Genomic DNA, 235,732 nt, shown 5'->3' with positions numbered 1-235,732 from the left:
GGATCCGATCACGTAGAATTTACAATGTAATCTTCCTTGAAAATGGTTTACAAAATAAACCCCAAAATACATGAATAAATAAATTTTAAAAACCAAAGCCATACACATAGAAGACATTATTGCCTATAAAATGTCACCTCCCTTCTTACTATAATTCTTCTGGAGGGGTTTGGGAATGAGGGCAACAGCCACTAATATAGTATTTGCATTTTATGAAAGGCTATTTAGCCCTGGGTGGTGTGGCTCAGTAGATTGAGTGCCAACCTGTGAACCAAAAGGTTGCTGGTTTGATTCCCAGTCAGGGCACATGCCTGGGTTGTGGGCCAGATCCCCAGTGCAGGGTGTGTGAGAGGCAACCACACATTGATGTTTTTCTCCCTCTCTTTCTCCCTCTCTTTCTCCCTCCTTTCCCCTCTCTTGAGGAATGAATAAAAAAAAAAATCTTTAAAAAAAGTAAAAAGAAAAAGACTTACCTTATAAAGGGCTATTTATTAGTTTAGAGGAAAAAGAATTGAAGGAAAAGACTAATTTGGGTTTGATCCCAGACCCATTACCAATAGTTGTGTGACTTTTGGTAGATTAAGAAGTGATAGTACCTATTTATAAATTGTTGAGAGGATTAAAGGAGATAATTCATAGATAACCCATTTACATTTGGTGCCTGACAGGAGTAAGTATTTACAATAAGTTCCTAATTTATTATTATCAAAAAATTAATTTTATTAATTTTTAATCTAATTAATCTACAGGGCCAGATCTGAGAAAACCCAGGTACACATAGTAAAAACTCTTCAATTCAACAAGAATTTACTGACTGTCAATTTAGCATTGTGTCAAGCATTATATAGAAATGAGATTATTCAACCCAGCCTACTGCCTTAACAAGTCTAGAATCCCAGTGGGGCAATAAGCACGTCCTGAAGACAGTACCCCTGAGTATTTGGTCATGTATTTTACTTCCTACTTCCTCATGCAGTGTAAGTTGCTTTTGACTAAGCATAAATGCATCAGGAGCTAGAAATAAATGACAAAGATTTATTTGAGGATCTCAGGATCTACAAATCAAAAATACATCCAGAGTGTTTCAAAAGAGAAAGAAAAGTTTGAGAGGTTTTATAGTAAAAAGCACACATTTGAGAAAAGTCAGTCCTGAATTCTTAGTGCACGGATGGGCTCAGGATTGTAATCTTCCAGATGTCCTGTGGTCTGGATAATAAAACATTCTTTCCTAAGCGTGACAAGTGGTTATCTATAACAGGTATATATATCTCCAGCATATGAAAATTTTTCTTAAGTCATTCGGGGGGTTATCTCTGGAATTTAGGTATATCTAGGAAATAATGCACAACTGAAAAGTTCAAAAGTTTAAGTTTTCCAGCCAGTTAAAGCAAGAATAGAATCATGTCTTTGTGCCTGAGCGTACCTGATTTTAACAATTTTAATAGCTTGACCACAGTGACTCCATTTTACTTCTTCTATCTTTTTCTCATTACTCATTTGGACCTTAGAAGAGACCTGAGACTAACACTACCAGCTATGCCAGAGGAGCCCCAACAATGTAATCTCACTGGTGCCCCTAGTGGAGAAAGCAGGCACAGCTCTCTGCTACTGGGGACCAGGTGTATATGAAGTCGGGAGATAGCACATGGTCCAAATGAGGGAAGACTAAGGGACAGGAGGCTGGTGTATTTCTCCAAGCAGAGCTGGTTGGTCCTGAAATTTCGTTTGGAGTCTCCTTTGGACATCTTTAAAAGTAGCAACTGGCAGTGGACCAAGCCAAGTAGGATGAAAGGGTTTGATGCTTTAGAGGACTCTATTTCCAAACACAAGATGCTTAAAGGCCCAGAAGATCCCCACATAGGAACAGTACCATACTACTACTGTCGTTGGCCCTTTGCAGTTTCAACACATGTTTGAAACTTTATACACACGTTTCCTAATGTAATTCTTCCCAAACTGATGTGCAGTGTTCTCTCTCATTGACAGAGGAAGGTTAGGTGGTTTGTCAAGGTCATCTGCACAGTGTGGCAGTCTGCCTTTCTGGTTCAGAGGGCAGCACCTTTTCCTAGGCAGGCTGTCTTGGGAAGAGCCCCTTTCTCCAGGTCCTGCCGGTGTAAGAAGCATAAGGGAGGCTGGTTAGAAATGCAGTCCCACCCCCAGAGTTTCCAGCTCTGGAAGTACACAGGGCCCAGGAATCAGGGTTTTTTTCTTTACCTGTTCAGGCATGTCTGATGTAAAATATAGACCATATGTAAGAAGAAAATATGACTGTTGTTAAAAAGGAGGCAACCAGCCCAAAATGGAGTTACTTGTACCCAGCCCTGCATCAGCAAACTAAGACTTAATACATAACCTAATCACAGTTCCAACCTTTCCCAGGAATGTGACCTTTAATGTGGAATTTTCTGTTCAGCACTCGTCAGGTAATCTACTGATAGACCCCTCCCATCCCATTATGAGGGCAACCTTACAGGAAGGAAGGAATTCTTGGCTAATAATTTCCTTTTTCCATCTCCTTTTCAGTTATAAACCTTTCTTTTTCTACAGCTCAAAGGACTTCTTTCTACGTGCTAGATAGGTCTTTAAATTCTCCTTGGTTCAAGTTTTGTTATTCAACACTGCCTGGGATCCCCAGGAAAAGCCACTGAGTCTCTTGCTCTCACTCTTCCCTCCTGTCTCTCTGTCTCTCTCCCCTAATCCCTTCCTCTTCTTCTTCTCCTCCTCCTCCTCCTTCTTTCTTCCTTTCCCTCTCCCTCTCTCATCTCTAAGGAAAAAGAACAAAGAAACTTATGTAAAAGAAACAGGAGCTAGAAAAGCAACCTAAATGATGAGTGTGTTTTCTCTAGCAGGAAGCAGAGGTGTTCCCTAAAGGCAAAGATAGAGAACAGAGGAAGAGAAGATTACAAACTAAAAGCAGCCTACCCTCCTTTGCAGCTGGCAGAATGCAGAGATGCTCAGAGCACCTTCAAACATTTAAAAGCGGGAGGAAAACAGCCTTGAGAGTAGGGCCTGAGCCTGCTGAGCTGGGACAGACCCAAGCCCAGTGCATGCTGCTGCCCTTCAAAAACAGACTCAAGCAGGTGGAATTCCAGTTCTCCAGCCCCCTGCTGGGCTGTGGCACTGTCTCGCATATGAATCTAAGAATATTGCCCACTGAGCAGCTAGCCCAAACACCAGCTTTGTCCAAAGCCCTCTTGCTGAGGGGCTTCATCCTGTGACATGTGGGTTTAAGATGGAAAGCTGGGGTCCTCCACCACTTCACTAGCCACAAAGAGCTCCATGGAAGACTGAGTCCACTCCTACCACACCTCAGCACAGCCGACCATGCTCTGGGTGTCTACCCTCACTCTAGGCTAAATCATACCCCAAACTCTTCTCAGTGTGCCAGAGAGAATATCAGCCAATTGGATGATGGTGACCCTCACCTTGGAATTTGCGATGCGTTTCTCCAGTTAGGGGCTCTAAGTATAAATACAAATTAAAAATGAGCCATGATCACCGTGGTTCAGTTGGTTGGGCATTGTTCTGCAAAGCGAAAGGTCACTGTTTTGGTTTCTGGTCAGGGCACATGCCTGGGTTGCGGGTTCGGTCCCAGTCAGAGTGCATAGAGAGGGCAACCAATCAATGTTTCTTGCACACATTGATATTTCTTTCCCTCTCTTTCTCCCTCCCTTTCCTTCTTTCTAAAAGTGAATAAAATCTTTTTTAAAAATGAGAGGCTGAATTCTCCTTATTAAAAATAACGTAAGAGACTCCCTTATCCCTTTTCTAAAAGCATTTCCTTAGTAAATATCTAAGTTATTTCTCTGTCTCTTTGAAGTGTATGTAAATGTTTTTTAGAATCTAAATAAGCCTCCTGCCAGCTTTATAACCCAGGCATGTCTTTCTGAATGAACTGGGAGCCATTTCTTTGAGACAGAAGTATCCAGGGAGATAGTCTTTCTCCCAATTTCCATGAGGGAACAGGAGCCAGGATCCAAGTTGCAAAACTACTTCCTGTCATAAAGATAAGAGAAGTTCACCTTTTTATGTATATAAAATCAATGAACTAATTCAAATGGTGACCCCAATTATGCGGAAAATTTACAATGAACTCTCTGGGACAGGTGGTGCTGTCAAGTCCTCTTACCTGAGGAGTTAATTTTGCCTTGAGAACATGTAAGTAATGGGTTGTATCTGCTTGGCTAGAAGAACAGTAAGATTTCCTTCTGCTTTTGCAAGCTCTTAGAGGATTGTCTGGAATGAGTATCACACTCTGGTTTTATGCTTATTTAATAATAAAATCATTTTTTTTCTCTTCTGCTTTATTGAGAGATTTTTCTGGGTAGGAAGATTTTGTTTTTAATTCCATTTTCCCAGTAGGGCAAAAAAGCTTCACCTCTACCCTCCCCAAATGGAGTGGAAAACCCCCAAACCTTGGACCCCCAATAGTAGTCCAGCTATGGCACTCTCCCAGCTTCTCTCTGATAAGTTCTGGAAGTGGATAAATGCAGGCTGGAGAGCTGCTGCATGTCTTCCACCTTGCTGAGCACAGAGGACAAGGCCTTGATGCATGCTTGTCAGTGTGACCCGGCGCAGGGTATGGTGGCTGCTCAGGGGAACCAGAAGCCGGGTGTCGGGACTGTGGCTGTGGTGCTGCTGAGCTGGGCAGCTGCATCAGGAGAACTCCTGGATTGGGGTGGGGGGGATGGAGGACACATAAAGCCACAAAGCAAGCATTGTTTATGTTCCCTGAGTGCCAAATGTACCCAACTTTGGTAATTAAAAATATTTTAAGTAATAAATCACGTAATTTGAAATATTATTGTAATGAAAACAAATATGAGTTGGATTCAAATTTTCACACTAATTTCTAAGCTAACATTGGAGAAGATAAATACATTTCATGCTTCATCTTTAGGGCTACCTCTGCCCTCTGCCTCATGACCCCACTCCTGGCAGAGGTGCCTTGGTTGGCAAGTTTGCTGACAGAACCAGCCTGCGAGATAGTCAGGACAGGGATTGTCTTTCCATTTGTATAGCTGAGACTCAGAGAGGGTCAGGGATGAGACCAGTATTTTCCAACATGTGCACCCACATGTGCATGCACACATACCTTCCTCACACATGGCCCTGCTCTGGGTTGCAGGTTGAGCCCTGCCACGCTACCAGGCAGTCTTTCTCTTCAGCCCACAGGAAGCCCTGAAAGGAGACCACAAGGTGAGAGAAGACAAGAAGGGCATCCCCATTCCTCACTCAGGAAACTCCCCTTTTTTGCATTGCCCTCTAAGGGTGGGTCAGCTCTCACCGTGGCCGCTCTCTGCTGTCTCAATGTCCCTGCAGTTCCCCCAACCCTGCCCACACCTTGAAAGACAGAGAAACTCAGGGGGGTGAGTCTGCTTCCTGACACTAGGCATCTGCCACACACAACTAGAAGTAACCCTCTCTCTGCCTTCCAGACCCAGCCCTTGGCATTTCACTGCAAGTCCCTTAAGTGCCCAGGTGAAAGCCTTCATTCCAGAATTGTTCACTGCTAGCAGGCGGGGGGAAGCCACCCTGTGAACCATTTACCTCTTCTTCCTGTGGACAAAAAAGGGCCAACATACTAAACCTGAGAAGCTCAGGGGAGGCTGGCATGGTGGCCATACACTCAGAGGCTGAAAGTAACCACATAGGATGATCTGAAATTAAAATTTTCTAACTAAAAGCAAATCATGACAGGTAGTCATGTCCTAGGCCAGTATCTTCGCTGACAAAGGTCAATATTTACCTTAACTGACCTTGTCTGTTGTCTTTTGGCATCTAACATACCCTCCCTTTGGAATGTCGAAGCAACCCCTCAGGGCACAATCTCCCACCAGACCAGGAGACCACATAATCCAGCCTGGTTATCTTGTTCCCGATTACCATTTCTTTCTTTCTTTCTTTTTTTTTTTTTTTGCAATTAAAAAAAAAATTTTATTGTTATTCAATTACAGTTGTATGCCTTTTCTCTGTGTGGTAAATGTTGATGGTTAAGTCTCATGTACCCACTAATGTGAAAAAATTATGTGTCTTTTTGTTTGACTCTTTTTTTTTTTTAATTGAGGTTTTTTAATTTATTGATTGATGAGAGAGAGGGAGGAAGAGACACACACACACACAGAGAAACATCAATCTGTTGTTCCACTTCATTCATTTACTGGTTGATTCTTATATGTGCCCTGACCAGGGATGGAACCTGCAACCCTGGTGTATGGGGAGAACGCTCCAACCGTCTGAGCTACTTGGCCGGGGCCTGTTTGACTCTTTATCCAATCTCAGAGATTTCCCTGTTTTGCTTCCTCCCACCTCCTTAATCTACCATCAATGGATTTTATGTAACCCCCTTACGTCTCCTTCTTTGATTCTAATGTATAAAATAAACTGCAAAATTGCCATTTCCTGGAGCATTTTCTCAATCTGCTGAGATTTTATTCCCAGCAATTGTTGTCAGTTTGGCTCAAATAAACTCATAAAAATTCTCTACAGGTCTGTATGTTTCTTATGTCAACATTCCTGTGGATTATTCTTTGCTGTTTTATAGTGACTTTAGTTTGTGTGGTAAAGTTGGCCATTCCCACCCCACCCTAGCTGCAGATACCTTGGCTAATTCTGCTTTGCTTTGAGTCTTCCCTGGAGCTGGGAACAAATTAGAACCCCCCAGGCATCCTGTGGGGCAGGGACCTAGAAATTCACATGGTTGGGGTGGGGAAGTTGAAAAGGGAGCAGTTAGGAGCTTCCAAGATATTATCTCAACTCATTTTCTAACATTGGACACCTGTGTGCTTTGATCCCCATTTTTAAAAATGTGAAAACTGAGACTCAGAGGGTGTGAGGTGATTTGACAAAAGCCCCCCAACCTATAAGTGGCATGGCCTGTTTTCTCTACACTGACATCTCTTCTGTTTACCGACCACATGTGAAGGGATGAGTCTTCAGGAAATAAAGGCAGAACTCCCAGTTTTGTTTTAGAAGCTGCACTGTGTTTCAACACAGGGGTTGCCTAACAGTATTTTGCTTGCAAAGAAGAAATGCCAGAACTTCTCTGTGTGATTGAGAAAGAGCATGTGGTTTACTCTATGCAAAACAAAAGCACATTATGAAATGCTGCTAGTCAGAGCTCAGGTGGCCACAATTTGTTCCCAGCTCCAGGGAAGAGGCTGGGGGGGGGGGGGGGGGCAGAGGGATCCTGGGAAATGTTGCTTTAGGCCAAGCCATTGCATGATCTTTGGCCAGAGGCCCCTAAATTCCTGAGTTGGCTCACAGACTCCCCCAAACACTGAGATGAAGGCTCCTGGCCCAGAGTTTCCAAAGAAAATAACTGACTATCTTTTGGGAAGCTTTGAGCTCCCAGGATAAGTGAGAAGGCACATGTCTAGGGAGAGGAGGTGGGAGCTCAGACCACACTGTCTGGTCCTGATTTCACTATATGTCCTTGGGCGAGTCACGTAGCCTCCCTGGGTTCTCACTTCCTCACAAAAGGCACAGCTAGCCACTCCTGCCTCTCAAGATATCGAGATGCCAGGATCCTCAGAAGTGTCTGGGTAGATTTGTATGTTACCTTAAGACTTGCAAAGACCAAGATCACAACATCTGCTTTTACAAATTGGCTTTAAAAATAAAAGCCATCTCCCTTACAAGTTCATCAGTGAAAAGCAGGATGCTTTTATCCTTACACTGGGGAGGAAGTATGAAGAATTAGAGCCTAGCTCTGTAGAACTCAGTAAATTACTTTGGACATAAGTCATAGCCTCTCTGTACCTCAGTTTCTCCCTCTGTCAAATGAGGTGCATAGGTGAAGTCACCTTTGAGATGACCTTGGAGATGGCTCTCCATTTCTCAAAGGCCCTGAGAGGCCTCTGTCACCCTGCTGGCTTGCATGCTTGAGTGGAAGCCAGTCTTACAGCAACTTCTGGCCAGGGCTAGACTGATGGCAGAGGCATCAGCCAGAAAACTCTGGTGATCCCTCTCCTCTCCTTTCCCTAGTGGTTTAGCCCACTGGAGACCCTCTCAGAAAGAACATCCACTCCTTGGGAACCCACCATTGCCTCTGATAATATCCATCTCCAGCTCTTCCAGGGGGGCAAACAATGAAAATACCACCATGTAGAAAGGGGTCCCTGGACCAAACAAACCTGTATTCCTGTTTGGTTCACCAAGACTTGCTTCCCAATGGGGTACTTGGCCTTTCCAGGGAAATTGAGCTTTAAAGAGTGAGAAGCTATGTACAAAAAGGAGGGAGCTGCTGTTCTAGGCAGAAGGAATATGTGGCATATTGGAGGAACCTCTGACATGACAATGGTTGGTTCATTGTCCTGAACAAATGCCCCCCAAAGCTGTATCTTGAGTACATTAACAATATGTCCTCCCTCCCAGTACACAGGCACCATCTCCCTGTTCCAGACTAAAACTTTTATGCAGGATTTTTATCCTTGTGAACAACAAAAAAAGTCTGTTGTTTAAGACTCCTGCAATACTTGAGGTCTGATGGAGGGCTTTGGCCTTCTGCTTGGAGATCAGTCCAGAGAAACATCCATCACCATCTAGGTTACCATTATAAATATGCTTTATAAGCTGAAGTGCATATTGCAAGATATATTCTTAATGGGATCTCAGAGGCCCAGGACCAATCACACATGTAGAAGAATTTTTCTGCATACTTAAAAGCCCTTGCTGCTAGAGTTCTAGAGGCAAAATAAGTGCCAAACATTAGATGCATTTCCTCTTGGTTCCAGAGGCCAAAGGGCAGCATGGCCATTGTCCAGTAGCTTCTGCTATTGCCACTGGTAAGCATGACCATAAAGACATTGGGTTTTTCAGAAGAGCATTACAGGGGCCACTCACAAGCTTTGTGGGTATGTAGAGCTAGTTGTAGTAGAGACAGAGGCCACTTTCCAATCCCCAAGTTAAGCTATGTTACAAGCCATTAACTCAGTGGTTCCAGGAGTGGCCTCCTGATTTTCCACCTGTCTGACTATGGCAGAGGCAGCAGCTCCCCTGATGGACCAGTTCTGCCAAGTTATGGTTTCAGTCTTAGAGGCCTCTCCTAGACCAGGCCCACACAATCCTTATAATGTAAGCACACAGAATGTGCCAAGGACCAATTTTCACACCATGGCAACAAAAAATGAATCTGATGATCCAGGAAGAGAAACATGTGAGAAAAGACTGGTAGGCCCCCTTCTCCCTCCACTCCTCACTCCCTGCCCTATGCCCATCTCTGCCTATTGAAATCCAACTAACCCTTTGAAACTCAGCCAGATCTTACTTCCTCCAGGTAACCTTCCCTGAGGGCATGCTAGAAGCCTTCTTTCCTCTCTGTGATTCCTACAGATTCATATTTATTCCTCTCCCAAAGTAAATAGTACATGTACCTGATGTTGTGGCTATTTGCATTCAATTACTCTTTCTCTTAAGATGCTAACTTCCTTGAAAGGAGGGACTTTTTTCTGTTTGGTCTCTCCCAATGTTTGATACCTGGAGTAATCACAGTAAATGCCATGACTGAATGATACTTATTGAGGAGACAAAGCACAGGCAAAAGCCTTCTGAGAACAGCCCATGGCAGTCATATGTGAGAGCTGAACTGAGTGCTACTGACCAAGAATGGCAGACCGCTCTTCCATTGCAAGCAGCAAGCTGGATATCCTTCCTCCATAATCTTGTCCCTATCTCCAACCCAACCCACAACAGAAAGAGGTATATTTTCAAGCAGACTTCAGGATACTAAAAGAAGTAAAAATTTAGGGCAAAGACAGAAAAAAATGAATTTTAATCTGATCCAGACAAAGTTCTATTTCCAGAATTCCCGTAAGCAGGTCTATTTCACCTCCACGACAAGAAATCAGAGGATTTGTGAGAAATTCAACACATCTTAAATCCCCAGAGAAAACATCTCTAGATTTGGGGATTGTCCCATGGAAATGCCAACCAACCACCTGATCACTCTAATGAACCTCCAGTCCACAAGGCCTTCACAGGACATGAGGCTTCTAATTGTCATGTCATGCCTCATTCTTAACCAAGAATGGTTAATGATGAATAAGTAGAAATTTCAGGAAGGTGCCCAACATGAAAGAGAGGAACCAAATAGGACAAATTCACAGAAAACTGAAGGGAGAAGAAATAGCTAACAGGAAATAAAAACCTTAGAATGTCCTTGAGAAATAAGAGAAGATATTGCACCCACCCTATTGAACATATTAGAAGAATAAAATGTTAAGACAAAAGAATAATCAGAGGATGAGAAAGATTTATTGAAAAACAGGAAGAATTTATTCAACTTCCAAATTAGTGGACACAGACCACAGAAGACCTTCCTCACCTCTAACACCAATTACAAATTTGAGGGATTCTCAAAAATATTCCCAGGTTCTGTAATTTACTAGGAGGACTCAGAACTCACTGAAACCTCTTATACTCACAGTTAGTTTATTACAAGGAAAGGCTACAAATTAACATCGTCCACGGAAAGAAGTGCATCACGTACTGTCTAGGAAAAGTACAAAATACAAAGTTTCCTTTGTTCTCTCCCTGTGGAGTCAAGGTGCACTGTTTCCCCAGTGATTGTATGTAATGACAGGCATCAAGTATTACTAACCAGGGCGGGTCACCTGAGCCTCTCTGTCCAGAGTTTTCTGGGGCTCTGTTATGTCAGCAAATCAGCTTATATGGCTGATCTCGGGCTTAGTCTCCAGTCACTTCAGGAATGACACAAAGCCTAGGCCCAGAAGCACACTGTTGGTCTTTCTGGTGTGACTAATCCCCACACTAAATCACTTATAGTATAAAGGACTCAAAATATTTTTTTCCCATGCACCTTTCTGAAGAAACTATTGGAATTTGTGCTCTTTTAGAACTACGGAATATACCAAAAAGAAATAGGATATGTTATGATAGATTTCAAAATTTTTTTTAAAATACCACAAAGGAGTGCAGCTCCTTCTGTCTTTTTACCTACTCTTGAAACCAGGTTGGCCCTGTGTCTTGTTTTGACCAATAGAATGTAACAGAAGTTACTCCCCAACACCATGTAAACAAGCCTGGCTGGTCTGCTGGAGGATGAGGGGCATGGGGAGAAGCTACCACAGCCACCCCAGTAGAGGTTCCAAGCACAGGAGTCTCGGCTGAGCCAACCCACACCAGAAGAACCATACAGCTAACCCACAGAATCATAATAAATAATTGAAATCTTTGTTGTTTGAATCACTTAGTTTTGAAATGTTTTTTACCCAGTGAAAACTAATGCATCAACACGTGATCTAGCAAAGAGAGAGCTTATCTCAAGAAAGCTGCGAAGAATTCCCTTTGTGATACTTTGGCTTACCCTAAACATTGCAGGGCCTAGGGCAAGATTACAAATGGAGGCCTACATACTTTAAACCTAGGCGTTTAAGATATGACTCAAGAGACAAACAGTATGTCTGTATTCAATAAAATATGTGTACAACTACCTTAGTAAATTCACCAGTGTACCAACCTGGAAGGAGGGAGATCTCAGACTCCCACATTTGCAGTTCTAGGCAGGAAAGTGAAGACTTGAGGAGAGCTAGCCCCTAGCCCATCTCTTCCTTCTCTCACCCTAGACTCTGCCCAGCATCACAAGGAAATCCAAATGCAAGGATGTACCCACTAGCCCACCAGTCAAAAAGCTCTATTCACTCTGTAGCCCAGCAGCAACCCCCAAAACCCCCAACCCCATAGATGCCCTGGCCATCTCTCAGGCCAAGAAGTACACACACGTGAACACACACACAGAGCAAGGTCCACACTCAGGGTAACAGACTCAGGAAAATATGATCAGGGGATTCCAGGACCCAAGGTACCCAGGGTATGGTCTGGAAGGAGGGACACAGGCTCTGGCTGGCCTGATGCCTTTATGTCATAGACTCCTCATTCTGTGGGTACAGAAATGCCTGGAAGAGGACTTTCAGAAGCACAGGACTTGGGATGGGTCCCTTTTATCTTGGTCTGAGGATAGTACTGATGATGGTGCAGTCAGTAGTACTATAAAGCAAGCCCCCCATACTGCAGCAGGAGGTTGGAGAATCCCAAGAGGAAGGTCTCAGAAAAAAAAGTAAATTTGGGAAGTTATTTGTTTTACCATCTGGAATACAAACTGATAGACCTAAAGTTAATCTTATAACAAAAAAAAGAAAAAAAAAGGAATATTAGTGATAAGTCTATATAAATGTAAGCAAATGAAAACATAAGACAATTATTTACTTCAGGAAAATCAAATATCTTATGTGAATAAACAACCATTATATATTATTGGCTCAGCTATTGTTTCAGTTACATATTGCTGTGTGCTCAGAGGAGACCAAACCAGGTTAACAGCCCCTTTACAGACAGGACAACCACATTGAAGAAAACAGAAAATAGGTTTGGGAGAGGAGTCCTTGAAGAACAGAAAAATGCATTGTAAGACATTCTGGCTACAGTAATAAAATGGAGAAGACCAGACTTTACAATGGAGTAGATTTTTGGAAGTTGCATTTATTGATAATGGTCTTGGAAAAGAAAAAGGGAGTGAAGAACAATCATAACTGGAGACAGTGGGAGGAAAGACAGTAAAGGAAGAAAGGAAGAAAGAAAGAAAGAAAGAAAGAAAATAAAGAAGGTAGATGCATCGGTCAGACACAGTCCGCCTGGCTTACACAACAGAAATTTATTCTCCCACAATTCCTGAGGCTGCAAAGTCTAAGATCAAGCTTCCATCAGGGTTAGTTGCTGGTGGGAACTCTCTTCCTGGCTTGCAGAAAAATACATTCTTGCTGTATGTTAGACTGCTTTCTTGAAAGGCAACACAATTCATTTTTCCACTAATAATATGAGATCTTTCTCCTAATTATTGTCAATAATGGGTATTACTCTTAATTTATGATAATTACATTGTTCTAAGTTAAAGAAGTTCTACATCTTGTTCTATATTTATCAGCCTTTAATTTGCTTTCCTATGGATTGCTTCTTCACCTTTCACCCATTTTCTAATTGTTTCCTAATTTTTCTTAAGTGTAAAAGCTTTTCTTAAGTCTTTCAGTGTGCATTGAAAATACACCTCTCCCCTTCAATTTTATCATTACTCTGCTTACTTCACTTATAGTGTACCTTGTAATACAGAAAATTTTATATAATCAAGTACATCTGTCTTTTCTAATGTACCTCTCAGATTTATTGTCTTGGCTTGAAAATTCTCTCTCATCCTAAGGGTAAAACATAGTTACTTAAGTGCTCTTTCATGATTCTTGATTGAATTATTTTTATGCTTAGCCTTTAGTGTATCTGGAATTTCTTTTTGAATATGGAATAAGAAAGGAATTTAACTTTACCTTTGATAAGTGGCTAGTGGTTCCAGCAGCATGTGACAAGTAAATCACAAATGAACCCAAAAGGAAAACATGGGATGGTGGTTAAAAGCCAAACTGCTTGATTTGGAATCCCTGGTCTGCCTGCGACTTTGGGCAAATTACTGAATTTTTTTTTTCCTTCACTTCCCTCTTCTAAAAAATGAAATCATAAAGAAACCTGCTTTATAGGGTGACTGTGACAATTAACTGAAGTAATACAAATGCTTAGCACAGTTTCTATACTATGGTTAGGTGAGATTCAGTGTTGGTATTTTTCAGCTACAAAGCCTTTTACTCTGCAAGTCTTGGGAACTGAAAGATCTCAAATGCCTGGTCCAATCCAGGGTGGGATTGGGAGCTAAGAAGCCTAGCAGGTCCTCCCCAGAGACTTCATTTATCCATCACTGTTTCTCTGGGAGATCTAGAATCTCCACCCACAAACTGTATCTTTATCCCAGGGCCATTAGCTCTAGTGCCTACTCTTATGCTGCCCAATGGGGCAAAATCCTACAGAAACAAGGCCTGGACCACTTTCCCAACTCTACCCACCACTGGCCAGCCCCAGTGCTGCTGGACTTAGGAGAGAAAGTGGGTGACTGGTGGAGTTTGTGGGAAGGAGATTGGGGTCATCTTCTAATTCCTCCTTCTTTTCAAACCTGTTCAGCTCTTACCCAACTAGCCAGGAAATGGACAAAGTGGGAATGTCATCTGAGGCCTTAAAACTCAGCACCTGTCTTCTTTGTGTTTGTTTATAAGTCCATTTGAGTGTGTACGAGCTGAGTGTACACCTATATACACCTATATATTCCCTTGTGTACAATTAACCTTTGAACAATTCTTGGAGATGGTCATACCTTATGAAGAGATTAGTTTATGGGATTAAGGCTAGAAATGAAACAAATATGGCCCTTACAAATATTCAGATATCTACTAAAGCCAAATGGTAATGCTGGGGGTGGAGGACCTTATGTTTCCAGGTAAAGAACTTCTATTGTAGAAATAGGTTTGTCACCCACCTTCCACCTCCACAGAGAAGGAGATAAGGGATAAGGAGGGATGTACCCACTGGTACACAGTCTTTACTGGGGAGACAGAATCTGAGAAATGGCTTCCAGAACTGGAAACTTGTCTGCCTTTTCACCCTAGATTGGTTCCAGAAGGTTATCCTGTATGATTGTGGCTGCTCTTCAGATCCAAACTTCTTCTCAGGTATGTGAGGGGCAAATTATCCCCACTGGTGGCAACAGACAAAAAGGGAGAGGGCTCCACCCATTACACAACCCAGCCATTGTTCACCAAACCTGCTTCTCCTTGCACTCTGTTGCTTTGAACTAGAAGCTTTTGCTCATTCAGAACCAGCCCCAAGGTCAGCTCACAGTGCCCAAAGAGTAAGTCTCAGACTCCTTGGGAGTACCCCTGAAACCCGCTTTTCATAAGTCCCTGAAATGTCTTGCCTGAGGTGGTCCAGCTGCTGCCTCCTCCTGAAACACCACTTCCAGGACACCGAAGGCTGTTGATCCATAAGGAATTCCCTCCAACTGGGAGCAGCCTGCTGTGGGAGGAATTCTAGGAAGCTGCACAAAGTCAAAAATACCATTGTAAAAATGCATTTGTCAATGAGCGTGACCTCATAGTTCTGAGAAGTCTAGGTATTTCAAGACTTGACTTTCCTTTCCAGGAGAGACAGTGGGATAAATATTTTAACACAAACTTTATTTTCCTGGATTCACAGAACAGATTCCACTCACAGGAGTGTTGTGTAGAGTAGACATAATTTAATTAAAATTCCTAGTCTTTCTTTCTGGTAGGACTGGGTACCCTACCACTTGATAATTTTGCTCCCCACACAGGTCCCTTAAAACATTTCCCTGAAAATGGTATAAATACAACCAGAGACTGACACTCTGGTTCATCACCACATGCTTCTGGAAGCCTAGGGCAGGGGCACCAGGAGGGGTTCAGGCAGGAATGAGGTCCAGCACAGAAATTTTCAAAACAGTTTTCTTTTTAAAAATTTTTCAATTACCATTGACATTCGATATTATTTTTTATTAGTTTCAGGTGTATATCATAGTGGCTAAATAATCAAATGCTTTACAAAGTGTTCCCCCAATATTTCAAGTACCCACCTGGCACTGTACATAATCATTACAATATTCACTATATTCCCTTTGTTGTATTTTACATCTCCAGACTATTTTGTGACTACCAATTTGTAGTTCTCAATCTCTTCATCTTTTCACCCCCTCATGACTCTCCCCTCTGGCAACCATCAGTCTGTTCTCTGTATCTATCAGTTTGTTTCTATTTTGTTTGTTCATTTATTTTACTTTTCAAATTCCACATATAAGTGGAATCTTATAGTATTTGTCTTTCTCTGACTTATTTCAATTAGCATAACACCCTCTAGGTCAGCGGTATCAAACTCATTTTCACTGGGGGCCACATCAGCCTCGAGGTTGCCTTCAAAGGGCCAAATGTAATTTCAACTCCTTAGCAGTTAAGGAGTAGTTACACTTACAGTCCTAAAATTATTTCAGCCCTTTGAAGGTAACCTCAATGCTCATGTGGCCCCCAGTGAAAATGAGTTTGACACCCGTGCTCTAGATCCATCCGTGTTGTTCCAAGTGGCAAGATTTCACTCTCTTTATGACTGAGCAGTAGTATTCTACTGTGTAAATAAATGTACTATAGGTTTTTTATCCACTCGTCTATTGATGGGCACTTGGGCCATTTCCATGTATCTTGAATGTTGTAAATAATGCTGCAATTAACTTAGGGGTGCATATATTCTTTTGAATCAGTGTTTTGGGTTTCTTTGAATGTATACCAAGAATTGGAATCAATGGGTTGTAAGGCACCTCCATTTTTAATATTTTGAGGAATTCTATGCTGTTTTTCATAGTGGCTACTTTTTTCTCTACACCCTCCTCAGCACTTGTTGCAAAAAGTTTTTTCTTACTTGAATTATATAATTAAGCATGTAGATGGGTTAAGCACTCTGCTAATCTTAGGCCCTTTCAGGATTTGGTGGCAAAATCTAAGTGCATAAGATGCTTGAAGAGCTCCAAAATTGAACTTGACTACAAATCACATTACTTAATTCATCAGCTTCCACTGCAGTGGAAGCAACCTGCTAGGGATGATTATAGCAGAAGTGAGGGCTGTAGAGAATAAGAAAAATGTAGTACAAGTGAATGCCAGGCACAGCAAAGGTCCATGGAGGTCTGTGGATACAATCTAGAGGGACACCACCCAGCTTGAATGCGTCTTTTTCTGTGTTCATGGTCAAATTCAAATGTACCGGTGCAAGGGAGGAGAGTTTCATTTAACAAGAGTTGTGATTGTGTAAAGCAAGTTAAAAGTGAGAGAGAGCAGGGGAAGAAAAGTGTATATAGGGAGGGGGCATAATTCCCTACAGAGTCCTGAAGCTTATAGGAGCTTCAGAAGCAGCAGTGAAGACATGTGAGGCCAAAGGATAGTCAGGGTTGTGAGAACAGAGGAAGTTAGCTAGAAAGATGGAACCAGTAGTCAGAGAGTAAGATGTACAAAATTGAGATTATGAAGAATTTATAGTTTTTGACACAACTGTATTATTCTTATACTGATTTTATAGATAGGGAAATGAAGGCACAGAGAGGCTAAGTAACTTGCCAAAGTTTATGTAGCTGGTAAGAGGATGAACTAGGATTTGAACCCAGGAAGTTTGGCTTGAGAATGAGTACTTGAAGATTCTCAAGAAAAAAAGATACATTTCTTTAAAAAAAAAATCAAGCCAAAAATCCAATAGACAATTTGAGAGTCATTGTTGTAGACACTGCGGAGACTTAAGAGTAGGCAAGCTGGCTAAGAATGGTGCTGTGGAAAATCCAGTGAAAGAAGCAGGTCAACCTAAGAAACCCAAATGCAGAGGAAAGGACATCTTAAAGGAAAACAAAGGAAACCTGGAGGACACATAGAATAGGAGTTTCTGGAGGAGGAAAAGGAGCAGGTGGGAGAGAGACAGTGAATAGACAGTGGAGAGTCACTTCCCTGAGCTGAAAAAAAGATTTGAGTATGTGGGATGAGAAGATTCAGTGAATCATAGGGAAAACTGCTCTGGAAAGACATGCCCAAGCATATCCTCAGACTAAGGAAAACTAAGAGAATTTGCTGCTAGCAGAATGAATTACCCTCAAGGAATGGCTAAAGGAAAGTATCACATTGTAATTTTTATGGCATTTCCCTAATGACTAATGATGTTGAGCATGTTTTCACAAGATTTTTGGATATTTATATATCTTCTCTGGAGAAATGTATATTCAAGACATTGGCCTATTTTTGCCCTGGCTGGTGTGGCTCAATGGATTGTGAACTGGCCTGGGAACCAAAGGGTCACCCATTCAATTCCCAGTCTAGGGTACATGCCTGCGTACCAGGCCAGGCCCCCAGTAGGGGGCACACAAGAGGCAACCACATATTGATGTTTCTCTCCCTCTCTCTCCCTCCCATCCCCTCTGTCTATAAATAAATAAAATCTTTTTTAAAGAAAAGACATTGGCCTATTTTTTTAATTGTTTATTTTTGTTGTTGAATTTTAGGAGTTTTTTCCCATGTATTCTGAATATGTACATTCTTTATAATATCTGGATAATATATCTGGAAAATATTTTTCAGTTATACAATTTGAAAATTATTTCTCTTTTTCTGCAGGTTGTCTTTTCTTGATGCACATAAGTTTTTCCTTTTCTTTCTGTTGCTGCTTTTGGTGTCATATCTGAATCTGCTGCCAAATTCAATGATTTGAAGATTTACCTTTATATTTATTTCTAAGAGTATTATAGTTTTAGCTCTTAAATTGAGGTCTTTGATTTATTTTGAGCTTTTTGTATATGGGATGAGGTAGGGTCCCCACTTCATTCTTTTATAAGTGCAAATCCACTTCAACAGATGGGTCAGCACCATCTGTTGTAGAGACTTTTCCCATTGAACGGCCTGACACCCTAATAAAAAAAATCAGTTGCCAAAATCTATAAATTTATTTCTGGATTTTCAACTCTATAGCATTGGCCTATATGTCTATCTTTATGTCATTACCATACTGATTTGATTATGCTTTAAAATCAAGAACTGTGAGTCCTCCAACTTTGTTCATCTTTTCAAGATTGTTTTGGTGATTGTTGCTTCCCTTAGAATTTTAGGATTAGCTTTGCCATTTCTGAAGGGAAAAAAAGCCACTGGCTTTTGGTAGGGATTGAATTAATTAATTTTGTATTATTGCCATCTTAATATTAAGTCATAAATACATGAATACTTTCATTTATTAAGTGTTCATTAACTTATTTCAGCAATGTTTTGTCATTTCCAATTTACTAAGTCTTACATCTTCGTGGTTAAATTTATTTCTAAGTATTTTTTTTTATGCTATTGTAAGTGGAATTGTTTTCTAAGGTCATATTTGTATCATTTATTCTAATGTATATAAAGACAATAGATTTTTGCATGTTAATCTTATATTGTGCTACTTTGCTGTGTTTGCTTATTAGCTGTAATACCTCTTTTGTGGATTCTTTAGGATTTGCTACATATAAGATTATATAATCTACAAGCTGAGATAACTTTGTCTTTTTTTTCAACTTTGCTATTTTATTCCTTTTTTCTGGCCTGATTGCTTTGGCTAGAACTTCCAGTACAATGTTGAACAAACCAATAATACAGTTACACTTCTAATGAAACTAATAAAGGCAAAAAAAAAAAAACATAGCAAAAGTATGCATGAATAGAATGAGAAAGTCAGATAATCACAGACACAGGGACAGGTGAGACTGGTATAAAAGAATATACTTACAACTCCATGGCAACATATTGGAAACAGATGGGTGCCTTGCAAAAGATAAAACTGTCAGAATTAAACCAAGTGGAAATCTTGAATAAATCAATGACCATAGGTGTTCCTGAACAGGCAATTAAAAATATATCATTGAAAGGGTGCCTGGCACCAAATGGCTTTATAACTGAATCCCAGTTCTCAGGTAATTCTAACATCATTTAATCTATTTCAAACTATAGAAATGTGGCAGTATTCTCAATTTATTTTACGAAGCTAGCATCCCTTTGATATAAAATTTAATAATAACAATAATGATGATGATAAAAAGGAAAGAATCAACAAATGAATGGAAATATTTTTGATTAATATTTAAAATATTACCCAAAGTATTGGTAAAGGAAGGTCCTAGAACAACTGCCTATCACCTGGGGAAGAAGAAAGCTGACTCCCTATCTCATGTTATATACAAATATAAACTCCTAATGAATTAAAATTTAAATATAAAAAAGCAACAATACAAATGCAAAAGATTATCATGAAAATTTTATTTACATCCCAGAGGTTTAGAAGACCTTGCTAAGCAAGAACACCTTCAATCTAAGTTGGCAACTGGAGTCCGTCCCATGGAGTATGACACAGACTAAGTACTTGCAATCAGGCTGGGGGCCCCCACTGACCTCCTTACTTTGTGACTGAAGTCCAGGATTAGCCGAGTGTTCTGGCCATGTGATATTGGATTGTCCTTTATTTCCTTCTTCTGGACAAGTTGGAGAGATGTGACCCTGCTGACAGGCCCCTCAGCTGGATTTTTATCACCTGAACAGTGAGGAAGGGGCTTTTGTGGGCATATCACAGAATTCTACCCTTGACCCTTTCCTAAGCAAGCTTGTTTTGGGTTCTATCCCCAAACAAAAAAAATTTTTATTTCTCAAACATGAGATGACACAAGTCAATAGTTAATTTAGTGAATGACAGGTTCAGAAGCAGGAAAAATTCTCATAAATTAGGAATATGGGCATAAACTAACAAGGTGGAATTTACCAAATTCTTCATTTAAGATTAAATAAGCAAACCAAAAAAAAACCCCCCCCAAAACCCCAAAACCCAACAACAAAAACCCCTCAGTCTTGTAGAGTTATAAAATGTGAATATTATTAACCCAAGAATCTCTTGGACAAATTCAAAACAAGAAGTATAGTAAATGCATATAAACAATTTATCATTTGTATAATCCCAAAATGTCTTTACGATGACGTAGGTCCATGCTGCCAGACATGAGAAAGATAAATTTTTGTTTTCTTCATTTGTTTAGGTGAGGGCAGCTTGAAGGTAGCTGAAGGGAAAAGCCTTGGGGATTTGGGCTGATCCAACTCCAGAGACAGCCCACCATGCAAGCACAGGCTGCACTATTCCCAACAAAGGCAAGCACAGTTGCATTATTAACAACACATTGTTCGGATCAAAGGAATGGAGACTCACTAGGCCCTTCACTGGCTGGAACGTATCTTGGGTGCAGTATCTGAATATCAGCAGGCCCCAGGTAGCCCAGGATGGCCAGCCAGGCACCAGCTTGCATGGGCTGCCCTCAGGAAAAGTAGTGCTTTAGTCCCTCCTAGGGTGCCATGGTCCCCAGCACATCCACACCAGCTCCTTCTTGCCACCATGCTCCACTGACAGCTTCTGGGAACACGTGAATGTGCGCTGGTCCACAGCACCCAGGCTGACACTCAGAGCCCTATGAATTTTGTTTGGCACTCACAACAGATGAGACTGTAACCAGACAAATTGATTTTAGTGTAAAGACGAAAGCTGAGAGAGTAAAGTTTCACTTGAAGAAAGTGATTCTGGGTCTTCTTACTCTTCCCCGGAGTGCATTAAAAATAAATACCTTTTTTATAAAAGAAAACATATGAAAAACCTTAAGCCCCAGGCTGTAAATCTATTTTCCAGGGAGCTGCCATCTTCTTACTGGCCTCATATCCAGTGAGCACGGCTGGCTGCTGGCACTGGCTGGTTGGGCTGAAGAAGAACTTCGTGTGATGGACAACAACAGATTTTAGAAGGGGCCTTTATTTGTAGGGATGCTTTGGGATGAAAGAAACAGAAATCCCATTTCACATTGGCTTTAACGTGACAGGTGTTGGGTGTCCTGCCCAGGAAACCAGCAGTCAGATGGCCCACACTGGCAGAGCCCCTGACACCTTCCCACTGCTTCCCTGTGAGCTGGTTTCATGACATGACTGCCGCAGGTCCGGTCCTCTCAAGCTGCTGTCAAGACTTCAGAGGAACAGAAAGCAGTTGTCTCTTCCTGCAGCTCTTGCTCAAAAGTGAAGACACTTTTCTAAGAAATCTCCAGCAAACCTGCCCACAAGTCTTATTGTCAGAGTCAGCTACATACCCTTCCTGCTCACCCACCTGCAAGTGAATGGGCACCCTCACCCCACCAAGCCCTGGTCAGAGGTGGTAGGCAGCATGGGGCACAGACTTGAACCAAGTTGGTTCAGTTTGGTAGGACAAAGGGCAGATAAACAGGAGTGTCTCCTCAGACCCATCGTACCATGGACATTTTAAATGTTTTTCCTTTCCATATTAAAAATTCTATGTATGTTGATTGTAGAAAATGTGGAAAACCCAGAAAAGCACAGAAGGAGAAAAAATCCCACAAAAGAGAAAACTGCTTTTAAATATGCATAGTTATAATTCTCTAGACTTTTTTCTATAACATATAGACATATAGGTTATACTTTACAAAATTTGAAATACGCTGGATACACTGTTGGTGGCCCAGACTCTTCAATAAATACAGGGTGTCTCAAAAGTCTTAGTGTTGTTTTACGCTTTAATAAAGATAGAAATATAAATCTACAAATTTACAAGATAGCAAAGTGTATTTAAATTTCTTTTGGACTTATTTAGTTCTTTGTAATTCAGAGTAATAAATTTTAACTTTTTTTCAGTATCTCTGACCAAAGGTGGCAAATTTTGCCTAAAATAAAAACATTAAATATTTATTATTCCAAATTCACAAGTGCTTAAAATGGCAGTAAAACTGTTGTTAAATATTTTTGTACAATTCAGTTTTACTGGTTTTGTACTATTCCACCATAATTTATTTGACTAGTATTATAGTGCCAGATGTTGAGGTCCCCCCAAAACCATATTTCCTCTGGTGTAGTATCTTGAGAGAAGTGGTTTAATTATACCTCAACACAGATTGATTTTAAGGAAAAAGACTGCTGATGTTTGCTACTAAAGACCTCAGCTCTGAATCCTCCTCCTCACTCCTGGCTTTCAGACCCGATAGTAAGAAGCTAGGAAAATCCTGGGCAAGTGGAATGGGGAAACTGAGACAAGAAAATTAAACAAGGCCAAACAGTTTGAGCAATTTACAGCCAGCTAGTAAATCACAAGAACTTATCTCTCCTAACCAAGGACACACGAGGACAAATGGTTTATACCTTTCATCCCTAACCAGAGAACACATAGCCTCCCTGGCCATAAACCACAGGTGTCCAGGGAAGAGTGGAATGCTAATGCAGACAGAGAGAGAACACTGGCACAAAGGGCGTGAGCTAGGGAGGAAGCTGTGCCATTCCTCTTTAAGCTTCCCCTCCCCTTACTACCAAGAGAAAGGGCATGTCTGCATTCCCCCTAGAAATTTCCCTCTCTCAAATCCCTGCGTTTCCCTTATATAAACTTGCTTCTGAAAGTTCAAGAGGAAGGTGGATGTTTGGACTTTTACCCTCCACTTTCTCAGATCGCTAGCCTCTGATACTAACAAAAGCGCAATTATAAATCCAATCCCTGTCTCTGCTCTTTGGCTGAGTGGTGACAGGCAGCACAAGCCTGGGACTCGGTTTCCCTCTGGTTTCAGCTTCCCTTCATTTCCTCTTGAGCCAGGATTGTGCACTGTGACTTTAAAATGGCCAACTGGGAGTATTTCCTAAGAACAGTATGGTACGTGCTAGATGTGGTAACACATTCAAGGGGAGTCTAGGGAAACAGCCAACCACCTCTGATGATGAATTTGCATCTTGCAATAAAACATGTCTAAACTATTCATTCTCTTAGTTAACTGTAGTCCACATCCCCCCAAGAAACAGAAACGTAAAACTATAGTTTCCCTGAGGTTTTTCCATCAAATAGGTCACCAATGCACATTGTAGTGATTTTTAAAGTCAAATAGTATCTTACAATGGAAACCCCTTAACATTGTTTGATGTCTGGGAACTTGTATTGTGGAATATACATGATCATAGACATTATATTATCATCTGTCAACACCAAATGTCATATTGGTCAGGTTTTCTTAGTCATGCTTTCCCTTTGAAACACATTTTGGCCTTGACTGTTCCTGAAACATTTTTGAGAGGGTTTACCAAAAGATGTAGTAAATAAAAGCAAACAGTAAGAATATGAAAAGAGGAAGGAAATATTTTAATCATAGAGACTGATATCTTTTCAAAAACTAAATATCAAGTTTGACTCAGAGTTTCCTTCAGCAAAAAGGGGAACAAGTTATGTGGCTCTGCTTGCTCATCAGAAAGGGACAAACACCCCAGTTCCCACTCACTCCTCTGCACCAATTTGGAAAGACACTTGTTTTGTGGAGCATTTTGGACCATGAGCAGCACAAGAGGTGACTTTTTTTCTAACAGCACTGGGTGACAAGCGGAGAAGTGGATTTCCTGTGTGTGCTTCTGGTAAAAACTTGTCAGTAAAGCTTTCAGCATCAAAGACCGCAGGCCAAGGCTAGTTTAAACCAAGTTGAACATAGACTGGTTCCTATGAGGCTCTCCCTTTCAGGCCCTTTGCTGTGCACTTGCGCATTTGGTTAATCATGGAATTCCTTTTGCTGGTGAAGACCTGTTACCATCTAGCAAAGCCAGTGTTCCACAGAGCAGTGCTTGGGAAATGCTGCTTTAGGTAATCTTCCTTAAAGACCACATGAACTAACAATGGCAGATCATCTCAGCCTGGGTTTGGATCAGAGCAGCATATCTAACAGACACGTTAGTGTCACACTCTCTGAGAAAGTCCCAGATGTCTGCTTTTCTATGGGGCTGGCTGCAGGCTAGGACAAACAGAAAGAAGTGGCAAGTGAAGGGCTGAGCTGGTGATTTTCTGTGTAAATCCTGAAGCCTAACTAGTCCTCTTGCCCTCAAGAGTACAGAGTACCCAATGTAGGGGGAGGAATAAGAAAAATGAGGACTAAATTTGGCAAAGCCTTGTCTTTCTTAACAAGGAGTTGATAAATAGTTAAAGTTGATAAATCAAGAAAAAAATAATTTAACAAATTATACAGTCTCCATCATTCAACAGCGAGGTTTGTACATAAGACGACAAACTAATGGAAAACAGAAAAATTGAGAAATAGTCCCAATGTTCATGGACAAATTTAGTATAGGATGAAGATGTCAACTCGAACTGTACACCAGGTATGGAATGAGGTTCAGGACAGGGTGTAGGCTGAGAAGCCCCAAAACGTGAAAGTCCCCCCACTAACATCCCTGGGGGAAGGAGAAGCAAAGCCTGAGTTACTTTGCATATCTAAAGAATTTGGCCAATGTTTTACCAATGCTAATAGTTGTGCCTGCAGGGTGCCAGGGAGATGGGCCTGACTCTAACATCATGCATATAGCCCTGTGCCTGGAGGGGCTTGCTGGACCTGGCCTGCCTGCCTGCCCAGACTAACAATGGCGGCTGAGAAAGGCAGGAGATAGGGGGGAAGGGCAGATTTAACGTAGGGTGGGAGGAGTCAGAAATGGGGTTATGAAGGAAGATCTGGGCCAGGATTTAAACCCAAGTGTGGGGCAGCCATGCTCTCTTAACCATAGGCTTGGGAGTGAAGAAGGCTGTCTCAGCCATGTGGTTTGAAAGGATACAGAAGGACCCCCACTGGCCCACCATGAGGAAGTACCATGCAGTTTTGGATTAAGAGCAGGAGCATAGCCAAGCATGGATGACTGGGAGAAGCCAGAATACAGATGGGAATCTGCCCAGCTCAGCTACATGCTTGTATTTCTTTTCCTGAGACATGGTACCTCTGACAGGCCTGGTTTGGCAAAGAGAGGCAGGACAGTGTGATTATGGCAGTTTTATTTTTTGTTGTTTCTAAAAGGCAGTGGGATTTAATGGCAGAATTTTGCCATTATTCTAAACCTGTCTAACTTTTGAATAAATAATTCCTTTACTTTTTTATAAGACTCTGGCATTGGGAGTCACAGTTCTTATCAGTGGCAGGCAATAGAACCCAGAGCAATAGAACTAAGTGGTTCTGTTACAAAACCTATGATGATAAGCTGGGTTTTTAAATATGTTTTTTGGGGTATCAAGACAACCATACATAAAAAAGATTAAAAGCAGACTTGTTCCTCACACTGCACAGCAGAATAAATCCAGACAAGTGAGAAAATAAAATGTTCAAAATAAAAAAAGAAAGAAAAAACATACCACTACTAGCAGCAAATATGAGCAAATTAATCTACAAAAAGAATTGGAAAGCTTTTGCAGGCATCCAAAATTGAGTCGAAACGAGGGAAAGACTGATTGTTGGCTACATAAAAATGTTTTATCCAGTGTAAAAATTCAATTTTAGAAATTAAAAAAAATAAATGAGAAAAATATTTGTGACTTATAACACAAAACAACTATCCCTGATTTATGAAGAGACTCTAAAAATAGTAAAGAATAGAGAAATGGGCAAGAGATAGACACAGACATCCCATAGAAAAAGAAATGCAAGTGGATCTTAAACTCTTGAAAAAAATGTTCAACATTCTTTATAGTAAGAGGAATGTAAAGTAAAACTATATTGAGATACCATTTCTAAGTTTAACAATCTACTCTGCTGGTAAGGCCATGGGGCAACAGATACACTCACACATTACTGGTGAAAGTGCAAAATGGTACATGCCCTTCAGATGGGGGCCTGGGCATTACTTAAGAGAAATTACATATTCACTGACCATTTTGATGGGGGATCCAAGAGTTGGAAAATTTTAGTTTAGGTAATAGCTAATAAGCCTAGTAATCAATGAACGTAAAAGCTATTGTTTCAGGAACTGAAGGCACGACCCACCTGGACTCTAGGAGACCATAAGCAGTTCCACCTTTGTGCCTCAGGAGGATTACAAGTAACCAAGATGGTATCTGAGCCACTGTGTTCCAGGGTGAGATGTCCATCCTAGACGCAGATAAAGACCTCTGCCCAGGACATAGATGAAAGAATGCTGCAGCTTTTTATCTGATGGACTTTTCCCCTGAATTCCAAACCTGTTACCTATACTTTTCTTCTCCTTATAAAAAGGGTCTTCTCCAAACTGACCTCCAAACAAACTTTAAGTTGTTTTCAGTGATCATATTGTTGGTGACAGTGTTACCATTATTATTCTGAGTCTGTGGTGTGTATGTCGTAGCCAATGAATGGCTATGTTGTTGCTGGCACTATCTGGAACAAGGACTTTCAGAATGGGAGAGAGGAAAAAGTGATGAGACCAAAGAGATTAAAGGAAAATCCTATTGTCCTGAATTTCAGTATAAATTCATGATGTATTTTCTCTCATTGAAAAGATCTAGACAAATGCCTGACTTTGTAGCAATGAGCAACACTAGCACCACAGTTACACAATACCATTTCCCACTAAAAGAACTCAGAGCTTCTGGAGAAATGACTGATTCCAGAATTAGGGTAGAAAAATGAACAAAATGAGCCTAGAACTTGTACCACCACAAAGAAAAACCATCAAAGCCATGACAGTCATGTCTGAAACAGCCAGGAGCCCACTAAAGAGGCTCCCAATAGACAAAGCCTGGAACTGTTGCAACATCAGCAATGCTGACTTTAAGGAAAGAAAATGTATGAGCCAATTATGTTGTGTTAAACTTACATAGATCCAGATTCAAACATACTGCTACAAGTTGCTTACAACACCATCAGGGAAATTTGAACACTTTAAGATATTTGAAGAAATTAAGACATTTTTGTCCACTTTTTAGTTGTAATGATGGTTTAGTGGATTTAGAAATGGATACTGAAGTGTTTATGAATAAATGATAGGATGTCTGGGGAATCCTTCACAATCATCCATGAGGTCCTTGCTGGGGGCTCAGTTGGTTGGAGTGTCATCCCATACACCAAAAGGTTGCAGGCTCGAACGTGGTCAGGGCATATTTGGGAGGCAGCTGATCGATGTTTCTCTCTCACATTGATGTTTCTCCCTCTCTCCCCCTCCCCCTTTCCTCTATCTCTAAAATCAATAAAAAAAGCAAATGCTTCGGTAAGAATTAAATTTAAAAAGTAATCCATGAGGAAAGTGGGGTGGGAGACTAAAGAGATGGCCATAAATAGGTAAGTTGAACCAATATGATGAATATATAGGTGTCCATTCTTTCTATTATTTTCACATATATTAAAATTTTCCATAAAAGTTTTTTCATTGTTAAAGCTCAGATTATTAATATAAACACTGCATAACAGACTGAATTTATTATACAACATTCAGGGCAAGAAACGGCCCATTTTTTTTTTTAACATCAGATCCAATTCTCTCCAACCCTCCTCTAGTTAAAATTTTGAAAAATTCAAGCTCCTGTGAGTTTGTACCAGAATCATTGGAACTAAATGTCAACTGAAAACAGTACATAGATCTCAAGTCTTCAGCCTTTGAGACGGACATTCCATTCACTGGTCAACTTATGGACTCTGTCACCTGGGGACCTCTGGCTCAGCCTCTTACAACCTCAGCTTTTCATGCTTTCCATGACACTTCAGCTCTTCAGAGGTTGTGTCACCCGGTGGGACCTAATTAAGTCTCCACTTGCAGAACCCCCTTCTAAATCTTTCTCCTTCCCCAGCTTCAGGACTCTCAGCTTCTCACCTTGGCTGCATCCTGTATTAGTTTACTTGGGCTGCTGTAACAAAAAGCCACAGACTGAGTGACTTAAACGTCAGAAATTTTATCACAGGTCAGGGCACATTCTGGAGGCTGGAAGTCTATGATCAAGGTATCAGCACATTTGGTTTCTCCTGAGGCCTCTCCCCTTGGCCTACAAACAGCCATTTTCTCATCTTGTCTTCCCTCACATAGCCTTTTTTCCACGTGTGGGCACTCCTAGTATCTCTTCGTAAAACACCAGTCCTATTGGATCAGGGCCTCTCTCTTATGATCTCATTTAACTTAGTTACCTCCATCTCCAAATACAGCCAGAGAAAGACAAATACTATATGATTTCATGCATATGTGGAATCTAGTGAACAAACTGAACAAGCAAAGTTAGAGAGAGACCCATAGAGAATAGGATGACGGCTACGGTGGGGGAGGGTAGGGGGTGGAGAGATTGAACAGAAAGGAAAAAAGACTCATGAATATGGGTAACAGTGTGGGGGAAAGGGGGTGTGTAAGGGGACTAAATGGTAATGGAAAAAATTACAATACAAAAAGTAAGAAACAATCTTTATAGAACAGTGGGCTCTCAAAGTATGGTCCCAGACTAGCAGCACCAGAACCACCTGGACATTTGTGAGAAATGCAAATTCTCTGGCCCTACCTCAGACTTGAGTCAGAAATTCAGGGGATAAGGCCCAGCAATCTGTTGCAACAATACTTCTTGATAATCTGATGCTTGCTCAAGGTGTGGAACCACTACTCTAGATAACTTAAGTGTCCACAGCTGGAGGGGGTCCTCTCTCTCTCCCCTGAGCCCATGCTGCACTGTCCTCTGTGCCTCAGGGTTCTCCACACTCTGTGGGGAGGCTGCCATGGCCTTTCAATCCCTTACAATAAACTTCCTTTTGGAATCTGAACTACAATTATATCTTCTTCCTTTACTCTTTACAATAATCTCAGCATGTAACACAGTGGCTCATGCAAAGTATAATACTTTACAAATATTTATTGAATGAATGAACTATTTAGTGTGTAAACCTATAACACACGTACTTTGATGCAGATGTTTCATGTTCCCTTTTATGTAGGTGAAAAAAAAAATCTGCTCTCGGATAGCTTGAGTATCCTGATGTTGGGGGAATATTTTCTAAGAGTTTGGTCCAATGTGATAAGCCCAGGACGATCACTCTGTGTTACACCCAATTCACAAAAACGATGGCTTCAACATAAACAATGTGGTAGAAACACCTGTGTCCAGTTCTCTAGAAGGATCTCAGAGCATTACGTGGATAAATTAAAACAAGGGACCTGTAGCTCTACACAAGGGAGATTATGAGCTGGACTCTGAGGAGACATCTAGTTATCCTCAATTTCTGTGACAGTACAGAGGAATTCAAGAATATAAACTCAAAGTCCATGATGAGGTTACCGTGTTTTGCCATGTATAATATTCACCCACATTTTTGTGTGCATCATACATGAGTTACTATACCCATGGTATGTAATCTTTATACCCATGTATAATGCACATCCTTATTTTTCCCTCAAAAATTGGGGCAAAAAAAGTGTGCACTGTACATGGCAAAATACGGTATATATGAATACGACACGAGTGCAGAGAATTAGAGCTACCATTACATTTCTGTTTCTACCTCATGGGCCCCTCTTTCATTGATCACACAATGGCATGACCCATGACAGGACATAAAGGTAGATTGGGTTTTCTCCACAACTATGAGAAGTCTCTGACAACTTCCATTTCTCAGCAGAATGAAGTCCTTGTTGCTCCTGTCACGTGACTCAGGTTCCTGGCTGAACATTACTCCTTGGAAGTGGACAGGCATTTGTCTAAAACACTGACCTTCCTCAGGAAAAGCAACCATCTCGCTGCACAGATTTTACCTACAGCTTATTACTTCTTGTGCAGTGTGTGAAAAACGCTCTTCCCTGTGCTCTTGAGGAAATGAAGGGAACACCAAGGCAGGGAGACTTGCAATGCTTAAGCATGCCATGTCATTCTCCCAGGGCGGAACAAGGTCTTACTATGCATCAGGTACTGCCAAACTGGCCCCTCGATATTTGCAAATTACGTGGTATGCTTATCTTTGACTCCTCCACAATTGTTTTAATAAAACCAGGAAATAAAAGCTTTGTAAATGAAAAAATTAATTTTCTAAAATCCAAATTTCATGATGAAAATATGACTGAATGGAATGGATCAGGTCTCCGCCTTTGTCCCTGTAGCTCCCCTCATCTCAGGTAACATTCCAGTGGAAATCTGTCTTTAAAAAATTAAAGTGTTTTTCACTCATTTGAAAGGATATATGCAGCTGTGTCCACAGCAGCATTATTTATAATCGCCAAGATATTGAAGCAGCCCAAGTGTCCATCAGTAGATGAGTGGATAAAAAAGTGGTGGTACATGAAGGGGTGGGAAAAAGTAGGTTTACAGTTCTTCATATGGAAAATAATACAATAAATAAATAACAATACAAGAATAAAACTCTGTGTTTTGCGTATTCACAACTGTAAACCTGTTGCCGACCCCGCATATACACTGGTCATAAAAAGGACTCAACTCTTAGCATTTTCAACAGCATGGATGGACCTAGAGGATATTATGCTAAGTGAAAAAGACAGAGAAAGACAAACACATTTCACTTATATGTGGGATTTAAAAAGCAAGATAAATGAATAAGCAAAACGGAAACAGACTCATAGATACAGAGAACAGACTGATGGTTGCCAGAGTGCAGGGGTAAGGGACGTGGGGTGAAAATGAACTACAAATTTGCAGTCACAAAATAGTCCTGGGGTGTAAAGTACAACAAAGGGAATATAGTCAACAGTGTAATAATTACATATGGTGCCAGGTAGGTACTTGAAATATTGGGGGAACCATGCTGTAAAATATGACTGTCTGACCACTATGCTGCACACCTAAAACTAGTACAAATCATTTTGGAAAAATTAAAGTGCCTTGATTGCATGTTGAAATTATATTTTATAATATATTGAGGTAAGTAAAATATATTTAAAAGAAAAGAAAATTATGTTTAGAGAAAGGAGAAGGAAAAAGGGAAATACTGACGTGAGAGAGGAACATCACTCAGCTGCCTCTTGCCCCAACCAGGGACCAGGCCCGCAACCCAGGCATGTGCCCTGACGGAATTGAACTGGCAACCTCTCAATTTGGGGGAGAATGCCCAACCAAGTGAGCCACACCAGACAAGGCTGTTTAAAAATTTTAAATGTGCACAATTAAGTGAATTATATTTTATACTAGAGACCAAGAAAACAGGTGAACAGGTTAATTTATTTTTCTGCACATCTTAAAAGTTTTTGCAGCTATCTCTGAATCACACACAGAAAAATCCCCAAAATGATGACTTTATACACATTTTAGGTTTTTTTCTTGCAAGGCTAACAGTTTAAAAATTGCAACCATACACCCATCAGCATCAAAATTATCTCCACATTAGAGAACTAAAAAGAACAATAAATTTGATACAGACATTGACTGCTGTTATCCATTAACCCCAACAGTAAAGCAGTATCAGTATTGTTTCATCTTTAAAGAATGTTATAAATTTGGACTTAAAATCCACACACCTTTTTTCTCTGCTTTATATATTGACATTCCACTTCTTAAACAGGGCTGAAAACCTGGGACAGACTTGGGCCTCGGAACATGCAATCATTTCTCTTTTGCTGTCTAGAGGACTAAATGTGGAAAGCCCTCCAGGACCAAATGGAACCACTTGGCCTGCTCTCAGATCCAGCAGGACCTGCCCATTTCCTGTGGGGGGAGAGTCTGCAGGGTTCTGAACTTGGTGGCTGTGGAGTTCACTGGGGAGCCAGACACATTACTGGGAAAGAGGAATCAAATGTGTCCTGGACAAAGTTCCCATCTCTGCCATTGCCTAACCCATTTCTGCTGCAGCTAGAGGAACTCTTAAGATCGTTACCTAAATACCTGTTTATTCAAAAATTAATTCATGTGTTCAAGAAATTCCAAAGCCATTTGTATGTGGGTTAAAAAGTGTTCTAATGGCTCCTGAGCTGTTTACCAGCCTTGTATATATCTAGTCCCAACACACCTCAAGGGACCTCCTCCGCATCTTAGCAAAGACAACCTCAAGGGCATAGATGTGGCCAGCCGCGTTGCCCATTTCAACCTCTTGCACAACTATGACTGTGCCTTTCATAATGGAGACAGATTCTGTCTCCCTGTGGATTCCATCCACTGCTCCTGGCTCTCCCACTTGGCATCGCAACCCCTCCTTCATTTGTTCTCTCTCCAAATACATTCAAGTGAACAAGTGAGTACTCTGAATCTTCTCTCCTGTAGACTGAGAGGACATGTGTAAAAGCCCTTACTATGTGCCTTGTGCACAGCAAACATGCACAAAGTATTTGTCATCTTCATTGTGAACAACCCCAAACTAGAATGAATGATCCTTAATTTACATAATCCTAGATAATTTTGTTACCTTTTTTTAAAACCAGTCTTTATGGGAACTAGTTTGGAGCCCTTCCCTGGAGGGTCTCGATACTGTGCCAAAATTGCAGTTGCTCTAGATCCCACGAGTGAATCTAGCTAAGTGCAACCTAACAAAGCAGGGGCATCATCTCTCTCACTTCAGTTTTATCCATATAGTCCAAACTCACCTGAGCTTTTTTGGCTACCACCATTGCTCTTTTAGCTAGAGTATCAATCTTTTCGATATGCACTATAAATGAAGTCTCTGTTTTAACATAATACACTAAAGCACTGTTGTCAATATAAATCAGGTTCTTCCAGGGGACTGCGAGGAAAGCATTCCAAGGACCCACACATGGGAGACTGTGCTGTGGCAAGATTTATTCAGGTGGAAACTAGCTGCCCCCCTGGGTTTCCAATGTCCCATCTCCCTCTATCGCACCATGGAAAAAGTCCAGCCATGTCCTCGGCAAGATCAAAACAAAAGCCAGCATGCAGTGTTTCTGCTTCATATTAAACTTAATCCTTTGTGCCCATGCAGTCTTCTGCAGGCCCCAGTAGCTGCTAGACCCACATGGTTTCATGCTCTGAGGTGGAAGAGCATGCAAATGCAGGAGGTGAGTGCATTACCAGCTGCACGAGGGAGGAAGGACGGGGTGGGGGCCGAGAAGAGAAGGGGTGGGGGGCGGGAAGAGAGAGAGAGATCACAAGCATGCTTCTTTGTTCTCCTGAGGTTATTATTTTGGGTTTGGAACAAACCAGGTGCTTTTCAAAAGAACCAATCAACTTCCCAAGCATTTGCGGCTTTTTGATGGGTCCATCTCCCAACCAAGCTACACTGATGGGCCTCTTTGGTCAAGCACCTCCCCCTGCACCATTTTGACTTCTACTGTGCGTGTGCCTGCCTTCCCCCACCTTCACAATCTGGTACCTGACAGGGGAAGGAAAGAGTGTTAATCTCCTTGGTGGAGCAATGCCATGATCCCCTGGGGTGTGAAGCTGTAGCTTCCCCAGTGAAGCAAACAGGCTTATGTTCCCCAGTTTATCAAGTTCAATGTTTAATTCCCTTTACTCACCTTTCTCGTTAAGAATTAGCTAACTACCTACGGTAAAGGCACCATTTTCAAAGCTGCTCCTTTAGATGACTCCCCTGCATTTCCTCTCAGGAGCACCATACCTCAAGACTGTTGAGTACCCAGTGGTTGCTCAACTTGTTAGAGTGACCAAAATGAAACCAGGTTCCCAGAAGTTTACTAGCGCCCTCACTTACTCAATGTGCCCTACAAAAGGTGGCCTTACAGAAGGCAGCACAAAGAAATGTCCTTGATGCCCGTACAACACAGAGGTGCGGATATGACCCTTTGGAAACATCACAGCTGTAATTATTTACTCGCCCAGGATAAAAGATGAGATCTGGCTCAGCAGGACCAGATTGCATGACGACGAGCACACTTAAGTCAGAGGGACAGCCTGAGTACCATGACCCAGGCCCTGAACACCAGGCGGAACGCCCACCATTCCCCAGCTTACCCAGGGGTTGGAGGCATGTTCTCTGTGGGCAGCAGGACCAGTGTCTTACAAACAAAAGCAGGTAAACTTCCAGAACAGTCACCATTTCAGAAACTGACCATCCTATACCTGACCTGTGATAAGGATTGTGTTTAGCACCCAGATCTCTTGGGAGCAGGGGAATCATTGAATCTCTTAGAGCTCAAACTGAAAACACATCTCAGCAGGAATCCATGTCTGGGGTTGCTTGTTTCAGTGAAAGGTTAACTCCACAGCTTTCACCTGAGACTGGAACCCAGCTGTTAGTGAGGTGGTTAGTCCTAAAGCTGAAGGAAGGCCTCCATTACTAAGGGTAAGAACCAAGAGTGCCAATAGAAAGAAATGGAAGTATGAATTCATGCTATAGCATGGATGAACCTCGAAAACACTAAGTGAAAGCAACACAGCTAGTCAAAAAGGATATACATCGTAGGACTCCATTTATATGAAACTTCCAAAGGGGCAAATCTGTATTGAGAGAAAGCACATTAGTGGTTGCTTAAATTTCAATAGGTTAGGGAATTGGAGGGGGATGAGAGGGTAACGGCAAAGGGGTGTGGGGTGTCTTCTTGGGGTAATAAAAAATGTTTACAAATAGATTGTGGTGGCATCATATGCACAAGCCTGAAGGCCACTAAAGGCCACTAGACTCTAAATAGATGAATTTTATAGTATGTGAACTGTATCTCAATAAAGCTGATAAAAGAAATAAAGTTAGTGTTTAGTATCATTTATTGTAAAAAAAAAAAAAAGTTGTCTAATACTGGTCTCTAAGGTTTGCAGTTATGTCCGGCTTCCAAACTACTTTAAGGAAGGAGCAGGACTGCCCTCCACACTCCTCCACAGGACTTCTGGTGGGCACGCTGCCAGAGTTTTATGACTTAGACCCAAAGAGAAGAATTCTGTATCATTTTGAGCTGGACCATCAAACTCAAATTTCCTACAACTAAGCAGAGGAGGAGACAGGACTTGAGGATCAAGTGGCTTCACAGTTAATGATAGCAAGTCAAGCTGCAGCAGTGGCAGGGACCTGTGAGGACTAAGGCCTGTATGGGAGACGGTGGCTTCATACCCAACGGAGAAAACAATTTCACTGCCTCTGAGAATGTGCCACCAAAACACAGAGCTGGTGTCAGTTATAACGGCTAACTCTGTCCTGGTTCCTTCCTTTAAGTGACCTCTCAGCCAATGCAGGCAGAAAGTTGGAACAGTAGGAATGAACGGTGGTCCCATAACAAGCACTCCACCAGGTTTTTATCCCTAATTATCCACTAGCTATGACAAACATCTAGTAGCAAAGCAAAAACCTCACTCAGGCGATGGCCTAGATATTTACAATTTTATGTCCACCTTGGAGAAGCAACATGTTTCTAGAGTGAAGCATGAAGGAGCTAGTTTATAAACGTATTTTAGTAGATGATAATGTACCACAGCCACCTGTCGGTAACCATGGAGGCTTGGGCAAAGTGCTGGTCCCAAGAACGTGGCCCCAGATCTGCCCATGGGGATCACTCCTCCCAGACCAACGGGGGAATCAATGGGGCACAACCGGAGAGCTCGGCCAGTAACCTTGCACAGGAAGGAGCTCTGATTATGAGACCTAAGTTACTGTGTATGTACCATTTTGAGAAAGGACTACTTTGATTGTCCTATTAGGTACAGACAAAATGCTAGTTTACTTTTCAATCCAATTCAGACTTGGAAAAATAAAACCATCTTTCTTCCTTAAGCACCAGCTTTACTCCCTTTTGGCTTTAAAAACATGGAGATTGAGAGCTCACTATCAATTTCATTCTAAGATCTTTGAACAAATGTTTGCTACGTTCATTGCCCATGTCTGGTATTCCCATGGGCAATTCCTGCTATGGGAGATGGCAGAACATGGGAGTCGCCCACTGGAGCTGGGGTGGCACTGGGTCAGGAGATATGCATAAAATATGGATCCTTAGAGGAAGGAAACATTCTGAAGGGTCAGAATATATTTGAAACTCATGCCACAGATAATAGATGTCATTTTTACTTTATTTAAGGAGAAGAAGGGGGAGGAACAACAGTAATTTTCATAATACACAGAAGACAAGTTAGCAGTGAAAATAAAAAGAAGGCTGTGTACTTGCCACCAGTCTGCTTTGCAGTTCTGGGATTAGTAAATTTAATGCAGTCTGTCATTTGGATTACTGTTTAACAAATTTATAATTGGCAAAATTAGGGATATGAGTCACTGTAAGTGAACTACAACTAAGAGGAAAACCTAAATAACCCTTGAAAAAGTCAATTAAAAATAAACCATAAATATGTAATGCACATTAGTGTAACAAAACCATTTTTGTAAACATTTTCTCCACCATAACATGGGCATGAGGAAAAAGTAAAAACACTGCACTGAATACAGAGTTACTCTGATTTAAATACAGAAGGACATTAGTTATTAAAGCTTTGACTAAACCTAGAGACATGTTTGTGTTTTGTTTTGAAGAGCACTGCTATAATGGTTTTCAATGTTCCGTGTTTAATGCCATCACCATAATACTGTTTCCTTTTGTAATTTTGCCATCCTGGCACTTGTGTGAAGTCATTACCTTTTTAAAGGAATAAAGTCTTCCCTTCTCCAGAAGAACTAAATTTTAATAACTCAGTCTTTTATGGAGAAACCTAATTGGGCACTTGTTTCAAGCTGTAGCGATGCAGTCTGGCTGAAAAGGGGGTGAGGCTAAGAAGGTGACACCACAGCCAAGGAGGGCACACACCAGGAACCCACCCCACAAGGATAAAGAGCCGGGCCAGCTGAGGAAATGAGGCCTACCAGTGAGGTCAATTCTCTTCCACTCAAACACCAAGAGAGTGACAGGTGGGTCACTGGGGCAAGTAGGATAGGCACTATTCTGCCTTGAGCTCAGACCCCATCACATCTCATGGGGAACCTCGTTTTTGACAAGTTCTAAACACTTGGTAATTCCAATGAAACACCATCTGCAATACCTGCATGACACCCCTTGTGTTACCGATACTGAGGTTCAAGTCTGTGGAAAATTAAGACTGTGATGCCTCTCCCTTTTTTATCACCTCCATTTTGACATCAGCAGTTTAGTTACTTTTTCAGATACCTGCCCAACTTTCACCTCTCTCTAAAGCCATGGAAGGGGCCACAATGGACCCAGCCATCCAGTTCTTCCTCCTTTTGGTGCACACCTGCGTTCATGGTGGCACACTGTATCTTACTTGAAAAGCCAAAGCGGGTAGAAAATTGCCAGCAATGACTTGATTTTGAGTAAAGTCCTGTGACGATAGAATCTGGTCTATCTCAAAAGTCCCCTTCCAAAGGTGAGATTAACTCTTCAATCTTCTTCGTTATGTTAACAACAAATTAGTTGAAAAGAACTAGTTTTTTCTACTTTGGGTATTAGCATTACTCCAAAGTCATACAAATGGACAAACCATTTCTATCACCTTGTTCTTCCAAAAGAAAGAAAAGCTTTCTCAGGGTACCTTGCCTTTGTAGATATGTACAACCAGCTGTTGTTACTACATTTGTGAGTGCATTTATCTTCTTCACTAGATTTTTTTAATTCAAAGAATAGCCTTTGGCAAGAATGCTGAGCAAGGAGAGAGAGAGTAATAGTAGTCAAAATGGGTGCCAAATAAGATGAGAATGTTGGGCACAGCCTTGGCAAACAGGTGCAAGTGACTTATATTTTGGGGAGACAAGTTCCCCATCTTCATGTTATCAAAGAAAATTAACCATAAAGAAAGATTATGCCTATGAAACACTAACCTTCTGTTTGGTGCACAGAGTTCAAAGCTGCCCTCATAAAGTCTTCCCACTCAGAACCCAGTAAGAAAAAGGAAGATGGCAGAATCGTGATGCTGAGCCTCGTTCCTTTCCCAAGAGACTGCTACCCTCAGAGGAATCGAGTGACCATGGAGCCAAGAAACAAATTATCACCCAAGACATTTATTACAATGGCAGGAACATATTCATGAAGTAAAGTTGGTTTAAAAAACAGAGAGAGAACAAGAGAATAAGTCAAAGAACAAGAAAACCCAGGGGTTTGATATTACACCTAAAACAAGGGAAGATGATGCCTTACAAATAAGCAGTATTAACTACATTCTTAAAATAGTTTTAGTGCATTGCATTTTTAGAAAAGGGAAATAACCCTCGCCCTCCTGGAAAGGTTCCTGCAAAATGAACAGTTTGTGTGACTATTCTGATATGACCACCTGTCTGCTACCAAACCCTGAACTGAGAACAATGTGGCCTCTTATATTGTAGGCTCCCGTGGTCTATTAACCACTAAGATGAGTATGTGAAAATGAAGCTTTCTGCCCTCTACACTTAGAAAGAAGACTGCACCAGTCAGCATGATGAAGCCCTATGGCCATTTCCCATCTTCAGAGACAATTTCTGGTGTGCCTACTGAGACCTGTGACAAATAACAGTCAAACTTCAACCTGATAGTTTTGGTATTAAGATTAAATTAAACATTAATGTTTTCCTCCAAAACAAATATAAACTAAACCACCTCTTAATGCATTAAAAACAATGAGGTAGGCAAAAAAATTAAACACGTGATTGGAAAAAAATATTTTTCCTCTGCAAGTGCAGACTGTGGTAAAACAACTGTTGTTGCACTTCTAGGTTTAAACAAAAATTAAACCTTAACTGAGGCAGTGCTAATACTGTCACACAACAAAGTTCTAGCCATTAGACAAATGCACACATTTTCTTTTTCCTTTTTTTTTTGAAGAACCATCCGCACATGATTTAGGCAAAACCTGGTATACAGAAAAATGACTGAGTTCTTGGTGAAGGCAAAAAAAAAATCCAAATGAAATGGGACACCCTTAACCCACCCCACCCTACCTCCCAAGCCTCATCCACAAAAAAGTTATCCTAGTAACTGTGTCTTTCACATTTTATAAATATTAGCTTCTTAAACCTGCCCCTTCTTCTTTGTCCACATATTGTCACATTACAAAAAAGAAATGTCAGTTAAATACATTGTTAATGTTACTATATTAAATCTGCTCTTGCTTCAGCAAACTGCTCATCAAGACCACCACTCTACACCTCCTTGTGCCCACTTTCAACAAACCAATGGCATTTTCACGGTCTCCACCTTCAGACACCCAAACAACAGAGTCACTCAGAGACAAGGAATTCTGGAGCTGAAGGAAAGGCGTTTGCTTTCTGGCCTGATGCTCGATCCAAAACACTGATAGCACCTGATGGTAGAATCTGAACAGCACCAGCTGCATTGCAGCCTTGATTTATTTTTGAGTAAAAAAAAAAAAATATGGGGGATAAACTGGTAGGAAGAATGGGAAGGAAAGGAGAAAACCCCACGTGCGGTGTCTGCGCACACGGCTGTCCTGGACTGCCCCGGTGCAGCTCTGAGCTCCAGTTGCAGGAATTCCAAGTTCTCAGGATCTGGAAGACTGTGGGGCCAGCGATCCTCACTGCCATGCTTCTACCAGCTCAGAAGAGAAGTCCTGCCCAATGTCATAAAATAAACCTGACTGCTGCCACCAGACCGAACAGAGGCAAAGAACACCTGCAAGAGCAAGAGAAAAGGTGGGGTTTACCGTGAAAACACAACACTGCCTGAAGAAGAAATGCTTCCTGTGGTTCCCAGGCAGGTAACCCCAAGCCACCAACAACATCTACATCTCCATAAGCAGAAGCTGAAATCAAAATGTTCTTCTCAAAAGAAAATCGGGGATGATGTCAATTTTTCATTCATAAGGAGTGATCATCTGTAGCCAATTTTTATTACAACTAGGAAGGCTAACTGGTCAAATAACTCTTTATACATTGTCAGAGTGAGAACTTCAAAATAAAAAAAAAGTTTCTGTAATTGGGTCATTTCTTTTACCTCCACTGCAAATGCCTTCTAAAAGATAAATGTGTTTAGAAAACTCAGTGAGCAATGGGGAGGTAATTAGGTTACCTCCTTAGCAACCTAACTTTTCTTTTAAAAAATTAAGCTAAAATTTATTAGTTATTTTATTATTCCATACAGTAATTTTGTATCTTTTATTAGCATACTTTGAGGAATATACCACTTCTTGGCCTTTTGGCTAAGATCAAGTGTAATATACTTTGAGGAATATGACATCATGAGTGATGAAATTATTTAAATAACAGAAGTTCAAAAAATATACTTATGGCCACATTAAATCCACTTGGAAAATATAAGCCAAAAAGCTGGTAAAATCCTGGGTAAGGTCTAAAGTTGTATGGATTTTCAAAGAAAAAGGTCTGGGAGTTATTATGTAGGGAAAAGAAATGTTACTCCATTAGTAAATGGCCTTCTGAATTGCAGGAGAAAGTGGGTTAGTTGTCACATAGCTTTAGTGTGGGTTATGCAATTGGGTGAACAGAAGGAACAGCTGCAAAGCAGAGATCTACTGCTCTCCTCTGTCATGTCAAAATTTTACATTTAATATGAGAAGTCAACCTACAGGCTGGTTGCTAAGACTTTCACTGTATTTTCACATGAAGCAAGAGGTGGAAATGCTCTTAAGAGGTAAGTTTCTAAGGCTGCAATTGGCTGCCTCAGGGAGTAAGGCATGCTTTTATCCAAAGGAACAGGAGAGAACATGGGGCTTGGCAAAGACCAGCTCCCCCTCTGATGTCCTTCCCAAAGCAGACAGGGATGAGTCAACACCCTTAGCCATCTATCTGCTCTACTCCAAAGCTGGTTTTGGGAGGGAATCCCTGCAGAGTGAGTAGAACAAGGATTAAACAAGGATGTGGTCAGTTTTGAAGAAGAAAGGTTTTTACACTGGGGCCTGGATGCCCTGGGGTCTCAGCTACAAGAGGTACTTGTGTTTCTGCATAAAATGATTTATACTCTTGGGCATTTCTGACATTTAAACTGTGAAATTATTGTACTACTTAAAGGGTAGACTAACAAGTGGTATCTTTATGATACATATCAGGGGAGGGGGACCTTCTACCCAACCCAAATTTGCATGGGTGGTTTCTTCTAATCACAAAAGAACCCCATTCACCTAAACCTGGCAGCTTTAACCTTCCCTATACCTAAGCCAAACACCGTCTACACAGGTCACCTAATGGGGTTTTTTAAAGACTCTGTATGATAATTTCTACAGAGAGAATGTCTTTATTTCCTCATAGCTATATATATATATAGAGAGAGAGAGAGAGCTATATATAGAGCTATATATATATATAAAATATATACATATTCATATATATATTATATATATAATATATACATATTCATATATATATTATATATATATTCCCAAACCCCATAAATAGGTCTAAATATCCACTATTAAAAATTTCCTTGATGAAATTATTTCACAATCTATCAAAACCCTAAGGAGAAGCTTCACCCAACTCCATGAAAAATAAACCACTGCTAAAAGACAGTAGCAATTAAAAAAGAATCTGAGGACACCATTACCTTGTCATTGCGTTCACATAAGAATTTCAGTCTTTGAGCCCTTTTGTGCATAAACACACCATCCAGGTGACCAGTTTCCACCGACCGGATCTCTATGGCCTTTTCTCCCCAGCCCATTGTTTGATTGGATCGAATATATGCTTTTTGAGAGGCAAAAACACATATTGTCAAAGATAAGGAAACAGCCATGAAAAGATGCTGATAATATAATACACCCCCCTCCCCAAATGTCTAGCATTTAAGAATATTTGTTTTAAGGAACTCTAACTTAGTAAACTTTTGGTCTATCCTGGGAAATTATAATTTGAATCAATGCTTGAATCTATTAATTTCCCTGAGGCATTTCTCACTTGCCTTCAGCAATGACCCAATAACTTTACAGTTTACCGCTCATATTTTCATCAAAGCAGTAATGAGGGAAGGCAGGAAGAAGAAATGACAACTAGAAAGAGAGAGTGACTTAACTGCAACAAAACCAAAACAGTTTGAGGACATAAACTTAAGGCCATGAAAATGTCAGCTACCCACTACCATCCCTGCACCCTTCTTCATGAATGCACCTCAGGACACAAGAGGTTGTGCTTCTGGTTGTGGCTCTGCCACTTGCAAGATGCCGATCACATACCTTTCTCTGTCTTCCTTTACTTGCCACAATCAGGCAACAACAACATCTGTCCTACTTTCCCTGAATGCCGTAAGGATTAAATAAAGGATTATGAATGACAAGAGTTTTTAAAAGTGTTAAATAATTACTTGGATTTTGTTCTAAGATAGTCCCATGGTCTACAATCTAACTTTCCACCACCTATTACCAACTACTCTGTTGATAAATACATGCAGTTTTAGAGAAAGCTCTACTTTTACAAATGCTGCCTTCTCCTCTGACAGATACATACCTACAGATGTTGGCATCTCTCCCCACTGCAGAACCACATCCTTGGTGATTCTTCCATAGGTATTCACATAAACCCCTTCATCTTCATAGCATACCAAAAGCTCCATCCCATCTGTGTTGGGGAGGATGATGATTGCATGGGGTTTGATGCTACACTGGATCTATAGAACAGGAACAAAGTACAGAGAAGCAGGTTTGTGGCTATTTCTATCCTGTAAAAGTGCTCAGTAAGACTGTCTCGGAGAATGTACTAGTTCATATTCCTAGTGATAAACACAGCAGTTGGGTAAGATTTTGGAAAATCCATGCAATCTATAGCCCAAAGTCTACCTTTTACAGGTCATACACTCTGAATACACATTTTCTGAGGTCCTTGGAACATATTAAGATTGTGGGTTCCATTTAAGGAATTATGTTCCTCAAATCACTCCCAACTCAGGGGTTTTCTGACCTACCAGCAACTGCCCCAATCTATCCCATGTTAGTCCAAGCCAGGGCTGGGAGGTTTTCACGAGGGTTTCACAGAGCCAGAAGGGATGATTTCCACTTGTCTGAGAGCATGGAGCCATGACAATGGCACGACACTTAAATACTCACCCCTACACCAGGGGAAGTAAGGAATCCCTGCTTGTGTTAGTTCACTAAGCAGAGTATAGAAAAAGTCAAAACAAAATGAAGCCAGTCAACCAACCATAGAGTGTGGGTTCTTTCTTACGTGTGTTGGTAGATAAATGTCATAGACTGATCCTGAATCCACATCAACAGCATGGAACCCAGCACAGGATCCATAGATCACTTTCAACCGCTGGCCTTCCTCCACAGTGAGATCCACCAGTAATGGCTTATGTACCAATTCTCCAAACGACTACAAACAAGTACAAACAAGTAACCAAGAGGGAAGCAAAGAGATAAAGACCTCATTTGTAACAGGTCAAACTAGAGAAGCCAGGTCCAAGTTACAACCAAAGGCAAAAATACATCTTTAATTTGTCATGCTTTTGTCTGTTAACGAGAATTTAGAAAACACTTCTTTCAGAAGCCATGTTCCAAATTTTCCCAACCTAGCCCAAGAATTCTACTCTGTCACTTACTATTCTGTTGTACGTCTTGGTGAGAAAAGCATGAAAGTGAAATAATCAGGACTTTCTATAGCATACTATTCAACTATTCAGATGCAGACAATGCACAGAGAGGAAAGGAACTGTAGGAGTCACATACTGAGACTTTTATCAGTATAGTTATCACAGTAACTATTTGACTTACACTTGACATTATTAGTCTTCTACTTTCATTCTGACTAGAATGATATAGTGACGAAAGGCTATAACATACAAGGCCTGTGTGGTCTTAGTTCTTCACTAATATTAGTACCTACAGCTCATAAGACAGATTGAAATAAGGTGTTAAAAGCAACTAGTACAGTACCTGTAAAAAATAGGATATACTAAGAGCAGATCTCAGAAGATAACTGTAATTTATTACCAATTACTTTCATTCAATAATACGTAGATTTATTTTTTAAGCAAATGTGACAATCCCATTTAGCCTGCTGAACTGGGAATCAAGGAATAAGCAATCTAAATATGTCAATTTTCCAAATAATTCAAGATTATCCTCAGTAAAATATATCAAAACTATTTTTAAAAGTTTAAGTAAATAGAATCATTTTGGATGAAAAAGTCTTAATTTCTTACCCTCCACTAAACAGTCCCAGGGACTGTGCTCAAGGTTTTGTGCCTAGTATTAGAAATGATGTTAAGTTATTTACAGTATCTAATGTCATATTAATATCATTTAAATTAAAAATTTCATAAATTTATATTAGTACAAACTCAAAAATTATAAAAATATATTAAAAATACCCATATAAAATAACTGTTAATATTTTTCTACAATTTTTTCTTCAAACAAAAGTGGTATATTATACATATTTTAATCTCCTTTTCTATTGAAGTTGTAATACTATTCACTCCTCTTGTCATTCAGAATTTCTATAATTTAACTAGTACTCTTGAATGTATACCTTAAGTTAATCAATTAAATCAAATTTAAATTAATTACATTAAATTTGATTAGTACTCTTGAATATATACACCTTAAAGCGGTCTATTGTTGGCTACCTTTTTGTTATCTAAAAGTTTGTATGTGCACATCCATGACTTTATGTGGAAGGTCAAGGTCAGCTTATTAAATGGAGGTGGTGTTATTTTGTCTTTTCCTCTGTTTGCGTACTGGCACATTGGTTAGTGCCTGTACAACATTCAGCTCTCTTCATCTCACACTCTGAGGACTTGAAAGCAGATAGCTAGGCTATGACATTAGAAATGGCCTTTCTTATGAAAAGTTGAACACTCTATTAGTTGATAACTTTTAAATGATCAGTTTTAACTGTTCAGGGCTTTTAAAATTATTCCCTGGTCACAAGCGTGCATGATTAATGCTACTTTTAAGTGCACTTGATGTTGTTACCTTAAAGGCCATAAATTTGTGATATGGCTTGGGTGCCCATGCATAAACTTCCACAGAATTCTTCAAAGCAATTACGAGAAATTTAATTCTTTCATATTTTACTGAAAAAACAAACAAGAGAAACACAAGTCAGTATCGACATGGAACTCTATAAATTCTTCTGGTTGTCTTTCACAAATTTTATAAAAATGACTTCTACTGATTCATCGAAACAAACAAGAGAAAAATGTTGATCAAGATCAAGCCCCACAATTTCCTTCCCAAGTTCTTTAATGTGTAATACAGGCTGTTCCCACGGTTCCTGAAGTTGTGTGGGACCCAATACCAATACTCTGGTTACTACCACTGAGTACTTTCACTATGTTCCTAATCTTTTACTCCAAGTATTTAATTATCAAGGGCAATGCCAGGCACACCATCCCAAAGTCTCAAGGGATCATTATTACTTGAAAAGGATAATCATGAGACTCATCAGTCAAGAAGCTCCTGAATCACACAAAAAGGTCAAATCACCCCCATGGCTTCTTCTGAGTTGGGCATGAGGCTTACAGACTGAGGAACATAGAAGTCTATACCAAAATATTCACTGACTGAGTGTGAATTCCATCTATTTCTGTGTATAAGAACAAGTATCACTTCAAATCACTTCTTGATCTATAGAGGTAAGGGATCTAATTGCTAGGATCCTACCTAAAGTTCTATACCAAAAGAACAGTACTAAAGAAAATCTGCCCTGGCTGATATAGCTCAGTGGACTAAGTGCTGACCTATGGACCAAAGGGTCATCATTTCGATTCCCAGTGACTGGGCACATGCCTGGGTTGCAGCAGGCCAGGTCAGCAGTAGGGGGTTCAAAAGAGGCAACCACACATTGATGTTTCTGTCCCTCTCTTTCTCCCTCCTTTTCCCTTCTCTCTAAAACTAAACAAAATCTTTAAAAATTTTTTAAAAAAGAAAATCTTCAACATATACACACATGCATACATGTGTATATACACCTACACAATGACTCAATGAGCACATACACGCTCACACACCCATACACACTGCAGTGCACCAACACACACATGCACACCCCACAGTGTACGCACACACATAAATTCCTCCTTTACACAGCTGTTTTAATTCTCTCACAGCTACGCAACTCTGCTTAAAAACAGACACGCTGAGGTGCCCTGAGCACATGACTTACTAGTCTGATCAGACCCTCCAGTTTCTTTATAAGTTATCTAATTTCACACTATGACTTGACTCTTCCTTTGTAAATGAGATGGCTTGTTAACTTGATACCTCTCCTTGTTAAAGTCCATACATTGTCACTTACAAGTAAATCATTAACATTAATATTAACACAGAAAAGATTATAAAACGTTGTCCAAACTAGTGCTTTTCTTTTTTTTTAAGAGATTTTATTTATTTACTTTCAGACAGAAGGGAAGGGAAGGAGAAAGAGAGGAAGAGAAACATCAATGTGAGAGAGATACATCCACTGGCTTCTTCTCACAAGCCCCCAACTGGGGACCTGGCCCACAACTCAGGCATGTGCCCTGACTGGGAATCAAACCAGGGACCTGTCAGTTTGCAGCCTGGCACTCAATCCACTGAGCCACACCAGCCAGGGCAAAACTAGTGCTATTATTTTAATAGAATTTTCTGTGACTTTAGAAAGGCTTTACACTTGTACTGTTAACATGATAGTGACTAGTTACATGTGGCTATTGGGCCCTTGAAATGCACTCATGCCAATGAGAAAATAAATTTTAAAGTTTATTTCATGTTAATTAATTTAAATATAAATTGAAATAGCATGCCTGCTTACATAGTACAGCACAGGTCCTGATAAACTGAATACAGTTTCTTAAATGTGTAAAGATAACAAATGAATGGTATCATACATTCATTATCTCCAGAAAATGTTTGCGATTCATTCTACAAGAATGAGAGGCCTGAGGGTTGCTGGGCTGTTTTTTGTTTTGTTTTGTTTTGTTTGATTAAAAAAACAATTTCCCTGCCTCTAGTTCCCTCTGTAGGATAATCTATTCATAACATTTCAGCTGCTTATGAGCTTTTTCATTCAATTTAACCTTAGATGATTTTAGTTCTCTCTCAAAAATAAAAATGTTTCACATAAACACAACAAAGAAAATCCTAATCCCCAAATCTGTACCAAGGAAACAGTACTACTTTTTGATACCACTCAGAATCATTCCAATAGTGGGGTGGCTCCTATAATCATTATTAACCAATGAATTGAGGGTTGTAGGCAGATAACATAAACAAGAAGATACTGTCAAGAGCTGTAACATCCCTAGGAGCAGAGAGCTATAGTATACACTTTCATAAACAGAAAAAAATCATCTAAGCAGAAATCAATGTTCAATAGGCCCCTTATGTTAATAAGTCTTAGGTACATATAGACCATTGGTTGATCATCTCAACTTCCCATTTTCCCATTTAAAATGATACATTAGAATATATAACCTCTCCCATAAAACTTTAATTTGACTAAGCTCCATTATTTTCCCTTTATTTCCAACATCTTGTATTAATGTTTCGATAATTTTTATACACACACATTTTTTTGTTTTGATTTCATGAGAACCATGGCATGCATGCCACAAAGAAGAAAACACAGTTTCCATGTGACACTGACTGGCCAGCTAGATTCACTTACTGGCTAAGAGCACAGTAGCTTTGCACAGTGCTCTTAATCCAAAATGACGGCGATAGCTCCTGGGGCAAATTCTCATACGTCTATCAGACTGCCAAGGACTCAGAGTCCTTAGTTCTCAGTCTTCTAAATGGAGAATAAGCCTGAAGCACAAAGGAGAACTCCAAATAGACTGGCTTTCCTTTGGCCAGGCTTTCTTAAGGAGTTTATTTTGAACCACATCTTACACAGAAGAATGTGAGCTGTCAAAGACAAAGGGTGAAGAGAGTTTCTCACAAAATGAGCTTGTATGGATGAGACAAACGGAGGACAGAGTGAGCAGCAGGAATAAACTGTGTTATGCTTAAAGGTGCACCTGAGTCTAGATGAGTTTTCAGGATTATAAGGTGGCTAGAAATATAACAGTAAATAATAGTAATAAGCTACATGTATCAGAAACAAATTTATTATTAAAAGCTTCAAAGAACAGGTGAATTTTAAATGAAATATTAATTAAACCCTGGAAAAACAAAACCCTCATGACCCTCCTGGAACTCACCCACTTTATAGTGTACACATCCTTCCAAATCCCCGACCGTTGTCCACCCCTGTTTCTTCTCAACTTCTGGATCATTGTGAAGGATTTTATTTCTTAGCCAGGACAAATAGTAGACACGTAACTTATCCTTTTTGCCTAGCAAAACAAATAGAAATATTTTACCCACATATTCAAAGGTAATTATCATAGTCAATAACAATAGTAACCAAAAGAAACTTCAACAAATGCCACCTCCTAAGGGAATCATTTTGTATCAATTTTACTAGAAACCCAATTCAAGTTATTCAGATGGACTTTTGAAACCTAAGAATTATCATAAGGTAATATGACAGCCTTAAAAGGCTTTAACTTATAGAGCTAAAGATTTTTTAAAGAATTTTATTCATTCATTCTTTTATTTATTTATAGGCAGAGGGGAAGAGAGGGAGAGAAATATCAATGTGCAAGAGATACGTGGATCAGTTGGTTGCCCCTTGCATGCTCCCAACTGGGGACTTGGCCTGCAACCCAGGCATGTGCCCTGATTGGAAATCGAACTGGCGACCTTTTGGTTTGCAGGCCAGCACTCAATCCGCTGAACCACACCAGCCAGAGCTAAAAGGAGAGATTTTAAAAGAATAAAGAACTCACACTTATATACACAAATAGTATCAATAAACTAAAGTAATAAATACCTTCACAACAATACAATCAACAGAGCCTATAAGATGATTTCACATATGTTATGTAACCTGATTGTCAAAACCTTCCAGGACAGCCGTTTTTTACCATTTGACAGCACAAGGGTCAAATAAATCACCCAACAGACCCGAATCCAGCATAAGGCGAGCCATAAATTGGAGAAGTGTGCAACTTACAGAGCTGACAAAGGACTCACAAACAGAATTTGTAAAGATCTCTTATAAATCAGTAAGATGATGACCCAAAAGAAAAATTGGGCAAGCAACTAGAATAGGCAAAAGAAGTTATCTCATAGATACATAAAGAGGTACTTGCTCTCAATAGTCAATCATGAATGCATGTTAAAACCATAATGAAATACAATTTCATACACCTCTCAGTGTCTAGAATTAAAAAAGGCACTAATACTGAAAGCAGGAGACATGTGGAATAACTAGAAATTTCAGAAATTAGTGTCATAAACTGTCAGAATCACTTCGAAAAGGTTGGTATTATCCATTAAAGTAGGATATACAATATGTATATCCTGCTATGATGCCGTAATTTCTCTAATATACATGTGTGTATATGATCCCCCAAATACGTGGACAGGAATGTTCATAGCAGCATTGTTCATAGGAGCTCAAAACAGAAAACAATGGGAATGTCTATCAACAGCAGGAAAAGTGAACAAATTGTGATGCAGTCATTTTAAGAATAAAGAGGAACAAAATACAGCTACAAATAACCCCCCAAAAATGATGCTAAGTAAAGAAGCCACACACATCAACAAGCTAAAGAAAAAAAAATCCTATTAATTATATGAATAGATGCAGGAAAAACATCTGACAAAAACCCAACACTCATCTCATGATAAAAAAAAAAAAACAAAAAAAAAACTCTATAGGCAAACAGAATAGAGGGAAACTGCCTCAATTTGATAAAGAACATCTACCAAAAACTTACAGCTAACATCATACCTAATGCTGAGAAACCACTTTCCCCCTAAGATCAGGAAGCAAGGGAAGGATGTCCCCTCTCACCACTCTTATTAACATCACACTGAATGTCCTCTGTAACAGGAAAAGGAAAGGAAATAAAAGGTTTACAGATTGGGAAGAAAGAAGTAAAACTACCTTTGTTTGCAGAAGGCATGACTATGTAGGTAGAAAATGCCGAACAATTAGCAAAAAATTCCTGGAACTAACAGTGACTATGGCAAAGTTGCAAGACACTGCATTAAAGCACGAAAGTCAACTGCTTTCCTATAGACTTGTAAAAGCAATTGGAAATTTGAAATGAAACACAGTCTGAAAAGGCTACATGCTGTATGATTCCAACTATAACATTCTGGTAAAGGCAATACAGAGACAGTAACAAAAGATCAGTTGTTTCTAGGGGCTTTGAGGTCTGTTTGATACTGTAATGGTGGATAATTATGCATTTGTCAGAACCCGCAGAATGTATAACAGCAAGACTGAATCCTAGTGTAAACTATGGACTTTAGTTAATAATTGATTCATCAATTTTAACAGATGTACTATAAAACCAATGCAAGATGACAGGAGAAACTGGGAGTGGGTAGGGGCAAATATGGGAATTGTCTATACTTTTTGCTCAATTTTTCTGTAAACCTAAAACTACTTTTAAAAAAGTAGCCGGACACAAAAGAATACCTACCATTTTACCATTTATATGACTTTAGTTCAATGAAAGTAAAACCAATCTAATGTGTTAAAGTCAGGACCATGCTTCTCTCTGGGGGAAAGGGAGGGCTATCTGTGGCAGGCAGGTAACATGAGGGAGGTTTCTGGGGTGCTTGGATTGTTTCTTCGCCAGGTTGGGGTCACATGGATAAATTCTAATTGTGACAATTCATTGAACTATAATCTGTGGACTTTCTGTACTATGTCTTATACTTCTTTTTAAGTTTTAAGAATTTGGGAAAATATTGAATGTGGAAAATATTTAATATGTTAAGTGAATCAAAGACCACATAGTTTTATGCGTAGGGGTTTATTCCCATATTGTGAGATACATTTATAGAAAAGGGAAGAAAACACAATAAAATATTAACAGGAGTTATCCCCAAGATAGGATGACATTTATTCTTCCCAAGTTTTTCTATTTTTGAAGCTTCCTACAGATGACATATACTACTTTTATGACTGTAAAGCCATGAAAAAAGAATACAAAAAATTAGACCAAAAAATTATCACTGGTATCAGCTGACTGTTGATCCCCATGAATCATCTTGTTCACTGGATCACAAAATAAAGTTTAGGTCACTTTTAGTTGCAGAGTTATTTTCCTCCTATTTCAGAACCTACTCTCATTTTAAATGGTTGTTTTCTCTGTTTTCTCATGTAAGTGCAATGAATTTTTGCATTTCAACAAACACCTTTACTTACAACCAAAAGCCCATTTGAAAACTAAAATAACTGCAAAAAGTTTGTTATATGTAAACACATATAACAAGCTTGAGTTAGCAGATAACTAAATCAAAATCACTGCTGGTTATTATAAGACCTATTTAAAGTCTGCTAATTTTGCATATTCTTGGATCCCAGCACTAATATAAATTATTAGGAAATTATGATCTATGTAACATGGATATGTATGGCCAAAGTAAGCTACAAAGATATTTGTGGGAAATGTTTACCAAAAAGGGGGAAAAATAAACTAGTAAGACTTACGGCAGAAGATGAGTAAGTATATATTATTACATCTATGCAAAGAAACACTAGGTAGCCACGTAAGACAGGTATAATGGAAGACTGTTTGACTTGGAAGAGCAGGCTACACGGTTTGGATCAACAATACCAGCTCTAATTTCAGGACAGTCGTTACCATGAGCAGGTGGAAGGGACAGGGTATGGTAACTGTACAACAGTGAGTTTTAACATCTGCTAAAACCAGCTAGTTAGTACATGGGTTTTATATTTTCTCACTATTAATGTCTAGATGTTTGAAATATTGCATAACCATTTTTACACAGATCTTTTTCCCTGTACTTTTAGCGGGTACTTTGAGTGTGCGTGTACTTAAAAGATTGAAAGTCAATAAATGAAAAGTCAATACATGTTTTTTTTTTTTTAAAGATTTTATTTGTTTATTTTTAGAGAGAGGAGAAGGGAAGGAGAAAGAGAGGGAGAGAAACAGCAATATGGGGTTGCCTCTCACTTTGCCCCCACTGGGGTCCCAGCCCACAACCCAGGCACGTGCCCTGACTGGGAATTGAACCGGTGACCGTTTGGTTCACAGCCCATCCTCAATCCACTGAGCTACACCAGCCAGGGTAAATGTTCTTTCACTTTTTATTTCTCCTACTTGCTTTTCTATAGTAGTTTCTTTCTAAATAATGAATATTAATTATATAATTTATTCAAAAAGTGCTTTCTGAAAAGAAACTTAAATTAAGTGTTAGTTGATGTAAGAAGAAAATACATTACTTCTACTATCATGGCATGGAATAGACTCTTTTGCATGAAAGAATACCAGAGGAGGAAGTGAACCCAAACCCTATGCATTAGATGAGCCAAATTAAACCCAGCAACCAACAGAGGGCAGCTTATGGATCACACAGGAGATGTCAATTACAAAGTGCACCCTCCTGTGCCTTAAGACAGCTCTTAAGAGGAACCCCAGGGTTAAGTTACACATGTGGGTCCCATCTGAGTACATTTTCCTATCATATTACTGTAAATCACCCTACAGGCGTATCTTACTTAGACATTACTTCAGAAAATGAGTTAATTGAATCTTAGTGCTCGGAAGTACTATGTTTTAAACAGTCTATAATCATGCTTCATCAAACAAATACTTACCAGATATTGTCACCAAGACATTCAAGCCTTCAAGGACATCCATTTGCTGAAATCGTCTTCGGTTGATCAGAGGATATACCTTCCCTTGGCCACTTCTGTCCAGCAGCATCAGGCCACTTTCGGTACCCACTAACAAATTCACGCCTGTTTCAAGGACATAGAAAGGGGTAAACTTTACACTGTGCTTGGCAGATAGCCTGGTTGTATGGAAAGGATAATACCACATACTTGGCAGAGTGGTTTCCTTAACTCACCCACAAAAGCAAATGCTTAGAACAGCAAAAGGTTAAAGTAATACACCTGCAACAAATCACCATAGAGAAGTAATGGTGAAATAATTTAACATAAAAAAGGACATAAAGGAGAAAGTGAGCAAGCCTCATGCCCCTGACTTTATTCACATTCCACCAGTTCCTGTGCTTCCTCAGTTGAGCTCACCATCTCCTTGGTATGAGAGATTCTGCATCTTGTTCACCACAGTAGACACCTGAACAAACTGTCTCATACTATGATCTCTGATGCTTCCTTTATCTGTCATTATTGTCACTGGAATGGCTATTATATATACAGCCATTAAATGCTTAATAGTTCACGATTGATATGGCTTTAATTATTCAGTGTAAGGTTTTCTTAAAGACTATTCTCCATCATCAAGAAACAAATGCACTGTCCTCTGTCACTCAGTTTCTCAGGTATATTAACATACTGCAACCTCCCCATGGGACCCATGCTGGCTTTCTGACTATGCTGAGTGTCTCTATACTCTCCCAAGCTGCATTCCTCTCCTCCCCCCTCACTTCCCCAACTTCTCTCCTTAAATACTGACATTTCCTTTGCTGTCTTGTCTATCTGTTGGAGCAGCACCTCGGAACTATGAACTCCTAACTAATTCATACCCCACCGTCCCTGCTTTCTACCTGCTATAAACTTCTACTGACACCAGCATGCAACCTTTATCATTTCTATCAACAGCACCATCCTCTCCCATAACCGCTTCCTCAAACTAGCCAAACTGACCACCAAAACAAGAGAGACCTACTTTTTCTTTCCTCTGCTTGCACTCTACTTTAGGCTTTGTCCACCTTATAACAAAGGTCTCTGATGGACAGAGACCTTAACTGAGGCTGCCACAACACACTCCCTTCCACTTTCTCATGACTGCACATTAAAAATCCTCTCTTCCTCAGTGTACTACAAAAACTACACGCTCTGTATTAGAAGAGGGTACAAAAGCCTTGATCATTGGCACTGATTCCCAAACCAAGCAATAAAATCACTGAGAAAAGAAATAAAGTATCTATACTTTTACAAAGTAATTGCTCAGTCAATATCTTCAAGGAGATGGAATGATACAGAACAAAGTATGTATTTCTTAAACCCCATCATCCACGTTTTATTGCACACATGTACACATGTATACAAGGGGAGACCTCCCAAAAAACGGGATTTATCTTTTGGAGGGTGGCCCCCTTGTAGTACAGGCATCCCCCCCTTGATGAGAGTTCTGGGAACCCATCCGTGTCAGTGTGCCATCTGGAGTTGTTCTAAGAGGCTGCGTTTGGCTTCGGTGAATTTTTTTGAAGACTCTTTTAATGCATTTGCTCATTTCATGATGGGTGATTTATGAGCGCACCTGCCCACACCAAGCTAAGTGCTCGATGGTTTTTGACATAAAAAATGCATGACCCTTCCCACCCCCAGGCCCATCCTCCCTATTTACCCGATGTCACCCTCAGCAGCTTTTTTTTGTTTGTTTCCGTGGATGAAAAAAGTCCTCAAAGGGAAACATTTTGTTGATGTAGAAGAGGTAAAATAAAAAACAGGAGAAGCACTAAAAGACATTAAAATTGACAAGTTCAAAATCTGTTCTGGGCAGTGGAAAAAACATCGCAATAGGTGTACTGCATCAAATGGAGAGTACTTTGAAGGTGACTGAAGTTTAAACATGTGAGAATACCCAATTTTTTTACAAATAAATTCCGTTTTGGGGGGGTCTCCCCCTCATACACACCCTACTTCAAAAAAACTTCAAATGAACAATTGGGAAGGCAATATGAAAACACCCTTCAAGCACTCTCCCAGCTGTATGCCTGTTCCTAAATGAGCAGGTGAAACCCCATCCAAGCAATCCTAGTGAGGAAACTGGAAGAACCTTTTCAGTCCTGGGGAAAACCAGGAACCTGAAATGTCATATGCTCTGCTATTTGAACTCAAGTAAGAACTTTAGCAATGAACAGAGTGCTAGGCATACATGGACGACAGCTACAGATATGCCGAAGCCACTGCAGGCTCAAAACTAACACAACACCATCCCTGGAACCCTCAAAAAAATGTAGAACATGTACAGAAATCCTCATGATTTCTAGAGACAAACATCTACAATTTCTGGTAATAATGTGACCCAATAAAAGCCCCATTAAAAATCTACTAGACATACAATGCAGATTTCACCTAGTAGCCCTTGTAGAAACAGTATACATTTTAAAAGAGCATCCTGCCCAACATACACCTCTGCCAAATCATAGGTGCCTTCTGTGTAGTACTATTTTAATGAGGCAGTTTGTCAGAGCATGATGTACTACAAAAAATTAGTAGTACTAATTTTTTAGTACTACTGAAGCTAAAAAAAAAATTAGCTCCAGAAAATTTGAGGGAGGCCTCTGGAATTTTTGGGAAAGGGAAAATTAAAATTATTTGCAGTAGATAAAACAAAACATTAACTGACAGAGATGCCACCAGACAGAGGGTCTATTCCAAAGGTTTTATTTCAAGTAGTATTTCAGAATTTTCCTGGTCACTCTTCAGTGACCAGTAGCTAAAAAGATCTATATCAAGAATCATGGTACTACCTACCCAAACCATGAGGCTTGTGGAATCTTTCTATTATTTGTGGTTTCTAAAAATAAACAGCATTCAAGTATCAATCACAATTTAACAATAAGGAAAAATAAAGGAATAAAAATGATAAAGCTAAACAAGTCTTTTCATATATACAAAAATTGCAGATACCTGGCGCACCCTACTTTCTAATTCTCCATTATGTATTTCTAAGAGCTGTGTAATTTTGTGAAGTACCGAGTGCTAGCAGTCAAAGGAATACAGTCAGTCACTGGAAAATAACAACCTTGGAAATTATGGGCCTTTGAAAAAAATTAGGTTGTGTGCTGCAATAATTTTTTATAAACACAGTTTTTAAAACTTTTGACTGTTAGATATAATTAAACTTTTGCAAACTGTTCAAACATAAGCTGTACTAGGAACTGCAATTGTACAGTTCAGAGGAATCTGGTGCAGGTTGATGGAAAAAATGACTATGAGCTGTGTAACATGTGATTTAAAATTTCCTTTTAATTTGATAAATTATGGTACTATAGGCAAAGCACTATAATTAACTGAGCACAATTCATTATAAATGTAAGAATGGAAACAATCATGTTCAAAATGACCCTGGCTATGAATAGGAAAATTGCCTTATTAAAAAAATATAATAAATACCCAGCAAATTTACAAAACAAAAGTCAATTAGATAAAGTGATTTAAAAAGAATGCTTGCTACAAGCATTTTCCAGGAAGGTACAGAAAAAACTGACAGATGTAACAATAGGCAGCAGAATGTAAATGCACAGACTTTACCATTTCAAAATAACACAGCAGAGTCCTCTGAATTTTCTCCTCTTGTTGGCTATAGCTCTCCCAGCAGAGGCTTAAACTTTCCCAGGTCTAAGTCTGTAAGATGCTTATTTTTTAACTTAACAGGTAACTCCTAACAGCTATCACAAGCAGTTTAAGGAAAGCCACCACCGCTGTGCCCCAGCCAAGGAGCAACTTAAACACAACGACATAGAAATACATTTCAACTTTAAGTCACCTCCCAATCTCTTCTTTTAATACAGTGATAAAATGAAAAGTTTCACTCCATTTTTAAAAACACAGGCTCAAGATACTCAGAAGTTAATTAGGAAAAAGAATAATTTTAGTTTAAAGAAATCAGTTAATGGCACATAAAATAGGGCCCAGCAATTTACAGGACATTCGAGGAATATAAAATAAGTGTTAAAACTGTTGCCAGTGCAAACATTCTGGACAAAAATTACATCAATTTCTTAAGAACTAACATATTTATTAGTATTTCTACACTGAATATAATATAACCATTTTTGATGACATAAACACCCCCATGACAGGCCTTTGTATGAACAGAAAAGGCACTCAGCCCCTCAAAAGGATCACAGCTGACCTTCCCCAAGCAGCAGCAGCATGACATGACGTGCTGTGCCGCTGCTCTCACGTGATCCCAACTGTCCCCCAAATGGCTATTGTTTCCTTTATCTAGAAGGCTAGTAAAGAAAAGTCCTTACTATCATTAGGGGATTTAAAATACCCAGTAGTACCAAGGACAAAAATCCAGAACTCAATGAATAAAAGAGATTGTAAGTATGTCTGCAACAGGTGGAGAAAACTTTCCCAGACCCTTAGGAGTGAGGCCGAGCAGAGCTCACAGGTGGGCAAGAGAGGGGCTAGTGGACAGATGCAGTCCAGAAGGTGGACTAGGAGGAAAGCTTATCAAATGTGTGGCCCTTCTTCAGCAACAGGATGAGGAACACCTTGAGGGTGAGGAGGTGGATGCTGCGGTCCTAGGCCTTGATCATTTTGGATACAGTGAGCGGCTGCAGAGGAGGAGAGCTGGCTCAGTCCCTGTGGGGAATGCAGAGGCCATTGATGATGTTCCAGAAAATACATGTTAGGGAAAATGCGCTGGGGACTCAAAACAATGAACAAACTGTGTGTCTTCTATCCATTTGTGTTTGCAATGTCAAGGGAGTAAGAAACTTTTCTGAGAAGGAGCTGGGTCCCTGACAAAAACAGCAGATCTGGAGTTTGGGGAGGAGGAAAATAAAAACAAAGTCAAGGACTGAAGAAAAAATGTCAGTCCAAGAGTAGGATATCTGTGGAAGTGAAAGAGGGGACAGACCAGCGGGTGACAGAAAAGTAACTTTTAGAAAGTGAGATGTCAGAGTTCTGTGCATGGCCAGCTCTCCTCTCCTGGTGTCTTAGGTTATGAAGACACTTCACAAACACAAGGATTCAATAGGTAAAGTTGGTTCTACAACCCCGTTTTGCAAACTGGGCCCGTGGCAGACTGCTTTTAAAAGCTTCATTTAAATGTCAGGCCCAAGGCACAAAGAGCAAGAAAGAACATTAAATGGAAACATTTAAAGAAAAGCAATTCAACAAATTTCTCCATTCACCTTATAAATACGGACCAAATCAAATGTCTTTTCTCATCTTTTTATGTTCCATCTTTACAAGAAATGGAGATGAGTCATTCTCTTCAACACCTGATGGCTGGAATGCGTGCCAGCATGCACACGTACCTGCCTGAATGAACAGGAGGACCAGTGGTGGGAGCTCAGATGTCTGCCATTGTGCCTGTCAACAGCTCTTCAAAAATCTCCAAACTATCCGAAACAGTATTTCTCTAAAAGACCAGCCTACCATTCAGAACAAAAATAAAAGGGCCAGAGTAGCGGTAAGATACCTACCCCATAAGGCAGCACACAGAATCTCAGAATTAAATCTCTTCTTGTATTTACGGATCTCAGGGGTGTCACTCTGTGGCCTAGTGTTGGTGGGATTCACATTGACCACTGAGCCCTTCCGGGTGGGATCTTGCCTTATGGCTTCTGGTCTCATTCCATCACAGGAAAATCCCACTAAAACACAAGTACACTTGAAATTATTTTCTGTCCACACCAACAATATGGCTGCCTCCCTCCTCACTACACTGAGGAAATATTCATGTGTCATAACTGAGTCTTTGTCCACACAAATAAAAACTTGTAGGCGATGAATATGGAAAAATGAAATCAACTAAGCAGCTACTGCAAATAAGGCAATGCAAGCGGGGTGGGTGCTTGAATATCTGAGGTCTACACCTGCAACGGCCACCGTGCCATGCCTAAGCCACAGGAGGGAGCAACACAAAGTAATCAAATCCTGTTGGTCAGCGGCTTTCTTGTTGCTGCTTTACTTACCCACAGAAGTCACTGTTGTCCCACTAGATGGAGAGATCTGTAGTAATCTGGGGTCTATAAAAGGTGTAAAGGAGGAGGAAGATTTGTGTTTCTGGAGTGTGCTACTAGCGGACTGAGTCTGCAATGTAAATTTCAATTTTATTAATACAATGACATTAAAAAGATAAACATTAAAACAGTTCAACCCAGTCCTATACTGTACTATTTCCCAATACAAACCCCTATCCCTCCTGCATCACCCTCCAAAACACTTTTGAGGGTGCTTCCACACGTGCCCAACACTCTCAACAACACATCGCTTACGTCTCTTTTCAGGAACATTGCTCATCCAAAGCAGGATGTTCTGCATGCTACCGATAAAACCTACACTCTTGCTCCTAGTTTGTTTTTTTTTTTAAACAAGTAATTATAATGACAACTCTTAAAGGAGGTTTGAAATGTTTTGATCTCAATTCACTAATTTCTGAATTTACTCTCCTGTCCAAAAAAGTCCAATTAATCGATGCTGGAAACTTGGCAGTTCTTAATTTTTCTATTACTTATTATAAAGTGAGCCTCTTGCCAGAAAGCTACAGAAGCTTGGCTCCCATCATTTTAGATGCATCATCATAACTCTTATCAAACAGGGCTCAGTAGTGAATGGTGCAAGTGATAAAATAAAGCCATATCCCTTTGCTTTTTTAGGAGCACTGGAGTTTTGGTTAATAATGTAACTTAAGACAAAAAAAAAACCCACAAAGAAAGTGAAACAAATTGTTAAGTGAAAATGTAATGACAATTAAAAACAAAACAAACAGAAAAATAAATTTGCCAGTTTAGTGAGTTAAGGGTTATAGTAAATACTGTACATTAGAGCAAAACGGGGCACAGTTGAAATATAAATATAAGGAGGAGTGTGAGTGCAGGTGGGATACATCACCTAGAGGAAACAGAATTTGTCTGCTCAGATGCTTCCATCCTATACCATTTCTCCTATGTGGGTAGCTCAAGTCACCATGGCCCTGAGCCCATGACCTCTTAGGCTCCCAGGGTCTCTGCCCCCCAGTTGACAGAGCTGCCGGCTTGCAGGCTTCCTCCCCTTCTCCCATGACAATGTAGCCAATCCAGCCCATGGCCAATCTGATGCTAGGCCTGCATTGGAAGCAGTGGACTTATCCCTGCTCCTCAAGGGGAGAGGATTATTCTGATTCTTTCTAACAAGGGGAACCAAAATAGAAGCAAGAGGACCAGCAGCTAGATGTTCACATTGACAAAACTGGCTAAAGCTACATGCCACTTTTAACCTCCTTCAATTATTAGACAAATCCATTTAAATCAAAGCTCCCATGAAATCAAATCACTTGTTTAATTCAGTAACAGGGTGCTCAACGTGCACTCTGTCACTGCAATGGTAGGAAGGGGGCTAGGGGTGCATGGCCCCATTACAAAGAGCAAAGAATCACTCAACTAGCACTCAGACTAGCACCACAGCCAAGCCTTTGTATGAGTACACAGGGTTTCCCATTTACAATTTTACATTAAAAGCACATTCAGACCTTCTTGTTTAACATCCTAAATGTCTAGGTTTCCCAGAAAAACATTTGGCCTCTTCTTCAACTCTGAGTGATTGTGTATTTCAAGGAAAAAATCCTTTAACAGGGTTGGTGAAAACAAATGAAGAGTATCAACCCACGATACCCCCCAAAACAGAAAACAATGCAGCCCTGTTTGAAGGAAATTCCTGCTCAGGATAACAAGTTTGTCCAATTCTGCTTAACCAACTTTTGCTATATTTTATTTATTGGATAAAAAAATATATAAAAGGCAGATTCCACAAATGACTCTAAGAGTTTTGTGTAAATACAGAATGGATCTGAGAACACAGCAATCACTTTATTTAGACTTTTAAACAATAAACTGAGTACAGAAAGCCATGCAAGTACACTGATCTAGAGAAGGAAACAGTGACCTGGCGCATTTGGAGGGAGACTGATCTAGGTTAAGGGATTTGTATGCAGATCTGAAACATGTTACTTGGGAGTTGGGGAGAAGGGTAGGTGATAGAAGAAAGTAGGTGGGGAAGGAAGGGATAGGGGGCATTGGAAAGGTCTCCTTTGCAAACTAGCTACTAGGCAGTGCTGGTCTAACCCTAGGAAAGCAGCCAGCTGTGGTGCAAGACATACCTCATTAGTAGTGAGCTTGTCCTGAGGTGTCTGTGGGGACATGGTGGGTGTCGGCTGGCTGGAAGATGGGGAGGAGGAGGTGGAGGAAGTGGAGGAGGAATGGCTTTGCTGTAAGAGATCTGGCAAGAGGTGAATGCGACCGGCAAAGCCATTGCTCTCATGATGGCTGGCACGCTTTTGGTCAACTGTACTCTGTAGAAAAAACAGGCACACTTGTCTCGCTCAAGCACTGCTGAAATTGCCTATGACCCTACAGACAACTGACTTTGTTCAGGTGCTGTGTGAATTTGCAAACTGTTACGTTATCAAGGAAAGACCAGAGGAAATTAGCCTGAATTGTTCACAGTTCCTTGCTGAATGCCTAAGTTGAACCAACAGAACCTCAAAAGTACCTCATCTGGTGGCAATAGGATTCGAGCAGTAAGTGTTCAGTCTGGTTTATCTGCCACACTAGCTGCTGTTCCCAAAATCACAAGTAGTGTTTTTTCTTTATAAATATTGCTGCGTGAAGCTCTAGAAAGTGCCCTGTCACTTCTTGGAATCCTGGTCTTTTCCATGTTCTTTCCACTTTCCATCCAAATGCATTGCCATAGTATGAGACACATTCAGGGAAAAGTCTAAAATGCTGGGTAGGTGCCCTGTTCTAGTTAAATGAGAAGCAGATCACTTTCCTTCAGCTAAGTTAAGAAATGAAGAGACAGTTGAAAAACTTAATAATCCAAACTGAGCACATCAGGCGGTACACATTTAACAACAGTAAGGAAAACTAACATTTTGGAACACACAGTGACCTCCCTGTGACGCCTGAGGCTCGTCCACCCTGGTGGAGCCAGCCTGACTCTGCTCCACTGTAGCACTGCAGATGCGCAGAGCTGAAAGCCCTCTGCAGAACCGAGGTACTCTGCTACAGACTGGGCTCTGTCCCCAGCTCCACAAGCCTCCTGAAGGACGCCCTGTGGCTTTTCTACCAGACACAGATGGTGAGACTCAGCATGGTGCTTGAATGAAGGCTGCCACAGAACATGCAGAGGAGCAGCGATGTGAAGTGGAGGACTGCTAGTGCCTTCTTGGCATGCAGCACATACCTGCCTCCCGAGCCCAGACACTTTACCCTCTGGGTCTTGTTAACACGAAAAACAGATGATGATGTAGAAACAGCATGAGTGAGTGAATGAGCAAGTGGGTTAATGACTACAGAAGCAGCTCAGCCGCTAACAATGGTACAGAGACATGGGTACCTGGCGGACAATTAGTGTGCCCTCCTTGGATGGAGTCATGGCTGGTTCACTTTCCACATCGTCATGGACAATCATAGTTTTCACAGATTCTGTTTCGCCATTGCTCAAATTCACAGATGACCTATTCAGAAAAAATCCAGAGGTGAAGGACCATAAATACCACTAGTTGAGGATATTCTGTTTATATACTTTTCACCTTCAAAAAGTCATTAAAAGAGATCAGGCCACAGACAGAACATTTTCATAAGTGTAACAAATGCTTAGGGCTTTGCCTTTCAACAAGTAAGTTCCTGCCAGTACAGTTTGTTTTTTGAGGAAAAAAAAATTTTTTGAATGAATGCTTATGGTTAATTAAAGTAGTTAAACCAAACTGAAATTTCCCTTTTATCATATCTTCAAATTAAAAAGAAAGAAATAAACTACACACTGGGAAACTGGGGAGAGGCACTGAAACACACACGCACACAAGCAGACAGAAGGGAGAAAACATAAAGGCTGCCTGCTGCTGATTCCAGAACTACATGTTACATGTTCACAGAATCTTATGATAGATTTGGAAAAACTGGTTCCCAGTGGAAAGAAGACTCAGTGGGTGTGTTCTCATCCTCTCTAAAATACACCAAGGACTGACGCTGCTCTGGTGTCCTCTGGTCCAGACATGGGTTCCCTGGTCCCCTCCTGCTCTGCATCATCATCCTCCTCATCCGTTGTCCCCGACTCCTCACTGGATGAAGAGTAGTCTGTCACTTTGTGGGGTGGTCGCACATCTTCAACTGCTCGAAGCTCTTTAGCCAGTGCAGTCAAATCCTAATGCAGAGGACAGAAAAGAGAGTGAGGCCGGTGGGAGGGGTGGGGGTGGGTGGGGAGAATGAAAAAGAAAAAAGAGCAAAGAATGAGAAGTTCTTCATTTTAACCATTAATAAAAGAGCCACAACATCAATTTTGTAACACTGTTTTGTAGAGTATTTACCAGTATCATGTGAAGTGAGCACTTAAATCTTTTGATAGAAAAGACCAAAAATAGACAAAAACATAAAAAACAAAGTCAAAGATGCTATACAAGATTCAAATCTCACAACAAAATACCCCATAAACCTGCTTATGATAAGCTGACAGCTTTTTTTTCAATTATGAAATAAAATTCTAGATCAACAAATGTGTGCAGACAGATCTTTGCAGTTTGTTATAGATACCTGCCTACACAACAGTCTTCTTTTAAGGAGATTATCCATAAAGCAAGATTCTGATTAAATAGCACTCATTTAAAGTATATATTTGGTGTTTTTATTTATAGTTTTAAAAAATTTCAAACCAACAGAAAAGTGCAAGAGTGAAGTGAGCAGCAGTATACCACTCATATCTTGCTTTACCAATTGTTAACGACTTGCCACATTCTCATCAACATTCATGGCACATGAAGTAAGGAAGTGGCAGCAGTACTGCTATGGGCAGGAGGAGGGTTGGAGGTGGGCCAGGCACCCCTGTCCCTGCCTTACCCAGGATCTTCACATTACCACCCTCTAACAGTACCAAGGAATATGATGAACACCAGAGAGAAAGGAAATCCATAGTAAAAGTTATTTAAAAAATGTTTCATTTCCCTTTCCTATTCTATACTGAGGTATTTTAAAACTCAATTATCCAAATATAATTTCCAAATATGATTATTATTCATATTCTACATTTTCACATAGAAGTCTAAAGTGTTAGCTTTCTACTTGGGAATTTTATTTAAAAATAATGACTTTTGCCCTGGCTGTTGTGGCTCAGTTGGTTGGTGCATCATCCTATAAACCGAAAGATCATGGGTTCAATTCCCGGTCAGGGCACATGCCTGGGTTGCAATGTTTGGTCCCCAATCAAGGCACATATGGGAGTCAACCAACTGATGTTTCTCTCACATTGATAATTCTCTCTCTCTGTCTCCCTTCTTTGCTCTCTGGAATCTATATATATATATATATATATATATATATATATATATATATATATATATATCCTCAGGTGAGGATTACAAAACATAGTAACAATAATGATGTTTTACAAAGCAGGCTATGTAGCCATCTCCCCTCCTGCCTGGTTTTTAGCAGTTCCAACAAAGTTTTCTTCTTCTTCTCCCCAATGAAGAATATGTTTTGGGCTTTTTTCTTTGAGCTTGTCCCTCTGAAATAGCAGTGATCAAATATTGGACCTTGAGACTTGAGAATCATGTGATGACTACAGTTGTGGCTTTTAAGTCTTTTTTTTAAAGCTATACTCAATAACGAAAAATGCATGTAGCAAAATTTGTGTTAAAAAATGAGGCAAAAGTTTAGGTTTTTTCATTCTAGAGAACAACAAAAAGATAAGTTGAGGAAAGAAAAGCAATGTAGATGGAATACAAGCTAAGTTTAAAAGGTAGTTAGAGTGGTTCTCTGATGCTGAATTTCCAGAGAGGGGCTTACCACTTCACCCTGCGGTGCAGCCACAGTCCATTGAGTCAGTGATGAGGAGCGCACACACAGCCCATGGAAGCACAGGAGAGAGGAGGAGATACAGGGTGTACAGAAATCAATTCAAGCAGGAAATCATAATTTCAACAGGCTTAAAACTCCACAACATGCACAGAGACAGGTCAGTTAATGCAACAAGGATTAAAAGAGAAGTATGAGAAAGTCACAACTGCCATTCTAGGTACCAAAAAGCAGAACTTAAGTAACAGGTGATTTTAAAAAGGTGATAGAAAAAGATTTTTTCTATAAGCCACTATTATAAATCCCTAACTATCCAAGAATGCATACACGTTAATGCAAATAGATAAAAAGGCTTTTCTTTCTTTTGTATTTTTTTAAATAACTAAGCTGGAAAGGGGGCAGAAATGTATGTGAGATTTATGGCATTCGTTATAATCCCTCAAATCTGTAAGGGAGCCCCACAGAAAGGATTGTGCCTCTCAATTACATATTTTTTATAGAAAGATCTCACTCAAGCTTGAAATAAGTAAAACTGATTTTGTGCAATTCTTACAGCAGGCTTGAGAGGTCTAAACACTTCTTTTCTGTCTTCAGGTTTTTTTGCTGCATTTTCAGGGCGCTGAGATGGAGAGCCTTCAGATTTGGATGATGCTGTGAAGTTCCAAAGAGACAAACAAGGTGGATACACACACACATCCAGATGTGTGCGACAATGCAGACCCAGCCCATCCAGCCTTTGTTTCTCACCGCCTTGTCCCTCTGCCTACTTCTGCCAGCCCCACTAATGACACCATTTCCACACGCAGGCCTGGACTCCAGGGCTTCTGACTCCTTACTTAGACTCCATTAACACAATGGAGTACATAAGACCTGGTCAGTATTATGTCATTAATACTGAAGAGGGAAGTTTCACCGATCTATTATTATGAGTAGGTTTAAATAACCAATATTGTTGACAATACTGATGGCGACTACACTGAAAGAAGTAATTTCAAATCTCAGCTCAATTAGCTAAATCACCTTGGATAAGTTACTTAATCTCATGAAGTTGTAGTTATTGTAATCTGTAAAATGGACACACTATATATATATCTCATGGGGATATTATAAGGATTAAATTAGATAATACATGTAAAGTGCTCATAGTGCTAGTCGTGTGTAAGTTCTCAAAAGTTAACTCTATTATTAAAACTGTGATGACTACTATTGTCATCAGCGACCTATACTCTAACATTGTCTTGTGATATGCAGCTATGTAAAAGCCACAGGTCTGTTTACATGATTTAAAAGGATTTACAGTATACTAATCATAGCTCAATATCGTTCACAGGGAAAGAGAAACAGAAAGTCATCCTACATCTCACTCGGAAACGCTCTCCAGAGCCACTCTGAGACCCAGGCTGGGAGCCTGAGTTGCTGGACCCCGAGGAGCTACCACTGCCAGGCCTGGGCACCAGCTTCTCCACTCTCTCCCACAGCAACCTGGGCTCAATACCGCTGCTGGAAAAAAAGAGGAGACAGTAGCTGGTGCATCATCCCGAGATGCAGCATCAAATTAAAAACACAAACAGCATTCAACTCACCAAAAGTTATTACACTATTCACGGGTTTTATCTCAGATATCCTAGCAAACCAAAAATGCTAAATGATATTCTACCATTAGCAGACCCAAAATCTTCATCAGACATGAGAAGAAATACTATTGTTTGGTCTGTAGTGTTACTATATCTGACATAGGTATAAACTTAGTTTCTTATTATAAAAAATTCCACTTAACAAATACAGTGTAATAAAATTATCCTGTTTCCAGGCTTGGCTTTCTTTCTTTCCCAGCTGACACTTACGTGGTCTATTCTTTTACATGAGCTGTGTTGGAAATGTGACAGAGAGCAGGGGCTATGATGTGTCCCTGCCAGGGATGGCCCCACAGGACAAGTTCACCAACACGGAACTGATGCACAGACTCAGTCAAAGGAGAATCCCACGGTCCGCCCAGATCATTTAAGGACTAAGAAGTGCCTCTGCAGCTTCTGGACTACCACCCATCTCATTCCTTCAAGTTATACTGTGGTTCCACACACAGAAGGCGAACTGCAGAGGTTCAGTAACAATCAGGTACAAAACATTCAACAAAGTGACCTTTTCTCTTTCTTCTACTATGGTACTGGTCAGTGGAACTTATTGAGATGATGAAATGCTCTATAGCTGAGCTGTATAATAAGGTAGCCACAAGCTACATGTGGCTACTGACCACTTGATATATGGCTAATGTCACCAAGAAAATAAAGTTTTAGTCCTATTTAATTTTAATTAAATTAATTCAAATGTAGCTGTATAATATAGTAGCCACCAGTCTCACATGGCTAATAGCTACTGTACTGAACTGCTCTAGCACTTAACACTAGTACTTGGTTAATTCACTAGTTTACTGCAAACTGTAAGTAAACCACTGACCTTCTTTAGCAGCCTATGTATCATTTCTACACTCCAAAGGCCTTAGTATTTCCTTCAGATAATGAGCTCCTACAAGTTACCATTCTCTTAGAAACCCTGCCCCCTCTGCTGCTGTTCCTTCCACTTACTCTCACAGAGATAGATTTCATTTTAAAGCTGCCTATACAATTGGATGTAGACTCTCTTTTCACAAGAAATCAATTTGCTGTTATTCAAGTTAGTAAGTTTTATGGGAGTTTTTCTTTTATTAACTGATAATCTCCTCTTTGCCCCAGAACTTCCCTGTTTATGGGCATTTTTTATGGGGGAAAAAAGATGACAAAAGAATGCAGGCTACTGTGCAATAAACCTGTTCTTAAGCATCTCTCTCTTTTTTTTTTTTTACCTGGTGGAGTTTCTTTGAGCTGCTTGGCTACTCTGCTGCCCATTGCCCTGCAGAGGGGAATCCCGCCGGGACAGAACAGGGGAACGAGATGTTGTTCTCACAGGGACCTTTGGGTAAAAAATACAGCAAGTAAGTTCTTGAAAATATAAGGAGAAAATAGACTCCCTACCAAAACATATTTTTACAGCAGTCCTAATTATGTTAGCCTTACTATATCACTGTCCTACCCCCATTCCTAATCATTCTCTGCCCTCCACTTATACAACAGAAAGAGAAAACTTAGTCAAAGTCATCAAAGAAGCCAGGACAAATAGCCCTTCTCTGCTTCTGGTAACATTTAAATGATGATTGGACTAAGGTCTGGTGGCAGGGGACACACAAAGCATTTTGCTGAGATAATATGAAAATCAGGAAAATAAGCTCAAAGAAATCAAACAATGTATACAAATGGATCAGTAGGAATCAAAGACTGGTAGGAAGCAAGAAAATATTCAGAGGAAGCAAATACCAAGTAGAGGAAAAATAAACTAAAATGTGCTCTTGTGTTTAATTTCACCATTAAGTAATTACTAAAAAAATTAAAATTAAAAAATTTTAAAAAGCAAAACAAAACCAAAAATTTCTCAATTTAAAAAGAAAAAATCTTTTTTGAAATTTTTGTTAATGTTTTTTCCTTATGAAATCTTTTCTGATCATTTAGATAATGGTTTATGCTGTAAAATAACTTTGTAGCTTCTATATAAACATATAAGACAACTGTCAAAACATATTTTGATTTTACTTATTCTAAAAGCATATTCTTTATAGACTTACTCTTAAATTATTTTGTTACCTAGTGTTTAAGCATAGACTTAACAACAATAGATAGCTGTCACTGGGTGAATAACTCTTAAGTGTAGAACATTCTCCCCACTGTAAGAAGTTCCTTTGAAATTTTATTGCCCCTGAATTTAGGTGAAGTCATTATACCCTTTATTAAAATAAGTAATTTTTAAAAAATAACAAAAAGGAAAAAGAAGCACACATCTGTCTTTCTGCTTCTTACCCTTGGAGGCACCTCGTCACTGTCTGATCTAGACCAAGCCTTTTGAGTGGGGTCAGGTACCTCCGACTTAGAGTCAGAATTCTGACTTAGCACCTCACTGCGGGAAGGTGGACATGGGTCCTGAGAGCGAAGATGGTGGTGTGCAAATTTGGGAGGAGAAGGGTCACTGAAGGAATGGGATCTCGAGACAGGGGAAACATTGTTCTTGAGAGATGCCAGGTGGGACCACTGTACCTTACAAGAAAACAAAACACAAAACATTCAATGCGTTCTGCATAAAATGCTTTTTCTGGTCAATACCAAATCCAAAGCAAGGAACTGGGAAATGCAAACTGGGTGCTACAGTATTAGGTAAGCCAGGCAGAAAAACTTTAAAGTGAAGAAGTGACCTGGGGAACACAATATGTAGAAAAAGAACAAATGTACACTTAAAAGGAAAACTCTTTTAATATCCAGACAAACATTACAGATAGCAGTAAACATGAAGATTAAAAAAAAAAAGGCTTATAGAACTCATGCCCTGATGGGGGGATAACGTGTTACACGCACATAGATATCAAAGCAGACTGGACAGGGAGAGAGGGAGAGAGGTCACGAGGTGAGCACTGCCATCCATGCAGACCTATCTATCCACCCTCACAGTAAGACTTCAGACCACGTAACAGCAAAAGAACACATTTAATGAGCACAGATAGACCCCTCATGTTTTGATAGACTATAAATACAGGGTCCGGCAGAAGTAACACCTGTGTGAGTGTGGTTGGTAGGGTAATAATACGGTTGTAGTAATTTAGTTTTAATTTGAACATTTCACCTAAAATGTCATATGGTGTGCTTGAGTGTGATGTTGTTACGTTACAGAATCACATGCTTATGATTTCGTAATAAAAGATTCTGTAACAAAAAGGGGTGTTGTTTGTGCCGGACCCTGTAGAATAACTTAAAAACAGCCAACTTTTCAAATACACCAACAATTTTCTTTCTTTCTTTTCCCAAGTCTTAAAACACTCAAACCCTAGATCTGCATGCACCTTCATACTAGTTACGATAAAAGAACTTTAATTTTTTTGAGAAATATTCATTAGTATGATTCCCTAAATTGACCTTCTACTTGTTAACTGAATTTTTCTGGTTGCTTTCAAATTGGGAAAACAATCTCTGAAATAATCTGTATTTTCTTTAAATTAAATTTTATTATTTTAAAATGTGTTTAATATTCCAATTTATATTATTCCAGCTTTATATCTATTACATCAATGCATTTAATGAAAACTGGAAATGCCAAATCGTAATTGAGTCAACCTCCCCAAAAGTGAGATTCAAAATTAGTTCCAGATTTATGATTTCTAAGTGACAGTCACATAAATCTAGTTATTGGTATAATCCCAGATGCCTGAAATGTTTTAAATTTTCAGGGATAGGGGGGAAGCACAGAACTGAAAGTATTATCTGTAACTAAAATTTTTTAAAACATGAGTTTTAGAAGAGAGTCCTAAGGCTATACTTTCAGGGATCATTTCTAAAGTTCGTTACTAGAATAGAGTCCTACCTAAAAAAGTTTCCCCAAAGAGAATGTTTTCATAGATGTATGTTTCAGCCAAAAGCAACTTTACATAAGAGGAAAAGGGAGACTATTTCCAGGCACTATATTAATTAATCATTAGTATAAAAAGTAGTCTATACAATTCAGGAAATTCTATTTTCTAAACTGCTAGTGGCCAAATAGATAAAGATTTTCTATTCATGGTGGGTTTTAACTTTCAGAATAAAAAATTTAATACTGGACTCTTCACATGAATGTCATCAAGCCTATTCTACTAGTCCCTCTTCCCTTCCCTTCTCTTTCTTCTCTCTGCCCTTTCTTGCTCTCCTTTGTTCCCTTTTTCTTTCTATCCCTTGCTCTCTGGAGTTACCATTGGCTTGTGGGACAGCTCTTCTGTGAATCAAGAAGCTGCTTATCCCATGTAAATATACCACCCAATATACCCTTCCCTCCACCCAACACACACCCACAATATCTCATGGTAAGGTCCTGGATCTTTATTGTTTGAATTCCTCCACACTGTGTTTATTTACTGTAAAGCACATTCAAATCCTCATTTGAATTTGTTTTTCTAAATACCAAAGCAAATTCTATCTACAAGGAAGTGAACTTACGCCTCCCAACACGTATAAACATCAGTAACAAGTAACCTTAGGCCTAAGAATTTGTTTCCAATATTCTGAGTTACATGCTACATGGAGTAAAATGTCTAAAACTCAGTTGTTTTCAGCAAGAAAGCGGGAATCCATGGAATCTAAGATCTCTGCCACGGGTACCCTTAGCTGCCTATTTTCCTCTCCAGACAAGAGAGCATTCTCTTAACCTCAGCACTCTGCCCGGAGGGTCTCCCTCACCTAGAAAGGGCAGCAGGCTGTGGTTGATCAATGAGAGCTTGTGACTCTGACCCACTTTAGGGAAAGCCACACCTAACACATTCCATTGGATTGTAATTTTTTTTAGACCTTTGAACCTTTTGAGAATCCGATAAATGACCCTTTTCCCAGAAAAAAAATGTGCGCACTTGGACAAACCAGAAACTTGTGCGTGGAGTTTCAGGGTCCTCATTGGCTCTCTGAAGTTCCATGCATGGAACATGCCAGGCACCAAAGATCACAGGTTAAGAAAAGGTCTGGTTCTCCCTCTATGTACTTGTAACACAAGATTTCTAAAAACTAAACTAAAAAAAATCTTTTTATTAGAATAAGACGACACTTACTTGTGAAAATCTGATTTAGGGGAGGAAAAACATGAGACTAAGAGAAGATATCACTGAATCTAAATATTCTTAATAAATACAACAAAAATCTCTTTAAAAATTCCTTATTTCCCCTATCAACTGAGGGCATGCCTTCTTTAAGTTGGTCTAAACTTACTCCTGCTAATCTCTTCTCTTTTTAAATGTGGTAACACACCAAAATGTGAATACTATGAGCAGGCTAGTAACTCAATGAGTTATCATGTGCATCTCCTTGATCCACAGCCACTGGCTGTTCTACCTGTGGCTCAGCTGGTCTCTGCAGGGCAGGATGCACAGACTCGGAGTTGCCATTGGAAAAAGACTCTGATCTGGAAGGCACTGGTGGCTCCAATACTCTGCCTGTCTGCTTAGACTGGGCTTCAGGGGAGCTGTGGTTAGTTTTCCTATATCTATCTTCCACCTGTGTCAGAGAATTAGAAGATATAACTCAATGTTAGTGGGGGAAAGCAGATACCAAAGAAAGCCTGGAAGTGGATGGACTGTAAAGCAAAATTTTCCATTTACTTTAACTACAGGAAAAGAAAAGAATAGTTTAAAAATGGAGGAGGCAAATAAAGCAAGGCCAGGATTTGATTCAGGGTAAAGAGATACTTATGAGAATAAAAGTTGAAAGAGGCAGCCTTTAAATTCTCCTCCTGGCAAGAATTCTAGGGTTGTACATGAAGGTAATAAACTAGAAAAATAAGTAAATGTGTCACAACCAAATAAACCAACAGATTAAAAGAATATTATCAGGAATCCAAAACACATTTCATTCCAGCAAAAAAGGGCATTCCAGAACATTTGTTCCCAGATTCTAACACTCTGTGAGGGCCAGAAAAGGTGGAAGGGTGCCACCTACAGGCTAGGATCCAACGTACCCTAGAGGCTGACCAAGCTTGCTCCCTCGCTTCCTAGGATCCCAGAATAGTGACTGCTTTGCCACATCCTTACTGGGAGGTTCTCCCAAATATGCCAATTTGGTAAAAAATCAGGATCACTGAAAAGTCAGTAAATCGGGCTATAGGCACACTTCACTCTCACTGCAAGTTTGGAAAAATAGTTAACCAGGCCACCATTCCTCCCATTTACATTTTAAAGAATAATTCTGCCGTACAATATTACCCCTTTTTATTTAGTTTAGTGCTCAATTCATCTGAGAATTGTTAATAAAGGCATTCTGGTCCTTCATGGATAAAACACTTAACTAGATAAGAGAGTCCCCTCCCTTCTCAGAACCGCAATTTCTCAGCTAGAAAACCAAGTGGGTGGATCACCAGCTAAAGTCTATGCCCTCTTCTAGCGTTATTATTATCCTGTTCTTAAGAGGCAGAGAATCAACACAGGATCAATGTCTAAGCAACACAGGAAAGCAGATACCTCTCGAGCTCTGTCACCAGGCTCAAAGTGGGGCTTGGGCTCTGGAACATGGTAGCTTGGCTTGCTCCTTTCCTGCTGTGGTGGCAGCTGCTGCTGTGGGTGTGGCCTCCGGTGGTCATGCTGTAGAGACAGGAGATATGCTTGTTCTTGTTGCAACTGTCTCTGGAGCCTCTCTGCCTGCCGGTGCTCCTCCATCTCCCGCCATCGGCACTCCTTGGAGAGGGAGAGAACACTAAATCTATGGGAAATGGAAATCTTGCCTCTTCTCTGATTCATTCTCAACTTTATTTTTAAAAGATCATGCTATTTTTCCCCCATGTTTTGTTAACAAAGCAAAATGGGTCGGATTTTAAGTAGCGTATTACCTGTGGAAAAATCTGACAGCTTGTTGCTAACAATAATATCACTGGACAGAGTAAGAGAGAATTCAATTAAAAGTCAGTAGCAGTGGTTTCAAAAGGTACCTAGAGTAAACTAGGTAAAAATCCTATGGCAAGTGCTTTGAACCTTCAGCCCTTAGCATTCTTGCTTATTCACTGAATGCCAACTTCTTTTCAAAACCTGTCTATCTACCAAACGAGAACAGTTAAGTTATTAGTGGGAAATAAGTGAATAAATAAAAGCCACCTGGAAATGTGCCCCAAGCATTAGGACCACAGAGGATGTCTCCACTTGAGCCTGTCAGCCCACAGCACTAACCACAATGGTCTGGTGATGAACACAGCTCTGCCCAGCTGAGGGGAGGGGAGGACACACGAGCCCTGGCACTACAGAACAAGACAGATATGGGCGTTACCAGTAACATGGCCTGCTCCTGGAGCAGCTGCTGCTGAAGGAGTTCCAAGTGCCGCTGCTCCTCTTCTAGCTGTCGCCTGATATACTCCTGTCACACAGAAATTACCCAGCAATCAATTTATCCAAAAGGAAAGCATCAGAACCACCTGAAGGAAGCACCAAGAACCACCTGCCCCATCGTCTTTACTAAGTGGTAATTCACTTAGTAATGAATCTCTAACAAAATCTATTGCTAAGAATTTTCCCAAGAACTTCAAACTGGCCACTAAGACCTGAAGAGTCTAATAAATAATAACATGCCCTCCAATGGTATACACAATGGTATCTGGAAGGTTTTCTGTTAGAAAACAGCTGTTATACACAACTGCTGGGTTTTAAAGGACTGTGATGTTCCCCTTAAGATGGCAGACCGCAGAAATCAGTTTAATTTTAGGAAAGCAGAGGGTCCTCATTAATAAATGTCTGCTTATTACTCATTATTTATAACAATCATGGGTTGCCAATTTTAAAATCCCAAACCAAATTTGTTTACTATTAAAATACAACAAACACGATTTGTATTTTGTCTGATGATATGGAAGATACCTAGAATGACTACATTCTAGAAGCCCCAGTCTGGGAACACGAGACTCAGGCAACTTTTCACAAATGAACAGGCCAGGTCCTTCATGATGAGGGGGTGTGTGGGGGTGTGGGGGTGTGGTGGTGTGAATGTGTGTGTGTCTGTGAGAGAGAAAGGAGAGGGTGGAGGTGAATGGTTTCCAATGAGAAAAGAAAGATAAACAATGAAAACAGGTAAACATATCCAAAATATGCATATAAAGAGGAAAAATCCAAACTTGAAGCTACATGTGAATTTAATGGGCTTGGAAATCAAGAGACCTTAGCCTATGACCTCTGGCCAGCTCTCAACCTCCCATTTCCTCAGTTTTCTCATCTGAGAAACTACTACCAAGATTATTCTCTCCCAACTCTCAATATTTTTATGTGAGGCTCAAATGTGAGATAGATACAAAATAACTTCAAAAAGAACAAATATTTCACATACAAAAAAAATTTCCTTCCGTTTCAACAGGGAAGAAAGCTAAGTACTCTACAAGGAAAGTAGGCCAAGGGGTCTATGAGGGCAAATTTTATTCTGAAAGTCAGATTATTTTGTAGGGCTACTGCTAACAATGCACCAATGCCAAGCTACACACTTTAAGATAAAAATAACCACACATTTGGGCTGAACACAAATTTTAGATAAGCAATTATTCTACCTGAGAGAATGATGGATAACAGAAATTGAGAATATAAATTTCCTTAGGTTTACCTTACAAAGCAAATTTAGCTCCCCCCTGGAAAAAAAAAAAAAAAAAGCCAGTCCAGGGGAAGCATATTATCCACAAGACCAGTGGCAAATGCACTGATTCCAAACGGGCTCCATTTAAACCTAACCCTCCACGATATATGCTATGCCAAGGACTGCCCGAGCATGGAATATGACCATCCCCAGCAACGGCTGGAAAGGAATCTGCTTCCAACTCATTTTTGCTTTGAACTAGACAGAATTAAACCATAAATTAAAGGATCAAATAGCACACTCATTTGTTTTCTGCCTTCAAAACACAGGGAAAACTGAAAAATCCACATCTATCCAAATCACAAAGGTCCTAACCTACAGTCAATGAATACACAGAACACAATTACACATGTACACAAAAAAGCATCTTATGCAGAAATGTCCCCCAGCACTGTTAACATGGGAATAATTACTTAGCAACAGAATAAGAAAAGCAGAATAAAACTGATTTTTGATGCTATTTTTTTAAAAGAGGCAGTGAAGAATACTTGCTATACACAAAAGCTAATGACTGCCATTAGAACAGCAAAGACTAAGTATTACTTTCATACCATCCTGCCACAATCAAATTGTGAGGATTAAGTTGTGATTTAATGTTTAAAACGCGTAGTGTATGTTTTGTCTTCTTTGCAGTCCCCAAGTGTAAATCAGAATGTGAAACAAAACCACCTAAAACATACCAGTTACCTGGTACATGATGTCATTAAGGTAACAGATAAAGGATATCACTTAAATCCTAGGAGATACCAGTAATGCAGCAGGCAGACCCAAGTCTCAGAAAACCTGAGGCATATCATTACTGTCAAGGATATTAACTGGATAACCAAATCTGGAAATTAATACCATTATACTCAAGTACTTTAAGTATGAATCTCAAGTGTTATTTAAATTTGTCCCCATATCTTTTTTCTTTATTCAAAGCTTTGTTATGATAAAGAGTGATTCATCCAAAGAAATGCAAGGCAAGGATGGGATGCACACCGACAACACGGAAAACAGACAGCTCAGTCCATTTCTGTTTGCACAGGTGGTTCAGGGAACAAAGAGACACCTAAAGACAACCATGTCTGGCATTAATAAAATGCCATAAATATTACGAAAACCTGATCTTCTTTGGTTAAACAAAACAATAATGTTGTTACATTTGTTACATGCTCCATATGTATATCCTGAATTATATGCAAATATATATTAAATTTCCAGTGGCTACTTCAAATATTGCTCATAAGAAATTTCTTACAGTTGGTTTTTAATTTCACTTTAAAAAGGTTAATTATCTACAGATATATTAGGTTTAAAGCATTTTAGCTGAAGAAGAGAAGGAATATTAAGAACTCTTTGAACCATCATACTATTTGTAGACCACTTTTTCTGGTTTCAAGGTTTCTAAAGTGTTGTAATTTATACATATTTTTAAAGACAAGAAACTCAATTTACTGGTGGACTTTCAATTGTGTCCTGAATACGTGCATACACGTATGTATACTTTTGCCCCAAATACCCCAACTCTACAAAGTAAGAAACCTCACAAACTCACGTTTGGAACATTCTTTGTGAACTAACCTGCTCTCTTTCAACTCTCCTCTTCTCCTCTTCTGCCCGTCTCCTATCATCTTCCTCTTTACGCCTTCTCTCCAGTTCCTCCAGACGTTTCTTCTCTTCTTGTTCTCTTCTCCGCTGCTCACGTTCCTGCTGCCTTCTAGCTTCACGCTCTCTCCTTTGTTGCTATGTAAGGAAAGATGTAATCAGCAGGGACTTTCTGGCTGTGGCTCTCAGGACCATTTGCTGAGCAGTTACAGCAAATTAAGAGGCATTCATGGACACTGTCTCTACTGGCCAATTATCCCACACTGCCACCTGACCTATATGTACCAGCTTCCTCATAAATACTGGTTAAAGGTGCTGTGTTTCTTTGAATCTTTATAGGGTTTGGTTTCATTTTTGTATCAATCATTCGTCATTCTTCACTGTACCCCAGCAATCAGGTGACAGGGAATTCTTAATCCTTGAGTATCACTAACAGTTACCCAAGGCCCTAAGTCAGCAAAAAACACAAAAGAGAATGAAATAAAGGGAAATAGAAATATGGCAAGTAAGTAAAGGAGAGAAATAATTAAAAAGGTGGGGGAGGCACAAATCAGAAAAGAGAAACTGATGTCAACAAGAATAAGAAATGTCATTATTACTACTATGAATATATTATTAAATAACTGATTTTGAGCACATGCTTACTATGCATCTCACACTGTGGTAAGTATTCAATACTTGATACTCTTTATTTTATGTACCTTACCTAATATAATTCTCATAACAAACCCAGGAAATAGGTATTTCATTCCTATTCTATAGATGAGAAAATAGGTTCAGAAAAACTAAGGGACTTGCCCAGTGTCACAAGCTAGCAAGCACCCAGCTGGAAGGGTCACTCTGTCTCTAAAGCCTATCCTATTAACCAGACATCATCCTGCATTCCATCACCAGGTGCAAAAGGTATTACTGACTCGCCACACTGGCTCTGACGGCCTTTCCTGCTCTAGGCTGCTCAATTTACCCCACAGTACAGAGCAACGTGACACACTGGGCACCCTTCTGGCTGCTTGTCTCATCCACGCCCAGACGTCTGTGAGCAAAGCCCTTCCTCAGTGCAAACTATAAAATTAACAAGATCTTCCCGTGGATATGAAAAAAATGCTAGCCTCCAGACAGGCACTGTCCATCAGAACTCTCTGAGATGAGAAAATGTTCTGTCTTAAAGCCATTCAATACAGTGGCCACTAACCAAACGCTGTTACTAAGCACCTGAATTGTGATTAGTATGACTGAGAAAGTGAGTTTCTAATTTTATCTCATTAAAGTTAATTTAAATAATCATGTGGTCAGTGGCTACTATATTAGTCATTACATTTCTCAAGACACAAGAATCCAGTATTAACACAAACTTTAATGTGACACTGAGATTAAATATTTTAAAAAAACAAGAAACGTCAGAGTAAAGCATTGGTGATATTGGACACAAGTATTTAAAATGGGTATACAAAATAAAGTGTTTGTTGTTGGCTAAGTTTTCCTTCTGAGTTTTTCCCCTGACACTGGACTATCTTTCAATCTGAAGGTATACACACTCAAAAAGGATTTCCTGACAAATGTACAGCATCTTACTTGTGGAATAACTGAACAGAAAAGATTACTTGGTGTTTTTTCTCTCTCAGTTGAGTAATACATCAGCATTATTCTCAATGAAGCTTGGAGTGAGCTTTCAGCCCCACCTCCTCTCTCATTTCATACATTCCATGTTTTGTGTTTTCCCCCAGTCCCTTGTCTGCTCTTAGAATTCAATGCACAAAACTCACCTGTTTCCCCTGGGTGGGGGTGACATCATGAGAAGAACCGTGTTCCTGTCCTGGTGTTTCAAACACCGATAATGCCCTCATACAATGCACTTGCTGCCTGCCGCTTGCTAGCTTAATGCTTTTATGCTTTTTTTAAATCTTAGAAAAAGAGAAAAATGAGCCACCAGAGTATGTTCAAAACCCTATCTAGGAGGATAACTGTGAGCAACTGCCCGTGTGATATAGGACTTAAAAGCTGAGCTTTTTGCACTGAGGCCATTTGTCCTGTATCATTTGCATGAGGCCAAAGGGGGCATGGCCTCAGCCCTGCATACTGTCCCATGCCCCTTAGGGCGAGAGGCTTTTCTTTACTAAAACTAGCTACCAGAACATAAACAAAAACACTTTCCCAACCCAGGGCTCCATGAAAAACATAACAGAAACTTGAGGTCAGAAATCTGAGAGTCACCTCCAAGCACTGGTTGGAGCCTTTCTTCTTCAAAGCATATCAAGCAAAGACCTTTAATTTTATACCTGTGGCTTTTTCTATACAGGAGCAAAAAAAATTTCTACTAGTACATCACTTACAATAAATATACAGTAGCTGAGAACACAACCATTTTTCTAACACTGGGATTAAAAACCATTATAATTTGCCAATTGAAAAACATGGGTTTCTCTGCTTTAAATAGAAGTTATTTAATTCTTTCAGATATTCCTAGCTAGCCAAATTTCTCAAAGGAAAACATCTTTTGGACTTTGAGTAAAGATACATTAAAGATAAAACAAAAAACCTTCTGATAACCTTAAGCTGAAATGCAAAGAATGTCTCTCACTCAATCAGTTTTAAAGCTCGCACCACATGAGGTCTTCTTGAAGAGGTAAAAGTGGAAGCATCTGGAAGCTTCAGTCCTGAGGAGCAATGAGGGTAACTTCATGCACACTACCATTTTTACTTGCGGCTTAAGTTCTGAGGAACAATCATGGTGAAGCTGGTGACAACCAGGACACTCTGATGTTTATAAAAAAGAAATAAGTTGTTACCATACACTGGGGTTAGCAAACACCTGAAGGCCAGGGAAGAAGGGTCCCATTTCTGGATGAAAGAAACAGCCCATAGTCACAGACAGAGAGCTTCCTTCGTGGGCATGGAAACAACTTCCCTCAGTCAGACAAAAGGCAAACAGCAGAAGATGAAAACAAAAGAAAGGCAACTTGTGTCTACACCCTTAAACATTCTCCCTCAGCTTCAGAGAATTCAAGTCCCAAACCAATCAGAATAATGTGAACAGGTCAGAAGAGGCAAAGGATCTTATATATTGAATGTTACAACTTCAGATAACAAAGTAGCCAAGATGCATTAACCGGGTTCTCTGAGAAGTTTTAGAGTGCACCACGGAGATCTTTTTTTTTTTTTTTTTGATTTTATTTACTTTTAGAGAGAGAGAGGGGGAAAGGGAGGGAGAAAGAGGGAGAGAAACATTGATGTGCAAGAGGATACATCTATTGGTTGCCTCACAGACACCCCCAAATGGGTGCCCGGCCCACAACCGAGGCATGTGCTCTGACTGGGAATCGAACCAACAACCTTTCAGTTTGCAGGCCAGTACTCAACCCACTGAGCCACACCAGCCATGGCCACCATGGAGTTCTAAAGAGAGAAGTGAAAGGACCCAAGGACTGGGGGTTTTGATCTTGACTCAGCTGCCCTGGTACAAGCCACTTAACCCCCATGAGCCTCAGTCTCCTGACTTGTCAAAAGGTGCAGTGGGGGTGGAAAGGAGGCAGTCTGTACTAGGTATCATCATGGCATAGAGTCTGCAATAAAAACTTTTGGAAGACATCAATAGTTTATGTCTGAACTGAGAAAAAAATTTTAAAAGGTTTCATAAGCAGTGAACTAGAAGAGAATCATTCCTCTTGGAAAGATCTGGGCTCTATCCTTCCCTGCCTACACCCTGGGAAATGTGACCAGAAGTGGTGAGATTGAAAGTCAACAGGAGGGAAGTAAAGAACTGATATGTTACATCTCTACATCAACGGTCTCTAAAAGTGAGCAAGACTATCAATTGGAGGATAGGAAAAGAAAACCAACCAACTTAGAACTTCTCCTTATTTACATTTGTAGCTCACCCTTTCAAGACAGTGATTTTTGCCATGTTTTATGAGGTGCATAGTGCAACAGTATGTAAATGCATATATCTCTGTCAGATATACATGCTCAATTTTTTAACTGATGGGAAGCATGATGAAACCCCCGAGGCCACTGCACTACTTTAGTCAATGCCACATGACACATGACTACAGACACACACGAAGAGCCCTAGAGATGTGTTTGCTGCCATTTCCTTAGATACTGTGCAGGCTACTAAAATTCTTTAATTTTTAGGCATGATATTGATGTAAAGGTGCCACATGGCTTCATGGTATCACACTTCCAGAAAGAAATGCCATGGGTTACATTTGCTTTTCCCTCTGTTATTTAAAAAACAAAAAAGTTTTTTTTTAATTTTGAAAGCAAACCCTGTCCCTATCTCTACTGATGCCTAAGCTGTTCTCAGAAAGAACCAGACAAAGATTCAAGGCTGTTACTGCGTTGAAGTCTGGAAGAAATGACTGTTGCAGCTGCCAGTCCAGATGCAGCCCAGCACCCAGTTCAAATCAGCCTCAGCATCCCAATCTCCTTGAGTCTTCACAGAAGAAAGGGAGAGGTTGTATAGGAAATCAGAGTAGGAGTGAACCAGTATCAGGGCTGGCTTTCCTCATAACGGCTCTCTCAACTGCAATTCCTGCCACCCCTGGTCCACTGAGGGCAGGCAAGATCCAGGCCAGCCCGTTCCTAAGACCTACTTCTCACTTGCCTCTCCTGCTTTCTATCCCTGAGCTGTCATCACCTGGAGTCTCAGGAAAAGACAGCACCTTGGCGCACATCCTCTGGCTTAGGCTCAAAGTAAAAGCACTCATTCTCATGCAAGGCAGTAAGCTCCAAAGTGGTAAAATGCATAGAATCCATTTCCTTGGTTATTTCCTTGGGTATTTCCTTGGGTCTCTGCCTGGTAGGAAATCTTGACTTAAGAGGCAAATTTTATATGCCCTTACAAGTAGCTGTTTTCATTTTACTCATGTTTTAAATTTTTAAATCAAAGTAAAAAGTACTTTAAAAAGTCAAAAAGTAATATAAGGCTCATGCAAAAAATAAGCTATCCCACTTCTCACTCCCAATTGTTACTACCAAGGTATAACCACTTTCAATGCTTTTAGTTTTTCCCATAGTATTTATATTCTTATATTTCAATAATAGGCTTATAGAGTTATTTTAAAATTTTTTCCACTGCAGACACCATCTATCAACTTCTCCCAAAGAATATCCATTGCACCATACCATCCCATGCACCCAATCTAGTCATGTGGCAATTTCTGGTTAAGTGATAAAACATACTCAAGGCTGAGCCATATACAAGTAACTTTCTTTTTAGTTTTTTTGAGGAGATGACTGCCCTTTTTTGTGTGTTTGCTTGTTTGACAGATTTTCTATGGACCTATCAGAAAATCACCTGTAAAGTCTCTTGCACTACCATACACTCCTTTCAATATGGTCAAATAAATCAAGTATGTTTTTCCTTATTCTTAGAGATTAATCCTCGCACAGCCCTTTCCTGTGCCCATGTGGGCTCACTGATCTCCAGGCATCCCACATTTGCCCAACTACCCAGACATCCTTCTGGACTCTCCTGTATAGGATCCCATTTCCTGAAGCCCTTCTCACCTTTTTTTATTTGCTGGAATGCATCCTCCAATATATTCTTGAGGAAAAATAGCGAGAAGGTAAAAGACTTAAGGACTAGGCATGTCGCAAGAACTCCACTCTCACACTATACAGATAATTTTGGCTGAGGGAAATAATTTCCTGTCAGAGTTTCAAAAGCATTGCCATTTTCCAGTTTCTGATATTGCTCCTGGAGAATGTGAGATCATTCAGAGTCTTGATACCTAGGTCCAAGACCCATTCACATCCCTCGATGTGCTCCCCACACTGCACCTTTTAGACCCTCTTTTCAACCCTGATAGTCTAAACTTTCAAACTGATTTATGTACCTTTCTTTGGGTCTTTTTTCCTTCATTGTGCTGGGTATTCTTTTAAGTTTTTTGATCCAGAAATTCACATTTCTTAGTTCTGGACACTTTTCTTGAATTATTTCTGTATATTCTCCCTATAATATTCATTCTCTCTACCATGTAGTAAATGCTAAACCATCTGGATTGATTTGGTTTTACTTCTGTTCTATTTCCTATAAACTTACCTTCCTGCTCCCTAATTTCTGAGAATTTTATAACAAAAAATTTGAAAGTTATTATCTGAATATTCTTATTTCATGAAAAGCACATCTTCTCTCTTCCCTTTCTAAGGATATGAAGATTCTATGTATGCATGTGTACATGTGTGAGATAGATTCTCTGTTCCCTACATTGTCTCTGTTTCCCTAAAGTTCCTTTTTCTACTTGTCCTGGAATCCTTCACATTACAGGTTTTTTCTTCCTTTTTTATTGTTGTTCAACTACAGCTGACCACATTTCCCCCTCCTTACTATCCCCTGCCCTACCCACCTGCACCCTGACACTCAATCCTCACCCCATCCAGTTGTCTTTGTCCATTACACATGTGCCCTTTACACATGTTCCTTGACAAACTTTTTCCTTCTCTTTCCCATTAACTCCCTTTTCCCACCCCTCTGGTTACTGTTAGTCTGTCTTTATTTCCGTATCTCTGGTTCTACATTGTTTGCTTGTTTGGTTTATTAGGTTCCACTTATAGGTGACATCACTTGGTATTTGTCTTTCACTGCCAGGCTTATTTCACTTAGCATGATGCTCTCCAGTTCCATTCATGCTGACAACAAGGGTAGATATTTCTTCTTTCTTTTTGCTGTGTAGAATTTCATTGTGTAAATGTACCATGTTTTTTTTTATCCACTCAGTTACTGGTGGGCATTTAGGCTGCTTCCAGCACCCGGCTATTGTAATTTGTGCTGCTATGAACACTGGAGTGCCTAGGGTTTTTTTGAATTGGTGTTTCAGGATTCTAAGGGTATAATCTGAGCAGTACAACTGCCAGAAAAGGCAGTTCCATTTTTAGTTTTTTCAGGAAATTTCATACTGTTTTCCACAGTAGCTACATAAGTCTTCATTCCCACCAACAGTGTACTAGGGTTCCCTTTTCTCCACAACTTCACCAGCACTTCTACTTTGTTGATTTGTTTATGACAGCCACTCAGACTGGTGAGAAGTGGTATCTTATTGTGGTTTTAATTTGCATCTCTCTGATGATGGTTAGTGATGCTGAGCATCCTTTCATATGTTTCTGGGCCCTCTGTATGTCCTTCCTGGAGAAGTGTCTGTTCATGTTCTTTGCCCATTTTTTCTTTTTTATTTTTGATTATGCTATTACACTTGTCCCATTCCCCCCAGCCGCCTTATTACCCTCCAACCTGCACACCACCTCCCCCACATTATCCCCCACATTAGTTTGTGTCCATGGGTCGTACATATAAGTTCCTTGACTTTTACATTTCCCATACTCCTCTTAATCTCCCCCTATTATCTAACTACAGTTTATGCTACTTATTCCCTGTAACTTTCCCCCCATAATCCCCTCCCCCTTCCCCTCTGATTAACATCCATGTGATCTCCATTTCTGTGATTCTGTTGCTGTTCTAGCTGTTTGCTTAGTTCATTTTTGTTTTTTTTTTAGGTTTGGTTATTGATATTTGTGAGTTTGGTGTCATTTTACTGTTCTGAATTTTGAACTTCTTTTTCTTATAAATAAGTCTCTTTAACATTTCATAGAATAAGGGCTTGCTGATGATGTACTCCTTTAACTTCACCTTATATGGGAAGCACTTTATATGCCCTTCCATTCTAAAGGAAAGCTTTCTGGATAGAGTAATCTTGAATGTAGGTCCTTTGCCTTTCAAGACTTAGAATACTTCTTTCCAACCCCTTCTTGCCTATAAAGTTTCTTTGGAGAAATCAGCTGATAGTCTTATGGGAACTCCTTTTTAGGTAACTATCTCCTTTATTCTTGCTGCTTTTATGATTCCCTCCTTATGTTTCATCTTATGTAATTACGAAGTGCCTTGGTGTGTGCTTCCTTGGGTCCGAATTCTTTGAGACTCTTTGAGCTTTCTGGATTTCCTGGAAGTATATTTCCTTTGCCAGATTGGGGAAGTTCTCCTTCATTATTTTTTCATATAAATTTTCCATTTCTTGCTCTTCCTCTTCTCCTTCTCGCACGCCTATGATTTGGATGCTGGAATGTTTAAAGTTGTCCTGAAGGTTCCTAAATTTATCCTCATTTTTCTGGATTCTTGTTTCTTCGTTCTGTTCTTGTTGATCATTTCTTTCTTCTGGTCCAAACCATTCGAGTCCCAGTTTCCATCCCATCACTGTTGGTTCCCTGTACATTTCTCTTCATTTCACTTGTCATAGCCTTCACTTTTCCTCTTCTGTGACCATACTCAACGATTTCTGTGAGCATCCTGATTACCAGTACATGGAGCTCTGCATATGATAGGTTCGCTACCTCTACATCACTTACTTAGTTGTATTTTTACTGGAGCTTTGATCTGTTCTTTCATTAAGGCCATTTTTTTGGTCTCGGAGCACCTGTTCCTTTGCCCATTTTTTAACTGGATTGTCTTCCTAGAGTGGAGTCCTGTGAGTTCTTCATATATTTTGGAGATCAAACCCTTGTCCGAGGTATCATCGGCAAATATACTTTCCTATATGGTTGGTTCCCTTTTCACTTTGCTAATGTTTTCTTTAGCCATGAAGCTTTTTATTTTGATGAAGTCCCATTTTTATTCTTTCATTTATGTCTCTTGCTCTAGGGGACATAACAGTGAAAATATTACTGTGTGGAATATCTGAAATTTTCTTGCCTATATTCTCCTCTACAACTTTTATGGTGTCACAACTGGTATTTAAGTCTTTTAGCCACCTTGAATTTATTTTTGTGTATGCTGTACGTTGGTGGTCGAGTATCACTTTATTGCATGTGGCTGTACAGCTCTCCCAAGACCATTTGTTGAAGAGGCTATTTTTATTCCATTTTATGCCTCTGCCACCCCCTTTGTTGAATATTAATTGACCAGAGAGTCTTGGGTTTATTTCTCGGCTCTCTATTCTGTTCCATTCATCTATGTGTCTGTTCTTATGCCACTACCAGGCTGTTTGATTACAGTGGCCTTGTAATATAGTTTGATGTCAGGTATTGTGATCCCTCCGACTTTGTTCTTCTTTCTCAAAATTCCTGTACCTATTCAGTGATTCATGTTTCTATATAAATTTTTGAAATGTTTGTTCTATATCTGTGAAATATGTCACTGGCACTTTAATAGGGATTGTGTTGAATCCATAAATTGCTTTAGGCAGTATGGACATTTTGATAATGTATTACAATTCTTATCATCCATGAAGATGTTATATGCTTCCATTTATTTGTGTCTTCCTTAATTTCTTTCTTCAGTGTTTGTAGTTTTCTGAGTACAGGTCTTTTACCTCCTTGGTTAGGTTTGTTCCTAGGTACTTTATTTTACTTGTAGCTATAGCAAATGGGATTTTATCCCGTGACTTCTGTTTCTGATATTTCATTATTGGTTGTCAAAAATGCCTTTGATTTCTGAGTAAAGACTTTGTATCCCGCTATTTTGACAAAATCACTTATTAGGTCAAGTAGTTTTTTGGTGGAGTGTATAGGATTTCCTATATACACTATCATGTCATCTGCAAACACCCCGACAGTTTTGCTTCCTCCTTTCCAATTTGGATGACTTTTATTACTTTTTCTTGTCTGATCACTGTGGCTATAACTTCCAATGCTATGGTGAATAGAAGTGGTAAAAATGGAAAGCCTTGTCTTGTTCCTGATCTTACTGGGAAAGCATTTAGTTTTTGCCCAGTATGATGTTGGCTGCATGTTTCTCATATATAGCTTTTATCATGTTGAAGCATGCTCCCTCTATTCCCACCTTGCTGAGTGTTATCATAAATACGTGCTGTAATCTTATGAATTATTTTTCTGCACCTATTGATATGATCATGTGATTTTTGTCTTTCCTTTTAAGTTATGTATTACGTTTATTGGTTTGAGAATATTGTACCATCCTTGCATCCCTGGGATGAATCCCACTTGATTATGGTGTATGATCTTTTTAATGTATCGTTGGATTCAATTTGCCAATATGTTGTTGAGGATTTTAGAGTCTATATTCATCAGCAATATTGGCCTGTAGCTTTCTTTCTTTGCTGTGTCTTTGTCTGGTTGTTCAATTAGGATGATGCTGGTCTCATATAAAGAGTTTGGGAGTCTTCCCCCTTCTTGGATTTCTTAGAATAATCTGTGAAGGATAGGGGTTAGCTCTTCCTTAAAGGGTTTGTAGAATTCTCCTGTGAAACCATCTGGTCCAGGGCTTTTGTGTGTTGGGAGTTTTTTGATTACGGCTTCAATTTCACTACCTGTTATTGATCTGATCATGCTTTCTGCTTCTTCTTCATTCAGTTTTGGAAGATTATATTTTCCTACAAATTTGTCTATTTCACCTAGGTTTTCAAATTTCTTGGCATGTAGCTATTTGCAGTAATTTCTTACAATCCTTCGTATTTCTGTAGTATCAGTTGTAATCTCTCCTCTTTCATTTCTTGTGTTTATTTGGGTCCTCTCTCTCTCTTTTTCTTGATGAGTCTGGTTAAAGGTCTGTCAATTTTATTTATCTTTTCAAAGAACCAGCTCCTGGATTTATTGATCATTTCAAATGTTCCTTTAGTCTCTATGTCATTAAATTCTGCTCTGATCTGGATTATTTCCTTCCTTCTAATCCCTCTGGGTTTTGTTTGTTGTTCCTCCAGTTCTTGTAGATGTAGGATTAGGTTGTTTGTTTCTGTATTTTTTAGGTATGTATGTATTGCTATGAACTTCTGTCTTAGGACTGCTTTCACTGTAACTCATAGATTTTGGACTGTTGTATATTCATTTTCTCTTGTTTCTGGAAACCGTTTGATTTCCTCCTTGACCTCATTATTAACCCATTCATTGTTTAATAGCATGCTATTCGGTCTCCATGAGCTTGAATGTTCTTGAGTTTTTTCCTTGAGGTTGGTTTTTAGATTCAAGACGTTGTGGTCTGAGAAAATGCTTCATATGGTTTCAATTTTCTTGAATTTGTTGAGGCTAGTTTTGTATCCTATCATGAGGTCTATCTTTGAAAATGTTCCACGTGCATTAAAAAGACTGTGTATTTTGCTAATTTGGGATGAAAGGTTATACACACACACACACACATATATCAGTAAAGTCCTAATGATCTATGACATCATTCAATGCCTCAATATCCCCATTGATATTTTGTTTGGAAGAACTATCCATTTTTGACAGTGGGGTGTTAAAACTGCCTACTATAATTGTGTTATTGTCCATTATTTTTCTTGAAATCCCCCAAGAATTTCCTTATATACTTGGGTGTTCCTATGTTGGGTGCATATATATTTACAATATTTGTGTCTTCTTGATGGGCTCTGCCCTTGAGTATTATTAAGTGTCCTTCTGTCTTTTTTTATGACCTTTATTTTGAAGTCTATTTTTTCTGATAAAGGTACTGCTACCTTGGCTTTGTTATCCTGCCCATTTGCTTGGAATAATTTTTTCTAACCCTTCACTTTTAGCCTGTGTAGGTCTTTTGTTCAGAGGTGGATCTCTTGTAGGCAGTATATATTCAGCTCATGTTTTCTTATCCATTCAGTTACCCTATGTCTTTTGATTGGAACATTTAATCCATTTACATTTAAGGTTATTACTGATAGGTAGGTGCTCATTTTTCCCCTTTGTACCTGTGTGTGTGTGTCTCTCTCTTGCTCTGTCTTCTTCTTAAAGCATTCTTTAGCATATCTTGCAATGCTGGCTTGGTGGAGATGTATCCTTTTATCCTTTTGTCTGGGAAACTCATTATTTCACCTTCCATTTTAAAGGACAGCCTTGCTGGGTACAGTAGGCTTGGTTGCAGGCCTTTGTTTTTCATTACTTGGAGTATTTCTTGCCTTTCCCTTCTGGCTTGTATTGTTTCTTTGAGAAGTCAGCTGCTAGCCTTATTGGGGCTCCCTTGTATGGTAGTTACTGTTTCTCCCTTGCTACCTTTAAGATTCTTTGTCTTTGAATTTTGCCATTTTCATTATGTGTCTTGGAGTAGGCCTCTTTGGGTTCATTATGATTGCGACCCTATTCTTCCTGGACGTATATGACTTCTTATCTTATTTAATTAGGGAAGTTTTCCACCACTACTTCTTCAAACAGATTTTCTATCCCTTGGTCCTCTTCTTTTCCTTCTGGTACCCCTATTATATGGATATTACTACATTTCATGTTGTCCCCCAGTTCCCTTAGCCCTTCTTCGTTCTTTTAAAGACTTTTTTCCTTTTCTTGCTCTCTCTGGGAGTTTTTTTCTACCTTGTCTTCCAGCTTGCTGATTCAATCCTCGGCTTCATCTAGTCTGCTTTTGATTCCCTCTACTGTATTCTTCAATTCTGAAATTCTATTCTTCATTTCCATTTGGCACTTGATAGTTTCCATGTCCCTACTCATGCTGACAGTTTGCAGTAAGTTTCTTGTAGCTTCCCTGTAGTTTTTGGTAATTCTCATTGAGCTCATTGAATTTTCTAACCACCACTGTCTTGAACTCAGTATGTGACAGTTTATTTGCTTCTATTTCATTTGGCACTTTTTCAGGGGATTCCTCCTTTCCTTTTGATTGGAGGTTGTTTCTTTTTCTTCCCATTTTTTGGGAAGCTCTTCTTGTTTGCTTCTGCTTCTTAAATTGATCTATTTTTGACTCCCTGTCTTTGTAGTGTGAACTTCTATGGTAGCAGACCTGTGTGATTCAGGGGAGCGGTCTTCTTAATCTCTTGAACTCGATGCTCTTGGGATGCCCTTTATGCCATTTATGTTAGTTCTGTGGATGTAATTGGGTTTTGATTGTTGTAGGGTCATTCTTTTGTGGGTCCTTCCCTCCAGCTGTTGACTGATGGTCACTCCACCCACCCTGTCTTGTATGCTGTCGTGCAGGTGCACTGTTTTTTCTTTCTAGATCTGCCTCTGGTGATGTCAGATGGTGGCCCTGTCTGACCTTAAGCAGTTCAAAATTTCCAGGGATCTACTGTCTGTGTCTGTCACCTTCAGTTGTTAATCTAGTCACTCTGCACTCAGCAGTCAGCACCATAGGTGCGTCAGTGTCCTTCCTGGGCTCAGGGCTATTGTTTCCCCTCAGGCTACTGCCGCTGCTCAGAGGGGAGTGGTCTGCCTTAGCAAGATGGCTGCTTGACATATGGTAGATGACTTATCACCAGGATCCTGGTTGCTAGTGTCTCAGTTCTCTTCCCAAAGCTTCTGTCCCCATTATCTCCTCAGGAGTCTCTAGTCCACTCTTCCTCCACCCCTTTGCTGGAGAGCCCAAGGTAAGTGGCTGAAAATGAAAATCTGTGCATTGGCCCTTTAAACAGCTCTTTGCATCTCCAGCTGTCCATCACTGGCAGAGAGCAACCCTGCTGCTTTTCGCTCCTGGATGTTATCTGTGTACTTTTAGGGGGGGTTCTGGGGCTCTATACTGGGGATCCCAGCTTAGGGTTTACATCCCACACTTCTCAGGAGCATCCAACTGGCTTCTTAAGTTATCCCTCTGGTGCTGCCACCTGTGTGTGGATGCCCAGCCAGCCTTCTCATGTCTCCCACTCACTCCCTACCAGTCAGATTGTGCTGAAGCTGATTCTTCTGTCAGAGGTTATAAGGCTTCTCTCTCGCTATCATTCAGTTGTTTGTCCTGGGTGATTTCTCTATAATTTAGTTGTAATTCCAGATTGGTCCCAGGAGGAGGTTAGCGTGACATCCATTCACTCCTCTGCCACCTTCTGAAAATTTGATGGCAGGCTCATGTTAAAGGTTCTTCTGAGTGTCCACACATAAAAGACAGTAGAAAATAATGAAGGCTATATAGATAGCGCTCGCTAACTATTAAGCTATAGAGTAAGGTGACTGTGAAGCAGCAGCACAATCGTTTCACTGGAGCCTTACATCCCCCTGCCTGGGTTGAAGGGGGGGTGTAGGAAAAGATGTGTTTGTAATAAGCATGACTGACAATGATATGGGAGCTTGTTTGAGGAAGGGGAGCATGTTTGTAGCCACACAGTTACTGCTCGTTTTCAGCATCTCTCTCCATATGCTCAGCTGTGGCAGATTCTTCCATTTTCTGAGCCTCTGTGACATTTTCCCTAGGTGTATATATCTGCTCCTGCTGAGTGGGGAGCACAGCAGCCTGGCTGCATGGGGTGGAAGTGTTTAATTGCCTCATAAATACATGCTGTGGGCCCCCACTTGTCACCTCCCATTTTTCTACTCTTCCAGGATTTGCAGTATCAGTGTTCTAGTTTTTCTCTTCCTTGTACTAACACAATTCAGTTTCCTTTCTTGTTCTCACTGTCCTTGTTATTTATACCATTTTTTTTCACAGCCATTTCACTGGGATTTCTTTTTTAAAATATTTTTCCTCTGAATTCTTTCCCACTGGAATTTCCCAAAGTCAGTTGCTTCAAGTTGTTTGCATTCAACTGTTGTCCAAAGCCAATAATTAAATTATGTAATTATTTAATTAAAGTCATCAACATTATTCTAATAAATGCACATCATAAAATCACAGTAAGCACCTTACAAACAGGGACAGGCTATGTTAATGATCTCAACTGTTAAATAAAAGCCTCTGAAAGGAAACTTCGTTTCCTGTGAAAATACCATACTCTTGGAGAGAGAAATAAGACAAAAAAAGACAATGAGCTCCTTGCAGCAAGATGAACATGTTTCACTCATCCTTTCCCCCCTGTAGTAAATATCACAATAAACACTTTTTTGAATTATAAATCTAACCCTCACACCCAGCACCTGACATCCAAAATGAAAGCTGTGATTTTGTCTTCAACATGCAGCACTGGAGTAAAATCTCTAGGTCTTACAAACCCAACGAAATCATAAAGCCCTCTTTTCAAGATCACCTACATTTGCATACTGCTCCACAGTTTACATACATACCCTTTATGCCAGGGAATATTCTATAGGGTCCTCTGAAGTACTTTAAGGTGGCTCTGGAACTCAAATTTGAGATCTCAAGACCAAAGATCCATTTAAGAATGATCGTAAATTTAAGAACAACCCTTTTCTTTTCAGAGATACATCTAGGACTACAAATGACTGGTTCATCCATTTAAGAAATAGTTATTAAGTACCATAGGTCCACAAAGATGAATCAGACATAGCTTCTTCTCCAACAAGTCTTGTAAGTAAGATAAATAACATACTTTTTAAAAATCCACAAGACAATGTGGAAAGTGGTAAGTTTCCCAGGACAAGCCCACTAAGCAAGTCCTGGTTGGGAGAACAGTGGCGAAGGTGAAGAACAATGTAGTCTCTGACTCCTCCTCCATATGATGCTCTAGTGTCTGAAACTGTAAACTGGATCAAGAATTTAAACTACCAACCATAAAAACTGCTATAGTCAGAACAGGTCCTCAATTGCAGGGGCTGGGGGCATAATTAAAAGTTAAAAAAGGCCTTAGTAAATATATCTTAATAGATGATTACGGTTAAAGCAAGAAAATGGTCAAAAATAAAATATCAACTAAGTGACATCCTTCCATACTGGATTAACCTTATGCCTGTGATTTCATAAAACAAAACCCAGAAGAATCTAATGAACATGTCTTTTCAGGTTTACCCTGTTGAGAATGATAAACATGACATAAACGTAATTCTTGGAAGCATCTGCAAACTGATGTCATTATCTCCTTAAGTCATTCCTTCTTTACAAACAAAATCAGACAAATTGAGAAACTGTATGATGCTGTGATTTCCAAATCTCTCAAATCTATAAAAAAAAAAAAATCTCCTTATTACTTAAATCTTTCCAAGCATGCCTGAGTATATATATGTACTTTTCCAACTATACTTTAACTATCTTTAAGTTCCCTCTCTAGTTCGCTATTTAAAAGCAATGATTTTGCCTCACAAAGTTCTAAAAACTTTTCTAAATATGTCTACGGATAATAAAGAAACTATTTGCTTTTCCCCAAAGGCTCCCTTCTCCACTTTTAGGCAATAAATAACACTTGCTGAATTAAACTCTTTACAAAATGTAACTGTAAATATAAACAAACACTAGACTTGGATGCAAAAAGAACATTTATGAACTCAGAGGGAGTTCTGAATGACAAAAGCACCACCCTCTGCACAACACCAAAGCTGTTGACTTGGCATAAGATGAGGCCTGGGCTAGAGAGGTAACTGCATGCCCACCACAGCAATTACTGCAGAGAGCACAGCTGGAACTGGGCTAACATGTGCTCTTGATGTGAGATACGAATGACTGGCCAAGCAAATGCCTTCCTGTAGACAAAGAGGGGTAAAGAAATGGTTCCCATTTCTTTAAGATGCATGGAAACACTGCTGGGGTGAAAGAGTTTACCGCACCTCCCAAGATCTCATATCCAAAAAATACACAACAAACACATGTCACAGTTTATTAATTCTTTTCTTAGAAACTTCTGCTTTCCTAATGTTACAATTTAGCTTTAGTACTAAATTCATTTCACACAAAATTTTTTCTCTTGCTTCCATTTGTTTTTAATTTGTTCAATTTCCACCCACCTCTAAAATTTTCATCACTTTGGAACTTGTAGATGAGATAGAAATGAAATGTCCTCTGGGTAGAAGAAAAAGCAAAGAAACTGCTAGGGCTCACACTAACATTTACCCCTCACTGGAGGAAAGCGAGTTCTCCCAAATCACAAACAGGCAATGGCAACTCTAGGGCAAAAAAACTTTGAAAGTAAAAGATCATGAAGATACAAAGTTATTCTTTTATAACTGCAGAAAAATGCTGAGATATGCCAAGTCCTGAATGTCCCACCAGCAGTGTTTGTTCAAGAAAAGAAAGGGAGCCCTGGCTGGTGGCTTAACTGGTTCAAGTGTTGTCCCAAACACCAAAAGGTTACACAGGTTCAGTCCCTGGTCGGGGCATATATGGGAGGCAACCAATTGATGTTGCTTTCTCCCCCTCCCTCCCTTCTGTCAAAAAACAACCAATAAACAGATCCTCAGGTGAGGATTAAAAAAAGAAAAGAAAAAGAACAGAAAGGGAGAAACAGTAGCAGAATAGAAGAGGTGGCCTGCTTGGTGAGGTTCTTGACTGGATTTAGCAGCAAAAATTCAATTTATAGAGCACATGCTAGGGTCATTTCCACAAAAGGGTAAGACAGGGAAAACATAGGGAATTGGGACCCCCTATTTCTTGGTTTATTTTTAAAGAAAAGGATAAATTGTAATCTCAAAAAGAAAGCTTGATTTTGACTCCCATCTATACTAAAAAGATCATTTATACACAGTTAAAAATAAATAAAAGGAATGTGGTGCTGTTGTGATGGCACCATAGCCTTTCTAAAAGCAGCACACCAAACCACAAACAAATGTATCTTGCTTTTACAAATAATTTGACAGTTTCCATGAGGTCAAAATGAAGAAGTATAGAGTAGGAGACAGGAAACTTAACTATGTAACAGGTTCAAAAACATATCCAAAGTGTGAAATGGATAAAAAGACATGTGGTACATATATATACCATGGAATACTACTCAGGCATAAGAAAAGATGAAATAGTGCCATTTTTGACAATTTAGATAGATCTTGAGAATATTATGCTAAGCTAAATAGAAAAAGCTAAGAACCATGTGGGATATAAAACTAAAACTCACAAACACAGAAAATATAGCATGGTGGTTACCAGAGGGAAGGGGTGGTAGGTGGGGGTAGAAAAGGGTAAAGGGGACAAAATATATAGTGACAGAAGATAATGTGGCTTTGGGTGGTGGGCACATAATGCAATATACAGATCATATATCACATAAATTTATACCTGAAACTTATATGACCCTATGAACCAATATCATCCCAATAAATTTAATAAATAATAAATAAAAACAAGAAAGCACTTTAACAGAAAATAAAAGTATACTAATTAAGGTAGTAATGTTGACTTAGATTACTGATTGGGTTTTCTCAAAGACAACATCTTGTCTAATATTTGTATTAAACTTAGACAAAGAATGAAAATACATGCTAATCAAGTAAGTGGATGTCATGGGAGTAGGGAGGAAAAGTTAACAGGCATCAAGATTTAACTTATAAAAAGAGCACAATACAATAAAATATTCTTCATTTTTGCTCAAAAAACAAAATAGGTGAGAACAGGAGGAAAAGCCAGCCTGTGAACCATTTTTATGGATTAAAAAAAGAGCTAGAGACAAAATTCTATATGATCCAAAGCTGTGAAGATGTATCTAAATATGAAAGGTAATATAGTAATATTAAAACTGGTGATGGGGAATGTTCATCACTTGGGGTTCTGAATGTGGATGCATACTCACTGAGAAACAGTGAGCATACTCAGAAGAAAGAGACTGGGGGCACAAACAGGTGAAGGACAGGAAAGGGGTGGATGAAACTACCAGTATAAATTTGGCTGCATGAGCTCAGCATCCCCATGCCTTTTCCTCCTTGGACCATCCAAAAGCAACAAAGAAAATAGAAAACATAAACAAAAACTTCCCTCAAAAATATCTGCAAGGACTTCCAAGATCTCTAGTTTACATAGGAGCCAAGGAGGAGGAAGTTCAAAAAACAAAGGGGAAAGATGCCAGCAGCAGCAAATGCCAAAGAGCACTAAAGGAAAATGGGAGTATATACTTACAGGTAGATTTCTTAAAGAAGTACTAAGTCCCAGTAGGCCTCACTTTGTGGCAGTTTCAAAGAAATGATATCTGTATTGTGCTTCCACACAACCTCAACTTTTGGACCTTTTTTTTTTTACCACTAACAGATAGAAAGGTATCCCCTTTTAGTTTTAATTGTTATTTGTCTTATGAGTAAGGCTGACCATCTTTATCTATTTTGTTAATAACAAAAGAAATCCCTATTCCACAAACAGTTCTGATTGAACCTTTAATGCCAATAAAGAGCCACAAACCATTTATGGCTCAAATATTCCCAAATTACCTTCTGGGACCCAGAGTACAGACAATGCTTAATTACCCAGGCTAATAAAAAGGAGGTAGATGATAAAGTATCCAAACCGGTGGATTACATTCATGCAAACATTCCGTTTCAGAACCCATATCTCTTATTTCTGATCAAGAGATGCAGAAGGTGACTCTGAGTTTGAACTTTTACTGAGAAGCTGACATTAAAGGGCTAAATGACACAAACAGTAAGTGCAAAGTTTTCATTTAGCACAAGCAATTCTTAGCCTCTATTTAGCTAATAAAACAACACTGCTTTAAAACTTCAGCTCCTCTCCTTGAGCCACTGCAATCCTCACTCCCTACTGTGTCCAGAGGCTACCTGATGGATACTTATCTCACCACCACTGGGCCTGAAAGCAGTTCCCATGGCCTGTGGTACAAATGAGCTCAAGCCGAGCTGCCTTGGCACTTCAAGTTATAAATCACCAAACTAATCTGTTTCATGTGATAAAGAAAACTACAGCCCAGGATTAGAAAGGACAGTAAAAAATACTGCATGTTCTAGATAAAGAACTAGAATAGAGCCTCAAAACTCAAGCATTCCCGTAAGTCCAATGGTCAACATGCAACTTGAATAAATCTCAGAAGCCACTCCATTATCCTCACAGAGCATTGAGAACAATTTAAAAAGTATTCCAAGAGTTTGCAAATAAACTGCAAAAAGAATTACATAACTAGCAGTGGTGTTCCCACAACAGAGGAAGGTTCTGTCCTCTGTTTTCTTCCACAGACTCTGGGTGAAGATGTTAATAAACAAGCCCCGGCTTTGTAGAGTAGAAATGATCAAGCGTGCGGAATTCAGGTTATAAACACAGCAAACAAAATAAAGACTTCCCCCATAAAATGTACTCAAATAACCTGGGTACAGCATGTGTTGTCATTATAATTACAGAATAAAGCCCTGTACTGATACTATATCTATATATGTTTTGCATTTTTTTCTGGTGTGAAAGAGATGAAACAATTAGATATGTAAATTAAATGGAAATAGAAACTATTATGAATGAGAAATTTACAGCTGTGAAATGTATATAATAAAAGCAATTAGAAAAAGAAAATAAAAAACCTCTTTTGAGCCCTAAGTGAAACACAGGGAAATAATGTTTCTGTAAATTAAAAATGAAAAAGCTGTGGCCAGTGTTAACAGTATTAATGAGTTGAATGAGCAGGCAGCACAGAATGTATTTGCCCAAAGCAGGACATAACTAAGCCCACATTAACAACTAAAGTACAGAAATGCATTTGTATTATACCAAGTATAATTCTTTTCTTCACCCCTTACTCTTAAATGTACCTGAAATTAAGGCATTTATAAAAATACCTAGAGTTAAGGCATTTGTAGAGAAATGTTTTTCATGTGAAAAACTCTGAGGTTGCAGAACTTGAACCAAAAGGCCAAGAATGGAAAGCAAGCAGTTCAAGCCAGAGCTAGCCAATTTAAATAATAATGGACACAGCCTCCAGAACCAGTCTCTGGGACCCTGTCACTCTCTGCCTCTATCACAGAATGATGCCGAGTAACTGTGAAGCAGGTCCCTGAAGTCTGCACCAGCAAGAAAACCTTTTCTACAACCTGAAGGAATGTGAAGGCCTGCCCCTCGGAAGCACAGGCTTTCCTTGAGAAGCTACTGAACAGCTTTGCCAGGGGGAAGGTAGGGCTTCCAGAGGTTGCAGAGATACACCTGTTGAATGTCTGGTTACCAATGCAAATAAAAGAAGAGAAAATCAACTTGGACATTTTCTATCTCTACCTCTTCTAATCGCCGCCTCTGTTCTTTCTGCTGCTCAATCCGTTTCTGTCTCTCTGCCAGCAACTGCCTTTTATATTCTTCCTGCTCCCGGAGCTGCTGCTCCTGCAGGAGCTGTTGTCTCCGAAGAGCCTCAGTGCGCTCCTTGTTCTCCTGCTGCAGTCTCAGGAAATCTCGCCGCAGAGTGGACTCACCAGGCACGTTGACAATGGAACTGTAGGAGGAAGCAGGGCTTTCAAGAGTGCAGACGACTTTCACTGCCTCACAGTCACTCTCTCAAGGAATTACTCCCACCCTGAGACTCAGCTAGTAAGTCCATGGCAATTACTACATGTACAAGTCAATAATACATTTTATTTCTTTTTATCCATTTCATAAATACCTGAAAACTCTGGCCTGGATGTTTGCTTGACAAGACATCACTAGTTAGGATTCTCACATAACTCAAACTCTAAAATTAAAAGTTGAAATCACCATCTTTCATATTCAGTCCCTCTCTGACCACCTTTTTTTCCCCATCAGTAAATGCAACATCATGTTCTGGGTCTGCCAGGAAAGAAATATCAACATAGCCTTCAGTACTTACCTTACCCTTCATTTTCTTCATCTTGGTACACCAAGTCTTATCACGTATTCTCTTCCACTTTCCCTATTTTCAAGGTCAGCAGCTAAGCCCAAGTGAGTCCCAAGAATTAACCACTGATTAAACAGCATCATTCCTAGATGGTCTCCCCTCCACTTCCAAAACACCCAGAGTAACATGGCAAATAAATCTCCTTACATGACCTCTTTCATTAGATCATGCTCCTGTCCAAAAATAATTACATTGCTCATGAAATCAGTTCAAATTACTCTAAAAGTTTTACTTTCTAATGAATTCAAATCTTCTCTGTAAAAAGAAAAAGATATGGATTTTTTTCAATAAATTCTCTTATCTCTTGCTATGGATAACTTCAAGCTGCCACCCTCTACACTGGGTCCCCTTAGATCTTACACTCTTCTATCCCCTGTGTTCGATTAGTCAGTTACATGTGGCTACTACAGCACAGACCAGGCAAGACCAATATTAAATTTTAAAATCCTCTATTCCCTGATAAATTAGTTACAGTGAAGTTCATACTACCAACTCTTCACCCTTCTGCTTCATTGTACATTGGGAAGCCAGAGATAACAAAAACATGGCCTATAAAATAGGTCAGGAGAGAATACACCCTAATAAAGGGAATGAAATGCTGGTCACCACACTTGTGGAAAGAGCAAAACAAACAAATAAAAATGTTTTGGGAAAAACTGTACTGTTTTCAGTGGCAGCCCTACTGGCCCATGAGTGGACAACTGTGTATGCAGGGTAGTTTCATGCACTATGAGACCTTTACCATCCACAACCCAGACTACTGAACACCAGCAGCAAGCTCCCCTCCCCTGGACCAAACACAGCCCACACATTTCCAAGTGACTAGGGAAAGGAAAGTAATGCAATCTTGGTAAAGAACCACTGGGTAAGGAGACCCAGAGTGAGAAAATGTTTACAGGAGGCTTTCAACAAATAGGGAAAGAATGGAAGATATTAAGGTGATTTCAAAGTAATTTAAGATTCGCCACACGACACAGAAATGAGTCTTTTGAAATCCTGGCATGACTCTTCATAGTGCAGGAAGCTAAACAGTGGCTTTATCTTTACCTTGGCTCTCCCTCCTGTTCAGGCACTTCCTCCTCCTCTTCCTCACTGCCACTGTATTCATATTCAGTTTCATCTATTAAAAAAAGATTAACAGGACAGTTCACAAATCATGACACATACAGGTACAGAGGCAAGCATCTCCAAGAGGCTTAAGACAGAAAATAAACAATATACGGTCTGTGAAAATAACAATGTGTATAGAGAACTTGGGGAGAAAAGCAGCAAGACACAACTTCCCCACAGTAAGTGGTGGCAAGACCCTGGGCTATCCTTATTTGCCAGTCAAGAGCAGATTTTGCTGCATTCAAGACAACCCCTCAGGGGATATACTGATGAGAGGAGGCAGGGCAGTCACAGGGGCTCCAGAGCCCTCCACACAGAAGAAAGTGGCCCAAAACTGCTGGTAGTTCAGAAATTCCAAATCCACTTTGATGTCAAAACTCGTAAGAGATTTAAGTGCTCAAACTAAGACAGCTAAAAGATTTATTTTTACAACAGTATTTGAGGATCCACCTAAAGTGCAGCAGACAGAAAGTCTGCTGGGCTGATAAAAAGTGAAATATGAAGAAAACACTTGTAGCAGAAAAAAACCCAAAAAACAAAATCAGATAGTTCCACAAATTATAAAGGTGAAATCAGGGAAAAACTGATGAAACAATACCACAAAAGGAGACAAAAGTGGCTCTCCTTAGACCAGACTAAGCAAAAATTTCAATATGAGTAACTTATTTTCACTTCAACAGGTTTTATGACATTTTCCCAAAAGTAACAGTCTGTTTTATTGGACCCTCAGCTTAGTATCAGTACCTGGCTTTCAGAGAGCCATTTTAGTCCATGGAATCAAAACTAGAAAGGTTGAAGAAATTTATAAAACAAAATCTCTTCACAAACAAGAAGTACATTTCTAACTTATTCCAGGGACCTAAGTTTAAAATCAGTTCTTGGTAAAAAAACAAAACAAAACAAGAGACTAAGAACTTAAAGTATGGTTCAGTCTGTATTATATATAACTACTAGATATGTTATACACACACACACACAAACACAAGTTCATCACTCTGTATCTCCTATGCTAGATAGTCAAAAATATATAATTTTAAAGAACATAAAAACAGGCTAGCTTCCAAGGGAAATACCACCCAAATAATCTTTGGAGTCCTTTAAAGAGGTTCTCTGATATGTTTAAAATTTTGTATAATGAACTATTAATTATTGACAAGAAGTAAAGAATATTTGGAAGATGAATTAATGCAAAGAGAAAAAAGAGGCCACTGTGACTTGAAGATAAGAAGTGAAGGTAAGATGCCCACTGTCCTATCTGCAAAATGTGGACAAGAAATACACAAGATACTCCAATTAAGTATTTATTAGTGCCTGGAACAGCAATTGTTCCATGACTGTTGGCTATTATTAAGAAGTTAGTGGGAGCCCTGGCCAGGGTGGTTCAGTTGGTTGTACTATCAGCCTGTGAGCCGAAAGGTCATGGGTTCGATTCCCAGTCAGGGCACAAGCCTTAGTTGTGGTTAGGCTGGGGCGCATATGAAAGGCAACTTATCAGTGGTTTTCTCTCTCTCTTTTCCCCTGCCCCCTTCCCCTTTCTCTAAAATCAGAAAACCATGTCCTCAGGTGAGGATAAAGAGAAGTAATGGGAAAATGATCCAATATGCAAATAACCCTTTCCAAAAAAAGCTTTATTTTGTTGCAAACTTTAGTTTACTTTGTTACAACTGCATAGCTTAATTACAAGAGGTTAATAACTTTTATGACTAAGTATATCAGTAGGCAAAACAGTCATTGTGAACATCAAATGATGACTTAACTCTGAATACCCAAGTTGTGTAAGACGGAAATGAACATGGAAACAGGTCAGTAAAGGCCTCCAAAGGTAACTGTGACCAACTCTTTTATTGCGTTGAATTTGGCTCTTTTTAGTTTCTTCTTTGACCTTGAAATTTGAGTGTCAAAACAAATTCATTAACAAGATGCCTGTTATCCTAATATTGTTCCGTAATGTTACTCTAAGAATTTGCAAAACAGAAAGGTCAAAGTGAACTAGAGACCTCAGGGAAGGAGCTTTTGTGAAGCAGGTGATGAAGCCTGATCAGTACTTTGCTGGACTTAGGGGAACAGAAGGCACGCCAGGGAGGTTGACACAGAAGTTGGAAAGATATCAAACAATGATATTGGGAACAGAAAGAAACCTCAATTAGCAAGCATAAGGCCATGTTCATGTTGTGCAGTAAAAGAAGAAAAGTAGTTAGTTCATCCATGTGGCCCAGGCCTAAGCACAGCACCAGCAGCAAAGGAAAGCAGTAAAGAACCCAGGAGTTCTACAACATGAAAGTAACAGATGAACACAGTGTTGACGATGTTCACAGCTGATGCTCAATAAACCCTGAGTGATGTATGCAGGTCACAACATCCACAATGAAGTAAAAAGCACAGCAACAGAGATGTGCTCCTGAGAGGGAACAACAAAACAACCCTCTGTGTTGACCAGTCACAGGGTCTAAATGGCATCTGCTTGGCAACACACAGTGCAGCTCTGTGGATACTGCTGGAGCCAGGTGGACCCCAGGCCCACTGCTGATCTGCAAAGCAAAGACAAATTCCTCAAGCACTGGGTAAGTGAACATAAACTCATGGTTCGGACAGGAGCAACCTGTTCTAGTTGGCAAAAAATTTTTTTAAGTCTATACATACATACATATGCATTTTTAAGATGAAAATATAAACAGATTTAATACCTTTCTCTCCTCTCTTCTTTCTGGTCCGATCAATATGGTCCTTAAGCTGGATTCTAACTTGCCTTTCGTTTGGCTGATCCCTTATAAAAGGGTGTTTCAAAAGCTGCTCTGTGGAGGGCCGCTGCATGTAATTCTTCACCAGGCACCCTTCTATAAAACTAAAAAATTTCTTTGACCTATAAGAGGAAATAAAAAAGACCATCAAATTTCTATCCCAAAAGCAAAGCTTCAAAATATAAGTAACTTATAAACCTGAATCAAAGAAGAGTCTCAGGATCACTGTGAATGTACTGCAAATGCACACTGACGATGCAGGGGACATAAACAGGAGCTCAGGACACTGGGGACCAGGAGCATGACTTATACACACGGTTTAAGGATTGCACTATATCAATGACAACACACCACAAACAGAGTCATGAAGAAGTCCGATTTAAATTCATGTTGTTTATTAATCATTTAATTGTAGGGGTAGAGGAGGCAAGGGGGTAAAGGGGAAGTTTTTGCTAAAATGAAGGCAGACGGAGGAGAAATGTCTGGAACCTGAAAGACAAGGACAACATGGAAAATAAGAGAAGGAGCCAAATAAGTTACACCAATGCTGGGGGTCTTGAACCTGTTAATAAGACATTTCAATCAGAGTCCCCAAGTTGTTTTATTTATTAGTTCCTTAAGTTTAATGCACAGAGGTGGAAATAATAGTTTTGAAGGTGGTAATGACGCTATCACCAAAATTTATCAGACCAGCCAATGGACTTTGCCCCGAAGTGGCTGGCTCATAAGGATCCCATCCCTAGTCTTGGCCCAGACAAGCTCACCCATCACATCTTCCATGACCCGGCTCAGGCCTCCTTTCTCCTGGCAACACTCCACCCCACATGCCCCAGGTGAGAAGCCTTTCTTCTGGGACTATCTGCACTTAACACATTGTGCACTTAATGTTTCTGTCTCCCCTGCTGGTTTCAAACAACACAGGTTAGAAACTGGTTCCTATTTTTCAATTTATCAGCTATGTCCAACACTGAGTATGGCAGACCACAATAGGTATGTAATAAATTTTTGTTGAATGAATGAGTTATTCAGTTTTTAAAAATGTGATTTCAAAGATTAGTTCAATTCTTTCCAATGACTTCACTGCTTTTAAGAATACTTCTGTTGCCTTGTATTTCTATTCAAACTTACTATTCTTTTCAATTCAACAAATATTTATGGGTCAACAATTTACATTTGTTTATGCTGGCTCTTTAAGAAATGCACACAGGAAATAAAGTGGAGGATGTTTATGTATACACAACAGTAGATATACCATCAAACTTACAGAAGAAGACAAAAAGGACTACTGCTACAGTGGGCTAAACATTAAGGAAAATAAGAATCTTGGTTCTTGTCCAAAAATGGGTAGAAAAGCTATCAATCCAGAGCGAAAGGAATGACATGAACAAAGGGAGAAAACTGTTAGGATTAACAGATCGTTTTCTGATGCCAGCATGGAAAGTGGACAAGAACAGAAAAATAGGTTGGGGTCAGCTCTAAGAAGGGCCCCCAAAGTCACTGAAGGAGGTTGTTACTTTATTCTGTGGTTAATGAGGAACATGGGGGTTGTAGTGTAATGCTCTAACAGAAACTCCCAAACTCTACTGCCTACAAGGAACATTTTGGGAGTTCATTAAAAATACAAATACCTCGGTCACTCCTCAGATTTAACAAAGCAGCAATTTTGAGGCTGGAGTCCTAAGGGATCCTCTATAGATTCCAAAGGGATCCTCCTATACCATGTCTACAGATCAGCATTTGGGAATGGTCTATAATATATTCTTTAAAATCAACTATCACATTGTGCTAGAAGAGAGTACACTGATCATCTTGGAAGTCACTTCTACAAAGACAGCAGCAGCTTACACACAGCAGACAGAAAGACAGCAATCATAAAGGAAGTAGTAGGACTTTATGCCTGCAACCATCTTGCTCCTTTAGAAAACTTGGGTAAAATGAGAACAATGGATGAAAACGTATTTAATCAAGTTTAGTTGGAGAAAATTTGCATAAGGCCACAGGAAGAATTTGTTGCCATCTACGTTTGTCTCTTAATATCACTGTATGGTGCACACAGTGGATAATACCCAAACTAAGTAATGAACAGAATCATCAGAGTGGGCCCAGCTGACAAGACCTAGAAACTGTGAGGCATCCTGAAGAGCATAAACTTCCTTTAATTAAATCTGATAGAGAAGAAAATGAAAGGTGAGTACTATTAGTTTTGTGAGAGCCAGATAAAGTGTTATCCCAGCCCCATAGCTTCCTCCTTGATGATGTCCACCATATGCATTTGGTCTCCCTAGGGCTGGCCACCCACGGATGTCCAGTTATCATGTTTTAATACAGGAGACCATTGAGGCTAAAATCTTCGCTACTGTACAGCCTTAAAAAAACCTCTCTAAAAATTGGCAACCTCAGTTCTCTGAGTTGAATGTGGTCAAAGAGAGTATAAAAAGAATGAGAAAAATAGTATCTACAAACAGGTAGGGAAAGGATGGTAGAATGTGTTGGGAGAAAGGACAGGGAAGGATATGGAGCAGTGGAAAAGAAACAAGAATGAAAATGTGTGTGTGTGTGTGGGGGGGGTATATCCACAGATGGGAAAAGAAAGCTACAAAACATCAGAAGGTAAACAACCAAGAAGAAAAGAGCAGACAGTAACAGCTAAAAGACCAAATCCAGAATTAAAAGCTCAAACTCAAGATCTTCTGCCTATTTCAGAATCAGTGTCAAGAACCAAAAAGGAGACAACACTAATTGGGATAGTTTCAGAAAGGAAAAACACAAAACAAAACCCTGGTAAGAAGGTGTTTGTAAGATACTGGTAGATTAATTAGCCCAGGAAAATAGGGAAACAGAAAGAGGAGCGAGGGCCCATGGGCATTGGGAGATTTAGTGCAACCAAGAACTGATAAAAAAGAACTTGTAGTTCAAGAGGGAAAAAGTGGGCACAATTCTCAGACAAAAACAAAGCACTATCATCCCACTTAATAATTTCAAAATTAAATCAAACCAAAGTTTTTCTTACACTGCTGTAAGTCTTAAAGCTTTTATCAGTGAAGGTCATGATTGTCTGCCTCCACAAATACAAATTTTTGTTTGGCAGCTAAATGAGAACTGCAGGGAAAGAAAGGCGGAAGCCCAAAGAGAGAGGACCCTTCCTATAATGTGTTCTTCTGGAATGAAAAAGAAACATCTAACTTCAACGTTTTGCAATAATAATAGTGAGTACTGCCATTAAGTTTAACATCCTATTTTACCTGAGGGACTGTAAGTCAATATAGCCTTGCTTTTTAATGTAAAAATGTTTAGAAAAATATTACACTAAAAAAGTGTTGATATATTAAAAGGGAACATCCTTCTTTAACCATGTTATGGTGTTTCATTATGGCCACTTGTCACTATTTTGTAATATAAAGAAAATCTAGCAAGGAAAACAAAACAAAACAAAAATATATATATACTAATTGGTACTTTGGGGACACTGGCTTTTGTGTTCTTTGTGAATCAGAATGGCCAGAATTTTGTCTCAGAGTAAAACTAAAAAAAAAAGGAAACAAAAGAACAATAACAAAAAACCATTTGTAGCTTACCATTTTTTTGACTTCAGCCGGGGAGGAGGATTTCTGGGAATGAGAAACAGTGCTCTCATTGGATGCATGTCACAGAGAGCTGGGGAGAGGAGACGGTCGTGTCAGTATGGCACTTATTTTACTTATTCTTGATATCTAGGGCTCACTCACATATCAAAGGCTCTGTCCCATCATGTTATTGATATGCTTTATGTTAAGCAGGCTAGACATCTAGTTATGAGCCTTAGGCAAACTCTGAATTCCCCATTCAAACAGCCAAATATAAGGAGGACCAGTACAATGACAAGAATGTACAATTTAAAAAAGACGTTGAAAAGTTTTCATGAATGAAAGATAAAATATTGATTCAAAGTGTTAGAAGAATCAACAGCTTAGGTTTCTAAACCATCTGGAAGATTACAATGAAAATAATTTTTCATTAACTGTGCTTACAGGAATACAGTAAGCACAGTTAAACCCTCCAGAAATGCCAACTGTTCACTATTATAGCTATTATTACTATGAAACAGCAAAACTGTTAGAGTAAAACGGAATTGTTAAATTCTGTGCAATTACCATTTGTACTCCCATCACTTGACCAATAAAAGCATGTCAGGTACACATGTACACAATAGGCAATGTGCATTCTCACATGTTTATTTACCTTCATGAGAATCTTACAAGGCAGCTGAGAAATGGGAGCCAAAACATATATATATATAATACTATTCCCATTGTGAAAAAAACAAAACAAAGGATCAGGCAATACTACTTCCTTGTCTCAGTTCCTCAGAAGAAAGCATGAAGGAACATATGGTACTCACGGCAGGTATCCATTTTTGAACTGCAAACTAATTCTTAACTGTTGGTAATTTTTTTTCATTCATTCAACAAAAATTTATTCAGCAACAACTATGTACCAGACAGTTACATATTCTTGATGTATAGTTTTTATTAGGGGAACCAGCAGAAAATGCTATGTTTTTCCTATTCTCTGCAATTCTACCATATCCCTGATCAAAAATCAATTTCATGAAGTTGTCATTGATTTAATCCAAAGCAGAAGCAAAACTGCATAGGAATACCAAAAAAGATCATTTTACTGATTAAAACTTTTGCCTCTATTTGTAAAGTCAAAACAAAAGTAATACTTAAATTTGATGCATTAAGACTGGTTTCACTGAATATTAAGTTCAAAGTGTAAAAATAAAAATTACTGTTTATTATCTGATGTGATCATAATTTCAGGTCACACACCTGAATGCAACCTAAATAAAGGATAATGTGGCCTACAGACCTCAAGGAGACCTCCAAAAGGGATAGTGTATACCAGGAATTCCTTTTACATCCAAAGCTTCACTGTATTTGTGATTCCTTCGTCTACATGTCCCACCAGGAATGGCTTTATTTCATCCACGACTGAAGCCATTTTTTTGAGAAGCCTTAAAGCTAAAGTTAAGTTACACATAACAATTGGCTATAAAGAACATTACTTACGGGGAGCACCTTCTGCCATTTCAATGGCTGTAATGCCACAAGACCAAAGGTCACTCTGCAAAAACAGAACAGTATGTTAGGGTAGCATATTAGTTATGAGGCCACGAGCTTGACAATGCTGGTTATTCACACAAATGATATAAACACATTCTTTGATGTATAAACTGAAAAGAGGTTTACCAGGAAATTAAAAGCACAAACATATTTGTAAGAATACCTTCCAAATGAGTAATAAAATACAGATAACACTGACTTGTTAATCAGAATCACTCATACCTATGAAAGAACTAGAGATGGTCCATGTGAAAGCTCTCTCTAGCTGCCCTCAACATGCTCTGCTGCTCAGTGTGTTTCTTCATTTCTTTACAAACATTCAATAATTTAGACTCCTGGCCCCGATATATGTTTATGTTTATATGTTATGTTAACATCTCAAACTTAATGAAGATGTCAAAAGTTTAAAGGCTAGAAAGCACTCTTTACAAAAGGTCCAAACTAAATTAATAAAATCTACCACAGCTCACTACCATGAGTCATGCTGCTGAGTCTCTCTATACTCCCCTCAAACTTAGTAAGGGGTGAGCAATAAGTGCCTTTCTGTGCACAGAATCTTTTCTTATTTTTAAATTTTGAATTTTAACTATATTCTGACTCAAATATAAGTTCCGTGAGGACAAGAATTTTTGTCGGTTTTATTTACCTTTGCACCCCTGGAATTGACTCACATGTGGTAGGGACTCAGTAAACACTGGATGATGAATGAATAAATGATTACCAACCAATTTCTTAAAATCCAAACAAAAATTTTTTTTAAAAGTAGATAATGGATGATTACCATCATTAGCATTCTTTCATTTATATGTTATCCTAACACAAGAATCACTTAGAGTAGTTCAGTTTAAGGGTTTTCTAATAACCTATAATTATTTAGAGTTCAAATATATATGTTCGATTACAAGAATAAGGAGAGGCCCACAAATTTCTCCCTTGTTTTTATGGAGTTTTCTGTAGTATAAGGGTGCAAAGGAGTGGCTTAGCACCTCAACCCAGAGACCAATCTCAGCAGCAGCATCAGTGGCAGGACAAGCAGATGTTCTATGCTCCCTGGTGTTGTGCAACACAGACCGCACATCTCCTCTGAGATAATGTTGCTAAATATAGTTTGGAAGAACTGGATTTTGTACTTTAAAAATTATTTTAATTTACTTATGTATGAAAATATTTTGAGTATATTGGAAAATGTTTGCAAATTTAGGAGATATAGAATGATGAACTAAAAAGTGAAAAGTCACAATATCTACTATTTTTAAATACTTCAGCAAATAAAAAAATTAAAATTCCTCTGTACCCCAGGCTTAAATTGTATTTCATTAATTGGGTATTTATAATAAATACTGAGGTACAGTGGAGAATGTTATGAACTCAATTTTGAATATTATTAACAGGTGCATTAACTATTCTGAGTCATTAAATAAGGCCAGGGAACTTTAAAAAATATAGTTTGGGCTAACATATTCAACCTGAGTCTGATGATCAAATCTGGGCATTACATCAGGATCAAAAAAGTGCATTATTGATATATGTCCCTAGAGGTCACTCTAATAATTTAAATACACCTGTGTACCAAATCAAAGCTGTAAAGCTCTTTAACAATTTCGAGCCATTGCTATATATCTCACAACATTTTTAAAAAATAAACATCTGATTATAATATATTCTTCAAAATAAAAAGGACAGCAAACAGGGCAGAATCATTTAATATGCTCATGACAAAAAGTTCTATATACAACAAAGCGACCCAGACTGCCATGAAAACAGTGTATTACTAAGTAAGGAGAAGACAGGTGATGATGCAGAATGGAAACAGAAGACAGCATCTAAATACTATGCCGACAAAATTGCACTTGTAATAGGGTGCCCATGTCACCCTCACTGAGAGAGCAGGAAGGGATAAGGGGTATAAAATTTGCAAGCACAGCCTCCATCCCTCAGGAATGGCAGGGATCCAGTGAAGGCCAAGCAAGTAGGTGTGTCTTACTCTGTAATCATAGGTGGCATCTGGATTCTCGTCACAGGCAATGACCTCAGGAGCCATCCAGTAGGGGGTGCCTATGAATGTATTTCTCCTCCCAACGGTCCTGTCAAGTTGAGCACTCACACCAAAATCAACTAGAAGGAAGAGAAAGGAAAAGTGAAACACAACTAACAAGAAAAATATAAGAGTAAGAAAAGTGAAGAAGAGGTGTCTTCAGAGCAAACTGAAACAGCAATACTTCATGGACATGCAAACTCCTCAAGGTCCCAACAATGATAAAGAGCAACTTTCCAGAGTAAAGTGAAGATCCTCTACCAGTCTGGAAGCTGGGAGGCCTGGACCTGGTCACCTCCCTGAGCTTCCCCTACAGAGGTGTGACATCACTCACAGGGGTAACAGATTCAACTGTCTTTAGGTCATCATCAAAATATCACCTGGCCAGCTCTCATGGGGAATGTTCCCCCTGAGGACAGAGACTCACAGGCCAGGCAGTCAGTGCAGTTACTGCTACCTGGACAGCAATAGCAATCCACCACACAGTGGTTACTAAGGGACTGTCACAGGCCTAGCACCAGGGGGCAATACAAAGCACACACACAGCTTGCTGGGTTGTTAGGAATGAGAACCATTCGAATACCTCCTCTCTTAGCTTTGAGGGGATTTTCCGATTGGGCAGACTGTTCCTCCACAGATGACCAATCACTGCAGGCACTATGCAAAAGAGCAACGATGAATATCTTATTTTTAAAATACAACTACAGTGCCTACAATTTTTAAAAGGTGGACTAAATTCTTACAAGCATAAAGAGGTTGTTTATGATGCCTTAGTGGAAGAAAACAATGTTAATTCTGTTTAAAAATCTGACAGAACTATTTTATAAAAGTGGGATGAGAACAAGTTCAGATCCAGATAAGGGAAAATGGAAATATAAAAGAACCATTATAAAACTATCTCCAGGAAAACACTATGAGCCCCATCCATCCATTCATCCATCCACGCATCCATTTCCTAAGCACCTACTACATTCAAGGCACTATGCTTGGTCCTGGGTAAGAATACTCTGGCAAATAAATCAGTCCTGGCCACTGCACACTCAGAACCTGTATTTTGGTAAAGGAGTCACAAATATAAGTAAACGAATAGTTTTGTAATTATAAACTGTGATCATTATTATGGAGGAAACAAGCAGTGGGACCCAACATGAATGAGAGGGTCAAGGAAGGCCTATGAAGATGAGGAAAAAAAATTGGAGCCTCAAAACTGGGGAACAGTATGTGAGAAGGCTCTGAGTCAGGTTCCAAGGAAGTTAAAAAGGTAGTGACTGAGGAAGAAGAGAGAAGTGAGGGTCATCACAAAATGAGGTCTGAAAGTAGCTGGGGCCATGGCTTTTTATGAGCCATGGTAAGAAATGTGGACTTTATTCAAAGTAAAACAGAAAACCATTAATGATCTTCAAGCAGGAAAATGGCATGATGTGATTTAGACACTAGTCTGTCTACTACATAGAGAACAGAGCAGAAGGGAGAAGCATGAGAGAAGAGAGGTACAGCCAGGCTAAGCAATATGCCCAGTTCCCACTTGTTAAATAGAGCAAATGTAGAAAATGTGGGTAGTAGACTGAACTTTAGGCTAAATGCAAATAGGGCAGGGACTACTACTGGTCTGCACCAGGTACGAGTATGAGATCCTGTGGTACATCCATCACGTACCAAGTTTCACCTCTGCATTCTCGGTCAGCAATACATTCTGGCCCTTGATGTCCCGGTGAATCACATGATGGATGTGAAGATGTGCCAGTCCCTGAATAGGAAGACAGATCTGAACTTTAGTTCTTCACTGCTGTTAAGTAAATAACAAGGATATTCCCTGAATGTCAAAGTGCATTGTGTAGACCAAAATGTTTTTGTGAACCACATTTAGAACATACAAATTCAATCTTAGTGCACTTCCAGGAAGACATCACCCGTAACACTAAACAGACAGAAAGAAGCACCCACCCTCCAACTCCATCGGGTCAGGTATCCCCATGAGCAACACCACCATTTTCTAGCTACCCCTTGAAGACACACTATAGATTACCATCTGTATTTTTACTGCTATAACTTAATCCTATTTGTGTACATGGTGGTTCCTTTCCCACGCTATACCTCTTTCAGTGGGTAACCCTGTGATACATTTCAACTAGCCATATCCCAGGGGAAAAGTAAAGGGTGATAATAAGGTTTAAAGTTTGGCCCTGAACACTGCCTGGTTTTCCCAGCACACAGTGACAAACTGCTAACTGTCACTCAATCCCACCTCTACCCCAAGTATAAATATTCTGGCAAAGGAGCTTTGTGTTTAAGAATTTATTTCCCAAAGAGATAAACCCTACTGGGCATATAGTGCTCTTTGATGACCTTGTATCTGGAAGGAAGCCCAAAAGTATGTCTCTTTTGAAAGGTGAACCACATTTTGCATCCTAATATGGTTTAAAAGATAAAAATGCACCATTCTCACAACTCATTTGTTTGTTCCATCTTTAGCTACAACTCTAAAGCCCACCTTTGTTAAGATTATAAGCAACCTATTCACTCTGAAAGGACTTAATTAAAAAATGGCAGTGTAGACATAAGGTTTGATTTTCTTGTTTAATTTTTTGAGATTTATTGTTAGCAAGACTTTTTCTAACTATGAGTTAAAGAACACTTGTTTTTCTAGCACAGAGGTTTCTAAATAATCCTTCACTAATCTGCTTGAGAAACAGAACAGAATGTATTTGATGGCTCTGTGTATTCTTTCACCACACAGGATATGCAGTGTTATACCACAAAGCGCTGACTAGGGAAAAAGAGCACTAAAAATATATGGTATCTTAGTGCTATAGTTAGGAAGAGTCCCCCCTTTCAGCATGAAATAACCTTGAACAGCAAAAGAAGAGACCAAAAAATATACAGCTTTCCTAATTCTTCTACATTTCTTACTTTTACTACTTCAGTTCATTTTTTATTCTCCAACTTTTACAAACCCCCTTCTTACACTTTTATAGGATTATTTTAGCCACCACCCCAAGTACCCATGTGTTCTCAGACAAATGTGGTCTGGGTGCACTCCTGTTTCTTACAGGCAATAAACATGAGAAATGTCTCTTTCCCTGTGCTACTGTGAAGGATGGCAGCTTCTGCACTGACACTGCTTAAATTGTGGCTAATGGGCTCTTAACCAATATCAAACCGATTCATGCCTACTACTCTGAACAATGAAGACACTTTTGGTGGATGGAGTACCTGGGATGGATGGAATGTGTGTGTTCAACTACTCTCATGCCAAAAGTTAAACAACAATCATTCTTTCTTAGGAGATGACAAGTCCAAATATACAGAAATACCCATTCTAGACCAAATGAATCAATTTTTCAAAACTAGGGAACAGTTTTTCTGTAAGTATCTCACTCATGGACACAGAACAAGAAGCGGTCAAAGGCTGTCCTTCTGTATTGGCTATGAAAGGCCATGAGTGCCCATACTCTATAGAAAATACTGGTTTCTACCAAAATGCCGTTTGGACCATGAATGTGGAGTTGAGCTGGAATAAATGTGCTGGCTCTGTCCGTAAACATTTTGGTCTCAAGAATTTCAGTGGGCCAGCCCAAAACAGCTTTTCTACATGCTCAAGATTCAACCTTTTGAGGGATCTTAACACAGCAGCATCTGAATCTAACATCCACTAAGAAGTAAGACCATGTTTTACCACTACAGACATTATCCCTGGCTGTGTTTTTGAGATCCCAGGTTACCTGCTTGGGGTTGGCTGCCGTCCTTTCCCATAAGAGCTCACCCCTTGCCCCCCACATTGCTTTCTCTTTACCAAAAGTAACTCTCAGTAATTCCTTCATGATAAATACATACCAGTTTTTGATGCCCTGACTCTTTCAGAGGCTTTTTTAAAAGTTCATTTAGATTTTTGTCATAGGAAAAACTCCTATTCTAGATGAATAGGAGGACAAAGGAAACTTATTTCACATGCTCAGTGAGGTGGAAAACCCTTGTTGCATCTCAAAAAAGACGTCCATTAAGCTACTACATTCACTGAATAGGGGCTACTATAAGGTACTACATTCATTGAAATGAAAGACAGAACCCTGACGTTTTAATAATAAAATCTGAATATGATTATAAATAGATGGTTCTCACACTTCATCCTCACAACCAGTTTTCTTAAGGGAATTTCCTATTTTCAAGGGCTGTGTAAAATACCTAAATAAAAAGAAATTAAAACTTATCTCCATGAATTCTACATGGCATTTTTAAAGCCTGTAGTCCTCTATGAAAGTTAAATATAAATATTGGGGTAAATTTACCCACAAATAAATTTAACTTTTTTTATTAGTGAGAGAAGCGTAACAATTAGGTTCCAGTTTAACTCTACAGTCTTTACTTTTAAAATGTAGAGGGAAATGAAATCAAACCAAGTCACTTAAATGTATAATGTAAGGGTAAGTAAAGAGAAAACTGCTGGCTGACCAAAAAAAGAGAGGCCACTGGCAACTCACAGGCACTTTTCAAGTATGAGATACTAAGAACCCTCTGCCTATGCTGTCAGGATGGTTCTGCTGCTAAAAGGAATCATTCAGAAGGTGCAATCACAGTAGTTCAGAAACTTACTCTAAGACCATAAGCCACCTTTCTAAGTGGCTGTAAATAACATTAAACACTAGAACTTTTTCTCATAAATATTTCAAAAGATTTCTAATAGTTAATGCCAAAGTCCACAGGATGATTTTGAAAGCCAGCATTCAGCACCATTAATATTGATTCATAAGCTTAGACACAAGATTCCCATAAAAACAATAGCAATCACTTCTCTTCTCCATTTTGATTTTCTTTTTAACACTTGAAGATGAATTCAGGGAAACAGAAAAAAATGGTTTTTGGTTAAGTCTACTTTCTTTAGATACTTGCCAGAATATTAGATTCTTTATATCAAAACGACAATACAGTTTAAACTATCAAAGCCAGCCAGCAATACAGAGTCCTTGGTTCTCTTGAAAAGAACAACATGTACAGTTATAGTTAATGTAAAGAAATACTATGGGCAAGGAAAATTAAAATAAAACACAAGATCTATGCCTTGTCCTTACCCTCAGGATCTCTCTGGAGATATAAGCTATCCAGTCTTCTTTGAGTGTGTTCCCTTTGGTGTTCTTCACAAGGTCTGTGATGGACCCAGCCCCACAGAACTCCATAACAAGCTATAAGGCATAAAAGATACACTGTAACTATCATATCCCAATAGTCAGTGAAGTATCAGGACATTAGTATACACCCAAGACAAGTTAGAAAAGCCCGGTCTAACTCCCTTTTGCCCTTCTTAAAGATCTGGGCGTATGATCACTTTGGAGGCATTCAGACTGTTGAGAGCATTTCACCATCAAATTTATTAACTATGTAAATTCAGTCCAGGAGATTGAGAGTTTCTGAAAAGGATCTTAATGTTCCTTCTCTCTCCCTAGCATATGGGCACAGGAGGGCTATTTTATTCTTAATCAATGCTCAGTTATCAAATATCTGATACAAAGACTCCCTAACATTGTTTCTCATTTGCTAGATTCAAGCTATTATGATTCTCAATCTATTTTACATTGACTGGGTAGTACAATAGAGAAATGTTATTTTTAAGTATTACACAGTTTTAAAAATGTCTGAACAGCATGGATACAAGTGTATTTTTAAAATACCTAGAAAAAGCAATTGAGTTGAACTAAAGTTTTAACAATGATGGGATTTGGACAATGAAAGAAAAGTAACTGTTTCCCTTGTACTTTAATTTTGCAAATTTTCTACAGTGGCTTTTTTAAAAATTAGGAGAACTATTAATCTATCTTCCTGCTTTCTAAGCCCAGGACCTTTGGCATAACTAATACGATAACCATATTTCTGACAGAATCTCAGTTTCATCATCTTGAATATAAATGTGTTTAATAAGAGATAAGTTTGAGTAAAGAGATAAGTGTCCAGCCCAGAAACTTCCCTGGAATTTATTATTTTTAATTAACTATCATCACTAAAATTATTAAAAATTACTGACATAAGTTTGTTTTCTTGCAATTTGTCTCTCACTTCCAGGTGATAAAGAAAGATGTATTCAGCTGACATATTAATTAACCTCCATATATAAAGTTTTAATTTTAGTTTGCATGTTTTCAAGTTCCTAATCTCCCTGCTCTTTGGTTACACTCCTTTTAAAACATGCTGTTTTATGCCTGAAATTTAACTCTTTTCCAGACAAAGCAAAATCAACATCAAAATAATCAGTATAATGTCAACCAAAAAGGCCAAAAAAAGACACCAGACATTAGCCCTTTTTCTTTGCTTTTCTCTTTCCTCCTTCTAGAAGGTCCCTAATGCCCTTTTAATACAACCCAAGAGGAAACCCCACAAAGGCTAAGGAAACGTGTGCCCACCCAAAGCTGGTCATCATGTCCTGGAGGGCTCTTCTTAATAAAAGCACCATAATATGTTGCAATATTTCTATGATGAGAATATTTCTTCAGCATATTTATCTCCAGTTTGATTTCTTCCTCTTCATCCTTTAGAAAAAAATAAAAATAAAATGTGTGGCTTCTGAATGATGGGCATGATTTTACTGGAGTTTTCAGTCTCCCCAGCAAGGGAGAGAGATCAATTCACTTTAACCTTGTACCAAAAACTGGATACTTTGAAATGGGATTACAAGCCATGCAAGAAACACATAAGATGCAAAAGGTAAACATGAGCACAGGAAGCACAGAGCAGAGGACATTTGGGGTCCCAGTACTTGCACTAACTATGTGAACCTTAAGGAATTTACTCCACTTTTTTGGACCTCAATTTGCTCATCTGTAAAAATGGGAGAAAAAAAGAGAACTGACTGCTACTATTTCAACTAATAGAAAGGCTATTTCTTTTCAAGAATCCACCTGTGAACATAAATCACCTGGCACAGTTAAGGAGGAGAAGGTTCACCTCTAACAATCTTGAGCAACAAACAGTCTCACTGTCTGGCAAGGCCAGGGACAAATTACTGAATATAGACCAGCACCGCAGGACCAGCAGACAGCAGGCTTTAGTGAGAATCCACCACCCCAAAAAGAGAGCCAGGTGAGTCCAGTGAGCTCTGGTAACAAAACACTAATCGGTGACAGTAGGTTGTTCTAGACTCAGCTCATCCCCAGCCTCTTGTTTTATTAAAATAGATAAGCAGGGGAAAATGCACAGTTTGTATGAGAAGGTCAGAGGAGGAATGAAGAAAAGAGAGGAAGACACAGCTCTAAAAAATAAAAACAAGTCACCCTTATGACCATCAGTCTTCACCTTTCTGTCATATACGCCCCTGAGGAAGAAACTGCACCAGCAGGCTCATTCTGCCTTTTGTTGCAGACACATGACACAGAAAGAGGGTTCTGCTAAATCACTTACAAAGAGTCATGTGAAGAAAGACTTACAGGTATCATGAGAATGAGGGTAAAGTAGAATTAAAGTGAGAACAAAGAAAGAAGCTGCAGGAAAAGAAAAAATCAAACTCGGTTAGATAGAGAGAAAATAAAAAATCTTTGAGAAAAATCTGATAACCAGATTCCCTTTATTACTACATATATTTTCAAAAGGAAATGATGACTGGTTCCCTAAAACTCCCTACTTTTCTACACTGACACACTCATTCCACTTATTAGTGATGTTCTTCTGAAGACTCAGAAGTTTCTGAGCACTCTAGGTGCATATGTGTGCTTGTACGAGGAAAGAAGATAATGCATGTGAGAGTGAATGCTCACATATGCACACACACAGGAAGGAACACATTAACAGGAAGAACGTGAAAGTGAAACACACAGAGAAGAAACTTACTGTTACAGCCTAGCATTTCCTAGTGCCCTCTGACATTTCTGAGGCACTCAGAAGCCTCACAGACCCAAACTAAGTTTGTTACTGCAAGTACTGTTCTTAAGATAAAAGATGGAACATCATTAATCAGATATTAATAGAAACACCAAATGAAAAAAATGCCATTTAAAGTACAACTTCCACAAAGCCAACATGATCCTAATCCCAAAACCAGATAAAGACATAAGAAAGAAAGAAAACTACAGGCTAGTATCACTGATGAACATACATGCTAAAATCCTCAACAAAATATTGGCAAACCGCATCCAGCAATAAATTAAAAAGATCATACACCATGATCAAGTGGGATTCATCCCAGGGATGCAAGGATGGTACAATATTCGCAAATCAATAAACATAATACACCACATAAATAAAAGCAAAGACAAAAACCAGCTGATCATATCAGTTCATGCGGAAAAAGCATTTGATAAGGTACAGCACCCATTTATGATAAAAACACTGAGCAACGTGGGAATAGGGGAGCATTCCTCAACATAATAAAGGCCATATATGAGACACCTACAGCCAACATCATACTCAATGGACAAAAACTTAGAGCTTTCCCATTAAGATTAGGAACAAGACAAGGATGCCCTCTCTCACCACTCCTATTCAACATAGTACTGGAGTCCTAGCCACGGCAATCAGGCAAGAAAAAGAAATAAAAGGCATCCAATTTGGAAAGGAGGAAATGAAACTGTCACTGTTTGCAGATGACATGATAGTGTACATGGAAAATTCTATAGACCACCAAAAAACTACTCGACCTAATAAATGAATTTGGCAAAACAGCTGGATACAAAGTCAATACTCAGAAATCAATGGCATTCCTGTATACCCACAATGAAACATGAGAAAAAGCAATCAGGGAAAAAAATCCCATTTGATATAGCAACAAGAAAAATAAAGTACCTAGGAATCAACCTAACCAAGGAGGTAAAAGACCTGTATTCAGAAAACTACACAATATTGAAGAAAGAAATTAAGGAAGACACAAACAAATGGAAGCATGTACCATGCTCGTGGATTGGAACAATGAACATCATCAAAATGGCCATACTACACAAAGCAATTTATAGATTCAATGCAATCCCTATTAGAGTACCCATGACATATTTCACACATATAGAACGAACATTTCAGAAATTTATAGGGAACCATAAACGACTCCGAATAGCTGCAGCGATTTTGAGAAAGAAGAACAAAGCAGGAAGGATCACAATACCTGGTATCAAACTGTATTACAAGGCCAGTGTTATCAAAACAGCCTGGTACTGGCATAAAAACAGGCACATAGACCAATGGAACAGAACAGAGAACCCAGAAACAAACCCAAGTCTTTATGGTCAATTAATATTTGACAAAGGAGGCAGGAGCATAAAATGGAGCAAAAACAGCCTCTTCAACAGATGGTGTTGGGAGATCTGGACAGCTACGTGCAAAAAAATGAAACTCGATCACCAACTTATGCCATACACAAATATAAACTCAAGATGGATAAAAGACTTAAATATAAGTGGTAACACCATATAAGTCGTTGAGGAAAACATTAGCAGGAAAATCTCAGACATTCCACGCAGCAACATCCTCACAGACACGTCCCCTAAAGCAAGGGACATAAAGGAAAGAATAAACAAATGGGACCTCATCAATATAAAAAGCTTCTGCATGGCTAAAGAAAACAGCATTGAAATGAAAAGAGAACCAACGGTATGGGAAACATATTTACCAATGATACCTCAGACAAGGGCCTGATCTCCAAAATATATAAAGAACTCACACGACTCTACTCCAGGAAGACAAACAACCCAATTAAAAAATGGGAAAAGGACTTGAACAGACAATTCTCCAAGGAAGACTTACAGAGGGCCCAGAGACCTACGAAAAGATGCTCAGCATCATTAGCCATCAGAGAGATGCAAATTAAAACCACAATGAGGTACCATCTCATACCCGTCAGAGTGGCCATCATAAACAAATCCACAAACAAATGTTGGAGAGGATGCAGAGAAAAGGGAACCCTAATGCACTGTTGGTGGGAATGCAGACTGGTGAGGCCACTGTGGAAAACAATATGGAATTTCCTCAGAAAACTAAAAATGGAACTGCCCTTTGACCCAGCAATTCTGCTTCTGGGATTATACCCTAAGAACCCTGAAACACCCATCCAAAAGAACCTATGCACCCCAATGTTCATAGCAGCACAATTTACAATAGCCAAGTACTGGAAGCAACCTAAGTGCCCATCAGCAAATGAGTGGATCAAAAACCTGTGGTACATTTACACAATGGAATTCTACGCAGCAGAGAGAAAGGAGGAGCTTATACCCTTTGCAATGGCATGGATGGAACTGGAGAGCATTATTCTAAGTGAAATAAGCCAAGCAGTGAGGGACAAATACCGTATGATCTCACCTTTAACTGGAACATAATAAATAGAAATAAAAAAGCAAACAAAATATAACCAGAGACATTGAAATTAAGAACATTGTAACAATAGCCAGAGGGGAGTGGGGAGGAGATAGTGGGGAGAGGGGTCTATAGGAGCTACTATAAAGGACACAAGGACAAAATCAAGGGGGAGTGTAGAGGTGGGGAAGGGAAGTGTGACTGGCTGGGGTGGAGTGGAGGGAAGGGGAGAAAATGCAGACAATTGTAACTGAATGAAAATAAATAAATTAATTAAAAAATAAATAAATAAAATAAAGTACAACTTCCAAATTGTACATTACTGAGTTAGAAACCAAATATATAACAAAACATGTAATGATCTTAGAACACTGATCCATCCTCAAAATGGTGGCTTCCAGCTTGGTTCTATCTGAACTAATACTTGGTTCCAAGTATAGAATATTACAGCATATTTTATGGGCATAGTTGTCATGTGGCTTTGGAGGTAATGACTACAAATAAAAGAAGAGTCATATGGACAAGTACAGTCCATATAACAGTCTGTGCAATAATTCTCATTCAAACTCTGTATTGACCAAATGGTATTGTTTCACCTGTGATTTCAACATGGCCCTGGTGTAAGTAAAAATGAACAATGTGATACTGAATAAGTAGGATAACTACCTTAATTCTAAATGAAACCAGTTTGTAGCCTGGCTAGTATTACAGAATAACACACTTCTATTGGGACATTTCTTCAAGGAACTTTATACTAAAACACAAAGGTTGACAATTTTTATTAACATAAGGAAAAAGGAAGCAGGCCCCTAACAGAACTAGGCAGCCCAGTGCATCAGAAGCTTTACCGTATGCTTTCCACACACTCATTCACACGCACAATGTATTTCACACGCACAGTGTAGGTACACAGTGTACACATATTCATTCACACAGTGTCATTCATATGCATAGCAGTGTTCCACACTCATTCACACAAAGTGTCATTCAAACCATACTGTGTGTGCATAATGTATACACACCCATTCACATGTATAGCTATGTACATAGTGTATGTACAGTGACCACAACATATTGGCACAGGCTACAAGAACTCTGCTCTCTTCTGAGTCAGCATAAGTAGCTCCTGATGGTATCTCTTGGTTCCTGGGCAGCCTAGGACAACCCTTAAGAAGATTGTCAAGATGGATAGATTCCTAGCAAAAACCAGCACATGACTATGGCCATAAACATACTCATGTTGGAAAGGTGTGTGGTGTTACTCTTGAGAAAAAGTGCACAGTTAAACACATTGGTCCCTGAAAAGTCAAATGCCTCGCTTTCTTCACAATGGATTGCAACTAGATCATTAGAAAGTGAACTAATAATTCTTTTATTTTTATATAAATCAGTAAGTGTAAAAGGACCTGGGGTAAAAAGAACCATGTTGAATTAGAATAGGGATAAATAAAAATATTTTATATTTTTGTTTTTGTGGTTAAGAGCAGACAATCACTTGTTGATGTATGAGCATTCTTTTTTAATATATTTTATTGATTATGCTATTACAGATGTCCCATTTTTTTCTCCCCATTACTCCCCTCCACCCTGTACCACCGCTCCCGCCAGCATTCCCCCACCTTAGTTCATGTCCATGGGTCACACATATAAGTTCTTTGGCTTCTACATTTCCTATACTATTCTTAACCTACCCCTGTCTATTTTGTACCTACCATTTATACTTTTTATTCCCTGTACCTTTTCCCTCATTCTCCGCCCTCCCCCTCCCCAAATTATAACCCTCCATATAATTTCCCTTTCTGTGATTCTGTTCCTGTTCTAGTTGTTTGCTTAGCTTTTCTTTTAGGTTCAATTGTTGACAGTTTGGGAGTTTTTGTCATTTTACTGTTCATAGTTTTGATCATCTTCTTTTTTTTTGATAAGTCCCTTTAATATTTCATAGAATAATGGCTTGGTGATGATGAACTCCTTTAACTTGACCTTATCTAAGAAGCACTTTATCTGCCCTCCCATTCTAAATGATAGCTTTGCTGGGTAGAGCAATCTTGAATGTAGGTCCTTGCCTTTCATGGTTTTAAATACTTCTTTATAGCCCCTTCTTGCCTGCAAGGTTTCTTTTGAGAAATCAGCTGATAGTCTTAGGGGAACTCCTTTGTAGGTAACTGTGTCCTTTTCTCTTGCTGCTTTTAAGATTCTCTCCTTATCTTTAATCTTGGCTAATGTAATTATGATGTGCCTTGGTGTGTGTTTCTTGGGTCCAACTTCTTTGGGAATCCCTGAGCTTCCTGGATTTCCTGGAAGTCTATTTCCTTTGCCAGATTAGGGAGGTTCTCCTTCATTATTTGTTTAAATAAGTTTTCCATTCCTTTTTTTTTTAAACAAAACAATTTAGGATATTTAATGTTTGGTAGATTTTATTTAAATATAACAATTAAACTTCATTAATATAAACTTTCCTAATTTGAAATCTGAGGAAATTAGAATCTAAATTTTAGAATGTTTAGGCTGAATGTCATCATTAAAGTTCTGGAAAGGAGAGTTTAGGTAATCTACGGAAGAATACATGGAGAATACTGAAACTAATAAAGAGAACTAAAATAAGTACTTTAAAGTATAGCGCTTTCCACATAGAAGGCACTTAATAGTTACAAAATATCAAATGAACATTAGAAACCTTAAATTTTTCCTAACCACTTCTTACCCATTAATTAGTTTTAAAGTATCTTATTTGGCAAATCAGTCAACTTAGTTCAAGCAAATTATTTGTGCATACGTGTATTTTATCTTTTCTTAATTAAAGGTGAGCTCCCTGAGGATATCCTTATCTTGTTCATCTCTGTATTCCTCAGTGGACATAGCACAATGTTGTAGGTCAAATACTGTACTTAAATATTTGTGCAAATGATCAAACTGCACGGATGGACCTGAAGTTAAGTCAAGGGTCTTATACTTTTTTCTTTCATTTATTTGTTCTGCCCTTCCCCACGAGTAGTCCAAGCTAGTTGATGTTTCATTGTATTTCCGAGAGCACACTGCATACCACTTTATTATCATTTACCAGTTTACTTACAGTAAAGATAAAGTTACAAATGTCTGCCATGCAAAACTGGTCATCTGTGGTGATCAAGCCATCCCCCCTCTTCCTCTTCCTGGGGACTGTGCACGCTGCTGAGCTCACCGCAGCACTCTGGGCAGCTCCATTTGGGCTGTGCAGTGGGGAAGCTTGCTCATTTCCTTGTGCAACTCAGGACAGAGAAAACCTGATCCATAAATTCTCTGTTCTGTTACAGGCAGAGATTTATAGATCAGCATTATTTTTAAAATATTACAGAGACAGTCCATTCTACTTAGGATAGAAAAGAATAGACACCTAATTTTTTGTTTATTTCTCCAATTCTTGTTATATTGCCTGTGCTCAGACTTACACTTTTCACTGAATCAAAATTTTGAAATATTTATGTAAAAGGTTACAGCGGTCTTTGAAATTAATCAGTTCATGAAGCAATAGTTTTTTCCATATACATTCACAATTACTACTATAAATAAGATATTCACAATTTCTCCAGTTTTAATCTGAACATCTGATTTGTATTAACAAGATGTGGGTTCTAGTACAGATTTGCTAACTCACTGTAAGGCCCTAGACAAGCCATTCTAGATCTCTGCCTTCACCCACATCTAACAGGGATAATACCTCTTCAAACCTACTTTATAGGCAAGTAGGCACAGGGTTTTTTATGTGAAAATATTTTGCTAAACTTGCTAAACAAACATAAAGTAAAACAGGTAACATTTTATCATACTACTTTCTGATATTTGATTTCCTTTTTATAATTTAACCAAAATAAAGATTACATACTTTTGAACTACAAAATTTAGTAGTTATATAAGGTGAATTAAAGTAGTAAAGCTGCTCATAACAATAAACCCATTCATCCTTGCTCTCGTTTAATTATATTAAGTAATAATTATAAAAACAGGTAAAATTTTGTAAAACATCCCTATTTGTTCTATCCTAGGAGTTCTTGCCCATGTCCACAGACTGTCCGGCATCAGCCATGGCATCAGGTACTTGAACAGTCATTTTGTCCATAGACTTTGTCAAACAGACCTGGCAGCCCAACTGGGATCTATCTGTTAGCCCGTACGCCAGATCAAGCATGTCATTCTCACCAGTGATTGCGTCTAATTTCTCATACATGTGTTTTTCAAAGATGAGGTGACAGGTAGAACAAGCCAAGGTCCCCTCACATGCACCAAAACCATCAATATCTAGATTATTTTCAACCACAACATGTAGCAGAGAGGCACCGACTTTTCCTTTGGTTGTTAATATTTCACCATCACGGTTTAAAAAGTGGACTGTTATTTTATCTTCTGAGCTGCAACGTGCCGGAGCGGACACGCTGAACGGCCCAGTCGCCAGCCCCAGCCTCCCCGGACCCAGCCCAGTCTCGGAACTCCCGCCCGGGGCCCCTGGCTTCCGGGAAGGCTGCCGGCTCCTGCGCGGGGTCCTCGAGGAACCGCCACCGACAGAGTGCGCTGCCGAGGGCCACAGAGGAAGCTTGCGGGAGCCGGGCCCCGCCCCCCACTGCGGCCACAGCCAGCACTCGCGTAACTACCAGACGCACCGCAGGCCTGCTGCACGACAGCCTGGGCGAGAGGCTGCCCACGTGCTGGCGAACACGTGTGCTGGCGCCTGACGCCCTCGGGCCTGGGCAGGAGTCCCGGAAGGCCCTGGAGAGGTCCCTCTGGTTCTGCGCAGCCACGGCCAGTTTTCCATTTCTTGCTCTTGCTCTTCTCCTTCTGGCACCCCTATAGTTCGGATGTTTCGTCCTGGAGGTTCCTAAGCCTCTCCTCATTTTTCTGAATTCTTGTTTCTTCACTCTGTTCTGGTTGAATGTTTATTCCTTCCTTCGGCTCTACATCATTGATTTGAGTCCTGGTTTCCTTCCCGTCACTATTGGTTCCCTGTACATTTTCCTTTATTTCACTTTGCATGGCCTTCATTTTTTTCCTCTATTTTGCAACCACACTCAACCATTTCTGTGACCATCCTGATTACCAGTATTTTGAACTCTGCATCTGACAGGCTGGCTATCTCTACACCGCTTAGTTCTATTTTTGGACTTTGGTCTGTTCTTTCACCTTTGAGCCATATTTTTTTGTATTGGTGTGCCTGTTACATAGAAAGGGGTGGAGCCGTAGGTATTCTCCAGCGTGGGGCAACTCACATTGCTGCACTATAGGTGCTGTATGAGGGTGAGGAGCCAGAGAGGGAACAATGCATCTTGCTCAGCTCTCAGAGGCTTTCAGTCTTTTCCTCCACTACCCACAAGGAAATTGGGTCTTTCTGGTGCTGATTCCCGGGTGGGTGGGCTTGTGTACATTCTAGGACCTGTGGATGAGCATTCTTATTGGACAGTACAGACTTTGCTTTATCAATCCATTGCTGACCCCATCTCTCTCCCTCCCTTACTGGCTAAATTATTCCAAATTTCTAAATTATTCTAAATTATTAAAAAGTAAAAAGTGGAGAAAAAGACATGACAGAATTTTATACATTCCACATATTCAGACCAAGGTCAAATGACTCTGCTCTTCATTCCCCTCCCTAAAGGTTCATTATTAATTACCTATGATGCTCTGCCATTTCTTCCATGAGACACTTCCTGAGTAACAATAAAGGATCGTAACACATTTTGATTAGTTTTGATATTTTTTCTTTTTTTGTTTCAGAGTCCACCAAGTTAAAATTCTTATACATTTCATACAATTAAAAATTCTTATAGGTTTAAATTCACTGTCCACTGGTGGGAAAAGAACTTAATATACATACTGGCAAATACTGTCAGCATACTATCACGGCACAATAAATGTCCCTGAGTCTAATGGATTGACCAGTTACTTTATGTAATGAAACCATGACTTATGAACATTCCTCATCTTGCTTTTATGAGTATCGAATAGATAAGACTATTATACACCTTACAAAATAAGGAGATATCTAGTTTCTCAGTATCATTTACTAATGAGTGCCTACCCTGGAGAGAAAGCATCAGAAATGCAGAATCTCCCAATGGCTTTGAGCCAACTACAACTGGAAACCTAACTATGACTAATACTTATTAATATAGTGTTTTATGTTGTCTTTACAGTAGAGTAATAATGAACCAACTTCTGAGTTCAAACCTCCCTTTAACCATTAGTTAAAAACAAGTTTGGAGGTCTCAATCCAACATTTATATACACATACCACCACCACTAGCACCACCAAAAACAAACTCCTCATTTAGCCTAAGAAGATACAACAGAAAACAGACTCGGAGTAGGCTAGAACTGAAATTTAGTGACAACAAATTCCATATAAGAAAATAAAGTGGAACTGGAAAAAAAGTAGAAAGTAGAGAAAAAGACATGACAGAATTTTATACATTCCACATATTCAGACCAAGGTCAAATGACTTTGCTCTTCATTCCCCTCCCTAAAAAGGCCACAGTCATATATAAAAATAGTAAAATAAAATAAAATAAAGAATTAAGGTAACTTGAAAGGGGAGATGGGAAATTTTGGAAAGGTAAGACTCCCTCCTGGTTTTCTCCAGTGATGAGGCAGCTGCATGCCCCATTTAATGGCTTTAATGCAGCTGATGCCAATTAGCATTTTGGACTCCAACCAGAGGAAGTAAACTCTCAGAGAAAAGGTCTTTGTCTCAGGCTGGGAGATGACTAGTCCAGGAGTTTTCTGTTGCCTTCCTTGGCTGCCAGAGAATGGGGGATGGAAAAACATCAGCATAGTGGTAATTTTCAAAAGCAGCTATGTGTTTGTAAATGAGTCATATAACAAACCCTGCCCACCCCACCATCTGAGCACACAGAAGGGCATATTACAGTTTTTTTAATGACTCTTTAAAATGTTGTTTGAATAAACTTTTGTTACCTAAACCCTCTCTCCTTCCACTGATGGCAGGAACTCTGTCAAGAGAGACAGGCCGACGTCAGATAAGCTAAGTAGGAGAATCCAAGAGGACTGGGCAATGTTCTGAGCTAACCTTTTTTCCCCAGCATACCCCTCTACAGAATTAAGACCACTCATTAACAGCTGAACAAAAAAGAAAGGGCACTTCATTATGCTCTCTAGCTAGCTGGATTGCTAATGTGATAGGCAAATACCTCTGGCAGACTTCACCACCAAAATATATAAATTAATACACATTTAGAATGAAAGTATCAATTTTTAAAAAAGTTTACAAGACATTTTATTAGTTAACTACTGCCAAGCCCTTCTTTGTGTCACTATGAACTGGTAGAAAAATGAGAACAGATCACCTTTTAACAGGTGTATCCCCCAGCTATATCTAAGATTATTATTCATTACCACAACACACTGAATTAATCAAAATTAATTTTTTTGACTCAGACAGGCACATGAAAAGTTATACAACTTAGATTCAATGACAATTCAACCAAAGGTGAACAGAACTATGACGGAAACATTTTAGAACAAAATTAAGGTTGCAGGACCTGGCCAAAGGAAGGATTAAAAACCCAAGAGAAAAATTATAAAATTAACATAACTAAATTGAAAATCAGACATTCATGACATCTTGCTCAAGAAAAAACACTATTTTGAACCCATTTCAGACAAAAAAGACATGCACTCTAATTTTGCTACTGAATCAATAAACTTGGAATTTCAAAGCCCTAAACTTAGAAATATATTTCCTAAGGTTATGGTTACTATACATAGTGATTCCTCTTATGTATCTGGAAAAATAAACTGAAAACCTTCTGGAAAAGGTTCACCATTTTGGATGCCCTTAGGAACATTTGTGATTCATGGGAAGAGATAAAAACATCAACATTAACAGGAATTTGGAAAAAGCAGGTTCCTGCCCTCATGTGTGACTTTGAGGGGTTCAAGACTTCAGTAGAGGAAGTAGCTGCAGATGTGGTAGAAAGAGCAAGAAAACCAGAATTAGAAGTGGATCCTGAAGATGTCACTGCATTGCTGCAATCTCACTATAAAACTTTAATAAATGAGGAATTGTTTTGTATGGATGAGCAAACAATTGGTTTCTTGAGATGGAATCTACCCCTGGTGAAGACACTGTGAAAACTGTTGTAACAGCAACAAAGGACTTAGAACATTATATAAACTTAGTTGATAAAGCAGCAGTAGGATGTAAGAGAAGTGTTCCCAATTGTGAAAGATGGTCTACCATGGGTAAAATGCTATCCAATTATATCACAATGCTACAGAGAAATCACTCATGATCAGTGTGGCAAATTTGATTGTTGTCTTCTTTTAAGAAATTGCCACAGCCACCTCAGTCTTCAGCAACCACCACCATCAACATCAGGGCAAAACCCTCACCAGCAAAAAGATTATGATGCACTAAAGGCTCAGATGATGGTTAGCATTTTTTAGCAACAAAGTATTTTTAAATTAAGGTATATACAGTGCCCATTGAGACATAATGGTATTGCACACTTAACAGACTACGGTTTAGTGTAAACATAACTTTTAACGTATTTTGCCATGTATAATGCATACTTTTTTGCCAAAATTTGTGAGGGAAAAGTAATGATGTGCATTATACATTGGTAGTATTAATTCTGTACCTATATAAATGTTTTTAATTCTTTTATTTATGCTTATGTGTTAAAAGTGTAACTCTAGAAAGCAACAGCGACATCTGTACACAAAATAATACCCTGGAATATGATCATTGGTTTTGTTTCTAAATATAAATAAATAAATAAATAAATAAATAACTGAATTTAAAAATTTAAATGAAAGATTTCCCCCCTGAAAGTCTGCACCAAAAATATGGGTGTGCATTATACACAGCAAAATATGGTATATGCACTGGCAAAACAAACAAAAAATTCCTGCTACATTCGCTTTATTGCAGTGATTTGGAACAGAACCCACAGTATCTCCAACAAGGTGTGTCTGTATCTGCTACTGGGGACCCTAAAGTATGGCAACCATAAGCAGGACCTGAAACCTGGATCCTGATTGAAATGGAAAGCAAATCTACCAGGTAAAGTCCAATATGACCAAAATGAAATCCTCCACTGAAACACTTCATTGTTGCTTGAAGGAAACCAGAATATGGCAATACAAAATAGGCTTCGTTGACATAAGGATTAGTTTGAATTAAAAGTACCTGAAAAACAGCAAGTGAAAAAAAGGTACTCTGACCCCCCCCTTGAAATACAACTTCCATTTGAAAAATGTCCCTCTACAAAATGGAAAAACATTATCCCCAGAGACAGTGAGTTCAGGTCAAGAGAATTCCGTACAAGCAAACCTTTTTAAAGTAACTCTTGTCTTCCTTTAGCCTCCCCATATATTTTAGTTATTTTTCCACAATTGCCTCTCTCAGCTCACCAAGTATAAAAGCATTTGGGATGGTTTTACCACTTCCAGTGGTCATTCTTCTTGTGAAGGTTTCCATGTGTGTATGAAATACACACGTTAATTAACAAACTTCCATTTGTTTTTCTCTTGCTAATCTGCTTTTTGACCGGGGTCAAAACCCCGGTCAAAAACCAAAAGCATAGAAGCAAAAATATTTTCCTCCCCTACGTAATCAAACTTGTAATTATATCATGAGACCAAAAAGGGAGCAGTAATCCAAAAATGCTCAGAAGATTACAAAATACTATGTTCTTGACATCAACATTTTGCCATTCACAAGTGTGCAAGTATATTTAGATAACTACACATTTTAATGAGTCTACAGAAAGAAAAAGGAAGAAATGTTACCAAAGATTGTTTCTGGATTACAAACATCTTCTTCTTTAATCTACCTAATAATATTCTTCAACTGACTTTTATTTTCCTAATTGGATTTGCGGAGGGTAGAGTTAAGAGGAGTTAACTCCATAAAGAATTCAATGGAGGGCCCTGACCTGTGTGGCTCTGTTGGTTGGGTGTCATCCCACAAAGTGAAAGGTCACCCGTTGGATTCCAAGTCAGGGCACATGCCTGGGTTGCAGGCTCAGCCCCCAGTCATGATGCATACCAGATGCAACTGATTGATGTTTCTCTCTCACATCAATCCTTCTTTCCCTCTCTTTTCCCTCCCTTCCTCTCTCTCTAAAAATAAAATAAAATAAATAAAGTAAATTCTTGAAAAAATAAATCAATGGAGGGATTGAGCGAAAAAGAAAAAAAGAGAAAAAACTCATGCACACAGACAACAGTGTGATGACTGTTGGGAAGAGTGGGGATGGTGAGAGGTGGAGGAGGGTATGGGGGAATAAATGGTGATGGAAGGCGACCTGACATCAGGTGCTGGACACACAATACAGTGTACAGATGATGTGTTGTGGAATTGTGCACCTGAAATCTGTATTAATTTTGCTAAATAGTGTCCCCCCAATAAAAAGGGAAAAAAAGAGAACTCTAGATGAGTTTATTTTGAGCAATCTACATGGTCCACTTTCTCCCTGGACAAGGGTCCTCACACCGCCACCTCCCTGCTATTCTAGAGTCACTGTCAATTTTCCTGCTCCAGTTGCTTCCTCCAATGGTCATTTAGTTATGCAGGTTGATGGTACCTTGAAGAACTAGAACCTTACTGGTTAATCTGCCTTCTGCTCGGTCAATGGCATCAGAAAGCTCTGACCTTGGCTTTATAGTCATTTCTTGCTATTAGCTACAATGGTACCAATCCAGACATAAATTCTTGAGATCGGAAATTTCCACACTTAAGTCTTTCCTGGAGCATAGAAGGTAAATGGGGCCCAGAATAACCCATCATGCTGCCTTACCTTCCTGACCTGCCAGAGGATTCCTTAAAGAGACTCTTGCCTCAATGTATTCACAGCCTTCCCTAAAGTAGGGGCAAACTCCATGAAGCTTCCCACAGTGCAAACAGGAAAAGAATATGGTGCCTGCTGAATAATATTGCTATAAAACCCAAAAAATAGGCCCAAGTAAGGAATGGCACAACAAGAGGCATTGCTCTGAAGAAGGTAGGGATATCTTAACAGTACATGTTTCTGCATTTCTCTCTGGATACGTGTGCTCACATGTACAGAGCCCTGCTTACATATCAGGTATGGTGAATCAGATAAGGACTGTGCTCTGGAAAGGGTCTTTGATTAAAAAGAATGAAGGGAACTTCTGTTCCTGGCCAAGATGGAGTATAAAGGACCAGATTTACATTCCCACTCAAATAACTAAAATTAGACAAAACATATGAAAAAGTTTAAGGCACCAAACATCAAGCATTGAACGACAGTGACCTCTGAGACGTGGGAAACATGAAGAAGCCCTGCAACTGCCAGCTTACTGCCTTGAGAAAGATTCCAGATTGCAGCAAAGAGACAGGAAACATAATCAGAGCCAGAGGATTCTGAGTTGAGGAGATATAACTGAGAGGTTGCAAAGACCATGGCAGTTTGAGTTCGTAGGACAGAAGACCAAAGTGTGAGCGAGCTCTGTGATGCCCTGCACTATTCAGCAGAGCCCTGCTCAACACATTTTCATTAGGAAACTACCTAAGGTTAGAGAGAGAACCACAAAAGGATTGGGGGGTTGGGGAGCAGTAATTAGTGCTCACAAGGACAGGGAACAGTGCCTGCTACCACTGCCCAAATGAAAAAAACTCATCGTTCTTAGGAAGTTACATAGACCATTCAAAAGACTATTGCTCAACTGGTGGTCATTTGAGTCCTACACTAAATGCTGATTTAATACCAACAAACTAATCTTTAAAAAGGATCAAACTGTTTCCAAATAACTAACTGTATCCCAGAGCAAAGCTGAAAAATATTTTAAGAATATAAAATATCCAATACCCAACATGGTAAAAATCACATGTCTAGATTCCAATTGAAACTACCAGATATGCAAAAAGAGGCAGGAGCAAATATACATTGTGGAGGAGATCAACTTAAACAAACCAAGAACCAACACAGATGATAGAAAATTAGCAGCCAAAAATAATAAACCAGTGACCATTATGCTTCCTGGGTACCTGCCCACGAAGAAATGGAAGGCTCTTTTTGTTTTATATGGTCCATTACATCAGTGCATTTAGAAAGCAACAACTTGGATTTACAGATATTTTAACTCCTCAACCTGGGTGGAAGAGTAAAACCCCCTTACATCATATATATCATCTGTTCCCACTTCTCCACAACTAAAAGCATATAATCATAACTTTTGAAAAATGTATATCACACACAGTAAAAACCTTGAACAAAATTAATGTGTGTGATCCTCCTGCTTTTTGATAAGATTAAAATATTTTTATTAGGTTATGCCTGAATCAAAAGTATAAAAATTATCAAAAAAATGAAGCAAGTAATTGCTCTATGGACCATTCTTTTAGAAGTCCCAGGGGACAAAGTGGGTGGTGATTGGCAATGGAGGGTGTTTAAGAGCAGTATTTATATAATTCACTGATGGTCCAATTCTTGAAGATATTAGTGGCCAAGCAAAGATTTTTGGTATGTCTCATAGTTTTACCTTTATCTTTCCCTCACTCTTCATGTCTGCTCCTCCCCCTTCATAAGCTAGCCTAATTCTTGCTTATATTATCTGATATGTTTCATGATACAATGCAGTAGGTGAGTGAAAAAGAAGAAATCAAACAATGACCACTCAGAGAAAAGTAATTAAATCCTCTCCATGTTAACTATCTTTCAAATGTGATGGTGTTAAACCAAAATCAATAGCAGCTCTGACCTGGCTCTTGCTGGGTAACAGAAATTTGCTACAGCATACCAATAAGGATAACAGAAAATAAGCCTTAACTGAAATGTGTATACATTGCCATTTTGTTACACATAATTATCTTCATTGTGGATAATTTGCATATCTGGAAAGGGATCCCCCCTTTGTTCTGAAATAGCAGTTTCCATTCACTTATAACTGAGTTATTTCTAACATGTTTCACATGCCTGAAGAAGTCTCAGAAGATCCTCATGGAAACCACATATGAAGAACCATTCCCTTAGCTCTGAGTATTCAAAGATTGTTTCCACAGAAATGATTTAAGAAGATACTGTCTAAAGATGATGACTGAATTCCACATTTCTTCAAGTAAAAAAGAACACAGAATCAAGACATTATAGTTCCTGACCTCCTCCACTGAGGAGATTTTAGGTAACCATATTCAGGTAAGAGCATTCATTTGACTGTACCGTACCATACTGCATCCATTCACACTGTGGGGAAGGCAAGACTCAGCATCTATGTGAATACCACTCCAACACTTCTCACAACTTCCTAAATCTCTGGGATCATTCCCCACTATGGGGGTGCAAAGGAAAGCTATAATTCCCCTTTGCTTTATAAACAGCATTTGATACCATTCTGAACACAAAGCATTCCTGAAGCAACACGTGTGTTAATCTCTAGCATCACCTGCCCTGTGGCAGCAGACAGTTGGATGGACAATCCACAGTACATTTGCCAAGCTTTATAGACTCACTGCTGTATGATGGACTAAAACGGCCAAAAAAGGTTCCCAGCAGTCAAGTAAACCACCAGCCAGCCACCAAAACAGTCCACACCACAACCTATTTTCTGCCTGCCTACTATTCAGTGAGATTAGGTCTATTGCTAAAGATTGATCAGCGGTGTGAATCCTTAACTATACATGCTGTGACCTTCTCTTCATGCAAGGGCACAGTGATAAACTGTAGGTGCTTCTCTTGGGGGAAAAAAAATTGTGAAAAGATGCCAAAAACCCAGATATCAAGAGATTGGAGGGAACAGACAATCAAATACTTTTAATATGTGATTCAACTAAAAATGGTCATTCACGGCTGAGAATATTAATAGCTGTATTTTGAAGCTGTAAGAAAAGTTACAACTACCTGGGGACACACACTGATGCTGCTACAGCTTCATTTTAGTATTTTCCTTCTGAGACACATTCTGAAGATAATACCATAATACCTATTACTGCTGATATTGAGAACTATTTGTAGTTTATCAGAAAATAATTTTTCTTATGAATGTAATTTTAAAAGAGACACAGGATTATTGTTTAAAATGTGACTTTTATTGCATATAGGAATAAGTGCTTTCTAGAAAATAAATATCTAATTTTAGAGTAGAAGGCAATAATGATATTGACATAATTCAATTTAAACAGGCAAAATGAGAACAAGTTTTCACAAATTTTGAAGACATGAGTTCACACCCCACCTGACCCTTGCTTCTTTTCCTTCGTCTAGTACCCCTACCCAACTAGCAGGGAAGGAGCTCTACAGCAGTTACTGAGAGCAAAGGAAAGGTGTAGACTTCTTTTTTGTATTATTATGATCATCAGAAAGATAACTGACTAGCAAACTTTTTGTTAGTAATTGAAAGGTTTTCTTAGGCTTCGCCAAGGAAGAAATGCCAATCAGCCACAAAATTAAGCAGTACAGAGCTTTATTGGGGTTTGCGCACCGGGCGAGATCCTCTAATCCGCAGAGCAGGCCAGGAAGTCCCGCCGAAGCAGGGAATATGGTGGGGTTTTATGCACCAAATTCTGGTTGGCTCCCCTCGAGGGCTAGGGATTGGTCTCCTGGAACAAAGCCCCAATCTATCGTTGGTGGTTCCCCTCGGGCTCAGGCTGCCAGGCAGATATCCCCACACATCCTGACAGTAATCACACTTTATATTGTTAGGACCATCTACTACCTATATTTCACAAAACGGTAGTAAGTCATTTTGGTCTAAAAATAGCTCAGTAAGGATCATGTTTCTCCATCGATTTTTCCTCCCTCCACACACTTAGGCACATGAGCACGCACTGCGAGAAGGGAAACTGCAGGCAGACTCACTGGAGGAGAGATCTGATATTGGTTTGGCAACAAGAGGAGACACTCCCTGAAGAACAACACAGTCCTCCCTTTCTGGAAACCACCATCTCCCCACCTTCTAAAGGACTATAAAGCAAAACACATGGCCAGTTTGTGAGAAGCCTCCTAGGTCAGGTGGGCCACCTTGCAGTAGAGAGCAGAAAAAACCACCACAAACCCCTGCAAGCCTACCCTGAGGTCTGAGGGGCTAGATTTCTACAAAAGAATAAAAAAAAAAGAACAAGGACAATAAGCCCCACCATCCTGAACACACATACATGTCAACTTCCTCAAATGGCATCTCCTCCAAGAGGGAACAGACTTATATAAGAGACCAAAAATGCAAACCAGTTGGTTACATGTTCAGATAAATCATTTCTCCAATGAAAACTCTGAAAGGTCATTCAACAAATCAAACTCGTAAGCACAAAGGATATTATTGTCTTGAAAACTGCCCAACTCATCCAAGTCCACTTAGCAATACAAACCCCAACTTTACCATCTGCCATGATCCAAAAATGAAGGCAAGGAAGTTGCCATGTCACTTTTCTTGACAGCACTTTGACAAGAACCACGCCCTTGCATGTGCCTATCCTTTGGTACAAATGCATTCAATCAGCCCACTTCTTAACAGACACTATGTGTGTGGACACTGGGACAGGACGTGGACCTCAATGGCTAGTGACAACTAGGAAAGCACAACCGGGTGCTCTGAGGCTGAGGAAAGACTTCCCAAGGTGTGCATGAGTAGACCTTATAGACCAACCGCTAAGGGGGCTGGGAAAAGCCAGCATCAGAGATTTCCAGACAAGAGGAATCACAATGCATGCAGGATGACTCAAGAACACCCACAAGCCAGCAAAAATAATTTTGCATTCTCAGAGCCTAGACTAAGTTATCAATAAGACAAAACAAATCTGGAAGAGAAATCAAGAAAATCACCTCTTTTCTTGCCAGGCTCAGTATTAATTGGGAACCTCACAACTGTGCTCTCTCTCAATGCATTAATGTTTGCACACGTGTGTACATTCAATAGCTAATCTTTCTATTGAATACTAAGTCTTGGACTAAAAGCTGCCACACAAGAGTACTGTAGCCTCTATTTTCAGAATTAATTAGGCTGACCAGTTTCTCCACCTAATCTAAGAGACACAGTGGGGGAAAGACTGAGTTTAAAATGTAAGATTCTCTAAGGCTTACAATCCTTACAAGGAAAACCTCAAAAGAAAGGAAAAGAAATGCCTCTCAACTTAAGGGTCCAGAGTAAATAAAGGGTTAACTTGGTACTTGCTATTCAGAGCAAAGATCCCCTCAGTGGTTACTTTTAATTGAAGACAATGATATCCTTAATGACTTGGGAGAAAGTCATAAAATCTTAGATATAATATGTAACAACTACTAGAAAACTTTTGTGTTTTTAAATGGTATTTTGAACTTTTCAGATACTATAAAAATAAGTCAATCCAGAATACGCTTCCCCACAAGGGCCAATGCAAGAGCTAATGGGGTTACATGATTGCATATTATGTATATAAATTATACTATGTATAAATTAATAATATAGAACATACATATAATTGAGTTAATGCATACACATTAAATATCTATATAAGGAAAAAACACTCAAACCACCCCTTGAAAAATCTACCAGAGCTTCTAAGAGGTGCATCTTAAATACAGCAATCCTTGTGAGATTTGAATCAAACTAATTTACTCTATTTGGCGAGTCTTCACTCCTGCTATTGCTACCTATTATATTGAAATGGCCATTTCTTAAACTTAGAATGAAGAAAATTAGCACATATCCATAGGCACTGGAGTAAGTGACTTATAGTTACACAGTAAGATGATGATACTTTTAATGCACTGAAATCTTCAAGTCTGCACAGAAAACCCTATCTTGGGCTCTTGAATCACTTGTGTGTTTTACACACAGGAAATATATTTGGCATTATTCCATTATGCACCAAATCACTTTCATGCAGTTACAGAAGAGAACTTCATTCTTAGACCAGATGTTTTTGGTGTTGTATGCTGCCCAGCACACATGGAAACCCCATAGCTGTGCCCCCCCATCACAGACATGATGTCACAGTCCAGCTTAGAGAGAAGGTGGCAGCCACCCATCTTTCCTTCTACACAAATGAAGCAAAAGATGCTAAAGATGACATATAAACAAATACTGGAACTAAACCACCTCAATTAAGCAACTAATGGAAGACTAAAATCAAATATCAGTAGAAATACAGAATCTATCAAATTGGTACCACATAGTACGTAAATTTGAAGCAGTCATCAGGCTTACAAAAAGTAAGTCATATACTGCTTCATTTCACTAACTTCAGTTTAATACTTAGATGAGTTAAGATAATAAAATAATGAAAAATACCTTGTCATTTAAGGAGCACCTGTTAAGGAAAATATAATGATTAGGTAACCATTACATACAGAAGTGATTAGTGCCCACCTTTCAAAACCTTGTGGGACAATTGGAAAACAAACATAAAAAACAGCTAAATGTAAAATGTGCTTCAAGTCACACAGTACTATGAAATTACTTTCACTGGCTTGTTCTGCAGTAGTTTACAACCTAAGGGCCGCACTGTGCACAGAGTCTATGGACAGAAGAAGGACCACTGTTTGAAGAGTACATGGCACTCTTAACAAGCTTAAAGGCAGAAGTGCATTACAAGGTGATGATTAAAACAAAGTTAAATGAAGTGTATGGTTGAGACTAGGCAAAGCTAAGGAATTCACCCTCTAAATTATTTAAGAAAACCTTCCTAGAATAAATACAAAGTTATTTTTAAACTAGTATAACCATACAGATAAACACACATATTCACTGGTAGTCTAAGTGATTAGTAGCAAAAGGAAATAGCTTTTATCCACAGAAGACTTAAAGCACACCAAAAAGTCAACCAAAATTATCCAGGGGTAGGGGTGCATTCTAAGGAAAAAAAGTTTTGTAGATGAGTACATTCCTTTCAATACTAGAGAAAAGGCTACCTTATCACTTTAAAAGTAATTTTACATTCATATGCATATACACTCATAGATCACTATATACAATACTACAGAAATATACATTAACATGTTAACAATAATTAAGCCCAGATGACACAATTATGAAATGCTTTTTTCATCTTTTTATTTCTCTATATTTTTCTCTCTAAATTATCTCCCTTACCTAAATAAAAAAAATACTCTAGAAGTCATTTAAACTTTCAGTTCCAACTCCTTTATTAAGCTGTAATTTTTACACCATAAAACTTAGCACTGTAAGTGCACTAAAGTTTTCTTGGCGGAAGAAGAGAATAAATTTTAATTGTCTTACCATCCAGATAAGCAGAACTAACCAGTGGAATTCCAAGTCTTGAAAGACCTTGAACTTCTAAACTAACTTGATTAGAGCAGTTAAGAAAATATTCACTATCTGTGATGACCTCTGCTTTACCTGAAGCAGCATCAGCTGTGACTGCATTGGAACCAATGGTGGGGTCTCTTGGGCAGGAGGAAGATGCAGAGCCCTAGCATCTGCAGGAAACCAGTAGCCCCTCCCCCTCCCCTAGTTCTCAGGCCACAACCCCACATGCTGACCCACACCACACATCACTCATCTTCAGTTATTTCCAACCCTACCCACAGAGGAAGCAGCAACAGGCATCTGCTCTCCATCCTCCTACTGAGGAAAAGAAAAACAGAGGTAAATAGCTGGAACTGGTTGGTGGTCACTGGCAAGGCAATGGGCTTTTCCTGAAGAAAAGAACAACTCATTTTGTTGAACTTCAGTGAAGAAACATCTTGGATCACAAATGTTACCCATCCTCTTGTCTCTTTTGTCTCTGGACTGACTATCCTAACACACACACCCTATGAACCATGGTATCATTCATTATAACACACTCACACAAACATAGCAAGGCATGGTATTAGTTCACTCAAACTATCATAAAGAAGTGCCATGTCAGGTTAGCCGAGAGGTAAGGGAAGGCAGTGAGAGGGCTACTAGTACCGCGTAAGCTCTATCACTCTCTGCGTACCAGGTTACATAGAGAGTCAGGCCAACCAAAGACCACAGATGCTGCTGCTTCACTCTGAAGTTCCAAATCTTAATACCTCCTGGCTCAACAGTCTTCTCATCCCTTTGCCCGTCAAACAAAAACATTTCTACAATCATTTTGCAAAAAAGAAAGTGTTTTCACCTTCTTTGTAAACAACTTAAGGAGGAACAAATAACCAGGGAGTCTTCAACCTCTAATACACACTAAACTACATATAACATCCAAGATTCAAAGAGACAAGGGCGAATCTGTAAAGTGAATAATTAAAACAAACAGGAGCTTTGGGGCAGGATACAGTGACAATATAATTTGGGCTTTATCATGCCATGTTAGTATGCAGAGCTAAAATCTAAGGTAGCAATTTTCAACCCTTTTCATCTCATGGCACACATAAACTAATTATTAAAATTCTGTGGCACACCGAAATATATATATTTTTGCCTATCTGACAAAAAATAGATATAATTTTGATTCACTCACACCAGACGGCTAACTATTATTGTGTTGGCTACTGTCATTTTTTTATTTCACTAAATGGTCAGGTAGTACTTGTTTTAAAAATTCTTGTGGCACACTGGTTGAAAATCACTGATCTGGGAGCACAGTCTAGCTGTGGCCCAGCTAAGATATAAGGTGCAATGGGGAACAATAGGAGCACTGTCTGTGCCTGCACATTCAGCCCTTCTACCCTGGGAGAGACTAGCTTCCCACAATGATTCAGGGCCACCTGTGGCTTAATAGTGCACCCACAATATTGCTAGAAACTTAGCCAATCAACAACTAGCTGTCTCTCTAATCTTGTTTTAGATCAAGCCCACTAAACTCAACCCTCTTTTCTATAGGGTTAGTGCAAAGTGACTAGAGATTTCTCACTTTCTTTCTCTTGGTATGATGCTGATGGTTGGGGGTGGTGAATTTTCTCCAATTAAACAATTAAAACTTTTATTCTAAAACCTCTTACACTACTATATACAGTTAAGATTTTCACTGGACACTGGCAAACTAATCAGAGAAGCAACTCCAGAAAGTTTATAATATGGCCAGTTTAGTTTAGGCTATGAATTTATAGTCAGGTCCTATACAAAGATAATTTAAACTAAAAGTAGTTATTGCAATGACATTTAGAGAAACATGGGCTTGGGGTGCTAAGGAGGTCCAAAAAAAAAGGCTTTGCCATTTTAAAAGGTGAAGTGTTTTAGTGGAATGGGCACAGGGTATTTGAAACCTTTTCTTTCCAACTGTACTGATTCACCATTTTATCATATTTGAAAGAGTATCTCACCATACATAGTTAAAATATTAAAGTTTAATTTTCCAGTTGTTTCATGAAAAGCATATACACATACCAACACAAAACCATCAATCAACCATATTAAACTTTTCTCAGCTTTTTCATGTATAAAAAGGAAGACGAGGCGCTTTCATAGATTTCTAATACGTCTTCCAGTACTGACACTATTCATTCATTCCACAGAGGTTCACAAAATGCCTACTACAGTCCAGGCACTGAACTAGTGCTTGAGATGGTGTATCATTGAAAAGAACAAAGATCCCCTGTCATCATGGAGCTTGTATTCTTGGGGTGAGGGGATACGTGGAGCAATGGTAGAGGCAGGTGAAATACACTAAGTATAGTAAATGAGCCCATTATACACCAAGGTATGGAAATGGAAAATGTGGAAAAAGATAAGGGCATCAGGAGAAGGAAGCTGCAATTCATTGTGTCAAGGCATGAGGATGAGGGAACAAGCAGTGCATTCATGAGGGAGTGGCATTCCAGGCAGGTAACAAGCAGCGAATGATAGGTCTTGGCAGGTTGGAGGACAGTGAGCAGGCCTGTGTGGACAGAGTGAGGGTGAGAGGAGCAGGACAGAAGGTCTGAGAAAAAACAGGTGAGAGGCCAATCAAGTAGCACCACAGACCACTGTAAGAATCTGCCATTTTACTATGAGCTAAGTTAGGAGCTGATAAAAGATCTGATCTGACTTTGCTTCAAAAAATTGCTAAGCTGCTATACAGAGAAAAAACTGGTGAAAAAGTAGGAAGAAGGAGCTACTGAAGAAATCTGGGCAAAACATGATGGTAGTTGAAACGAGGGTGATACAGGTTCTAGTAAGTAGGAAGGTGTCATATTCATGTGTGTGATATTTTCTTACACACTCGTAGACTGTTATCATTTGTTATGCATTTCAAATATACAAACGCAGACAAGATAGTGTATCAAACCCTCTTATACCTAAATCCAGATTTAAGTTACTAATTTGTGGCCTACTCCCTCCCACCCTCCACCACAGGCCAAGATTATTTTGACACAAACTCCCTCTCACCATCCACTATAGGAGACCATTTTGCGTGGCATAGGCCCAGCTCCCACTCAGAAAGGCCAGTGGGGAGTGAGGTCCAGCACACAGGACCCCCGCCCATGGATAGGTTCTCCTGTGGGCAATCAGGCCTGCATTGTACCTAGGCTGCTATGAGGCTTGCTTTTGCTAAAACTCCCCCACCCTGAATTGAGGCAGCAAATGTTTACTACCTCAATATCTTTAAAGTAACTTCCTAAAATCTATGCTAAACCTTCTAAGGATGAGTGTAACCAGTTTAACCACTTTTCCCTTTATATTTGCAAATATCCTTCCTTTTTTATGTAATTAGCAACATCCTCTCCTTTGTTTTCTGTAACCCCCTAAAGCAAACCTGGGCATAGTAAATGAGGATCATCCTCAATGTAATGTGCCCAGAAAAGCAATAAAAGCCGCTCTCCTCTTGAGAGAGTGGCCCTGCCGTCCCTTTTCCTCCACCGGACTCAGTAGTCCGTGTGAATTCATCTTGTCTCAGCCACTACACACAGATCCCGTGGGCCGGGATCCGCATCAGTCCACCACAGGCCAAGATTATATTGACTCAAACTTTTATTTGAAAGTACCACCAACAGAATTTCCTACCAGGCAAGATGAGTGATGTGACAGAAAGGGAGTAGTCACAGAGGACTCCAAGGCTTTTTTTGGCCTGATCAAATGGAAGCTTGGAGTGACCACCAAGTGAGAAAGGGCAAACCTGAAGACGACACAGGTTTATGAGCAAAGACTTACAAACTCATGTGAGACATGTTGGATTTGGGCTACCAGACATTCAGTCAGAGGTAATAAAAGCAGAGTCAGAAGAGTCTGGTCTCAAGGCCTGAGAATGCTATCCCTAGAAAGGCCTGCTTGCAAGGCTTCCCCTTAGCTGAAACTGGGACCTAAATTTCAAGAGGGTTTCCACCACTCCCAGAACTGGTAAGAACAGGTTGCTGTTCCCTAGATTGTGTCAATGATGTGGTTTATGTTGAACACCTACTTTCTTCCTGGGAGTTTGAAATTTTTGGTGTGTACCAGGAAAAGGGTGCTTATGTGACCAGCTCCAAATAAAAACTCTGGGCACTGAGTCTCTAACAGGCCGCACTGATAAACATTTCATGTGTGTTGTGACAACTCACTGCTTGAGGAATAAAGCATGTCCTATGAATCCCACTGGGACGGGACCTCTAGAAGAGCCCAAATTCCTTCAGCCTTCATCCCACCTGCCCTTTCCTTTGCTGATCCTGTTTTGTGTTTTTCCATTGTACTGTAAGTCACAGCTGAAGTCCAGCTGTGCTGAGTCCAGTGAATCCTCTGACCTGAGGATGATCTTGAACTTCTAATATGCATCCCTTTTAATAAATTTGCTGGGAACGGAAGCAAGAAAGGAGGTGTCAAAATGAAAAACACAATTTTGCACTTTTAGCCCAAATGATTTTTTTTATAAAATAAAGCTGAGAATGGGATTACTAAAGAAGTTGTTTGTATTTTTAAGACTACCAATTTATAAAAAATACTGGGTGGCTTTTTAAGTCAACTATTTATTTTACTCAGAAAAATGCCTTTCATTCATGAAGTGGTGAAATTAAACTAAGAAAACGTGGAAGTTCTGTCTGCCTAGAGAGTGCTCATTAATAATTACAAAGAACATCTTTTCACAGCCAGCTTTGTTTTTACCAAGAGATCAAGAATAGCTCCTTCTAGAGAATGATTAATCTTTCTATTCCACCCCAGATCTGAGAATATATGTATTAAAGAGAGTAAGTATTCAGTGAATGTTTAAAATGAATGAATTAGTGTAACTTCATGAACAGCATTTAAAAAAAAAAAAAAACCCTGCAGACTACGGTTTACATTTGCTTTTCCAGTCCCAATGAACCCAAACTACAGCTGGTTAGTCCTTTCTCATATTTTCGGTGAAAATGAATACTTTTACTCTTTTTAATATTCAGAACTATTGCACAAAGCAATAGAGAAAAATGTACGATTATAAAGTAATAAAAATATACTACACACATTTTAAAAGAAGGTCTGCCTCTAATTTTATAAAAATGATGTTATATATTTTTTGCCATGCTCAAAAAACTTTTGTAAATTCTCCTTTAAAACTGCCAGGACATTCTTTAGAAACAGCAAGTATAAGCTCAGCACCACCCATGTGAAGGGGTCTATCACAGCCTGGAAGGCCTATAAGAACTCTAAAATAACAGCCTAAACAATTTATGATCTCAAACAGAATACTTAAGCATGAAACAAACCTGTGGAAGCTATTCTCTAGATAGTCATTCAACACCACTAGGAGACAGACAGCTCAGAGGGCAGGAGAAAAGCAGTTCTAACTGGAGGAGACAAAGAAGCCCCCTGATGTAGCAGCCTGCGGGGATCCAGACACAGGGAGGACGAGAGCCACCTGCACCTGGGAGAAGCCATGAGAGCAGTAGCAAGGAGGGCACAAGGGTATGTCAGAGTCTTTAGGAAAAGTAACGAGTCATTTTATTTTAATATCTTTAACGAGGAGAAGGGAACAAACAAACCCTCACTTACCATGTAAAAATTAATATGCTGGACACTGTGCATCCATCATATAACTTAAATTCTCACAAAAGCCTACCAAGTAGAAATTATTACTCTATATTACAGATAAGGAAACTGAAGTTTTATTAAATTTAGATCTAGGCTGTATTCTAATGAAGGATGTTAATGATATCGGGGTAAAAGCCAGAAAATTACTATTCAATGAGGCCGACATTTTATGAAGTTCATAAACTATAAATTCACTTTGAAAAATATTTATATGTCTCAAATTTGTGTTCTCAGGAAAAAGGGATAAAAAGATGAATCTTTTTTTTTTCAGTTCAGTGAAAATTCTAAAAACAAAATCCAGAAATGTACTCATTCCTAACCACTAATCATTTTTTTAAATTTTTTAATTTTTTATTGTTGTTCAAGTACAGTTTTCTGCCTTTCCCTCCCATCCACTAATCATTTTTAAAGACTCCCTCCTTTAATTTCTTTCTGAGGGGGATGAAATTTAAGTGTAAAGAGCATGTGTTATTAATATTTGTTTATGATTAGTGTATAACATCTATGATTAACTTGAAATTTTGATTACAAAATGTGAGAATGCTATAAAACATGATTCTATTACAATAACGTATTACTATCATTTGCCTGGACAATGAAATCAATAATGTATATCTGTTATAAGTTTATCCACATGCCCACCAAGAACAGAACATCCTGTTCAATTCATCAAAGATTTGAATACCTACAACTAACAGGGCATGGCAACATGTTAGCTGCCACTACATTAAAATCTGATGACAGAACATCACTGCGATGCTCCTAAAGTAAACTAAGAGATACCGTGGTCCAATGAAAAGAAGATTGAGGTGCTATCCTGGTGACAAGTTACAGAATTCTGGGCAATCACCATTCTGAACATCAACTATTGTTATTCACAAATAAAATGAAGACTTTTCAACATGAAAAACAGAAAGCGCCTGAGGTACACAGCTAACTTAGTCTAAACCTTCCTTTGCTTATTTCCTTATTATACAAGAACATAATAGGAGAATTTTCATCTTTTGCAAATTCCCAGTTACATTCTTAAATTAGAATGAGTCCAAAATAGAAACACATTCTATCCATCACATGATCACCAGCATAGTTATTTTTAAAACACTTCATCAGGTCCCTATTTGTTGAGCAGTTCAACCTTAATCCTAAATTAACTTTATATTACTTTGGGGAAAGATGGGTAGGACTCAAAGGAAAGAGAAGCAACAGCATCAGGAAATCTTGTGTCTGAGTCCCAGCCTTTGTTCTTTCATCCAGGCGGAGGACAGGATGCTTTCTGCCTCAAAGGCTGCTGTATGAATTCAAGCAAGTGCCTGTGCCAAGCCAGGACAAAGTCCTTAAAAAAAACACTAATTCACTTCATCCACTGTGTACTTTCTAGTCAGATCTTCTTTACCACTTAAGATTAATTCTAGTATCTAGTGAATTATTTTTTAAAAAGAAAATATTAGAAATAATATAAAGCTTACTCTGGCTCATCTGTAAAAGGTCGTTCGTTATGTTTATCTTACTCTATACCAGATGTTTTCAATGGAGTTGCTATCATCCAAGGGGGTGAAAGTAGGTCTAGGAGATGGAGGAAAAAACCTACCACTTTTATGTATAAAGCATAAAGATACATACAGTACATGAATAGATATATAGAGAGTTTAACATTTTCATGGAGTGATTAGGAAAAATATCTAAAAAGGTTTCTTACAGGTGATGATGAAAATAAGGTTAAGAAACACTGCTGTATTCTATGAGGATACTCTGAAGCTATTAGTTCTCAACATAACTATCATACTTCCCAATTAAAATACACTAAAATTTAATCAACTTGTAACTCATTTTAAGAGCTTTTCTTCAAGGACTTGTACTGATATTAAACATAAACAAAGATGTACAATGTGGGACATTTACTCCATCTACAGAAAAGCTAAGTAAGGAAGTAGAAATCAAAGATCAAGAGCATTAAAATTTAGAAGTTATCTAAAGTAAGAAAATTTAGCATCCCACAAACTTGGCACATCAGTTTCTCTCTTAGTAGATATGAAATAGAAGGTAGTTAAGAAATGCAGAAGGCAGAGGGAGATGTGGCAAGAAAGAATATTGGGGGAGGGACACACACTGGGTGCCACAGATGCACTGCTGGCATCAACCATGCACAACCCTGTGCAAGACTGTTGGACCCACCCAAGAGCAAGAGAAAGCCTGCTAGATTCAACTGGCCTCTGAGGAACAACAGAAGGTAACAATAGGTCACAAGGTCCATGGAGATTTCTCCCTCCCTTCCTTTTGTTCTTATTTTCAGTCTAGACAAGAACAGCACATTCATTACATTGTGCTCCCCTCCAACTGAAAAGCGGTGAAATTGTTAAGCCTCAAAGGCCTTGCTTTGTCACTGGAGTAAGCTTATTTTGCTCCCTCTAGCCACAACATGAACTACCCAAGAGCAAGAAATTTGTCTTCCTCCTCTGTGGGCCCCGCTCTGATGGTGCTCAATACATGTCCACCACAGGTGATACACACTGCTTAGTATTAGGCTACTTCTGCTGTGGCCCTTACCACAGAATCTGATGACAGTCTATATAAAGCAAGACCTGGTGCTGAGTGGGCATTTTGGTTACCTTTGGCAACCCAATATGGAGTCACTGTCAACCATGGCAGTTCTGTCAAGTGCTATGTCAAGAATGAAGTAATGGGGTTTAACAGGAATGCCCTTAGAAGAGGCCCAGAATCCAAAACCACATGTCTGGACACTTGGATAAGGACTCCATCTGGACATAGACACGAGTAGGACCTCTCCCCCTTGGGGGTCATAAGAATTCAAGAGCGCCAACCAATCAATGCTCAAGCTTAGCTATACTATGGCTCATGACTGGAGCCCCGCTGAACTTCCACTCCACTATAGGCATGTGCCCATCGCAGCCTCTTGGCTTGATACCGACTCCCACCTCTACACCTGCTGATGCCATCAGTGACCAGTACTTCCCACCAGAAGCTCACTCTCCTAGCTTCAGTCATGTAAACTCCCCTCTCTGTGTATCACCTTCATGTGACTCCTCCATTGGATTATTGGGGTGGTCTCCCCTAATAAGCCTGGCATTGTGGAAAGACACAAAGGTGTGAGTGACTCCTTTTCAGGGATGCTCCCTTGCTCACAACACAGGCAGAGGCTAGGTTTTTACTGGCTATTCTAGGCAAGGCTGGATTTTTATGTTGCTTTTATACTCATATCTCTAAAAGGACAGTGCAAGAAGACAAAGAGTACCCAATGAAATATGCTGACTGGCTTCTGACGTCCCAACAGGATTCAGGCCCCTGTCCTCCAAGGTGCATGCCACAATTACCAATCACACACGTTTTGGTCATAAGACTGAAAGAAAGTCAGATCCATCCATCCTTTAAGGTCCAGATCAAACCAGCTTAGACCCTGATGTTTGAAATCATTGAGAGTTTCAAAGATTCAATTAACTGAGAATCAAAGACCTGGGTTCAATCCCTGAACTCTAACCAGTAATGTACTCCTGAACATTAATTTTCAGGAGGTGCCAATGTGTCTGATCTAGAATTCCTGACTCATACATATGAGGGGGCAGTTTCTGTCCTAAGGTACCATTAAAAGTAAGGGTTTCCAAACTAAATGGAGCATTAGGACACCCTAGAGACTTGTGACAACAAAGATTGCTGGGACTCAACCCATAATTTCTGCTACAGGAGTCTGGAATGAAACCTGAGACTCTGAATTTCTAACAAGTTCCTGGGTGCTACCACTGGTCCAGAGACAAGACTTTTGAGAATCTGCTACTTTAGCCCCATCCCATGCCCAAAGGACTGGTGGAGAGAAGACTAATGCAGCAGCCAGAAGACTAGCTTTGAGCCGCTCTCCCACTCAGCAGTGATGAGCTACAATGAGACATCACCCCACACAGCACTGTCTCACCTCCAATTGACGTATATGCCAGTATTAGGTTAGCTTCTGTTTTCTCTACACCGCCCCAGAAATGTCTTGCCCTACTTTGCCTAGAGAGATAATCAACACAAGTAAGAGCACTGCAACTGCAGAGCATGACCTGGGTATAAGGTGAACTGCCATCAAGATGATCTGGCTTAAGCTTATTTGTTTATCAAAATGCATACTTTTTTATAGTTTTGATTTGTGAACCATGTAAATGATTTATACATTCAAGAATTAAATCAGGAGAAAAAGCAAACCCTATAAATGAATCAGTAAATTAATCTAGCTACATACAAAACTAATAAACCTTACAAAGAAAAGAATTATTTCATGTAGCTTCTGAACACAGCATTCTGACTGTACTTAACAGACATATTGTAAAGACAATATGAACTTCAGAGAAATCTTAAACTTCACTCCACTGTTAACTCTACTGTTAAGTAGTAATATTGTTATTAAAATTCTGAAATTGGTTATGTTCATTTAAAAATAAAGCAAATAAATAAATGTATTACTTTATCATGAACCAAATTTTTTCAATCTAGGAGGAAAAAGAAATATAAAATATATAAGATTTTAAAAATTAAGGAAAAACTCTAATTTTTGAAATATATATTTCCATATTATCTAATGAAAGGACCTAGAAGTAGTAACATCTCAGCAGCAATGAGTACACTTAGCATTCAAACTTGGTTTCTAAATATATTTCCCATTAAAAGGAACTGAGGCTCCTCAGAGGAAGTAATTCCACATTCTTGCAGATGAGCTTCAAATATATATTTGTGCCAGAAAACAAACAGTAGTCAAAAACTAATGTCAAAGGGCTACAAAAAGCCAGTATTGGGAGAGCTTGCTTCCACAGCCAAATTTGGCACCACTTGATTAAATAATCATCATAATCACAGCAGTTTTAATTGATGGAAACATGCTGAATAAGTAAAACTGACCATGTCTTTAGTAGTATCTAGAAAAAGAGAGAGGACAAGCAATCGTGGGAGTAAGTAAGAAAGGAAACTCTTCTTTATGGACTGATGTGATATAGAAGATAGAATCTGAAAACCATCATTTCTCAATATTAACTAACTCAGGCAAATGAATGTCAAAGGCATTAGTTAAAAAGTTGTGGGTGAAGAGAATATTCACTTGGTGTCATGGTATCACTCTGGAGATTATTTACTAAATACGAATCCCGTATTCACCTTTACATTGGAGATACCTGCCAGTCACCTCTCCAACTGAGTTATCAAATTTGGCTTTACTAATAGTGAGACAAACAGAATGCACCTGATGTGATGCAATATGAAATATCTGATACCACCAATGAGAGAGATGTTCTTGCCCAAAAGTATTTAAAATGAGTCTCTCAACCTAATTTCCAGGTTACAGGAAATACAGGCAGGAGGAACAAGCTAAAACACAACATGAGGGAACTATCAGACAAATCCAGAATATGGAATATTTTATGAAATAATTGGCTGGACTCTTCTAAAAGTCAATTTCTTTAAAAGAAATGGGGGGGGAAGAGGTGGGCACAAAAGCTCTAAATTAAAATCGAGTTAATACCTAAGATATGTAATGTATAAATCTTAATTGGACTGTGACTTGAAAAATGGTTACAAAAACATTCATAGCATAACTGAGAATATCTGAATATAGAATAAACATTAGGTGAAATTCTGGAATTATTCTCTTTGGCACTGTTATGATTATATAGAAGACTGGCTTTATTTTAAGAGAAGCATGTTCAAGTATTTATAAGTGAAGGCCTATGGTGGTGCCACAATATACAACCAAAACATTAATAACTGTTGAGTCTAAGCAAAGGGTAGAGAGTATTAATTCTTTCAACAGTTCTGTAATTAAGAACATTTTCATGATAAAAATTTGGGGGAAATTATTAAAATGAAAACATAAATGTTAATTCTCAGAGACAAACCTTACTCAAAGAGTGTATGGACCCCAAGTTCAGAATTACTCATCTAGCTAATTCATCTTTTTCCCTTCCAGAGTGTTACCTCAAAAAAATAGGAGACCCTAAAACTTCAAGAAATAAACTATCAGTCCCTGATGTGTACCAGCAATTACACAAGTTGACATTAAGACACAAGGATTGAAATGAAGGAGTTACCAAGATTCAAACAACCAATTCAAGTATCCCACAAAACACAGCACACACAAATGAATGCACTCTCAAGCTGGGGAAACCTGGTGGTTGGATGAACGCCAACTTCCGGTGGCCTGCCTCCAGGCAGGCACAGAGCAATGGCTGCAGCCTCGTTTGTTATAAATCCTTAGCTTGTAAAACCAATCATTTGTCTTGTCTTGTTTTGTACATGAACTTTAATTATGATATTGTACTGTAGTTATACCACTGGGGAAAACTGGGTGCAGGGCACATGGGACCTCCCTATATACTTTTCTGCAAATTCCTGTGACTCTGTAATTATTTCAAAAATAAAACAATACATTATAGATCACATAACCTGGTCTTTTCCAGTTTGAATATATCATTAACCTGCTCTTTAAACCCTTCCCACAACCAATCAGAAAAATGACATACTTTCTTTAAAAAGAGCCCTTCAAGATCCTAAATATAATCAATTCTTAAAATGGTTAAAATCTGAGAAGAAATAGAAAAGAGATTTTACATCTCTTCCAGACCCCTTAGTTTCCTACACAGCCCCTACCACCTCACCCCAGGTGAAATGTGAATTCTCCACTGTAACTGGCTTCCAGGTCACATGATTGAGTAAAACAGGTGCAGTGGATTCAGCACAGGCCCTGGAACACACAGGTTCAGGACTGCCAGAGCTGACAGCTGAAAGGACAGCAGCCACATGCTCCCCTTCCCACATGCTGCTTCTCTGGCCTTCTGAGCCTGAGCAGTAACGAGTAAACTGGTAGGTGCCTCTTGATTTCACCTCGGGAACAGGCTCAAGAGTCAGAACGAGTCTGTGATTTTTCCCAAAAATAAGTATTCACATCTTTCTGCTCCTGGGACAAAATAGCGAAGTCAAAAACCACGGAGAATCCTGGTCTCATCAAGAGAACCCTCTCCAACAGTGCCTTCTGCTGCAGTGGAAACTGGAAACAACAGTTGCAAATTCTCTCTCATGCAGGCTCCCAGGTCCTACCCAGGCCAAAGCCTACACCTTTACAACAGATGCTATAGGCCCTTGATGTGGGGGCATTGACAAGGTCTTTGGCCAGTCAACCAAGCAATGTGTTTCCTGGGGTGCTGGTTCCACAATGTCCTCTGTCCACACTGTACCCTATGCTCTAGCACAGAGGTCCCTGCATAGAAAAGCACACAGGAAATATTACTGAGAAGCCAACGTGGTAAGTAGTTGATTGAGTTTGCATTTGTTCTGAAGACTTGCCACCTGGTTTTCATTTCACCTGAACACATGGGTTTTGCATAATAATTTTTAAAGGAGTCCCGAAAATGCATTTTTCCAACACTGCCTGATTTTTCAGGCAAGGAAATACCTTTTGTACACAACTCTACAAAAGTAGAATACAAAAGCGTGTGTTACACACAGCTGTCCATGCATTTTATAGCTGTGCTCGAGTTGAGCAAAAGGAAATACACGAAAGCACCAGCAATTGGTATTGTAAGGTGGTAAAAGTATGAGAATTTCACTTTTTAAAAATGTTTTATTATGTTTTACACTTGTGAAAAAAAACACTGATCATTTATTACACTTAGAGTCAGAGCCACGTTTAGAAGAAGAGGCCCTCTATAGAGAAGACAAGTCTCACTTAGAGTTCACATGAGATGGGAAAAGGGAGCATGACCAGGCCGGTACAGCAGCAAAGTCAGCCAGAGGAGCATGGGCTGAAGTGAGGAAAAAAACTCAACTCTCAGTACTTCCAAATGCTTCATAAAACTCCTGAAGATTACTGTTACAATGCACCCATACATCTGCCAGTAACCAGTCAGGAAGTATGCTCACAGATGACAAAGGACACAGGTTCCAGCACTGAATTCCCCATTCAGAACCAGCAACATACAGAGCAGGAGCTCAGTAGGAAGGAGTCACTGATCATTCCATTCACAGAGAGCATTTCATAAATAACTCAACTGCTGTATTTAAATCACGGTAACTTAGAACTTGCTGCCCCTTCACCACTCTTTAAAATAATCTTAAAAATAATATTTAACTGGAAAGCACCCAACTTCCCACTGAGTTGTACACTATAACACAACAAAATAGTCCATAGTATGTTTTTTATTATTATTTATTGATTTTAGAGAGAGCGCGAGGAAGGCAGGGAGAAGAAAGAGAAAGAGAGAGAGACATTGATTTGTTGTTCCACTTAATTTATGCATTCATTGGTTGATCCTTGTACATGCCTTGACCTGGGATCGAACCTGCAACCGTGACATATTGGAACTATGTTCTAACCAACTAAGCTACCCAGCCACAGCCCATATCAGACTATGTTACAAGAATCTTTGGCCAGCCAACCAACCAAAAGTATAATATTACTTTTTCATTATAAAGTCTCCACATCCTCTTTGGCAGAGAAAAGAGAGTAGTCACCTCATAAAATGTCACACCTTTAAATACCTGTATAAAGCTCTATGGGTTGTCCTGTGGTCCGGAAACAACAATATTTTCTAATTCTTACTAGGAAATATGCATACTGGAGCTGAGCACATTATTAGAGACCAAGGGGAGAACAAGGCAGTAGAGAAGACCGCTCTAGATTATTCAACTATACACATGAGATTAACCCAGCCACTATCTCCTATGACAAGCCCCAGATTTGGGGAGATTATGGTTTAAAGATATCCCAAATACCCAAGGTTGCTGGTTAACTCTCTCTAGAATACCTGACATAAGATAGTAAACCTTATTCATAATTAAGCAAAAGAGCAGCAATCATGAGTGTAAAGTAAAATTTCTGATAAAAATACTGTTGACCCTTGAACAACATGGGACTTAGGGGCACCGACCACTGAAAATCGCTTATAACTTTGACTCCCCAAAACTTAACTACTAGTTGCCTACTGTTGACCACAAAGCCTTACCAATAACAAAGAGTCGATTAACATGTATTTTGTATATTATACGTACTATATACTGTATTCCTACAATTAAATAAGCTACAGAAAAGAAAATATTAAGAAAATACATTTACAATATTTATTGAAAAAATCTGCATATTAAGTGAAACTGCATAGTTCAAACTTACATTGCTCAAGTGTTAACTGTAATTTAAAATAGGAATGGATTTAGTGCACTATAATTTATGGCTATTTATTAAAAATGAAATATACTGGGGTGGGGTGGAGGGATGGGGAGAAAGGGCATATAACTGTTAATTGAATAACAATAAAAATTTTAAAAAAATGAAATATAGACACATATATACATGCACACACAAAGGGAAATAGATACCGTATTTTGCCGTGTATAATGCTCACATTTTTTGCCCAAATTTTTGAGGGAAAAATAAGGATGCATCAATTTAAAGATGACATACCATGGGTATAATAATCCTGTGTATAATGCACACAAAAATGTGGGTGTGCATTATACACAAAAATAAGGTACTTTTTGTCCGAGTTAATTTCTCCTCTTTCCCAAAAGCTACACAGTAAATCCTCATGTGACCATTTTTTGCTACTAAATTTTGCCAACAATCTGCTCAGCATTCTAGCAGATGTTTCTGTTTTCAAACCTCTGGGAACTTGGCTGGATCTGTTTTCTCTCTCCATGTTAAAAATAAAAGAAATGGTCCAAATGTGGCCTAATCCCTAGAGAAGCTTTTCCCTACCCCACACCCCTCAACCTCCCTATTTATGTGACCTCCATGATCCCTTCCCAAATCTCTTCTGTTCCACGAGAGATGATGTTTCCAATTATGGTCCATTATGTTGCCAAGGATGACATCACTCAGATGTGGTTTTTTTAAAGAGAAAATGCTACTGATTGTTACTTACTTAGGGACCATCTGCAACAATTTAAGTCAATTATTGTGTTGGACCTTATGAACCCATAATGACACAGGAACAGCAATTTGTTCAACATTGATTCTCCAAACAGAACTATACCCTTACCTGGGGCTGGAGGGAAGGGGGAAGGTCAGGCAGGTGTCCTTGTCTTTTATCTAACAATTTCTTTTCTTTTCTTTTTTAAGATTTTATTTATTTTATTTTTAGAGAGAAGGGAAGGGAAGGAGAAAGAGAGGGAGAGAAACATCAATGTGTGGCTGCCTCTTTCACGTCCCCTACTGGGGACCTGGCCCGTAATCCAGGCATGTGCCCTGATGGGGAGTTGAACCGGCGACCCTTTGGTTCACAGGCCGGTGCTCAATCCACTGAACTACACCAGCCAGGGCTGATTTCTTTAAATACATTTGTTACCCCATTTTACCTCAGTAACATCCATGACTTTGATGGCTGCCAGCTGACCTGTTTTAACATGTCGACCCTGAAAAACAGGAAAGAAAGATAATTAGCACCACTGTTTTGCACAATCACTAGAACAGAATGGTTGAAGCTTCAACAAACCATTTCTTCTATATTCCCCCCAAAAAACTTATGATGAAATAGTCTGTGCTTTTCAACAGAACAATATGGTCGGTAACACCAATGAACCACACTTGATGAACAAATGAGTTTTGATAAATTTCCCCTTTCTTTTCCAGGGTTGAATTTACCTATCGTTACCTCTCAACCCAAGCAACTTAAAGGTTTTCTTCTATACATCATGTTGAGCACTCTTTCTTTCCTAATACTCCACATGAAGGAAATGACCAAAAAAAAAAAAAAAAAAAAAAAAAAAAAAAAAAAACCCACACACACACAAGCAAAAAACACCTCTGGTTGTCTGCTGTCAAAAATGAATAATAGTCATTTTTCCCTAGTAGAGTTCCCAATACCCATTATTTGATTTTACAAGAATTATACTGAGAGTCTTTTTCGAAGCCTCCTTGTAGTTCCAATGTAGAAAGGTTGGAAAGTAACTACCTAGAATAGAGGAGTGTACAAAATGATTGTGCGGTGGGGGGCGGGGGGAGATGGAGAAAAAGAGAGAGAGAGAGAGAGAGAGACAACGAAGGGTGGGTATGCAAATTAAGGCTTTTTCACAGCTGTATTTTAATTCCTGACCTAGAACCTAAAAATTTGTTATCCACTTATATCACTAGATATTTCAAATTTGATGTCCTTCTCCCCTCATTAGATGAGGCTTATTGGATCTAATTATTGTCTGTCTGGCTCCTCTCCATCCACTCAGTATCACGTAGGCTCTGCTAGTCACTTCCCAGCTGAGTAACAAAGAGCTACCCAGATATCCTGAGCACTATTTAAGGACTTTATGAAAAATGGTCCTTCTGCAACAAATGTAAAACAGAAATAATGCCTCCATGTTTTCCCCACGCCTGCCTCTACTGTGATCCCATGGTAGAGCATTATGAATTTTAGAACTTAAAACCTGAGGAATGGAGGAACATCCTCCCTTTTTCTCTGGGAAGTCTGCACAGGAACTCAAGCTCCAAAACTCAAGTTCCAACTCAGTCCAAAAAAAAGACGCTCTGAAAACGACACTTAAAATTACGTCTCTAGCCCTGACTCATACGGCTCACTGGGTTGGGTGTCATTCCACATACCGAAAATCACTGGTTTGATTCTCAGTCAGGGCACATGCCTGGATTGTGGGCCAGGTCCCCAGTTCAGTTTGGGGTGTGAGAGAGGCAATTGATCAATGTTTCTCTTGCACATTGATGTTTCTCTCCCTCCCCCCCTCCCTTTCCCTCTCTTTAAAAAATTAACATGCTCTAGCTGATGTGGTTCAGTGGATTGAGCACCAGCCTGTGAACCAAACAGTCACTGGTTCAATTCCCAGTCAGGGCACATGCCTGGGTTACAAGACAGATCCCCAGTAGGGGGCACACAAGAGGCAACCACACATTGATGTCTCTCCCTCGCTTTCTCTCTCCCTTCTCCTCGCTCTAAAAATAAATAAAATCTTTTTAAAAATGAACAAATAAAATCTTTAAAAAAGAAATAAAGTCTCCGTTACATGTGGTCATGATGGGATGGAGTCCAGCAATGGCCCAACAGTTCAGAAGCAGGACGCATTCAACAGGAACCCAAGACAAACACAATCCACAGGCCAGGCACCTCATTCTAGATTTCACCTACCTGCAGACATTGCCAACCCCACCCTCCCCATGAGCTACTTTCCTAAGTCACCACAGTGCTACCATGTGACTGTGGGTACCATCTGTAGTTCAGGCCATCTGAATTCCTGCCTCTGAAGCAGGCAGAGAGAAGGCACATGGTCCATGTAGCAGGGAACTCCACATTCTTGCCCTTCCAGCCACCTCCCAGCTATTACTCTGCAGGTGTGCTTTCCCAGCCTGCCTAGCCTCAACAGCCCAGAAGTGAAGCCTCACCTGCCACCTCAGAGTACCCCATCATCACACCTTGTCTACTATCCCCATGCAGCCTGGGAGAATAGTCTGGCACTATTCATGCACTCACAGTTAGGTCACCCATGATCCTGAAAGAAAATGCTGTCCTGTCCATATATTGCACTAAATAATGAGGAAGTCACGTGACATCCACAGAAGCTCCATCTCAAAGGCCTGCACAGTGGAGTCCAACTCTGTGCCAGGAAGGTCATAATTTATGAAGGTTATATGGGCTCCCATATCTTTTACTACCTGTCTATCCAAAATCGCTCATTTAAAATATCTACCTATGTGTGTTATAGGCTCTGTAACCTCAGCCTTTTTTTAGCTTTGTAACTACAGCACTATTCTAAGCATCACTACAAAAACACTACGCTTTATTTTGTGTCCTGGGCATGGGCAGGACCCTGCAGCTACAAAGCAGGATTCCAGAGCACAAGCCAGCCAGACTGGGTCCACCCCTCATCTCCTCCACAAAGAGCCTGAGACCAGGGCACACAGTACAGCTCAGTTTACCCCTGGCTCCTTTCTGTCAAAGAGGGAAGAGTGGTGCCCATTTCACAGGTTTATTGTTGAGAACAGTGAGTGCACGGCATACAATCAGGCCCAACCCTGGTAATAAATTATGACTGAAGCTTGTTTCTCTCAACTGATGATAAAAATGAATTTATTAGCACAGTATCAAGCAACTCCCTTGAGTACCTATCACTGGCACTGCAATCATGAAACGAAATCATGATCTCCTTGAATCCAAGAAGGAAGGACAGAATTTAAGAGGAGAGAGTATTAAGTAATCTCCCAGTACCTCCCATGTAAGAGACACAAAGACGATCTGCTTAGCACCCAGTCAGCCCTCAAATCTGAAAATACATATTGCAGTGGATACTACCCACTGCACGAAGAGTACTGTTATTTTGCCATGTACAATGTGCACTTTTTGCTCAAACTTTTGAGGGAAAAATAAGGATGTGCATTATAAATGGGTAGTACCTGAAATACCTTGTATCTGTTCTTGTGTTTTGTAATTATTTGTACATAAAACTTTTTGTACCATAATATGTTCAAAAATAAATGCTAAAATTCCCTTATCAAAAAGCAAGTATCTAATTATAAATAAATAAAAACTGAGTTAAAAAATTAAAACTAATTTTTTTTCCTGTAAGTTTGGACCAAAACCATGGGTGCACATTATACACGGTAAAATACGGTACTCCCAACTTACTAAAGCACATTTCCCACTCACTGAATCAGAGAAAATAGCACGAGAGTTGCCCAGCTTTCTCTTTTCAAGCGGGGTAAGCAGTACTGTGTTGGGATGTATTAGGTGAGATGTGGGGGAAGGGAGAGTCTTCTGAGTGATATGGTAATACTTATAATCTTTATAGAACAAGAAAATCCACTGGTCTATTAAAAAAACCTCTCCAGATGTTTGTACAGTAGCAGTGTCTTCCTTTTTTCCCTTCTATACCTGAATTCAAGATTGCAAGTGTATTCTTAAGACTTAGCAGTCTGACAGTGGCATAAAGACTGAGAATGGTGAATTCATTCAGTATTTGCTTTGTATAGAACATTAGTTTCCCTTACTGATGAGGGATTACAGAATCAGGACCTAACAACCAATTAATTATTTTTGTGTCGCATAACAGACCAAGCAAAGGCATTAGTCTTAACATATACCAGGTCTTCCAAAATTAGGTCCATTTTAAATTGAAATCAGAATCAGGAAACTAATGATTCTGCTTCTCTCCTTCCTAAGAAACAAGACAATGCATTGGAAGAAATGAATCTGGGATTTGGGCAGCCTTGGGCTCTCATTCTTCCACTACCACCTCATTAATGTATTTCTCTGGGAAAGTTGTTTAACTTATACAAGCTTCCAAGATCACTGTAGAATCCAATCTATAATAAGTACACAGCATATATAAAGCCCTGGTCATCACACCTGGCAGACACTCAGATGAGAGTCTTTGCTCCCTCCAGAGGCCCCTGCTGATTCCCTGACCTTTTCTCACTAATACAGCTTGCAACTACCTCAAACCTCATCAATTTAGGCCCATTTCTCATCTTCAAAAGGCATGGCCAATATGTGGGGAGGCAGCAAGGTGCTACAGCAATATACTTCTCTCTCTCTCTACACCTATCTATATACATACACAGACATATAAATATATACACATATATAAAACATGTACATATTATATACATATAAAACCTCTGAATTTGAAACTAACAGAAGTAATATTCTATCTGCTGAAATGGGCCACCATATGTAAAGGAACCAAATGGCCAGCAAAATAGCATGAGGAGAAAAACTAAAGCTGAGACTGAATATAATGAATATTAACATGCTAAGGAGGCTACATGAAGGGTTTTTTGAAATGATAAAAATCTGTGTGATTTACTCAACACTACCCAAGACAGAACATATGAATACTTCTCTTGAGGTAGACTGGGGGCCAATGAGGGAGGCCCCACCCACATTCCCTTGGCAGAGCTTCAACTGTAATAAATGACCCCCTTTATACTGCCTCAGTGGTATGTGAAGAAAAAATACACACAATTAGAACCAAGTGCTCTTCTGACATGAAGCAAACATCACTATGGGGGTAGTGGTGTAAACCCACCTTAGAGGCTGCAGCAGGGCCTTCAAGGATTGCCCCGGTAGCCTTGAAGGTCAATGGACAGGATGTGGATCCCCTCAGGTTTCAGCTGCAAATAATCCTTACCAAACGCCAGAAAGGACAGGTATTCAGCTATCCACAGGCCAGGAGAAAGGGGGAGAACTCAATGATTCACCAGGATTAGAAGCTGTGTCACTGAACTGCATCACCTCTCTACAGACAGGTAAAGACAAAAATAGCTTGCCATATAGTGCACCCCGTCGAGAAGGTGCCGGTTTCCCACCACGTTGGAAGAGGGCCTTCTATCACGATGTGATGTGTGCACCTGCTGCAGACGGTACAACAACCTGGTTGCTCTTCATACCATCCAGTTTGGAAGCATTGTTCCTTCATCTTAATGATTGTTTGCAGTGTTTTGCTGTTTTAGAGATGTAGTATTTGGGATATAAGCGACCAATTGTAGGGGGAGAGGTGTCAAGTTTTTCTATTAAGGAGATCGAGTTTAGTTTCTCACTTTCACCTGTGATGTGCAGATTTCCAGACCCACACCAGAGAATTCTGAGAATATGAGAATTCTGTAAGTGGGTACAGAAATCCATGATTTTTTAAATCTAGTTTCTAGTGATTCTCATGCATTCTGAAGTTTTTCAAGTTTATATGAAAAAGCCCAAATTTAAGTTCTTGTATCCTTTTTGGACTATATAGTATTTATTACAATAACATAAGAACTCATTGTCTTAGCTGGGGGTTTTGGTATGTGAAGGTTGGGTTTATAACAAGCAAATTCTAACAAATGTCAATTATGTTTATCATAAAATCCTAACTTATATTTTGAAATGTTCCTGAGCTCAAAGGACAGGCAAGCCTAATTCAACAAAAGTTGATTTTACGGATGAGAAAGTATCCCAGAGAGCTAAAAGGACACAAGTCTAGTGGCTAAGCCAAACCTGGTTTGCCAATTCTCTCTCCAGGATGTCTCACTCACATCACTCTTATTTTACCTTAAAAATTCTAACTAGGCACCTGAAATCTTATAATCTTATTAACCAGTATCATCCCCAATAAATACAATATATATATGTATTTTTAATCAACTGGGGAAGAGGGATAGATTGGCACAGCACAGAGGATTTTTAGGGCAGTGAAAATACTCTGTAAGATACTATAATAATGGATAGATGTCATTGACATCTGTCCAAACTCATAGACTCACAGAATGGACACTAAGAGACCCTGGCCAGGTAGCTCAGTTTCTTAAGAATGTCATCCCAATTCACCAAGGTTGCAGATTCAATATCTGCACATACAGGGCACATACAAGATTGAACCAATGAATGCATAAATACGTGAAACAAGTCGATATTTTTTCCCTCTTTCTCTCCTCCTCCCTTCCTCTCTCTCTCTAAAATCATTCATTTTTTTTTAATTTAAGAAAAGAACATACACCAACAGTGAACCCTAATATAAAATACAGACTTTGAGTGATGATGTAGCAATGCATGTTCATCAATGTCAACAAAGGCACCACTCTGGTGGCAGATTATATATATAGGAATAGGGGGTATATGGGAAATCTCTGTACCTTCCTCTCAATTTTACTGTGAAACCTAAAACTGCTCTAACAACTAAAGTGTTTTTAATATTTTTAAAATTCCAACCCACTTCCTCTTATATTTCCTTATTTTTAAGAGCAAATATAGATAGAACGTACATAACCATGTCATAAATGGTACGAGCTCAGCACTCAATCCACTGACCATTCTGTCTAAAGTTCTCTACACTTACCCACCCCAAAACAAAGACCAGCTTCACTGGTTCTGCACGGCAAACCCCCAAATGAAAGGCCCCACTTATGAGTCTTCTTTTCCAGGAAGCGTCTGCAAAAAATCCAAAATCAACCAAAGGGGAAGGCATATTACCTGGAGACCACTTCATGAGCCATCTGAAATAAGGAACCACATAATTAACCTGGGAGACAGATCAGAGAACTTCAAAAAACCTTTCAGTCTTCTAAACACCTTCTTACAACACAGCAGGCATTATAACATAACCCCAAGGAAACACGCTTTTCAAGTGCTGTTTTCATTATACTCTTCCAGAGCCCGAAACAAGTGTGAGGTGAGCAGGCTCATATTTTTGCACATTTTACCCTTGTAACTACTATTTCTTATTAGAATTAGCATCTGTTTATTTACCTCTTCCTGCCTTCCATCATCAGGACTGTGGATAAGAGGACAGAGAGCACACAGGAATATGTAAGTGTGATGAGATCAGCCAAGACTTGCAATTTAATGAGAAGACTGTTTTTATTCCCTTAAGTTTAAAATTAAAGCCTTCAACATAGAATTAGGCCTTTCTTAGGTTAGAGCTACCTTATCTGGAACACTCCATTTAAGAAGAGCAGAGAATGTGTAGACTTAAGTTCTACCAAGAATGAAACAGTCAAAATAGCATGTTAAGACTTCAAGTGCCCACACCCCAATAAGTGAGTCATTCTCCACAGCTGACTTAGTAGACAGTTAAAAATAAAATAATTTAGGTGGGTCCGGCAAAGATGGAGGCGTAGGTAGACACACTGTGCCTCCTCCCACAACCAAAAGAAGGACAACAACAATTTAAAAACAGAAAACAACCAGAACTGCATGAAGTCCGACAACCAAGGAGATAAAGAAGAAACATTCTCACAGAATGGAAAGAGGGGCAGAGACTGGCAGCGGGAGCAGAGAGGACTCGAAGTAAGGCGGTAGCTGGCGGACTGAGCGAGGTGGCAGATTGTGAAACAGGGCAGGCCAGGCTGAAGCTAGCAGACCCCACAAGGTGGTGGCTGGCAGACCCTGAAGCCCCACATTCCCGCATAGATAAACCAGGAGGAATGGTGGGGGAGCTAAGCAGACCTAGTAACCCAGGGCTCCAGCTCAGGGAAATAAAGCCTCAAACCTCTGATTGAAACCACCTGTGTGGTTGAGGTGGCAGCAGGAGAAACTCCCAGTCTCACAGGAGAGTTCGTTGGCAAGACCCACAGGGGCCTAGAGCATGCACAAGCCCACCCACTTGGGAATCAGCACCAGAGGGGCCCAATTTGATTGTGGGTAGCAAAGGGAGTGACTGAAATCCGGCAGACACTGGAGCAGGCCCCATTGCTCCCTGTCGGCCCCTCCCCCATGTACAGCATCACAGCGCAGCCACCAGCATTACCCTGCCCCAGTAAACACCTAAGGCTCCGCCCCTTTACCTAACAGGCCCACAAAGACCAAAAAAATGGCCCAAATGAAAGAACAGATCAAAGCTCCAGAAAAAATACAACTAAGCAACAAAGAGATAGCCAACTTATCAGATGTGCAGTTCAAAACACTGGTAATCAGGATGCTCACAGAATTGGTTGAATTTGGTCCCAAATTTGATGGAAAAAATGAAGGCTATGCTAAGAGAAACAAAGGAAAATGTACAAGGAACCAATAGTGATGGGAAGAAAACTGGTACTCAAATCAACGCTGTGGACCAGAAAGAAGAAATAAACATCCAACCAGAAAAGAATGAAGAAACAAGAATTCAAAAAAATGAGGAGAGGCTTAGGAACCTCCAGGACATCTTTAAAAATTCCAACATCTGAATTATAGGGGTGCCAGTAGGAGAAGAGGAAGGACAAAAAATTGAAAACTCATTTGAACAAATAATGAAGGAGAACTTCCCTAATCTGGCAAAGGAAATAAGACTTCCAGGAAGTCCAGGAAGCTCAGAGAGTCCCAAAGAAGCTGGACCCAAGGAGGAACACACCAAGGCACATCATAATTACATTAGCCAAGATAAAACAGAAGGAGAGAGTCTTAGAAGCAGCAAGAGAAAAGGAGACAAGCTACCTACAAAGGAGTTCCCATACGACTGTCAGCTGATTTCTCCAAAGAGACCTTACAGGCAAGAAGGGGATGGAAAGAAGTATTTGAAGTCATGAAAGGCAAGGACCTACATCCAAGATTGCTCTATCCAGCAAAGCTTTCATTCAGAATGGAAGGGCAGATAAAGTGCTTCTCAGATAAGGTCAAGTTAAAGGAGTTCATCATCACCAAGCCCTTATTCTATGAAAGGTTAAAGGGATTTATCTAAGAAAAAGAAGATAAAAAATATGAATAGTAAAAATGACAGCAAACTCACAGTTATTAACAACCACATCTAAAACAAAAACGAAAGCAAACTAAGCAAACAACTAGAACAGGAACAGAACCACAGAAATGGAGATCACATGGAGGGTTATCAACAGGAGTGTGGGAGAGGGAGAGAGGGGGGAAAGGTACAGAGAATAAGTAGCATAAATGGTAGGTAGAAAATAGACAGGGGGAGGGTAAGAATAGTGTAGGAAATATAGAAGCCAAAAAACATAAGTATTACCTATGGACATGAACTATAGGGGGGAATGTGGGAGGGAGGAGGTGGGCAGGATGGAGTGCAGTTAAGGGGGGGGGGGGAATGGGACAACTGTAATAGCATAATAAATGAATATATTTTTTTAAAAAAGTAAAATAATTTATGTACCACATTGTTTTTCTTTAAGAGACCAATCTGGATGGAAATCTTCCTCAACCCTAAAATCTTGAGTATATCAAAGATGCTTTTCTTAATGGCTCAGGGAAATCATTATGAACATCAATTACTATCCCTGTCCTTGCAACTTAAGTGACAGCCTTGAGGAACATTACATCAGGGAGTAATGATCTGACTCCTACAAAGAAAGAACGCAGTCATCTGGGTCCTGCATACTTGTTCTTTCATTTTCAGCTGTGTTCTAGAACAGATGGGGAGGGAGGAACAGGGGCAGGCCAGACAGCAAGTTAAGTTCCAGTTCGGTGAACTATCACTCTAGCAAAACTTACATTTAGATTGACAAGTACAGACAACATGGATGAACATAAATGACAGGGTCGTGCAAGGGAAGAAATACTGCGATGAAGAGTTCATGAGTACTGTAGTTCCTTCGGAGGGGGTGGGGCAGGCAGGGGATTTGGATGAGCAGTGGGTCAAGTGGGAAGAGAAGATAGCTCCTTTTTAAAGATACCTGGTGAAGCTGCATGAAAAAAAAAAATGTGCTCCTTCCAAAGCAGGCAGTAGCTTGAGGTGTGTGCACATGTGAGCCAGTATCAGGAAGACAGTACCCAGTGTGAGGAACTGCATTTTAAGAAGAGTGGAAAATTAAAAAGCACTAATAGTAAAGGGCCCTGAAAATACAAGAAAGGACAAAAATTAGTATATCTACTCTAACATTCATAGTAAAAGAAAAAGCACTGGCAAGTCTTCATGTCAAAGCATCTATAACAATGATTTCAGATTCTATCACTAACATTTAATAAACATTTGCAACTGCTTTCTCCTCTACCTACTTGAAAAACTGACTTCAGATTCAGCAATTTTAGCTTAAAATAACAAAAGAACATTAAGTAGCATGAAAAACCCCAAGTCCCTTCCATAGTCAAATGTGTGTATTAAAATCATTTTTTTACCTTAACTACTATGTTGATAAAGCCTACTGCACTCAACAGCTAAACAATTAGTCAAACTGGTAACGGTAGACCTGGAATTCAATCACATGACTGCCAAGATACATTAAAATACTATACTCCCCGAGGACATTTAATTCAGCATTGGACAAAAGTTAAGTGCCTGATGGAGATACAACCTCTAAAATACACATTCCCTACTTAAGAGCTCTCACACACAGTAAGACCTGCACATAAAGCACATACTACTTCACATCTGTTCACTGTCTGAAGCTACTAAACATAGTGAATTTATCTTTATTTATTTTTCCGTATTATCAATATTTTTATGATAAAAATAAACTATTTCTTCATTAGTTCATTTCACATGTTAAAATATTTAAATATTCATCTGGAATATAATTCTCAATCTGAACGCTGGCATTCCCTTAGAAACATGTAGAATGATCACAGGTCCCTAGTCCCAAGCAAAGAATCCTTTTTTTTTTTTTTTTTACATATATACAGTTTTAACTTTAGAGTTTCTCAAATGAGAAGGGTAAGAAAGAATCAGGGAAGGGAGCTGGGCCTGATGACTGATCCACTGGGGAACCCAATGTTATAGCACAACATAACCAACAAGGGCTAAACTACACCAAGCACTGTGAAGCTGGAGACACACAGCTCTGCCTCCACAGGACTCTAGGAGGCATCATACAGAAAACAACGAATTTTAATAAAAAGCTTCACTAACCATTTAACCTGAACAAAAGATGAAACAGAATTCTGTGGGTTCCCTTTTTCTGTCTCCCATCACTAATCCCCTCAGCCCCAAGAAGTTTCCCTATGTGTCTCCCCTGTGACTGCACAGACACTCGATTTTTAAAATTATACCTATGGTGTAATTTCAATAGTAAAATATCACTTCAAGCATCACTAAAGCACTCAAATGGAATTCTTCTCATTGGCTTAGCTTAGAGGAAAAAAGTTGAAAGTTTCAGACACCAATCCAAAGGCAAGAGATTAAGTGATGCAAGGGATTCTGGTTCCATTCTGGGCTCCTGATCCACCCACAGTCAACTTTTACTCATCACCAACCCAACCTTCAATTAAGGTTTTCAAAATGTTCCTTACTTTTTCTCAGCATTTCAGGAAGCTGACTCTAAAATAACACTGCCCTTGAACATGGATACACTCAGAATCTATACAAAGTCAAACTGTAAGCAGCTTTGTGTCTCCCTAAACCTAACTGCTGCTGAGTCCACAGCACTAGCAGTTTACAGGCATAATTCCTCCCTGGAATGTACAGCAAGTTCTCACTTAACACTGTCAAGAAACTGACTTTAAGCAAAACGACATATAACAAAACAAGTTTTAGCACAGGCTAATCGATATAAACAAGAGTTAAGTTCCTAGAACATCACATCAATGTTATAACAAAACAATGGTATTCAAGGAAATGCTGTATTTGTTTTGCTTCTAGTTCTCAAAGTCTGTATACAACTCTGCATTTGCCTGTGTTAAATGTTCACAAGCAAGATGTTTCATTCATTACTCGTAGTTCCTCTACTCCTCCTGAAACAACAACAACAACAAGAAATAAAAGAGAAAACTCACCTTTAGAGCTTCCCTTTGAGGTCCCACTTGCTAGTATCTGTTACAGAATAATGCATCCACACCTCCAACTCAAGTTTTCAAAGTCAAAGCATCTTCATGCAAACTCACACCAAGTTTATCAAAATTTAATTTGGTCAAATGAAAACAAATCACTGATGTCTTAAGAGATATTTCCACAGAAAATAGGAAGAGGTCTAGTCTCAGCATTTGAAAACAAAAAGTTCTCAAAGCATCACTTGTTAAAAACAATGATTACAAAGGACCGTATTATTAAAACAGATGAGGTTTCCTCTGTTTTATATACCATTTCTTTTTGAGCTGGGCACGCCCATTCTAGCTTTCTAAGAATAAGAATCATAATGAAAGACTGTAAAGAAGTAAATAAAGGAACAGGTTTGTAACTTCACCAGGCTTCAGTAAACCCAGTGGGTCATAGATTCACTGTTCTGACCACTCCTAGCAGAAGGTCACGCAAAGACCACATACCTAAGTAAATGACCAAAGTAGAGTGGGGGCCACATGCAGCTTCCCTCTATTTTTCTACTCTCCTTTCCTCCTCCTTCCTAACAATAAACCTCTCCTCCACCCAACAAAGGAGAGGATAAGAAACACACCCCCACTAAGTGTTCATTCTTTCAACAAGTATTTTTAATACATTTATTTTTCTGTCTGGCACATATAAGTGTACAAATACTTTAACACATAATACAGGAAGTTCTTGCAACAACCTCACAAAGAAGAAAACCATACGCAGTTTACAGAAAGGAAGGGGCAGTTCCATGAGTTCAGAAAACGAGCTAAAGGTTACACAGCTAGTAAGAAAGAGAGAGATGAAATTCTCACTCAGGAATCAGCGATTTCCTCATAGGCCACAGCAACTTAAAGTTAAGGTCTGCATTCCAGAATCTGCTCACATCCCACTCAGTAATTGACAGCAGCGGGCAGGCAGAGGTGAGGACAGAAAAGCTGATGAGGAAGAAGCATCTGGTGATCAGGGTTGCTAGATCCCTTCATACAAGTGTACCAACTTTCCTGCCTAGCCCCTAGGGCACAGGGATGCTGCCAGTGGGCTGCTTTATAAAAGCCCTCTCCTCTCTACTCTTCCTAACCCTACCTCTCTACATTTCAGTCAACCTGAATGGTTCCACAGCCTCAGGTGTTGCAACCAAGGTACCCTGAGAAATCTGAGAGTTATCAAGTAATCACCCCAAAACGCTGTTGCTACCCCCACAGATACTACTATCCAGTGCCCACCCTGCAGAACTCCTGAGAACATTAGTGGAGTCTAGGCAAAGCCTGAGGCTATCAGTATGAAAGGGCAAGACTCAGAAAATGATGCAAGGGAGAGAGAACTAAGATTTCACAACTGCCCAGGGGATCAGAAGCTGATATGGGATAAGGGAACTTGAGCACTCACAAATCTATGCAATTGCCTAATTAACTCTGGCTTTTAAGATCCTTAACTGATAATGGTAGGAGAAATGCCCAGCGCCATTCTTCCTTTCCAGGGATACAAACCTCTGCTTTGTGGCTTAGCCCAAATCCACCTGTTCCCTTTCACCAACCCCTTCATGAGACAACATCTGTCAATGGACTTGCTGCTCCAGGAAGCTACTCTTCAGCCTATAGCCACAGGCATCCAGAATTACACTACAGAACTAGCTAAAAAGACAGCAGTAAATGGAAACTCTTCAAACCACAAATGCACCAAAATTTGCTTTCTTAAGATAAATTCAGGATATTAAAAGTGAAAAGAAATGGTGTTTATCTGAGTAAATCGCTCACTCTTCCACTTAGCAGGTTTATGACATTAAACATTCCAAAAAGTAGGAGGGTGCACTTACGACCTTAAGTGAATGAGTCACTTAACTTCTCAAGATCTTGGCCACCTCACTATAAAATGCCCTGGCTCTGAAGTCTGCCCCTAAGCCAGCATTTTGATTTACCGGGCACTGGTCTCCACACCAGGAATATACAAGGGACAAAAGTATAAGTCTGTGCCTTCATTCGAAGAGGGGACACAAGCAATAAGCAAGTGAATACATTTGCTGCTGTTGGGAAAACTTTTGACTTTTTTTTTTTTTTTACAACTACAGGGGAAAACCTGGCAGAAAAGGCAATGCCAGGAAAGGGAGGTTGCTATTTTATACTAGGTGGTCAGAGAGGCCTCTCTGATACCCTGTCATTTGGACAGAGAGCGAGGGAGGTGATGAATGACTTGCCCTGCAGGACCTTGTGAGCCTGAATTAACCTACACAGAATACTCACAGGCACTGCAGGGCAGGTTGCACACCCCCACCACCTTGGCCAGGGCATTATCTTCTGAGGTTTGTAGGCAACACGGTGGTTCTAGGAAAGCTGCAGCAACGGTGACATGCTCCACTCCCTCAGGTCAGCAGCAAACAGTGCCCCAAGGATGTCCCTCTGTAGTGTACCTCTGAAAAAAGGACCTCTCAGCACACATCACAAGCAGGACCTATTCTCTAGACCAGCCAAGCCAGGGCCAACACTGACTTATTTCCTTGTGCAAAGCTCAAACTTGGGTTATAGAGAGGACTGCAGAAGCAAAACCAGAGGCGCTGGTTAAAAATGTCTCCAGATTTCTCCATTTATCATCTGACTACACAGCTTCTCTTCATCAGAGCTCATCCTCAATGTTGAGTTCTGAGGCCTTTACTGGCACAGCCCAGCTGGGATTGTCTAACCAAGCACTGAAAACAATCTCCCTTTTTTCTATAAGGACAATAGTCAGAGAGAAAACAAATAGTTTTAATTCAAAAATAAATCCCTAAATTTATGGTGTATATAACTGCCTATTATTTCTTTGATATGTAGCTACCTGGGCTTGAGGTTACAAAATTCAAGGACTGACTAGTTAACAAGAGCTTATAAACGGAGCCACATTGAAAACAGCCTCTGCATGTTGTCTTGTTATGGCTGCACTTCTACCATGTCAGGCCGCCCTGGCATCTCATTAAGGCAATTCTTGCAGTTCTATGGCCAGAAACCACTCTCTAGTTGCTAAATAAAGAACAAAGTTCCTTTCCCTGATAATTTATTGACTAAACGGGACATGGCATTTCCTATAGTGGTGCGTGGGGGAGGGGCGGGGGGAATTCTCTTTTTTTCATTAAACATTCCAAAAGGTAGGAGGGTGCAAAATTTCTAAAACCCAGATTTTTAGTTTCTCTTGGAAAACAGATTTGTTAAGGCTGGGTCCCTAGGCCCAAGAAAAGACTATCTAGAGCTGACCTGGGCAGAGGCTGCCAGGGCTGACAGAAGCTCTTGAGTAATGCCTCCAGTGGGCTCACCACTCAGAATGCTCACCTATGTGTGTGCTGGCGGGGTCAGGGGTCCTTGACCAAAGGTGGTAGCAATGGCTCTTCAACCCTAGTTGACAATCAGTGACCAGCAGAGATTTGTGTCGTGGTTGCTGGGTGTTTTGTTGGTTTTGTTGGTAATTATGTATGCTTGGGCCTCACCCAGATCTATTGGATCGAAATCCCTAGGAGCGAGGCCTGAGTGTCCGTATTTTATAATCTCACCGAAATAATTAAGAATAACTGCAATTATGGCCCCATGAGAAATAACGTCAGAAAGACTCTAGTATGTACCTCCAAAACATTCCTAATAAAATATGAAAAGCTCTCTCCTAAAAACCAGAACTGTAGAGCACATGTTGTAATTAGTAAATATTGCACTGGAGCTAATAAATGCATGACTGATACCTCCCGGACGTGTAAAATAGGCAGCTGTGGCCCTGTCTGCACGGGAAAAACCCAAACACCAGATGCCTCATAACCTTCCAACAAAAACACCAATTGATAAGCAGCCAAACAAGTGCCCTGACTTCTTCCCCCTTCTCTGGGGTGACCATGTTAATTTTTCACTTGAGGATTAATGAGGCACTAATAAGAGGTACACCAGGACAACAAGTATAAGACAGTGTGCCCCCCACATGCTTCAAAAATTTTTGTTTTAAGGAGAAAAAAAAAACAAAACCAAAAATCACCCAGATGGCAAATCACTAATTATTATATTCTAAGTTAGAGGCAGGAAAAGAAACACACCCAGCACCTGACCCAGTGCCTGCACATAGCAAGCCCCCAGTAAATGGTTTTTCAATGAATAATCAGGAGGCCAATGAAGACTGAATACTGAGTGGTAGATGCTTGTGTGATCAATTTAATAATCTGTAAGTACAACCTTTACAGGCGATCCCAAACAGGGGGTACTGGCAGGTAGGATAGGTAGTAAACTTAGGCAGGGAGGAGGTGGGAGACATGTCTCACCCATTGACTCAGCAGTCCTAAGCCTGGTCGGAATAAGACTGCCAGGTAATTCTGAACATCACAAGCAGGAATAGCGCAGGAGGAAGCGAGTCCCTGAGACTGTGCTGGAAAAGAGAGCCTCTGTAACAATTTCACTAAGTAAGACAATGAGCCTTTACCAGCTGAGAAAGCAAGCCTTTGTAGCTGCACATTATTCCCAAGGTTTAGAAGGGGGAGAAGGTACCTGAACCCCAATAGTTGGTGTACTGAGATAAGCTGAGTGCCCATTTGTAACCTTGATTCAAGTGTATAGAACTTACTAAACAACTTTATTTCCTCTATACATGGTGTATTCAGACTTTCCGGGTGCCTGCCTGTAGTTTTGTGCTCATATATGTTTCATAAATGAACTTGTTATCTCATTTCTACTACACGTGTTTGTCTCTCACTTGAATTCATCTCTTGCAAGCAAGGTAAGAACCAAAGAACAAGCTGGTGGACAGGGGCTCTGACTCAGGTCTCTCCCCGGTAACAGTACAACCTCCAAATCTCTCAGGTACTCTCTTGTCAGAGACTTCCTGACAAGTCCACCAGAGCAATCCTCTGCTTCAAGAGCATCCAGAAATAAACTCGATGAGATACAAATTCTTCACAGGAAATACAATCAAATGAAGGAGACCAAATTGACCCAAGAGCTGACTCACTTCTTAGGTGCAAAGCTCTCCCCAACATGCCCCTGAGGCAGACAGGTAGGGATCTTCCTTTTGCAGGTATGGATATAGGCCTGTTGCCCCCATGAGGTTACCCACCTAAACTGTATCTGAAAACACCTCTGGAAAGCCACTCAACAACAATATACAAGAAGCCTGAATACTAAAGACTGATGGGGGAGTGCTGAAAAACAACTACAAAACCCATGAATGTCTACAAAGTGCTTCTCCTGTGGACTCCTGTCCAGGTCTACAACCAGCCCTGACAACAGACCATTTATCCACTATGGAGTGGTAGGAAAGTACAAGAGTTACCGAAGTTCTGCTTTCCAAGTCCCTAGACTTCTGTAGTAACAGATAAAGTGGACTTACTGCTACTGCCAGGTCATGCAACTACTGAGGGGTAGCACAGGGCTGCAGACTACGGGCCCTCGGTCATTTCGCTGTTCTGGCTTCATATCCTCAGAAGACAGACAGACGGGCTGCCATGAGGAACCCATCTAGCCACATATCAATTGTTGCTCAAATGTTCTGTTTCCACAAATGGCAGCTACTCAAATTCTGCATAACATTCCAGCCCAAACCAGCCCAAACCAGCTGAACGAGTAGAAAGCAGACTCTTATTTCCCTAAATCCTCTCTTCTCCCAGCTCCAATTATTTTAAGCTGAGGGAAGTTTTAAGCAGGAAGTTTTATCAAATCAGAGCCTCACAGCACTCTACTGGCCCCCAGTGAGACACTGGAAAGCTTTGTGCAACACATGTTCAGAGTTTCTTCACAGCAATTTAAAAATGAGGAAATTCCATTCACTACCAGGCTTCTGTTAAAGAGCTCCTATCTGGATGGCCATGCCCTTACTAGTCTCCCCAAATGCATCTTTAGCTGTGTCACCTCCACAAGAGCTGACAACTCAGCGGACGTATAAAGTACTTCCCTACTCCAACTCAAATGGGGGTCCGGGCCTGGGCTAGACCAGGGTTCTAGTCAAAAGGAACTCCTTTGAAAATTCCTCAGGCATTCTAAATCCCAGGAATTCAAGTCACTGCAAGGAAAGCAACTGCCCAGAGGGAGATGGTGGCAGGGACATGGCCCACTGTGCTACCTGTGTCCAGCTACCTGTGCCAGCCTCCCTGTGCCAGGTGTGGGTTCATCACCACAGTGAAGCCAGTAGATTCAGCATTATATCAAAGTGTGGTGATTTGCCAGATTCCATATTCTGAGAGGATTTCTCTCAGACATTTAAAGTGAGTCATCATCTAGAAAAGTGGGACACATAATCCTGGTGCCAAATGACACCACCTAAATCACAACAACACCATTTACTGAATGCTTCACTATCAAGTCAATTCACTTTTCATATGCTTTTTAATCCTGATGACAACCCTGCTCGACAGGGACTCATGGCCCTATTTTTTCATACCAGGAAACAGAATGACAGGGTTAATTAACTTGCCCAACTTCACACACCTGACAGTCATCCCAGGCCTTCGCAATCACACAGCCTGTCCTACCACCTTTCCTCCTCAGTACCTGTCTTAAACTAACATCGGAGTATGCTGAGGCACTGGCTCTGTACAGGTGCTACATGTAACTTGTAGATGGGAGAGCTATGGCTGAATAGAGGATTAAAGTGTCACTTTCTTCCTAGAGCTCCCAATCTCACTGCAATTCAATTACCTGTTTGCAAAGTAAGAGGATCTTGACCATAATGGTTGACTATCTTACCTCTATATCCCCAGCACTCAGTGTGATGCCAGGTACACAAAGCACCTGGGGTCGGTATTTGCTGGATGACTGATTTCAAGCAAAATCTCAGGCAAGTCACTGGGAAAGGTAAGAATGTATAAAAGTCTTACACAGTCTACACAATCATAAAAGAAAAATTTATGAGAAAAAATATATCTAAGAGCAAACCCCCAAACCTTATTTTAAATAATCTTAAATATGAAATACTTCATTTACACCAAAACCAAGTGAAAAGAAAACTATATTGCCACAACAGTACCTTTAACTTCTAGAACAAGTTCACAAAACACAAATGATTCACTTTAAAAAGCTCTTAGTTATTACTGCTTAAACATTACTTTGTTCCCAGAGGACTTACAATTCCAAAGATAAAAGGCTGGTTCTTTGGAGTCAAGCTAGTCTTTATTTTGTAACTGCCAACAAGTTAAAAGACTCAATTTTGAGCTAAATACACACACACACACACACACACATTATTCTTACAAATGGTATTTTACCTTAGCCAGCCCACCACTTTATTTTTTTTAAGTAGGACACCTCCTCTAGTTCGTAGGCAGATATCTCAGTATGTCTGGGAGTAAGCTTAAGAACATAGAAAGTATGAAAACCCAGAAATGTTTTAAAGGCTTAAGAGAAATGGAGTCTAAATTTTTTAAAGGAATTAAAGAAAAATTTCAGTTAACTTTCAATTATAGTACAGCTCCCATTCACACTCTTCCTCTTGGTTGGTGCATACAGAGTAAGATGTCCCTGAAAATGTTCAATGTGTCCTTAAATGTCTCTGTTAGCACCACTTTTCAAAGAACAGATTGTAAAATGGTTAGTTACCAAAATTTTGACACATAGGTATATGATTTATCATCTTCCAAGAATAGGGGGTTCTAGAACTATGTTATTATAAAAATTATATGAAGTTTTGTTTTTCCATCGAGTCTGTATTATATGACCCATCACTATTACTAAATGTCTGATTTACTGAAAAAAAAAATTGTCTTGGGTTCAAGTCTTGATTTTTACCCGTTTGCAAAGTTCAGGTTACTTTTCTATAGATCCAATAGTTTCACTTACTATTTATTATTTACCAGGAAGATGTTCTCAAATTTTATAGAAAGAGATATAAAGACACAGAAACAGATTATGTATAGTATTTTCAAAAACCTGTACAAAGTATCCTGAGTTTATTAACAAAGAATGAGCTAAAAAAAATAAAGTTATATATTATTTCAAAAAGCATTTCTCAAACTCATTATTTCATTGACTTTCTAATGGCACTGTAACTATATAAAAGAAAGGATCAAAGCTCTTCATGGCCTAAGTTTCCCACAGGAAAGAAGTTTCCCTCCTTCTCACTCCTAACCCCAAAGGGACACTCAGACACTTGTGACAAGATCTCAGAGTTGAGTGAACTCTTAATAGTGCAACAAACCCTGTGCCACAGCACTCTGCATTGAACACATGGAAAAACAACAGCCATGGAGCTGAGGGTCTCATCCAAACACAACCTGTAGGGGATTTCATTTGTAAGTGACAGAGGCTGTTCAATTATAAAACACACTTTTGGTAACAGTGAGCTGGGATCCAGAAGATACAGTTAGGTTCCAGTACTGACACTAACAAGCTCTGTACCTCTGATTTCCAACAATATTTTACCAATATTTTTCAACTGCTATCCGGCAAGGACTAGCATTCCAGCTGCTAAACAGAAGCAGAGTGGACTAGATGGCATCTAGTCAGCTTCCAGATTCCCTCTTAACTTCACGAGATTTTTATTAAGGCTCATCCTGAAATCTTACTTGAGATGCCATGGTTTCATAGACATCAAGTATTTTCAATGACCTCCTGAAACACAGCTGACCCAGAAGTAGGTAGAGATGGTACACCTAATTCTGCTTATAACTGAAGGTGAAAGTGCACATACCTTTCCTCTCAAGATTACTCACATTAGTGAGCTTACTTTAAACCTCATCACCACAATGAAACTCCTCACTCCATCCAAACCAAAAACAGAACTAAACAAAATCTCCATGACAAGCAAAACCCAGGAAATTACTTTTATGCACTCAGAAAGCCTATGCACAGAGCTCAGTAGAGTAAAATGAAGGCCACTCAACGCCCTCTTCCCCACCCTTCATTCACCATGTGTAATTCCAGCACTGAAACCAAGAAGGCTCACATGAACAGGGAAGCAAGAACACTGTTTGGAACTACTTCATAATTACCTCAGTCAGTGAACAGAGGAAAAATGCTAAGAATTGTTACTTCATGTATGTGCTTACGGTTCAAAGCTCCAAAGTGTTCATAAGGGAAAATATTTTTCCTAACAAAAAATGATGGTATTTTAATATCTATTTTAATATCTATTTTAAATGATTGTATTTTAATATCTATTTCCCGCTGAAAGAAACGTGCCCAAGTTAAAAATGTGCTGCAATCAAATCCTCCTCCAAGATGAAATGACAAAGTTCAGGTAAGATATTTACTTCCTGACTAAGGTACACAATTAAGTTTTAAGTCCTCTCACAGCATTCTCATGACAAATTTAATGAATATCCCTGAAAAAATGCACACTGATCTATAACATTTAAAGAAAATGTGTCAGGAAAATTTGTAACACTAAAGTTCTGGTCCTGGAGCAACAGACTTCGCTAATATACAACTTGGATAAAGTGATGAGAAGAGTGGCCAATAAAAAAAAAGGAAACTAACCCAGTGAACCTGCAACACAAGAAACTCACACTCTGAATAAAGCTTCCCTGCAATAAAGAAATATGCAGATGACAAAAGTGACTATCCAGGGGTGTCCAACCTTTTGGTGTCTCTGGGCCACACTGGAAGAAGAAGAGTTGTCTTGGGCCACAGATTAAATACACAAACACTAACAAAAACTGATAAGCAGGAAAAAAAGGTTTTAAGTAAATTTACAATTTTGTGTTGGGCTGCATTCATAGCCATCCTGGGCTGCAGGTTGGACACCAACTTGCCTAGGGAAAGAAAAATCAGGCAGTAAATATAAGTATATATTTTCAGTCCACAGCTGGGAATCTGCAGATACAGAGGATCAATTGCACAGGGGCCAGGACCCCTAATCCCTGTACTGTTCAAGGGTTAACTGTACTTGTCTGTACAAACTGCCCTGTCCAGAAACCCAGAGAGCCTGAGACACAAGCTCGGATCAGCTCTTGATTTCCAGCACATCCTACTCTGAAGTATTCTGTATGACTGCAAAGTGTTCTCCATTGAACAATCCACTGTGCTTAGTGGAAAAATGTTACGAGGTAGATGAGACAGAAGCTGGGAAAGGAGCTATTAATGCAAAACAAACAAACAAACAAACAAAAAAACAGGGGGAGACAGAGGGACCAGAAACGTTTAATATGTGTAGACACAGAGGTGGTAAAGTATCTTTTTTTTTTTTTTTTGGAGTTTCTCTTCCTTCAACAGTTATTTTGGTCCACCTACTAATAGGAGTAAAATTTTACTTCCACAAAAGTTGCACTTGGGGTCAGGGATAACTGGAGCGATGTGCGAACAGTGCCAGGTAGGAAACAAACAGCCAAAGGTACAAGGAGCAAGAAGATAGGCCAATCTTCCCCTTTGCTGTGTCTAAGCAGTTATTCATTCCCTGGCACTGGTCATGTGAATTCAGAGTCTGCATAACACACAATAGGCCATTACTAAGAAACCCACAAGAAAATCTTTAAGAACTTTAGCCTAGAATACAAGAATATTTCACTCTCTGCTTTAAAATAAATAAATAAAAAGACATCGAACATCAAATTAAATGTTTAAAAATCATTTGACAAGTCTTGTCACTCTCTTACTTATTAGTGATTCCCAAATCAATTCTTCATTGTTTATTTAGCTGCCCGTATCCATATTACTACCTCGACTGCTTCCCCTGGATAGTAAATAATTACCTTAAATTCTTTCTGGAATAAGGCATACATAATAAAAACAGATACATTCATCCACACCATGCTAGTTCACTATCTGGAGATAGCATGCAAGTGCTGGGTTTTTGCAGCCATTATAAATAATATCTTCGCATTCCTACCTTCCATCTTTATACCTCTGCTTTATGAAAATTCATAAACCAAAAATGTCATCAGGCTTTCCCTTTCCTATAAGGAGCCATTGAGAACCGGAAATGTGTTGCTACTTTGAGTACCAGCCAACATGCCACCTGACATTCTCTAAGGGGCTTTGTTTTAGTTCACTGTGTCCCAGCTCAGTGCCTCCAATATACTGTGACTAGAACAACTTCATAACCGATAGTACTTGGAAGTGACTTCCCACAGAATCTGGCAGCAAGGTGAAAACACACTTAGCGTTAAGAGATGCCCTACGGATCCTCTCTGCCCTTGAAAGCATTTCATGGGCACATAAACAGAAGACACAGGCAGTGTTTGGTGTTCATCTAACACTCAAAAACAAAAGCAATTAATTCTGTGACCCTTTCTAACTAAACAGAAACAAAATAAAGTGCCATACACACCTTGGCTGGTCAATCGTCCCCTCCTCTTCATTTCACTGGAAATAGGAACTAATAATAATGATACCACTACTACCACCCCCAAAGGGCTGGCTGTCACGCTTCTGGGGGTTGTGCTTCAGTGGCTCCTATAAGGCCCCCAGGCAAATCTCCCCTAAGCAGGAGCTTAGCAGGAGCTAAAATGCCCACCAGAACCTTTGCCTCGACCTTTTGTGGTGTAAAGAGTTAAGCCATCTTGCTGCGAATGGCCCTTAACTCTAAACCACAAAAGGTTGAGGTAACTGTCCAAAAGCTGCACAACTGACTAAATCCAAAGTAATCACCAAAATCCCTTAGTGTGTTGGCAATTGCTGTAATGAGTATTGCTTGGAAAAAAAACACTGGAAAATTGACACTGGAAAAAATTAAAAAAAAAGATGACTTGCCTATTCCATTGACCATTTCTCCCACGTTCTACAAGTAGGAACATGAAAAAGAAAGGAAAGTGTTTTGAGAAATACTCATCACAGAAGTACCAAGCCAAGGGGCTGGTGCTCACTAAGAGAGGACAAGAGTCAGAACGAACACTTTGGGTGGTGTCCTAACCACAGTCCTTTTAAGCCTGACAAATGGTATCATCCTCACAACCCCTCCAAGCTATGGGTTATTTCTCAGAAATATGCTTTGCACCTGTGCCATTTAAAGACCTAAAATCACACATGATAATTACACATTACTCTTGTCATGAGAACTACCATGACCAAAAACCCCAGAACGCTGCAGAGGCCGGCCAGATAGCGATGCCCACGTTCACACATTGATGCTGCTGACAAAGCTCCTCCCTGGTGCCTCTCCCCAGCCCCCGTTCATCCTGAAAAGCACACAGCTCAGGTGTTTTCATCTCCAGTGAAACTTAAGAGGTTGTCAATGACCCATAGACTATTCCATTGAGAACCTGGCCTGCAAACGCCTAGCCCAGTCCCTCCAGCTGGTGGGGCCTTCCCACAGGTAACCGGCATGGTCCACCACCCATGCAGACACTTCCCAGATAGCTGTCTGAAGACTTATGACAAGAAAACCCTTTTACCCCTGTGGATTTAGAGCTCTACAGATTGCAAACTTTTTACTCCAAAGCAAACTTCAACACAAGTACCTCAACTCTGATGACATCCAGACAATCTCTCTGGCTAGAACTATCTTTGAAGATATGAATGTTTTCCCCCAGGCGGTATGTACATCAAGCCTCAAATCAACCAAAAAAATTTTTTTCTACAAAAGAAATGTCCATCACCTAAAAGCTAACTGACCTGCCACTCAGGAAGAGAGGGCCCTTCAAAAGTGACCTGGATAGAAGTAACAGACTGACTAGCGCTGGCCAACCTGGAGAATCACAGCCACACCTATATTACGACAGTAGCTTACACAGAAGCTTCAGATGTGCGCACACCTCGGGCACCCAACCAGAACAGCACAGCACACACAGTCAACGCCATCAGAGCTTCTAGTCTACTTCTAGTTAGCTCTGTCTCCAGCTGCCTATAGTCAGGTTCCAACTAAGGACAACTGACCTTTCTTTAAATAAAACCAGGCTTGGTTTCAGCTTCAGCACTTCCTAATAGTCCCTCAATCTATATGTCACATAATCACTGATCTAGGAGTTCTGTTTCATGTCTACTTTCACTACCCCACTACCTGCTCCATGGATTTCCTTGGAGATAGCACAGTGCCTTACACTTTATAGATACCCAGTAAATACATCCTAAATAATTTAAGGGACCTTAAGGAATCACCATTTTGGTCTTTTGCCTGAGCCCCATTCTGCAGATGAGACATGTCACTCCAGGCATTAAGCTATTTGTTTCCTGATCACCAAAGCTGGGAGTAGGAAGCCAGCGAGAATCTCTCTCTCATCCAGGGATTCTATCATTCAGTTTACAAAAGTGAAAAGAAAAGAGAAAGTGCATTTACACAAAGTTAGTATCTTTTTAAATACATTCCACTGAAAGTTTACCAACTTCTGAAGTTTGTTTTCTCCTTTCCTTTCTCAGGTGACTTCATGCTCTTCAACCTGGTAAGAATGTATATATGCACAATTGTGGAACACCGAATCCTTCAAAGAAATGCTATTTCACAACTAAAAAGCTGTTATTAAAATCAGACTTTCCAACAACAACAACAAAAAACAAACAAACAAGAAAGGCAACTGCTCCCCCCCAGCAGCAGGCATCCATGCCAGTCCACAGAGTTTACCAGTATGGGGACAGGGAGGGAATGAAATGCAAAGAGAGATAAAAGGGTAGAGGGTTTACTACAGAAGACAACATTATCTGGATCCTGTTCCCTTTGTGAGATTATCTTGCTGACCCTAAACTTGTCTCTTCACTCCTTATTTCTAAAAGCCGACTTTTGTATTCCAAGTTCAGAGTCAAAAAATGGTAAATAGAAATTAAGTGGACATACGAAAGCTCTTCAGTAAATATGTTATCTGATAGTAATTGACTGATTTCAATCCCAAAGCAGAACAGTGGGAACTTTTTTGTTCTTATGCTTGCTTGTTTTTTAAAAGGTAAATACCGGAAGCATTTGTTACTTCCATATACACAGCCAGACACATGTTTTTTCATGTGTATAAATGTAAATCTATTTCAGGTGCTCCCCTGCTTTGAACAGCTTTACTTACTGCACTCTAGACGTTTCCTCAAAAGCGAAAAAGCAAGGTATACTATTTACATCCAGTACTCACAAACTTTCTCTGGAAAACCCCATAAAATATTAAGATGCTCTGGTTTTACACCAAAGACTCAGGCTGTGGCTGCTCCTCTGAAATATACATACGATCTGAAAACATACATGCACTAAAAAAACATGGAAAGTCCTCTGCTTCTCCAAAAAAATATCTCTACCCTGAGCTTTGATAGTACTATTAACCACCACTCCTACTTTCTCAAGTGCCTCCAAAGCGTTTTCCATTAGAATCACACAATGAGGTGCCATGGGTGCAAGCAATTTACCTTCTTAGTGTTTCCATCGAGCACAGCTAGTAATGAATTGACATTTTGGGACTTTTTTGTTTGTTGGTTAGTATATTGCCTCAGACAACTTTCCTAATACCTTACCAAAGGCTTAGAAGGAAAAAAAAAAATCCCTTGGAAGAAGGACTAGATAAGGCTGTTGGAATATGGCATCCAATCTTATGTACCATCTGAGCTGTTTAATTTGCGATGACTTGCAGGGTAGACTTTCTCTAATGAAAAGTGGAAATATCTGTTTCTTTAAAGAAGTCTTTAATTATTCCAACCTTGAAATGCCTACACCTGGTATGGGGACCAGATACATCACTCTCCCCTTCCCAAACCCAGTAGAAATGTACACCAGTCTTTACCAAGAATGTGTAAATAAAACCAGTCCCAGGACAAGCCTTCAGATTTCTCTCTTGGTCTCATCCTAAACTCTCACAGTTAATTCTACCTAGGATGACAACCTCAAAATGTGTTTGAGGGGGTGAGGGGGGGACATAAGGACATAATTTTTTTATTTACCTAACATACTTGCTAATAACCCTGTAAACCTGGATTCCTCAATATTGCCTACGTTTCCGCAACATACTCCCTACACTGGAAATCTCAAGTTTCTATTAAAAAAAAATAGGGAAAGAAAAAAACACAAGATGAAATGGATCTAAAAATCAAACTACCTAAGTCAAGAGAAGAGGGGAAAAGACCTTAAGGAAACAGGTCTACATTTGGCCTAAATTTCTTCCCCCAAAGTTCTGTAGTGTTCACAGATATAAAATGTAATTTAGTTTTAATATGAGTTTAAATTTCCCTAAATAAATACTTGTAGTTAAAAACATAGTTCAAAATTTACCAGATTCCCCAAACAGCATTTTTAGAGCAAGCTCTCATCCTGCAATTAGAAAAGTAATCCCACAAAATTAACATTCCAGAAGACAGAATATAGATGTGATTCAGCTATGAGCAGTCAGCTCCCCTGAATATAATACACAGTACTGTAAGAGATCAACAAATCAAGCCACTTCTTTTTTTTTAATTTTTATTGTTATTCAATTACAGTTGTATGCCTTTTCTCCCCATCCCTCCACCCCACCCCAGCTGAACCCACCTCCCTCCCCCACCTCCACCCTCTCCCTTGGTTTTGTCCATGTGTCCTTTATAGTAGTTCCTGTAATCCCCTCTTCCCACTGCCCCCCCCCCCCCCCCCGGCTAATGTTAGATTGTTCTTAACTTCAATGTCTCTGGTTATATTTTGTTTGCTTTTTTCTTCTATTGATTATGTTCCAGTTAAAGGTGAGATCATATGGTATTTGTCCCTCACCGCCTGGCTTATTTCACTTAGCATAACGTCAAGCCACTTCTTAAACTTAGAAAATATGAAATAAGTTTCTCACAAGTGCTCTAAAACAATGAAAACCATATTTATTCATTTATTCAGTAAAAGTATCAGCATATACTTTTAAAAGGAATAAACAAGTCAAAAGACATGTCAAAAAAGAAATTTAGTATGAGAGTAGCTGACTGGCAGCAACCACAGCAGAGACACCAGGTAGGCCCAATACAAGAATTCTAAAGAACAGACCTATTTAGAAGAGGATGGGGGGTGGAAGTAGGGAAGGGGGAATAGGCAACAAGAGCAGGCAGAGGGATGTCATACAGTTTCTAAGGCTGTTTCCCAAGCTGAGAGCTCCAGAAATCAATATAGTAGCTCACAATTAGAAAGGAAGTTTTAACCACACATTACCACACCCTCCTCAGCTGGGATCTTAATGACTATGAATGCTGAGTGTTTGCACACATTCTGTGCTCATAATTAGAATGTCCTTCAGACCCAGAGCTCTAAAAAGAACCCCCAGGAGTGAGTGAGTGTGAGAATGTTTGTGTGTGCGCATGTACTAGCATCTGTCTGGCAGTTCAAATTCAGACATATCTATAATGAGACACACATACAATTAGGAAAAAACAGAACTCAAGGCCCAGAGGCAGCTATCTATATAATACAAAACAATATCACAGTCAGAGTATGTGGTTTCTAGTACTTTTTTTTAACCTCAGGAGTGTGTGAGAAACTACCACAGAACAACACTCTACTGAAGTAGTATTATTTGGCAGGAAAGAGGTACGGGTAGTATAGTTGGGCAGACAGGATATTTTCACTTTCTCTTTTAGTATTCCTCTGAGTCAAACTATTTTATAATAACATCTTATTATAGAAAAAAATCTTTTGATACTTATAACTACAAATCTTTAAAGGCTGCATGTGCTCTATTTCTCCTTTGAAAATAATGCAAATAAACCAAAGGAATACACCTTCAAACACTATTTCAACAAAACAACTCCAATGTCATTATTATATCTATGTCCAACTCTTTATGTCCCACTATTCACTCTTGGTGTCCCACTATTTAAGTCTGATAGGCTAGCTACTCATCTGGGAAACAGAATATTTAAAAGGCATTAGGGACAACAGTGGGGTGATTGCGGTGGAGAAGGGGTATAAGGGTAAGGGGACTAAATGGTAATGGAAAAAATACAATAGTTTTTTTAAAGAGTAGGTGAAGGGATTAGCCAAAGAACATATATGAATAATTTAGGGACACAGAGAATAATGTCCTCATAGCCAGAGGGATGGGGGGTAGGGGAACGGGGATATCTGCAATAGTGTCAACAATAAAAAATAATACTAAAAATAAAAAATAAAAGAAAACAGCCCTGACAGGTGTGGCTTAGTAGACTGAGTGGTGGCCTGCGAACCAGAGGGTCGCAGGTTCAATTCCCAGTCACTCCACATGCCTGGGTTGCAGGCCAGGTCCCCAGTATAGGGGGTATGGGGGTATGGAAGAGGTAATCACACATTGATGTTTCTCTCCCTCTCTTTCTCTTCCTTCCCCTCCCTCTAAAAATAAATAAATAAAATCTTTAAAAATAATAATAATAAAAGACTCCATTAAAAATAGAAAACAAACAAAAAAGTTAGTATTGCACTATCGATAAAACAGAAATTAAAATTTTCTGCCCCATTATAGATGACAAAAGTATCTGTAACTGTTCCCACCATAAAAGTTATCAGATTAACTCCTGGTGCTTAAACAATTGCTCTCTAGAAAACTGACTACTCAGAATAACTCATTTCCTGCCTTTTTCAAATAACTGAGGTTTGAGAGGTTCAGAATCATATGCTAACTACACAGTTTTAAGCCACCCAACTTTGTTCATAAAAGAAGAAATCAGCAAAGAGCAGAAAATGCCACCTGCACCCATGTCTTCAAGTGAGGCAAGAGACAGCAGGTGGCTGCGAAGCAAGGTGAAGCCCACCTAGCCAAGGCTCTGCCATAGGTGTACTGCCACCCATTTCTCATGTATCCCAAGCCCAAGGACAAGGTTGCACACCAGCTCAAGTTTCCTCACCTCCTCACAGAAAACAGGGGGGACAGCAGAACAATTTGGTGTTGGTCAGAAGGTAGCCTCTGCAAATCTAATGTCTACAATTCAGTAAGTAGAAAAAAACTAAATTTCATTAATTAAAAGACCAAATTCTCTAAATCTGCTGTCCAATTTCAGAAGTCACTTCAAGACTTCTATGTTCTCTTGTTTATATATGCTAAGACAAATTCCACTGATAAATTTTAAACAGCCTGTTTCCTCACAGTTCTTAGCAGAGTGGTAAAGAAAAAAAGGGCTAGAAACACATTAGGAAAACAGGCAGTCCCTTTACCCTCTCTCATGGTTTTCTTCCTTCAAGTACTGTTTCTGAGAGTGGCTTATAAGTATGGGATGTTTTTATCCCTGGTGAAAATAGTTATCACATCTGGGTGGGAGAGTAGAGCAGAAATAAAGGGTAAAAGCATCTTGTCAGGAAAATGCGAGTCCCCATGAAGAGCTCAATATGCAATCCCAACACCTGGGCAGGGAATAGACACCACATTTACTGAGAAGGGTCACTGCTGTGCAGAGCTGGAGCCTTAAACACTTGATCCAGAAATGCTACAAGTCATTCACTGAGACAAGGGCCATGGCTCTCTTATAATCCCCTATAAAGAAATCTTTGTTTTATTACTTTCACCATTTTAGGAATATTACTGACCAAATGTGAACCCTAAGAAAGCCTCTCGGATCAGTATATATGTTTTAGAAGCATCTGACCTCACAGCCCTAAAAACAAAGGCAGTCTCCCTGCTTTATAGCTGTCTGTAAGATACCTTAACACTAGGTTAATACAGGTCATTCTCACAAATGAGACTCTTATAAATTTAAAGTTTACCCTTTCAACTTTAGTCTTACCCCCTCAAGTAGAAAACTTGAGGCCAAGTTAAGAACTGAATGTAAACAAATTTCTGTTTTTAAAACTCTTAAGTAAAACCTCTTTTTAAAAAGGGGAGGTGTGCTCGGCTGGATGAAAGCCTCTCATTTCACTTGAGATTTAAAATCTGTAGAGAAAAATGGGTGTTCTTTCAGGCCTCTAAATTATAATTTACATATTTTGGGGATAAAGGTGGAAGCTACTTTTTCACTGTCCCATTCACGGAGATAGTGGTAATTCATGTCTTCTTTCACCCATTTCAGGAAATACTATGTGAGTAATATACGTCTGTGTGTCCTGAGCAGTCAGTATGAGTCCTCTCTCTTTCACTTGCGTGATCCTAAATGCCCCACTATCAGTCAAAACCTTTACAATGAAACCACCATAGAAACAATGAGCAGGGCCTCTGAACCAAAGCCAGCTGATGAAAAAAGCAGGAGGGCTGGCACACAGCAGGACACTATTTCCATGAAAATAAGGTAGGGAGGGACAAAGGAAGTGGGAAAGGAGTGCTAAATAGTGTTAGTTGTCACTCATTTTATTCAGGCCAAAGTTCGCACTGAATTAAAGGGGATTCATTATTTTTGGCTCACACACAACATAAACATCCTAAAGGGAGTGAGAAAGCCGAGAAACAGAAAAGCAAGGGGACGGGAGAGGGCAGGCAGCATAATTCAAAGCTAGAGATTAGGAAAGAAGCCATTCATTTCAAAGGCTTAGGGAAAACAGCACCAGTCCAAAGAGGTCACTGAAGAGAATAGGCACTCCCAAGTTACCTGTCAGGTTCCAGCCCACAGTCCCACTGTCTCGGGCTGTGGCCTCCACAGTCTGCCCAAAATAAACAAGAAGCTGCCGGCATCTGCCTGGGAGACCTCCCAACAAAATCCCAAGTGTGTGGAAGTTAGGACTCAGATTCACTGCTGGGGGTTACTTTTCCTCCAGAGTGAGACTGAAAGGAACCCAAGAGTATAGGACTTTGAAGGGTCCTTTACAATTGTCCTACTGCCCAGAAGACAAGACTCACTGGAGCATGTGAGGCCCTGGAACCAATCACAGTAGTAACATTTTCTGAGTGTGTAACCCTAAGACAAAAACTTAGCATGTTTTACTTTATTTCATCCTGACGGCCCTATTAGTTACTACTGTTGGCCCCATTTTTTCAACTAAGGACTTTGAGATCCAGAAAAATAACTTTCACCACAATGTCCCATAACTAGTATATGCTAGAACAGGGCCAGCTGACCCCAAAGCCTATACTTTCAACCACTGGGCCAGCAGTTCCCAAAGTTTTTAGTCTCAGGATCTCTTTATACTCATAAAAATTTAAAACTCCAAAAAGCTTTTTGTTCAGGTGGGTTGTATCAGTATTTACCACATTAGAAATTAAAACTGAATAATTAAAGGGGGAGAGGAGGGAAAGAAACAAAACTCCTCTGCTCTAACTCAGAGAATGAGCAAGGAATCCCCCATTAACAGCCTGTGATATGCTCACAGGAGAAAAAAAATCTATCAACCTCCACACTTTCCCACATAAAATGAAGAAGTTAATTAAAAAAAAATGGTGTTAAGAGTCCTCAAGCATGACAATGTTGGATTGATTCTCATATAGTTCTTTTTTTTTTCCTTTTTTTCTTTATGGCCTTAGGTGAGAAAAAAAACCTCTACAGGCTACAGTCCCATCATCTGTAGCTTTGGGAATAACAACTAATGGGTGTATTTTCAGGGCAGACAACTCAGTAGAGTGTCTGGCATATAAACATTCAAATGCTGACAGTAATCACTGCTAGTATTATTAGCTATACAGAAGGAGAAAAGGACTGAAGAGAAAATTTTCCACTTCCACAAAACTTAGCAAAGTTTTCTGAAGACATGTTTCCTTCCCTTATTCTAAAAATAAGGTTCTTTTCAAAGTGAGTAAGGGAATGGCTTTGCTTATGCTGACATTGCAAGCCAAGAAGACTAAAAACTATCTTCAAATATTTATTTTCCCAGTGCAATGTTTACATTTCTGTCTTCACAACAGCCTTGAAAAGAAGTTACTGCAGACGCTAAAGTCAAAAAGCACAGCTTCAAGTCTTGATTCTGCTGAAGAAAAGTAAATGACCTTTACCGTGTGGTGCTACAATTTATATAATGAATTTGAGTCACAGGACAATCAAGTAAGTTTTAGATTATGATGGTTTGGGGAAAATCAGTCAAGGTGATACAAATCATCTTTGAAGCCAAAGACATAGACAGATTGTCTACTGAAGGCTCACTGCTATTTTCCATCCTCCTAGGATACTCAATGTCCACCTTCAGGGGCCTGTAGTCCACATACCCACATGCTGCAACAACAGTTCCTCCACCTTTCCCCTTGGTGTAAAATAATGAGTCGTCTTCCCTATAGCACAGGGAAGGGCCAGAGTCTCAGACATAAGGAAGAAGAAGAAGAAAGGAGGGTGACTGCCCTGGAAACATTTATAGGTTAAGAGGCAGAAGCCACTGTGCGGGCACCAAGGCTGGTTCCCCCAGTAGAGTTCCCCCAATACAGAACTGCTACAGTTGACATCTTAAATAGTGATGGCCAAACAAGGAACTGACGAACAACTCTAACCTATATGAATGAATTCTGAATTCATTTCTGGAGTTTAAGTTAGAGATTCACTGGAAATTCTAGCTGCCATTATGTAAAGAAAATGAGTTTTCAGAATCACATTTATGTTAACCTTTTTTAGTGAACAGAGTTTATGAAAAGTGTATATAACAAGCCCTAGTTCAATTAGGCATAGTGTACTCAGACTGAGAAAGTAGCTGGCAACCTCCAGGGAACTTAAATTACAACCACTAAGAACCCAACACACAGTATACCAGTTATTATGGAGTTAACTTCTGCTTTAATATTTAAGTTATACTGAATTATTATAAAGGAAATATAGCAAAAAGAGCTCTTTAGAGTCAAATGATATTTCAGGGGAAAATAGTTTAGGACTTCTATCAGTGAAGGAGGTAACTTTTCATTTATATCCTATAAAATGTCTTCATGAATGTGCTTTTGGGCCATCCAAGTTATAAACAGAAGACAAAGAAATCACACTTTCCCCTACTAAGAGAACTTAAAACTGTGGGGAACAGGGTCCTAGGGGATGGCCCACTGCACTCATGTACAGCAGGAGCTTATGCCACATGGAAATCTATATCCCACTGATATTTTTATATTTTTAAAAGGCAGTACCATCCTCATTTAATGTCTATTTATTAAACATCAACTGTGTGAAGAAGGACAGTACTATGTGGATATCAGCTGTGTTTGAGCAATCAGCTGCAGAGAGATTATGGAACCTGTCATGGGATTGTCAGAATGGCTTCACCTCTGACCCTACCTACCAAGCCCTGTACCATCACTAAAAAAAAAAATCCCAGATCCTCTCTTAATCCAGTGATTAACTGTTTCCAGGAATTATGGGAGACAACCATGATTAAAAGGACAATAAGCAAATGCCCTACCAGAGGTACCAAGGAACATGATGACCAGCAGCAATTACACTTAATATGTGTCACTTTAGGAACATGATCCTAAATCTTGACAAAGATTCATTCTTGACCAAACTCTAGCCAGGCTTCTCCAAGCCCTCTTCTCAACTAGGCCTTCGACTTGGCCTATAAAGGCTTGAACACACACACAGAGTTTCTACAACAGCTCAAGGCCGCGCATCCCTAGGGTAACTGTAGCCTCTGTTAAACTACCTGCCTAAGAAAACCCAAGCTGGCAAAAGGAGTAATTAATTGTGTGACTGTTCTAGCCAAAGCCTGAAGACAGGGCCCATCTCTTCGTCTCTGTGGGAATGTGGGAGCCTAACTTCTGTAAGTGCTAGTGAGCAAACCCAGATGGAGTCCACATGGCCCAATACCCACTTTCCCACTCTACAGAGGTCCAGCTCATCCCCTCCCCTACTCCCTCATTCTCCCTTTAAAACACCCAGTTACCTCTACAAATTGAGGCTGAGTCCAGTTCATGCTGGACTTTTCCCACTTCCTTCATCACCACCTCATGAACAGGCACTACTGGGATTACCTTAATCTACATCTGGAAAAATGAGTTCCTAGATTCAGCCTTTTCCCCAGGGTTCTGCCTATTTGATGGCAGGAGAGGTAAACAGTGATCTTCCCACCCCTAAACACTTCCTTTAAACTACATAGGCCCCCTTGGGGAACCCAGAAAGCAAGGCAGAGGGACAAGGGCCAAGAGGGGAGGGAAGTCATTAGATGCTACACAAAAAACAGCACTGGAGCCTAGTCCCCAGGGCACTCCCAAAGCTGTGAGAATGGTGAGGGGATAAGAAATCACTGAACCAAAGAACATTTTGCAGATCATTATCCCATTTCTTTCACTCCACAAACCTCCAAGCACTGAATCACCTCCCAAAGGGAACAACTATCAATTTTGTTCAACTGAAACTGATTTCAATTGCTCTGTATAAAAAGACATCCTACTGCTCTTTTTTTTTAATTTATTTATTTTTATTCAGTTACAATTGTCTGCATTTTCTCCCCATCCCTCCAACCCACCCCAGCCAGTCCCACTACTGCTCTTTTTGTTAACTGGCATGTAAGTCACTCCTAGTAGTGATGGAGGGCATTTCTTTCTCAATATGCTGTACCTAACATGCTTTTCTACCTCAGGTTGGCCACTGTGTTCATTAAAAGTCTAAGTCAGTTTCTTGTCATTTCTTTTGTTCACTAGATTAAGAGAGGATCCGGGTTTATGTAGATACTTTTTGGTATTTGAAGTTTCCCAGTCTTTACCTAATAATGTATTTTAGTGATTTCAGAGAAGTAAAAAAGAGCTGCTCTAATTTTGTTTGGGGGAGGGGCTGGGGGGCACTGTCATTTTTAAGCTGACCTTCCTTGGTGGTGAGAAGGCAGAAGAGGCCACAGAGTCTGGAGTGAGCTTTGAATGAAACCCTGGTTCAGGGGCAGCCCTGCCACCTCCTAGCTGCCCTGTGAGGTAACCTCTCTGATTTTCATAACAACTCCAAAAGCAGGAGATCACCAAAATTAATTCATGCCACTTCTTTCTGTTTCAATCCATTTCTGGCAAACTTAACAAGTGCAGAGGTTAAAGGAGACAGGAATCTAAAATGATGGAGCAAGAAGGGAGAAGAGAGTAGAGAGAAAAGGCATAATTTGAGCCTGAATTGTAGTGAATAACCAGAAAATGACAGCTTTTTTCCTTTTCAAATTTAATTTCATCTGAGTCACCTATTCCAGACACAGGCTCCGGACCTTGAGCAATTCAAAAGGAGTGGCAGAGAAAGAAAGAGAAACACCTATAATCTTTAAAGTGTGCATTCATCAGCGTGCTGAATAAAACACTAAGCAGCCCTACCTCCAGACTACTCCAGACCTGTATGTTTTCCAGTTATCACTACTGAACATTTCCCAATCTCATACTCAGATCCATCAAAGAGACAACAATTAGTAATAGGAACAAAAACTCACATTAGATAAGGCCTAAATGACTTAATTAATTTGGAGCAATAATGCACATTTCTAAATTTGAACCCACGTAACTACCGTAATTCAATCCAATAACTAATAAGAGGGCACAGCCCTCATTATCCAAATCAGGAGAGGGGGAGCAGCTTATTACTGCTGTAGTGAATCAATAGCCCTGGTCCAATTTTCACATCTCCCAGAAACCATGCCCCACTCACAATGTCTGACCCACAAACACACACCCACCACAACTGAAAAAAAATGTACTAGAGGTCAAAATGGCAGCTCCTCCAGGTGACAAATAATTTCACAAGATTATACTTTATTAGAAGTTTTATCATCTGTGTTTCATGGATTTGTCATAATGACTAACTTTTCATAATCAAAACTCCAAATTGTGCAATAGCCCATTTTCCTGTGTGTGTACAGCTCATGGTAACATAGCAAGCACATCACACCAACCTCAACAGTAAAAATGAGTCGTCAAAAAGAGAAAGGAAAGAAATGTGGAAGGGAGAGAGAGAAAAGGAGAGAGGCAGAGAGGGATTAACTTCTTTGATACCAACCTTTCATTGTGTTTATTTTAATAACTATCTTTCCAAAGTTTTCTTTCAGTCAATTCCCTTTAGTGAGTACACACCCACCATGTGCCAACTCCAAGTCTAGTAAGTGTTGTGAGCATAGATAGGCTCTGCAGGCCTCACAGAGCTACGTCAGAACAGCGGAGATCAACAATCATTACAGCAAAATGTGAAGAGTGTCATCAAGTTAGAATGGGGCACATGGAACACAATGCAAAGGAGTTTATCTTGTGTCGGACAATCAGAAAAAAATACTGAATGTAACTTCTCTGAATAATTGCGGGTGAGCAACAGAACAAGTTATTACAATGCACTAGAGCTAAATTCAAAATACATAAAGATCAGTTATGTATCAGGTATAATGATAAGCAAGGGGACAGGCAGTGGAGATCCCTCTCTAGCACTAATCCAAGATTATACAAATAAATGTAAAAATGCAACTGTGCCACATGCTATAACAGCAAGAGACAGTGCTCAGAGTGCCTATATTTGTGACCAGGATCCAGCAGGGGACATCAGGGAAAGACCGGAAAAGTCTTCTGTGACTGATATGCGGGAACAAGACAAGAAGCAGAGGCAGGCAGATGACCAGTGCAATGACAGTATGAAGATGGACCAAGTCAGGGGCTAGACAAGCCAGGCCTAGAGTCATATTAAAGAGTGTGGCCTTCATCCTATGAGCACTGGGCAACTACTGAAGAGGGGTACCACTGATCGAGTTGTTTAGAACTAATTCCTACAGCTAAACTGTAGGGAACAGATCAGATGCAGAGAGGCCAGTTAGGATGAAGGCTACTACCAGGAACTGTGTGAAAACAATTTGGAAGGAATTCTAACCTCAGCAGAAGCAGCTCTAGAATTTTTAGCTTTGAAAGTATTTCATAGCAACTTGTTTTAGTGGAATAAAATACCTGTAAATAATAAACTTCTGGAAAGTATAACAGAGAACACCATTAGTAAAAAGGAGGTTGGAAAAGTGGATTTCTCCCCTGCAGAAAAAGCATCACTCATCCTGACAGCATCTCAGCAACCATTCAAAGCTGTCCTGAGATTTCAGTGTCACTATTACAATGACCTGTCACCCAGAACTCACCCATCATGTTCATATAACTCTCAAATGTATGCATTTTTCTCTAAAGTGGTGCCCCCTTATCCACAGGAGATCCATTCCAAGAACCCCAGTGGATGCCTGAAACTGAGGATAGTACCAAACCCTATATATAACACATTTTTTTCCTACACATACATACTTGGGATAGTTTAATTTATAAATTAAGTACAGTAAGAGATTAACAATAATAACAAAATGGAACAATAATAACAATATACAGTTGACTCTTAAAACAACATGGTTTGAACCACGTGGTCCATTCATATATGGATGTCTTTTTGACAAATATACGAGTACAGTTGGCCTTCTGTTATCTCCAAGTTTCACATCCACAGATTCAACCAACCACAGGTCGAAAACAGTATGTTCAATCCACGGTTGGAAATCTGTGGCTATGGAAGACTGAGGGTGTGCACTTTTGTAAACCACTCAGATTGGAGCATCCAAGGATTCTGGTATTCCACACAGGGAAGAGGAGGTGCCTGGAAGCAATCCCCAGGGCATACTGAGAGATGACTGCAGTTAAGGTTTGGGGGAGTCAAAAGTTACATGAAAAATTTTGACTGTGCGGGGGTTGGGGGAAGGGTCAATGGCCCTAACCTAAGGGTAACTACTATGATAAGTTATGTGAATGTGGTCACTCTTCTCAGGGTATCCCTTACTGAAGAAGTCCTCATATAGGCTCGATGCTTTCTGAATCAACATATTTTCTGTTCATGTTTTCCACTCACAAATTTAATGCTTTTCCATCATTTAACTAAGCACTTACATCACACACTGGGCTATAACTTTTGCAGTTTGAGGTATGACAACAAAACTAGCACAAATGTCTTTTTCCTTCTTCACTATTCTTACAACCTCAGCATACGATTTTTTTTTCTTATTAAATTGAGAACTTTTACCTTTTCCCTTCAAGGAAGCACTTTATGGCTTCTCTTTCACATATCCAAGTTGCTAGTAGCATCACTACTCTTGAGCTTTGGGGCCATTATTTAGTAAAACAGGGTGTCTTCAACACAGGCCCTGAGATACCTAGACAGCAGATCTGATAACCAAGATGACTACTAAGTGACTAAGGGCAGGTAATGTGTACAGTGTGGACACACTGGACAAAGGGGTGATTCTTGTCCTGGGTAGAATAGAGTGGGAGGGTGTAGGATTTCATCACACTATTCAGAACAGTACAAAATTTAAAACTCATGAATTGTTTATTTCTGGAATTTCCCATTTAATATTTTTAGACCAAACTTGACTGTAGGTAAGGGAGGACTACTGTACCTCCATTTCTACTTCCATCTCTGACTCCTACTCCTATAGCACCCAAACTGGTCTCCTTGCCTTCAACCAAATTGTGCTCCATGCCCCCACCCCAGTGCTTTTGGAGGTATTTCCAATACAAACTATCTCGTTCTCCTGCTTCCATCCCTTTATCTCACACCTTCAGGGTAAGTGTGCATTCCTTGGCTTGGAGCACAGGGTCTCCTGTGGGCCAGCTGGCCTGTTTGCCTTTTTGTTTTGGACCCCAACAAATGACTGAGAAGTGATTTGGGATATTCTGGGAAGGGTTTACTCTAAAAACCTACAGATTTTTCATTTGATCTCAGCAGAAAACCCTAGTATAAAAATAAAGAAGGTGGTTTATAGTTGGTGCCCTCACCAGGCTGTTCCCAACAAGGCTTCTGCTCAGACACTGTCAAAGAAATAAAGACTTTTGCCCTCTGACAATGTCCACCTGTCTGGTACAGAAATAAAGATACACAAGGCTAGATTTGGCAAAAATAATTAGTCTGGAAGTTTGCCATGGGTGACCCCATTCATCCCTGCAAGATTGCTCTCCCCATTTCTACTCCCTCTTTCTGCCCTAGAAGCTTCCTGCTTTCTGGTCTAACCTCTCCTTGCCGTTTTAATAGGGATTTCATTCATACAGCAACTGGAACTCAGTCACTACACTGTACATTTGCATGTTAAGCCTTTTACCTTACATAAAGAAAAAACAAAGGGCTCTGGTGCTAGTCAAAGAAATGTTAAGTTCTGGCCAGTGAGAGGGGAGATGGTATAATTTTAGTCTGGTGTCTTCTCTTTGTCTTTGCAATACTCTGACCACAAACACTAGTCAAAACATTTGGTAACTGAGCCTAGCCCCTTCTGACTCCCATCCCCTTTTCTCCAGGTCCACAGATGCTGAACTCGGCTCATCTACAACACTGTTCAGTCTTGCATCTGAAGAACTCAGAGCCCATTTTCTCAGAGCCTTCTGTCTTCCACAACCATCCCAGGCTTTAGCTCCAGCCAGACCACAGTGCAGTGACCATGCTGATCCTTACACAGCATGACCAGTGAAAAGACCCAGAATCTCTTTCTCTGAGAAGCAACAATGGAAGGCAGATGGGTAAGAAGCGCTGGCCGCACAGTCATAGCAGCCCACCCTGTATATGAGGCCAAGGGAGTATGGAGAACGCAGGCCAGTTCTCAGAGAGCAACTTGCAGGTCCTTGAGGCAACCAATGTGTGTATGGGTGAATGGGTAATAATCAAACATTGTCCATCTGGCAAACTAATCATGGCTGAACTGGCACACAATTACAGATACAAAAACATGAAAACTGAAAAATATATAAATAAATTTTGGGTTGCTATGTAATAAGGCTAATCTTTTAGGTAAGCTACCTGATATTAGTATTGAATTACCAATCAGGATAATAGCCATCATAGAGGTATGTAATAACACACCTCAGATTTACCTTGTAGTTTTTTGATAGTTTTTTTTTTAATATGACAGTAAACTTTATACGTGTAACAATCAGCTGCTATAATGTAAAAGAAAAAAACGGGGTGGGGGTAGACACACCATTTTACTAGGTCATTGTTTTCTTTGTATTTTCCATAATTGATTTTGTACAGATTACCAGAAAAAAGTAATTTCAAAATTTTAATTTTCTCTATTACTAAAGAAATTATGATATGATTCCCTGTATAATGGATAATGAATCAGCTAACTCATGGCATCTCTTTTCTGTCAATAGTCTCAATAATAACAGAAGGAAAAATGTTAAAGAAATTCTTACCAGATACTCTTGGGGGCAAGCTCAGTTAAATTAACTGCCATCACATGCCAGATCTGTCATTTAGTCCTCCAGCCCTCTGGGATCAGTATTACAATTCCGTGGCTGTAGTTCACAGAACAAAGTTTCCAGGAGGTGAAGTATTTTTTCAAGGTCACACTGCCAGTATGTGAAAGAACTGGGACTCAGAAACAGAAGACTGAAAATCTGTCTGCTTTTCCTATAGTCACTCATCCAAAAGCACAGGCACCCAGGCATCCTTTGGAGGAGACAAGGTGCTGGTCACCTGCCATGGGCTGTGCTATGGAAAGCCATCTGCCCACAGGGCACTTCATTTTCAAAGAAAAACTTGATGGGATGTTTTTCAGGTAAGAAAAATTAAACTTTGAAGAGGGAATACCTAACTTATCCAAGGTTTCCAGACTAGTAAGTGGAAGCAAAATATTTAAATCTCAGTCTGTCTGGTTTCAAAATTCCTGTTTTTCCCACTGCCCCATGTGCTGTCTGTACATTTTGTCCTTTGACCTATTAAAGTGAGAGCCACAGGGGGCTGACAGGCCTGTACCTCCTGGGCTCCTCTCTTCTTCCTCAACATCACAGCATCTGCCACTGCTCCTACATCAAGTGCCATACCAGTGACCACTGCCTGACTCAGAGAGACCCAGATCTAATTCTAAGCTTGACACCAACCTGCTGGATGAACCTCATAAAGGATGTTTAACCTCTCTGGGCCCATGAAGCTGTGGGTCTTGTACAAGCCTTATATACAGTGGTTTGCTGACACTCCTTTCATCATTCCTCTGAAGAGCCAGGCCTTTCCTGACTATCACCAGCAACTTCCTTCCTCAGTCAAAGGTCAGGTACAACCTCCATATCTGGGCTTAGCAGCTTTTGTGCTCCTGTAAACACTGAGACCCATGGCCAGGACTGGGGCATCCTGGAAGCCTGCTAGTCACAAAGGCTGGCTTTTAAATTAGTGGGATATTTCACAACACAAGCATCCCATCAGTTCTAATCCACAGTACCAAAAGTCACCCAGAAAGGTTCTCTGGGATGCTGTGATGCTGACTCAGAGGTTAACTGGCACAGGGCCCTCAGCCAGGAAGGTGGCTGCTAAATCCTAAAAATAGTAAGGACAACAGCTCCAAGATCACACTTTCATCTTTCCAAGTCCACCAGCATGTAAATGTGGTTAGGAGGGAAAGAGGGAAAAGACTAACAGCTGACTAAAATCACACTATAAACACAGGAAGTTGAGGCCTCACTTTCCTTTCTGTCAACACAGCCAGAGAAGAAGAAAAGTCATGCAGCTGAGCAGGGGTTGGGAGGGGAGAGACCAAGAAAGAAAAAACACCCCTGAATTTTGTAACATCCCATCTTCTGAGTAGCAAAACTTTAACCATTATTAATCTCGGAATGGTAAAACCTCTGTTTCTGAGATGGCTGCCTTCCATCTTCCCCTCAGCACCATGCCACTCAATATCACCTGGATTATATTCCTGAGGGATAATCAGTTCTCAAAAAAATAAAATCAACCTTAAATAAATAAGTTCTGGAAAGTTTATGAAGGAAAGTATGTGACTTACTTCAGCCCTAGGACCATAGTTAATGGCACACCAGCTACTTTTTGTGGGCTTTCTGAGCCCCTTCCAGTTCCCACTGAGTTAAAAATTAATAACTAATTATATTAAAATCCATACCTCTTCCTTCAATGCTGGCCTGACTGTGTATGTTATCATAGAAACTGCAGAACCAGCTTCCCCTCCCCAATTCTGAAAAAAATAATTCAAAATTAAGAGGCAAATTCACTTTACTGGTAAGTACACAGAAGATTATGGGACTTTTAATAATTTTCCTTGTCATTTCTGGAGAAAGGGAAGATAGGTAAAATCCGCTAACAGGAACCAAAACTTATTTCATTTAACAGGAATCTTGAGTGAATAAAATATAGGAGCAGGGTGCAACATCGGGTTCATGTTCAAATCCTTTCCTTTTCTTCTAGCCTCCACACATTATTTCATTTGTAAAAGAGATGATTTTCAGCTCTTTGCTTTATAATTTTAAAACACTGTCCCATTCAAATCAATGTAAATGTACTCTTCGACATACTTCTGAAATAAAGTCATTCAATAGGGATTAAATTTTAAAAAGGTATGGTATACTTAAGGAAAAAAAGTACCTTCAATCACACTAAAACCATTTCAATTTGTTCTACCCATGACTGGAATAAGCCCTCAGAGACATATGGCCCAGTGCTCATGGGCATGTGTCCCACCAGAGTCCTGGAGGCAGTGATCTGCTGTCTGTGATACACAAGAGTGACCCTCAGGGACAACAGGCCATGCATGAGCCAGCAGACCAGCTCCTTTCTCCACCTAACCTTCTTAAACAAGGGCTTCTGTGCAGTGGTACCAACCTGCCTTAAAGTTTAACTTCTGCTTTTCTTTGCTATAACCCAACACGCAGTCTGAAAAACTGTTCCCACTGCCATCAAAAAGGGGGAAAGGGAACACAAAGGGTGGGCTCCTCAGTCAGGAAGAGATGGCCTATCAGTCAAGTTTACACACCCCTTTACCCCAGACTCAAAACTGTATCATAACAAAATTTCTCACCATCAGAGGCAAACAGAAAAAGTAAACTATGAATATAATCCCCAAACAAACCATTTACCAAACTGTTCTCTGATATCACAATGGTTGAAATCTATAAAATGCCATGCAGACATTTCAAATGATAAGGCAGAAATATGAAAAAAAAAAAGTTCTAGATACAAAGTACACTAAGAAAGCACAGACTAAACCAAATAAGCCTTTCCTTTTTCTGATCTTGGTCCACAAACACATTATAAAGGTGACTCCCTGGTCCCACTCCACTCCCAGGCTCCCTGAGAAGACTGCTGTCTCCTGCAGGTACACCCACAAAGACCAGTGGAGCTGAGGGAGGAGAATTAAGGACAGGTCCCAGCACCCCAGTCAGTTGTCTTCCATATGCCATCTAGGGCTGTGCTGGGGCTACAGGAAATGCCTTCAACACTGGTTAAAATAACCCTCATGCCAGGAAACACTTTGAGTACCAAAAGAGTGTAAGGCGGCAGGAGACAGCAGGTGTGACAGGATTTCATGACAGGGACACACTACTGGAGGCAGCACTGGGTCTTCAGTGAGGTGAGAAGCAGCTAAACAAAGGTAAAAGGAACTGTCCTGGTAGGTATGGTCACAGTGAAGTCCTAGACCAAAGGGGAATAGAATAGGATGAGGATCACAGTACAGAGAACTTGGCTGGATTTCATTTGAAAAGAAATGTCTATACAATTTAATGTTTATTTATTTAAAAATTCCTCACTTTTGCTTAAATAAAAGTAGGATCTCCCAGTTCATTAACTTTCAAACTATCTTGACTGCAACCTATAATTAAAAATGCATTTAAAACCACTACCCAATGCACATATAATACACATTTTAATCAAAATAAAGGTTTCTAAAACTTCCACAAACACCCACCTTGGGCACATGTGATACGCTCTGTTTTCTACTTGGTTAAAAAAAAGATGGCAGTCTTGACCAGTGACACTGGCTGTATTCCCACCAATGGACTACACCCCAGAACACGAGAAACATAGGCCTACCCTGTCATTTTATGAAAAGCAGACAAAAATTGAGGAAAAGAGACTGTAAACCTAACACTAAATAAAAATTATTCTTTCTGAATACAATGTCTCCCACAATGTCAAGCAGACTTTTTCAAAGAAGATCCTGAAGAAAAAAAGAATAGGGGGAAAGGGACACAAACTCACAATCAACAAATCATTTTCTGAGCCATAACTCTTTGAGTTACTTCTGCTTTTATCTGTTGCTTCTTCACGAATTCCTGAACACTGAACCTTTGTGCAACACTCAAGTATTCTTCATGTCACAAACTGATGTATTTCTTAATTTTGCCAGTCTTCCATATATAAATCAGTTTATTTCACATACTACAAAAAATAGAAATACCTAGAGCAGTGGTCTCCAATCATGGCTGCTTATCATTACCTGCTGGATTTGGTTTTAAAATATCAAGCCTGGGCCTCATCACAGATCAGTCAGTCAATGCAGCTCCAGAAAAGGCTGAATTTTTACAATCTCCCAGGTGTGATGGCGATGTTCTATACTTTGATGGAGGGTTTTGGGTTAAAGGAGAGTTTGTGATGTCTTTTACAAACTCAAAACTCATTAGACTTGTGCATTTCATTACATGTAAATTTTCCCTTAAAAAAAAAAAAAAACCTGTAAATAAACACTGCACTCCATTTAAGGACACGTAGGCTGAAATGTTTCGGGGTATAAGGTACTAATTTCAGCAACTTATTTTGAAAAGCCTTTAAAAATAGCTACATACCGGTAATCTTGTTTTATTGCACTTTGCAGATACTACATTTTTTACAAATTGAAGGCAAGACCATCCACCAGGAAAGAAACTGCAACTCACTGAAGGCTTGAGTGACAGTTAGCATTTCTTAACAATAAAGTATTTTTAATTAAGGCATGTTCACTGTTTCTACAGATACAATACTATGCACACTTACAAATTACAGGATAGTGTAACGATAACTTTTATATTCACTGGGAAACCAAACAATTCCTGTGATTCGCTTTACTGTGGTGTTCAGGAACTGAACCCACATTATCTCTGAGGTATATCTGTACTGGATGATTCCAATGATGACATTTGGTAGTCAGGGGAGGGAGGGGAATGGAGGGATGACTAGGTGGAGCACAGAGGATTTTTAGGACAATGAAACTACTCTGTATGATACTATAATGGTGAATACATGCCAGTATACATTTGTCCAAACGCACAGCAAATGCACAACACAAAGAGTGAACCCTAATGTAAACTGTGGACTCTGGGTAGTAATGATGTGGCAGTGTAGTTTTGTTTTTTTTTTTTCCCCATCAGCTATAACAAAAGTACCACTCTGGTGAAGGATGTTGATAATAAGGCAGGCTATGCATGGGGGTGAGGGGGGTTATATGTGAAATTTCTGAACCTTATTTTTATTTTTTTAACGATTTTATTTATTTACTTTTAGAGAGAGGGGAAGGTAGGGAAAAAGAGAGGGAGAGAAACATCAATGTGCAAGAGATACATCAAATGACTGCCTCTCACACACCCCTAAGTGGAGACCTGGCCTGCAAGTCAGGTATGTGCCCTGACCTGGGAAATGAACCATCAATCTTTCAGTTCACAGGCCTGTACTCAATCTACTCAGCCATACCAGCCAGGGCTCTGTACCTTATTTTTAATCTATCTGCAAACCTAAACTACTCTAAAAAAATTAAGTCTTTAAAAAATAGGATGGACTGATGAATAGACCTGTGTATAATTATGTGAGAAAACTATTATAATAAAATAATTATAAAATCTGGGAGGTGGATGTATGTGGATATTCATTTCATACTTGTAACTTTTCTATAGGTTTAAAAGTTTTCATAATGACATTTTGGAAGGAAAGCTCCCCAGGCAATTATAATACAAAGATATTACCTCAAAGTGTGGTCCCCAGAGCAGCAGCTTCCACAGTACCCAGTGACTTGTTGGAAAGGCAGATTCTCAGTCCCAGGCCTCCTAAATCAGAACCTGTGAGGCAGGGCCCAGCAAACCGTCTAACAAGCACACCAAGGGAGAGGAACCATGGATGGAGACCTGGTAGCATACTGAAGAGAAATATGCCACGTAGTCTGGATCAAAACCCCAATGATGTTCCAGACTAGGACATCGGGAGATCATTTGGGCTATAAAAAACTTAGGCTCACCAACTCTTCCGTTTCCTGAGTTATTTCATGAGAGCAAATTAAACTTGACCATCTCCTGGTCTTTGCTTCACACATTTCCTACATGGAGTCCTCAATGTGCACCTCACGTTGTCTCATCACTGCCTTACTGTTTTACAATTTTTAACATAGAGCTAACAGCCAAATCAACAAACAAGTGTCTCTCCTATTTCTTTCATTTCATATTCATCTATACTTGCAGGAAAAAATTAGTCCAAAACACAGACCATTTATATAATAAGTTATATCCAACAAAAATAGTTTTTATTTCAGATAAAATTGGCCTTAACTTTATATTTATAGAGTCCCGCAGTTACAATCTAAGGATAACTTCACTGACTCTAAGTTCTTTATACTTCAAATATTTTGAGATAATGCTATTTGTTGAAATAATATTTTGTATAAACTTTCACAGGACCTTTAAAATATACCCCAGTCAATTTCATGGAAATAAATTCTTTTCTTTTTTAAAATGGTAGTTACAGGAATAAATGCTACATGTTCTAGCCATTTGTGTTTCTCTAGTTCACCTGTAGGCTATTCAAACATACATCATGAGAGGGCAGAACTAAATCCTCTTCTCTCTCATATAAAGCAATCATGCCAAACAAATACCAAGAATATTATGCTCTTTCCCATGCAGTTTAAGGAATCTGTTCTACAATCCTATCCATTAAAGTCCTTTAACTCCAAAATACAGTCATTTATGTTATAAGTAAAACTTGAAGTCTTAATGATGGCATATGGAAGTGTCACCTAGGCTAACTATAGAATGGAAAACTGAACAAAAGACTTTCTGCTACCAACCACTTAAGGCCCACGATCAATGCTAAAATGATTAGCTGACATTTAACTAAAACTAATGGATTGCAACAATAAAATCAAAACTGAAATACTACAGAGAAATGGCTATTACTGGTATTTCTCTGTGGCAGAGCATATATACGGACCACATAACTTGTGACAGAATGTGATGGTTACATCAGGTTTTAAACCCCACACGGATTCAAAAGCAGTTTTCCTGATAATTCCTCTAAAATTCTCAAGTTACCAGAAATATACACAGCCAAAACCCACTTTATAATTCTAAATCCTTGCTCAAAGATACTAAAGCAGTTTCGAAACTCTTAAATTTGCAACTCTCTAGCATATAAACCAGTCTGATCGGTTATCTTGGTAGTTAAAGTGCAAGAGATGAAATGGCTAAATGAGTTATCCCAACTCAGTGTCCAAGTTAATTCTAGCATCTACATCCACACCTGAGGGAGTTATAAAGCTAAACATGACAGGCCAAGGATTTCATACACGGGTCCGTAGACCTTCAATGGACTCATCAAGACACTCAGCTTTTATCCAAACTTCTACCAATAGGAACATGAATGAGATGGACACAAAGAAATAGGTTATACGACTGAAAGAGATGGAATCTACACTATGAACTAGCAAGTCCCACAGAATGCTGAACGACACATGTGAACACCACATGGCCACATTTGCCCTGGCTCCTCCCCAAATCACCAACCGCAAATGCCACCCACCAGGTTTTCCTTTTACATGCAACAGTGGTGAAAGGCTGATTTTGGTACAGGCACACTGTACGAGGAAACGCCTCTCTTCATGTTATCTTGCAGACTAGCAGCCAAAATGACGCTGAACAGTTCTGTCATCATCATTAGGTTGCTGACACACCTGGCAGTTCCAGTGTGCTTGCACAGAAGTGCAAGCTCAGCAGTTTTGGTTATCTAAGTAAGTGTCAGATGAAATGATATCTTACCATTTACCTTTTGTGACTACATACTAAACAAAATAGGCAAAAGGAAATGGTTTCAAAAAGTAAAATATTTTTAGCTTACCTTTTTAGTTTGGAAAATGTAAAACACACCACAAAAATCGATGTGTAGGTCTGTGCATCCATCGCCAGCTTTAACAATTATCAACACACGGCCTATTTTGTTCCATCTTTACTATTCACCTCCCTCCTAGCACTAGACTATTTTGAAGTAAATCCCAGACATGTATCATTTAATATGCAAATACTTCACTATTTATAAGAAGCAAATGCTTCTGAAAGTAGTATTTCCCAAAGCTGGCTGTGCACAGTAACTTGAAGAGCTTTAAAAAAATTAGCAATTTCAGGAGGCCTGGATAGCATACTGGGATCAGTTTGTTTTGTCTGTCAGGGTAAATCTCTCACAGCTGGGAGACAATCAGTCCTTAAATCCGATCTAGAGACAGGGGTGTCCAACCTGCAGCCCATGGGCCACATGCCGCCCAGGATGGCTATGAATGCGGCCCAACACAAAATCGTAAATTTACTTAAAACATTATGAGAGTTTTTTGTGATTACGTGTCGCAATGTATTTAATGTGTGGCCCAAGACAACTCTTCTTCTTTCAGTGTGGCAATGATGCCAAAAGGTTGGACACTCCTGATTCTATACCCAAAGCTGACTTTGGTTTCATTCACTCCAAAGAGAGAATCATCTGAAGAATGCAGAAAATACAGCAAAAATACCAAACCAAGAAACCAATTTAAACCCAAAATACTGTCTGCGGACATCCTGTGAGTGGAACCTGGTGCTCTGTAAGTTTCAATCACCTTTTAATGAATCCCTATACTAGAGGTTTCAAAAGGCTGCCTTGTGGAAGTACTTTAAATTTATTTTTTAAAGATTTGATTTATTTATTTTTATACAGAGGGGAAGGAGGGGAGGAAGAGAGGGTGAGAAACATCGATACGAGAGAGAAACATCGATGTAAGAGAGAAATATCAATCGACTGCCTCCTTTATGCACTCGGACCCCACAATCCAGAACGTACCCTGACAGGAAACTGAACTGGCGACCTTTCACTTTGCAGGATGACACCCAACCAACTGAGCCACACTGGTCAGGACAGAACTCAAAATTTTAGAGATAAATAGGCCCACACTGGCCCACCCTTTTCTCTTCTAGAAGAGAAATCTGAGGCCCAAAGAATGAAATGACCAGCTCCAGATAACTGGTCCTACCATTGCAGCAGTGAAGGAAATCCCTCCTCGTTCCTTCAGGCTCTCTCACTCATGTCCTCACAGTTCTGCCAGTCATCTGCACACTGGCTGGATAGCACAAACTCCGGGTCCATTCCTATGTACCACCATTTTTAAACAGACTATTATCAATCTGGAACACATCTACAGGTATCATGCCAAACATAGAGTGTCAAACATAAGAACACTGAAGGACTGAAAATGTACAGCAGTCTAAAGCTAAGAAGCCTCAGGGAAACATGAGTGAGCTTTTCCTTACCTGGCTAGTCCCCACTAACAAGGGCAGAAATTGCAAGGAAGAGAATGCCAGCTGACATTTCTAACTGTGAGTACTGTGAATAATGATGACCGTGAGCTCCCGTCCATATGAGTTTGCGAGGGATAGGACAAAGAACTGGCCTGAGATGCTGTGCTGTGGGAGGGCTTCCTGAATGTGGGCAGGAGGAAGCACATACTAGTGAACCTATAAGGTCCTTCTCCAATTCCATGATCAAAGGCTCACTTAACCCCATCAGACCAATTTATGGTTTCTTTTCAATTCTGTTGAGAGCACAATACAGGCTAGCAACAAAGAACTTAAAAATAAGTAGTAAATGATTTAAACCTACAAGAGATCATTTTAAAGTTTCTTAATGTGAAACCTACAACCTCTATTCACCAGGTGTCTGGCTCTGGGTCTCAGCTATAGAAAGCATATAAGCTACACAAGCGTAGAGGCTTTCTTAAGCCTAATCTCACAGAACAAAAACAGTCATTCTACGAGTTTTCCAGAGGTTGTGCAAAAACACATTATAATCTGCTTTATCCTCCTCTGTGCTTATTCAAAGCCTATTTTTCTCGCCTTTACTGTATACAACATAATGTCTTCAGCAATGCTCTCCTACTGTAAGTATTTACAAGAAAACATCACTAGTGTATTGGTGATACAAAATGTTTGTACAGTGTTATATGGAAAAAAACATTAGGGGAAACATCCTCAGAAAAGATGCTGAATACTCCTGCTATATACAGTCTCTGTTTGATATACACAAGACCAACTCAACTATGTGTGATTCTGCAGGACTCAAGATCATGAGTAAGGAATAGATGATTCTGAAACCCTTTTAGTCCTTAGTATCAATAGATCCTTCCTCTAGAAACAGTCTAGGTACCTCCTAGGAAATATCCTCTAACCAAGCTACACATAAAGTCATACCTATGAGAAATCTTTTACAAACCATGAATATTAACAACTCCCTGAAGGAAGAACCTTTAACATAAGACCTAGATGAAAACTTTAAAACAGTCAGAAAATTATTAGTAATTCATAACCTTTTCATTCAGGGTATAATGGTAAAAAGAAAAGAAAAAACGCAGACTGATTTATCTTTTTTGCTCAAATGTAGAACTAGTTACGGAGCAAATTTCCACAATCAACTGACTCTGTTCCCCAAACTTGAGTTATTATAAATCAAAGTAAAAGGAACAAAAGTAAGGAGAGAAAAAAAGATACAAAGGATTTCCAAATTCAACACCCAGGCAGAAACTGACCAACAGCAGACAAAGGGTGCCAACCTAACTCAGCAGTTCAAAAAGCTCGAACACATCAGAATAACCAGGGGAGCTTTTCAAAACTCATGGCCCAGATGGCACCCCTAGGACAATCAAGTCTGAGTCCCTGGGGTCTCAGCACAGTTACCAACTTTTTTTAAGCTCCCCAGGTGACTGTGCTGTGCAAGCAAGGCCAGGACTCACCAGTTTAGGGTGAAGTTTAAAAGCTCCCCAAACTGATCCAAGGTGCACAACAGGGTAAGTACTTCTCCCTATGACTTCTGTATCTCCCTCTTGATGTAAACTGTGGTCAGGAGCTTCTAGGCCACAAGAAGGTTTCAATGAGGATCTTGGGTTACCCAGTGCAGCAGGAGTTAGAGAACGAAACACCGTACAGAAGGTGCTATCAATGGAGGTGGATCTATTGTCTTGATCACTCTTACTGGTTTTTGAGGGAAGAGGAGCACACGAGAAAGGGGCTCTGTCTGCTAGGCATGGGCTGGGAAAAGGTTTACCCTAGCTTTATGAAACTCTTGTATTCTATATGAACTTCCACAAAACACATACACACACACACAAACAAAAAGCAACACACCACCCCCAATCTTAAAACACTACTCAAAATATTCCACATGCAGACTACCTCCTGGGCCTTTTCTTCTGGGTCCAATCAACTGCCCCCTAGGTTCACAAAGTCTAGGCAACCTCCTCTCTGGAAATGGCTTTTTATATTAGTCTAGAGGAAAACAAGGCATGTCTCCAAAATCATTACAAGTGGATTTTGGATTCTCAAGGCCGCTTTGGGGATTACCTTTATACCAAATGTCTCCCATGAAGAGTTCACAATTTCTAGGTTTTATTCTTCAATTAACCTCAGAGCCTACTGACACATTCTACAATGAAAATTAAATTTCAAAGGCCTATTTATAAAATGGGAATGTGATTTCTGCACTATTTAGATAACAGAGATCTGAATTCATGCCAGTAAAGCGCCTATGGAGTAGTGCTAAATGCAACAGTTGGAGCATAGAGTTTTTAAAGGACAAATTTTAAATGTGGTTTTTATTAATGTGATGCAGAGAAAACTCAAGTATTAAAAATGTCATTCTCTAAAGACCAGCCTGATGCAATAAACTATAAAATATAACAATTCTGCCAAAACCAGAAATACAGCAATAATTCTACTTGCTTTCCAAATTAAAGCTTCAGACAGACAAATCTAGTTTATTCCATATTAAGAAAACAGTTACAAAAGATTAGCTTAAATATGTGAATTTTCAGAAAATAGTATCTAAAAATTAAAGGAAAGTGATAAAAAGAAGTATATTTATTACAGTGCCTAAACATAATAAGCACTCAATAAAAGTACCCTTTTTTAAATGAGTAAGATGAGAAAAAGCCAGAAGGTCAACAAGTCAGTTTAGGAAAAAATATAAAAGTCCATTTGGCCTAAATATCTACTATTTAAGATATTTACCAGTCTACTATATAGATGGTAAGTATCTTAAGCCATTTGGACCCTCTACCCCTCTGGGTCCTTGAAGGTTCTTCTAGGCAAAATGAGGGAGGGTGAACTAGAGGCTCTCTGAATTCTTTCCAGGACTATCTTTATAGGACTCCAGGACTTCAACATAAAAACCATAGACCTCATCCACTATCCCCACCAAAAGATACACAGTTAAAGTATAACTGTGACGTTTATATCTCTGACCAGACAGATTTTTACCTTGCATCTTTGTCAACAGTACTTTAAATTTTCAAGCTCTTCCTACATACATCCATTGGTCTCCCAATCAGGCTTTTGACTTTTCTATTTCAACAATGACACTTTCTATTGCCTGTTTTCCTAGAGAGAGCGCATAACCAAGAATAAAAAGGGCATGGCTCCAAATCTTTCCCAAGTTATCCACTTGATTATATTTATACCTGCCCAGTTTTCCTTCTCTCACTCTTAACAATGTGAAAAACGTGCTGCTGTTTAGTCTGCAGCACCACAATGGTGTCATCTATTTTCACTATAAACTCACTGCCATGGCTCAGGTCCTGGACTCACTGTGACTGCCTCACCCAGAAACCTTTATTCATTCACTTCCTGAAACACTTTTGTGCCCAGAAATGCACTACAAACTGAAATGGAATACAAGATTCATAACCAGTTCCTTTTTCTAACTTTTGTTGCATCACTAAATCACCAAAGAGGGTGAGAGGGTAGCACTTCACTGCCCTGCCTTCAGTCCAGACGGACGGAAAAAAGCACTAATGGTACTGTGACCCTACTCCTGCCCAGGCCAGAGTCCCTCAGTACTCACCATAACCTCAGGGTTGGGTTGCATGATCTCTAACAGTCATCCCTGCATAAACATTCCTCAATTCTCAGAGCATGAGAATCCCAAAGGAAGGTTATAGTCCATTCACAAAATCATCAACTTTGAAGGTGCAGATACGCATTTTATTCCACAAAGACATAATCTTCACCCAAATAAGCCATCCTAAGAGCTGTGTTCCAATGAAACGTCTAAATAAGCTGCTAACCACCACTTCCTGTTCTAAACCTCTTTGCCCACCTAGGTCCTTAGTATTCAATGTGTGAAACTGCTGTAGTTAGCAGCAGTTGGGAGCTGATTAGAGATGTAGAATCTCAAGCCACACCTCAGATCTGTTGAATCAGAATCTGCATTTTAACAAGCTCCCCAGAGCCGATTCAAGTGCACATTGAAGTTTTAGAAGCACCAAACTAGGTACAGAAAAAGAGAAGAAAAGCAAAGCTTAAGGGTTAGAAACTGACTTCTGTCTTCCTTTGCCTCTCAACCCCACTAGTTCCCTCTCCCCATTGTCATCCAGGGCCCCAAACCTTCCTACCTTCTCTAGGCCTAGTCTTATCTTGCCTATCAACTCAACCTGTCCATACCCAGGGAAACAATCTGGGCAAATGGTTAAGTACTAAACTGAGAAGTCAAAACTGAAAAAAGGCCTTAACATCTGTTTTCTCCACTGCTTACTAGCTATGTGACTACAGGCAAATTACTTAACCTCTCTATGCACATGTAAAAATGGTATAAAAATGAAGAGCTATCTATAAAAGACCTCATAGAGTCAGTACAAGATAGCTATTTTTTTTAACACTTTGACAATGTGTCCCTTCTCTTTACTAATTCAAATAAAGCATGTTGGTTCCAAAACTACCACAAATCTATCCAGCCTGCAGTGTCAGCATTTTTTTCTTTTATCTTCAACTCTCCAGTTCCATCAATTTATGTAATCACATAACAAAGACTAATTGGTCCTCACTGAGCTAAGCACATCTTGATTCTCTTCTAAACCTACCAAAATCATTGTGGAATACCCTCAACTCAAAACAAATGGCTTCTGCAGTATACATGGCATACAGCAGGCCCCCAGGTGCCAAACCACTGAAATTGAAAATCACCCAGTATGGAGCCCACACCAATTTTTTTGTTAATGAGAGAAGCCTATGAATTTTTAAGTAGCTCATTAATTCAAGAGTCTGTTCTTTCCCCTACACATAAAGAAAGAGATTATGTGAGAGCCTTAACTTGCTTTTATTCTTCCTAAGAACTGAAATTCATCTTCAAACTTCATCTTATGACACATAAATGATAGGTACAATCTAATTAGTTTACGTATAGATAGATCTCATTTCCCCTTCGTAATCAACATTTCTGGGAAAGAAATAAACTTCACTTACTCTCCTAAACAACCAATGAGAAGCCTGCAAACTGAAAGCTGGACATGCATGGCTTCCTCCCGCCCCAGCCCAATTCTCATTTCCTGTGGAGCTAAGAAAAGCAGGTCTGGTGTTGCCATACATGAACTGAGAGGCATTTCAGCACCTAAAACCAAAGCAATTTATGACTTATTTCTCACTTTGCTATTATCATCCTATCCAAATAAATGGATGAAAAATCCTAACTTCTAGCTGTAAAGCAGGGCATGTGGTAACACACTGCAGTTAACAATAATTAGACTTTTTTGTAAAATGAAGACATCAAAAAAGATCAGCATTATAGCTCCATCTCAAAATGGAATTTGCCAAAATATCCAAAACCTTTTTTAATGTTCCTTAATGAAAAATGATAGGAAGAGAAAGAAAACTGAGGTAAGACAAAACAACAGGGAGCTTTATAAAGTTTTCCAGTCCGCCTTGACTGACCAGTGTGGCTCAGTTGGTTGGGCATCATCCCACGAACTGAAAGGTCACCGGTCCGATTCCCGGTCAAGGCACATGCCTAGGTTGCAGGTTCGGTCTACAGTAGGGGCATGTATGAGAGGCAGCCAAACGATGTTTCTCTCTTGCATTGATATTTCTCTCCCTTTTTTTCTCCCTCCCTCCTCCTCTTTTTTAATTCTTTTTAAAAAATTAAAGTTTGCCAACCCTTACACATGCAGCTCCCAATGAACTGACAGGTGCCAAGGGGTCTTAGGAGAGACCAGCAGAAGATCACCATGCAGAACCTGGTCCTCATCCAAACTGCTGACTCACAGAATCAAGAGCAAATAAAATGATGGTTGTTTTAAGTCATTAAGTTTTGGGGGTGGTCTGTTATGCAGCAAAGGCCAACTGAAAGAGGCATTTTTCACCACCTGATGTATGTATTTACCGTCTTAAACACCACAAAAGCAAAGACTGTCTTTTTTGCCAATACTGTATCTCCATCACCTAGAATAGAGTCTGTAGCATTTTTGTGTTGAATAAATGTACTATATATCTGAATAGGAGACCATATGTATTTCTTAGTTTTTGAAAAATAAAATTCTTAATTTATTAGTTTACATCGCATTAGTACTTTAGAGCATAAAGTTTATTTTCTGTACCTTCATTGTCTTTATGGTGTTGGTATGAACTGAATTGTGTTTAACCTCCCCCAAATTTATGTCAAAGGCCTAACCTCTACATACCTCAGAATGTGACAGTACTTGGAGACAGTACCTTTAAAGATGTAATTCAGTTAAAATGAGGTTGTTGAGTTAACTGGTGTCCTTCTAAAAGGAGATCTGGACACGCACAGAAACTCTAGGGATGCACATCCACAGAGGAGAGGCCCTGTGAGGGCACGGCAAGAGAGTAGCTATCTGCAAGCTGTGGAGAGAGGCCTCAGGAGAAACTAAACCCACCAACACCTTCTCCATCTTGGACTTCTAGCCACTAGAACTATGACAGAATTAATTGCTGTTGTTTGAGCACCCAGTCTATGGCACTTTGTTATGGCAGATCAAGCAAACTACAACAAGTATGGAGTTCACATACATTTGTTCTTGTGGCATTTTATCATTACCACATTCTCTTAAAAACAAGAAATATATTAAAAGATTCAAAGAAGAAATGTTGGGTGACAAGTAATTTTTTTGAATTGATTTTTAAGTAGGTCCTAGTTACTAGGTCTTACTTCCTAGTTACTAAGAGGTAGGTTTTAGTCCCATTTCCGTGACTGATGAACTCTAATTTTGGAAGGGGTCTACAGCCCCTTCAGAACAAATCTTAGGCCCATTCTTTTAACAAAGTTTGAATCAGATAATCTTCCAGACTCCTCCCAACCTTAACATTCAACCAAACATGGAAATAATTACCAAAATGGGAAAATGAATTCTACAAATGCTTTAAAAAAGAGTTTTAATTTCCATTTTCATTCAGGGTTGATTGATATCACTATTAAACATCATAGGAAGTTAGTTTCCCCATAGTTGGTTGATGAAAGGAAGGACAGAAATTCTTACAGTGAGTTATTAGGTGGCTACAGAATATATTTCTTACGCTCTTTTGGGGAGAGCGTTGTTTTCTTGCTGCTTTCTTCAAAGAACCTCATTTGAAATATACGAGGTAAATCTTAAGTATAAAAATGTTGCACAGAGATGTCATAATCTTCTCAAAGTTCATTTCTCAACAAAGGTTTCTTCACAAACAGAGGAAAAGCACTTTAACAAAATCTTCCTTCTTTCCCTATAATTTACTAGTCTCAAGAGACTGCTAGAATGAAATCTGTGTTCTGGGTAGTTCTTCATTTGCTAATATTTATAAACAAGTTCAGTGAAAACTATATTTTGGGAGTATAAGAATAATAAAGGTTAAACTAAACCTGACAAGACTTGACTCTTTAGTGTTTACATAGTACCATCATATTTCTAAAGTGCCTTAAAGTCACCATGATTTCTTAAAGCAGCTCTCTGGACTGGATTTGGGATTTATCTGTATTGTATGAATGAAGTTCTTCAAAGATATTAAACATCTTGCTCTTGTCTCAGGCCAACTGAGTTTCAGGGCTGTAAGTAAAATGGAGAGAGCTCCTTGGCAATTTATTATTTGTGGTGGGGTCAGGGTAATAAGAAAATAGGAACTTTTTTTATCATCAAACTGGATGTTGGGTTAGAAAAGCACATTTTTCCCTAAGGTGAAATGCTTCAAGCATGATATAGATTCTGGTTTAACAAAATTTGTTGATGAATCAACCCTTGAAGTCCAAGGCACACTATTTTTCTTTTCTTTTAAATTTAATCTTTATTGTATTTTTCCCCATTACCATTTAGTCCCTTTATATACCCCTCCCCCTAGCAACTACCCACAATTGGCAAACTATTTCTTAGTGGTTCAGGGCCGAAGTCTTTAATCTTATCTCTCTATACTGTTCTCATAATGATAGGTTTGTTATCCAGGTGTGTAATTTGTACATATTCTAGAACAGAATCTTTAAAGTGAAATTTTTATAAGAAATAAAAAACTAGGACTCCTGGCCAATATGGAGGCGTAGGTGGATACACTCTGCCTCCTCGCACAACCTAAAGAAGGACAACAAATTTAAAAACAAAAAATAACCAGAACTGCCAGAAAATCAAACTATGGAAGTCTGACAACCAAGGAGTTAAAGAAGAAACATTCATCCAGACGAGTAGTAGGATTGGAGACGGGCAGCCAGGGTGGAGAGAACTTGTGCCTTACTTGAAAAAATAATGAAGGAGAAATTCCCCAATCTGGCAAAGGAAACAGACTTCCAGGAAGTCCAGGAATCTCAGAGAGTCACAAAGAAGTTGGGACTTCCTGAGGAAGCACACACCAAGGCACATAATAATTACATTACCCAAGATTAAAGATAAGGAAACAATCTTAAAAGCAGCAAGAGAAAAGGACACAGTTACCTACAAAAGAGTGCCCATAAGACTATCAGCTGATTTCTCAAAAGAAACCTTGTAGGGAAGAAGGGGCTGGAAAGAAGTATTCCGAATCATGAAAGGCAAGGACCTACATCCAAGATTGCTCTATCCAGCAAAGCTTTCATTTAGAATGGAAGGGAAGATAAAGTGCTTCCCAGACAAGGTCAAGTTAAAGGAGTTCATCATCCGCAAGCCCTTATTCTATGAAAGGTTAAAGGGACTTATCAAATAAAAAGAAGATGATCAAAAATATGAACATTAAAATGACAACAAACTCACAGTTATTAACAACCACACCTAAAACAGAAAAGCAAACTAAGCGAACAACTAGAACAGGAGCAGAACCATAGAGATGGAGATCACATGGAGGGTTGTCAAGAGGGGAGTGGGAGGGGGAGAGGGGGCGAAAGGTACAGAGAATAAGTAGCATAGATGATAGGTGGAAAATAGACGGGGGGAGGGTAAGAATAGTGTAGGAAATGTAGAAGCCAAAGAACTTATAAGTATGACCCATGGACATGAACTATAGGAGGGAATGTGGGAGGGAGGGGGTATGCAGGATGGAGTGGAGTGAAGGGGGGAAAATGGGACAACTGTAATAGCATAATCAATAAATATATTTTTTTAAAAAAACAAACAAACCAATTCTGACAGAGATATTGGAATTATAGACAAGGAATTAAAACAGCTATTATAACTGTATTCCATACATTCAAAAAGTAGAAACCTAGAAAACACTGTAAAAGACAAAAGACAAACCTTCTAGAGATAAAAACAGTATTTGAGATGTAAAATACACTAGATGGGCCCTGGCTGGGTGGGTTCAGTTGGTTGGAGCATCATGCCATACACCAAAGGATTGCAGGTTCCATCCCTGTTTATGAGATGCAACCAGTTGATGCTTCTCTCTCAACTGATGTATCCCTTTCTCCCCTCCCTCCCCCTTCCTCACTCTCTAAAATTAATGAAAGCATGTCCTTGGGTGAGGATTAATAATAAAAATAATTAAAAACCAATACACTAAAAGGATTAATGGCAGAGTCAACTGAAGAAACTAGCCCAAATGAAGCCCAAAAGAAAAAAAATAAAGGCTGTGAGACAACTTCAAGTGGCCTAATAAACATGTGATGGGAGTGCTCAAATATAAAAACAAGGAAGGGATATAAAGAAAACAAATTGAAGAAATAGTGACTAAAATTTTTCCAAATTTGATGAAACTTCTAAACCTACAGATCCAAGAAGCTCACAAATCTAAAGCACAAGAAACATGAAGAAAAATACACCAGGACACATCACAATTAAGTTACGCAAAACCAAGAATAAAGGGAAAATCTTAAAAGCATTCAAAGAAAATAGCATGTACATACACAAAGGAACAAAATAAGGACAGCAGATTTCTCAGTAGAAACGGTTCAAGTGACAAGACAGTATAATAACATCTCTAAAACACTCAAAGAAAAAACTAACAACACAGAACATTATACTCAGCAAAAATATCTCTCAAAAATGAAAGTACCAAAAAGAAAGTTTTCAGATGTACAAAAGCTAAAAAAATTCATCACCAGCAGTACTGTATTACAAAATAATGATAAAATTAAGTCCTTCAGGAAGAAGGAAAATGATACAAGATAAAATATGGATCTATACAAGAAATGAAAAGCACCAGAAATGCAAACCACATGGGTATACATATTAGGTTTTTTCCTTACTCTTTATATTTTTTTAAAAAATAGTTAACTGCTGAGCAATTTCCAGTATGGCAGCCTAGGTAAACACAGCTCACCTCCTCACACAACCACACCAAAATTACAACTAAACTATAGAACGACCATTGTTCAGAACCACCAGTAATCAAGATAAATGGGAGTCCTACAACTATGGAATTAAAGAAGAAATCACATCATGATTGGCAGGAGAGGCAGAGAGAGACATAGAATGGGCTGGTTCCACACCTATAGGTAGTGGACAAAAATCAGGAGGGAAATCTAAGTAGTGAGGGATCCCAGACCCACACCAGGGCCCCCAGACCAGGGTTCCAGTGCCATGAAGAGAAGCTGCCATAACTTCTGGCTCTAAAACCCAGTGGGGATTGAGGCTATGGAAGAAAGAAACTCTGGACTCCCTGGCAGTCCCTCTTAAAGGGCCTGCAGACTTACTCAGAGTCACTCCCTCTGAACTCCAGCACAAGGACAGCAGATTGAAAGGCACCAGAGGCATACCTGGAGGAATTGAAGTGTCTGGCATCAGGGCAAGAGCCAAAGGACACCTTTCTCCCAGACAGAACTGTAGGCAGAGACCACTGTTCCTTTTCTGAACCATACCCCTACAGAGCCAGCAGGTGGGGGCCATATATGAGACTCCATCGACCTGGCTCACACTGTTTGCCCCACTCTGGTGATTCCCTGAGGTCCTGCCCCACCCAACTTTTGGACCCACCCAAGCTGTTTCCAGTGGCTTTTCCATACAAACGGCTTGTCTTGGCCCATGCTTCTTATTTTCCTAAATTATCTCAAACAACCAGCATCTGGCATAAGCAAGCCCGAGCCCCATGCCTCTCGCTGAGTTGCCCCAGGCCTGGCACTAGCAGCAGCTTTGGTTCACAGCTTCCAAGCCCAGCATAAGTAGCAGCTACCTGCAGATCACTTTTTAGCTTATGTTGTGTGACCCCTGATGGAACACAGGCAGTGACTGACTTTGGACATGCCAACAGCAATCAAGCCCGAACAAGAGGAGGGTGTACACAACCAACACTGTGGGAGCACCTCAAATACCCAAATTGGGTAAAAGAGGAAGCTCTGCCTCTGGATGCTACAGGACACCTACTACGTTAGGCCACACTACTAAGCCTGGGAGAGGTAGCAGCTCTACCTAATACAGAGAAACAAACACAGGGAGACAGCCAAAATGAGAAGACAAAGAAACATGGCCCACATGATAAAACAGAACAAAACTGCAGAAAAAAAACTAAATAAAATGAAGGCAAACAAGCAACTAGATGCAGAGTTCAAAACAATGGCTATAAGGATGCTCAGTGAACTTAGTGAGAACTTCAAGAGCATTAAACTAGGCATGGAAACTATAAAAAAGAGCCAGTCAGAAATGAAAGATACACTGATTAAAATAAAGAACAATCCACAGGGAATCAACAGTAGAGTGGATGAAGCCTAGAATCAAATCAGCAATTTGGAATAGAAGAAAGCAAAAAAGACCAAATCAGAATAGCAAGAAAAAAAAAGAATCCAAAAAAATAAGGATAGTGTAAGCAGCCTCTGGACAATTTCAAGCATATCAACATTCACATCATAGGGATGCTGGAAGAAGTGAGAAAGAAAAAAAATGGAAACCCATTTGAAAAGATGACGAGAGAAAACTTCCCTAAATTGGTGAAGGAAATAGACATACAAGTCCAGAAAGTGCAAAAAGTCGCAAACAAGATGACTCCAAAGAGACCTACCCCAAGAAACCTCATAATTAAAATGCCAAAGGTTAAAGACAAAGAGAGAATATTAAAAACAGCAAAAGAAAAGCAGCTAGTTACCAAAAAGGGAGCCCCCATAAGACTGTCAGCTGATTTCTCAAAAGACACTTGCAGGCTAGAAGGGATTGGGAAGAAATATTCAAAGTCATGAAAAGCAAGGACCTACAATCAAGATTACTCTATTCAGCAAAGCTAACATTTAAAATTGAAGGACAGATAAAGAGCTTCCCAGACAAGAAAAAACTAAAAGAGTTCATCAACAAACCAGCATTATATGAAATGTTAAAGGGTCTCTTTAACATGAATAATGAAATGGCAACAAATACATATCAATCAACAACTGAATCTAAAAATAACAAAAAATAAAAAAAAACAAAATAAACAAACAGGTAGAAGAGAAACAGAATCATAGATACAGAGAACATTTTGATGGTTGCCAGATGGGAGATAGGTTGGGGGCATGGGCAAAAAAGAAAAAGTGAAGGGATTAAGAAGTACAAGTCAGTAGTTACAGAATTGTCATGGGGATGTAAAGTACAGCATAGGAAATGGACATGGACAACAGTGTGGGAATTGCCTGAGGGTGTGGGGAAGAGGCTGGGTGGAGGAGGAAAATGGGGGAAAAATTGGGCCAACCGTAATAGCATAATTAATAAAATAAAATTTTAAAAAATAGTTAACTGTTTAAACAAAAATAATACCAATATATTTTGAGATTTATGACAAATAAAAGTTATAATAAAAATACTGCAGGGCCAGGTAAGAAGTGGAAGTGATACTATTATAATGTTCTTTCCTTTTATTTTATTTTATTTTTTAAAATATATATTTATTGATTATGCTATTACGGTTGTCCCATTTTTCCCCCTTCACTCCCCTCCTCCCTGCACACCCCCTCCCTCCCACATTCCCCCACTTTAGTTCATGTCCATGGGTCATACATATAGGTTCTTTGGCTTCTACATTTCCTATACTATTCTTACCCTCCCCCTGTCTATTTTCCACCTACCATTTATGCTACTTATTCTCTGTACCTTTTCCCCCTCTCTCCCCATCCCACTCCCCTGTTGATAACCCTCTATGTGATCTCCATTTCTGTGGTTCTGTTCCTGTTCTAGTTGTTTGCTTAGTTTGCCTTTGTTTTTGTTTTAGGTGTGGTTGTTAATAACTGTGAGTTTGCTGTCATTTTACTGTTCATATTTTTTATCTTCTTTTTCTTAGATAAATCCCTTTAACCTTTCATAGAATAAGGGCTTGGTGATGATGAACTCCTTTAATTTGACCTTATCAGAGAAGCACTTTATCTGCCCTTCCATTCTGAATGAAAGCTTTGCTGGATAGAGCAATCTTGGATGTAGGTCCTTGCCTTTCATGACTCGGAATACTTCTTTCCAGCCCCATCTTGCCTGTAAGGTCTCTTTGGAGAAATCAGCCGACAGTCTTATGGGAACTCCTTTGTAAGTAACTGTGTCCTTTTCTCTTGCTGCTTCTAGGAATCTCTCCTTCTGATTAATCTTAGGCAATGTAATTATGATGTGCCTTGGTGTATGCTTCCTTGGGTCCAACTTCTTTGGGACTCTCTGAGCTTCCTGGACTTCCTGGAAGTCTATGTCCTTTGCCAGATTGGGGAAGTTCTCCATTATTTTTTCAAATAAAATTTCAACTTGTTCTTCTTCCTCTTCTCCTTCTGGTACCCCTATAATTTGGATGTTGGAATGTTTAAAGATGTCTTGGAGGTTCCTAAGCCTCTCCTCATTTTTTTGAATTATTGTTTCTTCATTCTTTTCTGGTTGGGTGTTTCTTTCTTCCTTCTGGTCCATACCATTGATTTGAGTCCCAATTTCCTTCCCATTGCTATCGGTTCCCTGTACATTTTCCTTTATTTCACTTAGCATGTCCTTCATTTTTTCATCTAATTCGCAACCAAATTCAACCAATTCTGTGAGCATCCTGATTACCACTGTTTTGAACTGCAGATCTGATAGGTTGGCTATCTCTTTGTCACTTAGTTGTATTTTTTCTGGAGCTTTGATCTGTTCTTTCCTTTGGGCCTTTTTTTTTTTTTTTTGACTTGGCACACCTGTTACATAAAGGGGCGGAGCTTCAGGGATTCACCTGGGCGGGGCAACCCACAGCGCTGCACTGTGATGTTGTATGTGGGCTCGGGAACCAAAAGGGAACAATGGTGCATGCTCAGCTCTCCTCCGGCTTTCAGTCACTTCCCCCACTACCCACAGGCAAAATGGGCCCTTCTGGTGCTGATTCCCAGGTGGGTGGGCCTGTGTATGTTCTGGGACCCTGTGGGTCTCTCCAACAAACTCTGCTGTGAGGCCGGGAGTTTCTCCTGTTGCCGCCTCAACCCCCAAGGGGTTTTCAATCACAGTACTTTGAGGTTTTATTTCCCACCCTGGAGCCCTGAGATCGTGTGGTCTGTTTCGCTCCCACTTGGGCCCTCCCGTTTTATGTGAGCAAATGTGGGACCACAGGGTCTGCCAGCCACTGTTTCACCACGAGTCCTCTCTGCCCAGCCGTGCATCTCTGCCCTTCCTACCCATCTGGATGAGTGTGTCTTCTTTATCTCCTTGGTTGTCGGACTTCCATACAGTTCAATTTTCTGTCAGTCCTGGTTGTTTTTTGTTTTTAAATTGTTGTTGTCCTTCTTCTGGTTGTGCAAGGAAGCACAGTGTGTCTACCTACACCTCCATCTTGGCCAGAAGCTCTGTAATGTTCTTAATATTATAAATGAAGGACATATCATTTACTGTGACAAGTTAAAAGTATGTACTATAACCTTAAAGCAAACTATAAAATAGCTAATAAGCCAGAAATGGAATAATAAAAACACCCAATTAATTAATCCAAAGTAGCGCAGGAAAAAAAAAGGGGAAGTCAATAAGAAGGAAATCCTCAGCAGAAATAGCCAGAAAGAAATGAAAAACAAAATAAAGGTCAAGAATGTCCTATATATGTAGCACTTTAAATCACTTTTTTCATGTAATACATAAAAAGGAGAATATATATTTTCAACTAATTGAGTAGTAAATTAACTTAATCCTGGTGTTGATAACTGTCAGAGGACTTGTTTCAACAAAATAAAGAAAGAATTTCACACTTTGAAGGCTAGCAAAAGCCTTTTTGCCATCATTATTACAGAAGGGTTAGAAATATTTCACGTGACATTGAATTTTTCAAAAAAGCCCACAAAAGCCACTTTACTTAGTAAGTAGGCTTAGGAAAAGTATCTTTTGTCTATATAATCAAAAAGGAAACATACAGTACTTAAAAAAAAAAAAAAAGGAAAATGTCACCTTTTAAATTATTTCCTTTTTTCATTGAACTCAGAAACTTATTAAAAACTACCTGAATATCATGAAGCTATATATACCACATTGTTGCTGTTTTACAGAAGTCACTTCCAGCCCTAATGATCCAGGAGAATCGCCGCTGAATAAAGTAGTCCCTATGTGACCTACTCTGGGCCATCCATCCACCAGATACTCCAGATATCATTCCTAATGTTGCACAAAGGCACTTCAAGAAGTCTGATGAGAGGTCCTCCTCCACAGCACTTCTCTGGGGATCGTTAGAGTACTAAATGGATAAACTGTTAACTCCTAACTGATGCAGGAGATTCAAAACAGCAATGAACACCAAATCAGCAGCAGATACAGGACACAAGGCCTCCCAAAAGACAGATGATGATGGTTCAAGGAAAACAGTAAGGGACCAGCAATTACCGTAACCAACAGGACACACCCCTCCTATCTTTATTCAAAGCTCTATTAATCAAAGTTACAAATCATCAGCTCAAGGCTTGTTTTAACTATAAGCTGAGCGTTCTTGCTCCTTACCCAACTATGCCTCCTGCACAGAATCTGAATTTAAATCATAAAGCTCCACTGTGTACACCATATCTAGTTTAGCAGATCTAGCTTAGCTATATACTCCCACAGGCCATGCTCTTCCTCACCTGCAGTATCATCCTCTTCAAACTGCTTGCTCTGTGTTCCACAAAGGCACAAGCTGACTTGTCTTCCAGTTCACTGCCAATACCGAACAAACCACACATGGTGCCAAGCACATACCATGTATGCATTAAGTATGTAATAAATGATTAAAAGGAATCTTGCCTAGCAGAGGAAACTCAAAATATTTATAGACAGAGAAACAGAAACTGGATTCTAAGTCCTCAAGTTACTAAAGAGTAAAGAGCTAAACATCCATAAGTTTTTTTCTGGAAACTAAGGGAAGGAGCAACAAGAATGGATGAAAGAACATACAGAGTGGGCAAAAGCACGTTTACAGCTCAGTACCCGAGTTTATTCTTACATTAATATTTATTAATTTATGTCCCATCTTGTATGTACCACATACAGAAAGATAACAGAGATACTCTAATATACCACCTTCAAACAGGAAAGGCCCTAGAATTTAAGGTATGCTCTAGCAGGTGAATGAATACACTCAATAAATTGTGTTACTTGAATGTACATCCTCAACCTCAGGCAATACTCACTAACCTGGGATCCCCAACAAATTGTACATTCCTTTGATGTACAGCCCTAATTTGAGTAATATCAGTCTTGACTTGAGATCTCAAAACTAAATAGTCATTAAAACTACACAGCAATTATTCATAAAGAGGGATGCAGAAAAACTGATGGGCCCTGGCTGTCAGCAATATTCTGTTATTATGATAGCAGGTAAGAATGAAAACTCTAAGTACAAGAATTTTCAAAAAGTAAACTATTATTAAATTTAACGAGATTTGATCTGATTTCAGTAAGTCCCTAATAAAAGATATCATAAAAGTACTTTAGAATAAAAGGTAAGAAAAATACTCTGAAAGGTACACTTGAAGCAAATCAAATGCATAACTGTACTCCCCCATGTATCACAGAACAAATCATTTATTTAAGTTGGTACACATCCTTCTGACCAAAGAGAATACATTTTGTTCTGTTTTTCTTTTAAATCCCGGTGAGTCAACAGCTTCTTTCTACCATAAAGGAAAACTCCAGTCTTTAGCATCATATGGCAAATGGCTGAATATTAAACAATGGAATCCCCCAAAAAGGTGTCAGAAGGAAAAACTGGTTTGGCCTAGTTCCTGATACCAATGACCTCACTGACAGTAAAGAGTTTGTCTTCACAGGGATAAAAAACTATATTCACTTAAAGAAATGACTTAAACTCACAGTAATGACTAATAATGGGAGTGGGGAAGGTAAAGGCTTCAGGGAAGCACAGACAGGCAGCAGGGTCAGAAACCCGAAGGCCCAGGGTCGGAAAAGGGAAGACCCAGGCAAATCAATTTCCACTCTTTCTGCTTCCATGTACAACTCCAAGGCGTGTTCCCATTGAGCAGCTCCCCTGCCTAAGCTGGGGATGCCAGGCCACAGTACCTGCTGAGTGCATTACTCACAATAGCCAAAAACCAGGAACAACCGCAACACCCACCAACTGGTGAATAGAGAGAAATAGCTGGATATCCATACTCTAGAAAACTGTTGAGCAATAATAAAGGAACAAGCTACCACACTTAACAAACAGTACAATGAACCTCAAAAAAAAAAACCACACATGATGCAAGGTGAAATGTTCAAAAAAGGCTAATTTAGCCCTGACAGCTGTGACTCAGTTGGATGGGCACCATCCTGCATATAGAAAGGTTGTGGGTTCGATTCCCAGTCAGGGCACATGCCTAGGTTGCAGGTTCGATCCTGGATGGGGCAACCAATCAATTTTTCTCTCTGACATAGATGTTTTTCTCCCTCTCTTTCTCCCTCTCGTCCCCTCTCTCTAAAAATAATAAATAAAACCTTTTATTTCAAAGACAAATTTATAAAGACAGGATTAGTGGTTGTCTGGAGCTCTGGATTAGAGCAAGTATTAATTGTAAATAAGTATGAGGATCTTGCTAAAGTGATGAAAGAGTTCTAACTCTGATTTAGAGTGATGGCTGCACCACTCAGTAAATTTGCTAAAAATCACTGAAATGTAAGCTTCAATGAATGAAATGTGAGTGAAATTCTTAACACATAAACTTTACCTCCATAAAGCTGTGTAAAAAACAAAAAAACAAAAAACCCTGTTGAAGACATTTCTAAATTTCTCGAAGGGCCCTGGCTGGTGTGGCTCGGTTGGTTGGGTGTCAGCCTGCAAGCAAAGTAAATTTCCTGAAGGCCTGTTCAGAGCAGCAGCAAGCCTCATCATAGCACTGCCCTGCATCCTGCCTCACTCTCCCTGTCCCTCACCTCCATCCTCCTGGGCTTGCAACTCCCAAAGTATTTCAGCACAGAGGTCAAGCACTAAGGTACTACTTACTCCTGTTTTTTGTTTTCTGTTGTTGATGTGCTAAGTTACTGGTCTGGATGAAAAATAACAAACACCTGGGCAAAACCAAAAAAGTTTAAAATCAAAGATACAACTTCTAGTTAACTTCCAGGTTGATGAACTGCTCACAGGAGTCATAGGGATTAATTCCCATAAAAATGATTATAAGGTAAACAGAAGAATGAAGAAATAAAGGGAAGGAGATGACAGCAGAGATCATTTCTATCAAGTTTTGACAACTAAAAAAATGGCTGGAGCAGTAATTCATTTAGTAAAGAGGAAAACCTTACAACCTAAGTGCATAGTAGGAAGGGTACCAAGTGTGAGGCAATCTGCCCCATAGAACTCTGAGAAGATCTTCATTTGGAAAGAAACTGACAGCAAGTTAAGTATTTTAAAGCTAAAATCAGGAAAACTGATTATTTAGTGATTAAATATCCCAGGTTCCCTGTCACTACCTTGTACAGTCTGGTGACTATCCCATATCATTCCATGCCCACAAGAACCAAGAGGTTTAGTCCCTAAAGAAACTGAAGGAGACAAAATTTTTTTTAAAAAACAGAAAAAGAAATGAAGGAGAAATGCTCCAGATGAGAGGACAGGAGGCAAAGAGGTGGGACACAAGATTGAAAAGCTAACATAATAGAATGTAGGTTCTCCAGGCTCCTTTTTCTGCCCTAAATTCCAGAACTCAAATGAACAAATGTAGAATCCCTAGGCAGGAAAGCCTCTGAGTATTCTTCTCAGAGAAACTGACCCCAAAGAAAAGGCCTACAGATTTTTTAAAGTGGGGTTCTCAATCTGCGATAATGTACTGATCCCACCTGTCCTCTCTACACTTAAGTACCATGCACCAAGAACCTCCTGTTCTTGTACACTGAGCCTCCAACTCATTTCTTGTGTCTTACTTTTAAATATGAGCAGTCATAAATCTCCAGGGATTTCAGAAAAATCTTCCGCATTAAACACAAAGACCAAAATAAACAGGATAAATGAAATATGGAAGAAATAGACAGAAAATGCAGGAGCACAAGAAAATCAAGCAAAAAAAAAAGTATAATATATATACTCAGAGAGATGAGACATATCCACAAAAGAATAGATGCAGTTAAAAAAATGAGTGTTGCTCTAAATTAAAAATGATAGTTAAAAATTCAAAAAAAATATTGAAATGTAAAGTCAGAAACAACTCATAATAGCAGAGCAAAGAGACAAAAAAAAATACATAACAGTAGAGGAAAATATAGAAAACAATCAAAAAGTGACTAACAGGACTTCCAGAAAGAGAAAGCAAAGAAGATGGAGGAGAGGACAAAAAAAAATCTCTCAGAAAAAAAGGGCATCTCCAGATGTTAAAAATATTAACCAAGAACTTAAGAGCAGTGAATAACAAGAGACACTCATAAACTCTAATACCAAGAATAAAGAGAATATCCTAAAAGCTTGCCAAAAGAAGTTTAAAACAGGTCACACTCAAACAACAGAGCAATGTATTCAAAATTCCAAAGGAAAAATATATTCAACCTAGAATGCTGTCCACCACATATAGCTAACATGCAAACCTCACATAAAGGAATAATAAAGATATTTTCAGCCATCCAAAGACATAAAACCTTTACAGCTCTTGCATCTTTCTTATAAGGCTACTGGAGCATGTGCTGCAGGAAGATAAGATAGCAAACCAAAAAAGAAGACTGTGGTATCCAGGAAACAGAGATGCTCCAGGTCAACAGCGATATACCAGGTCTAGGGGGCAACCATACCTGGCCAGCTGTGAGATACCTCTAGGGAGAAAATAAAATAGAATCAGTAAGTTATCTGAAACACTAAAACATCTGACATATTTAAGCATTTGGAAAAATTGTTGAAAAAAGCTTAACTTTGACAGGCATTTGGTGTAATTTTAGGGCACTTGAGAGGAACATAACAACAGAAGCACAGAAAACAAGGCTAATGAAAAAGTAAGGCAACACGAGGGAGAAGGAATGTTTAAAAAAGGAAGTGTAATTATATTAGACTGTTTGGCTCAGGTATTTACATAGTCATGATAACACAAACAATTATCATTTTAATCCAAAATTATGATAGACTTATTTAAGGGAGAAGGAGAGTATAAGAGCTAAATCTTCAGCTAACCATAGAACTACACTCATAACTATACTGTTAAAAGAAGTCAGTAAGTATATAAAATTGATAAGTCAAGAAATAGCCACATAAGCACATAAGTTAGAAATATGGCAGTAAATTTCAGATATAGCACCTAAAAGCACTGAAAACAGATTCCTCTTGGGAATAGGGTAACTACTCCAGGTTTTGACAGGAGAATTTGAGTATCACTAGATTGTAACTATATGTATTCATAAGTTTGGTAAGTTTTCTAAGGCCCTGCTTATAATAAAAATTAAGTTTTTAACTCATAACATAAAAGTGGGTTTTTTTCTTTTAACTATTTGAATTTAATCGAATAATTTGTCAATATTTGGCCATACTTGAGATAGTTACAATGCTCCAGAGGTCAAATGCAAATCAAGCATAAAGCTGTGAGCAGCATGTGCTCAGCCCCTACTTCTCCAGGCTGGGAGAACAACTGCTTGGGTGGACAGTGGTCCCCAATTCTCCAGCTTGCCAATGCAACAAACTACCCAAGAGCCCACTAACAGCCCTGGAAGAATCAATCCTGCCAGTTCAGTACTTTTCCAAGTGCGGTGTGGGGACTGGTACACAGGATGATTTCAGAAATTGAGAATAAATGTGTAAAAACTTTTATAACTATCTGACAGGGTAATATTATGTCCTTTGATTCTAATTTTAAAAAAGATTGAAACTGGTATTTTGTATATCTTTTTCGTTCCACTTTTTAGTTATTTGCACTGTGTATTACAGCACAGAGAAGACCTGCGGAGGCTGAAACACCCATTGAAGTTGGAGCCTGTTACACATGAGGTGTCTGCTGTGCCTGAGTACAAGTGTGCTACACTGGGGGGTCTGGGGAACCAGAAACATTACAGGATGTAAGTTATGTTACATATGTGGCATTTTTCATCCAGTCCATCCCCCTGCTTCCTTCACCACACAGAACAGGGCCCAGCTCATGTAACAGCACAATTGAGTACTATCAGTGGTTAATCATTTTGCATCTTGTCTCCCCAACTTAGTTCTAAGTTTCTCATGATGTACAGATGCCAGAGTGTCAAGAATCCCAATTTTAAAAACCTAGTAAGTCCTAAAACTTATCATTGTCCTTCTTTTTAAATTCTTATAGCAGAAAGTGCCTCCAAACTTGGTGCCTCCTAACATATCACTTCTCTTCTGAATAATGCCAGCAGACTTTTATTACTGAACTAGCTTTATAACAGAGTATCATATTCTGTCTGGTGAACAGTCATAAAACATTGTAAAACCTAAGATCATATGGCTGCTGCACTGGTTACTGGTAATATAAGATCATCCTGCCTTCTCCATTCCTTTCTAGCCAGCCCTTCATATCTCTGAAAAATTTATCCTGATTCAATTCTTGCATTACCATGTTAGGAAAAAAAAAAAAACTGTCAACCAATCATCTAAAAATTAAACTAGTATTTTGCAAACTCTATCCCCTGAAAATCAAGTAATTGGTTCCAAATTAAATAGTAATTTACATCTTACAAAATCAAGTAACTGGTCCCAAATTAAATAGTAAATATATCTTAACATCTTTAGCACTGGCAATTTCAACCAGTATTATAAGAAACCCATTTGAATTCATGAAAAATCTGTTTATAGTAAACATTCAAAGCAATTACTTCCAAGTACTTTATAGGATGACCTATGTATGATCCACTAACTTATCTACTATGTATCTACTTATAAGAGAAACAAAGTTTACAAAAGGAAGTTAGTAACCTAAAACTGTTTCAATCATTAAAATTGTCACAAATGCTCAGGAAGTAGTATTTGATTTGAGAATTTCCTACAAAGTCTTTCACTCTAATACAGTCAACTGTCAAGCAGTCTGCACTTTCATACACTTCACTTCAATGCCCATAACAGACCTGTACACAAGAGGGGGAGCAGGCCTTCCAGTGTATCTATCACATATCAGTACCTGGACCACCTACATCTGAAGGCATCATACCTGTATAATTATTTCAATATTCTACTGCCACCTGCTGATATTTTTAAATGACTGGAATACAGAAAAATGAAAGCACTGATACTAATGATAAGAAGCACAGCCATCACAAACTTAGTGCAACTGAGATATGGAAAACATCTGATGCTCTAAGACTAGGCAATTCCTTGGCTCAAGCAATTGTTCACAACCAGGCGACCAAGTATTTACTAATAAAGCAAAGAAAACAAAAGACCACATATGAAATTGACGTGGCAAAGCATCCATCTCTAAGTTAAAATCTACTTAACTTATAATAGTTTTAGTTCCCTGGGAATGAAATTCTTTACATGATTATTCCTTGGCTTAGCACACCTGTACAGGGATGCATTATTTCCAAAGTAGGATGTATTATTTCAAAAATATCTTTGCTCTTCCAAAATCAGTCCACAAAAATCTACAAATACACTGCGGTAGAAGTTCCCCTAGATAATAATTTTGGATTGTGTCAGCAGGTAGAAATATACATATATCCAGTTCTCGTTATGGAAAAATGACAAAATACAAGTTTACAGCTCTGCAAATGAACATTTATTTATCATGAAGTTTCAAGCAATAAGAATTAAAAACCCACCATCAGCAGGGCTTCACCTGGTGGTTAGATGTTCCTGATTTAGTTTAGTTCCAAAACAGTTTTTTGGAAGTTTGGGGTTGATATTTCTTAAAAGCTACACAGCAACACGTGTTCAGCAGGACTGGCTTCCTCCCTGGTTACCTAGGTCCAGAAATCTTCCAGCATGAAGGACCTCTGTTTCAGAACAAGTATGTACATGTCACTCAGCGCAGATCAACCTCCTCCTAATGAAAACATCTACTTCTACAAAATTTGCTTTGCCCCACTGGGAAAAACATCTCCAGTTGAGATGTTTTTCCCAGGGATGCTACACTTACAAGATAACATTTAAACCCTTCACAATAGCTGAAGTGCTTGTTTGAAAACATTAGACAAACAATTTTAAAAGCTACACAATTTATAGAGCACTTTTTTGGTGAGCAATGGAAAGTGCTTTTAGCACTTTCACAAATCCCAACACTCCTTCTAATCCAGTAGGCAAGGAGCACACCCATTTAAAGGGGCACACCAAAGCCTGTAAAGAATGAGTGAATTCCCCACATTCAATGGAACCCAAGAATCCACCCCAACACTCTTGCTTTTCACCACCACTGCTACCACCCTTCACCTGCTCTCTGCTGGACTGCTACCCTAGGATCACCAACTTTCCTGTTTCTTCCCAAAACATCATCCAATCAAATCTCCTACTCCCAGGGAGCCCCAACCCCAGCAAACTTTCAATGGCTCCTCAATGCTCAAAGAATGATTTCTGCCCTCAAATTGTGCGCAAATAACCTCTCTCCGAGATGCCCTATGCTCCCCTAAACCTCCTGCCATTCCCAAAGGTCACCCTCAGCCCTTCTGCCACACAGTGTCAGGCAGCGTCAAGATGCTCAGTCTCTACTGGGACTAAGCTCTGACTCCAGACACTACACCTACTGAGTTCTAAACTCCCAAACTTCTTCTCTCACTCTCTACAGAACCTTTCCAGATGCAGGACTTCCTTCTCCAGGTCAAGACATTTTGAAACACCAGCCACTGAATGCTCACAAAATAAAAAATAACAGTAGTTACCCCAAGAAAAAAAGTCAAATTATTAAAAATAATAAAATCCAATGTACATAAAGGAATTATAATTTATTATCTCTGGCTTTTATTTCTCAAGTTATCACCTTCCCCCTTTGATGAAAGTAATTAAAATTCACTACATTTACTCAGCATGCACAAGATCACCCTATAGACGCTTTTATAAATATGTGGTATTATGAACCTTGTAAACAGAAATTCACAATTTTAAGTTTTAATTTATATGAATGTTCTATGAGCCCTCAAAAACCTAAGACAAAAATAAATTTCCCTAAATAGAATATATCCTGTGTTTCAACTCCTTTTTAAATATAACTATATGTTCAACTATACCCAGACTATTTACTATTTTTTTCAGAGATAAATCATAAACTATCAAACTATTATCCAAAAAAAGTCATTTTCACAAACATATCAAAACTCAAAAAACTCCCTCTTCCTATTAATTCACTTCACATATATTCTCAAAATAAGCAACCACTATCTCTATAAAATTAAAATTTCATAGACGAAAACAAAATATTGGGATTATGGGTTGTTTAGCTTACAGGTGTTTTACCTGAAATTGCTTTAAGAAAAAAAAATTCTTTATAAATAATTAGTCACAAATACTTTCCAAACTCTGCCACTATTCACACTGATGATGTTTATAGCAATAAACACATGCTAGAGTGTTAATAATCTAATCCCAAAACCACCTCTGTAAATCATTCCAATGAAAGTCCTAAATAAACTTCTACGCATAGTAGGTGGTTCTAGAAATGACACATTTGAAGGGAGGAAGAGATGTTAACTGTTTCTGCTATCTCCACCACTTAAGCTTCCCAGTTCACACACAATAAAGAACTTCTTGTGACAGTAAGAAAACATATATGAAGCAATCAGAAAAAAGTTAACACTGAATATTTGATGCTAAGGAATTAATTTTTGTTGGTGTGAGAATAGCATAGTGATTATCTAATAAAATAGGTGCCAGAAAAGATACATACTTAAGTGTTTATGGGTGAAAAGGTTAAGATAATGGAGGGGAGGAAGACACAGATACCAGATTGGTCATGTGCTGGTAATGGTTAAACTTAAGTGAGTAATCTGTTCTCTCCTTTTATATGTTGAAATTTTCCAAAATAACAAAATAGAACTGCTGATGAATAAAATCTCAGGCACTATTTTGTTCATGATTGTATGCCACTGTTGCATAGATTTCTTAATTCCATCAGTCTGCATAATTTGAGAATTTCTCCTCATCTGTACAAACTGTTGTAGTCAGAGACCTGTGTCACTGTCAGGGTCCCAAATACTTCCCAAATGCAATGCTCAGCAAATCTATTTCAAAAGCTGGGGTGGGGGGAAAGGGGATAGAACCGAAGAGGAAATGAGAAGCGGTAAGAACTTAACAATGAACCTGCTACCATAAAGTACTCTCACCTCTTAAAACCAATTAATACACATTAGGGCTTCATTCTCTCTTTTTCTTACAGTTTAAGAACAGACTGTTGGTTTCTGGTTTATTTCACTGCCCTTCACATCCATGCTGACCCCAGAAGACACAAACAATCTACCCACTGTGTAACCAGGTCAAAAACAAGCTTTGGCTAACTCACTTGGAAGAGTATACTCACCACTTAAATTTGGCCAGAAAAACTGGGTTAGAAAAAACTGCTGCTTAAACAAACACCAGGGCTAGGGAGAATGTCTTCAAGCCAGTTACCAGGCCACTCTGTGAGTTGCAACACAATCTTTTCCAAAAATTTTCCAAAGGCTTCCAAATACAGTTGAGCCCAGCAGGCTGATTTAACAGACTTTTTTAAATTAAAAAATCTGACCTCGACAGTTAAACAACAAAACACAAGCTAATTTACTTGGGATCACCTACAACTTCAGACCACAGACCAGTATACAGCCCACGCCAGGGGAAGCTGGGGCTGGGGGAGAGGCATTCCAAGTGATAGATAAACCTTTCTCATAAAGCAGAAGAGAGACAACAGGATCCACACTTAACTAGGCCTAAGAAAATGTCTACAGTCAGCTTCCAATTCCCCGCCCTCCATTTTTAATGAAACAATGACAATTCTTCACAGTGAACCACAAAGCTGTGCTTCATAAGGTATTTTTTTCTATCCCGACCTTGTACCCACTCTTAACAGCCAGGAAACCACCCCCAGTGCAGATAACTTTTAGAAAATGTTTGGTAGTAAAAAACAAATCATGACGTGGAAAATTTAACATTGTGTTTCAAATATTCAAGGCCTGCATCTCCATTACCTACAGCTCTTTCATAACCTCTAGAACGTACACGAGATTGAATGTGCACTAGATTAAATGAACAGCACTGTTAGTCATATCAGGTGTCAGCTACTCAGGGTAGACTCATAGTCTCCAGATTTGTTAGTTCCATTTGGGGCTGGGTGGGGGGCGGGTGGAATGTTAGGAAAAGGGAGAAAGGCCTGAGGAGCTGTGAAAGCTAGGCATCCTCTTTACTGCTCATTCTCCCTTGGTTCTGTTTCAATTACACACCTGTCAAACAGGTTATTCCTGGAATTCAGATTTTATAATCCTTACACTGCAATTCTTCCTGCTCCTGTTGACCAAACACACACCCTCCCTTCTTTCCCAAAATATGTATCCATCAGTAGAATGTATGATAGAGTTATAAAGTGTCACAAACTCTGCACCTTGAGCTCTTGGCAAGCATTCAGAAGAGGAAACGACGACAATTTTCAAGAAGGACAAGGCGGGGTTAGGATGGCCACAGACAAAGCCTGCTTATTCTCAATTTTAATTCACACACAGACATTAAGATGGCCAGATTTGGAAAGGAAAAAAATGAAGGATGTCTCATAAAAAAAAAAATGTCTTCCCATTTTATTATAGTGAATGCCTAAGAGTGTAGCTTATTTCCTTATCTCTAAACCAAGAAATGAGGTCTTTTAAGGCCAGTCTGAATATAAACTCTGTTTAAAAACAGAGGGCCTGCGAGGAGAAGTCCCTTTTCCAACTTCAGCTAAGTGTCGTGGCCTGCGGTCAGCAGCGTGTTTACTACCAGACTTGTCTCCAACAAGAAGTTTCAACATGCCACGGGAAACAAAGAAGGTAAGGTGCCTCACACCGACCTTATAGACTTGTCCGTAGGTGCCATTTCCAACCACTTCCACCAGCTCAAAAATACCAGCAGGGTCCTAGACAAGAAGGAGAGAAGGATTATCTTCTGAAAGCAGTACACAATTAATCAATAAAGAGGGGCAGCTGGAGAGAAAGGGCGGGTTCCATCGGCACGCCTGCCCAAAACCGAGGGCCGGGTGCGGTCGCGGGGGGCGGCGGCGTCGGACAGCCCCCCAGCCCCGCACACGCGGACACAGACAAAAGGGCCGCCGCACTCGCGGCGGCGCGCGAGCGCCCAGGGCGCGGCCCCCGCTCCCCACGCACCCCCGGCCGGCCGTGGCGGCCACTCACCCGCAGGGAGGAGAGGTCGATGTCCACCAGACTTTTTGCAGGGGAGTCGTTCGCCATTTTCCCTTTTTGCCACCCAAAGTGAGTGTCAGGATGAAGACAGCGAAGGCTGGGTGATCTGGTCACAGGCCAGGCGGCTGCGGGCGGAGCGTTCGCGGGGCGGCAGCGGCGCTCACACCATGGCGGCCCGCAGCAGCCCCCGCGTCGCCAGGCCTCAGCCCCGCGCCCGCGCCTGCTCACCGGCCGGGAGTTGGGGGTGCCGCGCCGCCGACAGTGGAGCGAGTGCGCGCGAGGCCGCGAGACAAAGCTCCCCAGGCGGTGGGGGCGGAGCAGGGAGGAGGGCGGAGGAGAAGGGTGGCGCGGGAGGAGGGGACACGGAACACGAAAAACATATTCCGCGGAGAGAGAAAACAGCTCCCCCTTTCCTGCTCCGACAGGAAGGACGGGCGGAAACGCACTCACACCGTAGCCCCGCCTGCAGGGCTCGGGGCAGCCGGCCGCGTGGTGTGACTGTACAGCAATCAGGGATGCGCCGAACAATGGCCGCCGGCGCTCCGCACCCCGCCCTCCCGAGGAGTTGGAAACGCCGAACAGCCTGGGTCGCCCCGCTGTTAAGCTGAGTGCAAAAGGACGCCCTCGCCTCGCACTAACAAGCAAGGACCCAAAGGCCAAGAAGCAGCGGACCCTTACCCAGGTCAGGAAGAGGCTGTGTGCTGCTGGACCTCTACTGAGGGGACGCGAAAGGGGTGTGCCCAAGCGGAGGCGGGTCCTCTATCCGCACCCTCCCCTTATCCCCAACCCCTCCCGCACCACCAAGTTCTCTACCCTCAAGACCCTCGTTTCTCATTTCCCTTCATGGTTTTCTTGTCCTTTCTCTTCTCCAGGCCAAACTTCTCACCCGGTTGTAGTTGGTGGATTCGCTGAGCATCCCTTGGCTGCGAGGTCCCAAAATTTTAGGTGAAAACAGTTTCCAAAATAACTCCTCTAATTGCCTTGTGCTGGGTTACCTCAGGTGACTAGTAAAAAACGTGGGGTCATCAGTACTGACCCAAGTTCTGTGCCTACAGATCATTAAGCCTCAATAAACAGGCGTCTTCCAGCAACTTAAATTGTCAGTGGTTAGACAATTCAATCCTATTAACCAATAATTTTTTTTTCCCCTATACAGGACTTTTGTAGGCCAGGAGTGATGCTATATAATTTTAATCCTAATGACCAATAATTTTTACTGGATGAAAACTTTCGATGGCTCCCAATTACCTCACAACAGGTTCCAAACCTAAATGCAGGGAATCACCAGGAGGGATTGTAAAAGCACTGATTGCTGACCCCACCTCCAGTTTCCTATTCAGCAGATCTAGGTAGGATAGGCCTAAGAATTTGCATTTCTATCAGGTCCTCAGAGGATGCTAACATCGCTGTTACTGGGATCAAACTTTGAGAGAGGAGCTTCACAGGATGTAAACCCAAGACCCTTCATAATTAGGCTTCACAAACGTCACCATCATCATCATCTACCAATTGTTGCTTTGCATACAGTACTTCTGTAGGCCAGGAGTGATACTATCCTTATTTTAGAGATGAGGAAACCAGAGTGCTGAGAGAAAATGGATGTGCCTAAATTCCTTAAAAGCACAGCCTGGACAAGGAGCAGCTCAGTCTATTCCCAAAATAAAAGTCTCCAATTCAGCCAAGTTAGTCTTTTGCCTACAATATGGTTGGCAGTCTCCTGCCTCCCAACAATTTGGTTTCCAAGATTTTCAACTATGAGAATCCCTTGTAAGGGTAAAATACATTCAAAGACTCCTGGAATCCATTGGCTAGGAAAATTATAATAACAAGAATGGTACTGTGAATTTAATAGTGGTTTAAATGATTTGTTTCTTAATCCACCAACAGCAATGGCATTATCTGAGTGTAAATTAAATACTTTACTTAGAGAGCTAGACTAATGAACATGTGAACTTTCAGACCATATTACTAGTGATAGTATTTTAGTAGTGTTTATTATTCTTGATAGGCAATGTTTATTGGGTCCAGACAGTGTACTATTTCATTTTTCTTTACATTAACCCCAAATAGTAGGTGCTCTTATTTTTCCCACTTTCCACATTAGGAAACCAAAACATGTTAAGAAGTTAGAGTCTAAAGAAGTTACGTGACTTGCTTAGTGTGGGTAGCTGAAACTGATGCATAAGCTCCAGCCTCCACCTCACACCCAGGATCACAGCCTCAACTCTAAACTCATTCTAAACTCATGCATTAAGGCCTGCTTCAGACCATTCCTGTCTTCTCTGCCTACCCAAATTCTCTCAATTACCTCAAGCTTAACTCAGAAATCATTTCTTTCTTCTATAAGCTTTCTCTAACTCTGTCTCTTATGCTGCTATTTCCTGTATCATCATGGTGATAATTATTTGCCACTTTCAATTCATTACCTTTCAGTGCAAGGCACTGGCTTAGCAGTTTTCCATGATATAAGGAAGATTAAGACATCCTACCCTCAGGGTTTACAATCCCACAATGGGTGTAAGATAATTTCATAAATAGCTACAGCTAATGGCTGAACATGATAAATTCTGGCTACACAAAATGAAGCCCAATGCAAAGTATTCTGGGTTTGGGAAAAAATGAACTGGATTTGAACCTAGTTCTATTACCATTTGTGCAACCTTGCACATGTTGCTTAACCTAAGAGCCTTTGCATCCTCTTCTGTACACTAGATGCAGACTGGAAGTAGGAAGGACAGTTAAGAGGCCATCTACAGAGCCCTGACCCGTGTGGCTCAGTTGGTTGGGCATCGTCCTGCAAAGTGAAAGGTCACCAGTGTGATTCCCAGTCAGGGCACATACCTGGGTTGCAGTATCATTCCCATTCAGAGCACATACGAGAGGCAATTGATGTTTCTCTGGCACATTGATATTTCTGTCCCTCCCTTCCCCTCTCTCTAAAAGTAAATAAAATCTTTTTTAAAAAAAGGTCATCTCAAGAGCACAGGCAGAATAATCAGACCTGGTAACAGGAGATATAAGAGTTCTTGGGCCCGTAGACTCCCTTAAGACTTGGCTTAAGGCTTGGCTTCTGTGTTTAGGAGGCTTGTTCACATTTGGAAGGATGCTGTCATGAACAGAGGAAAGGATGAGAGTTGCTGAGTGGTGATGGAAAAGGAAAGATTGATTTTGGACTCTGCAAATTTAGTTAACTTTTCACACAGAGGCAGTGTACCCCACCCCAGCATGCCACTCTGCTCGAGTTCTCAGAGTATGTTCTTAATCAGAAGGCATACATTAGCTAGGTTGCCATGCAAAATACTACAGACTAGGTGGCTTAAATAACAGCAATTTATTTTCTCACAGTTCTGGAGGCTGGAAGTCCAAGATCAAGGTTCCACTTGATTTGGTTTCCAGTGAGAGATCTCTTCCTAACTTACAGATGGCCACCTTCTTGCTGTGTCCTCACATGAGCTATCCTGAGTGCTACTACACAGAAAAAAATTCTCTCTATTGGACCAGGGCCCCACCCTTATAACCTTATGAATTTAAATTTAGTCATTTCCTTACAGGCCACAGTTCCAAACACAGCCAAACTGAGGTTTAAGGTTTCAACATATAGGGGGACACAAACATTTAGTCCATAACAAGCTATGTGCAATACATGATTCCAGGAAGTAGACTTCAGTCATGGTCCTTGTCCTCAAGTATCTGAGAACACAAAATAAAACCACCCAAAAATATATTCAAGATAATAATTTGGAAAATAAATACTAATTTGGCATTTTAGGCTGGCAGAAAAAATAACTTACTTCAACAAAGAATGAGAAGCTGAAAGAATGAAGACACTGGCCACCCTGGGCCAGAGCACTCAATTCAGAGAACCCTGAGAGAGAAAGCTAGATGGTTTTAGAAGGACCAGAAGATAAAACTGAGGCATGGTTAATGTGGGGGTTAAAAACCAAACCCAGGTTGTCAATCAAGTCAACCAAGAAACAACCTAGCCTCAGTTCTCGAGAGCTCTGATGGCAGGTGAGAGCTCTGATGGCAGGTGAGAGCTCAGCAGGCCAAGGGACGTAAATATGCCTCTTTCCAGGGTAAATCAGCTCATACCCAGTCAAAGAAACTCCGGGAGGAGTGAGTTATGCAGGAGGTCAAAATGGACAAGATTACTTTACATATGTCCTAATTTTTTTTATTGTTAAAATATTTATGGAACTTGATTTTCAACCTCAGAATAGGCCAGGACAAGCAGGGCAACAGAGCTATGAAACTGAGCCTGAATATATCTTAAGGGCACAGGGTCATAGAGGATTTAGGTTAACTGGAAATAAATGATGGAAGTAGTGGTGAGCAAGGGAAATTAGATCAAGCAGAGGAAACAATGGTGGGATATGTGCAGGAAAAGCATAGGCTTAAGGGTCAGAGATCTCTGATGGGCAAGGTATTGAGCAAATGCTTACCCTCTCTGCCCCTCAGTTTCCTAATATGCGATATTAAAGGATTGGATGGAAGTGAATGAAAAGTTCTGTAGGACCTTGGAGACACTGATTGATAAAACCCTAGTGTCAGCCCTATAATTGCTCAGACCTCTTCACCATAGTGAAAACAGGTTGCTAGGAGCAATGGGAGTTAATGGAACATGTGGAATTTTGTAGATTCAGCTGCAGAGTTTAGCTCTCTAAAGGCCATCTTTGAGCATGGGTAGACAGAATCAGATTCCATCCAACTAGTGTATCAGTTGAATTAAAAGGAAGCAAGAACTCTAGTGCACAACAGGATGGCAGGTGTGGAATGCAGAAGCAGATCAAAGGGCAACAAAAGTGGACCAGAGACAAGACAGACATCCTACCCCAGCTTGCCAGGGCCATAGATGCTGTCACTTCTGTGATGAGGAAATTGTATTAGCTCAGGTCTTCCAAAAGGAGATGCTGAGGCAAGGATTTGGTGCAGGGAATTTATCTGAAAGGTGATCCTAGGAAGTGCAGTGGAGGGATAAGAAAGTAAAATATGAAATGGAGATAAGTCAATGAGTGTGTTGATGAGCAGGTTATCTCTGGGCAGCTGATCTGGATGGACCTAACTAACTAGAAAAGGAGAAAATGTAGATTTATCTTACTTTATGTGTATCTGTGTTCAAGATTTTTGTAAACTTAAAAATAGTATTTTCAATACAGAAGAACTTGCTTTTTATAGAAGACATTTGAAGTCTTTTATAAAAGGGAACTCCTGTCCCTTAACTTACCGTTTTGTAAATGTACATTTTATATATGAGAATTGCTTAAATCAAGTTTAGCTGTGAAAAGTCCTTAACCTTCAAAATCCTCTAGTGGCCTCAAAAATGAGATTAGAGATAGTCCTAACTTTAGAAATCAAGATGGTAGCCACAGGAAATGGTTGGGAGTAGCAGTTATTAGGTGTGTCTGGTTTTGATAGGTGGTTGGGTGAAGGGAATCAGAGACTCTGCTAAGAGAAAGCCAAGGTAGGTCTGCTAAGTGAAGAGATAACAGATTTTATTTATACTTGATCACATATTTGTGTTCTAAGCCTGTGTAGTAAGTGACCTCATGAAGAGACCAGATCAGTGAACATCTCTATGTCACAACTGAACTAGAAACATGAGTTTGCATATGATGCATCAGATCCTAATCAAGATGCATCAGAACGTCCACTGAAGGAGAGTTCAATCACAATCAAGTTTATCACTTGAAACATGAATGAACCACAGTGCTCCATTAGTGATAGTGTAAGCTGGTCAGTCCAATTGATTTGTAGTTC

General features: G+C 39.6%; 1 protein-coding gene and 1 pseudogene across 44 annotated transcripts; both read right to left on the bottom strand.

Moving 5' to 3' along the window:
• Positions 1 to 38,013: 38,013 nt before the first annotated feature.
• MAP4K4 (mitogen-activated protein kinase kinase kinase kinase 4) lies at positions 38,014 to 230,427 on the bottom strand. 44 transcript variants are annotated; one of them, XM_053923629.1, is made up of 32 exons: positions 229,967 to 230,427; positions 229,627 to 229,692; positions 152,894 to 152,950; positions 114,897 to 115,022; positions 113,574 to 113,684; positions 110,164 to 110,254; positions 108,457 to 108,587; positions 106,419 to 106,473; positions 104,943 to 105,021; positions 101,314 to 101,489; positions 98,567 to 98,639; positions 96,889 to 97,099; positions 76,212 to 76,373; positions 73,305 to 73,391; positions 72,509 to 72,721; positions 71,388 to 71,549; positions 68,349 to 68,582; positions 67,304 to 67,410; positions 65,822 to 65,964; positions 65,018 to 65,115; positions 62,643 to 62,818; positions 62,012 to 62,132; positions 60,774 to 60,965; positions 58,612 to 58,729; positions 58,120 to 58,290; positions 52,577 to 52,720; positions 48,090 to 48,224; positions 44,881 to 44,981; positions 43,103 to 43,276; positions 42,413 to 42,572; positions 41,517 to 41,656; positions 38,014 to 39,632 (listed from the first exon to the last, which is right to left on the bottom strand). In XM_053923629.1, the coding sequence occupies exons 1-32, from the start codon at positions 230,021 to 230,023 to the stop codon at positions 39,549 to 39,551; spliced, it is 4,155 nt and encodes a 1,384-aa protein (XP_053779604.1). In that variant the 5' UTR covers positions 230,024 to 230,427; the 3' UTR covers positions 38,014 to 39,548. The 44 variants fall into 44 exon arrangements, with proteins under 44 accessions (XP_053779604.1, XP_053779606.1, XP_053779605.1 ...); XM_053923631.1 differs by having other exon boundaries at positions 43,127 to 43,276; XM_053923630.1 differs by having other exon boundaries at positions 65,822 to 65,961.
• LOC128780805 (adrenodoxin, mitochondrial pseudogene) lies at positions 118,652 to 134,364 on the bottom strand (annotated as a pseudogene).
• Positions 230,428 to 235,732: the final 5,305 nt, after the last annotated feature.

This window comes from Desmodus rotundus, chromosome 5 (assembly GCF_022682495.2).
Source record: "Desmodus rotundus isolate HL8 chromosome 5, HLdesRot8A.1, whole genome shotgun sequence".
Taxonomy (NCBI): Eukaryota; Metazoa; Chordata; class Mammalia; order Chiroptera; family Phyllostomidae; genus Desmodus; species Desmodus rotundus.
The sequence above is the reverse complement of the archived record's forward strand: the minus strand, read 5'-3'. Positions and strand labels throughout refer to the sequence as shown.

Bases quoted from the DNA above. Each gene is read 5' to 3' on its own strand.
- MAP4K4 (XM_053923629.1), bottom strand. From the start codon at position 230,023: ATGGCGAACGACTCCCCTGCAAAAAGTCTGGTGGACATCGACCTCTCC. The intron at 67,411-68,348 runs GTAAGAAGCAGA...TTTTACCCAAAG, and splicing joins GTGACGAGGTGCCTCCAAGG to GTCCCTGTGAGAACAACATC. The intron at 60,966-62,011 runs GTACCCATGTCT...TTTTTTCTACAG, and splicing joins GCACACTAATTGTCCGCCAG to AGTACAGTTGACCAAAAGCG.